The 288,358-nt window shown below is 37.4% G+C and overlaps 2 protein-coding genes and 1 pseudogene across 6 annotated transcripts; 1 reads left to right on the top strand and 2 right to left on the bottom strand.

Annotated features, from left to right (window-relative positions):
* Positions 1 to 17,590: 17,590 nt before the first annotated feature.
* Positions 17,591 to 184,630, bottom strand: Atp11c (ATPase phospholipid transporting 11C (ATP11C blood group)). 4 transcript variants are annotated; one of them, XM_090326603.1, is made up of 32 exons: positions 184,583 to 184,630; positions 184,032 to 184,130; positions 182,058 to 182,162; positions 105,509 to 105,628; positions 98,854 to 98,943; positions 96,018 to 96,098; positions 93,433 to 93,540; positions 87,758 to 87,886; positions 84,213 to 84,316; positions 82,054 to 82,104; positions 80,587 to 80,651; positions 79,990 to 80,071; positions 79,236 to 79,386; positions 78,248 to 78,445; positions 68,514 to 68,675; positions 67,738 to 67,889; positions 67,083 to 67,154; positions 65,157 to 65,230; positions 62,930 to 63,033; positions 61,732 to 61,913; positions 57,535 to 57,798; positions 54,659 to 54,833; positions 53,211 to 53,313; positions 51,111 to 51,256; positions 47,178 to 47,237; positions 43,745 to 43,872; positions 37,206 to 37,341; positions 34,392 to 34,457; positions 31,995 to 32,098; positions 28,471 to 28,624; positions 21,541 to 21,645; positions 17,591 to 18,933 (listed from the first exon to the last, which is right to left on the bottom strand). In XM_090326603.1, the coding sequence occupies exons 3-31, from the start codon at positions 182,088 to 182,090 to the stop codon at positions 21,544 to 21,546; spliced, it is 3,396 nt and encodes a 1,131-aa protein (XP_090182729.1). In that variant the 5' UTR covers positions 182,091 to 182,162; positions 184,032 to 184,130; positions 184,583 to 184,630; the 3' UTR covers positions 17,591 to 18,933; positions 21,541 to 21,543. The 4 variants fall into 4 exon arrangements, with proteins under 4 accessions (XP_090182729.1, XP_090182730.1, XP_090182731.1 ...); XM_090326606.1 differs by lacking the exon at positions 17,591 to 18,933 and adding an exon at positions 28,286 to 28,351 and having other exon boundaries at positions 21,565 to 21,645; XM_090326604.1 differs by lacking the exon at positions 182,058 to 182,162.
* On the top strand, positions 86,181 to 86,563 carry LOC150041617 (ubiquitin-ribosomal protein eL40 fusion protein-like; annotated as a pseudogene).
* A 28,244-nt stretch (positions 184,631 to 212,874) lies between the features above and the next one.
* On the bottom strand, positions 212,875 to 217,295 carry CXHXorf66 (chromosome X CXorf66 homolog). 2 transcript variants are annotated; one of them, XM_090325969.1, is made up of 3 exons: positions 217,179 to 217,295; positions 215,755 to 215,911; positions 212,875 to 213,927 (listed from the first exon to the last, which is right to left on the bottom strand). In XM_090325969.1, the coding sequence occupies exons 1-3, from the start codon at positions 217,267 to 217,269 to the stop codon at positions 213,021 to 213,023; spliced, it is 1,155 nt and encodes a 384-aa protein (XP_090182095.1). In that variant the 5' UTR covers positions 217,270 to 217,295; the 3' UTR covers positions 212,875 to 213,020. The 2 variants fall into 2 exon arrangements, with proteins under 2 accessions (XP_090182095.1, XP_090182096.1); XM_090325970.1 differs by lacking the exon at positions 217,179 to 217,295 and adding an exon at positions 216,792 to 216,846.
* Positions 217,296 to 288,358: the final 71,063 nt, after the last annotated feature.

Here is a 288,358-nt window from a genome sequence, read left to right on the forward strand (position 1 = left end):
AGGCCCTGAAGATAAAGGGTTCTGGGGGATCCACGTACCCCCAAGACAGAGGTTGATTTTAAGCTGACAGCCAGAGCTGCTCTGAACTCGCCCAACTTTTACACCACTACTAGAAACCGTTCCTGTGAATATCTTTTCCCAAAATCTCCCACAGGACACTTATATAGGCTAATCATCTCAAGTGCGTGTTTCTCACCATTGGAAGGGGGGACTAATAAGTTACACCTGAGCAGACTGACCGAGGAAAACACATTGCCCCACGCCTTCTACAAACATTTCAGCTGCCTATATGTGTTGATTATAACCAGTGAGCAGAATAGCTAGCAGGATTCCCTCATAAATGAGTAGAAAGGATAAACAAGCAACAACTTAAAATTGCCCTGGCACTGTGAAAAAGATGGCATTAACAAGTTCACTAATACTGGTCAGGAGTGTGGCCTAGTGGTAGAGTGCTTGCCTAGCATGCACAAAGCCCTGAGTTCAATTCCTTCATACCACATACACAGAAAAAGCTGGTGCTGTGGCTCAAGCGGTAGACCATTAGCCTTGAGAAAGTCCATGGACAGTGCTCAAGCCCTCAGTTCAAGCCCCAGGACTGGGAAAAAAAACCAGAATTTCACTAATAGTGGCTCACACCTGTAATCTTAGGTACTCAGGTAGATCATCATGGTTCAAAGCCAGGCCATGGAGAAAAGTTCAGAAGACTCTTCAATTAACTACCAAAAACCCAGAAAGTGGAACTGTGCCTGAAGTTCAAACTCCAGGACTTGAATTAAAAAAAAAAAAAGAATAACAATTTCAGTACTGCTGCTGTAATAACCCAGTATGCTTAGCTGCTAAATGTTGTCAAAAAGCTTAACCTGTTTAACTTGTGAGTGGTTACGACCACCTGTGTGTGCTTTCATCCTTGTGGTTATTGAGTATAGGCATCCTCACATGATCTATGGGGACTACCACCTGCCTGCAGTGTTTACCTTTAAAAGCATAGCCCCACCCACCGAAGGTCGGAGCTACTCTCTCAGTTCACCTGTGCTACTATGAAACTAACTAGTCACTGAGTGCTGATGACTCTATTGCTGGGGGTTCAACCCCCCCCAATGGTTGGGATATTACACCACAGTAGTCAATGAAGTTTAAAATTAAGCCACAAATGGATGGCACTCTATGAAAAGTACTAGATGACAACTATAGCGTGATATTTTTACACTCAGGGCAGGAAAGACTTAATCTAATAAGGAACTAATGATATTAATCTACTAAGGAGACCTGCCCAGACTTCATATTGCCAAGAGAAAAAATAAGTTTAGGTATGGGAAGCTATTAGAAGATTCATAATATAAATAAGATAATGGGGGGGCATATGAGAACAATGAATCTATCTAGGCTTTAAGCTGATATTTTATGTGAAATTCAACTTAAAGGATATAAGTGATCTAAAGGGTTAAATATATTTAGTTCATATAAAGACATAGGACTAGACAGACCTTCATGGCTTTGGAATAAGCAGTGGTTTCTGAGAACATCACATGAAAACTATGGCAACAAAAGACAAAATAACCTCAATGGCATAATATTTCATCTATGATTTTTTTGAATGAGTCATGGGACTTGAACTCTGAACCTGGGCGCTTTCCCTGAGCTCTTCAGCTCAATGCCACCTTAGTACCTAAGATTATAGATGTGAGCCACTGCACCCGGCTTCATCTATGATTTTTATTATGGTTTATCCATACAAATATGACTAAATAAATGAAAGAAAAAGATAATTCAAATGAAAAATATAGGAAATATGAAAAGTGACCTTGCTATAGTTTTCAAAATACAAGTTGAAATAAGCACTGTCCTTCTCCTCTGTCTCAGGGCACACTAACTCTGAATAGTGACTGCACAGGAAACCTCTGTTCCCCTTCTTTGTTGGTGGCCTCAATAAGCATTGTTATCTCCTTTCAATTGTTTTAATCTCCCCCTTTCAAAACAGCCATTTTGTAAATCTTTTTAGCTATGTATGCCAAACCCCCCAAAAATGTCAATGCTCTTTAAGACAATAGTCCCATTTTAAAATCTGCTATTTGAATAAATGAGTCAGAATCTTAACAAGCCACATTTGATAGTGATTTTTAAATGCACTTCATATAATACTACGAGGAAAGTGAAGCTACAGCCCACCCAATGGAAGAAAATGCTTGAAAATCAGATAAATGATTTAAAGAAATCTTGTATCCAGAACATACACACATACACATATCTATATATAATGTGCATATGTATAATTTTTACAATTATAAAGACAACCCAGTGTAAGAAAAGCATAAATAGGAAGATATGGGAATACCAATAAGTACATGGAAGTATGTTCCTTATTGTTAGTCATCAGAGACATGTACCAGTAAGATGCATTTCACAGGCACAAAGATGGGTGGTAGTAAACATTTGGGCAGTAAAAATGTGTAGCAGTGCAGTAAAGTTTGTCGCTGATTGTAATGTGTGGTGTGTGGATGTGCCAGTCTTGGGGCTTATACTCAGGCTAGTTCTCTACCACTTTGAGCCACCAAACCAGTTCCAGTTGTTTCATAGTTAATAATTGGAACTAAGAACCTCACAGGCTTTCTTACCCAGGCTGGCTTTGAACAGTGATCCTCAGATCTGAGGCATAAGCCACTGAGGCGTGGCAATGGTAGTCTTAAATGACACATGGAAGTATGTAAAATAATCTAGCAGTTTCTCAAATAGTTATTTTTAACAAAGTTTTTGAGATGAGACAGTTAAATACCAAACTTTTCACCTGTTTATATTTTACAATTTAATGTATTCATTGTAATAATGTTTACAGAGTCTAGTGTAAGCACAATCAATTTTTGAAACCATTCATTAAGTTAGAACATTCTGCTATCCTTAGCTATTATTTTCTTTTTTTTGTTTTGTTTTATTTTTTTAAATTTTCTTTTATTGTAATTAGTAAAAGGGTTACATGATATTTGCCAGGTAGAAGGTGCATTAATTCACATACATTGATACCCTTTCACATGTCTTGGTACCCATTTCCCTCCCCCCCCACACCCCCCTCCAGTCTTAGTTTTCCCCCCTTCCCTATCAAATTTTAAATATCCAAATACAAATAAGTTCAATATATCAGATAACAAAGTGAGATACTATACCAATATGAGATAACCAAGGGACAGCAAAGGAGATGAGAGACAACATAGTACATTAAGGACAACAATCATCCATTATGTGGCTTTTCAATCACTTTCTCCTCTCCATTACTTGGATAGGATGGATAGCTTACTGGTAGAGTATATGCTTAGCTTGCAGAAGATCTTCTTTGATTTCAATACCCAGCACTGAAAAAAATTGTTAATGACTAAGTTCTTTACTGTGTGAAGAGTGTTTTCAAATGAATAAAAATGCAGTGGGAATGATCAAAAGATGAAATAACTCTCAGGAAGAAAACAATTACAAAAATCAAATACACGCAAGTGTTTACCTTCAATATTTATAAACATAAAAAAAAACCTCTCATTTCCTTGTGGGTTTTTATTTGTTTGCTTGTTTGTTTTGCAGATCCTGGGACTTGAACTTCAGGCCTGGGCACTCTCCTGAGCTTTTGTGCTGATGGCTAGTGCTCTACCACTTGAACCACAGCTCCACTTCTGGCTTTTTTGGTCTGTTGTGAGGTTTGAACTCGGGGTATAGGTGCTGTCATTGAGTGCTCCAGCTTAAGGCTGGCACTATATTACTGTGACCCAAAGCACCCTTCCTGCTTTGGCTTTTTATTCATTCATTTGAGATGAGAGTCTTGCAAACTTTCGTTCACTGCTAGCTTTGAACCACAATCCCCAGATCTCAGTCTCCCCAATAGCTAGTATTAGAATCATGAGTCACTGGTGCCTGGCTCATGATTACATTTTTCACTCAGCAGATTGATAAAGACATTTTTGTCTGGTATATGTGCCAAGCACTTTTATGCACTACAGGAGCATAAGTTGGTACAATCTTTCTAGAAAGCAATTTTGGCAATCAGTATTGAGAACTCTCTGACTCAGCATATCTCCTAGAGAAATAAAGATATCTATTTTTTATTCTAGATATTGCCATCTGGGTTAGGACAGAGGTGAGCTCAGTGGCAGTGTGTACTTAGCATAATGAGGCACTTAATTCATCAATAGTAGGCCCCCAAATGATGTTATTATTGACAAAAACTTGGCCAAATAGAACAGAGGATCCCTCAAGCATGATTTCATATAGCTTCTTATAAACCTCTAACGTCCTAAGAAGTCAAATCCTTTTAAATGATTTTCTTGATGTATTTTTAAGAAAATGAGAAAACATTCATGACCTTATATGTATGATTGTATTATCTGCATGCAAGATGAATATGTGACATAATCTCAACCACATGCCATCTTTAATATTGAAAAATGGTGAAATATTGAGTGACTATATGTCTGGTAGATAGGTAGATGAATATGAAGGGGAAAGAGAAAGGAGAAAGAGACTATGCCATATATATCCATATCTATTTATATCTATCTATCTATCTATCTATCTATCTATCTATCTATCTATCTATCTATCGCACCATCCATATGGTGGCTAATTATGTAGCCAAACACTTTCTCTTATGATCCTTTGTCCCATCTCCTTCCCATTGATTCTTGTCATGCGTTGGCATTTGCATGCAAGTCTATCATCGTGAAAGATTCTGATGTCTTTTAGGAAAAAGTCACTAACTACTGTCTGGCACACAGTAGGCATTTATGCTATGTACTGATCTGATGAATAAAGCAGTAAGAGGTTAACAATAGTCTTTACCTCATTATTCAAAAGATCACTAACCTCTACTTTTCTCAGATCAGAAGAAGAAAATGCTTACAATTCTAATCTTTAATATGAACTCTTCCATCACTCACATGTCAAAGGCTTGGCCCATACCTAGTGATGCTATTTGAGGAAGTGATAGAAATTAGAATGTGGACTAGTTGGAGGAAATAGGTCACTGAGGCAAGCTCTAGAAATATGCTGTATCCCAGGCCCCTTCCTGTCATTCTGTGCTCCCTGGCTGCCATGAAGTGAACAGCTTCTTTCTTCCACACATTCTTACCACCTCAATGTTTGCCTCACATCAGGCTCAAAGCAAGGGATCCAGCCCCCCCCCCCATTGTCTAAAACATCTTTTTTGTTTATTTGTGTTGGCCAGGCATTTTGTTACAGTATCTTTTCCAACCTGTATAACATATTCAGAGCCAATGTACATTAAATTGTTTTAGTCGTTGGGGTCCTTGTCACTGTGCTTACAATGTCACTAGGACCTTTGGAAAGAAAGGCCTTGGATATTTCACTGGTGCCCTTCACAATCTAAGGAGGAATCAGCCTTGTAACAATGTCCTCTCTCTAGCCAGGGATGTAATAGTCTCACCCCATTCATCTAAACATATAAATATTGCCTCTTCTAAATAGAATACAAGACATTGGGCTAATAGAGCATTCCTTCATTACAGTAAATTCTGCACAGGTTTGGAGAAACTATAATCTTGGAAATCTTGAAACTGGAGGGAGACAATAAAATTAAACGATGTCTTTACTCTGGTTTACAGAGGTTTTGCAGAAATCAGGAAGTTTATGCTAAAGTGGTGAATAAAATAAGAAACCACGAAGTTTATTGAAATATCAATGGTTGTCAAGACCAAATTCATTTGTACAATAGGGACAATAATTTGTGGAATTAAATGTGATTATATAGAGTTATATCAAGTTTCACACTGTAGTAGGGTCTCTGCCATGTATGGGGGTAGGGGGAATCTTTCATTCTTTGCTTGTATAGCTAGAATCACAGAGAAACTTCACAGAGAACCCCTGTGTCCCTCATTGCCAGCAAAATTCCACTTCATGGTGACCAGATGGCCTGGAGTAAGAAAACTGGTATAATCTGTCTCCCTGGCACAATCCCTGGACTTTCTGGAACCAATGAAAAGTAGAACTTCTCTTGGATGAGCCTGAGACTGTAAAGACAGGATATGTATGGACAGATTTCTAATGACATTATTGACACATATGAATCTAGCCATGACTAAAGAAATATCCAACCTCCCAGGTATTCAGTTTATATATACCACTACATTTTGTTCTGTGGCTAAACCGATTTGCATTTGGGTCTTAAAATATGCAACTAAACTAAGAGAATCCCAACAAACACAATACGACCAATGGATTATATAATTTAATTTTTGTATATAATCTCATTTAATGATATACCCTTTCAGATACATGTATACATTGCAAACAACATTAAATACAGGAGAGTCACTTTGACACTCTGGTGTTGTGTCCAAAGAAATTAGTGAACTAGGGAGAGGAGTGTGGCCTAGTAATAGAGTGTTCATCTGGCATGTACCATGCCCTGGGTTTGATTCCTCAGTACCACATACATAGAAAAATCTGGAAGTGGTGCTGTGGCTCAAGTGGTAGAGCTCTAGCCTTGAGAAAGTCCAAGGACAGTGCTCAGGCCCTGAGCTCAAGCCCAGGACTGGCAAAAAAAAGAAATTAGTGAACTAATTAATGAGTCCAGGCCCTGACATAGACCTCATATTTATCCCTTCTCAAGGAATTTCTGAGAAGACATTTTCATGTAAAAAGTTTTTTCCCTTTCATTGTCATTTTAAAAGCCCAAACTTTGCTTTCAGATAAAGACTGTAGATGTTTTGATTTCTGTTGTTCATTTAAAAAATGGCTCATTCAAAACTTGTTCTTTTCTGTTGGCCAAATTTGTTAAATAATGTTCCCAATACCATTATACTTGGGTTACAGCAAGCAACTACTTCTACAAATATTGATAGTCCTTTTATAAAATGCTCTGAGTAGTTGGCTCAAATGAAGAGGATATATTGGAAACACAAATGTTAACTGCTTGAAGTAAAATTGCCTCTAGAGTAGAAATTTGGTGTCAAAACTTGCCAACTCTTTACTTTAAACTTTTTGGTTATACTAGGATTTGAACTCAGGGTATTGTACTTACAACTAAGCCACTCCATGAGTCCCTAAGCTAAGGATAGCTTCATTGGCCATAAAGACTTTAGACCTAAACAATGAAATAAGCATATAGTCTTTACTACTAAAGTTTAGTAGGGTAAACTGGAACTCGACACTGGCATTTGAAAAAAATTTAAGTAAGCTAGTTTCATCAAACTCCCAAGGATGAAATAAATAATAATAATAATAATAAATATTAATAATTGGGGCCAGGAATTTGGCCTAGTGGTAGAGTGCTTGCTTAGCATGCACAAAGAGTTGGGTTCGATTCCTCAGTACCACATACATAGAAAAAAAGCCGGAAGTGGTGCTGAGGCTCAAGTGGTAGAGCTCTATGCTTGAGAAAGTCCAAGGACAGTGCTCAGGCCCTGAGCTCAAGCCCAGGACTGGCAAAAAATAATAAAATAAAAAATTCAAACAAAAAAATCTACTCATTTTAAGATGTTCAGAGGACAATTCTTCCAGAGACTTTTACTGTTGTTGAAATGGCCAATTGTGGGTTCCATGTATGGCCAAATATCTTTTTGTTCCTTAATCATGTATCAGTCCTCTTGGGTTCTATCTGTGTCTTTGGTCTGTTTCCATAAGGTGTTGATAGAATAAACATAGGATAGAATATGACTGTTAAACAAGAGGTGTGAGAATAAAGTAGCAATGGAAGGTAACAATAAGGGAAAAAGAAGATCTAGAGATGCTCAGCCCCTTCCTCCTTGAACTTGACCACTATCTTTCTTCAGCTTAAATTCCTCCAGCCTCTTACTCTCTTTTTCATCCAGGTCAGATCCCACTTCACCCCGCTCAGGATTCTATACCTGGTCCTTTATGATGATTTGCTTTACCAGCACTTTATTTCTCTGTCTCAATCTATCTGCAAACAGGTACTCAACGAAAAACAGAACAGCCTCATTTGAGAAAGAGCATGTTGTCACACAGACAAAAATGATAAACACTTTGCCCAGTTTAATAGAATACTGCTATTTTCGTACAATTTGAAATAGGATTGTAGGTGAATAAAAATTTCACAACTACCAATATCCAGATGCAAGACTAGAGGAAGAGATTGGAGTCTAATAGATTTTATGCATACAGATAAACAGTTATTCCCACATATAACACTCACTTGGCTTCTCTGGTTTAACTGTGACATCCGTGTGTCACCCCATGTGAAGGAAAGCCAAGAAAAATAGTGAACATGATGCTTGGGTTCCATAGGACTTGCACCAAGGTACTTCCATCCTATGAAATGCAATATATATGTACAAAGAGCCAGTAAAACCAGGACAACTGTAAATGAGCTTCTAATTGAGGAAAATTCCATCTTGCTTTTCCTGTAAGTAACTATTTTATGAGTCATTTAAACTTTAGAGGAAAGTGAAACATATGACTGTGGTCTATAGGAAAGGATACAGCTTGCTCAGTTCTGCACTGGGCTCAATCTTTGGTCCTTTAACTGTGGGGAACTGGAGAAAAGATCAGTGAAAGAAGTGGAAATGGCTGCCCATGGCAGATGGTATTTTATGTAGGGATATTCTAATACAGACTCACTCATGTCTCAAATCATTTTCTTACATTGATATAAATTTTGTCCCCAAATGTTTGCACTGACTAAGATATTCCTGGTTCTTTCTGTCTGCCCAGTCAAAAGAACCCATAGTCTATTTTATCTGTTCTCTTTCTGCTACAGTTGAGAACAGACACATTCTTGCTCTTAGTTTCAAATCTGAACAAGAAAAATAAGTCTCAAACCTATGATGATGTCAGCAACCGATAATTTACAGAAGCCTTGATTTTTAGGATTCTGAAAAACAAATTTTATACAAATTTTACATTCATTACCATAGTAGACAAAGATGACACAGAATGGTTTTGTTTACTGTATCAGAGTAAAGAAAGATGACCTAAAATTGTTTTGTTTACAAGGACATATCTGAAGAAATGAGTTTCTTCTAAAATTTACCTACAAACAAGTATAAAATACGTTGACAGTAAATATACAAGGTATATTCGAAATTGACCAATAATAATAAAGAGCAAACACATGGAGATTCCATCTCACCCCAGGAAGCATGGCCATTATCAAGAAAACTTAACAAGAACAGATGCTGGTGGGGATGTGGCCAGAAAGGAATGCTACTACTATGTTGGTGGAAATGTAAACTTCTTAAATTACTCTAGAAAGCAGTATGGAGGTTCATAAAAAGACCAACCATAGAACTCCCCTATGACCCAGCAATCCCACTCCTGGACATTTATCTAAACAACCACAAACCAGGCCACATTAAAGCCACCAGCAAAACCATGATTTGGGGAGGGGGAAGAAGAAGCATAGAAGAGTGGGACAAAGGGTGAATCAATTCAGCACTGATACTCATTAGACACTATATTGGAAATGAACTATACAACTTGGATGGAGTGGAGTCAGGAGGGACAAACTGGGAGAAAATGCGGGAGAGGTGTCGCTGTTCAAAAAGAAATGTACTCATTACCTTACTTGCGTACATCACCATTACAATATTTTTTTGCCAGTCCTGGGTTTGAGCTCAGGGCCTGAGCACTGTCCTTGAACTTTCTCAAGGCTAGAGCTCTACCACTTGAGCCTCAGCACCACTTCCAGCCTTTTTCTATGTATGTGGTACCGAGGAATCGAACCCAAGTCTTTGTGCATACTAGGCAAGCATTCTACCACTAGGCCAAACTCCTGGCTCTGCAATAAAATTTTTAAATAAAAGCTAAACTCAAGTTAATTCTTATATCCTTTTTCATATTATTTTAGTATGATTGGAACATGAAATGTAGTCTCAAGAATGTCACCTATATAATATAGAGTTATTAACTACAGTCTTTATTCATGATGTAGAATAAGATTTTTGGTCAGTTGTAGGGTTTGAACTCAGGGCCTGGGTGCTGTCTCTGACAGCATCACTTATGCTTTTCTGGTAGCTAATTGGAGATGAGTCTCACGAACTTTCTTGCCTGGGCAGGCTTTGAACCTCAATCCTCAGATCTGAACCTCCTAAGTAACTAAGATTACAGGCGTGAGCCGGCAGCATTCTAGAATCAATTTCTTTTGTTAAAAAAACATTTCTTTATTGTAGTGAATATACATGTTCTAAGAAATAATTTTTGCCTGTGATATTACCTATAAAATTCCATCAAGTTTCTAGCAAAATATGGTTCAATTTCATTTGATCTATAATTATAATTTAAATGTCTTAACAAATGAAAGAAAATATTTTCTGTATTACAAATGAGTTTTCTCAATGAATGATTGTCCAAATATAGAAAATACAGTCATTGTACTAATTAATTTGCAAGCTTTTGTCCTCATGTAAGGCACTTAACACTATTTAATCTCTAAATGTCAGAACTTTAGAATCAATTTCTTAAACATACTTTTCAGGTCTGAGATAGGTGGGGGCCAAGATTTCCCATCTCCCCCATTCTGTAATCACCTTCACCTCCTTCTCCTCCTCCTTTCTGACACAGAGAACAACTATGTCATCCAGGCTAGCCTTGAACATTTAGACTCAAACCATCCTTCTGCCTCAGCCTGCTCAGTAGCACGAACTCAAAGTAACCATCACAGAAACCAGCCTATTCTTTTTTTATATATAAAAATTCAAATTTTGTTAAGATTTCCATTTATAAATGGGATCGTGAAGTATTTATCTTTTTGGGCCTGAATTATTTCACTTAGCATGTGTTCCAGGTTCATCCATATTATTCCAAAATGACAGGTTTTTGTTCTTTTACATGGCTAAAGTCTACTCAATTATGCACAATTTCTTTATCCCCTCATCAGTTGGTGGCTATTTGTTGTTTGTAATTCTGGGATATCATCAGCAGTACTGCAATACACACCAACTTCAACATACTCACTTGACTTCCTTTGCATAGATAGCCAGAAAGTTGATTCAATGATTATATAGCAGCTCTATTTTTACTTTTTGAGGAACATTTATATTAAGTCCTATAATGGCTGTTCTAATTCCCATTACCACTAACAGTGTGCAAAGTTTTGCTCTTTTCCAGAGCCTGAGCAACAATTAGTTTTGTATTTTCAATAGCTGTTCTGATCTTTAAGTGACATCTCATTATGGTTTTGCTTTGCATTTCCCTGGTGGTTAGTGATGTTGGGCTTTTTTGTTTTTTCATATAGATTCTAGGAATTTATATTATTTCTTTAAAGAAATGTCTGTTCATGTTCTTTAACTATTTTGAGGAGATCAGTATTCATCTATTGAATTCCTTATATATTTGGTGTATTAACATGAGTTGTAGATATTTTCTGTCTTTCCACAGGTTTTCTCTTCATTCTTGTTTTCTTTGCCATGAAGTTTCTGTGAATCCCATTTATATTCCCTTTTGTTGTCTGTGCTTTAGAGAGTCTGATCCAAAATATTCTTCAGAGACCAGTATCAAAGAGTAATTTACTCATACACACATATATATTGCTAAACATAGTAAAGATAGTGAATAAGACACTATCCTCAGTGCATATGCAGGCAGTCTAGTTACTCCATTATATAAGCTCACTGTATTTGAAAATGCAATTTTAAAAGAACACAAGGGTGACAACCCCTGTGTTCTCATATTATTTCACTTGTGCCATGTTTTGTGCAACAGAGTAATTTTGAATAGCAACAACATATATTCAATATTCAGCTAGAAATAGTACACTGACACAATAAAACTTCAAATTAAAAAGCTGGGCATGGTAGCTCATGCTTGTAATCTTAGCTACACAGGAGGCTGATATCTGAGGATCCTGGTTCAAAGCCAGCCCAGGCCCTAAAGTTCCGTGAGGCTCCTATCTCAAATTAAACACCAGAAAACCAGAAGTGGCACTGGGGCTCAAGCGGTAGGGCGCTAACCTTTAGCTGAGAGCTCAGGGACAATGCCCAGGTCCAGGGATATAGCAGTAGCCTTGAGCTGAAGAGCTCAGGGACAGTAGCCAGACCTAGCGGTCAAGCCCCATCACTGACCAAAAACAAAACGAACTGCAGATTAAAGATGTCTTAGATGTTGGGGAAAATTCAGCTGTTTATAAATTCATAACTGAGTTACATAGTTCTTATTTTTTCTTAATATAGGATCCACGCAAACTCATTCTGAAAAATGTACAAACTATGGGAAAGTAGAAAAAGAAAAGAAAAGCAAAATTGAGCCTTACATCACATTACCCAGTGGCAGACACACTCAGCAGCAGGTCATTTTTCTCAGCAATTTTGAAATTAGACTGTTTATAGTCTTGAATATTTTTAGTAAATGTTAAAACTTACATATTACCCACCAAACAGCTTTTTAGTAAATGTGAAGCAAAACATGTCTGTGTTTTATTTAAGCATAAAACTAGTGTTGAAATAAGGTTAACAGATTACATTCCCAGAATTCGTTCTTCCATACCTCCAGCATTAAAAATCCCAAATAGTAAGGAGTTAGTGACTAACTCCTCTTATCTCCAATTAACCAGCAAAAAAGCTGAAAGTGTATGTATTGCCATGTATACAACATCAGCCGTGAGTGAAAAAGCCAATTGAGAATATGAGGCCATGAGTTTAAGACTCCTGTGGCTAATGTGTACACACACACACACACACACACACACACACACACAAACACACTAGATAAAACTGCATTTCAATGTCATAGGGGAGTCAATGTTTAAAATAAGCAAAACCCTGACATATAAACATTGGACTGGACAGTGATTCAGTCAAATGTTCAAAAGATTTTTTTTATAATCCAAAGTAGGATATTAGAGAAGCAATACTAAATTTGTTGCAAACAACAGGATCATATGTGATAGCACATTAGTGATTGAAAAAGTAAAAAGAACTATCCAAATTTTATAAAGACCAACTTTAAAATATGGAAAGATGACAAAATAAAAATCTGTCATCTCATTTTAGTTCCAAGGAGATAATTTAAATGTCATGAAAAGACTTTTCAAGAGCTTCAAGAAATATTGACAAATTGTATAACTTTTGCATGACTAATAGTCATTTAAGTTGTATTCTCACTTTAGTTAAAAAAAAAACTGACTCCATTACATTAGCTCTACCTATTAAATGATATTACTATTCAATTAAAATGAAAAGTAAATTTAATTTAGTTTTCAGTAGTACATGTTCATCTTTAAAGGTTATAATGTTTAAAATAGCATAGCCATCTGTCCTCTGATGGCTCACGAGTTTAATTATTGGAAAAGTGGAGCTTTTCCCCAAATATGTATTCTAAATGCATATTTAACTCTGATACTTCTATCTTTTGCCTGTGCATATTTGCTAACACGTAGGCTTGAACTCAAGGTCTAGGTATTGTTCCCTGAGCTTTCTCACTATAGTGCTCTACCACTAGAGCCATAGCTCTACTTCTGGCTCTCTGGTGGTTAATGAAAGATGAGTCTTACACTCTTTCCTGCCCAAGCTGGCTTCAAACCGCAATCTTTAGATCTAAGTTTCCTAAGTAGGCTTATAGGCACAAGTCACTAGTGTCCTACCTATAATTTAGTTCTTCATTTAGGGTAATATTTTCCCTTTAATATGTATATTAAATATTAATATTCTATGCTTCCTTAGTTTAACTTTAATTTTCATATTTACAATTGTGAAATTTTCAGACTTAATATAAAAATAGAACAGAAAGGGATGGAAGCATGGCCTAGTGGCAGAGTGATTGTCTTGCCTGCAGGAAACCCCGCATCCTATTCCTCAGTACTACATGCACAGAAAAAGCCAGAAGTGATACTGTGGCTCAAGTGATAGAGCTCTAGCCTTGAGAAAGCCAGAGCACAGTGCCCAGGCCCTGAGTTCAAGCCCAGGACTGGCAAAAACAAAACAAAACTAGAACAGAGCCAGGAACGTAGCCTAGTGGTAGAGTGCTAGCCAAGAATGCACAAAGCCCTGGGTTTGATTTGTACCACATACTCAGAAAAACAAAACAAAACAAAAGTGGTGCTATGGCTTAAGTGGCAGGGCGGCAGCCTTGAGCAAAAAGTCTCCCAGGACAGTGCCCAGGCTCTGAGTTCAAGCCCCAGGACTGGCCAAAAAAGAAAATAAAAAAGAACAGAAAACTCATTAATATTCACTCAACTTCTCCCAAATATACCAGTATATGTAACTAGTGTAACTTCAATCCATACATTATAATCAAACTTGCTAAATATCCCATTAATGATCAATCTCTAGTCTAGGGTTCACTGAAGATTCCATGTTGCACAGTTGTCATGTCCTGGAATAGTTCACTAGTCTTGGTCTTTCATGGTCTCGATCATTTTGACAATTACAAATTACTGTACAGAATATCCTGCAACTTGGTGGCTCTACTAGTCTGTTTATATAACCTCATTTTTTTGTCTCTGATCTTTTTTTTTCTCTCAGATAAGTGTTCTTACCACTTGAACCACAGGTACACTTCTGGCTTTTTTGTGTATATGGTTAGGATAAAGAGGCTCAGAGGCTTTCTTTCAAGTCTGGCTTTAAACCTCCATCCTCAGATCTTAGCCAATTTTTTATTCAATTGTATTTTATTGTCGGGGTAATGTATAGAGGGGTTACACTTACATTCGTCAGGTAGTGGGTACCTCATGTTTTGGTTCCTATTTCCCTCCCCTTACCCCCACCCTCTGCAATCATCTTGTTCCCCCCTTCTCTTCCCTATTTCAAATAAACAAATAAGCATGTACAATATACCAGGTACCAAAGTCAGATACAGTGACATGAGATAAGCCTCTTGAGTAGTTAGGATGACAGGAGGGTCACTGGTGCCTGGCACTGTTCCTGAGCAACAACATCTTGATGATGTTACTGCAAAGTTCAGAGTATGTAATATACCTAAAAAATATTCTTTTTTGTGGGCCATTGGGCTTGAATAGCCTGGGTGCTGTACCTGGGCTCTTCAGCTCAAGGTTACTACCCTACCCTTGAGCCAAGCCCAATTCCTGTTTTCTAGAGGTTAATTGGAGATAAGAGTTTCACAGTCTCAGGTTCTTTTGTGCCCGGCTGGCTTTGAACCTTGATCCTCAGATCTCAGCCTCCTGAGTAGCTAGGATTACAGGTGTAAACCACCTTGCCCGGAAGTGAAAAACAATTTTTGATGGAAAAATAATCTTTTAACCCTGTGCCCAGCTGAATTGAAGATTCTTAATGACATACACACATCAAAGTCCTTACAGTGTGTGGACAGGAGTAAGTGCGTGGACAAGCACACCTTAGCATTTGTGGATCTTTGTTTTTTTAAGTGCCAGGGATTCAACTTAGGACCTCGCTAGCATGTGCTCTACCACTAAGCACAAAGTCCCTGTCTGGATTTTAAAAAAATAACAGCACATGGCCTTATTAAAAATTATCCCAGACATTAGGTACTGGTGGCTCATACTTGTAATCCAAGATGCTCAGGACGTTGTTATCTGAAGGATTATGGTTCAAAGCCAGTCTAGGCAGAAAAGTCTATGAGACACCAATTAACTAGCAAAATGTTGCTCAAGTGTTAGAGCTTGTGCTATATAAAAGCTGAAGGAGAACACGAGGCCCTGAGTTCAAGACCTACTGATATGTGCACATACACATATGCATGTACACACATACCCGTACACACATATGAACAAATGAACAAAAACCTCTCACAGACATCTTAACCTCTACAAATCAGGCACTGCCCTAATGTACGAGTTGAACTCACATAGAAAGTCTACCCTTTAAACTGTGTGCAGTGGCTCACACCTGAAATCCTAGCTACTCTGCGGGCTAAGATCCGAGGATTGCAGCTCAAAGCCAGTCTGGGCACTAAAGACTGTGAAACTCCAATCTCCAATGAACCATTGAAGAACTGGAAGTGGTGCTGTGGCTCAAGGGGTAGGGTGGTAGCCTTGAGCTGAAGAGCTCATGAACAGCACCTAGGCCCAGAGTTCAAGGCCCATGACCAACCAAAAAGAAAAAAAGAAAGGAAGAAAATCCACCCTTTGTGATTTTTATAGGCAAACAGGAAATTAGACTCTTATGTCCTATCCCCAAACTGCTTCCATATCATTTTGATGTCAATTTGAGATCTTCCAAAAAAGAGGCTAAAATATCCATCATATCATACCAAAGTTTATTGGTTACATCAAACAAAAATTTCTGTAATGAAAAAGGCAAGTTGCATTCATAAAAGATGGCATTCACATTCATTTAGAAAGCAACAACATAGATGTAAAAAATTATTTAAGTGAAAAGTATAATATTGCAGTTCCATTTTGCAAGCTGAAAAATGATTCTGTCATTTGCATAAATTCTGCACATTTATATACTGCATGTTATTTTAAAAATCCCATCAATAAAGTATGAAGTTTGCAAATTTAGGCTTATATTTATACCATTGCTGGTGTATATGCAGTAGGTACGGAATGAATATTTTTAGCTTAACAGGTAACATCCTCAAACAATAGACAATAGTTGTGAAGACCACACAGACATTTTAATAGCTCAGAAATGTTCAAATTATAGGAATATGGTCCTATTAGTATATTTTATCCTCTTCTCAAGTCAGAAAGGTGGTTAGATTGTGGTACAAACAATATTGGATGATTCAAGTTCAATTTATTTGCTCCACACTAGTCACTTGCTAGATCATGAACAAAAATATCTTTCAAAAAGAAAATCCAGATTCCTCTCAACTATCTAGAGTGTGATGTGGTACATCGCTGCCATTCTGAATTTGACCTGTAACACAGAGTGTAGTGTTTAGCTGTGATATATCTAAAATTTTCTTCCACCTCATGTAACATTCTTCCTGACACGTTTACATACTATCTATTTTATTTCTACTATTCTGGATACCCACAGTCAACTTTTAAATGGTTCTGCATTAAATAAACATCTCTATCTTGGCTCTCAATTTTTATTCACAGTCCTTATAGTTCTTATGTAAAACATCAGTAATAACAAAACAACTATTAAAACACAAGAATGACAACAAAACATCAAAAGCTTTCCTGGGTTGGTCTTTTTAGCTCTTTGGGTAAGCAAAGAATTAAAGACTTTGCCTGAAGTAGATCCCCTCAAAGGCAAGCTATCAGAAAACAGCATAGTTAGGTAAATTGTAAATGACCTCTAACCAAACACTAAGAAATAATACTGATATATGAGAACAAATTAAATAATGAAAAAGTGATCGATAATGATGTAATTAATGATTTCTGATAACTGATATTATATCTTTTCCAGAATCCAAGAAAAATTATCTCTTCACACACATACTATATTATATATAAATATATATAAATATAAATCTATATTTATATATATAAAATCAAAAAAGGAAATGTGCCATATGGACTACATAAATATATTGGGACAGATCAAATTCAATCCTTTCCCAAATCAAGAGACAACATAAACCAGGTGTGGAAACCCCACCTGTAATTCTAGCCACTCAGGAGGTTGAGATCTGAGGATCATGGTGCCTGGGCAGGAAAGTCCATGAGACTTTTCTCTCCAATTAACCTCCAAAAAGCTGGAAGTGGAGATTTAGCTCAAATGACAGAGCCCCAGTGCACGCACACACGCATGCACGCACACACACACACTCACATATGCACACACACACAAAATCAACATTAATAGTACAGTCATACTAGAAAGAAAAAAATGGAAACTTACACAAAAATATATTTAAAGACCATTCCAATATAGTAGTCAAATATGCTCATTTACATCCTCAAACCTGCTCACTTTCAACATTAATGATGACATTTCACATTTATTTTTAATAAATACAGCTTTAAGGCCTCATTCTAGACTAGCCAAGCTGTTCTCTACCAAGGTCAATCTCATGGTTTTGAATTAGTCAATTGCTTTAGCCACGTTAGCTACAAGAGACAACACTCACTTTGGCAGTCATGGCTCTCCAGGCTGAACCACCTTAGGATTGATTTCTCCCTTCCCAAACTGGCCAGTTAAAAACAAAAGTGCTGCATATATGCACAAATAAAACCTCTTACAAATGAAAAAACCGTTAATAGTTCAAAATAAACAAATTTCTTCCTCCTATACATGTAAAATTATAAAAGTCTGAAGATGTTCAGAATTGTCTTCACTTTTGTGAAAATCTCAGTTAATTTATTTCAGATTCTAGTAAAAATCCATTTATTTCCTGTGTTCAGGGGTTACAAAATGACTGAAATATTTTGTTTTAATTTCAAGCCTAGTAACCATACATCTACCTAACCATAAAGTGTTTAATTCAGAAGAAAATAAAGTTTTTAACCCATTTCTACTTAATACTCAGTTAAAACTTGCTACACAATTATTCAAGATATTTTTTGGCAAGGATATTCTACTAAAACAATTAGTTTTTATGTAAGAAATTAGGAACTATTTGTCTTATGCGCTGTTAAACCATTTATTCCTTTTGTATTTTTCAAGTATTTCTTTTGTGTGTTTGAAACAAAATAAGGAAATCATTAAATAGAAACAAGAAATGTGATCCAAATAGTCTATGTCTTCTGCCAGGCAAAGATGTTACAATGTATTAGCAAAATCATATTCCAATTACATGAGTTCTACTATACACTCTGTATTTAAATCCATTCACAATATCAACAAGTTAAAAAGACACCCATTTGGTTATTACAATTTTTTAATCTAAATCCAGAATTCTAAGTATTCTTGCTTTCAACTTTCATATAACTTTGAACTAGAACTTTGGCCATGGATGGATAACTGTAAATGCTTAGAAGAGTCATTTGGCATTGTAATGAGCATTTATTTTTAACCCTAGACTTATGAGAGTGGTCTAGTTTAGTTGCATATCAAGTATCCTGAGATGATAACTTTTTGTAGTTGTTTCTTCATGCTTTCTTTCTTAGCTGAAACCACTGTCAATAGGCTTGTAGGACAATAACATAGGCAGTTCAACATTCGGATTCTGAAAAATTTAAAATATAGAGAATTAAAAGGATTATTTAAAAATAATATAAACCATCTAACATAAAAATAAACCAAGAGGTAAATTTAGTTATAAGAGTAAAGCAACTGTCTTAAAGCGCCAAGTTTTATTCACATGCAGGGAGCAGGGGAGGGGACACAATAACCAGATTGTAATCTTTTGTTCATTTGTCAGCTGAAGTTCAGGTTTGCTCTTTGCTTTTGGATTGCTCCAGGGTTCCCTTAACACTATTTTAACAAACCACTGGGATTACCTACCACAGCAGAAGTTGGGTTCCATACAATTCCTTCCTATAGATGAGAAGTTGTTTGAAACAGGGATGTTTTGTCTTTTTCTTTTCTCTCACACCTAGTATAGTCAACTAATATAATTCCTGAATGTAACAGATGTTGAGGAAATGCCAAATGAATTCATAATTCATGCAGGGCTTTTTTTGAGGGGGTTAGTCCTGGTCCTTGAACTCTGGGCCTGGGTGCTGTCCTTAAGTTCTTTTTTGCTTAAGGCTAGCACTCTACCACTTGAACCACAGCACCACTTCCAGCCTTTTCTGTGACTAAATGGAGATGAATCTCACTTTCTGCCTGTGCTGGCTTTGAACCTCGATCTTCAGATCTCAGTCTATTGAGTAGCTAGGATTACAGGTATGAACTTCTAATGCCAGGCTGATATCTATCTATGCCTTTTGATAGAAATCTGAACGTATTTATTCGGTTGTGGAAGATTTCTATGAAAATATCCTTTCTTTACTGTAAGAAGGATATCTAAATTCTGAAGTTACTATTGCTCGTCAGTGCATGTACTATAAGTTAACTGGCTCTTCTTATTCATCAACTATAGAGTAGGAACCACAATAACTTAATGAGCCTATAGATTCTTCTTTGTCCTCAGTATAATTCATGTAGGCTGAGAAGCAGGAGTGATATGATATGGGAGGGAGCCTAACATTGTCCATTCTAACTTAAGCATTTTGAATGGGAATAGTGAAAGGCCTTAGTAGAAGGCTGTTATCTTCCCATTCTGGAACTTTTATCTACTGAACTTATACATTCTCTGAAATCTACTAATAAGGTCTTAAGTATCTCACCAGGGTCATGCCCTTAGGTATGTCCCTTATCAACCAAGGAGGAAGCTCAATGGACTTAATATGCCAAATATTTTCCTTCAAAGAGAAATTATCTCTTGAAAATCAAATCTTAATTAAAAAATACATATTTAAAAATATTCAGTTCTAAAGTTAAGGCCCTGGAGAGGCCAAAAGCAGCAGCAGCATCTGCTACCCAGCATAGCCCCCCAACCACCGACCAAGCTAAAAAAAAGCAATCCAGGGGGATACAACATTAATTGCAAATGATAAAGCTAAAATGTATCTTGACAGCTTAGGACAAAGCAATCTGGGGAAAAAAAGGGTCAAAGACTTTGAAGGCAACTTCTGAAGCAGATGTCATTACTGATAGGAATACATGCAGGGGAACCATTGAAAAAAATGTGTAAAAAGATGTGGATTGTAGCAAAAAGACCCTGCTTTTTAAAATGATCCTATAAATACAGATTGTGGTGAAGTAAAGAAGAGAGCAATAATAATTTCAGTCCATTAGTTTAATTTTTATTCTTTGTAGATGGAGCAGGAATTGATAGTTGATGAAAAACTGGATGTAAGGTGAACTTACAGTTGTTAGCTTCAAAGTGAGCTGACCCATAACTTTACTCATAATGATCATTAATTTTATGTTAGTGTGAAAGAGGCTGTGCCGTAAGCTGTGCAGAATTATTACTTTCAATTTACATGGATGGATAAAAGACCTGTAATGATCTCGGATGCCAGAGAACCCTGCAGTGGAATATATAGAGCGTACATTAAAGGAGCCACTGAAAGTTTAAGAGGTCCTCCTCAGGATTTTTTGCAGTACATGAAATAAAAATTATAAATTTAGTCATTTTTGGAAACATGTATTATGATACATTATATAAGTCATGCATCCCCCTGAATTGCTAGGAAAGAGATTACCTGTGAAAGTTGAAACATTTAGCTTGAATAAAACTTGACATTAAAAGGTTATGATTAGAGTAGCATGGTTCATTAACACATATTTGAGAATCAGACATTTACATGGACACTAGTATACCTGCAAACACACAGACATGGCACAAGAAGGTACAAACACATTTGATTATTTTCACATAGTTCCCAAAAAGACATGCAATGCTACACTGATTTGATATTATATAGATGCAATTTTGGAATATTCATTTCAACTTCCCAAATGATCTTTTGGAAAAACTGTATGCCTGATCAGTATCAAGTATTTTCACATGGTAGCACCACCATGACAACTTTCTCTTACAAATTAAATATGTATAGCACTAACATTCATTGACGAATATCAAAAATTTTGTTAGGGGGTTCAGCAAATTGAAAATATGTATTTCCCTATATTCCAAGTAATGCATCTTTATATTTTTTACAAAGAATAGTTAAAGTTCACCACACCAACAGCAGAGAAAATTTAGAGTAATATTTTCATTTTTTCTTTATAATGCTGTTAATCTGTTTCTTTAAAGCCAGCCCACTTGTTTAACACTAGGTACCTGTTACAATATATTAGATTCATCTGAGAATGTTCGTAAAAGAAGAGGTCTGACTGAAGGTCTGGTGGATAATGTGTCAGATGCCTTTCTACAGTTCAGATTTTTCTGTAACAGTGAGGCAAAGATACTTAAAGCATTGGAAGATTTTTACCTACCTGATGATAAAAATGTAGAAGCAAAACTCATTTCCTAAAGGCTACTCCTTTGGCCAAAAGTGCAAGTGATTATACTATAGAGTAAATGCATTAACATTCAAATGAATACATTTAAAGACCTAAGACAGTCTCCAACTCAATTGTTTTTGTAGTAGAAGTAAATAGACATTAGTGGTATGTGGCAAAGTTGGATTGTTTGAAATGGCACTGGTAGGTTATATGGTAAGATGAGTCAATATGGTTTGATTAATAAGCCCTACCATCCTTTTGGTGAACACCTCTAACAGTTTTGCTGGTACCATGAGCATGCCAAATAGAATTCTGTATGAAATATTCTTATCCTGGTGAACAGACTACCTCTAGTACACCATGGCTACTAAGGCATAACCTGGATCAATAAGAATATGTGTGTGTGTGTGTGTGTGTGTGTGTGTGTGTGTGTGTGTATCCCAAACTTTTTAAGATTATTTCCTCTTCTATGTGACAATTTGGAAGGTGAACAAATGAATAAAAGAAAATGACAAATATCAATAGAAAATATAAAAATGAGTCATGAGAAGTAATTTTTCCATAAAGAATCAGAAAATGGTGTCAGGCAATGAGAATGCAAGCAAGTCAGTACATTAAGAAAGGAAATCACCTTATTCACTCCAAGAGAAACTGTGATTGCTGGAAGTTTGAGAAAGCATGAAGATAGTAGATGTTCCTGAGGAAGGGAGGCGTTTCGTTACCTTGTTCACAAGTGCACAAAAGGTGGGAAATTGCAGTAGAAAAGAGAAATGCAGAAACCAAAAAAAAAAAGAAAAAGAAAAGAAAAGAAAAAGTAAATATTCTCTTAGATGTAGGACACTTAAAGAAACCTTGAGAATTGGAAGGCGATATGACATGTTAGTTCTGAAGACGTAAGTTACTTGTTGAATTAAAAATAGAGTTAGGAACAGTCTATTATATGTGCCAGCTGTTATTTCTATGTATAGCCACTTAAAATTCTTTTGTTAATGGAAATGTTGTGGAAATATTAACTATATAAACTTACATAAATTACTTTATAAATAAAATAATTCTAATATATAATTCTTACTAAGGTAATGTTCATTTCTAATCATTAAATTTACTACTTTGTATCTGTCCAAAATTCATTGTCCAAGGGCAATCTATCAACAGTCACCAATCTATCCTGAAGAAACTGTCTCCATTATCCAATTGTAAAGACAAAATGATGGAACTGTGTGAAAACTTCACATTAAAAATTTAGTCAGGGCCGGGAGTTTGGCCTAGTGGTAGAGTGCTTGCCTAGCATGCATGAAGACCTGGGTTCGATTCCACGGTACCATATACATAGCAAAAAGCCAGAAGTGGTGCTGAGGCTCAAGTGGTAGAGTGCTAGCCTTGAGAAAAGTCTAAGGACAGTGCTCAGGCCCTGAGCCCAAGCCCAGGACTGGCAAAAAAAATTTAGAAATTAAAATATTCCAAAAGTAAAAATAAATTTAAAAAAAAATTTAGTCACTATTGACCTAATGGCAAAACTTCTGGTGATGCCACAATTCCATTTGTTTCTTAACTGATGTTTAAACTTCCTGTTATAATGTAGTTTGATTAGTTTCACCATTTTTTCTACACAGATCACTTTAGAAAATCAGGCTCAAATTTTCAAAGATACGGTATCAATTTTTTAAAGGAAAAAAATCCAAAACTGATAAACTTTACTGAGAAAACATAAAAGGCTTTCCCCTTCTTATTCTGTGCCTGAAATTACAAGATCATTTACAAGCTTGGATTTGTCGTTTCCCAGAGAAAATAGGTTTGCTAATCTAATCAACTTTACTAATCAAAATTACCCATACTATTTTTTTTAGCAACTAAGGAAATTAGGGTTAGGAAAATAAAATAGATCCAATAATGTATGTATCCATAAAATTTTAAAACATGTTAGGTTTTAATGTAACTACATATTTTCCTTCTTCACATTTTAAGTAACATTGGTCACATGTAGGTAGCATGAAAATGACCAATTGACCAAAAAAAAACACACATTTTTTTTGCATGTCAGTATATTTTGTGACTAAGCACTGTCCTTTCCTTAAGGCTGGCACTCTACATTTAAGCCACAGTTCCAATTCTGGCTTTATTGGTAGTTCATTGGAGATAAGAGTCTCCTGGGCTTAGCTGCCTGGGCTTGCTTTGACCAATAATCCTCAAATCTCAGCCTCCTGTGTAGCTACATTTATAGACCTGGGCCACTGTTGCCTGACTTAAAGGAAATATTTTTAATTGCTTTTTTCTTCTATTTTGTGAGCAAAAATCCTACAAAATTAACATGATACAACATCCCTTAGCCCATGACTAATGTAGATGTATAATGTAGAAGCTCCTATCTAAGAGTGTAGTAGGCAAGCAAATTTGTGTGCTGAAAAATTGATACCCACCATCAGAGACACAATTATTCTATGAAGGAGAAATTTTAAGAGTTAATAGCTTAGGTGTTAGAGCTACTTTATAAAAGAAATATGAAAGTACAGAAAGTAATAAAAGCAAAAAAAGAAAATCTAAAGCAATAAAAAACAGCTGGGAATAGGCAGTGGGGTTTGAGCAGGACAGACGATAATGAGATAAAACAGTATGAAATTTCTACATTCCTTGGCAGTCATCTAGAGAACTCTGACACCAGCTCAATAAGCAGTTTGTTAAAGAGGCCAGTGTATAAAGTCCCATTTCAATTGCCACAATCATGGGAATCTATCTAACTATTTGGATCTAATCAAGTTTACAGGCTATTATTCTCTTAATCTAAGGTTGCAAATGACACTGTAAGTATTGTAATAACAGTCATCATAATCATAATTGCTATTAAAATGATAAATTGTTCTTTTCAAAATTTCTTTAGTACTTTCTCTGGGAATTTTACTCCACTGAAATTTTTTTCTCCCCTGCCATCAATTCATTTTTCTTTTTGTTATGGACCTGAGGCTTGAACTCAGGGCATGGAACTGTCCCCAAGTGTCTTTGCTCAAGGCTAGCACTAACTCTTCAGCAACATCTCCACTTCTGGCTTTTTGGAATATATAATTGGAAATATGAGTAACACAGCTTTTTTGTCCAGGATGGTTTTGAACCATAATCCTCAGATAATAGCCTCCTAGGATTACAGGCAAGAGCCATGGACGCCCAACTTGTCTTTGATCCTTAGATTTCCCTGTGCAATGGAGTATTTCTTTGTAGATTATTCTTCAGATGTCTAGCAGGCAGTCCAATCTCTTTTGATTGTTGTGGTTTAGGAGAAAAAAGTACATGAGGAAAAATGGAAAATCCCCCTACTGGGAATATGAAGAGGTATTTACCATTGGCTAGAAGGTCCAGGTATACTCTGGTGGTTTACAGGCAAGCAATGATGGTGCACAAAGGAGACACAGCTTTTTGAAGTACCAAAATTCTAAAGTTCAAACTCTTTCTTTAAATTATCATCTTGCTGTTTCACTAGTTAGTGCTCAATGGTAGTTCCATCACACACTGTCAGCAGTACAGCTATTAAGTCTGCCACTTTATAAAGCTCTAAGGTTCTCAAACATGAGGGTTTAAAACAAAAAGTTGTTTCTGACTGAAAATTTGGTTGAAGGCTATATATATGGCTGAACTATAGTTTTGAATTAAATGACTGTGAGGACCCATTTTTGAAAGTAGATCTGTGTGTACTTACTTGAAGTTTCTGTATTAACATTTCTACTGAAGGCCTCAGGAAGTGATGACTCGGACCTTACGATAAAGCCCAGTTGTGTTGTAAAACATACTTTATAATTGATTCTAATATTCTGCTTTACACCTGCTTATAGAAGGTTTCCATGTGAATTCCCTTTATTATTTAACTAGAGAAAGATTTCCTGTGAGCTGCGCCATATTTAATTCATCTTTAAATTCCCAGCACCTACTGCAATAGTCAACTCACAGAGGACCCTTAGTCAATAAATGTCAAACCAAATAGGATGCACCATAAAGCTGTTCATAGAATTATTAAATATAAATAGCTTAGTTTTTTTCCCTCAAAATCCAAAGATATTTCACTACTCACTGCCATGCCTGTTTCCAAAGTTGCTGCCAAGACCCACATGAGGTTATCACTGTCTACCCTCCTTCCTGTCCTAGGGCATCTGGCCAAGTGTATACTGTGTACAGGATACTTTCTGGCTCAAGTAGGGACATAAATCTTATACTTTACACACACATTTTACACATTATAGAGGCTGTCAAACTCCGAGGCAGACAAGGGTGAAAGGATCTTTTGCCTCTTAGCAAGGAGTACCAAAGTAACAAATCAGTTAGAATGTCAGCCTGAGGGTCACTAAGACTATTATGGAACAAGTAAGATACTCATTCTCCTTTACTTAAAAATCTATCTTTGCTTCTTCGATATGGCCAAATATGGCATTATGGAAAAAGATATGACCTATTGGAAGAGCTGTGGCTGCCATATTTTAGCTGGCCTTTATACATTCTTGTATACTGCTTTGCTCTTGCATTTTCTCACCCAAAAAAGGCAGTGCTGCTGAAAGCTCACAATTAGTTCGCCTTCACTTGCAGCTCTCAAAATCCCAGTGTCTGAAAAAAAACAGTCATCTTTTCAGACATTGGATAAAAAGAGAGATGTTCATCAGTAGATGGTTCAATAAATGTTTATTGGTTCTGAGAGAGTAGGACCAAATGAATGAATGACTGAATGAATGAAAATGGTTATGAAAAATTCCTAGTTGTTTCTAGCACATCAGCATGCCAAGCTACAATAAAGACATAAGAATTCCTTCTATCATAGATAGAACCCATGACAAACAAATTTCCTGCTGAACTACTGGCAACATTTTATGTTGCTAAGTGAAAAGGCCTGCAGTCCCCGAACTGTGTACTTTCAACTGTTGGGATCTATCATTTGTGCGGAAAATATCTAAGCTTATGCATCTGTGACTGCTGAGTAGCGTCCATCCATTAAATAAATATAAGTATCACTAAAAACTCTGCAGCTGTTAAGGAGCGGTCTTAAGGGCTAGTGATCTACCACTTGAGTCACAGTGCCACTTCCAGTTTTCAGGTGGCTAAGTGGAGATAAGAGTCTCACAAACTTTAGTGTTCAGACTGGCTTTGAACCGAGTTCCTCAGATCTCTGCCTCCTGAGTATCTAGGATTACAGGCATGAGCCACCAGTGCCCAGCAGCAAATTCTTTACTATAAAAAGGAACTAAATCATTTCTTACTGCAGCATTTTTTCGGCAGTCCTGGGCCTTGAACTCAGGGCCTGAGCACTGTCCTTGGGCTTTCTCAAAGTCAGAGCTCTACCACTTGAGCCACAGCACCACTTTCGGCTTTTTTCTATGTATATTGTACCGAGGAATTGAACCCAGGTCTTTGTGCATGCTAGACAAACACTCTACCCACGAGGCCAAACTCCTGGCCCCATTACTGCAATATTTTAAAACATGGCTTTCTGTGAACTGTCATTTGATCCATTCTTGGAGAAACCTTTTGGTATGGTCCTGTTAAACTGATATTTAGTTATAAATTACATGATTTTTTTAATATTGGGATTTAACTCAGGATCTTATGCTTTTACTTAGCTTATGTTTTTGCTCAAAACTGGCTGGTGCTCTACCACTTGAGCTACTCCTTCACATCCAGCATTTCTGCTGGTTAAGTGGAAATAAAAGTCTCATTGACTTTTCTGTCCAAGATGGATTTGACTTGAAAAGCCAGGATTAGATGTGTGAGCCACTAGGGCCTAGATTTTTATTGTATTACAATGACTTTAAATCTTCATGTCTACATCATATTAAGCACTGGGTTCTATCAATGCAATGTACAAAAACCCATGATATATCAGTTTTGGTTTTCATCTGGCTAGAAAATTTGATCAAAGACAGGAAGAAATCATGGCTTAGGACTATTTCCTAAAACACTGTTTCAGAAGTGTTACATCATCTAGTTGGTATCAATATCACAGAAACTATGCTTTGTTTTGGCGAAATGAGCTCATGTTGGCAGGTATATGACATAATTAACTTGCTAGACAAAATTTAGTAGATGTTTCATTTTCCAGGCTAATCTATCACATTTACTTTAAAGGTTTTGAAAGAAATGCCCACATGATATCAGATAGTCTGACACACAGAACTTCTCATTTCAATAGGAAATTTAGGATTTAATAAAAAAATAAAAACACTCATAAAAACAATCTTGATTTTTTACAAGTGTGTTCACAAGAATATGGATGTTAAAAACACATCCAGGGAATTCTCTTTGATTAAACTATACTGCTAGACAGACAGGGCTAGAAGCAACACAGAGATTAAGCAGCACTATAATAAAAGGAAGGGGATACGTTTGAAAAAGGCAAATTGAGATTAACAACTGAAAAAAAATCTGCAAACAACTCACATGGAAATTACTAAAGTTAATGCTGAAATGTTGGTGTGGAAATAGCTGGTGTGAAAATTCTGGGCTAAATACAAAATAAAATCATTTTTTCCTTTTAAAATTCCATATGGAGCACATGAAATGCTCCATATGGATTGCTAAAGGTCACACAGAACACTATTAAGGAATCTACTTACCACCTGCATTGGATAACGAAGGTTTTACTATACTTTTTATGCAGAAGAGGAAATTAAGTGATGAACCTGTAAGGAGGGGTTTAACATGCTTTAACTAATGCAATTCTCTAGATAAGGTTTTTAGTTCATGGCACATACCGAAGCCCCTTCCAAAATTTAATTTCTGATACAAAGTTAGTTCTTACCTTGGTATTTTTCCGTCTTACATTCTTCAATACTATCAGGAGAATCTCTGGGAAAAGGCTGATAAATATTAGAAGAATTATGGCCAACCATATGGATACAGAAGAAAGCATTTGAGCAAATACAAAATACATTCTCTGTTGCTTGAGGAAAGGCCTGGAGTGGAAAGAAAGTACATAAAGGAAAATCAAATCATTTCCTATCAAGTAGTAGAGTTTAATTAAAATTTCTTTTGAATTTAAAATAATATTCTTTATATAGATTAATAAAAATAATTTTCAATGTCCCATAAGTAGTAAATGGCATTTACTAAATGTTTGGAAAGAAAAAGAATGATAATTAAAAGGAAAAAATGATAAAAAATTTAACTAAGAAAGAATCAGGCAATCAACAATAAAGCTGCCAAATGGTGACTATCTATATGCATTAGAAAAATGACAGAACTTCAATTCAAAGATATCCAAGAGAAACAGTTAATTTTCATGCTAATAAGCATTTTATTTCTTCAGCTTTTATTACTATGAGGATGGATTTATATTCTATTTCAAAAATTCAAAAGGCATTTCCTATTTTAAATAATCCACATAAATAGGGCTGGGAACATGACCTAGTGGTAGAGTGCCTGTCTAGAATGCATGAAGCCCTGGGTTCGATTCCTTGGTACCACATACAGAGAAAAAGCCAGAAGTAGTGCTGTGGCTCAAGTGGTACAGCACTATCCTTGAGAAAGCCCAAGAGCAGTGCCAAGGCCCTGTGTTCAAGCCTCAGGATTGGAAAAAAAATTCACATACATATAACTTTTCACAAATGAAAGAAATATGTCATTTTAACCTGCAAATTGATATTGGTTGTGTAACAAGTAGATTGATTTTTACTAAAAGAATATCAAGTCTTGGAAGACAGAAATCTAGCCAGATCCCTCATTCTAAACTTAGATTTAAATTCAACATATTCAATGAGGAAAGAAAACAGTGAAAAGCACAGCATCTCACTTCCACTGTCTTAGCTGTAATACTGAGTCTCACTATGCTGCTTTACTTTTTTTCTAAGCTGAAAAGAAGTGGCTGCTTACGGTCACGGTGCATACCAGACCATCCTAGGGTTAAGAATTGTATATGTCCCATTTATTAAGTCACAGATCATACATCACACTTGATGAAAATAAACTGTCTTCTCATTTAAAATTTGATGTTTGTATTCTCTTTTGTAACAATCTTGTGGCTTCAATTTTTACATATGAGAACTAGATTGTAGAATAAAAGTATCTACAACAGGGAAGCAGAGAAACGGGTGAGGCCTGAACTTAACAGGCTTTCTAGGAAGCCTACCATACAGAGATTTTGCTAGATCTCTACTCTGACTTTATTTTGAAAAATACTTTGAGTCATTTTTAGTCCGTTAATACAGCCTTAACAATGAGCCAATAGAAAAGCGACATATAGACACAGGGTATTTGTTTACACTGATTGTACTTACAATACTCTGATTAATATCTCTGGGTTACGAAGGACAGAAACAATATTCTTGCATTGAAGTTCAAAAAATCAACTTTCTCACAGTTCAAACTCAAAAAAGCATTGTCGGAAACATTAGCTACAATTAGCATTCAGCTGAATTCTGCATAGTTTCTAGACACATTTCCTTGTTAGCTTTTAAGTTTATATTCATGTAGCAGTAGTGCAATTTGCACAGCTCTACTTAGAAATGGCATTTTGGACAACAAAATAAAAAATAAATTTGTTCTCATTGGCTATCTGAAGCTGAAGAAAGTATCAAAATAACATACATATTCTCTCTCTCTCTCTCTCTCTCTCTCTCTCTCCTCTCTCTCTCTACACACACACACACACACACACACACACACACACTACTATGATGTCTTCGTGTAATGCATATCTACGATAAGGTTTAATTTTCCATAAAATAAGCAAAAACAATTATAACAATATATTGTAATAATTGTCATCATCATTATATTTTTCAGTTGGAGACTTTACCAGGTAAAATAAGGGTTACTTAAACGTAAGCACAGTAGTGTGCCAGCTACTAAGTGGATAATGGGGAAGTAAATGGAAAAATGATTCCCATCTCTAAAGGAACAGAGCTGGGTATAGTATGATTTCATCACACTACTTGGAAGAGTGAAATGTAAAAATTATGAATTTTCTAGAAGCTCTCCATTTATAATTTTTGGACAGAAAAACTGAAACCACAAAAAGTAGAATAGATGAAGACTATTGTATTATTTTTAGTATCATGAATGACTAAATTATATATAATTAAATAATTTCAATGATTGATTTTAATTAATAAGGAGAAGACTGCATATAAGGTTAGAAACTCATTTAGGTTGCTAAAATATTTTATTCTTGTGTAACATTTGCATTAATTTTGATTTATTTCACAAGTCAGACAGGATTACAACATACAATTGCATATTGCATTTAATAAATTTTGATTCATTTGTATATTACTAAAGAAAACAGACTTGCAAGTTAGCCCTCAATCATTATTTATAGAAATTCAAAATATATGCTCCAATTACAGTTTTTGGAATCAATACTACCTGAAGTGTTCAGGTTTTTCCTATTTTTATTTCTTGAGGCTTTTCTTTGCAAGAGCTTTCCAAATAAAACTTTCTTTTAATTGTCTCAACATGAACATAATTATCACATCTCTGTGATATGGAAAATTGTGCTCAAAAGAGCAAAAATAATGTATTCTGGACTCTTACCCATTTGGCTTACTCTAGCTATGCCTCGAGTCGTTGATTAACAGAAACAAGTTTGACATTTAAAAGCAAAACACAGGTCTTTGGGAATAAGGAAAGTAGTTGCAAATTCATCCTATTTTTGTCTTTTATAAAACCAATAAATCACAGTTTATATGTCCCTCATTGGACTTTTAATCTCCTTGAAGCAGGGCACAGTCTATTCATTCTATTTTCCCTGAAGTATTAAGAACAAAATGTACTCTGAGCACATATCTATTGAATGGAGATGAACTGAACGAACCTAAGAACTAGCTGTGGAATTTACCTCCTTACATCTAAAATTGAATAAAATAGTCATTTCAAGTATAATTCTTTAGTTGTGACTCTGCAGAACTTTTTTTTTCTTTTTTTTGCCAGTCCTTGGCTTGGGATCAGGGCCTGAGCACTGTCCTTGGGCTTTCTCAAGCCTAGAACTCTACCACTTGAGCCACAGCACCACTTCTGGCTTTTTCTGTGTATGTGGTACTGAGGAATCGAACTCATATTCGTGTATGCTAGGCAAGCACACTACCACTAGGCCAAACTCCCAGGCCACCATAGAACTACAGAACTGTAGAAAGTTCTGTAGAACTTTTTGACTGTCCTCAAATCTCAATAATTGGCATCTCAGTCTGCCCACTTAGCCAGAATTATAAGCATGAGCCATTGGCCCCTGGCTTCTTTAAAAATATAATGAATGTTTGTGTTTATATGCTATATACAGACATATATAGCATACACATATATAATACATACACATGCACAACTGCTTACCAAATAATTCCTCCCCAGAAGAAAGAGAAAAACACATAAAAGGCTAAAGATCCCCAAATCACAAAGTGGTTTATCCATGTCCAGAATCTGGTATCCAAGGCAAGCTGAAAAGATACAACACAGAACATTTCAAGATAGACATAAACGACACCAGGTAATACACTGTAATATCTGATAACCTATACAAATACAATATGTGCGGATACCAGGTAATACACTATGATATCTGATAACCTGTACAAATACAGTATGTGTGGGAGGATCAACCTCTGGCCACAGAACCAGGAGAAAATGGAATTAAAAAGATTAAGAATGTAGGCTTTTCAAAGACCTATTTAAGGTTAGAAAGCTGAACTCTGTGACCTGAACTCTCAATTTTAGAGTATAGGCCCAGGGTGGTACAGCAAAGTATATAGTAGGCACAGGACTGAAAATGTCTCTGTACCAAGAGATGAGCAAGGAATGATGTAGTAATATTGAGAATTATTGTTTTTGTGGCTCATGAGGCTTGAACTCAGCCTGGGCACTGTCCCTGAGCTCTTCAGGTCAAGGCCACCACCCTATCCTTGAGCCAAGCCCCACTTCCCATTTTCTAGAGGTGAACTGGAGAAAAGTCGCAGGTCTTTTTGTGCCTCGGCTGGCTTTGAACCTTGATCCTCAGATCTCAGTCTCCTGAGTAGCTAGAATTACAGGCGTGAGCCACCTCGCCCCTGGCTGTTGAGAATTACTGAAGAGAACCCCAAGCAATTAGATAGTGGGATCCAGCCAGGGAGATTAGGGCAAAAGGGGCATGATGGGACAAGGCCCATCATGTTTAACTGGTAAGTGCAGACATGATGAAAAACAGTATGAGAGGATAGGGGTGCCTAGGAAAGGTAGACAAACAATACAGACATGATAAAAGCTCACACAATAGATGAGCTATAACTATACATTTTATATAATACAGCAATGGATCATGGGCTTGACTTTTAATTGTAATACCTATGTCTATTCCATTAAATTAATAAAATGTTTGCATTTGATTTTAACCTGTATATGTTTCTGCAAGGCCCGATTGTGTTTGTGGGTTATAGCACTTGAGTTTTTCCAAATGTGATCTAAAAAGAGAGAATGATGTGCTCTACTTGTTTAAAACCTCTTATCTCACCAGGGCTAATATCCAGAATAGAGGAGGTGGTGCCTTGGTTTTGTTACTTCTTGTAACATCATAGTCTACAGGGTTCATTGATAAACAGGATGTTTGTAACATTGATAATGCAGGCCAGTGGGGAATCCCAACCCTCTGGATGGCAAGGGAAATTCCACAGTTAACAGTCATCCAAGAGGAAGAAGTAGATGCCTTTAGAGACATGTATGAAAGATTCTGCAGTAATGTGGAATTTTAAGTATAAAGAACACCTAGAAAATTTATGTCCAATATTACTGAAACAATACAAATATCTATTAGCTCTATTTGGTATGAAACAGGAAGCAAGATTTAAAAAGAAAATAGAGGGGAGGGAAATGGGTACCAAGACATGTGAAAGGGTATCAATGTATGTGAATTAATGTACCTTCTATCTGGCAAATATCATGTAACCCTTTTACTAATTACAATAAAAAAATTAAAAAAAAGAAAAATATAAATCCATGTCTAAAAATAACTAAAGTAAAAGGAAAAAAAAAGAAAAAGAAAATAGACAGGTTCTCTAACCTGAATACTTCTGAATTCTGGCTTTGACCACTGGATATGTTGTAATTCAGTTAAAGGTAGTCATTCTTAGATTCTAAGTGAGAAGTTTATAACGCTAAGAATGTCAATTCATGAGCCTCAAGGGTTAACATTCTGTGAGATTTCACAACTGTTACAGGTTTGCATGGCACTGTCAATGATTTTTCCCAAAATTATACTTCTATCTGCTGTACAGCTTTATATCACTCATCACTAACAAGAGTAAATTTCAGTGACTAATAAGATTCACTGTACCAAACAATTTTGCATACCTATCTTGCTCATGAACATATGTTTAACTGTTTTAAATATTTAAATTACTTTCAGTCCAGAGCTCTGTAAAGAATATATACATTTTGAACAAAGGTGCAAGTACTTAACAAGTGACATATACACACATACATACTCACAAACTCATAGCCTGTGGATGTCATAAAATGTCTTCAAAACAGTAATTAAAAAGAAATGGATTTCCTGTGTGAGTATGATGCTTGACTTTTTAACAACAAAATAGGACAGAAGATACACTTGGAAAAAATCACAAATAGTAAACATATAAAATTTCTAGCATCATATGTATGTTAGTAAGCATTCAATAAAGGGTTGAATGATAAATATCAACAAGAAATATAAAGATTAGGAGAAAATGATATAAAATGTATTTGAATGAATAAAAATCTAACCTTCAGAGTTACAGTGAATACTAAGACTGTAAAAACAATAGTTCCAAAGGTCCAGTTTCCATATACCTGAAAAACATTTAATAATTACATTTGTTAATTACATTTAATAATGTACTTGAACACATACAAGCTTGATTAAAAATTAAAAATGAAGTTTAATACTGCATGTAATTACCAAGGATTTTTGTATGATTATTTAAGAAAATAGGTGGTCAATAATATTAGGTCACAATGCCAGATTTTTCTGTCACTCTAAATTTGCATGCACATTTCCATAATTCCATGCAGTATTAAGCAATGAAGTCATTAGTTTGACAAAAGCAGGGGAAAACCCCAAATTAGAACTATTCTTCTAATAGCAATGTTCATCAAAATAAGTCATTTGGATGACTCACTAAAGGTTTTTGTAGAATATAACTAAAACTCTTTCATAAACAGTAATTTGCAGACAAATGAACTCACAGTTTTTAAATGAGTATAACTTTTTGGCTGTAAATATTAGAACTGTCAGCATGTGCACACCAAAGAAAAACAGATACCAGATATAAATCCAATTGATGACAATGAATGGCACATATGCTTACCAAATGCTGTCAAGATCTGATTGCATAACATTAAAACAGAAAATGAGATGTAAAAGGTATTTAAAAAATAAAAGGTATTTAAAAAATAAAAGCAAAAACTTAAAGGTTAATAGAAGCAAAAGAGGATTCAACCAAATCATACATGGGTGTTATGTTTTGTTGCTGATAGTAGTTCTTACACATAATGTAGTTTCGGCAACAACTTAAAAGGACAGTGATACGTACAGTAAAAATAAACTTGACTAATCAGTAGTACAGCAACTCAAAATGGATAATGAGTAAGAAGCTGAGCTACTGCTTCCTATGTAACACTTGTAATAAGTCATATCAAAAGGATTGCAGGAGACTATCCAACTATTTTAGCACTTTAATTTTGTTTCTTGTCTTCTTCCCTACCGGCTCTCCAATATTTTTGAGGCGGTATCATTATGTTGCTTTGTAGCTTTGAATGTGTAATCCTCATGCTTTAGCTTCCCAGGTGTTTGGGTGTTACCATACTCAACTTGTCAATTCTTTTATGTTATTTTATTTAATATTAATTATACAATATTGTAGTTTGAATTTAGGGCCTTGTTCTTAGTAGGCAGCTAATCTACCAACCCATTATAACCTCTGTTAAGGAGGAGGTAGCTATATATAATTTGTGTGTCAAGGAAACAGAAAGTAAACATTAAAGAATCAGTTATACAGTGAAAGGATCTGAGAAAGTGAAAAACGAATCCCGTCTTAGCAATGGGTAAAGCTCAATTGAAAGGCTGAGGGACTTTTCCAAGAATACCCCAAAGTTTACAGGGTACTTTCTTTGCTAAGTATTACATATATCTATTCTAAAGTAAATCTTCATTTCTCCAACAATTACGTTGTGATTAAAAATTTCATGGATTCACACTAAAGTAATTTAAAATGATTTGTTAGTCCAAATTAGAGAGGTTTTGACTGTAGTACCTAATTTCAAAGAATCATTCAAATTGAGCCTATCACTTCTCAAAGAAATGTTAATTGAGTAGGTTCTAGCCATAATTACTGTACTCAGAGTTAAACTATCTTTGAACTATGCTTTCACATTATGAGTTGTAAGAATGACCATAAAAGTGGAAAACCAAAAAAGGCAAAGGAGAGCATCAATGAGGGCAGCATGCAAGGCAAGACATTTAGCTTTCAGTGTGTGGTTGAAGATGGCTTTTCCTTTTCCCAATCAATAATTCTCTTCTGGAGTGCAGGTAGGGTAAAATCCTCTCAATGTGGCGGCTTAGAGGATACCAGCAGAATCAATGCAGTCTTTCTGGAGAATTATTATATTCTCATTTGGAAGGAAGTAAGGACAGAAAAGAATTCCTTCTCAGCCAGATGCTGGTGGCTCACATCTAATCCTAGCTACCCAGGAGAATGATATTTGAGGATAACAGTTCAAACCTAGGCCAGGCAGAAAAGTCCCTGAAACTCTTAACTCTCATTAACTACAAAAAATATGCTGGAAATGGAGCTATGGCTCAAACTGGTGGAGTGCTAGCCTTGAGTACAAAAGCTCAGGGACAGAAACCAAGTTCTTGAGTTTAAGCCACAGGATCAGCACAAAAAAAAAGAGGGAAAAATTCCTTCTCGTAATCTTGTGATTCAACACTGCAAAGATGTAACATCTACTCCCTCCTTCAACTTCGATCATGGAATGTTACTGTGAATGAGAAATAACTGGGCCCAAACTTGTTTTTAAAACAAGAAAAGCCTTTATCACATCGAAAGGCAGAACTCCAAAGTCTAAAGTCTCAGGAACTCTATTTGTCGTGTAAAAATTACAATGGATGGGGCCAGGAGTTTAGCCTAATGGTAGAGTGCTTGCCTACCATGCACGAAGACCCAGGTTCAATTCCTTGGTACCACATACATAGAAAAAGCCAGATGTGGTGCTCTGGCTCAAGTGGTAGAGCTCTAGCCTTGAGAAAGCCCAAGGACATTGTTCAGGGCCTGAGTTCAAGCCCCAGAACTGGCAAAAAAACGAAAGAAAAATTACAGCTGACTTGCATTTTCATAAGGTTTGAACATAAGCTTTGAAATTACCCTTGAAGTGATTTCTTACTATAACACTATTTCAAAGAAGTTGTCAGGAAATATATCTTAAGAAAAAAGTTTGAAAAATGATAACCAAGCTACATGTAACATAAACTCAGTGCCTAGGAAAACAAGATAATTCATGCTTATAAACACAAAAGATGTAATGACACATTCTTTCCACCTTTCCATTTTCTTCCAGAGATGTAGTTTGAAAAAGAAAGTATGTCCCAAAGAAGAACACAGTTCCTTCAAAGGCAGCCAGAAATGTCCAATATAAGAAAGGAACCAACTGCAGCATTGCATTGCCAGAAATTTTCCTACAGAGAAATGGGGGGAAAACAAGTTAATAAATGCGTTAGCTACTAAAGATACTATTAAACATCAAAGATAAGTTGAGTTTGCACCTAATCAAGGGCATTATTCCTGAGGAACTAAGGTTATGAAGCAAAAAGTTGATCTTCTTGTAATCACCTCTTAAGACATTAGAATAAAATTCAAAACACTCCTATGGCCGCTGACAACAATAACACCATTAATAATAATTTCTGTTTAATAATTATTCAGTGTAGGCTAGGAACTGATATGAGTTTTATGTGTGCATACACACAGATACACAAGCATAATATTTTCATCCACATTAAAACTACACAAAATTGGAATTATTATTCTTATTTACAAACTATGAACTTAAGGAAAGTTTTACATAATGGTTCCCAAAGTTTGCACATATGAATCATGTGGGGATCTTTAAAAGTTGTTGGTGCCTAGAAAGATACTGCATGTTTTATATATTTGCAGAAACTAATGATATTAATGACAAAGAAAACCAAAGTAGAAGTCACCAGAGGCTAGGAAGTGTGTGGGAAGAAATAATGAGAGAATGGACAATGGATACTAAAATACATTTAGTGACAGAAATAGGATATATTCTGCAATAGTTAACTATGCATTTCAAAATAAGCAGAGAAGCATGTGAAGGTTACCATCAAGAAATGATAGAAATTACCTTGGTTTGATCGTTATAATATGTATTGCTCTAATACTACATCCTATAAATCAGTAGATAGTTCTATGGCAATTAAAATTAAAATGCCTGAGGCCGGGAGTTTGGCCTAGTGGTAGAGTGCTTGCCTAGCATTCATGAAGACCCACATACGTAGATAAAAGCCAGAAGTGGTGCTGTGGCTCAAGTGGTAGAGCTCTAGCCTTAAGAAAGCCCAAGGACAGTGTTCAGGCCCTGAGTACAAACCCCAGGACTGGTTAAAAAAATTAAATAGCCTGGTATCAGTGGCTCACACCTGGAATCCTACCTACTCAGGAGGCTGAGATCTGAGGATTGTGTTTCAAAGCTAGCCTAGTTAGGAAAGTCTGAGAGACTGTAATCTCCAATTAAATAAATAAAACGCGAGAAGTGGTACTGTGGTTCAAGTGGTAGAGTGCTTGGGCAAAAGGAGCGTAGGGATGGCGCCCAGGCCCTGAATTCAAGGCCCAGGACTGGCAATGAATGAATGAAGAGGCCTAGCTCTCATTCGCATTCCCATTAATTTGAGATGAAGCATAACCTGATCATTAGAGTATCTGTACAGCTTTTTAAGCATCCCAATGTGTAAGTCATCTTAGAACCACGAGTGTAGAAGAACATTTCACTTATTAGTGAGACAGTACTATATAAGAATGCTACCAAGTCTTCTAACTTCAAACGTTAAAATATATATACTCAGTGTACACTAACACACGCTTGTGCATGTGCATGTGTGCATATGTGTGTGAGTGTTTGTATATGCTCGTACTAGAGCTTGAACTCAGAGCCTGTTGGTCTACCACTACAGCCACAGCACCACTTCTGGCATTTGGTAGTTACTTAGAGATAAGAATCTCATGTAGGCTGGTATGATGGTTCATGCCTGTAATCCTAGCTACTCAGGAGGCTAGGGATCAAGGTTAAAGCCACCCTGGGCACAAAAAAATGGACCTGAGGCTCTCATCTCCAATTAACCTCTAGAAAACGGGAAGTAGGTGGGGCTTTGCTCAAGGGTAGGGCAGTAGTCTTGAGCTGGAGTTCAGGGACAGCACTCACACCAAGTTCAAGCCCCATGACTTCCCCACCCCCCAAAAAAAATCTCATGTACTTTACTGCCTTGGTCCGTCTGCACCATGGTCCTCATATGGCAGCCTCTGGAGTAGCTAGGATTACAGGTGTGAGTCACTGAAGTTTGGATAATATTTACTTTAATCAAATTTTCTTCCTGAAAATTTAGCCTTAGGGAACTCTTTACAATTTTCCATCATGTCAAATAATATTTGAAGCCGCATGTTGCTTTGATAAATGGTAAGAAAATGGATTATGATATAAACGAGTTGAAAATAGCACAATAGTCTCAGCACCAGATAGAAATCTGAAATAAAGTGACCAATTCTAATGATTCAGAGCTGCAAAATGAAGATTGGTTTCTAGACACATTCATTTTGGCTTCTATTTCAAATTCCTCCTAACATTTATCAAATGGTATCTAAACAGTAGCCAATGAAATAACACACATATGATGTTATCACTTTGAAAATGTCACTTGGCTATATGTATTGTAATGTAGAGGCATCTAGTCCAAGGTTAGTTAGTACTGAGTACTGTGGAGTTCTCTGAAAACATGGCAATTATACAACTTTTACCTACTGAAATTTTCAGGTATGCTGAAATCTCAAATTCGGGTGATACTATTTTTCCCAATAAGCTGCTATGAGAAAGAGGTGGCAGCTTCTCAGAAATAAGCTCTCCTTACAGCCAATAAGTCATCTTTCCAAGGAAACTAGAAATACAGGGAAAGTACTACTTAAGAGATCCTTGAGGGGAGTGTCCAGCAACTGCTAGCCAATGTGGATTTTCACTACCTTGGGTGAGGTAAGTAAAGAATGCAAGAACAGAAAATGGAGCTTTATGTTATTCATCCCACAGATGTTTGTCGTAAAGACAAGATCCATTTTTTTTTGTTCTTGTGCTCTTTACTTGGATAGATGGAGAAGCTGTTGGAAACTCAGAAAAGAGCAAAGCAACACAAAGAGAAGTTTGAATGTGAATGAAGAGCTGGAGAAAGATTGACTAACAATTCTGCCATATAATGACAGGCAGCAGAGGTATACCAGAATCCATTCTTTTGTTTCTTAAGGCTGAAGAAGAAACAAATGACACTCATTCTTTCCATGCAACAAATACACTTTTTAAGTTATTCAGGAAATATAAAACTATCTAATTATCTTGTTTCATACCAAAGTTGTTGAAAAGGCTGAGTCAGTAAATCTCAATGGTAAAATCTGGAATATGCTACCTAAAGCCAACACTAAAACTAAGTTATGTACCTCAGAATCACAGTCAGACAGACCAGGGCTTCATGGTCAAAGAGGAGTAGTAAGAAGAGTGAAGCAATCTTTGTGCAGTGAGAAGCAGAGCAGGTTCTCTCAGCAAAGTAGTCCACATTCATTTGGGAAGTAGTCAACACTACTTAAAGAAAGCTACTCTCCATTTCACAGCAGGTATGATATGGTCTTTATTTTTCACACCAGAGCTGGTAAGTATATACTTTTATGCAAAATTGTTCATTAACTCACAATATACACTTACCGTACACAAAATAAACTTCATGGAAATCTTTATGATACTTTCTACTTAGTTTCTTTTTTCAGGTTTTCAACATTCTTTTTTTTTGGTACTCCTTGGACTTTTCTCAAGGTTAGAGCTCTACCACTGGAGCCACAGCACCACTTCCAGTTTTTTCTATGTATGTGGTACCCAGGAATCGAACCTGGGTCTTCATGCATGCTAGGCAAGCACTCTACCACTAGGCCAAACTCCCGGTCCGTCAGATCTTCCATTCTAAAATTTGCTTAGCATATAATGAATGATTGTTGTCCTTAATGTACTATGTTGTCTCTCATCTCCTTTGCTGTCCCTTGGTTCTCATATTGGTACAGTATCTCACTTTGTTATCTGATTTATTGAATTTATTTGTATTTGGATATTTGAAATTTGATAGGGAAGGGGGGAAAACCAAGACGGGTGGGGGGGTGTGGGGGGGAGGGATACGGGTACCAAGACATGTGAAAGGGTATCAATGTATGTGAATTAATGCACCTTCTATCTGGCAAATATCATGTAACCCTTTTACTAATTACAATAAAAAAATAAATAAATAAAATTTGCTTAGTATTAAACAGAAGGTATGTATAGGACATTAAAGTAAGATAACCTATCATCCATTATGCAATGTATGGATCTATCTGGATCCTGATTCAAGCAAGCAAGGCATTAAAAAAAAAACAAAACCCTGTAAGGTGCAGTGGCTCATGCCTATAATCCTAGCTACTCCAGAGGCTGAGATCTGAGGATCAAGGTTCAAGGCCAACCCAGGCACTAAAGAACATGAGACTCACCTCCAATTAATCACTAAAAACAGGAAGTGGGGCTGTGGCTCAAGGGGTAGAATAGTAGCCTTGAGCTGAAGAGCTCAGGAACAACGAACGCCCAGGCCTAGAGTTCAAGCCACATCACACACACATACAAACACACAACTCAAAAACAACAACAACGAAAACCCCCATGTAACTAAAGAAATTTGAACACTAACTAGATATTTTATGGTATTATGAAGTTAAGTGGAAAGATAGATGACCTACAGAATCAGAGTATTAGCAATTTGTACATATAGCAAGGGTTGTTTTAAAAATTCAATAGCAAAAACTCCAGCAGATCTTATAAACATTGTTCAAAACAAGATACAAATGGCCAACAAGTTTATGCAAAAGGGCTCAAAATCACTATTAGGAAAATGCAAAAGAAATTTACACAGAGCTACTACCTCATTCTAATAAGAATGGCTATCATTAAAAAAGCAAAAAAGTAACAGATACTGGAAAGGATATCGAGAAAAAGTAATCTTTACTCATTGTTGGTAGAATCACAAATTCATAAACCACAAATTCATTATGGAAAGCACTATGGAATTTTCTCAAACATAAAAATAGTTCTGTAATATGATCCAACAATCCTAGCACTATTACATATATAAATACATATATCCAAAAGGAATGAAATTAGTATGTTGAAGAGATATATGCACTTTTGTAGTTATGCCAGCACTATTCACCATTGCCAAAACAAGGAATCAACCTAAGTGTCCATCAACAGATGAGTGGGTAAAGAGAATATAATATAAATATATGCTGTGGAATATTATTCTATTAAAAAATGAAATGCCATCATTTGTCATACCATGAATGAACTATAGATCATTATGCTAGATTTAGGAAGACAAGTATAACACATAATGTCAGTTGTATGAAATCTAAAAAAGCTAATATCCCAGAAGTTGAGAACAGAAAGTTTAGAATAGCTGCCAAACTGAGAGCAAGTTGGAGAGGGAGAACAGAGGAATGGGGAAAATTTGGTCAATGAGTACTAAGTTATAGCTAGGTAAGACTGGGGGTGGAGGGAAATGAGGACAAAAACATGAGAAATAATGTGTGAGAAATAATGCATCCACTATCTGGCGAATATAACTGTAACCCCTCTATACATGAAAGAAAATAAAATAAAAAAATAAAAATAAAGAAGTCTTGTACTATTATATAGCAAGGTGACTACACCTAACAATTGTGTACTATGTGTCAGTAGGCCAAAAGAAATGATACTGAATGTTTTCAGTATGAAGAAGTGAGACAACTGAGATGTCTAGGTATGTTTAATGTGATTTTTAAATTATACAATGCATATTATAGAATCAAATGGAGCTTTACTATTATGTCCCATTTTTATGTTTTTATGCAACAGAAAAATTTAAAAAAGTGTTCTCTATACCTTTGCATGCTTTATATTTTTCTTAGTAAATACCTTTAAGATGATGAGGAATCTAAAAAAATCCATATAATGTAACTGTTACTAAATATATATTAATGAACATTATAGGGATAAATAAAATCTCTTAAATCATCTCTTAAACCATGTTTCCAATCCATATAAAAGGATCAATTTTCAACTGACACAAATGAATATCACAGCCTGATGAGTTATTTTTTTGAACAAAACTGTTTTGGAATGGAGCTAACAAAGGGGAACAGCGTATAAAAAATAGGTTACATAGCCTCATCAGATCAATCCACTGTAGTCAGAATCAATATACTAAACTATCAAAAAAAATCTTTGTGTGCTTTCTCTGTTCTGGGCAGTTAAAATGTTGTCTTTCTCTAAGATACCCAGAAATCTATATCAATGTAGGTTCATGTTGTAGTAATTCATGCTTCTGAATTAAATGACTTGGAGGCTGGGAGTTTGGCCTAGTGGTAGAGTGCTTGCCTGGCATGCATGAAGACCCAGGTTCGATTCCTCGGTACCACATACATAGAAAAAAAAAGCCAGAAATGGTGCTGTTGCTCAAGTGGTAGTGCTCTAGCCTTGAAAAAGCCCAAGGACAGCGCTCAGATCCTGAATTCAAGCCCCAGAACTAGCAAAAAGAAAAAGAAAAAAAGAAAAGAAAAACAAAACAAAAGAAAATGAATTAAATGCCTCACATGTATTCAAGTATAAGACCCACATGTAGGGAACATGTCAAGATAAAAATTCAGAACAAACCCACATAAGGAAACCAGGTGAGCAGCTGTCTTTTCCACCTGTAGATGAACTGAAACCCATAGTTCAGAAAGTCTGTCGGGATGTAAATCATATGCTCAACTTACATATATAATCGAGGATCTGAGGTCAGTGTGTCAATATTGATGTGTTGTTCTAGCAGACTGTAGGCCAGGATAGGCAGGGATGTAAAGCAGATGTTGTACATTGTAAGATAAGCTGCATCATATAGTGGCTGAAATGAGATACAAAAGAGAAAAGAAATAGACGGCAGTAAGCTACAAGATGAAATTTCATCTTCCACATCCCCCCAGTCCTGAAGCTTGAACTCAGGGCCTGGGCACTGTCCTTGAGCTATCTCAAGGCTAGCACTCTCCCACTTGAGCCTCAGTAAAACTTCTAGCTTTTTCTGTGTATGTGGTACTGAGGAATCAAACCCAGGGCTTCGTGAATGCCAGGCATGCACTCTACCACTAGGCTACACTTCCACCTGAAATTTTATGTTTGTAAAAGTCATTAAAACAAGACAGTCCCCTATAATGATTTCTGGAATAGCAAAGGAAACTTCATTAATATTTCACAGATTTTTCTACTAACTTTTTATAAATTATATCATAAGCCATAATAATGAATTTAATTTGCATCAACTTTGGTTTGGAGGGCTTTTACAATCTGAGCTCCTCAAATAGAACCTGGCATACAGAAAGCCTTCAATAAATACAGGATGAGAGAGTGAATATAGACTGAAAACTGTTAACACATTTATAAAGGAGTGTGCCAATCTTACAAAATATTTAATGAGTTCTATGTATCTACAATGTGTTAGATACTGTTAGATGCTGCCATACAATCATTTAAAAAAAACCTCATGTGCAATTTTTCATACCTTAGAATAAAATGCATTTAAATGAGACAAAATTGACACAATGATTTATTTTCCATTAAAGTACTAAAAATCCAATTACTATCATAATGGAAATTGACTAAAAATATTGGCAATAACTCAAACAAAGCACTGGTTCATATAGTTGCTGACTTCAGAATATTTACTCAGTGTCTAGTAAGTAGTGTCAAGTATTAGAGACAGAGAGATAATTCCTCTTTGCTTATCAAGGAGTTCAAATATGAGATAGGGGGCAGACTAAGGGGTGTATGAGGCATAGAGAGGCTGTAGGAGGGTGAATAAATCTTGCCTCCATTACAGAATACATGCCACATTCTTGATAAAATGAAACTGGATAACTTTACATAGTAAGTGCAAGTGCTTCCAAAATATTTTCTATAAACAAATATTTTGATGAAGCAAAAAAATCCTTCATTGAATTAAAGCACTCAAAGAAGGTGCTACATTCCTTCTACTGCTCAAATGAGAACAGTAGTTGGTAGCAAATAATAGTACATTTTCTTTGGAAACTACTCATTTTCACTAATGAGTAAATTAAAACAGCAGCTCAGATTGATTAGTGTGCAATTTAGTCTTGACTTTAATTTAAACAAAAGAAGGATCAATCTACTTTTGTTTCATGATGGTACTCTAGGGTTACATGACAGATAATTGTAATTCTTAAATGCATAATTAGGGGAGAGAGATTTTCCCAAACAACAGGTTTACTTGATAATACTGTTTCTTCTTAAACCTGTTATAAATGTATTCTTTCTCATAGAAAAAAAGATAAATACCATCTTAGCTTTAGTAAAGAAAGGTCTTTTTGGTTAATTTTGGTTAAATCCATTTGTACATTCTTCATGGTGTTATTCTCCAAGTTCCAGAGACTACCTAATGTGGTTCTGTACCAAAAAAGACTGAGTAGCTACATGTACTCCAAAGATACAATAAAGGTTGCTACTTTCAGCATTAACACAAGGCCAAAAGCAAAAACAAAGACTTTTTGTAAGCTACTGATGGCTCTGTACTTAGCTAACATAAACAAGGCCCTGGGTTTAATCCTCATCATAGAAAAAAAAAAGATGATTTGTCATCTCAGAGAGACCTCCCTTTTACCCAATAGGAATGTCTGCACAGTCCTTCCTTAAGCTCTTTCAGTCTCTGCCCAAATGTTGCCATATCTGATAATTTTTCCAAATGAGCTTTTCTAAAATAGCAACACTCTCCCCAGTCAGATTCTATGCTTTTATGATTTATATTCTTCAGGACACATACTAGCTATCTCCCATCATATATGCAATTGCTGTCTGTCTTTCCCTATCACAATACTGGAAGTTGCATGGGGGTTTGAGACTTGTTATGACTTTGATCACTGCCAAGTACTCAGGAAAAACAAACATCATTTTCTACCACAAGGAATCAAGTTAAATTCAGTCTCTTCTCTAACATCTGTGGTATTACTGAAGTACTAGGTAAGTTAAGAGTTTTCATCTGTTGTAGGTCTAAATGTCAGGGCCTGGGCACTGTCCCTGAGCCATTTTGTGCTCAAGTCTAGCACTCTACCACTTGAGCCACAGTGCCACTTCTGGGTCTTGAGTAGTTAATTGGAGATAAGAGTCTCACAGGGACTATTCTGCCTGCTGGCATCAAACTGCAACCCTCAGATCTCAGCCTCCTAAGTAGCTAGGATTAGAGACTTGAGCCACTGCTGCCCAGCTGACATAAGTATTAGAGACTATTTGGTAAACCAGGTTGACAAAATTATTAAATTGTCCATAGATTAACAAATTTATGAGTCGTTCAGTATAAGAGTCATTTTATTTGACTATACTTCCAATAGAAGCAATGTACTATTCATCTCATCTTTTATGTGTCTAGGTAATTATAGAATATGCTTTATGTAATAAATGTCCAGAACAACAGATGCCAAAATATTTACAGTTGATGTAAGTAACCTTTGAGGAATTACAGCTATCTGACCAACTTTAAAACTAGTGTTTTTCTATAAAAACCAACCTGAGAATCTGAAAAGCTGTGGGATTTTATTTGATGAATGAAAGATTTCAACATTTAGAACTATTGAAACACATTTTGTATATGCGTAAAAGAAAAATGTAGGCCGGGAGTGTGACCTAGTGGCATAGTGCTTGCCTAGCATGCACCAAGACCCAGGTTTGAGTCCTCCATACCACATACAGAGAAAAGGCTGGAAGTGGTACTTGTGGCTCAAGAGGTAGATCTCTAATCTTGAGAAAGCCCAAGGATAATGCTCAGGCCCTGACTTCAAGCCTTGTGACAGGCCAACAAAAAGAAAAGAAGGAAGGAAAGAAGGAAGGAAGGAAGGAAGGAAGGAAGGAAGGAAGGAAGGAAGGAAGGAAGGAAGATGTGAAATAGTCTAATATTCATAAAATATTCTAAACATTCTAATATTATTTTCCTGTTTTTAATCTCAACTTTAACAGGATATACCAGGAAAACTTCTGAGAAAGAACATAAAAATGAGCAAATCAAACATAAAATCATTTGCTTCTGCCAAAATCCAGACCAAGACAAACTATTAAAGAAAAAGAAAGAAATCCTTTTACTTTGAAGATACATCTCTAATGGATTAGCAACAAATGTAAACTACATTAAACACAGCTCAAGGCACAAACCTGTTGTGAAAATCCGCAGAAGAATTGGTACAAAAACTGTGGCAAGATAAAACAAAGGTTCTGAAAAAAAAATTAAGCCAAATGTTAAGACAAGTATTTTCTCTTGAATAAGTTTACAAAGTGAAACAACAGATAGTACTTCAGCAGTCTATAATGACTCCTCAATCATTCTAATTTCAGAAAGAATTCTCTATTTCAGAGATGTAAGGAAACTAAGAATCAAATTTCTAATTCATATTAAGACAAAGTTTAGCTTTACCAAAGCAGAACTAGATTTCACTTACTTTATGAGATCCTCTTGTTCCTGCAATATAAACTCTTACTGACCAATAATTCTTACATATCAAATGGAGCATAAATTTACATTATGCCATAGGTAAATATCTCAAAGTGAATTAATATAAAGTCAGGGAATTATAGATTAAGTTGATACCAAGAGTTAGCAACTAATGCTTTATTGTTATGTCAAAAATAGCACTGTTAAGTATCTATTACATGCAAAGATGGAACTGTTGGTTATGCTAAAAAGAACAATCTTTCTCCTAAAGGATTTAACATTTAATTAAAGAAATACTAAAAACAAACATAAAAATCGCACAGTTGGAATTCATTAGGAAGTTAAATATCTGTAAGCATGACTCGAATACCAAAATTGAATGTTTTCAGCAAAATTACGAGAACTAGAATTTTCAAGTGAGTGCCGTCACTCAAAGTAAACTTAAATAGTCCTGCTGCCATTTGTTCATGTATCTTATTTCCCTTCAGGAAGTACTTTCAGGTGTTTATTTCTGAGTCCATTAGGATACCAGTGTCCTTCCTTCTATCATAGATTCTCTTACCTCTAACAGACTTGAGGCTGAAAATAAAATATATTCTCAACGGATGATCACCTGTCACGCTAAGGATATTTAAATGAATGTATTATAGATCAGAATAGTCCTAAAGAAATGTAGTCTTGAACTCAGGGCCTGAGCACTGTCCTTGGGCTTTCCTCAAGGCTAGTGCTCTACCACTGTAGCCACAGCACCACTTCTGGCTTTTCTATATATGTGGTACTGAGGAATCGAACCTGGGTCTTTGTGCATGCTAGGCAAGCACACTTAGGCCATACTCTGGGCTCCATGTAGTCTATATTTTTCAAATTGTCCTTGAAACATAAGAATAAATGCCAGAACCAAAGAATTAAGTCCACAACATTTGCATGTATGTATCACTTTTGATACAATGCAGAGTACTGTTACAAGTTGCAGTCTACAAAAAAAAGGTATTTGTTTTGAGGCCAGGAGTCAGAGCTCTAAAGAGAATCATAGGGGAAATTCATGAAATTGGGGTGATTCCTTCCCCACTAGAATGTAAATTAAAAAAAACCCCACAAGAATAGAATATTGCCTGTCATGTTCCAGGCAGTGGGTCTGCAGTGACTAAAACAGTGTTCTGAACATGGTAACACATTCAAAATGTATTTGTTGACTGAATAGTTACAACATGAACCAGGTCTTCAAGATAACTAAGATATGCTGACAGCAGTAATCAAGGCAAGGCAGTTAATTGAAACATATATGGTGAATTAGGGTGAGATTGGGAGGAGTTTCTTCAAAGATAGGTCACTGTGTAGACCAAGAATAAACTTTTGGGCAAGGAAACTGGCTTAGTGGTAGAATGCTTGTCTAGCATGTATGAGGCCCTAGGTTCAATTCCTTGGTATCATATAAACACAAAAAATAAATAAATGAAAATTTTCAAACTTAATCTTTCCAAGGAACAAATAAAAAGTGGCATTTTCTAAACTTTATCCTAGTTGGGGAAACAGGTAGGAAGACCTGTCACTAAAGTATCCAAAAAGTAGGGAAATGACAATCTGAAGACGCAATACCAGGAAAAGAAGAAAAGCAGAGCCTAATGGCACATGCCTATAATTCTGAGTTCTTTCGGGGCTAAGGTCAGAGGATGATGAAGTTGAGGCTAGTCTAGATTCCATACATAATAAGACCATGTCTCAAGAACAAAAACAAACAAAAAAGACTTCTTAGCTCAACCAAAGGACTTTAAAAACACTAGAAATTGTTTTCAGACAAAAGATAGCAATATCAAAGGAACAATATTGCCAGGTGCTGGTTGTTCATGCCTGAAATCATAGCTCAGGAGGTTAAGATCTGAGGGTTGTGGTTCAAAGTCAGCCCAGGGAAGGAAAGTCTATGGCATTGTTATTCCAATTAATCTACTAGCTCCAGAAGTAGAGCTGTGGCTCCAAGTGATAGAGTACTACGCTTGAGTGAAAGAGCTCAGGGACAGTGCCAAGGTCATGAGTTTAAGCCCTGTGACGAACAGCAACCAAAATAAAAAATGTTAAGATAATATTCAAATGATAGACATAGACATATTAATGAACATAGGAGGCATCATGTTCATTAGTAATTCCCAACCCTTATACATTGTCAACAGCAATGTCCATTTCTGATCAGTATTTGCCATGTTTGTTTTGTTCTTTAACAGATCACTTCTTCCATCTGGTGGCAATTGCTTGAATTGCAGGCCAAAATCCTACATTTTTGTGGAGGAAGGTCAGATTACTAAGTACAGCTGCATGACATATCCTCATGGGGTCCCCCACTATTTTCAAGATATGAGAAAATAACCAGTCATTCAAAACCCAATAGACCCCTAGATGTTAAGTAGAAAAAAACTTAGACTTAAGTAAGTCTATTGTGAGAATATAGCTGACTTTACCTAGAAGAGAAGCTAAGGCAAGTTATAGCCCTCTAAACATACTTTTCACATGGATTCCTGTAGTATAGGACAGGTAGTTGAGCAAGTAAACAGCCCTAGTTCTATCACCTTTTGCATCGTGTAACTCTCCAGTTTTATCTGTGAAATTTCACAGATTCTGTTACTAAAAGGAATAATTTAAGAGTTGGAATTCAGTGTAAGTGCATTAAGACCTATCACTAGTTTGACAACTAGCTGGATTTAAATTCCATCACTGTGGGGGTGGGGGGGAGGGAAGAAAGGTAGAACCAACTATTGATACAAGATGAGGGGCTGGGAATGTGGCTTAGTGGTACAGTGCTTGCCTAGTATAAATAAAGCCCTGCGTTCGATTCCTCAGTACCACATAAACTGAAAAAGCTAGAAGTGGTGCTGTGGCTCAAGTGGTAGAATGCTAGCCTTGAGCAAACAAACTCAGGAACAGTATACAGGCCCAGAGGTTAAATTATAGGACTGACCAAAAACAAAATAAAAAAAAAGATTTAACATGAAGATCAAATATATTATGCTAAGTGCAGCAAGTCACACATAAAAAAGGACATGATTCCACTTATATGAAGCCATAGAACAGGTAAAACTAATGTGAATATTACATCTATCACATCTATGTTTACATATACTATATCATATATGTGTGGTATAATAAACAACAATTTTTTTCAAAGTGGTGGTTATATAGATACATACACTTGTCAAAAATTCTAGAGCTGCATACTTTTTGTGTGCTGGTCCTGATTTCAGGGTCTGGGCACTGTCTGTGAGCTTTTTTATCCAAATGCTCTACCTCTGTCAGTTTTGGGGGGTGGTAAATTATTCTCATAGTCTTTCCTGGCTAGGCTGGGTTTGAACTGTAATCTTCAGATCTCAGCCTCCTGAGTAGCTAGGATTATAATTGTGAGTCTCTGATGCCTGGCTAGATTTGTATACTTTTAAAGCTATCAATTCATTAAATGGAATCAAACATTGAAGTTATAAACATTAAACTTTAAATATTATAAACATGAAACATTAATTGGTACTAATTCATTAAACAGACCATCACTGCTTTGCTGAGGGAAAATTTCAAGACAGCCAAAGAAACATAAAAAGGGAGGGGGGAACTATGATCAAGCCGAGTCTGTGCTGAATTAAATACAAAAGTAAAATTTCAAATACTTTATCACGTACCTTATAGAAGAAATATTGTACAAGATGTGCTATCCTCACATAGTACAGATGTCCATGGGCCAACAGCAGTTTCTTTAAATGTTTAAACTTTGGAACGGAGTAATCACTGTTCCTGGCTGCTTGGCGACCTTCCTTGCCTTTAATTCCTAAAAAGACAGCATCTCCATAGAGTGAGCATATTATATGTTAAGTAACCTTGTGATTTGTTCTTACATTTATACATTGATTAAATGCTATGACAACTGCCTACTTCAGCTATTATTAACTAAAAAGGGTTTCTTTTTTTCTGTCATGAGGCTTGAACTCTGGGCCTGGTGCTGTCCCTGACCTCTTCAGCTCAAGGCTAATGCTCTACTTTGAGCCACAGTGCCACTTCCAGTTTTCTGGTGGCTCACTGGAGATAAATGCCTCATGGACTTTCCTGTTTGGGCTGGTTTTGAACCAGGTCCTCAGGTCTCAGCCTCCTGAATAGCTAACATTAGAGGCATGAGTCACCAGTGCCCAGCTTCAAAGAGTTTTCTTTAGCAAGGATACTGATATCAAATTAAAGTTAAATTGATAACAAGTTATTCATAATAACATAAATGTCCAGAATAATTCTTTTATTCATACAAAGCAAAGCCATATGAAGGAACCTAACTGGAAAATTATCATTTCTTTAGTTTTTACCAAGGACTTACTTTGTTATAACAAGATAAAGTAGTAAAAGAAGAAAAAAAGGAGAAACCTTTCCTGCTTCCCTCACAAGAAATGGGAGTTAAAAGACTACTTTTGCAGTGAGCAGTGGCTCACACCTCTAATCCTACCAACTCAGGAGGCTGAGATCTGAGGATCGTGGTTCAAAGCCAGCCTGGGCACTAAAGACTGTGAGACACTTATCTCCAATTAATCACTAGAAAACTGGAAGTAGCTCAAGGAGTAAGGCAATAGCCTTGAGCTGAAGAGCTCTGAGACAGCACCCAGCCCCTCCTCCAAAAAAAGACTACTTTTGAAAATTATTTTTAAAGGACTCAGTAAGTTCTTAATTGTGACCAGTTGCTAAACTTAGGAAACTCGGAAACATATGTTTCGTGGTCCAGGAGCTAAATAGGAAGGTAGTGAAGTTCTTTCAATGAATGAAACTGTCTGCCCAATGATCAATTTTATGAGCTCAAAAAGCTTTTATGCCACTTCCACATAACAAATGAGCAGAGCTTAGACTTCTGTGCTAAATATGTCTACTTCCAAATGGGAATAAGAATTTGGTATCTAAATTACAGTACAGTCCCCAAGATAGTAAAATTTGACACATTATACCAAAGCACTTCCAAAAGTAATGTTGGGGTACTGGGCTTTGCATAACAGCAGTCTGACATGAAAAAAAATGGTGGGTGTGGCATAAAAGTTTTTTGTGCAAGCCAACATGGATATTCAATACTATAGTACTAATTACTCACAGATACTCCCATGTGGGAAACAAGTCAATTATTTCTTAACCCTCAACACTTAAGGATCTTAAAATATATAGTGCAACTACACACACAGACAGTTTGGCCAAAGATGGAAAACAAATAAATTTCACCCATACTTTCAAAATGAGCTAAACAATCAATTGTGCTGTTATTGGACTCAAGAAATCACTTTATTTTTCTTACTTAAAAATGCTCTCTAGCCAGGCACTGGTGGCTCACACTGTAATCCTAGCTACTCTCAGGAGGCTAAGATCTGAGGATCCCAGTTCAAAGCCAGACTGGGCACAAAACTTCATGAGTCTCTTATCTCCAATTACCACCAGAAAAGCAGAAATGGTGCTGTGGCTCAAACTGATAGGGCACTAGCCTTGAGCTGAAGACTTCAGGGACAATGCCTAGGCTCAGAGTTCAAGCCCAAAGACCGACTAAAATAAATAAATAAATAATACTCTAACTTTGTGTGACCACATTTCCACCAGTGGTAGTATACTTTGGGATTGTCAGGATAAGGCCCTTCATTAGGTTAACAATCATCACCACCAAATCCAAACTTAATACAAGCAACCAAAACCATTTCACTAGAATATAAAACATTCTATGTAAAAGCAATAATGATAACTTATAGCTGCCTGATCATTGTGTTTCTTACCTATTCCTACATGGGATTCCAAGATCATGCTAACATCATTGGCACCATCTCCTATGGACAGAGTTATTGGACTGCCTTTTAAATTCTTCACCATTCTGACAATCTAAACAGTAAATACAAAAAGAATAAAGTCAAAGTAGAATGTGGCATTAGACTATAATTAGGGGATTATATCTGACTTGTAAATGCAAGTTTTACAAATATAAAGGTCATTTGTACATATGTGTAAATTCTCAGAAACAGAAGAATATAGCCATCTAAAATGTAACAACATTACCTATTTGTTTCTGGTTCTGTACATGCATAAACTGTCAAAAACCTTGTCTACCATCCTTACTAGACGTCAGAATGTTTCCTTCTTCTGACATGATTCACTTCAAGGACTCTACCAGATCAAATGAATATATGATAGTAAAGGCCACAAAGGTTTGTGTTAAGATCCACAAGAGCTGTTTGTGGTGGCTCACACCTGTAATCCTAGCTACTCAGGAAGCTGAGATCTGAGGATCAAGGTTCAAAGCCAGCCCGGCACAAAATGACCTGAGACTCTTATCTCCAATTAACTTCTAGAAAAACGGAAAGGGACTTGGCACAAGGGTAGGACAATAGCCTTGAGCTGAAGAGCTCAGGGACACCATCCAGGCCCAGGGATAGGTTAATAGCCTTGAGCTGAAGAGCTCAGGGACAGGATCCAAGTTCAAGCCCCATGACCTTCCACCCCCCCCCCAAAAGATCTACAAGATCATAGAATAAAAGTAGAAAATCACCCAGGCATAGTCGCTCACGTCTGTAATCTTAGCTACTCAGGAGGCTGAGATCTCAGGATCAAGTTTCAGTGCCAGCCTCTGCACAAAAGGACCTGAGACTCTTATTTCCAATTACCCTCTAGAAAATGGGAAGTGGGGCTAGGCTCAAGGGTACAGTGGTAGCCTGGAGCTGAAGAACTCAAGAGACAAAGCTCAGGCCCAGGGGTAGGGCGGTAGCCTTGAGCTGAAGAGCTCAGGGACAGCATTCAGGCTGAGTTCAAGCCCTATGAGCCACACAAAAAAAGTGGAAAATCAAGACTACAGTGTTATCTCTTCCTCCTCCCTGCTGACAGTTTTTCTTCCCCTAGGAAATAAGGAAGAGTATGAGAGGATGCAAGGAATAGGGCCAGGATTGCTTGCAAGGAAACCAGTGTAGTAATAGAAGCGGAAAGAACAGGACACACGGGGTTAATGTCATGCAGAGTAAGGAACAATGAAAGAAGGCAGCTGGTACCAAGAACTCATTAAAGAAAGGTAGAAATTGAGAACTAGACAGCAAGTTTGAGGGGACAAGATAGAGCACGGGTTTCAATCAATCCAGAAGACTCCTGAATTGAATTACAAAGAGGAAAAAGGCAGGAAAGAAATCTTTAGATTCATCCTGAATGACCCAGAATGGAAAATTACCTATTATTCATTTACCTGGGCTTTCTGTAATGGTGCCATCCGGCAGCAAAGCACTGCAGTGCACTTCATACAGATCTGAAGGAAAATGCTTTTGTAGTTGTTTGAACTGGAGTCTTGACTAGAATTTAGTATAAGCGACAGTGTAGCGCCATCAATGATTAATCCATATTCCTGATGTTCTGTCCATGCTCTGAAAAAGATTTTATAATGTTGTGTTTGAATCTATTAAACATTTTTATCTAGTATCCTGATGTTTCAAATGGCAGGGAGAAGTGTCCCAGATGAGTCATCAGTCTGGTTCTTTGACCTGTTCATTCCAAATAAGCAATTGTTTCTAATAATAGTACAACTTTCTGTTATATCTCGGAGATTTAAGTTGTCTATATAGTTTAATGTAAATTTTTTAAAGTATATAAATAAAGATATGTGCACAGTCTACTTGTATATCAAAATTAAAGCTCAATTTTAGGACTTGCACATCATTCAATCCGTAAGACTAGTTAAAAGTGATACTGACTGGTAATAAAGACAAATCATCAATTAATCTGAAACTCCTTAAGAACACTGCAATGGAGAAAAGACAAATTGGATGTGGGTTAAACAAATCATGAGAGATCTTTCTCTAGTATGTTTGATGAACTATCCATAGAACACAGGTCCTTAAATGCAACAATGCTTCATAAGGTATGGTGGGATCAGGTGGGAGTGGCTTACCACTGTGATCCTGGCTATTCAGGAGACTATGGATCTGAGGATCAAGGTTTAAAGCCACACTGTGGAGGACAGTTCTTAGTTATTATCTCCAAGTAACTACCAAAAAGCCAGAAGTGGACCTATGGCTCAAATGGTAGAATGCTAGTCTTGAGCACACATGTATACACACATATACAAACCCACCCCCAAAACAAAATTCTGCAACAGCACATAGGTCCAGAGCTCAAGCCCCAGGACACACACAGCCTGGGACACACACACGCACACACACACACACACACACACACACACACACACACACACACACTCCTTGAATCTTGGGTATTCATTGAGTTATCACAGTGGAAGTACTAGATATAAGAAAACCCCAATTATAGACTCAGTTGTGTAAATTTAAGACTACTCAAAATTTAATGTGTGCAAATTCATTTTGGGTGGTTCTGTAATCCTAGTTTCTCAGGAAACTGAGATCTGAGAATCAAGGTTTGAAGATAGCCCAGGGAGAAAATTCTGTAAGATTCTTAAATTCAGTTGATTTCCAAAAAGCTGCAAGTACAGATCTTGCTTTACTGGTAGAGCATCAGCCTTAGGCAAAGAAGCTTAAGGTCTAGTGCTTAGGCCCTGATTTGAAGCCTCAGTCTTAGCACACACGCACATAATTAATGTGTGACAGGCTCTCGTGGGGATGTCATTAAAATCTGCATGTCAAACAAGCTGTCCAATGATTAAAAAAATACTATGAGCCAATCTTTGAGTAATGAAGGCCTAATATATTCGATTATTTGTTTTTTAAATATTTCTTATATCTTAGGCCATAGTGATATTTACAAACTTTGAATATTTTTATATCTTATGACATAGTGATTTTTATAAAATTTGTACTTTTTTTAGAGGGGGAAATAGGTCATGGGGCTTGAACACTGGGCTTGGGTGCTGTCCCTGAGCTCTTCAGCTTAAGGCTAGTGCTCTACCACTTGAGCCATAGCTCCACGTCCGGTTTTCTAGTGGTTAATTGGAGATAAGAGTCTCACAGACTTTAGTGCCTGGGATGGCTTTGAACCGTGATCCTCAGATCTCAGCCTCCTGAGTAGCTAGGATTATAGGCATGAGCCACTGGTGCCCAGCTTGCTTTGTAATTTTGAAGCACATTTTATCCACTAAACCAACATTAACTATTCTCTTTCTTTGCTTACTTTCTCATATACTTGATATACCGAGTAGAAAACAGCAGCCCAATAACCAACCAAGCAATATTGATAAATAACAAGTATAGAAGATCATATTATACTGGTGATGTTGCTTAATGATAAAGTACTTGTCTAGCAGCTTAAGGCCCTAGGTTTAATCCCTACCACTACAGAGAAAATACCAACATTATTAGGGGGATATTTTGGGGAGTAGTATTGGGGTTTGAACCCAAGAGTCTCATGACTGCTAGGTAGATACATTACCATTTGAACCACAATACAAGACCTATTTCAAAAAAAAATTCTTGGTTAATCTTTCCGTGGGGAACAGAAAATTTGTAGGCACATACATGAGAAAACACACTTAACTAAAATATGTAATAAATGGTTAATGCTTATTTACCAGGACAATAAATACATATAGCAAAGAATATGATATTCTTTGTGAGATATGGTATTTAAAATGGAACTTCAAGTCAGGGACAAAAGAAGTAAAGGGAGAAAATGCATATTGAAATATACTGGAAAAATGAGTCGAGTCATATGAAAGTCATTTGAGGGTTTTGGTAATGAAGAACTACCAAAGGTTTCTAAAGAAATTTGTGATATGGATAGTTTGATTTTAAAATCACTCATGTAGTAGAGGAGATTAAGGACTCGAGGTATGAGAGGCTAGGTATTTGGTGTGGTGTTATAATGGTAAGAACAGAAATATGGCTAAAGCTTGATAACTGATATGAACTGGAAGGGGAAAAGAAGCTATAAAGGATCTTGAAAAACGGTAGTTTTCTTTGAAGTTAAAAGAGAGGTGGAAAATGAAAGTGTCCATATCAAATGGGCTATTGCCTAAGTCCTCAGGGAAGGTTTGCAATTAAAGAGTACAACACCAATAAATTGAATGATAAATCATAGAAAATGAATTCAGCATAAGCATCTATTATTTACATTGGTCCTAATGTGTAAATAGAAGAAAGTTTTTTATTTTCTTACTTTTTAAGGTTTCTAGTGCTTTTAGGAAATTCATGTAACAACTTTTTACGATATTCTATCAATAGTTCATGTAATCGATCTTCTTTCCTTTCACTGTCTTCAATGGTTTTTGAGGTCAATTCCAAAAGCTCAGTGTTGGTTTGGAAAAGGCGACAGGCATAGCAAGTGGATTTGGCTGTCTCCATCTTGTCCCCAGTTAACACCCAGACTTTCAGGCCTGCTGCATGCAGAGCTTCAATGGTCTCTGCAGCTTGATCTTGTAACCTGTTAACACAGAAATCTCATTAACCTTCAGAAGTCCTTTTGGAGATTCTGCAAGAAGGCTTATTAAATACTTTTTGTAATTCATAACAATTATAGAGTCCTTGTCATAGCTAGTTCTCTTATATATCTTTTGTTCTTCAGTGTGCTATCTCTGGCAAAAGTTTATATATTTAACCAATACTGGGGCTTGAACTCAGGGCCTGACACTGTCTGTGAGCAGAATGCCTACAAATATAGGTGTGAGACACCAGCACCTGGCTCAAAGATTTTTGTTTTTGTTTTTAAATTAATATGTTTATTATTTTTTGTTTATCTTGTACTGAGGAATTGAATCCAGGGCCTCATGCATGCTATAAAAACACTATCAGTAAGCCACGTTCCCAGTCTCAAAGTTTTGATTATTAAAATGAATTTCAGGGCCTGGGAGTATGGCCTAGTTGTAGAGTGCTTGCCTAGCATGGATTAAGTCCTGGGTTCAATTCCTTGGTATCAAATACATAGAAAAAGCTGAAAGTGGTGCTGTGGCTCAATAGGTAGAGCTCTACCCTTGAGAAAGCCCAAGGATAGTGCTCAGGCCCTGAGTTCAAGCCCCAGGATTGGAAAAAAATGAAAATAAAATAAATTTCAAAGCCATGGGCATAGCTACTCAGGAGGTTGAGACCTAAGGATCAAAGTTCAAAGCCAACTTGGTCAGGTAAGTCTAGAAGACATTTTTTTGTTGTTGTTTTTGGTCATGGGGCTTGAGCTCTGGGCCTAGGTGCTGTCCCTGAGATCTTCAGCTCAAGGCTAGCACCATACCACTTGATCCACAGTGCCACTTCCTATGAGACTTTTAACTCCAATTAATCACAGAAAGACCCAAAGGTGGTGCTGTGACTCAAGTATTAGATTGATAGTCTTGAGCAAATGGAGCTCAGGGACAGTGACCAGGCCCAGAATTCAAGCCAGAAGAAGAAGTTGAAGAAGGAGAAGAATAAGTTGAAGGAGGAGGAGAAGGAGAGGAAGAAGGGGAGGAGGAAGAGGAGGAAGGGAAGGGGAAGGGGAAGGAGAAGGGGAAGGGGAAGGGGAAGGGGAAGGGGAAGGGGAGAAAGCCAGGTGCAGTGGCTAATGCCTGTAATCCTAGCTACTCAGTAGGCTGAGATCTGAGGATCACAGTTCAAAGCCATTCCAGGCACTAAAGTCCATGACACCCTTATCTCCAATTCACCACGGGAAAACTGAAAGTGGTGCTCAAGGGGTAGGGTGAGGGCCGTGAGTTGAAGAGCTCAGGGACAGTGCCCAGTTCCAGAGTTCAAGAAGAAAGAAAGAAAAGAAAGAAAAGAAAAGAAAAGAAAAGAAAGAGAGAGAGAGAGAGAGAGAGAGAGAGAGAGAGAGAGAGAGAGAGAGAGGGAGGGAGGGAAGAGGAGGAGGAGGAGGAGGAGGAGGAGGAGGAGGAGGAGGAGGAGGAAGAATTATTTCAAGTAAGGAAATTCAGAAAAGCTCTTGGGGTAATTAATATCTCTTGAGTTGTCACTTTAAGCTAAAAACGTTTCCATTCACTATCACATTATCATATTCCATTAAATGTTACATTTCAAGGTAAATTTTTGTGTGTGTGGCAATGCCTGAATTTAACCCTGGGCCAGGAGCTTACTTGGTCCACACTCTATCACTTGAGCCAAAGCTCCATTCTTTTTTTTTTTTTGGCCAGTCCTGGGCTTGAGCTCAGGGCCTGAGCACTGTCCTTGGACTTTCTCAGGGATAGAGCTCTACCACTTGAGCCTCAGCACCACCACTTGCAGCTTTTTCTATGTATGTGGTACCAAGGAATCAAACTTTGGTCTTTGTGCATGCTAGGCAAGCACTCTACTACTAGGCCAAACTCCTGGCCCCATCTATTCCTGCTTTTTGCTGATTATTTGTTTCTGTGGGTTTTTTTGTACAGTAGATGAACAGGGGGATTACAGTTACAAAAGTAAAGTGATGAGTATATTCCTTTTTAAGCATTTGTTACCCCTATATCATTTTCTCCTGCTTACCACTCCTCACCCCCCTCAAAATGTAAGGATAATTTCCAACATAGTGCCTAGTGATTATCACTGTTGCATTAGTTCATCCTTTGTCCTGTTGTTTCTGTAGTTCCCTTTCCTTTCCACAGATCAGATAAGCTTATATACAAGACAAAGGGTACAGAAAACTAAAACAGAAAGAAAAAATAGAAATAACTGCATACAAGATATAAGAAGAAGCTCTTATTTCCAATTCTTGGGAGTTCATTTTAATATGCTTCATTATATATGGTCCTATGCACTTAATGATTTGGCTATTGTGATCTCCCACTAAGAATACCATAAGGTTGGGCATATGGCTCACACCTATAATCCTAGCTACTCAGGAGGCTGAGATCTGAGGATCATGGTTCAAAGCCAGGTTGGCCACTAAAGTCTGTGAGACATTTATCTCCAATTAACCACCAGATAACCCAAAGTAGTGCTGTGGCTCAGGGGTAGGAAGGTAGCCTTGAGCTGAGGAGCTCAGGGACAGCAGCTAGGCCCAGAATCCAACTCCCATGACTGACAGAAAAAGAAAGAATACCATAAACATACTAGTTATTACAAATGAGGGAGACCATGTAATCAATCTTATTTCTTTGGGCTTGGCTTGCTTCACTTAATATAATTTTTGCCAGGTCTTCCTTAGCAGTATGGAGGTTTCCCCAAAAGACTAAACATAGAGCTTTCCCCATGACTCAGCAGTCCAATTCCTGGGCATTTACCCAAATGACCACAAACAAGGCCATACTAGAGAATAACCATGTTCATTACAGCATTATTTACCATAACTAAGATATGGAATCATCAGATACCCCACAGTAGATGAATGGATCAAGAATATGTGGTATTATATACACAACAGAACTCTATGCTTCGACATTGCCCCAGTTGTAAGGAAATGGTTTCAGTTTTTGAAATAAGTCTTACATCCATGTGAGAACACACATAACTAAACAATATAATAAATGGTTAATGTCACTGTATCCAGCTGGATGGATTACTTTGGGCCATACAGTAGCAATGAAATTCAGCTAAATGATTATCAATAGAATTTCAGTGCCTTCCACTCTGATTAAATAAATGTGAAAAATTCTTTTGTTAAGCCTTATATGTTGCAATTATAATTCCCAGAAATACTGAGATTCTAAAAATTAAGCAGATCAACTGTCAGAATCACATCTAGCTTGTACATTTAAAGCATATTATGTCAAAGTATGCAAAAAATATACTCTGGCTAAATTAGGTTAGATTATTATTTTTGTGGTACTAGTCTACTGTCAATGTCTTTTCTGTACATCTCTATGTCAAAATCGTAACCTGTTCTTCCAGGCACCAGGTCAAATGATGACTCTTATACATAGTAAAAATATTTTACAAATGTCTACTTAAATGGGTGGCATAGTTACCATTCAAAACAGACTAGTGATAACTAATTTATTTTTTAAGTTACACATATTTAACTTAAAAGCCTTTCTCACAAACAATTGAAAACCTGGGGTAAGTTTTTGTTGTTGTTGTTTTTGGTTGGTTGTGGGGCATGAACTTGGGGCCTGGGTACTGTCCCCGAGCTCTTGAGTGCAAGGATAATACTCTACCACAGCACCACTTTCTGTTTTCTGGTAGTTAATTGGAGATACAAGTTTCATGGACTTTTGTGCCTGGGCTGACTTTGAACTGTCATCCTCAGATATCAGCCTCCTAAGTAGCTAGGATTACAGGTGTAAGCTACTGGCGAACATCTGGGATAAGTTTTTATTCTTGCTAAAATAAATAAATCTGTAAGCTCGTACAGAAAGGAAAGCTAAATGAGAAGTCAAAGCATGAAGAAATTACTCATCTATAGGGTGATATCACCCTATATGGCTGATCATTAAAATAATATCATTTTCTAGTTACTTACTTATCTTCTACTGCAGTAGCTCCAATTAAATTCATGTTTGTCTCAATATCATCAAAAACCTTTTCCATTTTTTCTTCTCTGTCTTGTAAGGACATTTTGGCCTCTATTAGCTGTCTGTTGATTGTTTCATAATCATCTGGAGTGAATTCTTTGAAGGCTACACAGAGTGTCCGATACCCATCCTAAAAGCAAAGCAGAAGAATTAGTTATCCCAAACCCTATAGCTTCTAAAGATAGTATTATTTACACATACAAACCAGAAATTCTGACATCTTAAATTTTTTTTGAAAAACGAACAAATTGCAACTAAAAATGTATTTAACATCTAGAGTAACAAAATAATAGTAATTTTAATGGCTTTTTTTGATGTCAGTATTGGGACTTGAACTCAGGGCCTGGGCAAGGTTTCTTAATTTTTTTTAACTGAAGGCTAGCACTCTACCATTTAAGCCACAGCTTTTTGCTGGTTAACTGGAGATGATTCACTTGGACTGACTTTGAACTACGATCCTCTGATCTTACATCCTGAGCACCTAGGATTACAATAAGTATATGCCACTTTCATCTAGCTTAACGAAGATTCTATTTTTTTGATCAGTTCTGGGGCTTGAACTCAGAGCTTAGAAGCTGGTCTTGAGGGGTTTTTTTTGGCTCAAAGCTGATGCTCTATCACTTGAGCCACAGCTCCAATTCTAGTTTCTTTGGAGAAAAGTCTCGTGGATTTTCCTGCCCAGGATCAGCTTTGAATCATGATCCTCAAATCTCGGTTCCTTGAGTAGGTAGGATTACAGACATGAGCTATCGATGCCCACACTTGAATAAAGATTTTTGAGACGTTTCAATGCTGCAAATTCAGTTTTAGGATATTTCATATTAAAATAAGAAAATATTATATACACCAATAGACTGTAGGTCTGGGAGCGTGGCCTAGTGGTAGCATGCTTTCCTAGCATGCATGAAGCCCTAGGTTCAATTCCCTGGAACCACATACACACAAAAAAGCTGGAAGTGGCGCTGTGGCTCAAGTGGCCAAGTGCTAGCCTTGAGCAAAAAGTGCCTAAGGATAGTGTCTAGGTCCTCAGTTCAAGCCCCAGAAATGGAAAAAAAAAGACTATAAAATGAATAAATTAATTTAAACATCCATTTAAACAGCAATCCCGTAAGCATGATCATTATTAGGAGAAAGGCATAGGCTCACCATTGCATTACGTTCCACGTGGCTTTTAGTTAACTCAATTTCATGGTTTTGTACCCTGGGGAAAATGGCTGAATCTGCTCCTTTACAAAACAGAATGATGTCTCCTAAAATTAAAAAAAAGCACTGGATTTATAATTTGAAGATGAACATTGAGATAATTGTTAAGGCCTTTCCCATCCAGTTGTGTGTGAAATACACACCCAAAGTGTGTTTAAAATTCATAAACTAAATCCATAGACAAAATCAATTACATGACTCTGTAGTCACATCACAGAGTATGATTAATGTGGGATATATTCTCCAAGGGTTGTCTCTATCCTTTTACAAGGAAGAAATTGGACTGCTGGGGAGGCACAAATCAGGAACAGTTTAGTCCAAGGCCAGCTGAAGCAAAAAGACAGCAAGATCCTCCATATAAACAAAAATGCTAGGCATCGTGGTTTGAAAGACTGCCATGTGAGACTGATCTTAAACAAAACACAGACTCTAGCTTAAAAACTGAAAAAACAAACAACAAAGAAGTAGGAAGCCAATATGATGTAAAAATCAATGTTAATACATTCTTTAAAAAAAAGAGGCCATAGGTAGGAAGATTACTATGGAGGCTGACTCTACACAAAAATATAATATTCTACATGAAAAATTAACTATAGAGAAAAAAAGGAACAGGGCATGACTCAGAGTGCCTCCTTAACACAATGTCCTAAATTCAAACCGCGCCTGCTTCAGTAACATGAAGTTCTGAATTCAAACTGCAGTATAGGGACGGGAATGTGGCCTAGTGGTAGAGTGCTTGCCTAGCATGCATGAAGACCTGGGATCGATTCCTCAGTACCACATACACAGGGAAAGTTGGCAGTGGTGCTGTGGCTCAAGTGCTAGCCTTAGGTACAGTGCCAAGGCCCCAGGACTTGCAAAATTTCAAGCCCCAGGACTGAGTTCAAGCCCCAGGACTGGCAAAAACAAAACAAACTGCAGTACAGTTGAGAAAGGGAGGGGAAGGAGTGTGGAAGGAGTGGAGGGAGTGAAGAAGGCAGAAAATTGAAACTTTTTTTTCTTGTCCAGTCCTGGGCTTGAGCTCAAGGTCTGAGCACTGTCCTTGGACTTGTCTCAAGGTTAGTGCTCTACCACTTGAGCCTCAGCACCCCTTCGGCTTTTTTCTATGTATGTGGTACTGAGGAATTGAACCCGAGTCTTCGTGTATGCTAGGCAAGCACTCTACCACTAGGCCAAACTCTCGGCCCCAGGTGTGGTTTTATATGCTTATAATCCCAGCACTCAGCACTCAGGAGGCAGGGGAAGAAGGATCACGAACCAGTTCCTGGCCAACCTGGGCTATACCACAGGATTCTATCTCAAATTTAAAAGAACAGAATTGAAAAAAAGCTTAATACTTAGAAAGTGAGTGGGAAACAAATCAAGGATATTTGTAAATCAAACATCCTTGGTTTTGTTGCTATTTGGTTAAACACACATGCATATACAAATGTATCTATATGAGAGCCTGTGAATAAAGGAGCAGTGCTCCTCTTTGGGTCTTTCAAAATCTGAGCAGAAGGCAAACCTACATGATGTCTCCCAAACACATAAGGGAGCCTGGGTTGATGGTGCTGTTTCCTATGTAAAGGGTAAACTTCCCTCTGTGAGAATCTTGAGCTCTGGAATGAAGCCAGAATACCCTTTCCCAGAAGTCTCAGTTAGTCATTTTCACTTCATCTGCTTCCAGGGAGTGTAAAGCAGTTGTGTAAGTTCCAAGGTCAGGGAGGATAAGCAGCAATTCTCTGTACTGCAGCCTTGTACTGCTGGTAATACTTCACCAGTCAACGGTACTGAGCAGTTTTCTTGATAAAATAACCACAGCATAGACTTATTGGTGCTTAGAAAGTAATGAGTATGGGTTTTGCACCTGGTACATATTTACAGTTCAGTAGTAAGAAATGAATACCTTGTACCACACAAAAGCCACCCTTTTAGATCCCGGCTAAATAGCCAGGATAGAAGAATACACTTTCATTTCCAAGAAGATACATTTACTATCATACCAGTGGTACTGACATTGAAAATTTAGCAAGTGTGAACATATGTCCTAAATAAACATGTATAGCTATAAAATGGTACTGCTTTCCAAGACTAATCATACACTACTACACAAAATTATCCTCTTTACAGAAATAGTTGAGCAATATATAAACCTCCAAATCGAAAAAAAAAGTTTGAAGATGTATACCTCCTTCAGTCTTTACAATTACACTCATACGTCGGCGGACAGAATCAAAGTTTAAGGTATGGAGAAGTTCATACCTTTAAGAAAACAGAAATGGATAAAAGTAAAATACTTGCACCACACTGAGAAAAAACAATAGAAAAATTTTAAGATAATTTAACATCTTAAATAAATATAGTTCTTCGTTGGGTAAGAATAGCTCATTTTGTGTACAACTGGTACTTTCTCTTTTCATTGGAAGATCTCTGCATAGAATCTACTGCAGAAAAGTCAGTATTGGGTAAGCTTACTTACCATGTCATTATTATTACTTACTTAAAATAGTAAGGAGAGTAACTACACTGCACTAGATTTTGGGATATTGAAGTAAATCTGCTTGAGTCTCAGGAGATCATCACCATATGTTAAGAGAATTAAAGGATAATGAGTTAACTTACAAGTAATCTATTAAGTATGGATATAAACGCACTCAAAAGGGAGAGAGGGAGTATACAAGAAAGCCAAATGAAGGAAATTTTCTTGGAAAACAACCTTTGGGTGAATTCTTTAAGAAGAATAAATATGGTGGAAAGTGAGGGCCATGGCTTTTGGAACAGAAGAAAATGCACATAGCCACCGTAGCATGGTAACTCATAGCCCAAGGACATCATGCCTAGAAAAATCATCAATTGGAAAATAGCAAAAAGATGATATAATAAAATCAGAGGGTGAAGTGGGAACTTGTAAGTTAAGAAATTTGGTATTTGTGGCTTAGAGTTTAGCCTAGTGGTAGAGTGCTTGCCTAGCATGCACAAAGACCCAGGTTCGATTCCTCGGTACCACATACATAGAAAAAAGCCAGAAGTGGTGCTGTGGCTCAAGTGGTAGAGATCCAGTCTTAAAAAAGCCAAAGGACAGTGACAAGGGCCTGAGTTCAAGGACCAGGACTGGTAAAAAAAAGAGAAATTTGGCATTTGCTCCTTACAGCAACAGGAAGTCAATTTAGGTTTTATTATAGATCGACATTGTGACATAGATCAAGTTTATATTGGGGATGGTTAACCTACTAATCTGATGCAAAGATGCAAAATATTTAAGATGTAATTATTAGAAAAAGCTTGGATATTTTCTTGAAAAAATACCTTCAGATACATATATCTAACATGAAAACATGACTATATATTTTATCCTTGGTATGAGTGATGGGTCATTGAGTTCTGTTGCAGAGCAGAACCATGTGTAAGACATCTACTGTTTTTTTATTTGATGCTGGGCTTCTGAGCATCCAGTCATCAAGAGATAATATTATACAAGTGCTACTCCATGTCATACACATTTTGAGATTGGACCCTAGGGGCCAGAATGGAAGTCAGATAAGATCATTACATTTCAGAAGAAATTCAAATTAATCTTAGAGCCTATTTAAAATCTGCCATAAAACCCAAAGAAGCTATATTCCTTAAATTCTTTGTAGCAAAATAAGAAATGCCAATATTCAGAGATATTGGGGGACTTCCTCTGAGCTTCACACTTAAACATCCATAATAAGACAAAGATTCTAGTGGACACCAAAATTAACAATGAAATTTCAGAGTGACTGAATGGGCTTTGGACAGCAGAACATTTCATGCAAGAGATCTTGATTTTTATTATATTATGTGTTAGAGAATAAAAATGGCATGTAAATTTCAGAAAGAGTCCAGCAGTCTCCCACTCTGGATACTGGAATCATATGTGAACCAAACTGAAATTTCTACAAAATTGCTTCTGTCATATTATGAAAAATTACTCCTATGTTAAAACATTTATATAAAACTCTGAACTGGAAGAATACATTCCTATACTTATAAGTCGGTCTATCAGATTCCTTTGTTGCCCTATTTTTGAGTCCATCTAAATTCAACTATAGGGTTAAGAAGTGACAATACATCAAAACACAAAGCTACTTACTCTTCTATTTCTTTTCTTTGGTTCTCTATTCTCATATATCCACTCCGATTTCCTAAAAATGTGAACCCATACCTATAAAAAAATAAAATAAAAAGACCTTTGTGTATCTCTAAGGAATAATTAATTTCTCCTTACACTGGGCCTATTCATGCATGGTGATTCTTTGCTTTCATAAGATTGCCATCTACAACTACACTTCCCTTTCCTGGATATGTTGGTAACACAGAACACGTCAATGTCCGTAACAGAAGTAGAAACAATTGGTAATTCCAATTCTGTAGCTAACATACAGGGGTGACCTTTTAGCCACTTAATTATCTTGAGGGCTCATGGGTAAACAGGACTGTCAGTTATCAGATGACATCAAAATTGCTGGGAGCACTGGAGAAATAATGTTATATAAAAAGTGGCCACTGTTAATATAAGTTTCAAAATATGAAAATTTGAACTTGTGGCTAGCATGCTCAAACAATACATCTTTTTGAGACAACATTTCCTAGGCATGAATTTTTCATGAACTTTTACAAAAAGTATTCTGGCTTTGTATTAAATAACAGGAGGGTAATTATAGAATTAGGAGCAAATGGAGCAAAACCAAAATAACTCTGATATCCTGCGGTTTTCCTTTCTTGGGAAAAGCATAAAACATGCTTACTTTTTAGCTCCTTTCACTAAAGCTATTTCATCTGGTGAGGAGGAGATATACGTTAACTCAGCTGATTCTGTAGTTCCATCAACAGTATCGTTTGTTTTAATTTCTACAGTATGACATAAACACAAGGCACGCAGAAAGAGTTCTTCTCGATTCTGTTAAACAGAAACAGAACAACTGTATCATTTTTACTTTAATTCCTACGCAGGCACTGAACAGATAAATATATTAATGTCAGAGACTTAAAATTTCCAACAAACAATAATGCAAACTGGTACATTTCTAATATTCAAATTAGCCCCTACTATCTAAAATGACTACTGCTTCTTAGCTACTAGCATCACTAAAGGATATATTAACTCATTCAACTCACTATAGTGACACCTAAACCAATGCAATGATTTCATGGCCTAAAAGAATTAATTCAATTATGTAATTCACAATCCAGCCATAGCTCAGATATAAGTAGAGTTTGGTTTATTTAAGGTCTTAAATGACCTGAAGAATCATTCTTGGAGGAACTAATATTTTTTTAATTATGATCACAGAGATAAAGTTTTATGCAAATGCTATTCCCCATAATCTTCTCTACTTATGTTTCATTTATTTATTCAATCAAGAGATGTTAGCAAAACAAGAAAAGTGAAGCCAAAAGAACAAACAAATGGTAAATCAAGTTGGTGTCATACACCTATGAAAAATTTATTTCCACTATGTAGAAGTAACCCTTGCCTATAAAAAATAACTTGTAGGTAAAATAGTGGTGCAGAAAATATTACCTTATCTGCTTTGTCAAAGAATGTCAAAGGTCCATCAGTCTCGGATAATCCATCAGCTTCCTGAATTTCACCTTTATATTTGTGCCCATCTATGCAACATTCAATGAATTCCATAGAATTTTCAGTTAATGTTCCAGTCTTATCTGTAAACACGTAATCAACCTAAAACAAAGATACCAATATACAATATACTCATTTCTTCTCTATACACTTAATTTTTAGTCAACTATAAGGCAGGCTTATTTTCATTTCTCCAGAAATTACCTCTTCTAAGACACTCTGTTATATTACAGAATTATATAGACAACGTTATCAAATAAATGAGTAAAGTGTGTGTGTGTGTGTGTGTGTGTGTGTCCATCTGGTTCTAGAGGTTGAACTCAGGGCCTAAGCACTGTTTAGGAGCTTTTTTGCTCAAGGCTAGCACTCACCACTTGAGCTACAGTCCCACCACTGGCTTTTATCCACTGTTAATTGGGGATAAAAGTCTCACCGAATTTACTGACTAGGCTAGCTTTGAATGGTGATCCTCAGATCGCAGACTCCTGAGTAGCTAGGATTACAGGTACAATCCACCACTGCCTAGCTGCAGAATATTTTTGAAGGCATCAAAATACCATCTCAAACAGTGGAATTTCTTAAAAAGGCAAACACAAGGATGCAAGCACTTGAAAGGTTTGGGGTGGGGTCAACAGGGAAGAGATAGACAAATAAATAAACGAGAGAGAATATAGTCAAGAATTGAAGAATAATATGGTACCATTCCTAAGGAAATGGAAAGACTTGGAAAAACTTGTATAAAGTGAAATAAACCAGACCTAAAGAAACACAGGTCATATGGTTTTCCTCATTTGTAGTAGCTAGAATATGTCTATAAATCTACAAGTAAATACACTGGGCATTATGCAAAAAGTTATAAGTGAATGAACTTAAGTATAAAATACTCTATACAGAGCACAATTAGGCTCATTTATTAGAAAGACTAAGGTTAAAGCCCAATAAAATAAGTAGCAGGACACAAATACTTCGCAAGGAGGTAAGATGAGGCAGGGGGGAGAGGGGTACAAGCTTTAGGGGGAAGGGGGATACTGCAGGCAAGAATTCATTATATATTATGACATACAAACCCTCAGATTAATTTTAATTATGTTCTAAAATCTAAGTGCCATTAATTGTATACAGAGATTCCCTTCTTGAATACTTGCTTGTTAACTATAACTAAGGAACTGGAAGAACTAAGAACTAAGGACGAAGGAAATGGAAAAACCTCCCATGCTCCTGGATTGGAAGAATCAACATTGTGAAAATGACAATCCTGCCAAGGGCTATCTACAAATTCAACGCAATACCCATCAATATCCCAATGGCATTCTTTAAAGAAATAGAAGAGGCAATTCAAAATTTCATATGGAATAATAAAAGACCCCGTAGAGCAAAAACACTTCTTAGCAGAAAGAACAGCGTTGGAGGAATTTCAATTCCAAACTTTAGACTCTATTACAGGGCTATAATTATCAAAACAGCTTGGTACTGGCACAAGAACAGGCCTGAAGACCAATGGAATAGAACTAAGGACCCAGATATTAAACCACAGACCTATAGCCACCTAATCTTTGACAAGGGAGCCAAAAAAATAGAATGGAAGAAAGACAGCCTCTTCAACAAGTTGTGCTGGCAGAACTGGTTAAGCACCTGCAGAAAACTAAAGTTGGATCCTTCTTTGTCACCCTGCACTAGAATTAACTCCAAATGGAGCAAAGACATGGAGGTAAAAGCTGACACACTGAAAACTTTACAAGAAGGAATAGGAGATACACTAGGCCTCCTTGGCACAGGTCGAAACTTTCTTAATAAGGACCAAGAATCACAACAAATCAGAGAAAGGCTGGATAAGTGTGACTGTATTAAACTGCGGAGCTTTTGTATGGCAAAGGACATAGCTAGTAAATTAATTAGGAAGCCTACAGAGTGGGAGAAGATCTTCACCAACCAAACAACGGACAAAGGCCTCAGATCTAAAATATATCAACAGCTCAAAAAATTGAATCACTCCAAAACTAATCTCCAAAGTAACAACCATCCCACTAAAAAATGGGCCAAAGACTTAAAGAGAGTCTTCTCTGAAGAAGAAACAAAAATGGCCTATAGACACATGAAGAAATGTTCAACATCTGTGGTCATAAAAGAAATGCAAATCAAAACAACTCTAAGATTCCACCTCACTCCAGTTAGAATGGCCAGGATCAGGAAAACTAATAATAACAGATGCTGGGGGGGATATGGCCAGGAGGGATCCCTACTACACTGTTGGTGGGAGTGCAAACTCATTCAACCACTATGGAAAGCAGTATGGCAGCTACTCAAAAGGCTAAACATAGAACTCCACTATGATCCAGCAATTCCACTACTTGGCATTTACCCAATCATCCAGAAACAAAGACATACTAAATCCACTAGCACAACAATGTTCATTGCAGCACTGTTCACCATAGCAAAGATATGGAACCAACCTAGATGTCCCTCAGTTGATGAGTGGATCAACAAGTTGTGGTATTTGTACACCATGGAATTCTATGCTGCTGTCAGAAAAAACGACATCGACCCCATTTGTTAGGAAATGGAAAGACTTAGAAAAAATCATATTAAGTGAAGTAAGCCAGACTCAAAGGAACTTAGGCTCAATGGTTTCCCTCATTTGTCATAATCAGTAGAAACCTTGGGCTCTTCTAGCAGAGATCTGCAATAGAGCAAAACCTTGAGACATAATGCCATATAGTATGAAGCTAATTGAAAGGACCTCCAGGACATTGAAACAAAAGCCATATAACGAATGACTGTTGTCCTTAATGTACTATGCTGTCCCTTGGGTATCTCATATTGTTACAGTATCTCACTTTGTTATCTGATATATTGAATTTATTTGTATTTGGTTATTTGAAATTTGATAGGGAAGGGAGGAAAACGAAGATTGGGGTGGGAGGTGGGGGGGAGGGTAAAGGTTACCAAGACATGTGAAAGGGTATCAATGTATGTGAATTAATGCACCTTCTATCTGGCAAATATCATGTAACCCTTTTACTAATTACAATAAAAAATATATAAAAAACATTTGAAATATGTAAAAGTCAATGTTAATAAATTCTTTAATAAAAAAAATAATTCATTGTATATACCACAGAACAGAGGACTACAAGAGAAGGGTGAGTCAAGGGGGTAAAGATGTTGAAGGGATAACAGATCAAGATGCACTGTACACATAAACTGCTTTGTTAAATGGTAATAAGAAAATCAATAAGAAACCTAAAATTAAGATATGTAAGGGATGGGGTGGGTTGGGAAGAGTGGCAGGGAACGTTGAAAGGAGTGACATTGATCAACATAACTGTATTAATAAACTGCTTTTGTGAATGGTAACTCTGTAGAACTACTTAAAAGATAATAAATATATTTTTAAAGAATTCAGTACATAGCCTACAAAAGTAAGAGAGTGAGGGAAGGTCTGTGGAGGGATGAGTGAGAATGGTTAAAGAGCTGACACTTATCAAGGTGCATTCTATTCATAAACTGTTGTGTTAAATGAAAACTTTTATACAAACGAAGATAATGAAAATAAAACCAGAATGATCAGTGCCAAAAAACAGTATCACATGTCTAAAGTAGGGCTACTCAGAAGACTAATATAAAGGAAAAAATGTGCTGCAAGACAAACGTAGAATACTAATAGGAAGGCAAAATGTGACTATTTTACCATATTAAAACACCTTCAAATTAATATTTTATTTGATCTGCTTTGATGTATGGAAGACACTGAAAAAGTTAATTTTTGTCAGGCACCAGGGGGTCACATCTGTATTCCTAGCTACTCAAGAGGCTAAGATCTGAGAATCAAGATTCAAAGCTAGCCCAGGAACAAAGCAACAAACTCAGCAAGACTCTTATTTCTAACTGACCACCAGAAGACTGGAAGTGGCATTGTGACTCAAGAGGTAGAGTGCTTGCCTTGAGCTAAACAGCTCAGGGACCGTGTCCAGGCCCAGAGTTTAAGCCCCATGAACTAACAAAAAATTAATTTTCCAGCTAGGTGATGGTGGCTCACACCTGTCATCCTAGATACTCAGGTACACAGGAAACTGACATCTGAGGGTCAAGGTTCAAAGCCAACCAGTGCAAGAAAGCCCTGGAGACTCCAATTAACTACTAGAAAAGCCAGATGCAAATCTGTGGTTCACGGAGTACTAGCCTTGAGTAAAAGAAGCTCAGGGACAGCACCCATGCCCTGAGCTGAAGTCTAAGGCTTGACAGGAAAAAAAGTTAATTTTCCAATATACTGCCTGTTTACACCAGGCTCTTTGTTTCACCTTATGTGCTGCCATGTCCATAACCCAGTGGGAAAAATTAACAAATTAAATTGAGATGTAAAAATACTTTGAAAAAAATGACAGGAGTTTCATTCCCCATGAAAATTTCTTATAATTTCCTATAAAAGTACTACACTAAATTAAAATCCATAACATAAGAATTGTAGAATATATACAGAGGAATGGAAATCTCATTATTAAATTAGGAAATTCAAGTTAATAGTAATAAAAGCCTAACAGAAATCCTTCCCACATACTGTGTATATATTCTGATACTCCTGAAAAGTTTCCAGATTCTTTTAAAAAGCAGAGCTTACAACGATAGGTTCAAGTATAATATATATTTTCATAAATAATGAAAAATAAGCTATAGAATAAGTTTTCCATTAAAATAGACCATTTCTGTTGAATCATTTCTATTGAACATTTCTATTTTATCTGTTTTTATCTCTTCTATTTATAACATCAGGCATTTGGAAACCCACAATTTTATCATCCTTTTTGGTAATTTATGCTTAAATAGTTAAAATTATGGGCTGACAGGGACAAGCACAAGATTAAGGTTTTTATTATGTAAGGGAGAAAGAGATGAACTATAGCAGTAGTTGCTTTCTAATTATTTTTCAAAGCTTTTCATAGTAACAGCACAGGCACAAATGGAGCATTTACATTTTCCTTTCTTTCCCTATTAACCAGTCAAACTTGGATTCTTCCTTTATATTAATCCAAGTAGCATTATGTATCATTTAAATTTTTCCAGTTAAAAAAATCTTGTTGTGGGGCCGGGAGTTTGGCCTAGTGGTAGAGTGCTTGCCTAGCATGCACAAAGACCCGGGTTCGATTCCTCGGTACCACATATATAGAAAAAAGCCGGAAGTGGCTCAAGTGGTAGAGCTCTAGCCTTGAGAAAGTCCAAGGACAGTGCTCAGGCCCTGAGCCCAAGCCCAGGACTGGCAAAAAAATTAAAAAATATGAAAAAATATATATATAATGTGCAATTCTTTCGTTTACAAAAAAAAACAGTTTTGGCTGTCTAGCTCTACAAACACTATATCTCAGAGATATAGGTGGCTAAACTGTCAGAAGGCATAGAAAACAACTTTTAAAAGGGACTCCAATCAAGAGAATCTGATAATGTGTCTGAGGGCTAAATTATACTAGATGCCTGAAAAGATGGAGCAATCTATTCTCCTAAACCTGTCCAGTTTTTGTGATCCAACTAGATTAGAATAGAAGCCAGCACTGTTCAAAGGTTGTAAGATAAGGAGAAAGGTCCAACCTTTTAATCATGGCTAGATCTTCCTAGTCACTAGCCACCATTCAGAAGTTACCAATCATCTCATCAGTATACAAAAGAACCTTTAACTCTATGGAAATTTCCAAAGGTTTCAAAATGTATGACAGGAAACTGATATTAAGTACATATTTAATGATATCATAGCTTATCCCAATAAACAATGTATCTTACATCCCTTGATATACAACTCAAAAATACTGGTATATATTACTAGAATCCCTTCAATCAACAATTAGTCTAGTCTGACAATGCCTCCTAAGGGATATCCTTGCTATAGGGTAAAAAGTGCTCTGAACTATAGACTAAACACATGAAACAGCAGGTGAAAATGGGTAAAAATTTATCATATAGCTTAACCTAAAGGAACATTTAAACTGAAGTCTTGGCTTTACCTATCCACTTGGTGATGTTGGGAAAATATCTTATTTTTGAATTTTAAATACTGACTTTAAAGAATAATCCCTGCTGCATAAGATAATAAAGATTAGCTTTAGCTACTCAGGAGGTTGAGCCAGCCTGGGCATGAAAATCCATGAGACTCTTATCTCTGATTAACTACCAGAACCAAAAGTGGCACTGTAGCTCCAAGTGGTAGGGCATTATCCTTGAGCTGAAGAGCTGAGGGATAGAACCCAGGCCGAGTTCAAGCCACATAAGCAACCTCCCCCAAAAAACAAACAAGTATTCAAGAAGGAAATCTCTATATACAATTACTGGCACTTAGATTTCAGAACATAATTAAAATTAGGCTGAGAGTTTGTATGTCATAGATACATATTAATCTGTATAATAAAAGATGTCTATAGAGTCATAAATTTTTGTCTATGTAGCTGTGTTTATATTTCCAATACCATGTACATAGCATTGGGTACTCAAATACTGAGATTAAAAAAAGCTCAATAAATAAATGTAACTATAAGGTGCTATATAGATGCTGATTGTTATTTCTGTTCACCTGGCCAAAATCATATAGTACTATATGGTTTCAGTTGTCCTATAAGTCTTAACTTAATGACCACATTGCTATAATTAGGTCAGCAGACAGTAAAAGATTTAGGGTTTCTTGCTTGCAAGTGTAACATCAGTATTTAGCATGAAGTAGAAACTGAATGAACAATGACTGGAATGAAGGACTGGAATAAGAAATATACTTAGATAATAAGGTCAGACAGTGAGAGGGGAATATGAAACTATTATAATTTTTTTCAAGATAGATTGAGAAAATTTAGCTATATAAAAGATTGGTATCTGAATGTAAAAGACCCCATTACTTTTTTTTGCCACCCTGGGGGGCTTTAACTCAAGGCCTGAACACTACCCTTGGGCTTTCCCTAAGGCTAGAGCTCTACCACTTGAGCCACAGCACCACTTCCAGCTTTTTCCTATATATATGTGGTACCAAAGACTCAAACCCAGGTCTTTGTGCATGCTAGAAAAGCACTCTACCACTAAGTCAAACTCCTGGCCCCCAAGACCTCATACTTTTCAGCAGGCCCTAAGACCCCATTACTTTTTAGCAGTCTATTTCCTTTTCATAAAGACATTCCTAACTATGTATTTTTGTTTTGCTTAAATACTACTAGGTCCTTCAATATGCAGTAGGCAAACTCCCAGCCCCCCTATCAGTCTAAAATTATGACTTATCAGACAAAATTGATAGACTTAACTTTGGATGTATGGGTCCATTCAACATTAGTCTAAAAAAACCACTTCAGTACATTCCCATTCAGACAGTTTCTACTGTTTGGCAGTAAGCCAGATGCCGGTGGCTCACACCTGTAACACTAGCTACTCTGGAGGCTGAGATGTGAGGATCATGATTCAAAACCAGCCCAGGTACTAAAGTCTGTGAAACTCTTATCTCCAATTAACTACCAGAAAACCAGAAGTGGTGCTGTGGCTCCTTGAGTAGAGTGCTAGACATGAGCTGAAAAGCTCAGGGATAGCGCCCTGGAACAGACCCAGAGTTCAAGCCCTGAAACCGACGCCCCCCCCACAGAAGAAAAGTTGGTAATAAATATTTAACTGAATTGTTGATCTTCTATTAAGTTAGTAGTGACTTGACTAAATGCCACTCTCCTAGAAATTCAGTTTGGCTGGAGATATAAGTGGTAGCTGAAACAAAAACTAGAACTTCTTTTTAGTTAATTAAATTTGCCAGATCATTACCCAAAAGCTCTACACACTCTTTATCTACACTCTTAACATAGTCTAAATGATAAGAATAAGATTGTTTTCCCCTAGGTAATATGGAATTAACCAAAGTGGAGATTTGAAACAAAGTATTAAGAATCCTATCAAGTGGAATGTGGTGTGGTCAATCTGTTTTTCTCTGGGGAGCATTGTGTTACTTACACAATGATAGCTATTCTGTTTTCAGTAGTAGTTAGTCCTAGGCTAGCTATACTCAGCCTTGTGTAATCCATACACCTAGGTGCTGAATCTAGAGCAGGAACATGTACTCAACATTCAAAGTGAGCTGCTAAACCAGCTGTCAGGAGAGGTTCACCAGATGTGGCCTGTATACTCAAATTTTTTTTCATGTAAGTCTGCAGAATGACACTTTTTATTTGAACTTGAATAGTCTACTCAGCAATGTCCCCAGAATATAAACTTGAGATTGAAAAAGGCTGGAGATCAGCTATGGTAGCTTAATTCACCAACTAAAGAATCTTTTGGGGAAAATATCTAAGGGAAAAGCCACTGGCTTATTCATTTCTTGTTCTATTCTTGGTTTCTCCAGTATTTATGTGGAATACAGACTTCAAGGTCTCAGGGCTACTAGTATCCTGATGTCAGGTCTTAAAAAATATCTATCTACCTGCAAAATCCTTTTGCCCTTTCAACTGTAGTTGTCAAGACAGTACTTTGCTTTAGGCAAAGGCTGTGAGAAGAGCAGAAATAGAATGTGGGGTAGCAGTGGGAGTGCAAAACTCAGGGAGAATGAGTTTTGGAGTACAGATGAAAATCAGCACATTTAAGATAAGTGTGGCAGCCCTGTTTCATCCACACAGTTTCATTAACTGAATTTACATTTTTTTAGCCACAAAAACTGCATTTCCACAGCCATGATATTCTAAATAGTGTGAGAATTTAATTCAAGCCAAAAAATGTCCTGAGCTTGTAAAGATCATTATATGACACACAGTAAATTCAGACAAAGGGAAAATCTTTGTCAGCACTGAGGAGAAAAGCACTTAAGAAGTCATGACTTGGATTATATTTAGACTGCAACACATTAGAAGGTAAGTGTTCCTGGGTTACAAACAAGGTCACAGCCTTGTTACACTGTTATATGAAGCACAAGTCACTTTGAGAAATACAGGCTGTCAAATTTTACCTTTATTTAAAATTTTTACTGAAGGAAACTCAACAGGCTAGGTCTATATGCCATTTGATCACAAATATACCAAGAAAATATCAACAGGACAAGCCTGATGAATTTTGCTTATGGAATGTTCATTTATAAAAAAAAAAAACAAACTATTTACTACCCTCTGTTGTATCAAAAAATAATTACAGCCAGCACCAGTGGCTCACACCTGTAATCCTAACTACTCAGGAGGCTGAGATCTGAGGATTGCGGTTCAAGGTCAGCCCAGGCAGAAAAGTCAATGAGACTCTTATCTCCAGTTAACTACCAAGAAAACCAGAAGTGGCACTGTGAATCAAGTGGTAGAGTGCTAGCCTTGAGTTGAAGAACTCAGGGACAGCACCCAGGTCCAGAGTTCAAGCCCCATGAACAGTAACAACAACAAATAATAATAATCCCATAGTAATGAAAACTTTGTATCTCCTGCTCTATAGCAGTAACTCATAACATAGAATTATCATTTGGTAAATTTTAGAGAAAATTCTTTATCATTTAAATTTGATACATCAACTGTATTCTTTTCCAAAATGCCAGCAAAAGTAATGATGCTACAGCTTACAAATACAGTGCCTTTTCTTACATGCATAAATAAGATTATTTTCTTTGAATCGTATTTCCAAACATGAAATAGTGATATATATTGGAAATGCAAAGTGTAAAAATATTTTAATATGTTGACTTATTGTAAGCAAAATTATCTTCTAACCTGACCGAGTTCTTCATTAAGGTCTGATGTGTTAACCAAGGCTCCTTCATTAATGTCTTCATCAAAAAAATCCTTATCCCATGCAATGAAGAAAGAACCTAAGAATTTTTGCATTTCCACAGTGACATACATGGAGACAGGAATGATAAAGTTGAATAAGACCATGAATGATAGGAAGTCCGTGAACATTTTCAAAACCTAAAATAAAAGACAAGTTCATAATAATTAGGTGTACAACTCCAGATAAATATAAAGAAATGGTTAACTTTCTGTGCTAATGCTAAAGGCAGTATTCTTCCTATACACAAACTATTCAGTGACATATCATTATAGTGAAAATTATCACAGTATCCAGGAATATTTGAGAATGCTCTCAATTTTATCATTGTGTGTGTGTATATATATATATATATATATATATGCAATGTACTTTCACTTCCTTAAGTTCTCTACTCCCTCCTTCTCTACATATGTTGTTAAAACTTCTATGTAAAGATTCATTATATTCCTACTATGACAGCACATAAGCTCATATATAATAAAATTCCAGATATCTTGTCAAATAGTTTCAAGTTCTAACTGAATAGCTGAAAGTAGGCATAGATGCCCAAAGTTTTAAAAAAAATCAAATCTAAAACTAATATTTTTTTTGCCAATACTGGGACTTGAACTCAAGGCCTAAGCACTGTCCTTGGGCTTTCTCAAGACTACAGCTCTACCTCTTGAGCCATAGCACCACTTCTGGCTTTTTCTATGTATGTGGTACCAGAAATCATATCTGGATCTTCGTTCATGCTAGGCAAGTACTCTACCCCTAGGCCAAACTCCTGGCCCCTAAAGCGTTATTTTTAATGGCTCAGAATCACCAAGCAACTGAAATTAAATCACAAAGCTAACAAAGTGTATAAATTGTCTTAGCAATGTTTCAATAAAGGGCAGCTAATCTAAAAAGTCCAAGAGTTAGAATTTCCAGTGGAAAACAAATTACCTTCATTGTCTCCCGCTCCTTTTGAGTCTTTTGGTTATACCAAGGTTCATCATTGTATGGGTTACTTTGCCACACATACTTCAGAGTAGTGCACACTGCAGCTTTGGTCAGTAAGATGAATAAATATACAATTAGGAAGGCATTAATGGATCTGGAAAATAAGAGTATGGATTTTAAAACCAACTAATTACTGAGGATACCAACCAAATATGAACTGCTTAATTATCCAAACCTTCTACATGTTTATAGCAATTATAGCACAAACCTTTATGTATGTACCTCGGCTATCACAGCTGCAGAATCACTAATAGTCCCCAAAGTACAATGCCTGGATCGTTAAACATACCTTTAGCAGGGTTTCTGCAAAATGGCATGAAAAAGACACATTTGCTCCCAGGCAATCACCTACTCAGCCTTTATATAAGTATAATGTATCTCCCTATACTCTCTGAATATTAAATGTTTACGATTGAGAGTAGAAGAGCAACTGTGAAATCCTCAAGGTTGGTATAAGTCACTTATATTGGAGACTATTTCCTTGTATGTAAATTGGAGAGATGAACATATATTACTCCATACAGCTGTTCTGATGATTAGGTCAAATCAAACCTATAAATCATTGAAGACAATTTCTGTACCCAAAACAAGTGCTCAAAATTATAGCTGCTGTAATTGTTAAGTTTTTTTGTTATGGTTATTATTTGGAACAAGAGAAGAAGAAAACCATTTCAAAACATTTTTGACATGCACTAACTTTTCAACAGCAGAACGTTTTTGAGATTTTCCTTGGTAATTCAAAGCCATTTTGGTTTCCATCCCAGTGTAAACAGCAACTCCTAAGGAATAAGAGAATAACATAAACTAAGTTATAAGAGAACTCTCAAGCCATTTGGTTTTGTAAATCCAAATCTACAACACTGAGAATTTCAAGTTCATTTTTCCCCCAGGCCTGGGCCTTGAACTCAGAGGCCCGGGCACTGTCCTTGAACACTTTTTGCTCAAGGTTAGCACTATTCTACTTGAGCCACAGAAATACCTGGCTTTTTCTGTGTATGTGGAACCAAGGGATTGAACCCAGGGCTTTGTGCATGCTAAGAGAGCGCTCTACCACTGGGCCACACTCCCAGCTCCAAGTCCTTTTTAACTCACTAGTTAATATATCGTTTATGGTATAATTTCATTTCTATGAAGTATTTGTCCTATTTCATTTCTGCTTTACCATCTTGTAAATTCCCAACATTTAAACATAGGCTTAGAAGATATGATAATATATCTGTCATGGTCACTTTCAAACATGCAGTATATATGCACACACTTTGAAACACATAAATATATCGTAAATAATGTTCACCATATATCTTCTTGGTGTTTTTAAGTGTAGCTCCTTTCAGGAGAAGATTTTCAGGACCCAAAGACCTAAACAAAAATGAGCACAGTTTATTCAAACACATACCAACATCAATTCTGAGAACAGGTCTTGCCCTGACATACATTTATCACCAAAGGATTCAGAATATATCTATTTCTACCATATGGTCACTCCCCAGGAGAAGTTGAATGATCCCTCCCTATGAAGTGACTTGCAGTACAGCACAGATGGAAGCACAGTACAGGAGTAGCCAGCAATAGGCAAAAGTAAATGCTCAGAGGGATCAAAAGATTGTGAATCACGGACATGAGGACAAAAACAGGTCAGAGCAGTATGCAGTAAGAAGCAAAAACAGAAGGTCACAAATAATAGACTGGGAAGACTGTACCAGTAGCTCAGACCTATACTCCTAGCTACTCAGGAGGATGAAATCTGAGGATTATAGTTCAAGCCAGCCCATGCAGGAAACTCCTTGAGACTATTATTTCCAATTAACAACCAAAAAAAGGGCAAAAGTGGAGCTGTGGCTCAAGTGGTAGAGTATTATCCTTGAGTAAAAAAGTCCGGAGACAGTGCCCATGCCCTGAGTTCAAGCCCTAGGACTAGTATATACAGGGGTGTGAGTACATGCTCACACAATCACACAGACACACACATGACTGGGAAGGCAAACAGGAAGGAGGGGTAAATACACTAATATCTTTGTAGAGAATAAACCTGCTTTTTGGTGAACCATTGGGCACACTGAATTTCTCTAACTTCTTTTTTTTCCTCTTATCCTGGGGCTTGAACTCAGGGCGTGAGCACTGTCCTTGGTCTTTCTCAAGCTAGAGCTCTACCATTTGAGCCACAGCCCTACTTTTGGTTTTTTCTATGTATGTGGTTCCCAGGAACGGAACCTGGGTGTTCATGCACATTAGGCAAGTACTCTACCACTAGGCCAAATTCCCAGCCTTCCCTAACTTCTTTTTGAATGCAACTATAAACGCTAAGAGGAAGAGCTGAGGTAATTAACTGAATGACAAAATAAACAAACCACTTTTATTTGCATAAATTGTTTCACTACAAATGATTAGGAGTTCATTTTCATTAGACCCAGGTATTTCTTCCACAACTTTATCTGGCCTAACCCCTCAATTAGATGCTCTTAAACTATTGTTCTCCAGGTATATTTCCAACCTTGTCAGGCATTATACAACTAAGGGAAACAAATGCTCTGGCTAGCAAAGATTGGGGAATGTTAATCAAAGGAATTGGAGAGCTGTTCTTTCTGAAAGTTTAAATATTATTTCAACAATCCCCTCCCCACCTCACCCATTAACACAAAGGCCCCACCACCACAACCCCACCATTTTTTTTTTATCTTTTTGTATATTGTATTTGGTTATTTCACTGAGTTTATAATAAACCACCCTTCACCCATTAGGATAGATTAAAAGAAAAACTAACCTGGCAACAGGCTCAAGACTATCACTATAGATATTGATTCGTCCAACAAACCTGTAAAGAAAACATAACAAGTGTGTTTTCAGTAGGTAGGTGAAAACCAAATACCACCAATACTGGACTGATTCACAAAAAAAATAATGGAAAAGATAGGATTCTGAATGAACAACAAAATGCTATTTCTGCAGGGAAAACTAGGATAATGTAATAAATTAACATTTAATATAATATTTAACAAAATATTATGGGTAAGCAAAGATTCTACAATAAGTTTGAAGTCCAACATGGCATTATGAAAGCACACAATGCTCCTCTTTACGCCTTTATATGCATAATGTAATTTCTATTTCAGATTCATGCAAAGAAATGATTATGGTGCAAAATCAAAAATTCAATACATTAAGTTCAGTACTTGAGCATACATTAGAATGACTAGAGAACTTATTAAATCACAGAGTTCTTGGGTCACATTCTTGAGCTTCTGGTTCAGGTTTCCTGGAGATACTGATATTGAGTCTTGGGACAATGTTTTGAATCACACCATTAGCCGTAGGCACATGATGTACCATTATAGAACTGTCCACTCTGTATTTTACAGCTGATCTCAATATTGATTTTAACCCTACCATCTATATATCACTTTTGCATAATAGGACAAAAAGGCCTACTACTCAATAAGAATTGTGTATGTTTAATGATTTGTACTACAATGTTTTCATCACAAAAAGTAAATATTTTTAAACAAAATATGAAGGGATGTTCCTTCATCAATCATATATTCATTGTGATGGAACTTGGAACTACACTACATGATGAAGATACAGTAATAAGCAAAAGCACACATTGTTTGCTCTAAGAAAGGTTTAAGTGAAAAGGCAAATACACTGCAAGTGGTTACATGTAAGGTGAGGGAAACACAAGGAAATCTTAAGTCATATTGCAAAGGGCTTCTTCAGTCTAGTCTAGAGAAATTAGGAATATATAATAACAAATGACCTTGTCTGTCTGCCCTAAAATTTTCCTTCATATTTAAGATAAGGGAAATGCTTGAGGCTTCTCTATAAGTATAAAATAGTGTGTATATACATATAGCATAAATATATTTACATATGCACACCCATATATGCATGCATTTATCTGTATCAATTGATATATCTACCTATCTATAGATAAATCTACCTATAACCCATTTCTTTGATTCCGTGAACAGTGCATTCACATTTTCCTGTCACCTGTTATTTTTATCTCCTTTGTTCACTGAGAACTTTTAGAAGACAGAGAATAACTGTTTTACTTTATGGCCTTTGTTCATAGGATCAAGATGAAAACAAAAGAAGGAAAAGAAGAAACAAGGAATGACAGAAAAGAAGGAAGGGCAATGTTTCCCAGTGGAATTCCGCCCCCCCCCCCCACTGTTAGGTCTTAGAAGAAACAACATTCAACAACTTGGTTCTCCATTATGACCAACAGTATACACAAAGGATGCCATCAGTAACAGTGGAATAGAATGAAATTAGACCACATGGGGATAAAGACTATTACCATATTGTCAGTACCATGCTTTAGTTAACTAAACTAACCAGTCTTAAAATCAAATGCCAAATTTTTACAATCTGCAATGAATATATATAGTAAATGTATTCCAGAGAGCCTGGGTATGGCAAAACAAAGTTAAACCATCTTAAACTACTATCAACTTAACTACTGTGAAAAAGAAACAACCTATTTGCAATTCAGTTCATTATGGTAACTGTAAGAAAGAATGGAGTGTCTGGTAATCGCAAGTCTCCCAATCCCTTCCTCTCTTTTATGTTGGACGGTGTGTAAAAGGATTTATTCTTGTTTTTAATTAACTCTGGATATTCCATTAGATTGATAGAGCAGCCTTTTGGGATAACATAAATTTTAAAAGTGTGATAGATATTCATGTTTATAAGTAACAAATATAAAGTAAAAATCCATAAGATGCCTGAATCCACAACTGATTTATCTTAGGCTTGTAGTGAACAAGGTTGATTTGGCTCATCCCTGCCAGAAAGAGGAACAGCTCATAAAAAGATACAGGAGAGTAGGCTGGTAAGTAGTGGGTATTTCTTTTGCAACACTAATGGCAAAAAGTACAGTCAATGGACAGGAGTAAAATGAAAGCAGGTGATTCTTACTTGTAGAGGTCAGGTTGAGGCTGTTCACATTCAATTGCTGCTCGGAGGTTTTCAATGGATTCAGCTGTACACAGTTCAACGGTGTCTCGTACTGCATAATGTGTCTACAGAAAAGCAGAAGAAGCCAATTCAAAAATAGTGCGTCTTTGGAGTTTCCTCAAAAAACTAAAAATAGACCTTCCCTACAACTGAGTCATACCACTCCTAGGCATCTACCCTGAGTATCATAACACAGGATATGATAAGGACACCTGCACAGCCATGTTCATCTCTACACTATTCACAATACACAACAGCCAAGCAATGAAAACAACCCAGATGCCCTACTACAGATAAATGGATACAAAAAATGTGGTACGTTTATACAATGGAATTCTACATAGCTAACAGACAAAATAAAATAATGGCATTTATCTACGGCCATACCACCCTGAATACAGTGCCCGGTCTCGTCTGATCTCAGAAAATAATGGTATTCACTGGGAAGTGAATGGAACTAGAGCCAATCAGGTAGAGTAAGATAAGCCAAAACCAAAGGAACAAAAGATACATGGACTCCTTGGTATGTGAATAACAGATCCAAACAATTCAAGAGTGATGACTCAATATTCAGGTACTCAAGGTCACTGATGTGAACTTGGAGATATAAATATAACCATATAGACAAGTATATGATGGTATATATATTCTATAGACACATTAGTCTATTATATAGATCAATATGTATTTATGACATACAAAGACAGCTTAATTTTAACTTTGTTGTTAAATGTACGTGGTGGTGATTGCTTATAGATTCTGTTCTTGAATACTTGTTTGTTAAACTTGACATTTCAAATGTGATGTAAAAATCAGTGTTAATAAAATGCTTTAATAAAAAAAAATATAATAGACAGTGGGTGAAAAAAATGTGCTAGCCAGGCATGGTGGCTCACTGCTGTAATCCTAGCTACTCAGGAGGCTGAGATCTAAGGATTGCAGTTCAAAGCCAGGGTTCAAAGCCAGCCCGGGCACTAAAGGCCAAGAGATTCATATCCAATTAACTACTAGAAAACCAGAAGTGGCTGTGTTGCTCAAGGGGCAGGGCAGTAGCCTAGAGCTAAAGATCTCAGGGACAATGCCCAGGCCCAAGGGTATGGTGGTAGCCTTGAGCTGAAGAGCTTAGGGACAGCACCCAGGCCCAGAGTTTAAGCCCCACCACAGATAAAAAAAAATGTGCTTTTCACAAAGGTACAGATAACCGACTTTCTCTCTCTCTCTCTCATGTGTGTGTGTGTGTGTGTGTGTGTGTGTGTGTGTAGGTACATATATGTGTATATATATAAAAGGCTTCAGCAGATTAATACAAATATTGATATACATATCCAGCCACGTATATTTTATGTGATTATTATTAAATACATTAAAAATAATTAGAAAGATAAGCCTATTGGAAATGGATTTCAAAGATTTTAAAAAAAACTGTAAAAGTCCTTCTTGGTACTAATCGCTCATAGCATGTATTTTAAACCCCATGAGTTTGTCCTCTGATCTGCTGTTTCTGTGGTTCCCTTTCTCTTTCCCTGCTCATCATTGTTTTAATAAAGATAAACATTTAATAAATAAATAAAATATTACTACTAACTTAAAATCCCATGAAAATGTATTGTATTTATTCCTTCTATTTATACTACTAAGACTTCTTATTTTGCCAGTGTAGTATAGAGCAATGCCTATATACACACCTGAACTAAACAGAATAATTCCAGTCATAACAATGCAGAAATGTTGCCAATAGTAACAAAAATCATTAATAATTCCATTATACAAGTGGCTACATTTTCTAGAGGGTAGGAAGACGTTAGAGAAAATATTTTTTAGTGTTTATTATGTACCTGATACATCCAGAAGTCAACCCCATTTACAAAGCACTGAACAAAAGCTCATCTAGCTCTTTCTCACCCACCCTGTAGCCAAATGTATGCAGATATGTAGATCTTCATGAAGACCCAGACTGGCAAGATGATCACCCTGTCAAGGTGACACCATGCAGAATGTCAAAGCCAAAATCCAGGACAAGGAAGGCATCCTACCTGACCAGTAGTAGCTGATATTTGATTTTCTGGCAAGTACCTGGAGCATGGCTGCACCCTCTCAGACTACAACATCCAGAAAGAGTCCACCCTTAATTTGGTGCTTCACCTTTGAGGTGCATCATCGAACCCTCCCTGTGCCAGCTGGTACAGAAATACAACTGTGACAAGATGGTCTGCCACAAGTGCTATGCTCACCTGCACCCCCATGCCATCCCACTGCCAGAAAAGAAGTACAGCCACACCAACAATCTCTGTCACAATAAGATGGTCAAGTAAAGCTGACTAACACTGAGGGCCAGGGTGGCCACTGCAGTCCTGTGACCAGTACCTAAATAAAGTTTTGCTTATCTGAACACATAAGGAGTATACTGCTTACACAGAAGGGAAGGCCTGTTGGCATGGTCCTTGGAGAGTAAAATGGAAATGCCTAAGCTACATTTATAACTATCCACTGATATTTGAAAGAGTGTACTGCTAGCTGATTAGATCAGATTATGTTAATATAAAAAGAAAACAGAAAATTTCCTTCCTCAAAACAATGTTTTCAAGCTGGGAGCTGTTGCTCATGCCTGTAATCGTAGCTACTCATGAGGTTGAGATCTGAGGATCACGGCTCAAAGCCAGCCCACGCACTAAAGTCCATGAGACTCCTATCTCTAATGAACCACCAGAAAATCAGTAGTGGCATTGTGGCTCAAGGGGTAGGGTGGTAGCCTTGAGCTGAGGAGCTCACAAACAGCACCCAGAATTCAAGTCCCACAACAGACTAAAAACAAAACAAACAATGTTTTCAATATTAGGGAATGTTTGGGTCGATGTGTTGATGCTATTTTGACATTCCCCCAAAATATAACTTTTTGAATAGTGTAAATTTACTAGTTCACTGCAATGTTTTTGAATATAGTAAATTAAAATACAGAACAGATAGTTTCTCTTTCACACAGTGATTCCTAGCCCTCAACATTAGAAGGAATAACAGAGAAACCTTCAAGGATATACCCAGGGGTGAGAATATTATAACCACTGATTATAATAAGAAGACATATCTTTAAGCCCTGTGGAGGTCTAGATGACAGACAAGAAGTGAGTATGCTAGAAAGCACCAGAGAAACAAGATACTACCTATGCTGACAATACTTACCACTCTTTTTTTTGGTAGGTTGTGGGGCTTGAATTCTGGGCCTGGACATTGTCCCTGAGCTCCTCAGCTCAAGGCTACTGCCCTAACAGGTGAGCCATAGTGCCACTACTGATTTTCGGGTGGTTAATTAGAGATAAGAGTTTCACAGACTTTCGTGCCCAGGCTGGCTTTGAACATAATCCTCAGATCTCAGCCTCCTGAGTAGCTAGGGTTGCAGGTATGAGCAATACAAATTACACAATTAGGAAAAATGAGATGAGGGAGTATTGGGGAGCCACAATGTATAACTATTTTGAGCTTAAAATATTTAGAGTCCTGGTCTCAATTACCTTGCAGTTAGATTCCCCATCAAGACTGGCTGTAGTGACATAACAGGTTCCATCAGTGGTACAGGATGATAAAAGAATCAGATCACAGGGAAAGGTTTCATCTGCTTGTACTTCAACTACATCACCAACCTAAAATGAAGAGCACAATTAATATAAATACTGCAAATACGAAAGAAAGAATTAATTACACTCCACACTAAAGTCAAAACAGTAATAATAGGTGTTTGCACTTTGGGGGCTTTGAGGATATTTCAGCTTATGAAAGAAATAAAAGAATGGATATTCAAATCTTCTTAGCATCACAGGATTAGTGCTTATCTTTACCCCTAATGAGCACTTCTTATGCCCATATGTTCCCTAATATTCTTGGCACAAATGTTTGATAAACCAATGATCATGATCACTTCATGAATGAATACAGGAAATCCACAAGTAGTAACTTAGGCACTTCTTGACCTCTTAGTAACCACAATCTCACTTTGCCCTCATGTGTATTTCTACCAGGTTTGCCTGCCATAAGATAACAGCTATGATTGCTGCGTGTCAATTTCTTCTTAATAATAAAAAATCTCAGTTAATTTAGAGGCATCAATTTTTCCCCATACAACTTCTGAAGAAAAAAATTTTATATAGATCAATTTTCCAAGAATTCAGATGAGTAAAAGAAAGAATAATTTATCAGCAAACATCCAGAGCTCAAGAACAAGCAAAAAACCTGAAAATAAATCATGAATAATTTTGTCCAATGCAGGAAACAAATTATAAGTTAACAGAGTTTGGACTTCTAAACTGAAGTTGATTCAGTTCCCAATTCTGTCACTTAACTATTGCCCTAGATGACTGTAACTACCTCAGAAGGTAGAAGCTGACACACTAGGAGGATGTCAACATATGGCATACTGACATGGACAAATTGTTTGTGAAATGCTGAACTAACATATGATATGCCAGTCTTCCATTTACAATATGATTTGATAGATAAAGATAGGAGGGCCAAGTGGGGCACTGTGGCTTACGCCTATAATCATAGCTACTCAGGAGGCTGAAATCTGAGAATTGCGGTTCAAAGCCAGCCTGGGCATTTAAGTCCATGAGACTCTTAGCTCCAATTAACCACCAGAAAACTGGAAGCAGCACTGTGGCAGAAGGGCCAGGGCTGTAGCCGTGAGCTGAAGAGCTTAGGGACAATGTGTAGGCCCAGAGTTCAAGTTCCACAACTGACCAAAAAAAAAAGAAAAGAAAAGATGAGATGATCAGGAGCTTGGCCTAGTGATAAGAGTACTTGCCTAACATGCACAAAGACCTGGGTATGTATCACATACTTAGAAAAAGCCATAAGTGGTGCTGTGGCTCATTGGTAGAGCACTAGGCCTTGAGAAAGCCCAAGGACAGTGTTCAGGCCCTCAGTTCAAGCCCCGGGACTGGCTTAAAAAAAAAAAAAAGAGTACAAGAGCGAGGACTCAATATTTGTATACCTAATGATATGGACATGGTATTGGAGATAAACACAACCACATAGACATAAAAGCCTATGACTCTATAGATATAATGTTTTATTACATAGTTTAATATGTATCTATAATATACAAACCTTTAGCCTAATTTTGATTAAGTTCTAAAAACTAAGTGCCAGTGATTGCATATAGAGATTCCCTTCTTGAATACTTGTTTGTTAAACATGTCACTTGAAATATGATGTAAAAATCAATGTTAATAAATTCTTTAAAAAGATAGAAATTTAGGACCTTTTTAGGAACAATTTTATTTTTCAATCTTAAATTAGTATCTAAGAGCAACAGCATCAATAATTAAATTTTAATTTGCAAATGCTATTTTGTTGTATCATTCTTCCTCAGTTACATAAACAATTTAATGTTGCTTATGATAAAACCACAAATGACAATATCTTTTTCTTTCTCTAACATCTTAGAAGATGAAATATTCATTAGAGGTCAATAAATGTGCTATGACCAGTGATGAGTAAATAACAAAAAAGCATTTTTTTCCTCAACACAAAAACATAAAGGCCCTCATATCTACCAAACAGTAAGTGGTAACACATGTAGGAAAACATATCCTCACATTGGAGGATTTCAGATTTATCCAGAAAGCAACAGGGAAAGTAGACAGAAGTAAAGAATAAGTGTCATTGATGAAGATTCATTTTGCTCATAAGTTGACTTGTTTAATTAAAAACCTTCTGTACAACTATTCAAAGAAAACTAAAAGAACAAATATTATGGCTCAGTCATGACACTCATACAGCATGTGTGGCATGGCAGTCAGACCATACTGTATTTTCTGTTAAACTGTGCTATGGAGCTATACCTGCCCTAAAAAGTTATGTTATTAAATTTTTTTAAAAAACCTTCTGGGAACAAAATGTGTGATATGAACCATACTACAATGTTATTTAACAGGGGTCTTTACCTAGGAGAAATATCAAATTATTTTATTAAAACATGAATTGGCCAAGGTATTAAAAATTAATACCTTTGGGGCCAGGAGTTTGGCCCAGTGGTAGAGTGCTTGCCTAGCATGCATGAAGGCCTGGGTTCGATTCATCAATACTATATAAATAGAAAAAAAACAGAAGTGCTGCTGAGGTTCAAGTGGTAGAGTTCTAGCCTTGAGAAAGCCCAAGGACAGTGCTCAGGCCCTGAGCTCAAGGTCCAGGACTAGCAAAAAGAAAAAAAAAATTAATACCTAGCCAGGCACTGGTGGCTCACACATGTAATACTCAGGGATCTCAAGCCTCCAAAAGATGAATCTTGGCAGTGAAAAAAGCCAGACACAGAAGTCATACAGTATATGGCTCCATTATATGGCATGCTAAATATGTAAACTGTAGACAGGGAAAACAAGTTAGGGTTGCTAGAGATTCGGTACAAAAAGTAATGTAGAGTTACTTGTTTCAAGGATGTGATTTTCCTTTTGATTGATGAAAATACTTTGGAACTAGATAATGTTGATAGTTGTTCAACAATGTCCCTGAGCTCTTCAGCTCAAGGTTACCACCCTACCACTTTAGCCACAGCTCCACTTCCCATTTTCTAGTATTTAATTGGAGATAAGAGTCTCAAGTTCTTTAGTGCCCGAGCTGGCTTTGAATGGTGATACTCAGATCTCAGCCTCCTGAGTAGCTAGGATTACAGGTGTGAGCCACCACACCCAGTTGACCTGTTATATTTTTTAATGTATATATATTTTTATTGTAATTAATAAAGGGGTTACATGATATTTGCCAGATAGAAGGAGCATTAATTCACATACATTGATACCCTTTCACATGTCTTGGTCCCCATTACCCTCCCTTCCACCACCCTCCCCCCCCCGTCCTGTTTTCCCCCCCTTCCCTATCCAATTTCAAATAACCAAATACAAATAAATCCAATATGTCAGATAACAAAGTGAGATACTTTAACAGTATGAGATAACCAAGGGACAGCAAAAGAGATGAGACATAACATAGTACATTAAGGACAACAATCATTCATTGTATGGCTTTTGTTTCAATATCCTGGAGGTCCTTTCAATTAGCTTCATACTATATGGCCTTATGTATCAAGGTTTTGCTCTACTGCAGGTCTCTGCTAGTCGAGCCCAAGGTTTCTACCGATTATGACAAATGAGGGGAACCATTGAGCCTAAGTTCCTTTGAGTCTGGCTTACTTCACTTAATATGATTTTTTTCTAAGACTTTCCATTTCTTAACAAATGGGGCGATGTCGTTTTTTTCTGACAGCAGCATAGAATTCCATTGTGTACAAATACCACATCTTGTTGATCCACTCATCAACTGAGGGACATCTAGGTTGGTTCCATACTTTTGCTATTGTGAATAGTGCTGCAATGAACATTGTTCTGCTAGTGGATTTAGTATGCACTAGTTTCTGGATGCTTGGGTAAATGCCAAGTAGTGGAATTGCTGGGTCATAGGGTAGCTCTATGTTTAGCTTTTTGAGGCACTGCCATATTGCTTTCCATAGTGGTTGAATGAGTTTGCACTCCCACCAACAGTGTAGTAGGGATCCCTCCTGGCCACATCCCCTCAAGCATCTGTTGTTATTAGTTTTCCTGATCCTGGCCATTCTAACTGGAGTGAGGTGGAATCTTAGAGTTGTTGTGATTTGCATTTCTTTTACGACCAGAGATGTTGAGCATTTCTTCATGTGTCTATAGGACATTTTTGTTTCTTCTTCAGAGAAAACTCTAAGACTTTGGCCCATTTTTTAATGGGATGGTTGTTACTTTGGGGATTAGTTTTGGAGTGATTCAATTTTTTGAGCTGTTGATATATTTTAGATATGAGGTCTTTATCCGTTGTTTGGTTGGTGAAGATCTTTTCCCACTCTGTAGGCTTCCTAATTAATTTACTAGCTAGCCAATATTAACATACTCACACCGAACCAAGAAGAACTAACCCAACTCAACAGGCCTATTTCAAGCTCTGAAATAGAAATGGCAATAAGAGAACTTCCACCTAAGAAAAGCCCAGGGACAGATGGATTCACAGCTGAATTCTATAAGGTCTTCAAAGCAGAGCTCACACCAATACTACTCAAACTCTTCAATGAAGTTGAAAATGAAGGTTCTTTACCAAACTCATTCTATGAAGCCAGTATAACCCTCATCCCCAAACCAGACAGAGATTCATCAAAGAAAGAGAACTATAGACCTATTTCTTTGATGAACATCGATGTAAAACTTCTCAACAAAAAACTGGACAACCGTCTACAACAACTTATCAAAAAATTATACACTATGATCAAACTGGATTCATCACAGGGAGGCAAAGCTGGTTCAACATACGCAAATCAATTAACATAATTCAACACATCAACAGGAGCAAGGACAAAAATCACATGATTGTCTCAATAGATGCGGAAAAGGCATTTGACAAGATCCAACACCACTTTATGTTAAAAGCTCTGGAGAAACTAGGAATCCATGGAACATTTCTCAATATAATAAAGGTTGTGTATGACAAACCCACTGCTAGTATTATACTTAATGGCGAAAATCTAAATCCATTCCCTCTAAAATCAGGAACGACACAAGGATCCCCCTCTCTCCACTCCTCTTTAACATAGTATTAGAATTCCTAGCCAGTGCAATAAGGCAAGAAGCAAGCATAAAGGGGATCCATATAGGGAAAGAGGAAGTAAATCTATCCATCTTTGCAGATGACATGATTCTGTATTTAAAGAATCCTAGAGACTCTATTCCTGAGCTCCTTGAGCTGATTCAAAACTTTGGAAGGATAGCAGGCTATAAAATTAACCCTCAAACATCAACTGCCTTCCTCTATGCCAACAGTGAGTGGAATGAGGCAATAATCAGGAAAGCAACTCCTTTCACAATAGCCTCAAAGAAAATAAAGTACCTAGGAATTAGCTTAAGAATGTAAAGGACCTTTTTGATGAAAACTTTAAAACACTAAAAAAGGAAATTAAAGCAGAACTAAGGAAATGGAAAAAAACCTCCCATGCTCCTGGATTGGAAGAATCAACATTGTGAAAATGACAATCTTGCCAAGGGCTATCTACAAATTCAATGCAATACCCATCAACATCCCAATGGCATTCTTTAAAGAAATAGAAGAGGCAGACCTGTTATATTTTTAAATGTACATTTCTACCACAATTTAAAAAAGAATGAAGTAAAGACAGTACCTTAATCTTTTCACTTTCTTTTCTCACTCGCTTTGCATTTTCAATAATGTAAACAGTGCTTTTGTTAACTTCATTGTCAGCTCTGTGTCGAAGCCAATCTTCATATCCCTATAAAGATTTTTAAAAATCACTGTATTGGAAGTAGCACTGTGGCTCAAGGGGTAAGGCAGTAGCCTTGAGCTGAAGAGCTCAGAGACAATACCCAGGCCCAGAGTTCAAATCCCATGACCACCACCAACAACAACACAAAAATCACTGTATTTTACCAAGCTCAGACAATGAAATAAAGTTGCTAACAAACTTTCTATAAACTTATCTAGCAAATCTTTATAATTACAGTATTATCTTTAAACGTAAATTCAGGGAACAGTTGCAAAATATCCCACAAGTAAAGAGCTATATTGTTTAGAAGAATCCTCAATCCTTCTCTTAAATATTCATGAAAACACAAGCATAACAGTATTGGTTCTTTTTCTAATTCTACACTTACCTGAGTAAATATTAATGTTCATTGCTTTTTTAATTTGAAAAAGAATTGTACTGAGTTTTTTACTTTCCCATAAAACTAATCAATGAAATTTATTCTTCTGTAAATTTATAGACAGTATCTACGCCTTGAATTCAAACCCCAGGACTGGCAAAAAAAAAAAAAACAAAAAAAAAAACCCTGGTGATCCATTTTTACAATTTAAAGCCGGGTGCTGGTAGCTCATGCCTGTAATCCTACCTGGTCTGGAAGCCAAGATGTTAAGATCATTGTTCAAAGCCAGCCAGGGCAGAAGTCTATGACATTTCCTTTTTTTGCCAGTCCTAGGACTTGAACTCCGGACTGAGCCTTTTTGTGCTCAAGGCTAGCACTCTACCACTTGAGTCACAGCGACACTTCTGTTTTTTTCTGAGTAATTTATTAGAGATGGATTTCTCATGGACTTTTCTGCCTGGGTTTGACTTTTTTTATTTTTATTTTTTGTTGGTCATGGGGCTTGAAAAGTAAACTTGGGTGCTGTCCCTGAGCTCTTCAGCTCCTTGATCCACAGTACTACTTCCAATTTTCTGATGGTTAATTAGAGATGAGAGTCTCAGGGATTTTGTGCCAGGGCTGGATTTGAACCACAGATCTCAACCTTCTGAATAGCTAGTATTTCAGGTGTGAGCCACCATGCCTGACCTGGGATTGACTTTGAACCATGATCTTAGCTTCCTGAACAGCTATATTACAGGCGTGAGCCTTCAGCACCTGGCTCCAGAAGACTTTTATCTCCAATTAAGTACCAAAAGGCAAGAAGTAGAGCTATGACTCAACTGGTAGAACAATAACCTTGAGCATAAAAGCTCATAGATTATATGTGTAGTCTCCTAAATTCAAGCTCCAGGACAGGCCCAAGGTATTTATTAATTTAATCATGAACACCTGTTCTTTTTTGTACCCCTTTGCTTTCTTTTTTGTTATAAAAATCAGTGACTTTTAAAATTCAATAGTCTAAGAAAATTTCTTGATCACCTCCTTTCCCCAGTGCTATAACATTTCTATTTTGATCCTCTTCATGACGATGTTTCATAGGTTATATTCTGTGAAGGTGGGGAAGAAGGGCCAAATATGAACTACTACTGAGAGAAGAATGAATCTGTAAAAGCCTCTGTAAACTGTACATGCTATTCTTGGAACCAGCAATTTTATGATATTAAAGAAAATAAACCCTACAGCCTCGGGGAAAGAACATTCCAAAAGTCTTTATTTAGCAACAGAACACTTGATAAAATATTCTTACTGTTCCTGGTAGGCAAAATATAAGACCAGATAACCCCAAGCAGAAAGGTATTCTCCAAACTGTTCACTCAAGCTTGTATTCAGCAAGCTTCTATGGGGTACCTTGAAAAGGTACTTTGATAATAAAGCAGGATCTGAAAGTCTATTAGAAAATAATCAGATCTGGGGATTGTTCCAATATGTGATAAATATTGTTACCCCACCCTGTTGCCTTTCCAGTTTCCTGTTTACATTTTCAGTTTCATCTGGAAGTTTACAAAATGTTCAAAATACTTCAAAGACATCCGTATCACAGTCTGCAGCAGTTTATATCTGATAAGAAATAGTAATAAAAGTCCCTTTGCCCACCACCTTTTCCAGGAGCATTATGAAAGATAATAAAACTAAAATATCTGTGCTCCTGATTCTGTGCTATAGGGAACCACAAGAAAAAAATTACTGGAGTAAGAAAATTTTACTCAGACCACACTGGAATAATTAATACACAATAAAAATCCACTTCTCATTTCCCAACTGACCTGTAACTCCTACCTACACTTTATGTTTATCCCCACACAAAGACACAGGAGGAGGAGGAGGAGGAAGAGGAGGAGGAGGAGGAGGAGGAGGAGGAGGAGGAGGAGGAGGAGGAGGAGGAGGAGGAGGAGGAAAATAAAGATGTGCCTTTTAATAAATGTGCAATGGAAACCATATTTAAAACTAAACCATCAGAGATATCACCCACAGCAGACAAATATGGAAAAGAGCCTTAGTCAACACAATTTAAAACAAGTTCCTATTATTGGAATGAAGATGTAAGTACAAATAAGAAATTTACCTGCTTGATGGCTGTAACAGTTATAACAAAGAAAAGTGGAAGGCCACTGGTAACTGGGCTAGTTGGTGTGTCTACAGTGACCTTGGAAAAGAAATGAAATTGAAAGAAAAATGAAAATTAGACTTTAATTTAGATAAATCTCTTATATGTTACAAATATTTCAGACACAAATGCAGACAAAACACATTCTAGTAACAAGGTGAATGTTAATTTTTATTAAAACAAAAGCAATCCACACAGTAGTTAGTTCAAGGAAATTCAAGCTTAGTTTTCATTTTCAGTTGGATAAAATAATTTATTTAATAGGTTTGTTGAAACACACCTATGTCAGCCCTTGCATTATTATCACCCAGTTTCTAGGGATCTGTCTTTAAACAAAATGGAGAAAAGTTCCTGCCTTCATGTAGCTGAAAGCTTACAGGGAAAATAACATCAAAATAAGTTTGCAGCTTGAATTGGCTACTAACCCCTAGGAGAAGTCTAGGAAGTCTTAAGTTCAAGGGAAGCAAAAAGATTCCATCTCACACAATGAAGCTGGGGATAGTGGCATGCATCTGTTATCTAGCTACTCAGGAAGTATTAATAGGAGGATAGTCTGAGCAAAGAGTGAAACCCTACTTGAAAAATAATAATAATAAAAGGGGCTGGAAGTATAAAGATCAAGTGTTAGTGTGCCTGCCTAACAAGATCAAAGCCCCAAGTTCAAAACTATAATATTGCCCCCCAGAAAATAGAACTAACAGCAACAACTAGTGTGTAGATACTGATTTGAAGGGCTTCTAAAGGTAACTAGTTAAAGGGGGATTTCTAGGTCCAAAGAACCATATACACAAAGTCTCCATGGTAGGAAGAAGAACAGAATATGTAAAGAAATGAAGCAAGCCAATGCAAGCGGGAGTGTTATATGAAATGGAGCTGGAGAGGGAGGCAAGTGCCAGACTATGTAGGGTCCTTTAGGCGAGAGGAAGCTGTTCATTTTTATCCTATAAAATAATGTGAAGACCTTTAGAAGGTTTAATGTAGGAAGGGGTCACAGGAATAGAATTGCATCTTGAAAAGAGCATTCTCAGTTTCGTAAAAGATGAATTTGGAGGGAATATGAGTAGTGGCAGGTCATTTGGGAGGCTATTGCTCTAATCCAGGTGAAAGATGATGCTTTGTGCCAAAGAAGTGCCAAAGTTATTTAAGAGGTAAATTGGAAGAACTGGCAAGTAAGTAGATGTAAGTATTTATTAAAGATGTCTTGCAGATGTCTGGTTAACATGCCTGGGTGGGGTATTGTCATTCACTGAAATAGGAGATACAGAAAGAGAAGAAGATTCAAGGGACAGGGATCATAACTTTCAATCTGCCTTCACAACTCACTGATTCTCAACTCCAACCTCCAGCCAGGCCTGCCCCTGCCACACAGAAGTGTACACATGAAATATTTGACATATTGCCTTTATACAATCTCTTCCTTATCCCTGAGATGCTGTGTAGGTAGTTCTGCACCAGGTAAACCTCTTTTGCTCATTAAAGACCCTGTTTAGGTATCATTCACTTTCTGAAACTTCCTTAAGCTCCTTGTGTAGAAAAGAAAATCTGAACTTCCACTTTATATCCTCAATAATTTGTTCATGCTGCTTGAGTGACTTTTAATAAGTACATGAATACGTAATTCCTCAGATCAATAAAAAAATTCCTTAAGGGTTGAAAAAAGTCATACCTTCACTGGGTCTCCTACCATTTTGTTATCTGGACCATTGAAAAGGCACATAGTACGTACTTGGTATGTACTTACTGAACTCAACTGACGTATCCTGTCACTATGCAGAATGACTCTTGTAAGCAGAATCCAGTACACAGTTTATGTCTCTTAAAACATCTTTTTAAGTACACTAATATTTAGTACTGGAATTAGATCCTTTTCTATGTGATATCCCATATGGGTTTTAAGTATCAGGCTTATATGTTGTACTCAAAGCCTCAACGTGGATGAAGAAAAGTGATTAACATCAACATATTTAGACCATTTTATTGGCATTTTTTCTGAAAAATCTGATGAGAACACAATTACTTCTAACCTAACAAATTTGTCAGGGAGTTATTATGGTAAGGGAAAGATTTTAATAAAATATAGATCTAAAGATGGAAAATACAATTTAAAATGCCTAAAATTAAAACAAAATAGTAGAAAGACCGAGAAGCAGATCTATCTACTAGACTTTCGCATTTCAGAGAAATAAGTGAATGTGGGCAGAGCAAAACTGAAAATTAAGGTAATAAGTGATGTCTTTAGTTAGGCTGAAACTGGTGTCAAACGAAGTAAAACTATTTAACTATTTTCAATTTGAAAACTTAATGGTACATGCCTTTCTGCAATGAACAAAAAAAATAAAATATAATCTGTAAGGATTTAAATAAAGTAATGATGAAAAAAAATCTCCACAAGTTTCCTAATAAAACAACCTGATACCAGTGACTCAGGCTTATAATAATCCTAGCTATTCAGGAGGCTGAGAAGTGAAGATCATAGCTGGAAGTCAACAGTAGACAAATCAAAGAGTAAAATGCTAGAGCTTGAAGTGAGGATCTAGTGGCAAAAGGCCAACAAAGCCAAGCTGGAATACAAGCTCTAATATACACCACCACACACAGCAAGATCAAAAAATTAAATAAGACCTCCAAAATATCCCATAGCTTTATAAACCTATATCATCATATAAAATTTAAAATATAATTTGTATTGTAAAAAGTCATTATATTAAAGCTCTAGAATTTATCTGTTTTTAATCATAGGGCTATTTTTATGTTGGAAATTAATTCAGAGTCAAATTGGGTATATATGTCTTACCTGTACAAGGAAAATTATGAGAAAGTAAAAATTGGCAATTCTTCTAAATTGTTCAAATAGATTCTTTGGGAGGAAATTCCAAAGTGTATACTATAAAGAAGGAAAGAAAGAAATATTATTACAATGAAATGTCCTAAGTGTGATTACTGATAAGGTCCAGGCTATCATATAAAGTAATGTTTAATATAACAAATACAATATAAACAAAGTAGTATTTAAAATAATATACAATAAATTCAATACTTTGAAACTTCAAACTCTCACATATGGTTAATTTTATGTTAATAGGCACAGAATAACTTTGTGTATTATCTATATGACATTTTATGCCTTTTATTTCTTCAATCTAACCAACAGCTTCCTTATTATATGCTGTAATATCCTACACATACATAGTACTTTGGTATATAACTATTCTCACTATTTCAAATTGATAATATGTGTATTTTTATTAAGTGTTTGCCTCAATATTCAATGATATATAGAAGCAAGTTGCTCATATATATTGGTTACTTCTTTTTCTTCAACACCTAGCAAAGGGCCTGCTACAAATTAAGACGATGAATTATTTGCATTAGTAAATGAACAAATTAGTTCCCGAGTCATGTAACCTCCAGAGTCCTGATCAGTGCTAGAGATAAAACTGTCTATACCAGTACTTACCATCTTCATGATAGCTGAAAAATGTATACACCGTTGAGAAGGTGCACATAAAACCCTGGGTCATAAAGGGCTTTTATTTCCATCAACAATAACCGCACTGGTGAAGGTTTGTATGTCAAATTCCAACATGGTCAGGAGAGAGAATTCTTTAAGTACTGAACTGAAATCACTGTCCCTAAGAAGTCAAAGGCCCAGAGCATGACAAGTATATGGGAATTTAGGGAATTTAGTACCTCTCTCTCTCTGTCTCTTTGTCTCTCTCTGTTGCTCTGTCTCTCTCTCTGTCTCTGTCCCTGTCTCTGTCTCTCTCTCTCTCGCTCTCTCTTGCTCTCACTCTCTCTCACTCTCTCTCTACCAGTCCTGGGTTTGGCTCAGGGCCTGAGCACTGTCCTTGGGCTTTCTCAAGGCTAGAGCTCTACCACTTGAGCCTCAGCACACTTTCGGCTTTTTCCTATGTATGTGGTATTTTCCTATGTATGTGGTACCGAGGAATCAAACATGGGTCTTTGTGCATGCTAGGCAAGCACTCTTATCACTTGGCCAAACTCCCGGCACCTATATTTTCTTTTTGAAAGGCTTACATGGACTAAAAGTTCAGATAATCTCAAGAGAATGAAGACAAATTGAGGCAAAACAGCAGCTATATTACACAGCTACCTCAAGATTTTTCCCTGGGGGTTCATGGAAGTGCCTTACGTGGGACCATTCAATAGTAAGTGCAAAATTGAGCAAGGATATCTATTATCTGGGCAAAAGGAGTGCACACTTCTCATTAAGTTTCCAGTACAGTTGGTGATAAATAGAATCTATTCAAAACCACAGATCTAGATTACCACTTAACTCTTCCAATCACTTGGGACCAATTTTCCAAAACAATAAGCTAAATTTCAACAACAGTTGAACGTTGTGAGTGTTGACCTTCTGTTCTCAAAATAAAATTCTTACCAAACAAGTATTAAGGAAAGAGTTTGGGTGATGATAGTTACATATCAAGAGAGAACACACTTATTTTGTTGTTTTTCTAAATCCTGTTAAGTCTATCATAATGGTTGTTACTTTTGATTAGTGAGGTTGCTATACTACTGAGCTCAAGAGAAACCTTTTGAAAGAATATTCTAATTAAAATGAGACTGAGGGGGCCAGGAATTTGGTTTAGTGGTGAGAGTGCTTGCCTAGTATGCACGAAGCCCTGGCTTCAATTCCTCGGTTCCACATACACAGAAAAAGCCAGAAGTGGTGCTGTGGTGCAAGTGGTAGAGCCTTGAGAAAGCCCAAGAACAGTGCATAATATTAATACCTATATTTGGGAAAACAAGATGATTGGGAGGGGGTGGGGAGAAGAATACAGGGACAAAAACATCAGAAGGGGTATCAATGTGCAAGAAGTAATACACCTACTACCTGACAAATGTAACTGTAACCCCTCTGTATATTATCTCAATAATAAAATAAAACAAAACAAAACAAAACAGCAGATCTATGTGACTCAGCATTATAGCTGAGTCCTGCCACATTGTAATTTGAAAAACTAATAAAAAAACAAAAAATAACCTATATTTTACACATAAGAAATTTTTATTATAATTAGTAAAAGGGTTACATGATATTTGCCAGATAGAAGGTGCATTAATTCACATACACTGATACCCTTTCACATGTCTTGGTACCCGTTTCCCACCCCCCCCACACCCCCCACATAAGAAAATTTAAATGTAAGTTAAATAACTTCTAATCCAAATCTTCTGTCTCAAGGGATGAAGCTCTTCTCCATTACAATGTACACAATCATAATAATTATTCATTTGTGCTAAGAATATAATACTAAGGTTCTTCTCTTTTTTTCTGAAATTACTATATCACCAGTTCCTCTTATTCAGCTTGAGCTTTTGTGAAATAAGCAGATTAGTTGATCAGCAGTTAATTACAAAAATTATAAGTATGTAATATTCAGAGGAAAAAAGGTGTCAGGCTAACAGTTTAAAAATGTTCACTCCTTTAATCAGGCTTCATGTGTCTGGAAACAAAATTTTAGCTTCCCCACAGATTTTCGTTCTTTCTTTTTTTTTTGCCAGTCCTGGGGACTGAACACAAGGCCTGAGTACTGTCCTTCAGCTTTCCTCAAGACTAGAGTTCTGGGCTGGGAGTTTGGCCTAGTGGTTAAAGTGCTTGCCTAGCATGCATGAAGACCCGGATTCGATTCCTCGGTACCACATACATAGAAAAAAGCCGGAAATGGTGCTGAGGCTCAAGGGCTAGAGCTCTAGCCTTGAGAAAGTCCAAGGACAGTGCTCAGGCCCTGAGCTCAAGCCCACGACTGGCAAAAAAAAAAAAGACTAGAGTTCTACCACTTTAGTCACAGCACCTCTTCTGGCTTTTCTATGTCGAACCCAGGTCTTCATGTATGCTAGGCAAGCACTCTACCACTAGGCAAAACTCCCACCTGATTTTCATTTTTAAAATACGCTACTTCAGGGACCGGGAGTTTGGCCTAGTGGTTAAAGTGCTTGCCTAGCATGCATGAAGACCCGGGTTCGATTCCTCGGTACCACATACATAGAAAAAAGCCGGAAGTGGTGCTGAGGCTCAAGTGGTAGAGCTCTAGCCTTGAGAAAGTCCAAGGACAGTGCTCAGGCCCTGTGCTCAAGCCCAGGACTGGCAAAAAAATAAAATAAAATAAAATACCCTACTTCATTATTATTCTTTTTTTTTGCTACCGACAAAACTGAATCTAGATAAAAATCTTGAAAAATTCTATTAAATTCGTTAGATTGAGAATTAAGCCAACTGCTGGCGCTCATGCTTATAATCCTAGCTCTTCAGTTGGCTGAGATCTAAGGATCAAGGTTTAAATTCAGCCTTGGCAGGAAAATCCTTACAATTTATCTCTAATTAACCAGCAAAAAAACCAGAAGTGAACCGATGCCTAAGTAAAAGAATGCTAACCTTGAGTGAAAAAGCTCAGGGATAGGGCTCAGGCCCTGAGTTCAAGTTCAGTACCAGAACAAAAAATAAGAAAGATGGAGAATTAAAGCAAAACTTAGTGTCTTAAAATCTGAAACATACAGTATTAAATCGATATACAGTATTAAATCATTCTTAAAGAAAATAGTCACATTATCAGTATATCACTTTAGCATCTTCTATATAAAACATTATACTAACAGTAATTTCTTAGAAAATGTTTTATATTTTACTTCAGTGCAAAAGAAAAGGAATAAGGAAGGAATTCAAAGAACACAATGCCAATAGAACTACCTTCAAAGCCACCAGGTCTTATTAAGTACTATGTTCTTGGCTTTATCACTAATTGCTTTGTGACAGAGCCAGTAACATTGTTTCCCTGAGCTTAATGTCCCCAACTGTAAGTCAATGAATGGAACAAGATAACCTCTTAGGACCTTTTAGCTCTATGAACTTATAATTCAGAATCTAAGGTCTACTTTTGATTTTTGAATCAAAATTTCAAGTGAACAGACTATTTACTATGTTGGGGACAAGTATGGGAAACTCAGGATGAGGATAAAAATTTTTCCATCTGGTATATGGTTAAAAGGAAACAGATTCTTTACTCAAATATATGAAAGTGTTCTACAAATAGATCTGTTCATTAAGCTTCTTAATTTTTACTTTTCCTCTTTCTTTTTTACCTCCCATTTCCTAGAATTCATTTAGATAAATATTATTTTATATGATTACATGACCATAGGCACTTCACCTTTCTGTTCTTCTCCTAAGAGTATCCTTCCTAGCCAGGTGCCCGTGGCTCACACCTATAATCCTAGCTACTCAGGAGGCTGAGATCTGAAGATCACAGTTCAAACCAGCCCAGCACAAAATTCCATAAGACTTTTATCTTCCATTAACCACCAGAAAACCTAAAACGGTGCTGTGGCTCAAGTGGTAGAGCACTACCTTTGAGCTGAAGAATTCAAAGACAGTGCCCAGGCCCAGAGTTCAAGTCCCACAACTGAGAACAAGAAAGAAAGAAAAAAAGAAAGAAAGAGAGAAAGAGGGAAAAAGAGGGAGAGGGAGAGAGAGGGGGGAGGGGTGTCCTTCTTTGGTCTCACTGTATGAATACCTAGTGTCCTGTATAATTTATCATGTCCAAGGGTATTTTAGATCTAGCTTACACATGAGAGAATACATATGCCATTTGTCACTCTGAGATTGGCTTAACCATACTTAAGATGATTTGTTCTTGGTCCATCCATTTTCTTGCAAATGACATATTATTCTTTCTAATGGTTGTGTAAAATTCCATTGTTATAGGTATCACATTTTTTTGATTTGTTGTAGGGTATCTGGGCGTCTCCATAATTTGGCTATTATGAATAATACAGCAAGGAACACAGATGTACGAGTGTCTTTGCAGTACCCTGGCTTATGATATTCTTAGTAGATGCTTAGGAGTGCTAAGACCGAGTCATAGAGAAGATCTATGTTTGTTTTTTGTTTGTTTGTTTTTGTGGATCCTAGGATCTGAATTCAGGGCCTGAGTGCTGTCCCTGATCTTTTGCTCAAGGCTAACACCATACCTCTTGAGCAATAGCTCTACTTCTGGTTTCTGCCCTACAATTCCAACCACGGTCCTCAGATCTCAGCCTTCTGGTAGGTATGATTACAAGAGTGGGCCACTAGTGCTTAGCTCTATGTTCAGTTTTTTTTTTTTTGAGGAACTTCCAGACTACTATCTGAAGTGATTATACTAGTTTATATTCCCAATAGAAGTGTAATAGGGTTTCTTTTCCTGTTTATAAAGTATATATTAATCTTTCAACTAAACATAATCTCTATTTTTAGCCAAAAAGGAAAAACAAAATGTGTGTTTAAAACTCAAAAGTTATATATATATATATATATATATATATATATATATATATATATAATGTGTGTATACCTATTGGGAATTGAGGTTAAAAGCTTCCCACATACTAGGGAAGTATATATTTTTAAAGGAAAACGTAAGTTATTTAATTTTTTGTTTCAGATTTTAAGCAATTACAAATGTTCATTGAACTAACATTTTTAAAAAGTTCTACTTTGTCAGGCTACATGAAATAGTAAGGGAATATTACCAAAATCTGTTCCGCGAGTCAGCTATCTAGCACTATATAAGTGCTAGACACCAGCAGTGAAGACTAGTAAATCAGTACTTGCAAAATGAAGACTACTGGGTACTACGAGTTATAAGAGCTATTTTCATATACAGAATATTAGTCATTCCATAAATAAGGAGGATTAATTTGGCCAAGGGGACATGTTAGGCCAGGACTGTAATGAAGGTATTCAAACTTCCAGGCCACTGCTCTTAATACACTACCCAGAAATAAAATCACTCAGGTGATAACACAGCTACAGTGGATGTAGAAAAGCAGATTCTTTTAGGGCTCAGGAATTTAAGTCAGAGGCAATGAAAAGGAGGGAAAAGATAAAAATGATAGTCTTGCCAGGATAACACATTCCAGAAGAATGCAAATGATTTATATCCTGGTCCTGGCATTCAAGAACAATTCAGTAAGCTTTGCATAAGTAATAAACACACACACACACACACACACACACACACACACACACACACACCTATGCACCATGAAGATCAACCTAAGGACCAGAGAATGCTGGCAAATCACTCCCTGTCTCTCTTTTTCTTCCCCTCTTCCTCCTCTCCTCCTTTCCTTCCTCCTCAATCTCTCTTTCTTCCTCCTTAAACCACTACTTAGCTCTTAAGGTTTAAATAATATGCAAAATCAAGAGGCAATATGCATCATAATGTAGGATAACTGAATGAGTTTTAGCTGTAAGAAGACAAAATGATATGTTTTTTTTTGAAAAGTAAAGTGTCTTTCAGGAGAATAATTACCAGAGTTAGTATACGATCTGTATTCATGCACAACCGCATATGTATTTACAAATGTACCAGCTTCTTCACAGCACACATTCAGAGTATCTGACTCACTCTATAAACATCTACTGAGTTAACAAAGAAACTTACCTTTGATGATACTATTCTGTTGTCACAAAATCTCTGTGCAATGTATGTTTCTGTGTCAGAAACTGGATGATTGCCAACAAACACTGTGCGGGTACCAACTCGTTGCTCTTCTCCAGCACACTGACCAAGACAAAAAGGGACAAGTCATTTTTTCATCTCATTTTTCTATCCTCTTTTCAAGCTTACAAACCTTGTTTGAGCATGTTTGTCTATAACCTGGGAAAATAAGTGGCAAGGAGGAAGGAAACCTTGTTAGAGAATTTGAACATCTACTATACACTTGGTTGCTGACAATAAAAATTAGAAAAACTCTTGCTTGATTCAGCAATTCTAAAATGATTACAGAAAGAATGTAAAGGAAGACAGAGAAAAAAATCACTCTAAAACATGCTACCCATGTTGGGGTATGGTATATTGTGGTGTGTGCGTGTATGTGTATGTGTGGGCTTTGACCGCAGGGCCTAGGTTCTGTCTCTGAGCTTTTTTGCTCAAGCTTAGTGGTCTACCACATAAGCAATAACTCCACTTCTAGCTTTTGTAGGTAGTTAATTAGAGATAGTTCCACAGACTTTCTTTATTCTCTGGTTGGCTCCAAATCTCGATTCTTAGATCTGTCCTCTGAGTAGCTAGTACCCAACTCAATGCGATTATTTTTAAAACTATATCTTGGAGAAGTCAAGCTAGTGGCTCATACCTATAATCCTAGCTACTAAGGAGGCTGAGGTCTGAGGAATGAGGTTCAACCACAGTTCAGGTAGGCAAATCCTAGAGATTAGCCAGAACAAAGGCAGAAGTGGAACTGTGGCTCAAGTAGTAGAATGCTAGGATTGAGTGAGAAAAAGCTCAGGGACAATGCTCAGGACCTTAATTTAAGCATCATGATTGGCAGAGGGATAATAAAAGAACTGTTATCTATCCAATTCAAAATTGTCTTCAATTACGATGTCAATGAATATAGAAAGAAAAGGCACATATTTTTATGATTTCTTTACATTTGAAAGTCATGTAGTTTTACTTAGACTTCATCCTACATTATTTTATCCCTAATATGTTTTGAATAAGGCCTAAGTGGCCCACATCACCAGAAATTGGAGAAAATAGATTGAAATTATCATGCGGGTAGGTATTTGTGTATGTGCAGATCCTGGTAATGATTATTGTTAGATATACGGGCCTGAAACAAACTGTAGAATGTCTACTTCTGAATGTTTTTTAAAATAGGATACACCTAGGCAGTTTTAGAGCTACCTAGATTATGGATATGATGGTATAAAGTAGATAACGTTTCTATGCCTGTTTCACCCTAAAAACTGATGAGCCTGTAACCTCTGATTGAATTTCCTGCAACTTTAAAATATTTTTCAGCTCACATAAAAATGGCAGTTCTGATCTCATGTAAATTCACTGTAATTTTCCATTTGCTGCCCATGGAGAGCGTTAAAACAAGCGTATTAGTTCCTGTGATTTGGCATCACATAGACGCCCTTGCCAAGGCAAAGAAATTCCAAGTATCAAACATTTTTTTTTAAAAAATCCCATTTGGATTACAAACAACATTGTCTTGCAGGACAATTATATGATTCGTAACATTTCATAATGCATTTTAATTTATCAGGAATCCATCCTATGCTGAATTTATTCCCATGCACATATTCTCAGTTAACAGTGGTGTGTGTGTGTGTGTCTGTTGAACACACACACGCAAGCTCATGTACCAATGCTAAGTCTTAAACCCAGGACCTGAGTGCTGGCCCTGCTTTTTCATTCAGGGCTACGTAAAAACACAGCTTCACTCGTGGAACTTTTAGTGGTTAATTGGAGACAATAATCTCACAGACTTTCTTGCACAACCTTGATCCTCAGATCTCAGGGTACAGAGTAACTAGGATTATATGTGTGAGCCACTGGCACCTGGCTACAGCCAACTCTATTTGATGGTACATAACACATTACAAAAGAAAAATACTGACCGGGTGTGCTGGCTCATGCCTGTAATCCTAACTACTCAGGAAGGAGGCTGAGATCTGAGGATCTTGGTTCACTGCCAGCCTGGGCACTAAAGATCATTGAGACTCTTATCCCTAGTCTCTAGAAAATGGGAAGTGGGGTTGTGCCTCAGAGGGGTAGGGTGGTACCCTTTAGCTGAAGAGCTCAGGGGCAGTGCCCACGCCCAGAGTTCAAGCCCCATGACTTACAAAAAAATAAAAATAATTGAAAAATATTTTAAAGTATAACTAAAACATGAATTAACACAAAAATTAAGACAAAAACCACCTTCTAGTGATTTTTATTTAAACTTTCATAGTATAAAATTTAATTGTTTTTTAAGAAGCAAATAATTGATACTGAAATATAATCTCAGGAAAACTCAGTAAAGTGGTATTTCTGTTCAAGTATTACCATCTTTAAATCCTTTGCCTTTGCTAGTTATTAAAAATGGAAAGCTGTTGGAAGCATAATTTGTGCCGAATGCTTCCAGATCCTTTACCAGGTAAGAACTAAGAAAAAAACCCACAATATAAGATTTAAAGTCAGATGGGGCTGGGAGTTTGGCCTAGTGGTAGAGTGCTTGCCTAGCATGTACGAAGACCCAGGTTCGATTCCTCAGTACCATATACATAGAAAAAAGCCGGAAGTGGTGCTGAGGCTTAAGTGGTAGAGCTCAAGCCTAGGACTGGCAATAAATAAATAAATAAATAAATTGGCATCGGATCTGAAACAAAGTCTAATTTTCTCTATTTTCCAAGTACTAGAATACTTAGTTTTACTTTTCCATAGATCTATGATTTTTAATCCTGTCTACAACCTGGCTTCAAACTAATACTTTAATACTTAAATACTTTAATACTTAAATACTAACTTAATATTCAATATTTATTTTGTTTGGAATTTCTTCTGGTGACAATTTGAAACCAGAGCTGAGAATTACTGCCATACTCTCCTGGAAACAGTGATCACTATTAACTAACATCCTTCAAATCAGTCATAATCCTCCAGACTTAATTTTTAATTTAATTTAAATCATTTGCTTTTCAATGGGTTAAGATATAAATAGTCCTCAAATAGTGGCCCTAATAGTCATTTTAAATTGTTCAAAATGAAATTCTTCTTTGATGTTTCATTCTTACAAGCAGAATCTCCTATATATTACTTAGGTTATTAATAATTAAAATTATAAGCTCTTATATAATTCAAACCTTATCACATCAGCAGATTCTCTTATCTTATCCTTGACAACGACAGTATTATTTTTATTGGTCATCAACTGATCTATGAGTTTCTGTAGCAAATAAGAGTTAACAAAATGACCCTATTAAAATGTGAACACTAAGCAATAATTTAAAACTGTACACATCCTAGCCCAAAGCTATTTTCTTCTCCGAAACACTACTAAAATCAGTCTCAAAAAGGACAAGTGAATTCAAAATTGAAGGAAATAACATTTCATCCAAATTTTAGATGCCTATTTAAATATTCTCAAAGTCTGATTACTATCCTAGGGGTGTGGGTGGGAGGGCAGGAAGGAGAGTAGTACAGTGCTAGAGAACATTTTTAGTGTATTAAGCTTCTTGGTTAAAACCACTGGAATGTATTCAGTCACCAATTTGCTGAGGTTTCCAAGTCTATTCCAAGGAAGCCAAGATGAATTAAACTTATCTTCAATTTACAGTCTTAAGGAAGATGCTTAAAATTAGACTTTTCAGATTTTGCTCTCACACAACTTAAGTGATTAAATGGTCTCCCCCCCTCCCTCTCTCTCTCTCTCTCTCTCTCTCTCTCTCTCTCTCTCTCTCTCTCTCTCTCTCTCTCTCTCTCTCTCTCTCTCTCTCTCTCTGTCTCTCTCTCTCTCTCTCTCCTTTGCCAGAGAAAGCAAAGAAAAATTGAGACAGGATGTTTTTAGTAGTGTTGTCTTCAAAGCTTAATTATGGTCACATTTACTGGAATTCTTAAACATCTGATCAAAAGACAATTAAATACAAAAAATTCTTCAGACACAAAGATTGTCTCTAATTAGGCATTAGCCACTGGTGGCACATTTAACTGAATAAACAGCTGCTATAGGAATAAATACTAAGCTTCTCATCAACAGCAAGAAAAATACTTAAGAAAAAAACACTGGTCATGCCAACTCAGATAAGAACAATACTGACTAGAAACTCAAAGTTGGACTTTCATTATGCTGATGTAATCTACTGTATGGTTTAATTTGACCAGTATTTCAGTCATAGAAAGTAACCTGTCTTAGACATTCAACATTTCTACTGCGACTCAGCAACTCAACATCCAGTCAATAGTATCTTTCCTCACTGCATCACAAAAGCATATAAACTTGCCCAGTAATGAACTGAACATGTAAATGTACTTTTTACTCTTACTATACCCATATAACACACCTTTCATTTTGTATACTTAACAAACCATAAAACTCTAAATTAGGAGGTTCTTAACTTCTAAGATAGGAGAGACAAAAAGGATAAATGACAAGCCAGTTAAACATTTACAACTGCGTTCAGAAACTGGATAAAAATACCCAAACAAAACAAAACCAAAGCAACAAGAGTAACCCCACTCACCCCCACCTCAACAAAAACAAAGGTGAAAATAAAATAAAGTAATATGTAGATTACAAACCTCAAAGTTTGGAGGGAAAGAAGACACCTGCATATTGATGTAGAAATATGCTAAGACTGCTAAGTGGCCAACAAGGCTGCAGATTATGAAGAAACTTGTACCAATCCCTGCAATCCTTGCAAAGTTTCCAAGAACTTGGGAGAGAGCCAGGCAGGTGGGTGGTTTAAGGAGTTTGTGTACTTCCACAGGCAGTGGAGAAGGAAGCATCAAAAGACTTAGTCAATTCCAAAAGAGTTCAAAGATCTGAATTTGCTTTTTTGTGTGTTAAAGTGTCACTATTGTAAAGTAACAGTTTCTTGCACAATATGGTATATTCTCATTTTGGAAAGTTTTTTTTCATATATTTTTATTATAATTAATAGAATGGTTACATTATATTCACCAGATAGAAGGTGCATTACTTCACAAATATTGACACCCCTTCTCATGCCTTGATCCCCATTTCCCTCCCGCCATCCTCGCCCCTCATCTTATTTTCCCCCTTCCCTATTTGATATCAAATAACCAAATAAGCATATACATAATATATTAGTTAACAAGGTACTGTAAGAATATGAGATAACCAAGGGAAAGCAAAAGAGATGAGAGATAATATAGTACATTAAGAACAATCACCCATTACATGGCTTTTGTTTCTATATACTGGAGGTCCTTTCATTTATTGTCATATTATATGGCCTTATGTATCTAGCTTTTGTTCAATTGTAAATCTCTGCTAGGAGAGCCCAAGGTTTCTACTGATTTTGACAAATGAGGGAGACTCTTGGGCCTATGTTCCTTTGAGTCTGGCTTACTTCACTTAATATGATTTTTCTAAGTCTTTCCATTTCCTTACAAATGGGGCGATGTCGTTGTTGCTGACAGCAGCATAGAATTCCATTGTGTATAAACACATCTTGTTGATCCACTCATCAACTGAGGGACATCTGGGTTGGTTCCTTATCTTTGCTATGGTAAATAGTGCTGCAATGAACATCGTTGTGCTAGTGGATTTAGTATGTTCTTGTTTCTGGACAATTGGTTAAATGCCAAGTAGTGGAATTGCTGGGTCATAGGGGAGTTCTATGTTTAGCCTTTTGAGGAGCTGCCATACTGCTTTCCATAGTGGTTGAATGAGTTTGCATTCCCACCAACAGTGTAGTAATGATCCCTCCTGGCCACATCCCCTCCAGCATCTGTTGTTGTTAGTTTTCTTGATCCTGGCCATTCTAACTGGAGTGAGATGGAATCTTAGAGTTGTTTTGATTTGCATTTCTTTTATGGCCAGAGATGTTGAGCATTTCTTCATGTGTCTATAGGCCATTCTTATTTCTTCTTCAGAGAAGACTCTCTTTAAGTCTTTGGCCCATCTTTTTGATGGATGGTTGTTTCTTTGGAGATTAGTTTTGGAGTGATTCAATTTTTTGAGCTGTTGATATATTTTAGATAGGAGGCCTTTGTTTGTTGTATGGTTAGGGAAGATCTTTTCCCAATCTGTAGGCTTGGAAAGGTTTTGGTTTTTTTGTTTTTTTTTTTTTGTTTTTTATTTTTTAGTGGCTTTATCACTACTCACAGTAAACATTATTTCTTAACCTTACCTACAATAAGCAAAACAGAATAGGAAGCAAGGCTACATATTAAACTTCTGGAGAAAGTTCAACGCAACATTAGTTGTAGATTGGTAAATTGCTTAGGTGCAAAAGATATACTCTATGTATTTATTATGATACATAGAAGTTTTCCCTCCACAAAAGTGCCTCTCTTTAAAGAGAATAGGTGGGGCTCATTCTGGTGATATGTAAACTAGCAGCTTTAAGGCTTTGATTAGTCTTGACTACATTTTGACTAGGCCATTCTGTTCCAAGTGCTAGTGTGCAAACTAAATGACTTTACATCTTGTTTATTCATGTAAACAATACCATCTGTCTGCATACCATGAGACACAAAATGATCATTTTTTCATGCCAACAATTACATTGGAAAAAATATCAAATCATATCCGAAATACTAGGCTCAGAAATCGAAAACACCAGAACCAGTGATTTATGCAATTCCCCAGCTGAATCATAAAAGGGGAGACACTAGCAATAGGAGATGGCACATACCACCCTATACTCAAACCATGAGTTCTATGCTACATCAAAGACAGATGAAAAGTCTGAACTCTGTCCTTTCAGCTTTAGCCTCTGCCTTGACATGACCAACTCAATTGCTTCAGTCAAGATCTGATAGGCCTCAAAATCAACACTGTGCCTGAAATCAGCTCAGCACCTAGAACTAGCATGGTACTTTGCATTTTGATACCAGGCCAGGCCACAATAACACTGTTTTCTCTATTAGTGTATCATGTGATCACCTATAATGATTCTTAGCATTTAAATCTCACTCCCCCCTCCATACCCTTTCCTCCTTATTGCCCATCCCCACCCCTGCCTGTTGCCCCTCAGACAAAGGCTTCTTTGAGCCCTGTGGCTAGCCTATGATGCTTTCTTAGCTAATGACCTCCATATTGTTGTGAAGTGTAGTGTGTGACCTATGAGTTAATATTAGTAATTGAGATTGGAATAAAGAACTTGGGATGCCAAGGACCTAAGCTATCAAAGTGACCTCAATAGTACTTGGTGAATTAATGCCAATAAAATTGACCTAGCTTGTGAATTTGTTATTCAATAAATCTGACACTGTGGAAAGATATAAGTCTGTCCAACTCTGTTTCTGGCATTAAACACTGAAGCTTCAAAAACATATTTAAGGACTAAGCAGATAGTTTCTGTGAAAATGTCCTACAAGGCTGGAATTGTTTGTTGTCTTAACAGACGTAATAATGACAAAGGAGCCTCTGGCTGTGAGGAAGATAATGCCTTTACCAATATCATTACTTGAGATATAAAATACAGAGGGAAATGGGGACAAAAATATGAGAGGAGGAGTCAAAGTGTGAGAAGTGATGTACTCTGGCAAATGTAACTGTGACCTCTCTATACATTACAATAAAAATATATAAAATAAATTTCCATGCAAAAATCACTTTACAGATTATCAGAGAAGCATTATTACAGCATAAGAACAGTCATAAGAGCTAAGTAGTACAGATAGAGAGATAGAGAGGATTACAGTTTAAGACTGCCTTGGCAAAAAGGGAGCACCAAGCCATTTCAACAAATACAAGCTAATTGTGGTAGCATGCAACTGTCATCCCAGCTATGTGGGAAGTAGAAATTAGGAAGATGGTGGTTCAGGCTGGGCTTGAATCTATTTGAAAAACAAAAAGCAAAAATATTGTACTTGGTAGGCAGGAACTCCACAACTCATGCCATGCGAGTTCCTGCCTACCAAGTACAATGAAGCTCTGGCTGTATAAGCAAAAAAAATTATAAATTAAATACAGCAAGTAAATAGATACTGTCCTGCCCTAATGGCCAGAACAGATTTTATTTCCAGTTTCAGTCATAGAGTCAATAGTATAAAGGTGATAAGAAGTTTCCTAGGAAGACCTACCCGTTGAAATAGATGCTAGAACATGCCCTATAAAACCAACTAGTATATTTTTCCAGGCAAATTGTTAAATATCAAGGAGTACAATTTCAAGAAAAAAATTTAAGTTGGAAAATCTGAAAATCACATTCGGACTATTATTAGATTATTTTTCAAATCCCCAACAAAAAAGTAAGATGAAGTTTTCTGGTTCACACAAGGCCCTTAGTTCAATTAGCAACAAGAAGAGGTAGGGGGTAGGGAGGGGAAAGCAACCTTTCACTGCAGTATAGGGAGTTCTGAATTCTGTCCCATAAAAGGTAGAAAGTTTTTTGGTGAAGTGTTCCTAGCGTTCAATTCAATCTTAAAAAGTTTATTTTTGAGGGCCGGGAGTTTGGCCTAGTGGTTAAAGTGCTTGCCTAGCATGCATGAAGACCCGGGTTCGATTCCTCAGTACCACATACATAGAAAAAAGCTGGAAGTGGTGCTGAGGCTCAAGTGGTAGAGCTCTAGCCTTGAGAAAGTCCAAGGACAGTGCTCAGGCCCTGAGCTCAAGCCCAGGACTGGCAAAAAAAAAAAAGTTTATTTTTGAAAAAATAAAATCTGCATAGATAAATTGAAGGGCAAGGCTTAGAAGGGACTAGAGAAGCAAGCATCTTGGCAAATATTATTAGTACATGTGTTTTCCTGAAATGTTATTTGTACCTGTGTTTTCTTCAACATGTGACTTCAATTTCTTTGTCCTTAAAATAAAACTACAAGATCTAAAAAGAACACTTTACAATAGAGTTCTCACAAACATCCAGGTCACTCTAAATGATTGAACTACTAATATGAATGAAGAATGAGTTTTGCACATGTTAACTGATTATAGAAATATTTAAACTAGAACTGGGAGTGTGGCCTAGTAATAGAATGCTTGCCTATAATGCATGAAGCTCTGGGTACAATTCCTCAGTACCACATACACAGAAAAGGCCAGAAGTGGTGCTGTGGCTCAAATGGTAGAGCTGTAGCCTTGAGGGGACAGTGCTCAGGTTCTGAGTTCAGTAGCTGGGACTAGCCAAAAAATAAAGTGTGAGAGAGAGAGAGAAATAAAACATGAAAAGTCACAAACCAGAAGGCTCAATGCTAATGCCTTTATAAAATATTAAAAATACAAAGTGATGAGATTAACACTTTCAGAATGCTAATTTTGATATGTAAAAGAATGGATGCTTTCTCGAATGTGACTGTTATTCTAGAGAAACTGTAGGGGGGCAGTGCAAGGGGTGGCAAGAGGTGGGGGTTCATGGAGGAATGAAGGGAAGGGGAGGGAGGGAAGGGAAGAGGAGGAGAGGGAAGGGGACAGAAGGGAATGGGAGGGGAGGGGAAGGAACAGGGAAGGGAAGGGAAGGGAAGAGGGAAGGGAAGGGAAGAGGGAAGGGGGAAGGGAAGGGGGAAGGGAAAGGGAAGGGAAGGGAGAAGGGAAAGAAAGGGAAGGGGAAAAACAAGATAATTGAGAAGCAGTGGGGGGGAGGGAAAGTGGGAGAAAATATGGGAAGGGGTATCAATGTTCAAGAAGTAATATACCCACTACCTGACAAATGTAGCTGAAACCCCTCAATACAAAACCCAACAAGTAAAAAATAGAAAACTACAAGTTAAAACAGTTTGTATTTTAAGGATATTCTTTGAAAATAATGAACTACTTCGAATTACAAATTTAATTTATACACAGGACTTCTGCTATAAAATTTTAAGAAATAACAACCACTGGAAAGAATTTTTACTACAGTGGACACAGTCATAATATATGACTTCTTAAGAAACAAGCACTGCTCAAACTAAAGGCCAAACTGCAAACTGCCTCCAAACAATTTCTCATATAGCAAATGTTTTAAACAAATAGGAACAAATAGAAGTTCGGAGAGCTATTCAAGTGTATAATTGAAAATTGCATTAAGTTATTTCTAAAGCACACATGGGGGTATCTAGAACAATTACAAGAATTTAAAGCCAAAATTAAAAATATCTGGCAAGCTTTGAATAGGAAAAATGCTTTCAGCTAAATCATGCACCAGCACAGTATTCATAGATTTCTTCATTAAGTGATTGTTCTAGTGGAATGCAAGCAGATTAGTTATGACTAGTCCTCAACATTAATGCTCCTTAAGACTCAATTTTCTTGATTCTTATGTATTTCACTCCACTTTCCTTTAATTATAAGCCTGTTTATATGTTCATTCTTATTCTACTTTTAAACTCAACTGTAATATAAAAGTGTCTAAACACTATCAGAAAACATTAAGGATAAAAATTTGGCTGAACCCAATGGAATTTCAGTAGTATACAAGTTGAAAATTGAAGTGTGCCATTGCCAGGCATGGGTGCCTCATGTCTGTAAGCCTAGCTATTCAGGAGGCTGAGATCTGAGGATCACAGTTCAAAGCCAGCCCAGGCACTAAAAAGTATGTGAGACTCTTTCCTCCAATTAATGACCAGAAAACTGGAAGTGAACCTGTGGCTCAAGGGGTAGGGTGGTAGCCTTGAGCTGAAGAGCTCAGGGACAGCACTGGGACCCGTTCAAGTCCTACAACCGACCAAAAAAAATAAAAGTAAAAGTAAATAAACTGTGCTTGCACTTTTTAGTACCATTAAGGACATCATGTCTTAATAATTAACAGATGCACAAGCAAAAAAGGTCATAGACAGTGGCCAGACCTTGAGGAGTTCAAGCCCTATTACCAGCACAATTTTTTTTGTATTATGTTTTTATTGTATTTAATAAAAGGGTAACATGATATTTGCCAGACAGAAGGTACATTAATTCACATACATTGATACCCTTCCACATGTCTTGGTCCCTTTACCCTCCCCCCACCCCCCCTCTTGGTTTTCCCCCCCTTCCCTGTCCAATTTCAAGTAACCAAATACAAATGTATCCAATATATCAGATAACAAAGTGAGATATTGTGTCAATATGAAATAACAAAGGAACAGCAAAAGAGAGGAGATAACATAGCACATTAAGGACAGCAATCATTCATTATATGGCTTTTGTTTCAATATCCTAGAGGTCCATTCAATTAGCTTCATACTATATGGCCTTATGTATTAAGTTTTTGCTCTATTGCAAATCTCTGCTAGTAGAGCCCAAAGTTTCTACAGGTTATGATGAATGAGGGAAACCATTGAGCCTAAGTTCCTTTGAGTCTGGCTTACTTCACTTAATATGATTTTTTCTAAGTCTTTCCATTTCCTAACAAATGGGGCGATGTCGTTTTTCTGACAGCAGCATAGAATTCCATTGTGTACAAATACCACATCTTGTGGATCCATTCATCAACTGAGGGACATCTAGGTTGGTTCCATATCTTTGCTATGGTGAATAATGCTGCAATGAACATTGATGTGCTAGTGAAGAAGAAACAAAAATGGCCTATAGACACATGAAGAAATGCTCAACATCTCTGGTCATAAAAGAAATGCAAATCAAAACAACTCTAAGATTCCACCTCACTCCAGTTAGAATGGCCAGGATCAGGAAAACTAATAACAATAGATGCTGGAGGGGATGTGGCCAGGAGGGATCACTACTACACTGTTGGTGGGAGTGCAAACTCGTTCAACCACTATGGAAAGCAGTATGGCAGTGCCTCAAAAGGCTAAACATAGAGCTTCCCTATGACCCAGCAATTCCACTACTTGGCATTTACCCAACCATCCAGAAACTAGGACCAGCACAATTTTTTTAAGTCAAAGGATTGGTTTCAATTTTGTTTTTTCTATGGAAGAACCTCCTAAAAAGCGGTGTTTGTTAGTAAAAGAGGACTACAGGTTAGAATGTGTGTTGATCCAATGCATTAAAAACTGCATCGATTAAATTTGTGGCACCATTTAAATAGAAAAGATGATATAAACAATGAAATTTTAAAAATTTACACATGAAGGTTGGGTGTTGGTGGCTCACACAAAAGCCAGTCAGGAGAGGAAAGTCTGTGAAATTCATCTCCAGTTAGCATCAAAACATCTGAAATGGAGCTGTGGCTCAAATGGGAGATAGAAAAACTCAGGGACAGCACCAAGTCTGTGAATTCAAATCCCAGGAACAGCATGCATGCATGCACGCACGCACACACACAAATGACACATATCCCCTCCCCCCCTCTCTCTTTCTTACTTTGGAGCTGACAAATAATAGAAATTAGTAAAATGATTTTTTAATGTAGTTTTCTTTTTTTTCTTTTTTTTGTTAGGCTAATTCTTTTTTTTATTGTAATTAGTAAAAGGGTTACATGATATTTGCCAGATAGAAAGTGCATTAATTCACATACATTGATACCCTTTCACATGTCTTGGTACCCATTTCCCTCCCCACCCACACCCCCCACCCGTCTTGGTTTTCCCCCCTTCCCTATCAAATTTCAAATAACCAAATACACATAAATTCAATATATCAGATAACAAAGTGAGATACTTTAACAATATGAGATAACCAAGGGACAGCAAAGGAGATGAGAGACAACATAATATATTAAGGACAACAATCATTCGTTATATGGCTTTTGTTTCAATATCCTGGAGGTCCTTTCAATTAGCTTCATACTATATGGCCTTATGTATCAAGATTTTGCTCTATTGCAGATCTCTGCTAGTAGAGCCCAAGGTTTCTACTGATTATGACAAATGAGGGAAACCATTGAGCCTAAGTTCCTTTGAGTCTGGCTTACTTCACTTAATATGATTTTTTCTAAGTCTTTCCATTTCCTAACAAATGGGGCGATGTCATTCTTTCTGACAGCAGCATAGAATTCCATTGTGTACAAATACCACAACTTGTTGATCCACTCATCAACTGAGGGACATCTAGGTTGGTTCCATATCTTTGCTATGGTGAATAGTGCTGCAATGAACATTGTTGTGCTAGTGGATTTAGTATGCCCTTGACGAAATTCATTCTTTTTTCAGTTCTCCTGTATAACTATATTCCTGCTACTAAGAAAATAGCAATTTGTGGCCAAGAGTTTGGCCCAGTGTTAGAGTGCTTGCCTAGCATGCATGAAGACCCGGGTTCAATTCCTCAGTACCACATACATAGAAAAAGCTGGAAGTGGTACTGAGGCTCAAGTGGTAAAGCTCTAGACGTGAGAAGTCCAAGGACAGTGCTCAGGCCCTGAGGTCAAGCCCAGGACTGGGAAAAGAAAAAACAAAAAGAGAAAATAGTAATTTATAACTCTAGGCAGGCCTATGGTTCTCTAGGCCTTGCCTAGAATACATAAGCATGACTTCTAAATGCTTTTCAAGGTTACCAGTCTGCCATTTCTTAAACATTCCCTTCATTTACATTCAAACACATGGAAGGTCATCAGTTAGTAAATAGGAGCCAACTGAAGCCAAGTTTGATTTTTTGTTCCTTTTCCCTACACACTAGGTCTCATTGACCTCTAAACTATGGGCATTCCAGTTCCTCAAGTGGACAATGTGCAACCATATGACGGTGAAAAAAATCAAGTAGGACATAAGTGAAGGAACCACAGAAGTGTATTTGCAGCACACTGATAAGTAAACACAGAGACAAAAAGGAATAGGCTCCTTAACCACATGGTGTCTCTGATTCTTTTCCATCTAATTGGGAATGATGTTGTTAATAGCTTAAGTAAATGTGAAATAGTACCTTTCTATAATAAATACTCAAAAGTTCATTATTGTTATAAGTCACAACAGGAAATTCCATTGGTGCCAATAATCAATTGTCTGTAACATAGATAACAAATTGATAGCTATGTTAAAAAACAATCATAAATATGAATAATTGAAATGCAGCTGCAGGGTTATTGCACTTGAAACTCAGTAAGCACCAAAAACATCAACAAGAACTTTTCTAGCTGAAATGAAAACAAGAGAAACAAAAGCAAAGAGAAAAGAAGGTAAACTTACAAAATCAAAATGATCATTCAGTGGGGAGGATAAAGAAGGCTGAGTAGAGGTGAAATAGATTATTTGCAACTATGAAAAGAGAACAAGGAAACCTACTAGAATGCTATTTTTATGAGGAGCTAGGGACAGGGACAATAAAGGATGTGAAAATGAAATACAGTGGAATATTTGTGACTATAACAATGAAATTCCTCCTCTGTATAACTGATACAAGCCAATTAATGGCCTGGCCCGTTGGCTCACGCCTGCAATCCTAGGCAGCTGGGCACTAAAGTCCATGAGACTCTTATCTCCAATTAACCACAACAAAGATCAGAAGTGGTGCTGTGGCTCCAGGCGTAGGGCAGTAGCCTTGAGCTGAGGAGCTCAGGGACAGTGCCCAGACCCAGAGTTCAAGCCCCATGACTGACAAAAGAAAAAGAATAGCCAAGTAAATTAATTAGGAAGCCTACAGAATGGGAGACAAAAGGCCTCATATCTAAAATATATCAACAACTAAAAAAATTGAGTCACTCCAAAACTGATCTCCAAAGAAACAACCATCCCATTAAAAGATGAGCCAAATTAGCTGATGCCCTACTACTTTGGGCATGCCTCCACTAATCCTTTTTTGCTGTGATTTTAAAGATGGAGTCTTGTGGAATTTTATGCCCTCACTGGCATCAGACTTCAGTTCTCCAGATCTCAGTCCTCTGGGTAGCTAGGATTACAGGCGGAAGCCATTGGTGCCTGACAAGACATCCTGATTTTCACAACAGTGCTTTGGTCATGTAAGAGCTGCTTTTGCTTTTGGGGACACATACTCTTATAGGTATGGAGGTAACATGCCTGCATCTAACTCAGAAAGGGTCTGCAAAATACCTATGCATTCTGTATCTACACTGAGACAAAAGTATGTACAAGCATCAAGTGTTTTGAGAAAAGCACGATGAGAATTTTTTGGTATACTTTGTAGCTTTTGTTGTTTAGAATTAAGTAAAAGATATATCAGAGCTGAGAAAAAAAAAGATGGGCCAAAGACTTAAAAGAGAGTCTTCTCTGAAGAAGAAATAAGAACAGCCTATAGACACATGAAGAAATGCTTGACATCTCTGGTCATAAAAGAAATGCAAATCAAAACAACTCTAAGATTCCACCTCACTCCACTTAGAATGGTCAGGATCAAGAAAACTAACAACAACAGATGCTGGAGGGGATGTGGCCAGGAGGGATCACTACTACACTGTTGGTGGGAATGCAAACTCATTCAACCACTATGGAAAGCAGTATGGCAGCTCCTCAAAAGACTAAACATAGAACTCCCCTATGACCCAGCAATTCCACTACTTGGCATTTAACCAATTGTCCAGAAACAAGAACATACTAAATCCACTAGCACAACGATGTTCATTGCAGCACTATTTACCATAGCAAAGATATGGAACCAACCTAGATGTCCCTCAGTTGATGAGTGGATCAACAAGATGTGTTTATACACAATGGAATTCTATGCTGCTGTCAGAAAGAACGACATCGCCCCATTTGTAAGGAAATGGAAAGACTTAGAAAAAATCATATTAAGTGAAGTAAGCCAGACTCAAAGGAACATAGGCCCAAGAGTCTCCCTCATTTGTCAAAATCAGTAGAAACCTTGGGCTCTCCTAGCAGAGATTTACAATTGAACAAAATCTAGAGACACAAGGCCAAATAGTATGACACTAAATGTAAGGACCTCCAGGAGAAGGAAACAAAAGCCATATAATCAGTGATTGTTGTCCTTAATGTACTATGTTATCTCTCATCTCTTTTGCTATCCCTTGGTTATCTCATATTGTTACAATATTTCACCTTGTTATCTGATATATTTTATATGTGCTTAATTGGTTATTTGAAATTGGATAGGGAAGGGGGGAAATCAAGATGAGCGGGGGAGGGGGGAGGGAAATGGGGACCATGTCATGAGAAAGAATATCAATGTTTGTGAAGTAAAGCACCTTCTATCTGGTAAATATAAGGTAACCCTTCTATTAATTACAATAAAAATTCTAAAAAAAGGAAAAATAGCCATTATCAAGAAATCTTAATAACAATAGATGCCGCTGGGATGTGGCCAGAAGGGAATGTTTTTCACTCTGAAAGCAGTATGGTGATTCCTCAAAAGACTAAACATAGGGAGCCCCTATGACCCAGCAATTCCATTCCTTGACATTTACCCAAATGTCTAGAAGCAAAGGTGTACTAAGCTTACTAGGACAATGATGATCTTTGCAGCATTATTTATCATATCTAAGATATGGAACCAACCCAGATGTCCCTCGGTAGATGAATGGATCAAGAAGATGTGGTACTTATACACAATGAAATTCTATGCTGCTGTCAGCAGTGACACAGTCCCATTTGTCAAGAAATAGAAAGACTTGGGGAAAAAATCATATTCTTTGAAGTAAGCCAGACCCAAAGGAACTCAGGCTCCACGGTTTCCCTCATTTGTAATAACTAGTATATATCTAGGATTCTCCTAGCAGAGCATCACAATAGCTCAAAAGCAATGTACACATGGACATATAGGATGAGACTAAATAAAACTAACTGTAGGATATAGAAACAAGTGGTGTATCTTTGTGATTGTTGTTCTCAATGTATTATGTACAGTTGTTTCTATTCTCTTTTTTTTCCTTATTGTTAATCTCATGTGGTTACTGTATCTGACTTTGGTACTTGGTATATTGTATATACATTTATTTGTTTATTTAAAATAGGGAAGGGAAGGGGGAAAACAACATGATTGGGAGGGGGCAGGAGGAGGGAAAGGGGAGTAAAAACATGAGAATGGGTATCAATGTTTCAGAAGTTATGCACCCACTACCAGACGAATGTAACTGTAACCCCTCTATATATTACCCTGACAATAAAATAAACAAAATAAATGATTGTGAATATTTCTGTAAATGAATTATGACAGTCTACAGATGATATTTAGTATATGAACAAAAGAATAGTACAGTATGACTTCACCCAAGACTTCAGTGGAACATTGAAAATTCTTGCTGAAAAGAATGAAACCAACTTTTAAAGGCTCCTCATAGGTTATGATAAATGACTCAATTTGGGGCTGAATGTGTACAGCAGCAGAACGAAGGGCTCTTGGTAAGGAACAGGCTAAAAGCAGAAACAGTGTGTATAATCAAATGTACAATGCCTAGTATATCACGTGACTCTGCAACACTTGCCAAGCAGGGAAGGCTAGGAGCTGACAGTGAGAGAAAAGTCCATAGACAGGCTGACAACAGGAAAACATGTCCCATCTTGCCCTGGTAGCAATGAGAAAAGGTCATTAGAGAAGTAATGGACTCTGGACAGAGGGCCACAAACATTCACCTCCTATCATTCCATCCTAATTAAATCAAATAATCTGTGTATAAATGCATGTGTATTTGTGAAATTCTCTAAACCAAAGGCCTATCCCTTTTAATTAAAACAAATATTTAAACAACATCAAATGAGCAAAGCACACCGATAAGCATCATTTCTATGCTAAATTAGGAACATTATTTCACTGGAAAGCCAACTCTGAATTTCAGTTCCTTTCTCTGATCCTCAGTTTTCCTAGTTACAAAATGTGGAAGCCAAATGAGGAAGGTCATGTAAGTACTCAATAGTCTCAAGATTTACCAAAAATTTATCAAGTTATAATTCTGAGGAATGAATGTTCAAAACATTTTTAAGCATTTCTTTTAGGTCCAAGACCAGGACTCAAACTGTGTCCTGATGTTTTTGCTCACTCAATTAAACATAAGCAATGGGGTGTTGTATGCTCATGTATGTAATCTCAGCTATTCAGAAGACTGAATTCTGAGGATCAAGATTCAAAGCCAGTCCAGGCAGAAAAGTCCATGAGATTCTTATCTCCAATAAACTATTCAAAAAAGCTGGAAGTTGGAAGTGGTTGAGTGCTAGCCTTGAGCACAAAGGCTTAGGGAGAGTGCCCAGGCCTCTGATTTCAAGCCCCAGGACCAGTAAAAATTAAAACTAAACATTTTATGAATGCAAAATGCTTAAGAAGAGATTGGGACCTACCTATGTTCTTGGTGGACATATTTATCAACCTCTTCTTAGTTTCTCACCAGGGGCTAAATCCAACTCTTTCACCCCATTCCTATAAGCTTTAGACTTTAGGAGTTATTCCCACCCCTTTGTGATCCCACAGTCTTCAGTCAGTCTTTTAACACTGCTAAAATCCTATTTCCCTAAACAGAAGTGGCTCCATGTTTGACTTTAGTTCTCAGAGGGCAATGTGGGACAGAATTAAATCAGGAAATCCTCCAAACCTCTGGTTTTAAGAAATTTAGAAATTGCTATAAATTTATTAATAGTAAAGATTTAAAGTGATTTATTTTTGATACCAAGAGGGATGAAGGCTTTTTCAGAGCAAAGTCTATTAATGTAGGGGGCGGAACAGTGGGAGGATCTGATTATAGTTCACATATTCAGGTGAGTGGAGAAAATGAGACTTAAAGATGCTTCAGACAAAGTACAAACTACATTAACTGCAGCTTTTAAACATTCACTCAGTCAAGCTTACATATAATACTCATAAATATGACACTTTGATAGCTACTATATTTGCCTTTAGGAACTACAAGTTTCATCTGTAATTCCCTCTATAAGTCCCATGGCAGACTTCCAAATAACTGTTCTTGGCAAAAGAACTCTAGCTAATTCCTTATTTTTCTGAGTCTTCATAATTATTACAACCTATACCTCAAAAAATTCTTTGCAATCATTTTAAACATGCTTATGTTGCCAAATCCTTCCCCACTTTTTGAATGGATTTACTTTAGGAATAATTAAATCAAAGAAACTAAGTAAGGAGGCTGTGGATCACTACAGAGATTGCTACGACTGTTGTGTAGGATTCTCAATCAAATAAATTTAATTACAGATTTGTATTTTACTGTGAGGCTCCACAATTTACTTTATTTTATATATTTGATTATTTATAAACAAAGGGCCATGCCTTGCTTTACAATCGGAAAGCGTGCCTCATGTATGAACTCAGACAACCTTTGATTATTGCTAGTGCATTATATAACAATATAGAATGGGATTTGCTCAGAGCCTCCAATTTTACTAATGCCCAGTTTTTTCCAACTTGGTAAACACTCAATTTTCTTCTTAAATAATTCATTCCCACAAAGAATTCTAAAATACCTAAATTATAACACATTGTGGAATCAGTGGCTATAAATCCCAGCAATGATCACCTCTGATCTTGGTTTAGTAGACTGGAGTCTGATAATCAGGATTAAAGAATTAATCAAAACCAGCTTTGTAAATGTTTAAGGAAGATTACGCTGAGCAACTGTACACAGCATAGGCATGTAATCTACTGTGCAACTCATATTTGCCTTACTTTTACCAGTATTCTTTGTTCTTTATTTTATAAATACAAAAATTGGTAAATACCCAATCATCCAGTAGCTATGTGAAAGCAACTAGAAGGTAGATTTGCATTTGAATGTTGACCATAAAATATTAAAAAGAATGATATTGTGCCATTTCTAAAGAAGTAGAAAGACTTGAAAAAATTGTATTAAATGAAATTAGCCAGACCCAAAGAAACATAGGTTGCATGGTTATCTTCATTTGTGGTAACTAGAATGTGCCTATAAGTAAACACACTAGATGGTAAAGAAAAAAGAAAGGCACTGGGACATGATAAATTGTACAGTTCTTTAGACATTCTCATAGTGAGACCAAAGGAGGATACTTTTAGGAGAGGTTCACAGAGGCTCAATAGCTATGCACATATGACCTTATAAAACAATGTTTAGCACGGTGGCTCACGCCCATAATCCTATCTACTCAGGAGGCTAAGATCTGAGGATCCAGGTTCAAAGCTAGCCTGGCACAAAAAGAACTGAGACACTTATTTACAATTAAGCTCTAGAAAACGGGAAGTAGGGCTTGGCTCAAGGGTAAGGCAATAGCCTTGAGCTGAAGAGCTCAGGGACACCACCCAAGCCCAGGGTTAGGGTGGTAGACTTGAGCTGAGTAGCACAGGGACAGCGCCCAGGCAGAGTTCAAGCCACATGACCCACAAAAAAAACAAAACACAATGTTTTTAGAAAAGAACTTTAAGAAATGTAAATAAGAAGGTCTTTTGTTTGTTGCTGCTTTTGTTTCCTTTTCTCTTGTTTGTTGGTTTATATCTTTGGAAAGTTAAGGAGGGCACAAAAAGGGTAGGACAAAGAGTGAAAAACTGCAGCAAGGATACTATATACTATGTTGAAAATGAACTATACAATTTGCGAATAGGAATGAGGGGAAACTGGAAGAGAAGGAGGGAGGTGGTGACAATGTTCAAAACTAAATGTACTCATTACCTGACTTTTGTAATTGCTACTACTCTGTATATCACCTTTACAATAATAAACAACATTACAACCAAACAGCTCCATTTACTGATAGGAAAACACACTTTTTTTTGCCAGTTCTGAGACTTGAACTCAGGGCCTGAGCACTGTCCCTGGACTTTCCTCAAGGCTAGCGCTCTACCACTTGAGCCACAATATCACTTTCAGTGTTTCTCTGTATATGTGGTACCGAGGAACCGATCCCAGGTCTTCATGCATGCTAGGCAAGCACTCTACCACTAGGCCAAACTCCCAGGCCAAACAAACTTACTTTTTTATTATCATCAATTAGTTGTTGAAAGGTGTTTCATTTTCTTATTGTATTTTATTGTTGGGATAATGTGTAGAGAGGTTACGGTTACATTCGTCAGGTAGAGGGTACATTACTTGAAACTTGATACCCTTTCACGTTTTTGTCCTTTTTTCCCCTCCCCAAAATGTATTTCATTTTAACAAGCCCATTTATGAACATAAAGCATCTTGATCAGTTACTTCTAATGAAAGAGCGCGGAGACCCGCACCCAAGGACGCACACACGGACCACTGGATGCAATGAGCAATAGGGTTTTATTCGGGCATGCTCGGGCTCCCAGGTACACGTGACCTCCAGATCCGCAAGGTTCGGGTCAGTGGCTGAGAGCCCCGAACTGTCCTGGGGCTGGTTTTTTATAGGTCCACACACTCCGTTACAGCAGAGCCCGCGCTTCTTTAGCCAATAAGCTTAAAGCATTACAACAAGGTCTGCACGCAGGCAGCCAATAATTTTAGAACAAACCATACAATTTGACCAATCACCATTTAGATAGTGTTCGTGCTAAGTTGCACATCTCTGGTTTGGAGGGGCATAGAGCATGCCCTCCTAGTTCTGCACCCAAGAAAGCCCTCACAACTAGGAAATATACATCCAAGCACAGCAATTCCTCAGATGGGCACAAAGAATGGTTCCACATCAGTATAGCAATCCTAACCCGGTTTGTATTATGGTTGACTCAATTACATGCCAATTTTACTTGTAAGCTCCATTCTCAAGACATGCTCATACCATGTACTATATACAGGAACTTTCTAGGATTTGTCTTTTTCCCTTTTTGTAGAGCAAACATAAGACAATGCTTTCCAGATCCCCCCTTTTCCATAGACTATTCTTCTGTTTTCTCAATTCTTTCCAAAGGTTTTATTTACTAAACTTTTTTTTTTTACCTGACTATAGCCCTCATTCACATTTAGCACCTCCCATGTCTAGACTGTTCAGCACTGGATAGAAAATTCCCTTCAGTCATCCAGTCACCATAATGGCTGCAAAAATCTAGAGGACTTTGAACTTAGCACAGATAGAATGTCCCATCACCAAGAGTTTAGTTCCAGTCCTCTCAGGAAACAACTGTGAGGTGGTGGTGGAATCTGGCAGCACAGCAGCTCCAATGGAATGTCACACCTCCTGCTGGGTCGCCTGCAAAATTTCTAAAGAAGCTTAACCTAAGGCCTGACTCTGGTGAATTCTCCCAATGCTTTCCTAGTTGCTTTACCTGAGCACACTCATTTTTGCAGGCTGGCACCCCATTGGTTTTTAAGACAATATAGGGTTGAGAATCCAAAGTAATACCAGGGTGACAACTTTTAGTAACCAGATTAAACAAGGCTAGGATTCTCTAGACAGGCACAGAAGACTCGAAACTGTAGCCATTCCCCACAAGTGCAGTCTCCACTCTTGCACATTTGTTACTACTATTTTTCTCCATGCCTCTAACTTATGCTGTCTTAATTTTTTTAAAAACAACTTTTTGGTCCCTTTATCTAAAGAGGATTGATGGACGATGATCCATCTTCTATAACTTCTTCAGGCTGACTCAGGGGCGTTGTCTCTATACCTAGCCAGGGACCCTAAAAACTTAGCCTATTTTACCAAGAGGTTGCCAAGATTACATATCAGGAGTGATATTCTACTCCAAATTGGAGGTCATGTAAAGCATTTAACAACTGCACAAACTTTTTCTTTGGCTGCAACAGTGTAGCTTACTTAGCACTCATTTGCAAAGGCATTTTCCTGATTGTCTGGGGAACTTAATCCCTGCGACTCTAACTATGCTTCAGCTGCCAGATCTAAACAGATAATAGGGACACAAGCCTCAGATCCACCCTGAATTTGTGGCTGGTGTCAAATCAAACTTCACTCAGTTAGGACTTTAAACTATCCTCTATCACAGATGATTGACAAGTTCGTGCCCAGGTATGAAAGGCATGGGCATTAGTAAGGCATGCTTACAAACTATTCTATGACCTCCCGGCTCTGATTAATTTTGAATGGCCAAGCACAAATGACTCTAGGATCTGACACCATCTCTGCCATCCAAGCTGTGGCCTACTGCATCTGGATGCTTCATTGTCCCAGTAGTGTCTCTCCACACAGGAATAAATGTCCCATTGGCATTTCACTTTGTTGGTTGCTGGACTTGAACTCAGGGTCTGGGTGCTGTCTCTCAGCTCTCCAGCTCAAGGCTAGCACCCACTTTTAAGTCCCAAACACAGGGCCTGAGTGCCGCTCCTCAGCTCTGCAGCTCAAGGCTAGCACTCTGCCACTGTGAGTCCCGGGCCTGGTGCTTGAGTGCTGTCCCCCAGCTTTTCAGCTCAGAGCTAGCACTCTGCCACTTCGAGCTCCAAAGCAACTCTCAATACCACTCTGACAGATTGGACACCACAGTCTCACAGGGACTTTGCTTTGCCTGGGCTGGCTCAAAACTGTGGCTTTCAGATCAATGAGTCCTACAAAGGCCACTTTACTCCAATTAGAAGCAACAAGGTGGTCAACTCAGAAATAGTCTCTAAGCATGATCTTACCTGGAACTTGGTGAGGGCCAAATTTAGATCTGAATGAGGATCTGCTGTCCTTCTCCATGGACCTGCTGCAGATTGCTATAGAGTAACTTACAAGAATAAGCTGAAATAGCAATTAAGCAACCATTTTGGTAGTCCTGATTTTTCTTGTTTTCTTTTTTTCTTGAAACAAACATTTAGGACAACTTCAATTTCAAACTTTGTTCAGAAACCCATTTCCAATGTTCTTTAAAACTTTTACTGATATTTGCTTAAACATTAACACTTTAGCCTTTATTTGCATTTGAAAAATCTTTAAGGGCCCAAGGAACTCCCTTTTCTCCAGGTTTCCTTTTTGGAGAGGCATTTTTTTTTTCTGCAGTTTAGGTTACTGCCTAAAACTCCAGCAACAGTTTAAACTCAAATAAGTTTTTCCTCAATGCAAGAACTGTAAACATCATCAGTGCACCAAAAGTCTAAATCTGGACTTAGTTTCCTTCTTTTTCTAAAATACGTCCAATTCCAATCCAGTAGCATGAACCCAAATCATACAGAGATAAACTTTTAAACATTCATTCCTTTTAAAATGCTAATCATATTACCCAGATTTTACCATCAGATTTTCAGTGTCAGTCTGCAAAGAAAAAGAGCAAAGATGTGGATCTCAGTCCACCTGACCAGGTTAAGTGAACAGCCTTCATTCCAGCTTATTTACCCAGAGCTGCACCTTTGCCAGTTCACCTCTCAACCCCAAAGATGGTCACACAGGACTATCCTAAGTTTTCCCATCCTTTCTCTTAGCATTCGATTACCTAGACAGTTTTGAAAGATAGGTAAAGTCTCTGACATTAATAAATAAATTTACATTTTAATTCCTAATATTTATCTCCAAATTTTAACTTAAGGAAATAGATTCCAAATTCCCTAATACCTCTGGGCTAAACAGGATACAATGTTTACAATGTAAACAGCTCTATGCATTTCAATATCAAATTATTTTTAATGCAAATTTCATTTAGAAAATATTTTTTTCTACTTTAGAAAAATACTTTTTACCAGTTTCTCTTTAAAACAATGCAATAACCCTTTGAGACATTGTAAAACATTTTAACCTAATAACTTTCTTGAAGTTTAGACTTAGATTTACCCAATTGCCTTTTTGTTTCAAGTATAAATTTATCCATTGTTTTATACAGCATGCTGACAATTTAACCTTGAACCTGTTCACTCACTCATTCACACACATTCATACTCACAGATCTTAAAGCGCGCAAAATTAATATCGGCCGTTCAATTTCTGGAAGTTTGTGTCAAGAGAGCTTTGCCAATTTTACTCTTGCAGATGAGAACCAGGTTTAAAACAAAACTTTTTACATGGCAACTTAGCAGTGATTTATTTTTCCAGGGCTTGTTATAACTGCCCAGAAATACACACACAAAAATTGCAAGGATCCATATTTAAGACTGGTACCAATTTTGAAAACAAAACCAGACAAAAAAAAACACCTCACAAAACAAGACAGAAGCAGAGACCTTTAAGTACCCCAAATATTGATGGCATGCATGGCCGCAGTCACAGACTGTCCCATTTTGGATTCTGAGTAAAACACATAACAAAACAGACATACAAGAAACAAAACAGACAGACCGGTCACGCGGCTTCGGTGACAAACCGAGGCTATAAATTCAAATGGTCGAGGAGGGGCAAAAGCCGTCCCTTCGACCAACAAATGAACGTATCCTTCTGATACGCTCAGGGCACCGAAAAATCGGGCCCCTCCAAATCCCTGGGACGTCTCCCAGGGTGGCAGGGGAGAAGTCTGAGCCCGTCAGCTCCTTCTCAAGCTGCCCAAATACAAAGCTATTACGCGTAATAGTACAAACCAGGGGACTCCGTCCCCACGTGGTCTACAAACCCACGCAACATAGAACAAGAACAGACACAGACAACAAGCAAGCAGACGAGACAACAGAGACAATGGCCGGCCTTACCTCCCGGTGGGACCGGTGGTCGTTGGGCTGGGGTTCTCGGTGGATCTCGGTGGGACCTCCAAATGAAAGAGCCGCGGAGACCCGCACCCAAGGACGCACACACGGACCACTGGATGCAATGAGCAAGAGGGTTTTATTCGGGCATGCTCGGGCTCCCAGGTACACGTGACCTTGAGATCCGCAAGGTTCGGGTCAGTGGCTGAGAGCCCCGAACTGTCCTGGGGCTGGTTTTTTATAGGTCCACACACTCCATTACAGCAGAGCCCGTGCTTCTTTAGCCAATAAGTTTAAAGCATTACAACAAGGTCTGCACGCAGGCAGCCAATAATTTTAGAACAAACCATACAATTTGACCAATCACCATTTAGATAGTGTTCGTGCTAAGTTGCACATCTCTGGCCCCTGGTATGAGGAAACAATCCTTGGTATTCAGCAAGATGTGAGCTCTTGCTTTGGAGGGTGAGGGGCTCTTGCTGCAATCCATTTTTACTACTAAGGGAAAAGGGTAGGTTTAGGCTTTACACAAGTTTTTGCCCAGTTATGAAAGGCACGGGCATTAGCAAGACATGCTTCAAACTATTCTATGACCTCCTGGTACAAAGTGGTCAACATAGAAATAGTTTCCAAGCATGATCTTACCTGGAACTTGGTAATAGCCAAAGAATACAAAAGTAAGCTAAGTAACAATCAAAATACGGGAATAGGCTAAATCTCAGGTTTACACCCATCAGGTGGTTGAATGAGATAAGATAAGGATTAGGGAGCTTCCCAAGCTGGGGGAACTGAAGGGAAGTTCTCATTCAATTGTCAAGGAGCAGTTTTATGGCCTGCAGGCTCCAATTCCTTAGTTAGCAAAACACCTGGTTATAAGCATGAGCTAAAACTTAGAATGGCAGTCCTATGATTCTGACTTGGAGTCTTTCATTTCCATCCTTCTCTCTCCCTCTCCCTTCCCCAACTAATCACATGAGAAAATTTGCTTCTTCCAACTTCATACATGCAGATAAATTATTATGACTATATTCACCATTTTTCCCTCTCTCCATTCACCTCCCTCAACCATAACCTATACCCCAGTCCAGACAACTTTTTTTTTGGTCGGTTATGGGGCTTGAACTCTAGGTCTGGGCTACCACTTTGAGCCTCAGTGCCACTTCCACTTTTGTGGTAGTTAACTGTATATAAGAGTCTCACAGACTGCCAGGAACTTGGCCTAGTGGTTAAAGTGCTTGCCTAGCATGCACGAAGACCCGGGTTCGATTCCTTGGTACCACATATATAGAAAAAGCTGGAAGTGGTGCTGAGGCTCAAGTGGTAGAGCTCTAGCCTTGAGAAAGTCCAAGGACAGTGCTCAGGCCCTGAGCTCAAGCCCAGGACTGGCAAAAAAAAAAAGAGTCTCACAGACTTTCGTGCCTGGGCTGGCTTTGAGTTGGGATCCTCAGGTCTCAGCCTCCTTAGTAATAAGGATTACAGGCGTGACCACTAGTGCCTGGCCAGACAACTTTTTCATTTCTACACTGCCTGTTAACTGATCAGTGTGTGGCACCACACACTTCCAAACATGTTTGATTTAGGCTGGTAATATGCATATGATCCTATATGTTTTACCTAAGATATTTGATTTTAGGGATAAAAACCATATTTAAGATAAAACATGACTTTTATCATTTCTGAGCCTGGACTACTTCACTTAATATTTTCAAACTCTACCCATTTCTATGAAAATAACATAATTTCATTCTTCTTTACAGCTGAATAATACTACATTCTTTCTGTCTCTCCCTCCACCCCTCTGTGTGTGTGTGTGTGTGTGTGTGTGTGTGTGTTTCCTTCTGCACAGGGAAATGATTGATGGGAAAAATTATTAGGTATTCTTACGGTACTTCATACTATTTACATGACATTTACAGAAGATGGCCAGCGTGAGGGAGACTGGAACTCAGAGACTGATTTCAACTAGCCAATTTTCATCTGACTGCCTATTCTCTTTGTCTTCTTACTGCTGTTCCTTTTTCACTCCATATTCAAAACACTGCTGCTCCCTCTTCCATCCCTCTCCTTCATTCGTGGTTATACTAGCATCCAATAAGTTAATCATATTTTTATATTCTTTTTAAAATTTTAATACTTTAATTTGCATTTTTCACATATTTTTATTGTAATTAATAGAAGGGTTACATTATATTCAACAGATAGAAGATACATTACTTCACAAAAATTGATACCCTTTTTTTCTCATGTCTTGGTCTCCATTTCCCTCCCTACCCCCTCCCTCCATCTTGTTTTCCTCCCTTCCCTATCCTGTTTCAAATAACCAAATAAACATACATACAATATATCAGATAACAAGGTAAAATACTGTAACAATATGAGATAACCAAGGGACAGCAAAAGAGATGAGAGATAACATAGTACATTAAGGACAACAATCACTCATTATATGGCTTCTGTTTCTATATCCTGGAGGTCCTTTCACTTAGCGTCATTTTTTATATTTTTAATGTCAGAAAATCTACTCACATTTTCTAAATTGTGGCTCTCTTCTGACCCTTTGTCTACATCCCAGACAGAACTTCCTCTTGCCTCTCCATTGCTTATACAGTCCACAAATCCAACCTCACTACTATCTCTTTTGGCTCAAATCATGTGGAGGCGCTTGCTTCTACTTCATATTATGGTCATAATACCCATCTGGGGGATATTTCCGTTCATTCATATGGGATACTAGAAAGTCTATTTCAGCTCTCATATAAAATTGTCATGTCCTATAGTTCTTGTACTTCTTTATCACTAGGTAACTTAATGGCACTGACAAGACTTTGAGGGGCTGGGAGTTTGGCCTAGTGGTAGAGTGCTTGCTTAGCATGCACGAAGACCACAGTTCAATTCCTCGGTACCATACACATAGAAAAAAGCTGGAAGTGGTGCTGTGGCTCAAGTGGTAGAGTTCTAAGTTTGAGAAAAGTCCAAGGACAGTGCTCAGGCCCTGAGTTCAAGGCCGAGGACTGGCAAAAAAAAAAAGCCCTGGGAGCTGATATGTTTTGGGCCAGGATTTTTGCCTAGTGGTAGAGTGCTTGCCTTGCCTATCATGCACGAAGACCCTGGTTCGATTCCTCAGTACCAAATACATAGAAAAAAAAGCTGGAAGTGGTGCTGAGACTCATGTAGTAGAGCTCTAGTCTTGAGAAAGCCCAAGGACAATGCCCCAGAACTGGAGAGAAAAAAATAAAAGAAGGGGATCAAAAAGGAAGGGGATCTTAAAAAAAAAAAGACCTAACAAAGGAAAAAGGACTTTCTTTCTAATCTCTTCCTCTTTTACAAGGCATAGTATAAGGGGAGATTTTCCTTTAGGGTAGATTTTTTTTTAAAAACTTGTTTTCTTCAATGGAATACCACCAGCATCCAGAAAAATTTCTTAGGTGTTCAACAAATAATTACTGATAAACTCACAACAGTTCAGAAAGAATACTCATTGTATTTATTTCCTTGTGTCTGGTTCATTCTCTCAGGCTTTTCTGTGTGAACTGTGAAGTCCACAGCCCTTATACTACCACAGTGCAAACTTATCAAATTGAATGAACTATTCCTAGTCTTTTTTTTTTGTAGTGATTGAGGATGTGTGAACACAGGCCATGCTAGGCAAGTGCTTTACCACTAAACTACATCTCAGTTCCAGTCACTACTTTTTTCAAGTATTGACAGCATTAGTCATATTTTCCTTCTTAAGAGATTGCTTTCTCTTTTGCTTCCACAACAACACATCTTAGTTACTTCTCTGGAGACTCCTTTTCAGTTTCCCTTGCCAACTTTTGTTATTCCCCAATACTGAAGATGAGTATATTTTCTCTAGAAATAGTAAATGTTGAACAATAAATATTATTTCTTTCCTCAGCTCTTGACTCTACACCACCCTGGGAAATCTAATCCTTGTAATCCATATGCTAATGATACTGAAAGTACATATCCTAATCACAAGACTATCTAAGCTCTATACATGATACAAAAATAATAATAACCACTGAGTGACATTTGAGAATTTATTTCAAACAAAATTTTGTTCTTGGTATATTTTTACTTGTTTGCTCCTTACATATACCCCAAAAGGAAGGCTTTATTAGTATTATCCTCCTAGTATAGATAATGAAGCCAAGGTACAGCACAGAAAAATTTACCCAATGCTAAACACTAAGCTAGTAATTGATAGATCAGATACATAGAGATCCAAATTTCCTTTATTGATATGTAAATATACCAAAATTTATTCATAGAATTTTTAATATATTTATAGCATTCTGCAGCTATCTCAACAATCTAACTTTAGAATATTTTCATCACCCCTCAAAGACAGTACTCCACTGGCAATTACTAGTATGAGTGCTAAGTTACTGAATCAGACTATGTACCTATCATTATATGAGTAGATAAAAAAATGTTGTTTACATATAATACATAATGGAGTACTATTTGGCCATAAAAAATGAAACCCTATCTTTTATAACAAAATAGATGGAATAAGAGGGTATAATGTTACTAAGACATAATGTTAAATGATCTAAACAGAGAGACAAGTAGTGTATGATTTCCTCATAGACTGAACCTAAAAAAAACTGACCTTTCAGTCACAGTGATTGCAGTATAGTGATTAGTAGATTTTGAGGAACGTGAGGAAAGGGAAGTTGGATTTGATCAGTGCACATGTGTGGACATACCATACTCCATCTCACTAGTACCTACAATTGGTAGGTTACATTTTTATTCAAACATTGTGATAATAAGCATTCAAGACAAACCTGGGTTTATTTTGCTATTTTTATAGCTGTATATGTATTAGTTTAGCAAGACAAAAGACGATCTTTTATGTGATAAAAAGGGGAGATTTAAATATATGAAAAAAAAAGAAGAGAATAGATGGGCCTAGAGCATGGCCTAGTGGTAAGAGTGCCTGCCTAGCATGCATGAAGCCTTGCATTTGATTCTTTGGTACCATATACACAGAAAAAGCCAGAAGTGGTAGAGTACTAGCCTTGATAAAACCCAAGGACCATGCCCAGGCCTGAGTTCAAAACCCAGGACTGGCAAAAAAGAGAGAAGACAACAACTTTATGGGACTGAATACAACAATGACCTCTCCTAATAAGCACCATTTTCACTATATATAATGTGTTTAGTTGCAAAGAAGATCACTTGAATCTGTAAAGATATATAAATGGTTATTATCAATAGTGCATGTAGCACAAATGAAAAGTGCTTAAGGAAAGAAAATGGAAAAGGCTTTCTAAAACAGAAGAGTTCATTAGCCCTTTAATGACTATAATTAGAGAAGGAATTTATTTCTATTCTGTTCCAAGTGGAGAGAAACAGCAAGAGTAAAACTGCAACAGCTTTCCTAATCCAATGAGTGTAAGGTACTAATGTACTTTTATCTTTTAAAAAGTCGAAAAAGTCTAGGAGAGAACAAAAAACAGATAAATAGGTTTTAAGAGGTAAGAGAAAAGAATAAGCACAGAAGAAAGGCATCTGTATCTAGCTGTATAAAGGAGAATTCTTTTTCCATTTTTTATTGGCTCTTCTCTCTCATATACTCTGGTCTAATTTGAGTTCTGAAATATACTACTTAAAATACATAAGACTTGGATCTCACTGCTCCTAATAATCTTGAAAATACCATTCATGGGAATGGGCATCTCTTTTATCTTCTTCTGTGAAGAAGGTATTGTGAGGTGAACTCATTACTTAACATAACCTAGATGCTTTGTTTAAGTCAATGATAATTTATCAATCACTGCTAATGCCCTGACTCTATGTTGCATGGTGAGGACCAAGTAAGTAGGAAAGAGGACATACCTGTAAAAGGCAGAATATTAGATTGCAATAAAGCAGTATAAATTGAACTCAAGAATCTTCTCTTTTCAAATTAGAAAACACAATCAGTCTAGCTTCAAGGGGCATGAGTCACTGTAGAAAGACAGTTTTTAAAGGAAATAAAAAGGAAAAAAGGGTAGATTTTAGAAATATGAAGGTATTCTTCTCCCTAAATCATTGATTCCACAAACATTTTACATTAAGTACCAGTATACTAGAATCAGAAGATATAAAGACTGATTTTTGAATAAGAACAATTCAGTTTAGTGAGATAATTAAATGAACATTGATACTATTTACTGATAAGTAGAAATAATAATGATAGTAATAATAAACAGCAACAATAACAATAGCTGTCATCTACTAAAAACTTACATAATATTGGTCAAAATATCTGAGATGCATTGACATGTTTAATCTTTCTAACAATCCTGTAATATAGGTAGCTATTAGTTTCCCCAATTTATGGATGAGGAAACAATTTATGTAGCTTATCCTACATCAAATGGCTATGAAAAAGCAGAGCCAAGATTTAGATTTTAACTGATCCTCAAGTTGTGTTTAATCACAGTATCATTTTGCCTCAAACAAAACCATAAATCAGGTTTACAGAATTCTGGGTAACATTTCTCACTGCAAAGGTTTTCTCATTCCCAATTCACAGACTCCGACTAAGTCTTCTACTTAAGTGGCAGAGCAAGAATACAATTCCAAATTGAAGCTGAGTGTACCTGCAAACACAGCCCCCCCATTCAGGTGGTGAGCCCCCTCCATTCAGGTGGACTGCACAGTAGGACCTCATCTCAAGAACAAAACAAACAAAAAACTAGGACAGGCCCAGGTAGTTAACCACTCAGGCTGCAGAGGTATAAGGATCATACTTTGAAGCCTGCTCAAAAGTCCCCAAAAACTGTTATCTCCAATTAACCTCTTAAAAACCAGAAGTGGAACTGTGGTAGAGCACTAACTAGCCTAGAGCAAAAGAGATCAAGGTCAGGGACAGCTCCCAGACAGTTCCAGTCCCATGACTGACCAAAAAAGAAAAATCAAATCAAACCAAACCAAAATTGGGGCATGACTCAAGTGGTAGTGTACTTGCCTATCAAGAAGCAAGGCTGAGTTCAAACTGTAGTACCTCTAAAATAAATACATAACCAAAAAAATTTTTAAGAAAGAAAATCACCAAATTGACCTTAATTTCTCTATTAGAAATTTCTGTTCTAATTCCTTCAAACCTAAACATAGAAGTATTTACCATCCAGCAATACCAGTCTTGGGCATTTATCCAAAAGATTACAAATTAAAAATAGAAAATTAAAAAGGTTACCTATATAGGTATGCTCATAGCAGCATTATACACCACTGCCAAAATATACAATCATCCTGAATGCCCCTCAATAGATGAATGGAACAAGAAAATGTGGTATATATACACAATTGAATTTTACTCATTTATTATGAAGACTATTTTATCATTTGCAAAGAAATGGATGGACCTAGAAAAAATATGAACCCAGAGGTAAAAGGACAAGTTTTCTATCATACACAGAAGCTAGATCTAATTCATAAATATACAAGTAAATGCATTCAATGTTTTATGCAAGTAAACACATATATATTAACAGAAATAAGGTATTTGCAGAGGACAATTTAAATGGTATAATTCCTGAGAAAAACTCACAGTACAACAAAATGAATAACAGGCACTTGAAAGATGTGGGGAGTATCAAGAAAAGAATAGGTGAATGAAGAAAGGGAAGAGAATGCAGTCCTTACTTTCAATGTATATTCTATGAAATTAAGAAAGTTGAGGGGGGTTGAGCAGATGAGGAGAATGAGGAAAGGTATGACATCAATCAACATGTATTGTGCTTATAAACTGATTTGTTAAATGATAACCCTTTTGTATAACTACTTACTTAAAGATAACAAAAATATTATTTTATGAAGAAATGTTGGCTCTAAAATCACTGAACAAAGTAGACTACTATGTACATAGTCTTTCCAGGCACAGTAGCAGTATCACCCTAAGAACAAAGTAGAGCTTTTAAAAGGCTTTAGGCAGATGGTACCTGGAGAGTAACCACTGCCACAACTGTGTCTGAAATAGTTACCACAGAAAATAATAATTATTGAGGATGAGCAATGCATACTTCATTTTGGTTTACTTTGAAAAGAACATTCCAGAGGAGATGACAAACAGGACACAGAATAGACATCACAGTCTTATTGATAATACAGTTGAATCAACGATAATTATAGCATATGCTGCATAATGACTTGTTCAGGGAGAATTCTGTGTTACCCGTGGATTTCAATTTCAAAGTGATTTTGTCTATTAATTCTACCACTTAGAAAATCACATTTGTTTTCCTCATTCCTGAGAACTGTATAAAATAGCCCCCAGGAGGGCCACACAACAGCCCAAGTGGTATGCAATTACAAAGGTGCTTAATTCAAAAGTAAATGACTGGTGACAAATACAAATATTGTTCCAGAGTTAGAATAGTCACTAAGAAAATCACATTAACAGGAGATACAAAATTCCCCCAAATGAAGATTCCATAAGAAAAAAGAACCCTCTAAAACATCTTTTTTTTTTCCAGTTCTGCATATAGAACCCAGGCCAGGGCCTGGATATGCCAAGTGCTCTACCCCTGAGTCAAAATTCCCAATCCTAAAAACAGTTCTAAATAACAAATTTTTAGCCAAAAAGTATCTTAGACCAGAAACATAAACTAATCTTTTAAAGATACTTCAAACATCACAATAATTTTGTAGTTTATATTAAACTATCATGCCTGGTTTATGCCAAAAAATTGGGATAAACTGGTTAAGCAAGTGTTTTACCACTTCAGCAACAATTATTTTTTTGCCAGTTCTGGGCTTGGGTTCACGGTCTGAGCACTGTCCTTGTTTTTTTTTTTTTCTCAAGGTTAGAGATCTACCATTTGAGTCACAGCATCACGTCTGGCTTTTCTCTATGTATGTGGTACCAAGGAATCAAACCCGGGTCTTTGTCCATGCTAGGCAAGCGCTCTACCACTAAGCCAAACTCCCGGCCCCGGCAATGAATTTTCTAAAAGTAACATAAACACATGTTTAATGAAGTATATCAGGCCTAGAGACACAAAGGCAGTATCTTCTCTCTCATATGTGGAAGCTATAACTAATTTGTAAGTAAACAAGTAATTGCATATAGTGCAGCACACAAGCATACATAAACACATGAACTGAACTCTGATAAAAAAATTTCATATCGCATATTGTTACAAGTACATCCATGTCATTTTCAAGAAAAAAAGCCAAAAACATAAATTAAAGAAAAGTTAGCCTTTTCAACAAACAATGCTGGCAAAACTGGTTTTCCACATGCAGAAAACTGGAACTTGATCGCTATCTCTGATACTCTGTACAAAAATCAACTCAAAATGCATTAGAGATTTCAACATATGAACTCATACTTTTGATTCTATTACAGAAAAATTTTGAAAGCTATAAGCACAGGCTAATATTTTCTAAATAAGACTTCAAGTGCCCAGAAGACAGAATTAGCAAATAAGACTGTATCAAATTAAAATGTATCTTCACAATAAAACTTTAAAAGCTGAGGAGTCAGTTGCTCATGGCTGTAATCCTAGATACTCCGGAGGCTGAGATCTTAGGAATGGGGTTCAAAGCCAGCCCGGACACTAAAGAATGTGATACTCTTATCTCCAATTAACCACTAGAAAATGGAAGTGACATTGTGGCTCAAGAAGTAGGGTGGTAGCCCTGGGCTGAAGAGCTCAGGGCCATTGCCCAGGCCCAGAGTTCAAGCCCCATGACCCCCCCCACACACACACACACAAAAAGTGGAACCATCTCAAACAAGAAAGTTGTACAGCAAAGGAAACAAAACAGCAGAATGCAAAAGAAACTAAATAGATACCTTTTTAAGCCTCTTTTATTATTTTACTTTATTGTTTGGAATAATGTATAGACAGGTTACAGTTACATTCATCAGGTAATGGACACATTACTTCTCGAACCTTGATACTCCTTCTCATGTTTTTGTCCCTCTTTCCTTCCCCCCACCTCCTCTCCTAAATAGATTATCTGAAGAAAACACGAAAACTACCAACAGACACAGTAAATTAGCTCAGTGGTAGAACACTTGCCTACAATTTTTGGCAAGAATATAAGACACTGAAAAAAAAGTTCCAATATCACTATCAAGAGATATAACAAGCCTAATTTAGTAGGACATTTATTATCAGAAATTTCAAAGATAGCAAGTGTTCAAAAGTATATTGGGAGGGTCAAACTCCTGGACAGTGGCTGGGAATTTAAAATAGATATATTTAAAACAGCTGTAGCTGTTGCAAAAAAATCGTATAGCAGTTTTACAAAAAACAAAACAAAAGAAAAAAACTATGATTATACAATGATCCAGCTATCCTACTTTTGGATAAATATATTTTAAGTTTTTGGACATATATATATATATATGTCCAAAAACTTAAAATCGGAAGATTGAGGAGATATACGCACTCCCATATTCATTGCACTCCCATATTCATTGAAGCAGTACTCACAATAGCCAAGAAGTGGGAGCAATATCAATGTCAAATGTATAAAGAAAACATGGATGTAGTGTTATAGAGGCCTGTCCACTCAGGAAGCTGAAAGCAAGAGGATCACAAATTCAAGACTGGCCTGGACTACAAAGTGAGACACTTGGGGCTGGGAGTTTGGAGTAGCGATAGAGTGTTTGCCTAGCATGCATGAAGCTCTGGGTTCAATTCTGTGGTTACCATATATACAGAAAAAGCTGTCAGTGTTACTGTAGCTCAAGTGGTAGAACACTAGTCCTGACAATGCTCAAGGGCAGTGTCTAGGCCTTGAGTTCAGGTGTCAGGACCAGCCTGAAAAAAAAAAAGGCAAGATTCTCAAAACAAAGAGAATATCTCTACTCAACAGTTTTTCTTTAAATTTTTCTATATGAAGGCTGAGTGCTGGTGGTTCACACCTATAATCCTAGCTAATCAAAGGCTAAGATCTATGGGTTGCAATTCTAAGTCAACCTGGACATGAAAGTCCGTAAGTGAAAGTATCATCAGAGAAAGAAAGAGGGGGGGAGAGAAAGAAGGCAGGCAGGCAAGGAAGGAGGGAGGGGAAGGGAGAGAGGAAGAGAGAAAGAGAGGGAGGGAAGGAGGGAGGGAGGGAGGGAGGGAGGGAGGGAGGGAGGGAGGGAAAAGGAAAGAAAAGGAAGGAAGAAAAAAAGAATCCGAAGTAGAGCTATGGCTCAAATGGTAGAACATTAACCTTGAGCACAAAAGATCAAGGGCACAAAAGCTCAGGGACAGTGTTCAGGCCCTGAGTTCAAACCCTAGGACCAGCACCAAAACATGATTCTGCAAACAAAATGGTTGAATACTGGTGGTTAACACTTGTAATCCTAGCTCCTCAGGAGGCTGAGATCTGAGGACTGCAGTTAAAAGCCAGCCCAGGAAGGAAAATCCATGAGATTCTCATCTCCAGGTAACCATCAAAATACCAAAAGTGAAGCTGTGGCTCAAATGATAACAGTGCTAGCCTTGAGCATAAAAGCTTAGGGACAGCACCTAACATCTGAGATCAAGCTTGAAAATGGACACAAAAACAGATAAACAAAATGTAGAAGGATGTTTATTAATAGCATTGCTTACAATGATAAGAAACATTGGAAAGTAACAGTTCCAATAAATATCCATCAGGAGAGATCTGTTCAACTATGAACTATCCAAGCAATGGACAATTCTAGAGATGGATGGTAGTGATGCTTACACAATAGTTTAATTATACTTTGCTGTGTGGCTGTTAAAATGAGTAAGTCTGTAGGTATTAATCATGAGAAACATATTAAGGTGAAAAATATTGTACATTATAATGACCCCATGGTATAGAAAATAAAGCTGTATGCATTATTTTACATAAAAAAATGATCAGAACGCATAGCCAAGAAAATGAACAGTGGTTATCTCTGTAGAACAGAACTGATAATAACATAGGGCTGGTAAAATTTTCTATAATTTTTGTAAAAAAATTTATACCACATGTAGTATTTTTCAATTAAAAATTCCTGATTATCAAAATTTATTCAATAATATTTACCTGGTAACCATAAGTGGAAATGCAAGAAAAGACCAAGTAATGAAAAACAATCACTCTTACTGATTTTATGATTAGATAAAGACTGAACTATTAGCGAGCCAGGAGTGTGGTCTATTGGTAGAGTGCTTGCCTAGCATGTACAAGGCCCTGGGTTTGATTCCACAATACCTTATACACACAGAAAAGCTGGAAGTGGCACTGTGGCTAAAGTGGCAGAGCAGTAGCTTTGAGTAAAAAAATGTCCAAGGACACTGCAAGGGCCTGTGTTCAAGCCCCAGAACTAGTGAAAAAAAACCTGAACTATTATATAGTGAATTTAAGACTAGTCTGGGCTATATAGCCTGTATCTAAAAAGCTAAAGAGAGGGCAAGATGGATTGGAATACATTACAAATACGTGTAGAAGGGAAACAATGATACCCCACAGATACACACAATAATGTAAGAAAATTGAAAAAATGGAAATCTATTTTTGTAATGATCTAAACTTTATAAAAGTCTCCTTCCACTTTTTGACACAATTTCAGATTTCTTAACAAAAGTTGACAAATTAAAACACAGTGGTCAAACTTTAAAAGCAAAAACCAATTTTGACTAATTTTCAGAGTAACAGCAATATATGAAATTTCCTACGTAAAGCTAACTTTAAGAAAACTCTCCAAGATACTGGGTAAAAATAGAATTTGTGATAATAGTAACCTGCATTCTACCAAGTACACACTCTCCTCAAAGGCTCTGCTATTATTCTATTGTAGTTTCATTTAATGTACACTAGAAGTTTCTTGTGGAAAAAAAAAAGTTTCATGTAAAAGAATCTTCGGGACTCAGAATTTTTCCAGAAATTTTTAAAAAAGAGAGCAGGGTAGAGGGAAATATATCTTAAATAGCTTGAAATGAAAGCATAATACCTAAATAACAAAATAAGTTGGTTTTCGGTTAGTAATTTTTAGACAATCTACATTAAAAATTATGGGAAGAGAAACTAAAGCAGAGTTTTAAACTTTGCCACCAACTTTTTGGCTGACAACGTTTTACTGTAAGAATCCGAAAATATACATATCTTTACTTAAAGTTACTAAGCATAATGGGATTTTTAGCCTGATTCAGCAATGCACATTAACTCATATGACGAGAAAAGTTTACTTTCCAAAGAAAATGTCCTTTCAAGTGAAGGAACCATGAAGAAATAGGGTTTATATTTCTTTCAGTGCAGCTATCTTATGTATAAGTTGCAAATACAAACCTACTTGTTTTAGATTCAGGCAGCTCTCAAGTGCATTAAGAAAACATAAAATGTTTATGGGAGGTTACTTCAACTCTTGAGTACATGTTTGTAAATCTTGGTTTGATTTGTAATACTTTTAATGCAAAAGTTTAAATAGAAAGGTGTTGACTTTGGAGATTATTAATAGTATACACTTAACATAAAAAAAAGTTTGGCTTCCTCATGATGACAGAAAATAGCATGGTACTTGCCAAGAATTAGGGGAAAGGGGAAGAGGAATTTATTGCTTAATGTGTAGAGTTTGTTTTGCAATATAGAAAGAGTTCTAGATAGGGATGTATTTAATTCTGCAGAATCACATAATTAAAAACTCTTGAGCTAGACAGTAGTAGCTAGCCCATACCTATAATCCTAAATACTCATGAGGCTGAGATCACATTTCAAAGATAGCCCAGAAAAAAAATCTATGAAACTCCTACCAAAAAAGTAAGAAGTACAGTTGTAGAGCATCAGCCTTGAACAACAACAACAACAACAAAAAACTTCTAAGGGCTAGCACCCAGGACCCATTTGAGCCCCAATACTCTCTGTACACAAAACACAGCAAAACAAAAAGCTGATCAATGTTTCAATAGAAAGGTGTCGCTGTGAGTTTGAACTCTATGATATGGAAACAAGAAGTTTACCTTTTTGATTGTTTTTCTTTTCTTCTTTTTTTTTGGGATGGGTCATTGGGCTTGAACTCTGGGCTGGGTGCTGTACCTGAGCTGAGAGCTACCACCCTACCCTTGGGCTTGGACATTGTCCTTGAGCTCTTCTGGGCAAGGCTACCGCCCTACCCTTGAGCCAAACCCCACTTCCCATTTTCTAGAGGTAAATTGGAGATAAGAGTCTCAGGTCCTTTTGTTCCCAGGCTGGCTTAGAACCTTGATCCTCAAATCTCAGCCTCCTGAGTAGCTAGGATTACAGGTGTGAGCCAGCACAGCTGGCTCCTATTGTTTTTCTTAATATACCATGGGAATTTATTTCCTCTTTTTTTTCTCCTTATGGTTAATCTCATGTGGTTACTGTATCTGACTTTGTTACCTGGTATATTGTATATACATTTGTTTGTTTATTTGAAATAGGGAAGGAAAGGGGAAAAATAAGATAACTGAGAGGGGTGGGGGGAGGAAAACAGGGACAAAAATATGGGAAGGGGTATCAATATTCAAGAAGTAACGTACCCACCACTTGATAAATGTAACTGTAACCCCTCCACACATTACTCTGACAATAAAATACAATAAAAAATAAAAATAACTGAAGCAAAAAAAATCTTCGGGTTTCTCCTCCAAATCATTATGTATAATTGACCTAAGGGAAAAATCACTATCACTAGAAAGACATTCCAATCAGACTATTTTTCAAATGCCCTTTGCAAACAAATCAAATAGCTGTGTCACAAAAATAGTTCAAATATTAATATAACAAATTCTCTTAGAATACAAAGTCTCATGTTGCAAATGACACCCATTTGTATCCTGAGCTGGACACCAGGGATAATGACAGTGCTCACCTCAAATGACTTCTAAGATGACCCAAGGAGGGAAATGTGTACATTGTTTGAAAATCAACACCTGGCAATTGCTAGGGGAAACAAAATGTTTAATTCCTGCTACTACTGTTGTTAAGTTTCAAGAAATAATTACACATGCTGGGCATGGTGGCTCATGCCTGTAATCCTAGCTACTCAGGAGGCTAAGATCTGAGGATCACAGATCAAAGTCAGCCAGGCTACGAAAGTCCCTGAGACTCATCTCCAATTAATCACAAAAAAACTGGAAGTGGCGCTGTGGCTCAAAGTGTAGGGGAAATAGTCTTGAGCTGAAGAGCTCAGGGACAGCATCCAGGCCCAGAGTTCAAGCCCCACGACCGACCAAAAAAACAAAAACAGAAACAAAATGTAACCCAGAGCTGGTAGTTCACACCTGTAAACCCTCTCAGGAGGCTGAGATCTGAGAATCATAGTTTGAAGCTAGCCTGGGCTAGCTGTGGCTCAACTGGCAGACCACCAGCCTTGAGATAAAGAAGCCCAGGGACAGCACCCAGGAGTTCAAGCTGCAGGAGCAGCACCTCCCTAAAAATGTAGTGAGATAATTACTTCAAATATACAAGAAAGGCTAGCATGCATGTAGTGCCATATGTATACCACATGCAAGACTTCACAGTTCTAAGTGACAAAAGAATGATTATAGGTTCTGCGTTGGTTAGAAAACAGAACCAACACTGTCAACATCATTTACACATATGTAAGAGCAAGACACTATCACCATGCCCACCTACCATAGCCATCAATGGTTCTCCAAATGTCTAAGGCTCAAGAGCTGCTGGTTTAAATTCAATTCCTCAAGTCCTTGTCTAGGTTTTTCTCTAGGTCCTATTGTCCTGCCTGCACTATCATCCACTGGATGATATATATCCCATTATTATTCTACTTAACTGCTTTTTATTGTTACTACTTTGATTTCCTCTTAGCACCTCAAAGGGAAATTAAAAAAGAACAATTAACATAATTGACCAATATCATTTTAAAGACATAACTTAGAAACTTGGTATACACAAGGTTCATCATCTGAAGTTACCACAATCCTTAAGGGAGTAATCATGACCCATGTGACTGAAAAGAGACATGACAATACAAGAGCAACCTTCCTACTTATGGTTCACCAAACTGCCACCCATTTGACACAGATATATATAGCTAATGTTGGTAGAGCTGTACAGGGCCTGGCATACAAACAATTTAGAAAGGGAATTAGTATATTAAAAACTGACTAGAATCTAGTGCTATAATAGATAGAATACTTCCACAGAGGGCTTGTAAAAGTCTACTGTTCACTACTGCCAGCTAGTGTCTTTCTTAATAATAAGTAACCGAATGGTACTTTCAGAAAGTACAGGTTTTACTTTTATAATTAAAACTTTTAGTTTTATGACCTTGTTCAATCTTTCTAAACTTCTCCTTCTCACCTGTAAAATTAATGTAGTAATGAATTTTGGTAAGAAGTCAGGAAATAATACTCAGAAAACACATCACATGGTACAATGCCCAATAATGTTAGGTATTATCATGGGAATAATAAAAGCAGGGAGCTGGTATCCAGAAAAGTCAACCAGGACCTATGTTTAGCAAAAATATGATTAAAATAGCAAGCATTTATGAAAAATTGTAACCACAAATAGAGGCAATATGGCTTATAGATAGAAAATTAAAGCTCATTTGCTTTCTGTCAAATAGAAATAAGGAAAAGAAAACCAAAACAGCAACAATGGCATTAAGAAAATATCTCATTTCCTTCTCTTAACAAATACAACAGTGGTGCTCACTAGAGACTATGTGGAAATGAAATATATAGCTTGTAGGTAGGGATGGGAGGAACAGAAAGGGAGACATGGCTCAAAATGAATTGTACTCATTACCTGATTCATGTACTGTAACCCTTTGCATATATCAATTCTATAACAATTTTTTTAAAAAGTGACACCTGAGTTGACCTATGATTTCACTGGTGAATAGGAAAAATGAAAACTCCAAAAAGAGAGCAAGCAGAAGCCAATGCCTATAAGCCCAAACATCAATAGGCTAAGATAGAAGGACCAAGGTTCAAAGGCAGCCCAAGCAGACCAGTCCATAAGACTATCTCCAAATAAGTAGCAAAGTAAGGATAGAGGAAAAGCTCATCGTAGGAATGCCAGTCATAAGCAAAGAAGCCAAGTGAAAGTATGGGGCTAAATTCGAAGCTTGGTGTCACAAAATTTCAACACAAAAAGAAACATTTCATTTTCTGGGTGCTAGCAGTTCAGGAGGCTTTAGAACCAGAGGATCATGATTCAAAGTCAGCCATGGCAAAAAAAAAAAAATCCATGGGATTGCCAGTAATCCTATTTACTCTAGAGGTAGATATAAGAATATCATAGACCAAGGTTAGCTTGGGCAAAAGTGAAAGACTCTATCTGAAGAAGAAACTTTAAAAAGGGGGAAAGGGCCCAAGAGCTGGTGGCTCATGCTGTTAATCCTACCTACTGAGGAAACGGAAGGAAAGGGAATTGCAGTATACCTCAAGTGGCAGAGTGATTACTTAGAAATACAAGACCCTGAATTCAAACCCAAGTAACACACACACACACACACACACACACACACACACACACACACACTGAAAAAAATAATTTTAAAAATCATGATACAAAAGGTTCTATTGAGAAACAATAGTTTGTAGCAAAAGCAGAAAAAAATATGCGGTGTCAACTATTCTGCTAAAAGGGAAAAGGTTAGGGAAGGCCAAAGTTTGGGGTCAGTTTCTTGACCTTATCAGGAAAAAAAAGACAAAAGGTTGTATTATATATTTATTTTGTCAGTCACTCATGGGGCTTGGACTCTGGACCTGGGCATAGTCCCTGAGCTCTTCAGCTCAAATCTACCAGCACACCCCTTGAGCCACATGGCCTCTTCCCGTTTTCTAGTAGTTAATTGAATATAAGAGTCTCCGGTTCTTTAATGCTGGAGTTGGCTTTGAACCATGATCCTCAGATCTCAGAGTGAGTAGCTAGTATTATAGGAGTGAGCCACTGTGCCTGGCTACTTATTTTATTTTTACACTTAAGATTTTTCTAAGTTATGCATACGAAATTTAAAGAATTATAAGAAATTAGGTTAGAGAGATAAGTCAGTGAGAAAGCAAAGATAAGTACTCCATACAAGTTAGCACAAAGTGGCTAGGCAAGCAATTTTGCTTATCTACAAACCAAAAGTAATATCCTTATCTCAGAGAAGAGATAGGTATCAGCAGTTATGTGTATAAGGTTATTAGATGGCTCATGGCAGGCCAAGCAAAGAGCGTTAATAATTCTCAACAATAAGACCACTTATTAAGCAGTTTATGGTGGGTACAATTAAATACTTCAGCATGTACTTCTCACATTGAATCCCCAAAGAAAGCCCATGAGAGAGATGCTTATTCACCCTCACATTACAAGAGAAACTTGCTTCTCTTCAGGTACTAAATCTAGGAAAGAAGTCATAAAGGGCACTGTACAGAACAGATTCAGGCTTGGCCAAAAGGAATACCACACTTATCCTTACATTGTTCCAATTTCACCAGAGTAGAAATATTTCATGGTGATCCGGGATCAAATTTTTACTTGCTGGTAAAGGCAATGGTGTTTTTCTTTCAGGACTTATCTGTAGCATGTTTATCTCCTGTGACATGTGACAATGGTAGGTTGCTAGAATTCATGCTAAGATTTGGGATCCAGGTTGAAGCTCTTTTTTTCTCCTTTCCATCAAAACGATATGTTGAAAGTATGACACAGATTAAAATGCATTGTAAATATAAACTGCTCCTTTAGAAGGAAAAAATCAGTACAAATCTTTAAAAATAGGGCTGGGAGATTGGCCTAGTGGTAGAGTGCTTGCCTAGCACGCACAAAGACTTGTTACCACATACATAGAAAAAGCTGGAAGTGGTGCTGTGGCTCAAGTGATAAGAGCTCTAGCCTTGAGGAACTCCCAAGGACAATGCTCAGCCCCTGAGTCCAAGCCCCAGGACTGGCAAAAAAATATTTAAAAATAATAGTTGTGGGAGGTGGGTGAGAATGTTGAAAAGGGTGACACCAATCAAGACATGCTGTATTTATAAAATGCTTTGTTGAATGCAACTCCTTTCTATGCCTACTTAAGGATAAAATATTCAATAAAATAAAATAAAATACATAAAAATATGGCCAACACCCAGCAGAGTCAACAAATAACAAGATGAATGGACTTCCGCTAACTCATATATTACAAACTAGCTTGTCAAAATTGGTCAGATTCCATTACACAAGTACAGTTCAGTTGCATTGAATACTAAATACATATTAATCTGTGTTCTATGGAAATTTCTATTCTGGTAGTAGTAGTAGTATGAGATGTGATCTTTATCACACATTTCCTGGCAAGAACAAAATTCCATTTCCTCTCAGGAAAGAAATCTCTCAGGAAATACTCGAGCAACATTCTCAACAAAGGGCTCAAACATGAATCATTTTCAACTGCTAGTAAGATATCCTTTTTCCCCACTATTATGAATCACAATATACTTTCCTTAAGTTGATAGCTTATTGTTAAATTTATACTTATTGGTGAAAAAAAATTTTGGTTACAGTACTGGGGCTTGAACTCAGGACCAGGTTGTTTGCCCTTAGTTTTTTCATTCAAGACTCTAGCACTTGAGCTAGAGTCCTCCACTTCCAAATATATACTTACATGAAAGAAGAGGGAGAAAATAGGTCTTTTTAACTACTCATTCTTTTTCATCTAGTTCATTTGGTCTCAATTATGTACTCCCTAGGTCTGCCTATGTCTTACTAATGCATTCATTGTTCAACAAATATTTCCTGAGTATCACATTTTTGGTCCTGAAATAGGTGGTAAGGGTACTAATCAAGTAAATGCATTAGGAATTTTCTAGGAAAATATAAGGATTATTATCATCATAAACATTCTGAGACTTCTCCTTCATAAAGTGAAAATAAGATCCACCCTCTGCTGGACCAGTGGCTCACACTTGTAATCCCAAACATTTAGGAAGCTAAGATCAGAAGAATCATAATTTCAAGCCAGCCTAAACAGAAAACAAACATGCCTCTTGCCTGACATTTTTTGTTTGTCAATTGAAAACTGAATCTCACGGACTTTTTTCTGACTGGGCTGGCTTTGATTTCTAGTGTGAAGTCAAAGAGGTACCCAAATCAGTTGGGCAATTTCTCATAAACACTATTCCAAAAACCAAACATCCTACCTTTATGCATTTACCCAAGTGAAAAGACATATGTTTCTAAAGAAAGATCTAGACACATTTATATTGATTTTATATATACCCACCAAAAATGAAAGCAATTTAATACCTACCAACTGATCAGTAGACAAACTGTAGTACATTCATAGTTGGTCTCTACAAGGTAATTAAGGTAACAAATTGGATAATGGGATGATATGGATAATTCTTAGAAACATCATGTTAAGTAAAATAAACCAGACTCAAAAGACACACATTTTGATATTACCAATATGAAATTCTACAAATGTCAAAATTATAAGGAAAGAAATCGAATTAGTATTTATCAGTTTGTCACTGTAGGAAGAAGACGGACTACCAAGAAGTTTTAAAAAAACATAAAATATTATTTGATTGCAGTTGTGTTTATTGCTATACTATTTTTCAAATTTCATAAGCTAAATCTTAACAATAATGAAGTATTATATATAGCCTCAGAAATGGCCAACCATTTTAGGCAGAGATCTAAAGTCAAAAACAAAAGTGTCTATAAATGAAGAACAAGACATGCATGGAAAGCACAAAGGTCATAAAAGTTGTGTGTTTCACTGCTAATTAATTATATAAAAGAAGTCTTTGGGAAGAAGGGGCAAATGTGGAATTTAGAACCTAAGTACTTTTATTGGGTAAAATAATAGCCACTATCTGTCTTTATCAATTTCTTAAGTTTGTAGATGACTCATTCAAGGAACTGCTTAATGATAGAGGAATCAGTTCAAGTATTCTCCTCATTCTATAAGTGTTCTCAGAAAACTATGGAAGAAGCATTTTATTCTGTATAATTTCTTTCTCTTAATCAGAGTTCTGAAGAGATATAGTAGACATTAGTGTTAGCACCAGAGGCACACACACACACACACACACACACACACACACACACACACATAGTGAACAGAAGGGGAAATACAAGATGATTGGGAGAGGGTAGGGAAAGGGAAAGTGGGGGAACATGGGAAGGGGTTTCAGTGTTCAAGAATGTATACTCTACCTGACTAATGTAACTGTAAACCCTCTATACATCATCCCAACAATAAAATACAAAAATTAATAAAGTTGAAAAATAAATGTACTGAATTAAGTTTTTTTTTTTTTATAAAAAGAAGTAGTCATGGCTCAGATAGGTGAACAGTGGCTGGACAGGATGGCTCATGCCTGTAATCTTAGCTATCCATGAGGCTGAGATCTGAGGATCATGGTTTAAAGCCAGCCCGGGCACTAAAGATCATGAGATTCTTATCTCCAAGTAATCACTAGAAAACACGAAATGAGGCTGTTGCTCCAGAGATAGGGTGGTAGCCTTGAGCTGAAGAGCTCAGGGACAGTGCCCAGGCCCAGAGTTCAAGCCCCATGACAGCTAGCTAGCTATCTAGCTATCTAGCTAGAGAGAGAGAGAGAGAGAGAGAGAGAGAGAGAGAGAGAGAGAGAGAGAGAGAGAGAGAGAGAGAGAGATAAAGATAGGTGAGCAATGTACCTGAGGATACTAAGCAAAGCAAGAATAGACAAAACTTAACAAAGTTGTAAAAGCAAGTATTTGATGAACATCACCATTATCTAGACTGGGAAGCAAAGACCCAATCACATACGTGGTCTGGACAAAGCTCAAATTCTAAGAGGTCTAGCTAAAGGATTCTCCTTATCATTAGAGGAACTGGCACACCAACCACTGTACACAGATGGAAAATTCACAAGGCAGAACTAGTGCCTGGCACAAAAAAATGCAAGGCTTAGTCACAGTCCCAAGGAGCTAGTGAAGAGCAGGGCCACAAAAACTTGAGCACAAAGAAAGAATGACAGGCCAGGAGTTTGGCATAGTGGTAGAGTGCTTGCTTAACATGCACAAAGACCTGGGTTCAATTCCTTGGTACCACATACACAAAAAAGGCTGGAAGTGGTGCTTTGGCTCAAGTGGTAGAGTGCTCTAGCCTTGAGAAAGCCCAAGGACAGGACTCAGGCCCTGAGCCTAAGTCTAAGACTGGCAAAAAAAAAAGTAAAAGACATAAAGAATGAGGGAAATAGAACAAAATCCAAGATACAGAGATTCCTGCTGTTAAATTTAGAATATGGGGAGAAGGAAGATGGCGCTGAGACAATAGGGACACTGCCTAGCTCTCTTAACAAAAAGAGAGAACCAGGGAGTCCCACGAGCCAATTTTCCTAAGAAATCCACAACAACAAACTCAAAAAGCAACAGAGAAGGACTCAACCCAGAAAAGAAATCCAGATAAAGCTCATATCCAACTTTCTCAAAGAATTCGGAACGCGAGGACCCCTCCCCCACCTCTCTCCGCCAGCTCCAAGCCGCGGAAAAGCAGCTGCGGAGGGCGCCGGAGGGCGCCAGGCCGGCCAGCCCAAACGCTGCAGAAACCAGCACAGGACCGGGCCAGCAAGCCCTGGAAGCAGCAGAACCCAGACACGGAACCAGAACAGCAAGCAGCGGAACCCAGACGCGGACCACAGGCGGCGGAGGAGACCCGAGGGGAGTGAAAAACTCCCCACCACCGTGGAACACCCACAGACAGAATGCAGAGGCATGAGTAATACACCAGGTCCCCAAACACATCTGGAAAGCAGAGTGGTGCCAAGCAATAGAACTTAACTCAGCCCCCTCCACCCCGCCCGAGAAAGACTGGCAGGAGCAGGGGGGCAAGGAATTTAGAATCCTGTCCCTTCCCTCAACAGCCCCCTCCCTCAGGCCATTGACTGGAGATTGACAGGCAGGCTACCTAAGACCCAGCACCCCACCAAGGGAGGCGGAGCTGTCCCAACTCCCACCCGCCCAACGGGCTCAACTCCCAGCCCTCTAACTGGAGACTGACAGGCAGGCTCCTCTCCCAGGCCACTGGATCTGGAGAGTGGAGGGCGCTGGGACTCTGCCTTACAACAGGGGGTAGGGTGTGCAGGAAAATAGGAGCCAGCATCTCAATTCTTGAGTGGGGCATCCTCCAGCTGGGAATCCTGAGCAAGACAGCACTGAGGGGCCCCCCACAGTCACAGACTCTCTGACAAAGCAGTGGAAACACAGCAGGGTTCTGAAGGGCCAACCAGCAGCCAAGCTTGCCTTCTGAGAATCAAAAAGGCGCAGCTCCGCCCTTGGAGCCCATGTCCTCAGCTGGGCACCACCCCTGGGAACAGAGCTGTCTCCTGCTGGTCCTGCTGAGAGCCCCTGAAACTCTCAATCCCCAGACCCTTGGCTGGGGGCCACCCCTGGAAGCAGCACAGGAAAACGTCCGCCAACCACGCTCAGACGGAAGCTCGCAGATCCATCCCATGGTCCACTGTGAGGCCACTGGTTGGGCTAAGAGCTACTCGTGCAGCAACGCATAAGTTTTATTCTAATACTCTCCAAACTTTGTACTCAAATACGCTACCTACTTACCAACGTAGGTCAGTTATCCTTATGCTATACCTTTTCTTCATTACTACAATATTCTTACACTCCTACGTTAATCCTCTTGTACCTCCCCTGACCTCTCTCATTCTATTTTTCTATCTCTGGTCTTCTGCTCATCTTTCAACCCTTATAATGCATGGATCTACACTTGATGGCTGTTGAGCAATACTGTATATCTAGGTGTTTAATTATTCTCTAGGCTCAGAGGGACTTAAAGACAATAGAGATTGGATTGAGAGGCTTATTGTTTGGGGTATAAATCGCTTATCAGTGGTTGTATTAGACTGGTCTGTAAGTACACAAAAGAAAGAGTGATAACACCAATCAAAAATTGTGAAAATCTAGTGTCTGCCGGCTACAGAGGTCTAGGTTGGTTATATCTGAAAAACTATAATCGTGTTTAGTATTAATCTTGCTCCCATTTTCAAATGGGCAGAACAAGAAACTCAAGAAAAATGTCAAATCAAGAAACAACATCCCCCACCCAATGTAAACAGACAATGGAACAGTCACTGGCAAACCTAGGGGAGAGTCTTCCAAGTGCTATACAAATGCAATTGATAAACATCATGAATGAAAAATGTGAAAATATAAAGAAAGAGATAAGGGAGGAGGCCATAGCTAAACAAGAGGAAACCATAAACAAGGTGGTAAGTGAAAAAGAAGAAGCCATAAAGGAGGCCATAAAGGAGGTTTTTCAAAGAAAGATGGATGAATTCATAGAATCCACAAATAAAAAAGTGACCGAACTCCAGCAAATGTTCAAAGAAAATAAAGCTACTGAGCTAACCACTCAAATCGAAATCAAGGAGCTAAAGAAATCCATACATGACATAAAGAAGAGATGCAAGGCTTCAAAAATGAGCAATTAGAAGCAAGGGAGATAAAAATAAAGTACATAGCTTTGATAGCAAATTACACAATGCAGAGGAGAGAATTTCCAGGGCTGAAGATAATTTAGTTATTATAGAGAAAGAACAGAAAATGAGTCAATTCAAATCGAGGAAATATGAGAGAGTGCTTCAGGAGGCCCAAGATACAATTAGGAAGCCTAATTTAAGGCTAATTGGTATTGAGGAGGGCGTGGAGAAAGAGGTCAATGGTATTGGAAATATACTTCAGGGAATCATCTCAGAGAATTTCCCAAATATCCAGAAGGGCAGGCCCATCCAGATACAAGAAGCTTTTAGAACCCCAAACAGACTTGACCAGAAAAGAACATCCCACCGCCACATCGTAATCCGAACTGGATCAATAGAAACCAAAGAAAGGATCCTAAAGGCAGCCAGGGAAAAGGGATCAGTAAGTTATAAAGGCAAACCAATCAGAATAACCTCACATTTCTCAGCAGAGACCATGCAAGCAAGAAGTGACTGGAAGCAAATATGTCATGCCCTGAAGTCAAATAACTACCAACCAAGAATACTGTACCCAGCTAAGCTCTCATTCATAACTGAGGGAACAATAAAAACATTCCATTCCAGGGAAAAGCTGCAACAGTATGTAGCAACAAACCCAACACTACAGAGAATTCTCAAAGATATTCTATACATAGAAAAACCAAAATAAATGCAATATAGGGAAAGAAATGGCACCTAAACAGCATACCATCTAAGGACCACAAGAACTGTCAAGACACAGGCCCTAATAAAAGCTTTTAAAAATGGTAGGAACTAATAAATATCTCTCAATCCTAACTCTCATTATCAATGGACTTAACTCTCCAATTAAACGGCATAGACTATCTTGTTGGATCAAAAAGCAAGAGACATCATTCTGCTGTCTTCAAGAGACACATTTTACCCAAAAAAACAATCATCTTTTGAAAGTGAGAGGTTGGAATAAACTCTATCAAGCTAACGGCACCCATAAACAGGCTGGAGTTGCCATACTCATATCAGATAAAATAGACATCAAACTAAAATTAATGAGAAAAGACAAAGAAGGTTACTACATACTACTAAAGGGATCTTTCCTCCAGGAAGACATAACAATCCTAAATATTTACACACCCAATCCCGGAGCTCCAAACTTTATCAAGCAAACTTTACTTACACTGAAACCATACATAGATCGAAACACAGTGATTGTCGGTGACTTTAACACACCACTTTCACCTATGGACAGATCAACAAGGCAAAAACTCAACAGAGAAACCTTAGAACTGAACAACGATATAGACCAACTAGATCTAACAGACATCTGCAGAATATTCCACCCAGCAACAACACAATATACATTTTTCTCAGCAGCACATGGAACATTTTCCAAAATTGACCACATCTTAGGCCATAAAACAAACCTGGACAGATTCAGAAACACTGAAATTATTCCCTGCATGCTCTCAGACCACAAAGGCATCAAAATGGAACTGAACACACATCTCCACCAGGAAAACCCTGTAACTCATGGAGATTAAACAACACATTGTTGAATCACCAATGCGTCATCGAAGAGATCAGAACAGAAATCCAACCGTTTATGAAATTTAACAATGAGGAGCACACAAAATACCAACTCCTTTGGGACACAGCAAAGGCAGTACTCAGAGGAAAATTTATAGCACTGAGTGCCTACAAAAAGTTGGAAAAATTGCAAACCAACAAGTTAATGGCTCACCTTAAGCTCCTGGAAAAAGAGTAACAAACCAACCCTAATCCCAGCAGAAGAAAGCAAATTATTAAAATCAAAGCAGAAGTAAATGATTTGGAATCCAAAAAAAAAAACTATAGAAAGAATCAACAAAACAAGGAGTGGGTTCTTTGAAAGAATTAACAAATTGACAAACCCTTAGCAAATCTTACCAAAAAAAGAAGAGAGCATATCAAAATACACAAAATCGCAGACGAAAATGGTAAAATCACGACAGAAATTACCAAGATCCAGAATATCATGAGGGAATACTTCTCAAACCTTTATGCCAACAAATTTGAGAATCTAGAAGAAATGGACGAATTCCTAGCCAATATTAACATACCCACACTGAACCAAGAAGAACTAACCCAACTAAACAGGCCTATTTCAAGCACTGAAATAGAAATGGCAATACGAGAACTTCCACCTAAGAAAAGCCCAGGCCCAGTTGGATTCACAGCTGAATTCTATAAGGTCTTCAAAGCAGAGCTCACACCAATACTCCTCAAACTCTTCAATGAAATTGAAAATGAAGGTTCTTTACCAAACTCATTCTATGAAGCCAGTATAACCCTCATCCCCAAACCAGACAGAGATTCATCAAAGAAAGAGAACTATAGACCTATTTCTTTGATGAACATCGATGCAAAACTTCTCAACAAAATTCTGGCCAACCGTCTACGCCAACTCATCAAAAAAATTATACACTATGATCAAACTGGATTCATCACAGGGAGGCAAAGCTGGTTCAACATACGCAAATCAATTAACATAATTCAACACATCAACAGGAGCAAGGACAAAAATCACATGATTGTCTCAATAGATGCGGAAAAGGCATTTGACAAGATCCAACACCCCTTTATGCTAAAAGCTCTGGAGAAACTAGGAATCCACGGAACATTCCTCAATGTAATAAAGGCTGTGTATGACAAACCCACTGCTAGTATTACACTTAATGGTGAAAATCTAAAGCCATTCCCTCTAAAATCAGGAACCAGACAAGGATGCCCACTCTCTCCACTCCTCTTTAACATAGTATTAGAATTCCTAGCCAGTGCAATAAGACAAGAAGCAAGCATAAAGGGGTTCCAAGTAGGGAAAGAGGAAATAAAACTATCCCTCTTTGCAGAAGACATGATTCTGCATTTAAAGAATCCTATAGACTCTACTCCCAACCTCCTTGAGCTGATTCAAAACTTTGGAAGGGTAGCAGGGTATGAAATTAACCCTCAAAAATCAACTGCCTTCCTTTACGGCAACAGTGAGAGGAACGAGGCAATAATCAGGAAATAAACTCCTTTCACAATAGCCTCAAAGAAAATAAAGTACCTAGGAATTACCTTACCTAAGAATGTAAAGGACCTTTTTGATGAAAACTTTAAAACCTTGTAAAAGGAAATTAAAGCAGAACTAAGGAAATGGAAAAACCTCCCATGCTCCTGGATTGGAAGAATCAACATTGTGAAAATGAAAATCTTGCCAAGGGCTATCTACAAATTCAATGCAATACCCATCAATATCCCAATAGCATTCTTTAAAGAAATAGAAGAGGCAATTCAAAATTTCATATGGAATAATAAAAGACCCAGTAGAGCAACAACACTTCTTAGCAGAAAGAACAGCGCTGGAGGAATTTCAATTCCAAACTTTAGACTCTATTACAGGGCTATAATTATCAAAACAGCTTGGTACTGGCACAAGAACAGGCCTGAAGACCAATGGATTAGAACTGAGGACCCAGATATTACACCAGACCTATGGCCACCTAATCTTTGACAAGGGAGCCACAAAAAAAAAGTCTGGAAGAAAGACAGCCTCTTCAACAAGTTGTGCTGGCAGAACTGGTTAAGCACCTCAGAAAACTAAAGTTGGATCCTTCTTTGTCACCCTGCACTAGAATTAACTCCAAATGGAGCAAAGACATGGAGGTAAAAGCTGACACACTGAAAACTTTACAAGAAGGAATAGGAGATACACTAGGCCTCCTTGGCACAGGTTGAAACTTTCTTAATAAGGACCAAGAATCACAACAAATCAGAGAAAGGCTGGATAAGTGGGACTGCATTAAACTGCGGAGCTTTTGTATGGCAAAGGACATAGCTAGTAAATTAATTAGGAAGCCTACAGAGTGGGAGAAGATCTTCACCAACCACACAAAGGACAAAGGCCTTATATCTAAAATATATCAACAACTCAAAAAATTGAATCACTCCAAAACTAATCTCCAAAGTAACAACCATCCCATTAAAAGGTGGGCCAAAGACGTAAAGAGAGTCTTCTCTGAAGAAGAAACAAAAATGGCCTATAGACACATGAAGAAATGCTCAACATCTCTAGTCATAAAAGAAATGCAAATCAAAACAACTCTAAGATTCTACCTCACTCCAGTTAGAATGGCCAGGATCAGGAAAACGAATAATAACAGATGCTGGAGGGGATGTGGCCAGGAGGGATCACTACTACACTGTTGGTGGGAGTGCAAACTCATTCAACCATTATGGAAAGCAGTATGGCAGTGCCTCAAAAGGCTAAACACAGAACTCCCCTATGACCCTGCAATCCCACTACTTGGCATTTATCCAACCATCCAGAATCTAGGGCATACTAAATCCACTACCACAACAATGTTCATTGCAGCATTATTCACCATAGCAAAGATATGGAACCAACCTAGATGTCCCTCAGTTGATGAGTGGATCAACAAGTTGTAGTATTTGTACACAATGGAATTCTATGCTGCTGTCAGAAAGAATGACATCGACCCATTTGTTAGGAAATGGAAAGACTTAGAAAAAATCATATTAAGTGAAGTAAGCCAGACTCAAAGGAACTTAGGCTCAATGGTTTCCTTCATTTGTCATAATCAGTAGAAACCTTGGGCTCTACTAGCAGAGATCTGCAATAGAGCAAAATCTTGATATATAAGGCCATATATTATGAAGCTAATTGAAAGGACCTCCAGGATATTGAAACAAAAGCCACATAACGAATGACTGTTGTCCTTAATGTACTATGTTATCTCTCATCTCCTTTGCTGTCCCTTGGGTATCTCATATTGTTACAGTATCTCACTTTGTTATCTGATATATTGAATTTATTTGTATTTGGTTATTTTAAATTTGATAGGGAAGGGGGGGAAAACCAAGAAGGGGGTGGGGGGATGGGGAGAGGGTAATGGGTACCAAGACATGTGAAAGAGTATCAATGTATGTGAATTAATGCACCTTCTATCTGGCAAATATCATATAATCCTTTTATTAATTACAATAAAAATAAAGCCAGCCCTGGCACTAAAGACCATGAGACTCTTATCTCCAATTAACCCACTAAAAAACTGGAAGTGGAGCTGTTGCTCAAGGGGTAGGGCGCTAGCCTTTAGCTGAAGAGCTCAGGGTCAGTGCCCAGACCTAGAATCCAAGCCCCATAACCAACTGACAAAAAAAAAGTCTTAAAGAGTTTAAGTAATGCTCTGGTTTATATATACTCTTACTGCAGAGTAAGAACCTGGAGACCACTGAGGAAACAAGCTACAATGAAGTTATACAATAAACTAGTGGCAGATCTAGCAAAGAAACCCAGATGGCCTCTATTCCTTTCATGACTGTAGCATGAATAAATCTGGGAGATAATCTTATCATTGAGATTTAGAAACCAGATAAATGAATCACTCACAATTCCAAATTCTTCCCAGTGAGCTCATACATAGTGAACCAGAAAACCTTCTCTTTCTCTCTGTACACACAATCTTTGGTAGATGATGGAATCTAACATTGCTAAGTAGGTTAAGCAATATAGATTACCCAATTCCAAAGCAAGAGAAAGTTTCAAGCAAGACCATCTGATTTTGCTACTGTGGAGTATTAATCAAATTCATCACAAAGGTTCATCTGCTGTGTGGCCAGTTTATATACTTCTAAATCAAAAACTCCCTAACAGAAATGGGAGTTGGTGGCTCTGGCCTGTAATCCTAGCTACGCAGGAGGCTGAGAACTGAGGATCATGGTTTGAAGCCAGCGAAGGCAGGAAAGTCCACAAGGTGCCAATCAACAACCAAAAAGCTGGAAGTGGAGCTGTGGCTCAAGTAGAGCACTAGCCTTCAGCAAAAAACTCAGGGATAGCAACTAGGCCCTGAGTTCAATTCCCAATACTGATCAAAAAATAAAACCCTAAAAACAAAAGGCCTTCCTAACAAATTTCAACATATAAGACATGCTCCTGAAACTTTTTTCCTAGTACTTCCTGAGATTCATCTGTTTCTATGACTCGTATTGGATCCGTGTCATAGGAACAAAATCAGAATATTAGAAGAAAGAATGTAAGTATTTATTCACAAATAATTGTGAACTGCTAAAACATATGAACTGTTATTTAATTAATAACACTCATTTACAATAAAAACAAATTTGTACAAAATAGCATATTTTGAAAAACTAATCAAATACATTGTATAGCAACAACTTAACCTTCATCAATTTTTGTTACCTATAAAATACAGGCTGTTTTTAACTATGTAAGAGTATACTGTGAAGGAAGAAAACCATAAAAATTACATAAAACCACATTTTCTTTAACTCACAACAATTTTTTTTTGCCAAACCTAGAGCTTGAACTAGGAGCCTGGGCACCGACCCTGAGCTTCCTTTTTGCTCAAGGCTAGCACTGTCACTTGAGCCACAGAACCACTTCCAGCCTTTCTGTTTATGTGGTACTGAGGAATCGAACCCAGGGCTTCAATAATATAAGGCAAGCACTAAGTGACATTCCTAGCCCAATACATTTTGTTGAATAAATAAATAAAACAAAACATCTTTGTATCAGAACAATAAACAAGAAAATCAATACACGTCTCTATTTTAAAAAAATATGCTTTCATAGGGGAGAAAAATGACAAACATTACTTCGGAGAGGTCATGATGTTAATCTCATCAGTATCAAGTCATACTAGTAAAGATATGATATGTGAAGAGTACCCTTCATCTCTAGTCTACTCCCACCCAGCCCAGAAAAAAAAACTCACATATAATTACAAGAATAATATCAGACATCCTAATTGATGTAAATTCTTCCAAACACCTAGCCAGCACTCCTTACAAACATCATTATCACCATAACCAAAGATAATATGAAAAACTGTGACAACCAAGAGAAGTCTAAGAAAACATGATTAAATATGTGCTATCCTACATGGCATTCTGAACCAAACAAAAGAATATTAAAGACTAAGGAAATCTAAAGTATGAACTCTAGTTAATAATATTATATTAGTATCGGTTCATTAATCAGGACAATGTATCCAAATAAAAGAAACAAGTTATGCAGTATACAATGAGACTACTAAGTACCATCTTTGCAAATTTCCTATAAAATTAAAACTATGTTCTTGTAAGCTTACTAATCAAAGTACTACATTTTCCCACAAGGCAAACACAATACATAAGATACTGAGCAGCTACACTGAAAAATAACAATGTAAACCTAGGGGCAGGGAGTTTGGCCTAGTGATAGAGTGCTTGCCTAGCATGCACAAAGACCGGAGTTCAATTCCTTGGTACCACATACACAGAAAACACTTAAGTGGTGCAGTGGCTCAAATGGTAGTGCTAGCCTTGAGAAAGCCCAAGGAGAGTGCTCAGGACCTGAGTTCAAGCCCCAGGACTGACAAAAAAAATGTATACCTAAATAATCCCTCCACATCCAGTTTTTATTTCTCAAAATTGAAGAGTCTTAACCACATCTTAGATTAATAAATTTATGCAGTAAGTAATCCATATTTTTATGATAGATGTACTACCATCAGTTATTTCATTCTTTTAAACATAGTGAAATGTGTTGTTCACTATTTCCTCTATTGAATCAAACTGAAATTCAAAATGAATTAATATGCTAAAGTTAATTTGGTGAAATGCTGTTTATTACCTCTATGCCTTTCTTTTTGGAAGCCCTTTTGGGAAGGTCTTTAAGTGGATGTTAGGAGCCCAAAGCATGAATTATGGATGGGGTGAAGAAAGAATAAGTGAGCTACTGGATATACGTCCTTAGGGCACTAACCCCGATTTAGTCCTTAAATGCTGTCATTTATTTGAATTCCTTCCCCTTTAACATTTTTGAATATGATGATTTCTAGGAATGAAGTTATTTTATGATGCAGGCAATATATTATTTGATTCAAAAGCTGCCTACAGCAATGTTCTCACACTTCTTAAGATAACAGAACCAGGAAAAGATACATATCAAGTTGCTGTCTCTTCTGATCAATAGTTCTGTCACAGCTATGAGATAATAAGACAAAAATTAGCAAGGCAGCCCATTGTGGTAGCTCTCAACTGTATCTTAGCTACACAGAAGGCTGAGATCTGAGGATCAAGGCACTAAAGGACCTGAGACTCTTATCTCCAATTAACCTCTAGAAAATGGGAAGTGGGGCTTGGCTCAAGGGTAGGGCAGTAGCCTTGAGCTGAAAAGCTCAGGAACAGCCCTGACCCTGTAACCCACACACACAAAAAAAACAATTAGCAAGGCAATCAAATATTTACAGCTACATCTCTCTTGGCACAAACATATTTAAAATCAGTTTAGTGAGTTCTTGCCAACCAAAACAATCCTGAGCCATTCTATCTACACAAATACTTTTATAGAAGTTTTAGTTACCAGACAATTACATCTTAGGAGGTACAGGCAAACAGAGGCTTTAGAGGTTGAGGGATGAGCAATGCTAGACATAGGAACACTTGCAAAAACATTAGGTTTTCCCATTTTGTTCCAGAATAACTATTCACTAAAATATTCATATTCATTTCAAATCATTTCATCAGCAGAATATACTTCACAATTTAAACATTTAAAACATGTCAACTCAAAAAAAAATAAAATAAAACATGTCAACTCTTCATACTGGTCTCCAATTTCAAACAAAACTTAAAAAGAGATAATGGAAAGCAATGGAGAAGTTTTCTTTCAGCCAAGAAGGTGATTTTGGAGCCTGCTATGGTTAGTTTACTTGTTTCCAAAGAGTACAGTATGAGAAAAGAAACATAGTGTTTTTACAATGGAAGAACCTTTAAACAAGTAATTAGGTCAACATGCTTGTGATATGTACCCTTGGTATGATGTAATGTAAATGTCCTTTTACTTCTTTAGCCTTCCTCTCAAAACCCAATAACCCCTAATTCTGAAAAGTAGATAAATCACAGTTTAGTATCATTCTAGATGTCCACACACTTCTCAAAGCTGCCAAAATCACCACAATAAAGTCTGTTAAACTGACACAAAAGAAGAAGCCAGGGCTGGGGATGGCTTAGTGGTGGATAGCATGCATGAAGCCCTGGGTTTGATTCCTTAGCGCCACATAAACTGAGAAAGCCAGAGGTGGCATTGTGGCTCAAATGGCATAGTGCTAGCTGTGAACAAAAGCAGCTCAGGGAAAGTACCCAGGCCTAGTTCAAACCCCAGGACTGGCAAAAAAAAAGAAGCAGCAGCTGCCAAGGAGATATGATGCCTAAAGATAATGTGGTAGCCTGGCACAGTGACTCAGGCCTGTAATCCTAACTACTCAGGAGGCTGAGCTCTGAGGATCAATGTTCAAAGCCATCCTGGGCACAAAAGTTCATGAGACTCTTTCTCCAATTAACCACCAGAAAACTGGAAGTGGTTCTGTGGCTCAAAGTGGTAGAGCATTAGCCTTGAACTGAAGAGTTCAGGGATTGTGCCAAAGCCCAGAGTTAAAGTCCTATGACTAAAAAAAAAAATGAAAACCCTTGAGGAAGGGTGAATAATGTAACTAGGCTATTCACTATGTGGAAAATGAAGTATATAACTGTGGATAGGAACAAGAGGAAACTAGGCAAAAGCAAAGAAAGGGGTGACATTGTCCAAAAAAGAAATGTACTCATTATCTGACTTAGAAAATGGTAACCCCTCTGTACAACACCTTAATAACAACAAAAAATGTATTTAAAAAAATAAAACCTGGGGCCGGGGGCATGACCTAGTGGTATAGTGCTTGCATAGCATGTAAGAAGATCCAGGTTCAATTCCTGTGTACCACATACACAGAAAAAGCCATGAGTAGTGCTGTGACTCAAGTGGCAAAGCACTAGCCTTGAAGAATGCCCAATGACAGTGCTCAGGCCCTGTGTTCTAGCCCAAGGACTGGCCAAAAAAAATCAAACCCTCCAACTGTTACTACAGAATCAGGGGCATTATTAATTTTACAATAATTTCCTGGATTTAAATAGCATGAGATAAAAGTCATAATTCAGAAAGCATAAGAGCTAGGAAATAATTTATAAAATTCAAGTTTAGTTTAACCAGGAAGACTTTGTTTACATTTCTGTTGCCATCTGAAGACCACAACTGAAAAGGCAAGAAGTAGTTCATTACCTATTATAAGGCAATAAAAATGTATTTAATTTTGTAGGTAGACATAGGTACTTCCTGTTTTATTTAGCCACTGTTGATTGTGCTATCATCAAATTGGTAAATTGAAATCCTAACTCCCATGGTGATACAAGAAATAATTAATTATGGAAAGTAAAGCCTTCATGAATGGGATTAGAAGTTTACAAAGCCATGGACTTTGTCATTCTCCAGCCCAACCTGCTTTCGCTTGGCCTTTAGAGATTTCTCTCAGAAAATGTGTCTGCCAGGTACCTCATGCCTGTAATCCTAGCTACTCAGGAGGCTGAGATCTAAGGATCAAGGTTCAAAGCCAGACCAGGCACAAAAGAACCTGAGACTCTTATCTCCAATTAACCTCTAGAAAACGGAAGTGGGGTTTGGCTCAAGGGTAGGGCGGTAGACTTGAGCGGAAGAGCTCAGGGACAGCACCCAGGCCAAGCTCAAGCCCCATGACCCACAAAAAAAAGAAAATGTGTCTATAAACCAAGAAGCATGATCTCAGATCAGACCAGAAACCATATAACTCAGAGCCTTCATTTTGACTTCCTAGTCTCTACAACTAAGAGAAGTGCAATGCTGCTTTTTAATGCCTCTTAGTCTGTAGTATTCTATTATAGCAAACCTACTAAGAAAATTCAGAGCCATCTTTCTTTCAATATTTTTTTGAGAATTCATTCTCAAACCAATGCATCACTTGGAGGTTTAGAACATATACTGCCAAACTCTGAGAATTGTATTTCCAATAGATCTTGGGTTGCTGATACTACAGTTTTGTATTCTGTAAACATTTCAACAGTAAGTGATCAAATATAAGGACCTGCTGGGTGCCAGTGGCTCATACTCATAATCCTAGCTACTCACATGGCTGAGATCTGAGGATCAAGGTTCAAAGCCATCCTAGAAGGACCAGAGACTCTTATCTCCAATTAATGACTAGAAAATGGGAAGTGGGACTTGGCTCAAGGGTAGGGCAATAGCACTTAGCTAAAGAGCTCAGGAACAAAGCCCAAGCCCAAGAGTAAGTCAGTAGCCTTGAGCTGAAGAACTCAGGGACAGTGCCAAGGCAGAGTTCAAGACCCATGACCCAGACACACACACAAAAAAGTAGTTTTGAGCTTGGCTCAGAAGTAGTAGAATAGTGCCCAGACAAGAGCATTACATATAGTGAGAACAACATACTGTGGGAACAGCATGTAGAAGCAGAGTAGAGCCCTAATAGGAGGTCAGCATGACTGCATTCTGGTAGGTCAGAGGTATTATGAAGGCAGGAAGGGGCTCGTCAGGCAGTCAGGAATTTGAATCTTATTCCCTGAATGTGAAAGTTCCCACTAAGGATATTCAGTATGACTTAAGAATCATCTTAGTCAGGTGCCAGTGGTTCATGTCTGTAATCTTAGCTACACAGGAGGCTGAGATCTGAGAATGGGGATTTGAAGCCAGCCTGGGCAGGAAAGTCCATGAGACACTTATCTCCAATAAGAAGTGGAACACCACAAGTGGTGTTGTGGCTCAAAGTGGTAGAGCACTAGCCTTGAGCAAAGGAGCCCAGGCAGATGATTTCAAGCCCCCGGACTGAAAAAAAAACATCATCCTAGATGCTTTTAGTGATGGATTATGATCACATCCAAAATATATTCAGGAGATGAAATCTTTGGAGTCTGGCAATTTGGTAAGAGGAAAAAGATTCAAAGCTAACTTTCAGGCCTATATAAAATGCTGTCAAGTAATACTTCTGTGGTCTGACTTAAAATTGACCCTGAGGTAACATGAAGCAAAAAGGACTTTATTTGTGCCAGGGAAAAGACTAGGCTTATAGAAAAAAAAGAGACTTAAACAGTAGGATAACAGATCAAATAGATCTTTTTTCTAAGAATGGAAAATTCCCTTTGAGAGCATTATATATTAAGCTCAAAGTTAACTTATTGTCTTCCTTCACAATGTGAAAGCATAGACTGACATTCATTTCAGCCCACTTTCTCTGAACCATATTTTTCAGCTTTGTAATGGCATTTTTCAATTATGTCATATTTTTCATTATGTATAGATCTTATCTCTCTAAACTGTAAGTCCTCTAATGAAACATTAATGATTCGTAGAAAAAACAAGAACCCAAAGATAAGTCAGGTTTCAGTGGCTCATGTTTGTAGTCCTAAGAGAGGAAGCTGAGAGGGGGAGAGGGAAAGAGGGGAGAGGGAGAGGGGGAGAGAATGGGGGGAGGGAGAGAGAGGAGGAGCCGCCCAAAGGTAATCTATGTACTCGAACCTAGGGGTAGCGTGCTGGAAGTATAAAATATATTAAAGAAAAATAGGCAGAAAATTATTGTATGTATCTTTAAAGAACTACATCTTTTAAAAAGCACTTGTGTATAATATGTCAAAATATATTTAAACTAACGTTCAAATAGAATTAATGAAAATAGCAAAAGGTTATGAAGTACTGCTTGTGTAACTGGAAGGACTTAATAAAGAACATTTGGATAATCAATGGCACCCTTAAAAAAAACTGTGATAGGGCTGGAAGCATGGCTGAAATGACAAAATGATTGCCTAACAAATGTAAGGCTCCAACTTCAAATCCAAGTACCTCCACCAATAAATAGATAAATAAATAAGTTAGTATAATCTCACTAGAATGATAATCTCACTAAAAATGACTAAAATTAATTAGTTCTATAGCAGATTCAGATCAAAATTATATACTGCTATCTTACCCATAAAAATCACAATTGTATAATGGTGAAATGTGTGTGAAATGAAGAGTTTAGTTATTTCCTTCTTTAAGAATTTTTCTTATAAGCTATTACATAGCCAAGACAAAAACTCAATCTAAAATACTGTACAGATGCATTCATTGTTTAAAGTCTTTTTTTAATGTTTGCTGAGTGACACTGTGGTGTAATGGTGCCTTTCCACTATGTACTTTCAAATAAAGTCTAAGATGCAGAAATAAGAAACTACCCTGCATTTGGTTAGGCTTAATTCCAAACTGGACTGGCATTTTTTAGACTTTATTTGGGGCTTTGTCCAAATGACAGGTAAGGAGGCTTTGTCACCCTACGAAAACCTGCAACCTCTACCCTATCGATCTTCTTTCCCTGGTTGATTTTCCCTTTATCATACAACACCAGCACTATCACATGATATTATACTTATTGATCTTGGTTGATGTTATACTTTAGGCTGCTTTCTGATTCAAACTAACTCTCTCTTCCACTTTCTGTATGTCTCTCTGTTCATGCTTAGTATTCTACCAATTGAGCCCTGTCTCTATACTTCCCTATCTTCTGACAAGGGAGGGCCCAGTGAGTAACATTTCCTCAATGGCATATATGCAATATGATCTTCTCATTTTGGTAAACTTTCCTACTGGCTAGAACTCAGAAGCTATAATAGCAAGAAGACAGGTCTTCGGCCAGGAGTGTAGCCTGGTGATAGAGTGCTCGCCTAACATGCATGAGTACCTGGGTTCAATTCCTTGATATCACATACACAGAAAAAGCCAGAAGTGGCAGAGCACTTGACTTGAGAAAGCTCAAGGACAGTGCTCAGGCTCTGAGTTCAAGCCCCAGGACTGGCAAAAAAGAAGAGGAGGAGGAGGAGGAAGAGGGGGAGGAGGAGGAGGAGGAAGGAGAAGAAGAAAGAAGAAGAGGAAGACGACAACGACAGACAGGTCTTACCACAACCTAGAACTCTGTAAAAATTCATGAATAGAGGCTAATAGTTGCTAAAAATTACTGTTTGAATTATCAGAGAAATAAACAGTACATATTTCTGCACACTGGAGTTTGTCACACCAATGTATCCTTTAAGCAACCATCTTTGGCTCCATTAGAAAATAAGGTAAATGAGGCCCGTCACAGTGGCTCATGCCTGTAATCCTAGCTAATCAGGAGTCTGAAATCTGAGGATCACGGTTCAAAACCAGTTTGGGCACTCAAGTCCGGGACACTCTTATCTACAATTAATTACCAGAAAATCAGAAGTGGGGCTGTGGCTTAGGGACAATTCCCAGGCTCAGGGGTAGTGCAGTAGCCTTGAGCTGAAGAACTCAAGGACAACGCTCAGGCCCAGAGTTCAAGCCCTACGACTGACCAAAAAAGAAAATATTTTCTGATTCCATACCTCGCACACTTCATGTTACTCATATATTAGAAGGCAAATAGACATTTGTTAATGCAACATAAATTTCATCATTACTTAGGATTATTAATTCTAAACATAGATTTTACAAATCAATTATAAGGAGTTCAGATTTGATTATATTTTATTTGTACTAGAGCACTTCATTAGAATCTTTGACATGTAATACACCTGAATTCATATAAGAGCACTTTAATTGCACAGCCTTTCATTTCAAAACAGATGAATGTATAATTATATGAACAAATAGATAGATAGATAGATAGACAGACAGACAGACAGACAGATAGACAGATAGTTTTCATCTAGGTCTAGTGTCTAACCTAAGTTAACAAATGATAATGACATTTAAAATAGATTTTATCTATGCAGTGTATTTCATGAAATAGTTCCCTAGTCATAAATATTTTTTTCCTCTTCTCAGTACTGGAGAGAGAACTCTGTCCTCCAGCTCACTAGGCAGGCACTCTACTTTCTGAGCCATACACTCAGTCCTTTTCTTTTCACTATGTTTCTAACAGGCTCTAGCTTTTTGCCCAGGCCATCCTGAATCCTATTTATGCTTCCCATGAAGCTGATGCCTATCACTAGCCCAGCTTTTTGATTGAGATGGAGTCTCAACACACTTTTTTTGCCTGGATGGTCTTTAACCATGATCCTCCTGAGCAGAGTATAGTTAAATGAACAATCAAGGGTTAGAGGCTTGAAGACTAAATGGAGGAACAACCCATTGGAAAACAGTATAACCAGAATTCCACTTCTAGACTTTGAAGGCTAAATAGTACACAATTAAAAAGCCAAGAAACAGCAAGACAACTTGGCAACACACCTGTGATTCCAATGTTCCAGAAGTTAAAGCAGAAAGATCATGAGTTTATGGATTATCTGTCCTACACAGCAAAACTGTGTCAATGAAAATAATTGAGAGAAACAAAGAGAGAGTGTGAAGGATGAAGGATGGAAGGAACAAGAAAGCAGGGGAAAAACATGATACAGATCAGGAGGAGTGCTTGTAATTCACAGATGAGGAAATTGAAAACATAGATAAAAGCACTAAGGCAGAAATTCCATATTTCTAAATCCCTTCCACTTGAAAGTTGGCAAGCTATTTACCCTCTCTTTGTCTAAGTCCTTGGCTGTAATGAAGAGACTATACTATGAAATCATCTCAAAGGTCTTTTATCAGTTCTACAACTCATTGAGCCTGACTACTATCTAGCAAGAGAAGCTCTTCATTTTAAAGATGGAGAGGTTAGCAAGCTATCTCTACTATTGGTTTACAGACACTTGGTTCATGTATCTTCATACTATGTTAGGATATAAGTGTGACCATTGATTTCATGTATCAATTTGATATAAAATGATTTAGCTAGGTATTTGTCTGGATGTGTCTCAGGGGTGTTTTTGGATGCTATTAACATTTAAATCAGTATACTTAGCAAAGTAGATTGCCTTCCCTGATGTAGGTGGGCCTCCTCTACTCAGCTGCAGTACAATCATACTATCATTTCTAAATAACCACTCCTCATTAAGATTACAATAAGCTCATAAAAAACATGTAAAATGCTCATATCAAATAAGCTGTTATTTAAAATGTTTAACTACCTGGAAAATATCCAGACAAGGACTGAAGGTGTGGCTCAAGTGGTAGAGTATAAGAGCACAACCTCAAGGCCATGAGTTCAACCCCAAGTACTGAAAAGGATCTGCTAAGTGAAAAAAATATTGAAGTACTGATCACTCAATTTGGTATGAAGTACTTTTAAAATATAATGGCATAGTGTTGAAGAAAGGCAATACTGTATTTATTATGCTCATAAGTGTTTACTCATTAACTACGTCAGATTATATCAAATATCTAAGTAAACAGTGAGAAAGAGAAAGGTTGCCATACAGATCACAAAACATAGTATGCGAACGTAAAGGAAAATGCCTTCTTTGAAAGTATGAATTAAGATACTGTTTTTGTTGTTGTTGTTGTTGTTGCTATTTTTGTCAGTTGTGGGGCTTGAATTCTGGGCCTGGGCACCGTTCCTGAACTCTTCAGGTTAAGGCCACCCTACCCCTTGGGCCACAGCACTACTTTCGGTTTTCTGGTGGTTAACCAGAGATAAGTCTCACAGACTTTTGGGCCTGGGCTGGCTTTGAACTGCAATCCTCAGATCTCAGCCTCCTGAGTAGTTAGGATTTGAGAAGTGAGCCATTAGCGCCCAGCAAGATACTGTTTTTAACCAAACACAATAGTGATGCCTTCAGACTGAACCATTTGATCTTTAAGTCAAGCTCTTAAATAAGATTATGATTACAAATGGTAACATATTAGAAACATGCTATATGTTACATATATATTTAATCCACTCAGGAAATAGTTTATTGAGTATATACTATATACCAGGTACTAAGGCATTAGGAATATAGCAATAAATAACAAAGACCACAGTTCATATCTTTATGCAGAGGGAAGCAAGATTAATAAATTAGCAAAAAATATTATGCAGATGTAGTCAATCCCACAAAGATTTTGAAGAATTCATAGTCATATGAGAACCTTAATGGCTGCTTCTGAAGAAGTAATGATTAAGCTGAATTTTGAGAACTGAGTCCTCTAAATATTAAAACTGAATGCCCTGCTGTAAGTGTCATAACCCCTGTACCATTCATTACTCAGGTATTTATCTCCATTTGTAATGAAGTTCTCCCTAACATCCCATGACTTGTCTTCCAGGTCCCCAAAGGATCAGTTTGTAAGGCATTTCCTCTAAAAAATCTCTTCAACCACTGCAGCCAGTGTGAGAACCACCGACTCCTTGTGAATGCTTACTGTACTTAGTGTATGTGTGCTTCTAAAAATCCCCTATATGGGGATTGGTCATACATGTATGTCTTTTGTCTCTTCCATAAACTGTCTCTTCCATAAAACTACCTTATAATCATTTATAAAATGATTATTAAAAGAACACATGATTTATATTTTCAGAAAAGAGGCTATTCAGGACATGGTGGCCTATAGTCCCAGCTTGTTAGAACACAAGGGCACAAGAAATGCCTGGACAACAAGACTTGCAAGGTGAAGGCTCCTTAAAAAAGAAAAAGAAAGGAAAGGAGTTGAAGTGAACTGTGTACTATACTATACATTCCTTAGTCCCAATTATTGCAAACTACTCTAATTGGGAAGCTTAAAGGACAGTCCCACAGCTTACACAACAGGTGTATCTTACATAAAGTGTTCTACCCAGCTGTTACTTATTGGTGACAGTTCCCTTCTGGATTCTGCTCCCTGATAATCTCTACAATTACTGCATCTTCTACTGTGGTTTCTGTATTTCTTGCCCAAATCATAAAATACTAATTTTCCTTTTGAACAGTAAAACATGCTGAAACTTGAGAATAGTTGGGGGGAGGAGTTCTTACCAGTATAAAACATAAAAAGTTCTTGTAATAAAAAATTATAAATATAACCATAAAATGTATTATTTATTAGCCCAAATATCATTTTCTATATAGACTGTCTTTTAAAAAGAATGCTTTTCAGTATTCCACTATGTGGAATTGTGTTACACCCAAAAAATCTTTGCACTGGATACCTACCTATAATTATAATTAGCTAAGAGCTAGTCATGTATAGAATAGGATAAAGTAATGGTAAAAACAAATGCTAAAAATATGGACAAATGTATATTGCAGGAGGGACTTTGGTAGTAACAAAAGAATCCAAAAAGTAGAAAAACGGAAATCCACAAACTTGGTGATGCTCCAAAGAGGAAACCAGCAAGTGTTGACACTAAACTGGCAGAAACATCAATACTTCCTGGATCCCCCACTGGGTGCATCAATTTAGCATCAGCAGCTGCTCCTCTGCTGCAAGTGACAAATAGTGAATGCTGTCAACAAATGAAAAGAAAAGGCCCACAAGCATGGCTGTGGACAGCAATGAACTAGACTAGTTCACAGTTACTGAGACCCCCTATAAAAAGCTGGGTGTGATGGTATGTACCTGTCATCCTATCTACACAGGAAGTATAAATAAGAGGAGCACAGTCCAGGCCAGCCTTGGGGGAAAAAAAGCCCTGCTGAAATACAAAAGGCTGCAGATGTGGTTTAATTGGCAAAGTAACTGCCTGGGAAGAGTGAGGCTGAGTTCAAACCCTAGTGCCACCAGAAAGGTGGGGAGCGATGAGATGATTATATACTGGTCCTTAGCTAGTATATGGGGCCTTAGATTTAGAGAGTTTCTATCACCCTAACAAGAGTAGCATTCTATGCCTAAAAAATCTATAGTATTTTTGCTGAATACTTGCTTTCCTTCTGGGAGAGTAAAATCCTGGTACATACCAGGTACAGGCTGCTCAAGTGATCAGCTTCCAATAAAACCCTGGGCATTAAGTTGCTAACAAGTTTCCCTGTCAACGTTTATACAAGTTATCACAACTCACTGAGGGAATTAAGTACACCCCGTGTCAGCCATGTTGGAAGCTTTTGCAATGTTTCCTCCAGACTTTTTCCCATACATCTTTTGCCTTTGCTGACTTTGTTTTGTGACTTTTCACTGTATTAGAAGTAGTAAGAATACCTATATATGAACTTTTAGAATAAACCATCAAACGTGAAAGTAGTTGATTTTGGTATGGTGTTGATGACAGCAAACATCTTGCCAACAACACTGTAAAGCAGGTATTATGGCCATTCTAAGATGGTCATAATATGGTTTCTAAGAAGCTCAAGAACAGAGAAGTGAACACTGAGTGAGACAGAAAATAAATACATCAATGTTTATGATATGGTTAATGGGTATGACCAAATTTTAGTGAACTTCAGAAGCACTTGCAGTAATTACTAAAAACATAGTTTACGACCATACACCAGTGGATCATACTTGTAAACCTAGCCACTCAGAGGGCTAACCTCAGAAGGTAACAGTCCAAAGTTAGTCTGGGAAAAAAAAACTCTGCAATATTCCATCTCTAAATATCTAGCAAAAGGTTGGAGCAGAGGCATGGCTCATGTAGTACAGCACCAGCAAGGAAGCTAAAGCACGTATGAAGCAATGAGTACAATCCTTGAAACCAAGAAAAATAAAACAAACAACAACAAAAACCCCATAATTTTCTGGAGGTTTGAAGCCAAGAAATTTGTATTTGCAGTAAGTATCCATGATGACTTTTATACAAATAGTCCATGTTTTTAATGTACAGTCCTGGAGCTTGAGCTCAGGGCCTGAGCATTGTCCCTGAACTTTTTTACTTAAAGCTAGCACTCTACCACTGGACCCATAGCTCCACTACTAGTAGAGTCTTTTGGTGGCTAATGGATGATAAACCTCACAGACTTTCCTGCGTTGGCTTTGAATTGTGATCCTCAGCCTCCTAAGTAGCTAAGATTACAGGGAGAAGGAGGATTTGCACTAACCTTTTTAACAAGGTTGACGTGCATTTCACACACAGATGTTTCCAAATCGCTCACACTATGAAGATCCTCTGCTTTTCTCTGCCTTTTTGTCATAGGCATCCACGCTCTTGATGGTAACTGGCATAGCCCCTTACATTCCCAGCACCAAAGACTATATATGTCATCCTAAATCCACATAATATACACCCATCACAATAAGTCAAATTATATATAAAGGAGTGACTATAGTGAGATATATCTATAATCCTCCTACTGAGGAGGCTGCGGCAGGAAAAACCTAAGTTCAAAGCCAATCTGGACTACATAGTGAGATCTTGTCACAAAACAAAAACAAAAGAAAAGACACAATGCTCTGGACAGTTAACAGTACAAGCTTTGGCTTTCAAAGTAGATTTTATGTGCTGGTAGCAATAGAAAATCTAAGTGTCAGCAACTGCATTTAACAAAAATGTGTATGTTTTATTATCATTCTAGAAGGTGGAGATAATATAGTAATTATAGTATTCTATGAATGGATAAAAACAGGCAAAAGGTTAGGATAATCTTCTGGTGACTAGAAAAGGTGATGATGGCTCATATCTATAATCCTAGCTACTGAGGAGGCTGAGATCTGAGCAATGCAATTGAAAGTGGGAATATGGCTTAGTAGTAAAGTACATGCTCGGTACCACATAAAAAAGGCCAGGCTCAAGTGGTAGAGTGCTAGCCTTGAGCAAAAGAAGCTCAGGGACAGTGCCCAGGCTCTGAGTTCAAGCCCCAGGACTGGCCAAAAAAGTCAACCCAGGTAGGAAAGTTGTTGAAACTTCTATCGACAATTCAGCAGGAAAATGTTGGACGTGAACATGTGTCTTCAGTAGTAGAGCACCAGCCTTGAGCAAAAAAACTAAGGGAGAGTATGAGGCCCTGATTTCAAGCCCTAGTACTAACACATGTGCAAGTGCTTACGCAAGCATGCACACATACATACACATACACACACACACACACACACACACACACACACACTGTCCCTGATCATATTTTAAGCAAGCATATAATTTTTTCTCATTGAAAATATGAACAGTGAAATATTCTTCCACTGCAAAAGAAGTTATTTTCAGCTCGGGAGCATAGCCTAGTGGCAGAGTACCACATACACAGAAAAAGCTGGAAGTGGTGCTGTGGCTCAAGTGGCAGAGTGATAACCTTGAGCAAAAGTGTCCAAGGACTTAGGCCAGGAGTTTGGCCTAGTGGTTAAGAGTGCTTGCCTAGCATGCACAAAACCTGGGTTCAATTCTTCGGTACCACATACATAGAAAATAAAGCGGGAAGTGCTGTTGAGGCTCAAATAGTAGAGTTCTAGGTTTGAGAAAGTTCAAGGACAGTGCTGAGGCCCTGAGCTCAAGCCCAGGACTGGCAAAAAATGTGTCCAAGGACGGCGACCAGGCCCTGAGTTCAAGCCTCCAGACTGGCATACAAAAAAGAAGTTATTTTTGCTGTTACATACTTTTCTGCAGCATAGTCTAAAATGCAGAAGCTTCTCAGTTGGCTACTTACCAAACTGATCATATTTCACCTGTTATTACCAACTCAATCTATGTCTTCAATTCATTTTAAAAAAATCACCAAATACTTAGTGAACACCTACTGTTTCCCTGATAGTGTGCTAGCTATAAAGTCATTATCAAAAACACTACTGTGATTCTTCTAAGAATACCTTGGTGAAGACAAAGGAAATTAGAAAATACTACCCCTTTAATACTAAGCCAATATACACTAGAACCTAAAGAAAAACTACCTGCTTTAAACAGAGTAGGGCTCATCACTTCTCCTAATTCTACCATGGAGCAAGAAATCAGTGATGTTCTTTATCTCAGAAATACAAATTACTAAATCTGACATCCCTACTCTAACACCAATTCTAACCCACATCTAAACCACATCCTCAATAAGCAAGAAGTCAGCCAAACCATACATTGCAGTAAATTGAGGAGCTCAATGCCAGCATGCTGACATGGGCCACCCTGTACCCATATCTGCAGTACTGAGAACTCATTCATCATTAAGGTGCAATAAACGTATGCAGCAGCTATACTAATATATGTTTGTTTTATAATCACCCATATCTTCATTTGTACCAGGCCAACATATAAAGTAAACAGAAATAAACAATTCGCTTATGAAAGGCCAGAACTTTCCTCCATACAAAAAGAAAACCTGCCCCAATCTCAAGGATTCCACATATAAGAGGCTTCAGGTGTAAAAGCATTCCAGACAATGCTTATCTACCCTACCCAAGGTCCTGAGTTACATCCCAAACACCACAAAAAAGGTGAAAACGTCCCTCTTAAAACATTTTAGGTATACAGAAAACTATAACCTTGAAGACTAAATATATTTTCTTTCCTATGTGTGCTGAAAGAACTGATCAACCATGCCAGACAAGTAGCCTTGATGCTTTTTTTTCCATTATTCAATAAACCAGAATTTGCACCTACATAACAGGCTAGTTCTTTGCATATCAAACAGACCCAGGGAGATTAACAGAGATTTTTCTACAGGCCTCTGGCCACATTACAGCAGCTTAGGTAAAGGAAATAAGCTCATCGAAACAGCTGCATCAGTATGAAAATAGTCACCTTCACCTGCTCAAACCTTGCTTTAGCTAAATATCCATTAGGAATACTAAAAACTATACAATACATAGGCACTCAACAAGAGACATTAAAAAGTTGAATTATTAGCAATATTTAAACAAAAAACAACAAACAAGAAGCCCTGACTGATGATACCTGGGAAATACTCAGTTTCATATTGCTTACTCAAAAAAATGCAGTACTGGGGGGGGGGACAAAAAACTTGTTTTCATTTATATAAAGTTTCAAGTTGCAATGGTTAGTTCCCATCTTGAAGAAGGACAGTCTAGTATCTATTTGAAAATAGTAAAGTGTCACATGCACATAATACAAAAGTATTAAATATAAAGAACTACTTTTATCTGACATCCGAGCCAGAAAACAGCACACTGTACAGTTTATTTTAATAGAAAAACAAAGCTGACAGGCAGTAGCTCATAACTATAATCCTAATTATTCAGGAAGCTGAGACCCGATGATCTCAGTTTGAAGCCAGTTGGGGCGCGTAGACCAAAAAGACACCAACAAAGAGCAAGAAGTAGAGGTGTATTTCACATGGCAGAACATCAGCTGTGACTAAAAAAGAAGACTAAGAGCACATAGGTCCTGAGTTCAAGTCCTAGTACTGTGTGGGATACATACACACACAAAAAAGATAAATGAGGACCGGGAGTTTGGCACAGTGCTTGCCTAGCATGCATGAAGACCTGGGTTTGATTCCTCAGTACCACATACATAGAAAAAAGCCAGAAATGCTGTTGAGGCTCAAGTGGTAGAGCTCTAGCCTTGAGAAAGTCCAAGGACAGTGCTCAGGCCTTGAGTTCAAGGACCAGGACTGGCAAAAAAAAAAAAGAGATAAATGAAGCCAGGTATCCCTATAATCCTAACAACTCCGGAGATCTGAGGATTGAAGTTCAAAGCCATCCCAGGTAAAGCTCAGAGACATTTATCTACAATTAACCACGAAAAAGCCAGAAATGGAGCTTGTAGTTCAGGTGATAAGACTGCCAGTCTTGAGCGAAGATGGCAGGGTCCAAAGATGTGGACACTTTTTTAAGACTTGTATAAATGCAAAAAGCATTGCAAACAAAAGGGATCTCACCCAAGCCATGTTCCAGACTCAGGAACAGCACATTTAAAAAAGAAAAGTATATACTGGTAATATATTTTCATGAAAATTGAATTTTGTTGTGTATCACAAATTTATTTTTCGTTTTTTGTTTTTTGACAGTCCTTGAGCTCAGGACCTGAGCATTGTTCTTGGGCTTTCTCAAGGCTAGAGCTCTACCACTTGAGCTACAGTATCACTTCAGCTTTTTTCTATGTATGTGTACCAAGGAATCAAACCCAGGTCTTCATGCATGCTATGCAAACACTCTACCCCTAGGCCAAATTCCAGCCCACAAATTTATTGATACTTGCTCTCATCACATCTTCTATATCTTTAGCAGTGAATGTAATGACAATAAAGCTCAAGAAGACAGGAATCCTGTCTCACTACAATAGGTACTTAGTAAATATCTGTTCAATGAAATAATGTTCTCAAAAAAAGCATCTAAATCAACTAACAAATATTATGCCATGGTCAGTATGGCTTCAGCATTAGATGTATTTCTTCTAATTTTTACAAAAGTGATAAACCCATTCTTCAGTCATGTCTACTACTAATCACTATGTAAGATATATACATATATATATATATATAAACATTTAAGTCTTCAATAGTTATTAAGCATCTACTAGGCACTGGATACTCTGCTAGAAGCTAAGGATTTACTATGAACTTTCTCTGCTCCCCGCTCCCTTCAGCCTATGACAATTGGGGCTCTTCCTCCAGCTGCGTAAGAAAGCAATTAATTACATATGTCTCTCCCTTGGGAAAGACTGGTCTAGGGAGCTACACAAGTAAATGGAAATAATGCAATACGATTTTTTAAAAAAAAAGTTGGCTGGGAGTTTGGCCTAGAGGTAGAGTGCTAGAGGACAGTGCTCAGGCCGAGCTCAAGCCCAGGACTGGCCAAAAAAAAAAAAAAAGATTGCTTTTAGTTAGGGTCAAGTTCAATTGTTAAACCGTTTGTACTATCTGGTAGGAGCCATGATGTGGAAACCTAAGAGTTGTGTAAATGCAAAAACATTGCAATAGACTCATGTAGCTATAACTCTGAGAATAACAAACTAAAATCAACAATTTCCACACTCGGCAATATCAGGTCAAGGTTATTAGGGAAGCAAAACAGGAAAAAAAGTATTTAATTACTCTGATAATGTAATGAAGAAACAAATGAAAATCCCTCTTGCTTCTGGAAAAAGAAAAGCAATTACCTGAATTATTTTGTTAATTACCTCCATATATTGTTTCATTAGAGTGGCCTTGCATTGGACTCCAAGTAATAAATTAGCAACTTAGTTAATTAATTTTTATTTTCCATTTTTAGTCTTATTTGTAATTCCCACTCATCCTTATGCAGTTTAATTTCTTTCAGGTCTCTTTGGTAAGATATTTTCTAGAAGATATCACTAAGCTACAAGCTTTATGGAAATAAAGCAGTGTAAGAACTCTAGAATCAGAAATTTAAATTTACTCCAGTTTTTATACAGAGACAATAAGCTTCCATTGTCAATATGAAGTATCACCTTCTTAAAGTGACAGTATCCACTGGGCAAAGACCCCTAACTTACTAAGATGTGTCTAATCGGAGTGTGGCACTGGTGGCTGGTGCCTGTAATCCTAGCAACTCAGGAGACTGACATATAAGGATATACGAATCGTGGTTCAAAGCCAGCCCATGCTGAAGGGGACTGAGGGATTCTTATCTCCAAATAACTTCCACCACTACTATCCTCCCCTCCCCAAAAAAGCCAGAAACAGAACTGTGAGGGAAAAAAAATGAGGGACATCACCCAGTCCCTGAGTTCAACCTCCAGTACTGAAATACACACAGAAAAAAGATGTCTTATTTGAATATTTAGCATGAAATAACTGGATAATCCCTTAGAAGAGAGGAGAAAATTCTTAAGTATGTCAATAAATCTATAGGTTTTTAAGTTTTACATAGGATTTAAAAATGTCTACACTCACTAGGATTTTTAGAGTAAAAGGATTACAAAGGAGTCTAGTTGAGACCCTCAAATCTCACCTAGTTCATGCTGTCAATTAATATATTTTTCATAGAAATAAAGGGAATAGATTTTATAGAGAATGCTAATATTAGTTATTGTACTTATGGGGATAGACAGTGCTTTTATAGCACTCATTGGCAGCCAACTGTTAAATCTTTCATAACATTTCCTATCTGTATAAATTCCCTAAAATGCTGTGTAGAAAATTCACCAAACTTCTTCAACCTCAAAACTGTCACATATGGGCTGGGAGTTCGGTCTAGTGGTAAAGTGATTGCCTAGCATGCATGAAGACCGGGGTTTGATTCCTTGGTATCACATACATAGAAAAATCATGAAGTGTTGCTGTGGCTCAAGTGGTAGAGCCTTGAGAAAGCCTAAGGAGAGTGCTCAGGCCCTGAGTTCAAGCCAGGAGACTGGCAAAAAAAAAACCTGTCACATCACACAAAAAACTTGGGCATGCCAGGTGCTGACAGCTCATGTCATTAATTCTACCTACTCAGGACACTGAGATGTTAGGATCACAATTCAAAGCCAGCCCTGAGAGGAAAGTCTTTGTACTCTTACCTTCAATTAACCACACACACACACACAAAAAAAAAACAGAAGTGGAGCTGTGGATCAAGTGAGTGTTAGCGTTGACTAAAAGAGCTCAGGGACACTGCCTAGGCCCTGAACACAAGCCATAGTACCAGTACACACAAAAAAAAAGCTACAATAAGGCTTGTTTTTAATCCTCGAACTAGAATGGCTGAGGTAAGAGGACAATGAGTGCTGAGATCAGCCTTAGCACTACCTTGTTTCAAAAAATTGTCAAAAGCTCAGCTATAATTTGTCAGAAAAGGAAAAGCATAATTATTAATAAAGAAATCAAGGCCATGTCTTTAAAACTTGCAGTTCATTACCATTTCTTTTAGCTTGAAACAGGTGGAACCAGAGGGAAAAAAATGACATTTTAGGAAATACTCCACAAACACAATGAGTTATAGAAGATGAGATTCTAAATTCCCATATCAGATCTGAAATATAAAATAAGTCCTCTTCTATTATGTAATCCTCTAGTTTTCAATGGCTGACAAGTACAATCAACACTACTGTGATTTATTTAATAAAGCTAATTTCAAAACTGTGTAAGTGTGCTAAAATAACACAACTGATTGTAGAAGGAATTTATAGTCCTATCTTTAAGATATTAAAAAGAATAAAAAGGGCAGTACACATCCTGAACTAAATATAGTTTGCAAGTCTCAAAGTCCCACTTAAATCTTTAATTTTAGCCTTCTAGTAATTTTAATGGGAATGCCCCTTAAGGAATCTGTGCCAGGTAAAAGATGAGAATAACATGTAGTTTACTGAGACTAACGTGTCGTTTAATGATCTGAAGGATCTAAAATCTACCCCTCCAAAAATTTACAGGCACGTTTTTAGGAAATGAAATTTGAATGTATAACACATTCAGACCAAAGGGCTTGGTTTTTTATGCTTGCCTTAAGACAAAAGCCAGATAAAACTCCTAAGAACCTTAAAGGTTACTGCACTAGTACAAATTTCTGGGACTTACCATACTCATGGTTGTACAGGAAAATATGGGCATCTGGACATCTCAGGTGAAACAATGAGGTCAAATCTTGTTTCAGTATGAGGAAAAGTGATTCTCTGCAGATATCTGGGTTGAGGATGAAAAGAACTAGCCTCAAATCTGCAAGCTGGCACCTTAGCAACTGCTGCATATTCTACTGCATGCCCTAGCTTCACGGGCCAGCATTGCTTAATTACTAGAATCTCATACAATGCAGATCACTCTCAGGAGAAAAAAAAAAAGAAAAATGAAAGGAACATTTAGACCACAGCTTGGGGTCTTTGGTTGCAAATGTCTACATCCTTTGAAAAATGGGATTTCAATATCTCAATGTTCAACTAGTGAATTTAATGTGGTGCAGAGCCTACTTATTTTCCAACATAAAAGTGCATTGTATGGAAAAGATAATCCTTTTCCTAAATTACAATTAGCTCTCCTGTCACCTTTCCCTTTTTTGTCACCCCAAAACAACACTTCAAAATCACAAGAACCTATGTGAAATACAAGTATGAAGTGAAATGCTGTTTTATGGTCTCATGCTAAATGTGAGAAACAAATTCTGGTCACTTGCTGTAGGAAAGCATTCAAGATATTCTATATAGATTTCAAGATCTTTTATATTTCCAAACTATTGCTATGTGCCACAAGCAATTATCTGCCCCAACTTCATACTGCATGTTAGAGTGAAGTAAATATTTCGGAAAACAACAGCAGGACTGTGATGATGATATAGAAGAGGGATGTACACATATTACTTTTATTAAGGTTACTTCTGTGGCAGTTTCAAATGCAGACGAAAAAAATGAGAGCAAACCCATGTAACCTATGAAAACTGTACTGCAAGGTTTTGATTAGAAACAAACTGCATTAAAAGAACTAGGCTTTTCAAGTGGTAAGAGTGAAAGGAGTAGTGCTCAACCCTAATCGCTTTTTCTAGAGAAAAAAAAAATCAAAATTTGCAGACGAACCCTTTCTTTTATCTCCTAGGCAGAATAAAACCCTATTCTCGACACCTCCCTCTGGAAATTAAGGAAGTTATATTAATAGCAGCATGAAAGTAAACTGCTCCAACTTTGCTTCATTCTTAATGAACCCACTAGGAGTAAACAGGTCATTGAGGGGGAAAAAAAAGTCAATAGGTAGAAATTGTTTTCCCCTTGGCCAAAGTCCTGTGGATATGCAGATCCCCTTTGCAGGGGGACTGGAAGTGCAGAAGAGACATGACAGGAGCAGTCCAGCTGCAGTCTGCATTTTCTCACGGGGTGGATGCTGGGGAGTTTGGTCTTCCACAAGCGAGGGCGCCGGCAGTCAGACAGGCAGAGCCTTGTGCAGCCTATGGGCGCCCCAGCGTCCCCCAGCCCGCGAAGCCCGGAGTCCTCCGTTGTAGAGCTCCCTATGGGTTCACTTCCTAGGCTGGTTCCCTAAAGTTTGCCTAGCTTCGGGTCACCAGCTGTCTGTCTCCCCCAACCCCACTCCTGGCCAGGTTCAGTCCAGCGCCAGTCTCCAGCGTCTCTGGGTTCCCGGCTCCTCTTTTGGGCCACAGTGACAGGTCTGGGTTTACCTCCATGTGCTCGTGGCAGGGGAAACAAAAGAAGGCTTTCTGTGTGATAATAAAACGCCATCTTCGAGTAATTGGCACACGCAGGGGTCCCCTGGGTGATTTTCCCCCTCAACAAGCCCCCAATCACTGGGTTTCAAGGCAGCCGCGTGGTCCAAGGGAGAGTTCTTGGCGGCCCCAGAAAGCCCAGACGAAATTGTCCTGGGGCGACGAGAGAAGTCCCCAGGAGTCTTGCATTGCCCCCAGAACCCTGGCCGCCTGTCCCAGTGGCAGTTTTCCATTAAAATAGCAGGGGGGGGCGGCATGTGTCAGTACCCTCCCCCACCTCGGAAATTGGCTCTACGGGACCCCGCGGAGGGGCTGGCGGCCATCCGCTTGCTTGGAACGAGTGTACTTACAAAACGGTTCAGGCTACGGCGGAACATAGCGTCGAAGGCTGCCACGAGCTCAACTGGAGTCTACTGGGTTGTCCGGGAAGGCGCCGTCCACAAACAGCACTGCAGCGTTGGCCGGCGGCGCAAAGCGGGCAGCTAGTACGGCTGCCCCGCCGGCAGCCCGCTGCCCGCCCTCCTCTCCTCTCTAGGCTCCTTGCCCCCCCCTAATCACCCACATCCGAGGCCCTGCCGCCGCCCCGCCTCACTCGCCACCCGCCCGCCCGTCCTGGGGGCGGCGGCCCTGTCGCTCCCCCTTATCTGGCCCCAGCACCGCCGCTCCCGCCGCAGCCGGCCGAGAAGCGAACCCGGCGCGCGGGGGAGGGATGGCGGAGCAGCGCGAGGCTCCTCCTGAGTGGGGAGGGGGGAGCGTCCTGATCTCTCCGGCAGCTCTGGGCTCGGCACCCCGCTGGGAGAACTCTTCCCAATGCGATCTCCCCCGCCCTCTTCCCCACTAGTCTCCACGTACTCCCCACTAGGGACACGAGGGACCCTGTTCGCGGCTCCCCACACCTCACCTCACCACAGCCCGACACTACTCCCTGGTCACTGTGAGGAACCTTCCTCACTCCGGCCCTAACTCGTCGCCTGTGCGGCTTCACTCGCAGCCGTTCCTCGACCGCGCGCTTTCGTCCCGTACTCAGACTGAGGACCTTCAGCATAGCCCGCCGGTCCGTCCGAGCCTGTGAAGCTGAAGGACCCCCGCCTTCCCCGCCGGGAGAAGCCGCGCACCCTGGGAGGGATAAAAGCGGCTGAGGCACGTTGGAGACCCTACCGCGGGCGGGGTGGGAAAGGGGAGGGGGCGGTGAGAGGAGAGGGCTTCCTGATTAAAACCGCCCCCTTTTCGGCTAGAAAGATGGGGGTCTCTCCCTTTCCGTTCCTACCTACACGACTGCCCTCCCCCTCGGTATGGTTTCTGGCTCCCCACCTAAAGCGCTCTTACTTCCACTTTCTCTGTAAGGTTGTAAAGTCAGGCTTTGTGTCGTTGCTGCTGCGCAGCAGGGCGGGATTTCCCTGTTACCCCCTCCCTCCCTCCCTCCCTCTCTCTCGCCCACGCCCTTGCAACGTTACCAAAGCACGCTGGGAGTTGTAGTCCAACTAGCGAACGAAAGCTAGCTACTGTGGGCCGGGAGCTCCCCCACACGCCCATTCTGAGTTTGCCCACAGGGTTTGAAGGAGGAAGCAATTCAGACCAGTCAACCAAAGAAGCCTCTTTGCACCGCCTTAGTTAAAAGATCTGGAACATTCGGTGCGTTTTTTAGCTCTGAGAAACGTAAAAAAAAATAGACTAAGCGCCTTAATGCTTAAAACGTTCCCTACAATGCAAAATTGGCGCGCCAATAAACCCTCTACCCTCCTCGGCCGGCCCTTCGTTTACAACAGAAATTTGAGAAAAGTTTCAAAACTAACATGAAAGCTGACTCTACAACTGCGAACACTTCGGCATCTTCCTCTCCCCTCCCCCGCACTGCCCTTGGGAGGGAGGTGGGGGAGGGGAGCGAGGGTATATGACAACTTGCAGATTCTTCCCTAAAAGGAAAAAAGAAATTACTGGGGGTGGGGGGCTGTTGACTAATATTTTCTCGAATCTTCCAACGCAGCACCTTGGTTCTCCAGACAGTCTACAACTGGGGTGAGGCTCAGCTGCTTTGGACCTCCCTCAGGGTCCATACTATGCTCCCCCTTTTACCTTCTGGGGTTTAAATTCATTTCCACAAAACATTTACTGGGTGTTTTCTTGGTAACAGCCACTATCCTAGGAACCCATAACAGCAATTTCATGAGACTACAAGACAAATTAGAATGTAAAATGGTTGAGGAACATTTTCTGAGAAACTTCCTGAAAACTTAGAAATTGAACCCACTCTACAAACAGATTAAACTGAGAAGGCTTCAGAAAGGCCCAAGGGATAAAGTCCAGGGCAGTAAAGGAGGTCAAGCTGAAAGTGCTGGTCATCCTAAGAAAAAGAACTCACAGCTCTCAGGAAAGTTTAGGGCTTAATGGGTGGAGTCTCCAACCCAAAAGGATTTTCAGAAATGACCTACAACGTTCAAACTATTCTTTGATCAATCAGGACTCAATCCTCACTAAAATGAACTGCCAGGGACCTGAGATTTTTTTTTCTTCCCAAAGTGTCCTGTTATCTACACAAAAAAACCTCTAGTTTTATGACTAGAACTTGTCATTTCCTTTACATGATTCCTTGTGTTTGCCTACTGGAGGATATGTCTACTGAGTTCTAATTTACACAAAATTTATAATCACATTAGGATATTTCATTTTGCCCACAATTCATCTAAACTTTTTCTCTCTTCCAAGATTTGTTTTCAAGTGGAACTTATTTGCCACCTTTACTTATATTGACTACATAAACTAATGAATTTCACTTACTAATTATGTACTTTTTAAAAAAGCACCATATGTCTGCCTTTATACTAGATAGTGGAATTGGGGGATAAATAAGCTTCTTGATATTGATTCTAGGCATCAATCTAGAAAACCTTACCAATATAAGAAATACGAAAATAAGGTAGATATTTGGAGATGCAAGTGCCCAGTAGTAAATAGAATCTTGTCATATCTATTAAACAAATGACAAAGCATTCTCAGTATAGATTCAAACACATCAATTTTGAAAAAACAAAAAGATTACAAACGCAGAATTTTCTTGTTCACTTTTCTCTCACACACATTTCTGCAACTTTAAAACACCAATTTCTAAGATCCCTTGGGACATACAAGAATTGCCCAGTTTTTCCTTTCTTATTACAATTTTACTGCCTTGTTGTTTTTCTAATTTATTTTAGCACAACACATATACTCAAGTCCCATTTGCTCCACTGCAAAATGGAATTCCTTTCAGATCAAAAGTATTCTTTGCAAAACATAGGATTAATGCAAAGGTAATATTTTTTTTTCAGATCTCAAACTGAGCCAGGATTTAGAACAACTCTCTTATCTTTCACAGTCACTCACTCCTCATGAGTTTTTTCAAAGACAAGCAGAACTTATTTTTGTTCCTTTCAGAACCTTCTCACACATTCCAAAGAAAACCCAGGTGTTGTCAAAAGCTGTTGTAGAAGACTATGAAAAGCAGACCATCAGCTAACAAACTCATTTGACCAACTCCAAAAACAGAGCTGCAAAAACTAATGTCTTCCTGCCAGATTCCAACCACATTATGACAACTCTTCTGATGTATCATCTGACTGCATGAGAAACCCAAGACTTCACCAGGTAAGAATCAGAACTTGAATGAAAGTCTCTCTTTATAACTTCTTGATCACAGATAAAGCTAACAGAACATTAGGAAACTTTAGATTCTGCGGCCTGTTTTCTGAGCTGGCCCTTCTCAATTGTCATTCCATGCCCCTTTCCGCTTGCCAATCTTCTACCTCAAAGCCACAGAAATCTCACCTGTGGCAGACAAGCAGAAACACCCTTAGGGCATACAATATAGGCGACATTGCTGAGAGAGGAATGTAAACTGTTTCCGCTATTAGTAGGTTGGTCAACAAAGGTGTAATTCAGCCAGAATGGACAGATGAAAAGTCACTTCTTTCATCTACTGTTTTTTAAATGGAAGAAAATAAATTTTAAAGTAGTTATTTCATTGGAAAGTGCAAAATCCTGCCTTAATACTACTGACAAGTTCTTCAATTCTTTGATTCCTGACCTTCCAGTCCAGGGTCAGCTCTGTTACCCACCTTTCATTCCTTGAATTCCCAAAGCTACTTGTTTCGAGCAGCTTTTGCGTAAGCAAGTCTCTGCTGGAATGCTTTGCCTAGGCTATTCATCCTTCAGATCTCAGCAGAAATGTCATTTCCTCAGATGAGATCAGGGCTCCCTGTTATTGTGCTCCAAATAGCCCATATTAATTACATCCTAGGAAACTGACAGATGAGGTTAGTAATCATAGAGAATGGCCCAAGTCCAAGGGGATAGAGGATGATCTAATATCATTTTGCTTTTCAAAGACGGGAAGTAGGTGTATTCTAATAATTATGATATGAAATGCATGCAAGATTACAAGTGGCCATTTAAAGGATGAGAGCCCATTAGTGATGTCGGTCAGTGATAGAAAGCTTGCTTAGTTTTGATTCCCAGTAAAGAAGGACAGAGAGAGAAAGGAAGGAGGGAAGGAGGAAGGGAGGGAAGGAAGGAAGGAAAGAGAGACAAGGAGGGAGGAGTGAGAGAAAGAAAAAGAGACACAAAAGGAAGGGAGGAAATATTAGCTGAGCACAGTGACTCATTCCTGTGGTCTCATCTGCTCAGATAGAGATTACGGGGATGAAAGTTTAAGTCAGCAAGAGCAAGAAGTTGGAAAGACCACATTTCAATCAATAATGTAGGAATTGTGGTAGTAGGCAGCTATCCAGGAAGTTGTAAGTAAAAAAGATTGTAGATTGAAACGCTAACCTGATAAATAACTAAAAGAAAAGGCAACACAGGCATTACCCAGGTGATAGAATACCTGTCTAGCAAATGAGATGCCCTGAGTTAAACAGTACATCAAAAAGAAATGATTTAAAAAAAATTAGTGGGACAGAATAGACAATCATGAAGATTTCTTCTTCTTTCCTTTCATTTCCTTTTTTTTTCTTTGTGGGTCATGGGGCTTGAACTCTGGGCCTGCGCATTGTCCCTGAGCTCTTCAGTTCTAGGCTACTGTCCAACCCCTGAGCCTCAGCCCCACTTCCCGTTTTCTAGTGATTAACTGGAGATAAAAGTCTCTCCTTCTTTAATGCCATGGGCTGGCTTTGAACTGCGATCCTCAGATCTCAGTCTCATGAATATCTAGGATTCCAAGCATGAGCCACCATGCCCGGCTTTCCTTTTTTTTGTTTTCTTTCTTTTTTTTTTTCAGGTCATGCGGCTTGGACTCCAGGCTTGGGTGATGTCCTTGCGCAATTTTGCTCAAGGCTAGTACTCTACCACTTTGTGCCACTGCATCACTTCCCATTTCCTGGTGGTTAATTGGAGATAAGGGTCTCTTGGACTTTCAAGGACCTGCTTCTGCCCTTTAGGCCCAATCTTTTTATGTATCTAAAGATAGAATAGGAAAGATGGAGTCCTGCCTTATTCCCTCAGGTCATATTCCCTCAGGTCAAGCAGGATACCAGGTGCATGTGAACAGGCTTGACCACTCACCTTCCTGCAGTCAGGTTCCAATCTAGTGGGGTTTAAGGACACTACACTCAGTCCCCAGGAGACAACAGGACCTCAAACCAGGTGGAGCGTTCACTGTGGGCTGTACCAAGGGTATTGCCCTGTCCTGCCCGCCCCCGCAAACCATAACCCATTTTCTATTTTCTGCTTCCTTTTTAAGCCCTATATAAGCATACCCCAAATGCAATCCTGGGCACACCTTTAATCCTTTGGGAAGTTCTCTGTCCATCCCTGTTCCTCAATAAACTGTCATTGCCTTATCCTTTTCCTTTCTCTTCCATTTAACTTACAGACTTTACTGCCCAGACTGCCTTTGAACAGTGATGCTCAGATCTCAGCCTCCTGAGTAATTAGGATTATATATAACCACTGGTGCCTGGCAAACACGATTATCTTACATCTGTCATACTAATACATGGTACTAAAGACCTTCCTGACCTCAGTCTATAGAACAGTTGGAATTACAGACATGAAGGATTGCACCTAACCCTTCTTTTTTTTACTTTTCTTATATATTTGAGATTGAGTCAGTACATAGCTCAGGCTGAATCCTGAGGATCATATCTCAGAGCCAACCTGGACAAGAAAGCCCATGAGACTCTTAGATTATGCAGCAAAATGTTAGAAGTGGAGGTGTGACTCAAGTGATATTGTGGTAGCCTTGAGAGATAAGTAAAAGCTCAGGGACAGTTCCTAAACCTCTAGATCAAGCCTCAGGACTGGAACATACACACACACACACACACACACACACACACCCTCACATCCCATTATGGTTTATATATGAAATGCCTCCTTAATGGTTCATGTGTTGAAGTACTGCTCTCCAGCTAGTGGTCAATCATTGAGAAGTGAATAACTTCTGAGGCCTCTAAGTTCATCTACTGATAGATGCATAATTTTATAGCATTATTTGAAGGTTTTTTGTCTCTTGACTTCCTGTCTCGATTTTGCTGATTCCTGGCTGCGTTAAGGAAATCTGCATAGATTCACCATGCTGCTCTGCCTCCACAGGCCCACAGCAATGGAGCCAGCTGACCATGAACTAAAACTGTGAGCCAAAATAGAATTTCTCCTCTTTTAAATTAATTTATCTCATATATTTGATCACTATGAAGTAAAACTGACTAACACATTTCTGTGAGTACATTATGTAGAAATATGGAAATAAGTACTAGAAAGCTAAAATTATTAGAACTGATTCCTCCAGGAGTGTAGCTCAGAAATTGGCAAAGATGAACAGTCATTTGCTCTTTTATTTATAAACCTCTTAAATGTACTTAATTTTTTACTCTGAATTACTTTCAAAGAATAAAAATTACTTTCCAGCCAGGCACCTATGGCTCTTATCTGTAATCCTTAAGAAACTGAGATCTGAGGGTCCAAGCTCAAAGCCAGTCCAGGAAGATAAATGCAAAAGATCCTTATCTCCAATAAAGCACCACAAAGAGAGAAATGGAACTATGGCTCAAGTGGTAGAGTGCTAGCCTTGAGCCAAAAGGCATAAGGACAGCACCCAGGCCCTGCGTTCAATCCCTAATACTGGCAAAAAAAACTATCTTCCAAAAGAATAAACAACTTTTTGTATGGACAGAAAGAAGAGGGGCATTGTAGCCAAAAGAAACACACTCTTAGGAGAGTGTTGTTCCACATTGGTCACTTTAATAGTTGCCTGTGATAATGGACATTTACTGAGCACTAGTTACTTGCCAGACATTCTGTGACACACTCCATACACATTATCTCATTTATTTCTTGTTTTATATTGCTTTTCTTGTTTCTCTTTTTGGCTAGCATAAATTAATCCTACTCAGAGGTCTCATTTTGATGTTTCCATATATTCATATAGTGTACTGTATTCACCCTACATTTTTGTCATTTACATTCACTAACCTGTTAATGATAAGTACAAGTATTATCCCTCGTTTTATAGATCAAGAAAATGACAGTTTATGGGACTACCCCATAGTACTAACTAGAAAGTAGAAAAGAATTAAAGGAGTCTATATAACTCCAAATCATTGCTTCTATTTTATTTACCATTTTCTTCTTTGTGCTTTGAAACAGAGTCATGTTAATATAACCCAGGCTGGCCTCCAAATCTCTACCATCTTGCTTTAGCCTCCCTAACTGCTGACATGACAGTTGTGTGCCACAAAATTCAGCTCAAATCTGTACTTTTGGTCAGTACATTGTAAAGGTATAAGTGAGGGGCTTTGGTCACTGATTTCACTTATAGGACAAAGGAGATTGGTAAATCCAAAATAACTAAGGACTTAAGGCTTCCTTATTTGGAAAATAATGTTCATTCACTTATTCATTTCAATACAAATTCGTTGAATATTTCTAAACTGTTGAATAAGAGAAAGAGCTAAGAAAATGTGCATAAAACATGGGGTAAAGTACCTGGCATGTACACGTAGCAAGTGTTTGATGAATGGTAGTTACTAAGTACTGCAAGGAGAGGGGTGGGAGGGAGAGGAAGAGAGGTAGGGAAAGGGAGAGAGAAGGAACATGGGCATAAATAACAGTATCCCCACTCTCACAGAGCTTACATTTGTCACACAATAAATACTTCAAGGGGCAACAGCAGAGAAAATGAGTTCCATTTTAACGACATTGAAGGAACAAAAAGATGCTCTAATAAAATGTTCAGGATGCATAGAAAATGTGGTATTAATGCTTGGTATAAGATCTTCTAAATCTCAAAAACCTATTCCTCATCACAGTAAATAAGAATTGAGAAAAGCAATTTCATTTAATGGTTCAGAAATTCTACCTGAGCTTTCAGTGGTAGTTGGGCTGAAAGCCAGATAGGTGGCATTTATACATGTAAAACCATTCATTTGCAAAAATTTGATACTGAAAGAGGAAAAGAGGTTGTTTAATAGCTATGAGGGCCATCAGAATTAAGCAACTTTTCTTTTCCCAAGCCAAAAGAGACACAGACATATTTAAAAACAGAGAGGAGAGCCGGGAGTTTGGCCTAGTGGTAGAGTGCTTGTCTAGCATACACAAAGACCTGGATTTGATTCCTTGGTACCACATACATAGAAAAAAGCTGGAAGTGGTGCTGAGGCTCAAGTGGTAGAGCTCTAGCCTTGAGAAAGTCCAAGGACAGTGCTCAGGCCCGGAGCTCAAGCCCAGGACTGGCAAAAAAAACAAACAAACAAAAAAAAAATCCCACAAAAATAGAGAGGAAATTGGGCACCAGCACCTCATGCTGTGATCACAACTCAGGAGGGGAAATCAGGAAACTAAGTGTTCAAGGCCAACCCAGGTAAAAAGTTTGCAAGACCTCATCTTAACCAATAAAACATTACGTGCGGATCGGGAGGATGGCCTAGTGGTAGAATGCTTGCCTAGCATTCACAAAGACCTGGGTTTGATTCTGAGGTACCACATACATAGAAAAAGCCAGAAATGGGACTGGGAGTTTGGCCTAGTGGTAGAGTGCTTGCCTAGCATGCAGGAAGACCCGTGTTTGATTCCTCGCTACCACATATGTAGCAAAATGCCAGAAGTGGTGCTGTGGCTCAAGTGGTAGACCCTAGCCTTGAGAAAATCCAGGGACAGTGCTCAGACCCTGAGCCCAAGCCCAGGACTGGCAAAAAAAAAAAAAGCCAGAAGTGGTGCTGTGGCTCAAGTGGTCGAGCTCTAGCCTTGAGAAATCCCAAGGACAGTGCTCAAGTCCTGAGTTCAAGCCCCGGGACTAGCAAAAAATGCAAAATAAAAGCCATTGTGTGGGGTACTGCGCAAATGTCAACCAAGCTATACAACTTGTAAGGGAGGGAGGGTCAGTTGGGAGAAAATAAAAAATGGGAGAAAACAAGGGAAAAGGTGACACTGTTGAAAAAAATATACTTATTATCTGACTTATGTAACTGTAGCCCCTCTGTACATCATCTTTACAATAACAATTGTTAAAAATGTCAACCTAGGTCAGGCACTGGTGGTTCAGGCCTGTAATCCTAGCTACTCAGGAGGCTGAAAGCTGAGGATCATGGTTCAAAGACAGCCCTGGCACCAAAGTCCATAAGACCCTTATCTCCAGTTAACCACCAGAAAATCAGAAGTGGTGTGGTGGCACAAAGTGGTAGAGTACTAGCCTTGAGCTGAAGAGCTCACGGACAGTGCTCAGGCCCAGAATTCAAGCCCTATGACTAGAAAAAAAATCAACCCAGCTATGTAGGAAAACTCAAATAGAGGGATCTTGGTTCAGGCTACCTCTAGAAAAAATGGAGATCCAAATTCAAAAGCACTGAAAGTAAAGAGAGATAAAGGTATGACTCAAGTCCTACAAAGAATAAGACCACAAATTCCAAAAAATAAAAGCCAACAAATGAAAAAGAGAGAAGGGAAAAAAATATAGAAGAGATAAGGATTAAATGTAATAGAAAGGAGTGAACTGGAGAAGGCAGGGCTCATGTTTGTGATGGGGAAAAGGAACCCTTCTTTTAAAAAGAGAAGAAAGCAGGCTGATGAAGATAAATGAATGAAAACATGATTTTAGGTGATAAGAATGTGTGGGAATAAGCCAAGTGCAAGTGCAGTGACTCACACCTGTAATCCTAGCTACTCAGGAGGCTGAGATTTGAGGATCTCGGTCAAAGCCAGCCCAGGCACTAAAGTCACTAAAGTCCGTGAGACTCTTATCTCCAATTAAGTACTAGAAAACCGGAAGTGGTGCTGTGGCTCAAGTGGTAGGGCAGTAGCCTTGAGCTGAGGAGCTCAGGGACATCGCCCAGGTACAAAGTTCAAACCATATGACTGACCAAAAATAGAAAGTGTGGGAATGAGTGGACATTTTTGGCAAAGCTTAGCTTTTGTGAGAATAGGCAATTGGGAAAGATCAGGCTTCATCAAGAATTAAAGGTTCAGACTAGAAAATTATTGAATCTTTTGCATAGTCCACTCTCCTATTTCAACTACTTTATGCAGTTTTAAAATAATAGCAGATTGCACCATCCTCTAGTATTCCTAATCAATTAATTCAAATTTGATCTCATCCAGGCCAACATTTAGGTACTGAGACTCAGGCAGGATGCCATCAAAATCCATTAAAAATGGCTGTATTCCCAGCAGCAACAGAGATGCAAACTCTCCTTAACAATCAAATCCAACCTTGAATTAATTAATTTCTCTGTTGGTGTCTGTTTTATTTTTAAGTCATATAGTTTTACTGGCTCAGATTCTAGCATTTGTAATTCCATTTGGCACTCTTCAGCAAGCATTTCTTCTGCCCTGCTTGCAAAAGTATTTGCCATTTTGGTTCCATTTATTTCTTATTGCAGGATATAGCTATGCACAAAAGTAACAACATTCACAAAAACCAAACCATGTGCATAAAATACAGAACAAACACAAGAGCTTCTTGACAGCATAGACTAAAAATGTTATATGTAATCTGTGATAATGTATTTCTTACTTTCGTCCCTATGCTTAAGGAAAAAACATGGTACATTGCTGAAGTTTAGGAAATGCTTGTGACAGAGGAGTGCATGCGTACCTGTATGCTGAAAGCTCTAAACTGAGATATAAGATCTATCAATTCTGGCTGTCGACCAGGGTTTGTCCTTGGGCAAATGACACACTTTGAACCTTACTTGCCCCATTTGAAAATTAGGGCATTGGGTGAAATTATTTCTGAGTATAACTTTTTTGAAAAAGGGTCTCAAAATGTCCAGTTCAGCAGATTGCGGTGGCTCATACCTGCAAGAGGCTGACATCTGAGGATTGTGGTTCACAGCCAGACCTGGCATGAAAAGTCCATGAGACCCTTATCTCCAAAATGCTAGGAGTAGAGCTGTGGTTCAAGTGGTATAGTACTATCCTTGAGCAAAAAAGCCCAGAGACAATGCCTTGGCCCCAGTAACAGCAAGGGAGAAAAAAGTCAGTTCAGGCTGACTTCAAATTCAGTATGTAGCCAGGTTGCTTTGAATCCTCAGTCCTTCTGCCTATACCTCCAAGTTCTAGAATCACACCTAGCTTGAAATACTATGAACCTTACATGACATTTTAAAGTATGTATGATATCAAGCTTCTGCAAGGCAGTATTTAGATTGCTGTGAGAATTTTTTTTGCCAGTACTGGGACTTGAACTCAGGGGCTGAGCACAATCCTTGGGCTTTCTCAAGGCCTAATGCTCTACCACTTGAGCCACAGCATCACTTCCAGCTTTTTCTATGTATGTTGTCCCAAGGAATCAAACCCAGGTCTTTTTGCATGCTTAACAAGCACTCTTACTACTAGGCCAAACTCCTGGCCCAAGAAATTTTTTATTAAATCTTTGGCCAACTCATTTCACTGAGAATCAGAGTAAACTTGGCCTTTGATTATCTTCCTTAGGATAGACAATCAGATGTAGTCAATATTATGTCTACTGGAAAGGCTTCTCTACCATTGACTCTGTGTGTGTGTGTGTGTGTGTGTGTGTGTGTGTGTGTGTGTGCACATGCATGAGTGCATGCCGATGTGCCAATATGCCAGTCCTACTGCTTGGGCCTGTGCACTATCCCTGAGCTTTTGTGCTCAAGGCTGAAACTCTATAATTTGAACTACATACCCATTTCTGACTTTGTAGTGACTAATTAAAGCTAAGAGACTCATGAACTTTTTTGCCTAGTCTGGTTTTGAATAGTATTCCTCAGATCTTAGTCTCTTAAGTAGCTAGGATTATAGGAGTGATCCATTGGATTATATACCTCACCTTGGAAGTGCAGTGCTGCAGTCATCCACTTTTAAATGTGTAATCCAGGTTCACATATTTCTTTTTTTATCTTCAGTCAGTTGGTCATTGGTAAGTCACCCTGAATCCACATAGGATAAGAGGCATTGTGATACAGTCTGCTCATCAAACTAATACCTTCCTAAAGTCCTCTCATCCCACTTGTTTACTCTGTATAGGATGATGAAGATGATAATACATTCCTGTGTGCACCAGAGTATATGGCCAGGCAGATCTGATAATATTCACTTGGTAATGTGTCTTTTCCTCACCAGGTCAGACATTTAATTTCCAATAGAACCTATCAGCACACGGGAGATCTAGTTCAGATTCTAGCCTGTCCTCCTTTAAGCACTGGCTTTCTCTTAAATTCTGCCTTTAGTGCTCAGGATTCTTCTACAGCTCTCCCTTTATGAATGGGAGAATGAACCACTTCAATATAATAATTTCTTTTCTTTTTCTTTTCCTTTCCTTCCCCTGCCCCCCCCCTTTTTTGGGTGCTGATCCTCAGCTTGAACTCAGGTTCTAGGCACTGTCCCTTAGAATTTTTCTAATGCTGAACCACTTGTGCCACAGCTCCAATTCCAGCTAGCTTTTTTGGGTGGTTAATTCGAGATAAGAGTCTCACACACTTTCCTGCAAGGCCTGGCTTTGACCAACCATCCTCAGATCCTTAACTTCCTGAGTGACTAGGATTTATTACAGGCATGTACCACCAGCACCCTGCTCAATCTAACAATTTCTAAAATTGTTTAGATATTTGCAAAGAAACGCAAGGGAGGAGCAATGCTGAGTCAAAGTAATGAGGCTATACTGATAGAACTAGGTGAACTTTTAGGGTGTTCTCAAATCATACTTTCTAAGGGGCTTTTCAATTATTCGGCCCTGCCCAGAATAGTCATGTTTGTTTGTTTTTTGCCAATTCTAGGGCATGAACTGAGGGCTTGGGATTGATCCCTGAGCTTCTCTGTGCTCAAGGCTAGGGCTCTACCAATTGAGCCACAGCATCCTTTCCAGCTTTTTCTGTGTATGTGATACTGAGGAAAGGAACCTAGGGCTTCGTACATGCTAGGCAAGCATTCTACCACTAAGCCTCATTCCCAACCCCAGCCCAGAATATTGTTTTACAGTTATGGCAAGAGCCAAATTTCTTTTCTCCTACAATTGACCTGCCTTTCTTTCTTTCTTTTTTTTTTAACTAATCCTGGCGCTTGAACTCAGATACTGAGCACTGTCTTTGGGTTTTCCTCAAGGCTAGTGCTTTACCACTTGAGCCACAGCACCGGTTCCTGCTTTTTCTACGTGTGTGGTACCAAGAAATCGAACCCAGGTCTTTGAGCATGCTAGGCAAGCACTCTACCACTAAGCTAAACACCTGGCTACTTGACCTGCCTTTCAATATTCAATGCCTCCTCTTTATTTCTCTCTCACTATTTTTGTGCTATACTCATTAGTGGTTTGGGAGACTCTTCCTAATCAATCAAGTAAGTACTTACATAATACATTTCTAATTCTGAGTAAAGCTGCTTCCCCCACTGTGTATACACATGCACACATATAGATTGTCTCAAATCACCCAGGCAACGCAATAATATAGTGGACTTTAGAGATATAATAATATTCTCATTCTTCACAAAAAGTAAATTACCTTTTGTCTTGCAAAATACTGGTAAGACTGTGCTTTTTAATGTCTCAGCTTCTGCTCAGCCATAGTCATAATTAATAATTAAATTATTTCTCTGGTAATTGACATTCCTCGACTGCCAAGCAGCCTCCCATGTCTGTTGTATTTTATTAGGGGCTGGGCAGGTTTCCAATGACAGCCAGGCATCTGCAGAAAGTTTAAGCCACTCTAATCATTGTGAGTCTCTAGCAGACCCAGCCCCTCCCTCTCCCAATCTTGCTGCCCAAATATAATTAGCGTAGAGAAATAAGAGTCATGAAACAGTAGAATGGAGTTCACAGATCAATTGTGCTTACGCTTTGTCAATTAACATTTTCCCTTTTTCTCTTTAAGCCTAACCCTTAGGCTCCTTATCTGTTTCCCACCACCTCCCAGAGTTATTTTTCAGTCTACCACCTGGGTATTCCCTAAAGCACAAGACTCTTACTACTTTTTCTCATGCATCTACTTTCGGAATGGTGCACATATTTAGATGTAATATATAGAGATCCCAAATAGTAACGGTTTTGTATTCAATAGAGGGATAGGAGACATTGTCAGTCTACATTGCACTATATTGATACCGGGCTGTTATTTAGTGGAAAAAGTTTTGCCTGCTGCTTGCCTCAAGAATATGTGGTAATTTTCTTAATTGGCTTTTGTTCTTGACCCAGATCATAAATAATATTCATGACCTTAAATATACAAAAAAACTTATATCTAGCATTGACATATTTTCCATGGGCTATTTAAATATCAACAAAGTTTAAATGATACCTGCCAAGAAAATATTTGATTCATATTCATTTTCATTGGTGGTCTTAGGATTACATGTATAATGAATGGCTGTATCAGACAAAATTTAAGCAAACAGATATGATTAGAGGTTATGAGATAATACGTATTTTGTATCTTGCTGTGTCCATCATATTTTTAAAATGCAGTCACACACTGACATTTGACTTTTTTTTGGCTGGTCCTGGGCTTGAGCTCAGTGCTTGAGAAATGTTTCTGAACTTTTGTGCTCAAGACTGGTACACTACCACCTGTCATAGCTCCAATTCTAGCTTTTTGGTAGTTAATTGGAAATAAGAGTCTCACACACTTTCCTGCCCCAGCTGGCTTCAAACCATGATCCTTAGATCTCAGCCTCCTAAGTATCAATGATTAGAAGTGTAAACCACCAGAACCTAGCAACACATTACTTAGATTATATACATATATATACATACATATATATAAATTGTTCAGTTGCAGAGATTGTAAACGTATGGCACACATGTCATCACTACCAATTTCCAAGCCTTTAGTAAGTAGCAATCATTGTAAAAGGTCTTGGAATTTATCCTGTATCATTACAGTCTAGTTTTCTAAACATCATGTCAATAGATCAAAATGTCACTTGAGATGAAACCCATTTATCATTCATAGTCTCACCTTAAGAAGTTATATTGTATGTAGTCATAGTCTAGAAGTAGAGTTAAAAAGGAGTAGAGACTAATGTGAACTAGCTTAAGAAAGGTTTATTGAGAACACAGCAAACACTATTACAGATGTCTAAACCATGGAATAAAATTAGGTCACAGAATGGCAAGTAGGTGCTGAGACTTTCTTTTCTATCCATATGGGTCAAGGTTCACCAGAGAAATGGAACCAATATTCATATATATATATATGTATATCTTCATATGTATATGTGTATATATGTAAACATATACACATATATACAGATGCATGGCATGTACACATACATAAAAAGAAGAAAAAAAGAAGAAAAAGTTATAGAAACCGCAAACTCCCCTTATCTGTCATTTTCCATCTGCACAATGGAGACCTTGCAAAGGCAGTAGCATAATTCAATAAAATTTTGAAAGCACGAGAACCAGGAGAATACGAAAATAATTCCTACTCACCGGTCAGAGGGTTGAGAACAGTTGGGAATCATGAGCTCTTCTCTATGCATGGGAAAAGCATATCCCAGTTCTAAAGCAAAGTAAAGTTTTCCCTTTCTCTGCCTTTTGTTCTATTCATGCCTCCAAACTAATTGGCTGATGCACATCCGCATTGGTGAGGGTAGATCTTTACTTAATCTACTGATTCCAATTCAGAAACATCTTCACCTGTGTTAGGTCTCCCTGGGAGAAATGATTCCTTCCCTTGGCTTCTGTGCACCCTGGAAATCCCCACCTACACTGTAACCCTGGAAACTGTCATGTCCCCCAGTGGGAGGTCCCCAGTCTGAAGTATTTCTTCATCCTCTGAGGTCACATCTGCTTCCACTGTGGCCACACTCCTTCCCCCTATATAATGTCTCACTTTGGGCCATAATTCTTTCTTCCACCTTACTCCATCTTGTGCGGCTGTAGGCCTGTTTTCTCTCTTTCTCTCTCTCAATAAACCTTCGCCTCTTAAACTGCGTGGAGTTTCCTTTCCGCAAGCCTTACATTTGGTGCCAAAACCCGGGAAATGTTTTCTCTAAGCTAGCTGTGAATCCCTTAGCCCAGTGAAGTTGATGCATAAAATTAAGTTTTCTTTCTTCTTTTTTTTTCTTTTTGTGTTGGCCCTGGGGTCTGAACTCTGAGCCCAGATGCTATCCCTGACCTTTTTTTTTCTTCTCAATATTAGTGCTCGCCAGGCACAGTGGCTCATGCCTGCAGTCCTAGCTACTCAGGAGGCTGAGATCTGAGGATTGTGATTCACAGGCAGCCTGTGCACTAAATTCCGTGAGACTCTTATCTCCAATTAACTACCACAAAACCAGAAGTGGTGCTGTGGTTCAAGGAGTAGGGCCATAGCCACAAGCTGAAGAGTCCAGGGACAGAACCAAGGCCCAGAGTACAAGCCCCATGACCGACGGAAAAAAAATTACTAATGTTCTACCATTTGAGCCATAGCTCCATTTCTAGTTGTTTCCTTTGTGGGGGGCAGAGAGGGGTGAGTAATTGGAGATAATAGTCTCTTTCCTACCTACCTGGGCTGGCTTTGAATCACGAATCTCTTAAAATGTGGTTATGAGAATGGAATACATGATATAATACTTAATATGCAATATATATACATATATTGCTCCTCCACTCCAGCATCCAGTACTCAGTTAGTGAACAAGTAACTATATTCTTTGAGATAACAGGTTCAACCTAACAGCTTTAAAGCTCCAAGAACCCTCAGTGCCTGTTTTAGAAAGTGGTATGAATAGACTATCATACTTCATGTTGTTTTGATAGCAATTCATTAGTCTTAAAAGGAGGACCCAAGTCCTATATTTTTTCTTTCCCTCTCCTACTTTTTTAACTGCCTGTGGAATGTATTACATTATTTTTTAAGTAATCACAACAGACCTACATGGAAAGCTTTATTTGAAAATTTGAAATTCCACTTCCTCAATGAAACTAATGAGGCTAAGATGTACTGAATTGCCTTATGTGATATGCTGGTGTCTCATGCCTGCAAACTTAGTGACTCATTAGAATGAGATCTGAAGATTGTGGCTGAGAGCCAGCCCAGGCAGGAAAGTCACTGAGATTTGTAGGTTGTGGGGCTTCAACTCTGGGCTTGGGATCTGTCTCTGGGCTCTTCAGCTCAAGGCTATCACTCTCCCACTTAAGGTACAGTGTCACCTCAGGTTTTCTGATTGATAATTGGAAATAAGAGTCTCACCCACTTTAGCGCCCAGGCTGCCTTTGAAAAGTCATCCTCAAATCTCAGCCTCTTGAGTAGCTAAGAGTACAGATATAAGCCAACAGTGCCCAGTTCACTGAGAGTCTTATCTACAGTTAACTACTAAAATACCAAGTGGGACTGTGGCTAAAGTGATAAAGTAGCTTTCAAATAAATAAATAAATAAATAAATAAATAAATAAATAAATAAATAAAGGGCCAGCACCCAGGCTCTGAATTCAAGCTCTAAAACCAGCGCCATAAAATAGATAAATAACCTTGTTTGCACTTCAATGATTCATTCCTTTTTCAAATAAGTATTACTTTCAGGAAGTTGGCTGGGTTTATTGCTATAATCTAAATGTAAACCATTAGTTTTTAGTATGTAAGAATTGTTCTTAGCTTTTGTATAATCAGCTTCCTATCATTTTGATGAACGTAAGGAAATAAAAAGCAAGAAATTTCTTTTTTTGTTTTTTTTAATATTTTTAATTGTAATTAATAAAAGGGTTACATGATATTTGCCAGATAGAAGGTGCATTAATTCACATACATTGATACCCTTTCACATGTCTTGGTCCCTATTACCTTCCCCCCACCCCCCCATCTTGGTTTTCCCCCCTTCCCTTTCCAATTTCAAATAACCAAATACAAATATATCTAATATATCAGATAACAAAGTGAGATACTGTAACAATATGAGATAACCAAGGGACAGCAAAAGAGATGAGAGATAACATAGTACATTAAGGACAACAATCATTCATTATATGGCTTTTGTTTCAATATCCTAGAGGTCCTTTCAATTAGCTTCATACTATATGGCCTTATGTATCAAGGTTTTGCTCTATTGCAAATCTCTGCTAGGAGAGCCCAAGGTTTCTACAGATTATGACAAATGAGGGAAACCATTGAGCCTAAGTTCCTTTGAGTCTGGCTTACTTCACTTAATATGATTTTTTCTAAGTCTTTCCATTTCCTAACAAATGGGGCAATGTCATTTTTTCTGACAGCAGCATAGAATTCCATTGTGTACAAATACCATATCTTGTTGATCCACTCATCAACTGAGGGACATCTACGTTGGTTCCATATCTTTGCTATGGTGAATAATGCTGCAATGAACATTGTTGTGCTAGTGGATTTAGTATGCCCTAGTTTCTGGATGGTTGGGTAAATGCCAAGTAGTGGAATTGCTGGGTCATAGGGGAGTTCTATGTTTAGCCTTTTGAGGCACTGCCATACTGCTTTCCATAGTGGTTGAATTAGTTTGCACTCCCACCAAGTGTAGTAGTGAACCCTCCTGGCCACATCCCCTCCAGCATCTGTTGTTATTAGTTTTCCTGATCCTGGCCATTTTAACTGGAGTGAGGTGGAATCTTAGAGTTGTTTTGATTTGCATTTCTTTTATGACTAGAGATGTTGAGCATTTCTTCCTGTGTCTATAGGCCATTTTTGTTTCTTCTTCAGAGAAGACTCTCTTTAAGTCTTTGGCCCATTTTTTAATGGGATGGTTGTTACTTTGGAGATTAGTTTTGGAGTGATTCAATTTTTTGAGCTGTTGATATATTTTAGATATGAGGCAAAAGCAAGCAATTTCTTGTGTCACAACTTGTAGTCTAGCAGTTTGGCATTGATTTTCTCATTTGGTAAAATGCTAGAGAAATTCTATAAATGATAGATAGTTATTTCTCCATATTTCTATGGCTAATATTATAATGTGAAATATCACATGCCATTATTTTTTCTGCTGTCCAATTACCTGCTTTTTGATCATTTCAATATAATAATCAAAAGCAGTCCATTTCTCTGAAAAAAATATGAATAATGGAAGAATTTGCTGATAGAGGATATATGAGAAACTTTTATAATCAGCAAATTTTGATTAATTCAGAGCATGTGTCTATGATATATATTTTTTAAGTACATTAATATACATGATATTAGTGCTGATTTATTTTCTCATCTCTTTCAACCATCTTTACAAGTGTATTATTTTGACTCAGATAGACAAATGGATAAGTAAAACTGAAGGTTGTAAGGTATAACTAGCCATTGCTTATTTTAAGGATTATTCCTATGTATCATACAAATATTGCAAAACTTATCAATCATGTTTAACATTTGTTTTCTAAGGTTACAACATATTATAAGAGTAATTGTGAGTTGTATATGGATTACAGTTAAGAAGATATTTGATCCAGATGCTAGTGCCTCAATCCTCCTAGCAACTCAGGACACTGAGATCTGAGAAGTTCAAAGCCAGCTCTGGCAGGAAACTCTGAGAGGCTTTTATATCCAATTAACCACTCAAAACAGAAGTGAAGCTATGGATCAAAGAGCACTAGCCTTAAGCAAACAAGTTCAGGGATAGTACTCAGGTACTGAGTTCAAGCCCCCTAAACTACAAAGAAAAAAGATATTTGGCTGATGCTCGCCCAGAACTTGTTTCCTAGTTTGATATCCTTTATTTTGCTATTACTTTCTTTCTTTTACTTTTTTTCTTGCTAGTACAGGAGCTTAAACTCCAGGGCCTCCTGTTTCCTAGGCAGGTGCTATACTACTTGAGCCACTCTGCTAGTCCTTTTTGCATTAATTATTTTTGAGATGGAGTTTTCCTTTTTGCCTGGACTATCCTGGATCTTGACCCCACCCCTATTTGTCCTTCTCTGAGTAGCTAAGATAACAGGCCTGCTCTACTATACCTAGTGACTGGTTGGGTGGTTGGGGGCCTGTGTCTCAAGCTGTGATCTCCTGATCTCTGCCTCAAAAGTAACTAGGTTCCAGACATGAGCTATTGTGCCTGGCTGTTGTTTCTGATATTTAGGGATTTCCAACAGCATGACTGAGAAAACTGAAGATCTATAATAAGTCTCTGATGTCCCTATAACTAAGCCTCATCTAATGCATAAATTCCCTGTTGCCATTTAAAGGTCTAATATCTCAGTGTCACTGCTATCCCATCCCCATTCCTTGATTTTTAAAAATAAAGTTGTCTGGCCGATTGAGCATTCTTTTACCTCTTCCTAGACCTTCTCCCTACGGATGAAATTACATATGGGTTTGAAATCTTCCTTTCAAATGAATATTTACATAATATCATGTAAAACATTAAGAAAGCAATATTTGAAGCCTCCCCTTAAAAAAAGTAAGAAGTTGGACCAGGAGTTTAGCCTAGTAGTAGAGTGCTTGCCTAGCATGCATGAAGACCCGGGTTCAATTCCTCGGTACCACATACATGGAAAAAAGCCAGAAATGGTGGTGTGGCTCAAGTGGTAGAGCTCTAGCCTTGAGAAAGCACAAGGACAGTGCTCAGGCCCTGGGTTCAAGGCCCAAGACTGGCCAAAAAAAAAAAAAACAGAAGTAATGGAGTTCTTAAAAGGGTTGGCCTTAGGGGCTGGGAGTTTGGCCTAGTGGTAGAGTGCTTGTCTAGCATACACAAAGACCTGGATTTGATTCCTTGGTATCACATACATAGAAAAAAGCTGGAAGTGGTGCTGAGGCTCAAGTGGTAGAGCTCTAGCCTTGAGAAAGTCCAAGGACAGTGCTCAGGCCCTGAGCTCAAGTCCAGGACTGCCAAAAAAAAGGCTTGGACTTAATACAAGAAGCAAAATACAATCCATTTCTAGGATTGTATTTGAGCAGAGTGAGTTTTGCAAGGCAGCAAAAAGAAGGTAATTCAAAAGAAAGACGTTGGGGCTGATCTGAATGGGATGAGCCATACTAAATACGAGCTTCACAGTGCTCCCAAGTTAAGTGAAATGTGAAGAAGCAATGGCCAGGTAGCATTTGGCCCTCTATTTTACTAGCAAGCTTAAAAATGGAGAGTGGAAGATATCATAAGAGGTAAGGTAATATTACAAGTATAAATCAGGACTTTCTAAATGTTTTAGAGACTATTAATAGTGGCAGCTAGAACATATATGGAACTATTACTTGGTTAAAGTTTATAGATACGTTCCTTCCTTCCTTCCTTCCTTCCTTCCTTCCTTCCTTCCTTCCTTCCTTCCCCCCTTCCTTTTTCCTTCCTAACTAAGAGTCTTCTCTACTTTCTCATTCATATATTTTGTTACATATCCTATACTTTGTTCATATGTGAAACCCCTGTAATGCACTGGAATTTTGCATATCGAATGAGCTCCAAATATTCTGTGGACTCCTACTCCATAATATTATGTGTGCTTTGAAAAGGAACATACATACTCAAGCAAGTAACTTGCTTTTCAGATGTGATCATTATTCACTGTCAGTGCCTTTCAATCCTTTTTATTAGAGATTAATATTAGCAGCTTTTCAAGAATTGCATGTCTCTAGGTTCAAAATGGGAAAAACTCTAACATTCAGATTGTTTGGCATTGTTTTTAAAAGTGTCTATTGAATTTAAACTGGAAACTACACAATTTCTAGCTTAGATTAAGATCTAAAAGGATACTAAAACCTGAAGCAAAATTAGGGAAAAGAATTTTTTTTAGCAGTACTTTGGTATGAACTCAGGACCCTGAGCTTGCAGGTACTGTCACTTGAACCATAGACTTTTTTTTGCTTTTTTCTCTCTCTGTCTGCCTGCCTGCCCCCCCCCCCATATGTAGGTCCTGCATCTTGAATCAGGGCCTGGCACTGTCTTTAAGTTTTTTTTTCCCAGTTGTGGGCCTTGAACTCAGGGCTTGGGCTCTTGGGCTCTCTCAAGCTAGAGCTCTACCACTTGAGCCTCAGCACCATTTCTGGCTTTTTTCTATGTATGTGATACTGTTGAATCGAACCCAGGTCTTCATGCATGCTAGGAAAGCACTCTACCACTTGGCTAAACTGCAGGTCCCTGTCCCTTAGCTGCTACAACCCATCACTTGAGTCACAACTCTACATCTAGCTTTTTGGCGGCAATTGGAGATAAGAGTCTCACAGACTTTTCTGCCTGTGCTTGCTTTGAGCCTCAATTCTCAGATCTCAGCCTCCTGAGTAGCTAGGATTACAGTTATAAGCCACAGATACCTGACATTTTTTTTGCTTTTAGTAATATCTTACATAGAATCTTCCATATTTGCCTAGGACTGGCCTTGGACTAGGATTCTCCAAATCTCTGCTTCCCAAGTACCTGGAATTACAAGAATAAAATACCACACTGGCCTAATAAAACTAATCTAAGATGCTTCCAAATACTGCTCCAAATCATTTACATAAAGCAAATGTAATAAATTTTGGAGCTAGCAGTCAAACTTGAACACAGATGCATACTTGTTGTTAAGGAACTATTGTTAATTTGTAAGTGAAATAATTGAATTGTGTTTGTGTATTTAAAAAAAGAAACCTTATCTTTTAGAAATACAGTATGAGAGGGAATGGATTAAGAATATAAAACAAACAAGATTGAACCTGCAGTCAAAATTGTTGAATCTAAATAATGGTTATATGGGAATTCATTATACTAACTTCTTGTTTTTTAAATGTTTGAAGTTTTTTATGCTAAATAGTTCAATTTTTATCAGGAAGTTGGTAGTATACACTTGTAATCCCATTTCTAGGGAGAATAAGGCAGAAGGATCAAGATTTTGAGGCAAGCCTGAGACTATTTAAAAAATTGGCCAGAACTCTTATGTCTATGACTTTAAAAGACTGATATTTGTGGGGCCCAGTGCATGGCTTAGTGGCACAGTGCTTGCCTAGCATACACGAATACTTAGGTTCAATTCCTCAGTATCACACACATAGAAAAAAGTTGTATATAAAAAGGACTGGGATTTGCTAATGGGAAAAAATCTGCATTTTATTTATTCCTATAGTTTGTCTGTTTAAAATAGTTATTTTAGCTCCTCTAATATTTTAAAAGAGAATATATCGTATTTTAAAACTTTCATGTAGAAGCAGCTACTGTATGGAAACCAGCACACAGGACCACATGGAGATAGGCCAGAAGGAGCATTATAAGAAAGTATATTAGGGGGGGCATTTTGACCCTTGGAGAAGTAGGGAGGAGAGCTAGTGGTGGGCCCCCCTGTTCTGGTGGGAGCTCCACGGCAGAGTAGAGCTTCCTTAGCAAATGCAGTGGGAGAGACTGAGGATTTGATGTGGGGGATTATTAGCTAACACCTACAATGTGCCATCTGAAAATTCTAATTGACTATATTGCATGGACCAGAAGAAACTATCTTTGTAGAAACAGAACCTATGGTGACTTCATAAATGCATAAACATAAACCATCTGCCTATCTGACTGGGAGAAGAGCTCTGATCGATTTAATATCAGGCAGGGGTTTTCTTCACACCAATGGATTCAGTAATCTCTAAATAATCAGCATCATACTAGCTGATAATGGGGAGACAGTACATCATAAAGGAAGACTAAACACAAATCAGTCCGATTCCAACCTCAGTTCAACCAGTTACTAGCTGTGACCTTGTTGTATTAAGTGAAAATCTGTGCAGGGGAGCTTCCAGCCAAAGCTAGAGAGGCATTCTTACTTATAGATTAGGACCCTCAGTATTTCATAGAATCCTATATGTAGTTGAAGATTGTTGGAATTTAACCAGAATTTTTGTGGAAGTGTTTACTCACAAGGTGTGGCTATCCAGTCCTATCAGTCCTTACATATTTCTTTTCCTGGGAACCTGAAACCATGATTGACCTTTGGCCAGCTCTGGGGTTGTGGCCTTTAGAACATGCTTATGTTAATGGTTGATGGTTATGTTTTGTGCACCAGTACCAATGAACTATGCCATATCAGCTTATCAAGATTGCATTGCATGATATGTGAGCATCTGATTTCATTGTTGGGACCCTACAGTTCTGTTGCCCTGGCTTGATGTTTCTGTGTGACATCAAGCCTCGGATGCACAGACACGGACAGTTTTCTGTGGGCAGATACACTGTAGGCCTGCCTGTCACTGGTTCCTTGAGAGGGTTTCTGAAGCTTCCCTCTGCTTCCTCTCAGGTCTTTGACTTTGATTTGACAAGTCACAATGCCAGAGCACTATTGAATATGCAGACAAATATGGCAGAGCTTTATTGAATATGAAGGCAAATAGGCAAGCAAACAAACAGGCAAGCAGAAAGGCAGAGGCACACTCTAACAGATGAGTGTGTGTGTACGCATCTATCCCTATCTATCTATCTATCTATCCATCTATCTATCTATCTATCTATCTATCTATCTATCTATCTATCTATCTATCTTCTATCATAAAGACAAAGTCTGACTTAAAATAATTGTAGGATAAGTGTTTTTTTCTTTTTTTCCCCTCATCTGACATGGTTAATTACTCCTGGTGTTACAAATTTTTATTAACTGGGCTCAGAGTTTTTAGACTGACCTTTGGAACTTTTTCCCTCCTCAATTGTATTTTATTGTAGGGTGATGTAGAGAGGGGTTTTTGACTATAACGTAGAGCATCCCTTCAAGAAAGAATCCATTCTGCCACACATATTTTAAGACAGATGTTTATCCTTGAGATAAAGTACTTTGTTCCAGGAGAAGTCATTCTCTCAAGTATTTGCTTTTCCAGGATACATGTCTTTTGTGATGTCCTAATTCTTTTGGGGTTGCAGACAAGTCTACATGGAGAAAGCTGCTCTTAGTCATTTATTTTTCCTTATATAAATGCTGACATGAAGAAGTATACAGGTTAAAACCAAAGAGATAGTGCTTCTATGTTTCTAGATACTGTTTGTTTGTTTTTTTAATTCCTGGCTGCTGTTTATCATGCCTCATTTTTTTGTAATCTCTCCTGCCTCATGCTCACATGTCTGGCCCCAGATGTGGAAATAGGACCTCGTGGCTACTTCCTGATACATATCCTTTTTCTAATTCTCTTGGTCTATAGTCTATGAGTATAAGCTACTATTGACTCTTGTGAGTCCTTTCCAGTGAGTCAGCAAACTTAAAAGGCAGCTTTATGACCTGTGAGATGTAAAAAAATCAACTAGCACAGAGCCTGACACATTCAATGCATACCATTCTGGCACTTCACATGTAGATTTTAGATGTTATTTGACTGAAAAAAAGCCTCAGAGAATAGATAGCTGGCTCAACACCATCTCTGGTTATTTGAGAGACAATCTTTGGAGGGGAGCTTCCAGCTATAGCTAAAGATTCACTTTCACTTACAGGTTAGGATATTTATAGTGGGTTCATGAGAATTCTGGAATTGTCAGGTGGAGGCTGTTAAGAAAGCAACTAATAGTGAGAGCTAGATGACAGGCAAAATGGGTCACAGCTAGAGAAAGGGAGGGAAGGAGGGAATGGTGATTGTTCAAGGTCCTGGTCTGGCACCTGCTAAGTAAATAACAGCCAGGCAAGGAAAGATGGTAAGGTAGAGGTGTTTGTCTCAATCAAAGCATTTGTCTGGGACCTTCCAGATAAAGATACCTAGTTATTTGAACATAACAGTTATATGAGACAAATGATATTTTATGATAATACAGGGTGACAATGCAGGAATGTTGTCTGCTTTTCTCAGCTATGTCCTTGAAAAAAGCAAGTATAACATTTAATCAAAAAAACAAAAAACAAAAAAACAAACATTACCTAGCTCTCCTACCTCTGCTGACTCAGAGTAGGAATGTACCATGAAGTAAAAATGAGTAAATGAATGGAGGTCCCAGACATCCAACTGAGACCTTTTGAGATTACACCACATGGAAAATTTTTTTACAATACTGAAATGTGGCAAAAAGAATGAGAAGCATTGTTCAGAATATTGAAGAAGAGTACAACACTTAGACTAGTATAATGGTGCTTCTTGGGTGTATTTGTGGTGTGTGTGTGTGTGTGTGTGTGTGTGTGTGTGTGTGTGTGTGTGTGTGTGTGTGTGTTTTGCAGGCCAGACCCTCACATTAACTGGCATTCTCTGGAGGAAGTAATATTAGAACTGACTAATGAGAAGTTCCCTAGTTTGGCTAAAAACCTGCATATAGACTATCATACTCTTCTTGGGCTTCATAATAAAACGTCTTTAAATGAATAGTCTATAGACAACAAATTCTGAAGTATTGGAAGATTAAGATCAAGTCACCGACAGATTCAGGGTCTGATAAGGAGTAGCTCTATGGTTAAACATGAAGTCTTTTTGTCATGTCTCACATAGCTGACGAGGTGAGCTCTTCAGTCCCTTATAAGGGCACTAATCCCATTCACAAGGGCTACCCTTTTCCCCAAACACTCCTCTTACTGTCTTCATCTAAGGGATTAATTTTTGATATCTTTATTTGAGCAGCACAGGGAATGCGAACATTCCCTCAAAAAACAAAACGAAACAAAAAACAAAAACCATAAGCACTAAAAGAGTTAGCTGTAGAACATATTCTCAGGTGTCTCAAACACGAAATACAAATTTATACATGCAAATTTATAATGTAACATACATACTTCACTGTTGAAATTTATAAGACGAAAGTTATAAATAACTTCAATGCTTTTTTTTGCTAGTATTGTAGTTTAAGCTCAGTGCTTCATGAAAGTAGTATGTTGCCAGCTAGTTACTTGGAGATTAGTCTCTCAGATTTTTTTCTGCCTAGTTGGCTTTGCACTGAGATTCCCAGATCTCAACCTCTTGACTTGCCAGGATTATAGGTGTTAGCCATTGATTCTCAAATAAGTATTAGATTTTGTGTTTGCTTATTTGTTTGTTTACTTGATTTAATTTAAACTCAGAATTGGAGGTGTGGCTCAGTTGCTAGAACACTAACCAGTGAGCAAAAGCATCTGGTATGGTGTTTAAGTCCCTGTGTTGGATCCGCAACAAAATTTAAAAAAAAAAAAAAAACTTTTCCTTTTGCCAGTTTTACGGCTTTAATTCTAGGTACTGTCCTTGAGCTTTTTTTGCTCAAGGTGAGTGCTGTACCACTTGAGCTACAGCACCACTTCAAGCTTTTTTCAGCAGTTTGGAGTTTCCTGCTAGGGGTAGCTTCTAATGGTAATCCTCAGATCTCAGCCTCCTGAATAGTTAGAATTAAAGGCAGGAACCTGGGTGGAAAGAGAGAGAGACAGAGAAGGGGGGTAGGGATTTTTTACTCAGAAGCAAAGCTGTGAGACAACAAAGATAATGCTGTATTTCCCATTTCTGCTAAAGCACACATTTCTTTGACTGGCTAAAAAATCCCAAATAAAATGCCAAAAAATAAGGAAGTTCACATGTTGGTGATGAAAAAGCAAACTAATAGAGACTTTTAGAAAATATGATGGCAATCCAATTCTGGGTACAGCATCCTCTGTTTTGCTTTTGGTAGGGGAAATGGAAACTTTTTGTTAAATTTCTGTTATTGTATCAAAGATAATTATAACTAATATGGTAAGGAGATATATTTGACTGAATGTAATTGTGGAATATGTTAGTTATGACTATAATAATAACTCGACTGAAGAATGGCATATAAGAAATAACTTCATATAGTGCATTAGAAACAACAACCACAAGGATAAAACTGTTTCCCTATCCTGGAGTCCACTACTCTATTGTTTTTGCTTTGTTTTGTGTTTCCCTTTTGGTTTATCCCCTGTTGTTGCTGTATCTGACTTTGGTACCTAGTGTATTGTAGATTTATTTATTTGTTTATTTGAATCAGGGAAGGGAAGGGGAAAAACAAGATGATGATAGAAAGGGAAAAGGGTGAACCAATGTAACAGTGATTCACAGGATAGTATGTTGGAAATGAACTTTAAATTTGGGAGGGAGTGGAGGGTGGAAAGTGGAAGAAAAACGTGGGAAAGGGGAACAATATTCAAGAGTTAATGCACTCACTACCTTACCAATGTAACTGTAACCCATCTATATCACCCTGACAATAAAATGAAATTTAAGAAATTGAAAACAAAAAAAAGTTAGCTGTAAACTGTGAAAATTCTATATTAAAATATCAAACCAAGGGTGTAGCTCTATGGTAGAACATCTAGCCAAATACAAGGACCTTGGTTGCTTTGATCCCTAGTATCACAAAAATTAAAATGACTCAAGGGCTTAAATCTATAACTCAGTGATAGAATGCTGGTGTAGCAGTCATAAGGCCCTGAGTATAATCCCTTGCACTGCGCATATGTATATATATACACATATACATATACATGTATATATAAAGATATATCAAATAAATAAAATATAAAATTATATATGTATTATATATACACACTGGAGAAGTAGCTCAATAGTAGAACATGTGTGAGGCCCTGTGTTTAATACTCAGCACTGTAAAATAATAGATAAACATAAACCTCATTAGATTGGGGCTTCAATTGAGAGATAAGCCGAGGGAAGGAATCCAGATTACTCATTTAGCAATTTTCCTCTAGATTTGTATATGTGCTCACATTTATATTTCTCATTCAAGTGTCCATGTCTAGAAAAGAAGAAACGTGCCAGATATAGGTGGCTCACACCTGCAGAGGCTGAGATCTGATTGAGGTTTGGAACCAGCCCAGTGAAAAGTCCATGAGACTCTTATCCCCAGTAACTTCTCATAAAAAGCTAAAAGCAGTACTGTGGTTCAAGTGGCAGAGTGCTAACCTTGAGTACAAAGAGGCTCAGAGAATAGTGCCTAGACCATGAGTTGAAGCCCCAGGACCAGCAAATAAAATAAAATAAAGTACAATGATAAATACACCAGTAATATGCTATGTCACATTTATTATGTTTAGAATAAATTGCCTCCAAGATGGATAAATGTAATCTTCATATTGGATCACAGATGAATTTTCTCTGTATCTATAAGCTTAAATGATGATGAGATACAATCTTTGGTAGAATTTTGATCCTTCATGGTTGGATTTTATTTTTATTGAGCCCTGAGGTATTTTTGTTGCGATTGGGGACAACATCATCGCGTCTTATGTTGCACATAATTATTATTTCCGCGTCACTATCGTCTGAGTCATATGTCATTGAATCATCATTACTCATACTATCTTGGTATGATTCATTGTTGGAGTCTACTTCAGGGTAGTATATAGAATAATACTGCCTCTTGCTTGAAACATAAAAGTTTAGGGTGTTTTTCTTCATTGTTTCAGGAATATTAGTTAACATTAATTCGGAAGAAGGGTTGCAAACAAGACATCTTTCCTTAAAACACTGACATCGCTTGGATAATAAAGGTCTGGATAGCATGGCTGCATTTCGTATACCCGATTTTTTTAGATGAAAGCGTTTGCGTAATTTAGCTGATTTTCTTGGTCTGGATGGTTTGCATGACAAGATTTGATTTTGTAATTGAGGTAGGCCAGGTGACTTGATTGACCTGATTCTGGTTGATGAATGTGTTCTCACCACAAGAGGTAGTTCACATGGCTTGTATGGAAAGACTGGGCAGTCTTCCTTATGGAAACAGGTTATGTTTTCTAGACTCTGTGTCCTATGTGACTTTTCCAGGTGATGTGACCTGGTGGATTTTCTCGATGACTTAGATGACTTTTTGTCACTTGGTGGTCTATTTAATATTTCAGTACAGCATGGTATGCGTATGTTTTCAGGATATGGGGACGCGATTAACTTTTCACTACTGGTTGGTGGGGACAATATTTCTGCACTTGGAGGTGGAGATAACATTTCTCCAGCATTCATCATTAGGTATCTTTCTAGACTGTATGAATTTGTTATCTTGAAATCATTAGCTAATATTTTGGATTGATAAGATGACATAGCTGAAATACCGTGTCTCTTTTCCCTAAAAAGCAGAAAATTTGGAGTATAACAATAAAAAAATACAATTCTATTGCTATCAACTGAAACAATATGGTACTATGTAAGATTAAATTTTTGGTCTTTTCTTAGTCTATAAGAATTGGACTGTGGTAAGATTTTTATATATAACTTAGATCATAAATATGAATTCAAGTTAAATATTTTTTAAAAGCATTTCAGATAAATAAATATAGATACAATATAAAATATATTAGACAAAGAAAGAGAACCTCTTAGTTCAGAAATCAAACCTTTTTTATTAAAAATGTGAGAAACAATGTAAGAAACCTGGTGCGGTGGCTCACGGCTATAATCATAGCAGCTCAGGAATCGAGACCGTAATCTGAGGATCGATGTCCAAAGCCAGCCCAGGCACTAAAGTCCGTGAGACTCAACTCTAATTAACCACTAGAAAAAATGAGAAGTGGGGCTGTGACTCAAGGGGTAGGGTGGTAGCCTTGAGCTGAAGAGCTCAGGGATAGTGCCCAGGCCCAGAGATCAAGCCCCATGACCACCACCACCACCAACACACACACACACACACACACACACACACACACACACACACACACACATATATATATATATATGTATAATATTAGACTAAGGTCATTATTTTCCCATCAGTTTTACAACATCAAGTAATCTATTCATTTGTATATATTTATAGTCACAATGCTCCTCTGAAAGTATTGGAGCCACTGGGACCACATTTTAGTCCATAGTCTTTAGACTGAGAAATGTTTAGGAAACCAATGTATAAGAACCTGCCTAACCCTCTAATATGAAAGACAGAAATGAAAGTTATGAGAGTAATGGTATCATTAAATATTAAAGTGATTGATTATCCAGAATGCTTTATGACTTTTGAAAAAATAAAAGCCTAACCACATGTCTCTTTCCTTTTCTTTCTTTCTGAATTTTTTTTATTATACATTGTTTAGGGAAAGAGAGTACAAGAACTTGAAAAAAAAGAATCTTAATTAAGCAGCTTTGGTAAAAGTTGAGAAAGTGACAAATTTATGAATTGATGTAATTTAAATAAATGTATCTATTCACAAGGCGTTGGTGATTTCTTTCAAAATCTAAAGTTAATCCTCTTTTTGCCAGTCCTAAGCCTTGAACTCAGGGCCTGAGCACTGTCCTTTCTCAAGGCTAGCACTCTGCCCCTTGAGCCACAGTACCACTTCCGGCTTTTTTTTCTATGTATGTGTTACCAAGAAATTGAACCCAGATCTTTGTGTATGCTAGGCAAGCACTGTACCACTAGGCCAAACTCCTGGACCCTAACGTTAATCTTTTTTTTTATTATAGTGTTTTAAATTTTTATTTGCTTACATTTTAAATATTTTATTGTATTTAATAAAAGGGTTACATGATATTTGCCAGATAGAAGGTGCATTAATTCACATACATTGATACCCTTCCACATGTCTTGGTCCCCATTACCCTCCCCCCCACCCCACCAATGTTAATCTTAAGTAATCTAAATGAAGAAAGCTCCACTATGCAGATTTACCTTCTTAAATTAAAAATGTAAAACTTTAAATGAAATTAAATGTATCAAAATTATTTGCATTTATCACAACAGCAATACTCACAAGATACTATGTTGGAAATTGACTTTTCAACTAGGGGGCAGGGGAGTCATGGGGAAGGAATGTGAGAGGAAACTGAGAAGGTAAAAATAATATTTGACAAGAAATGTACTCATTTACCTTACTTAGATAATTGTAACACCTCTGTACATCACCTTTAAAATAATAATAATAATAATAATAATAATAATAATGCAAGGTGTAAAACTTACATGTCTGAGCTGACAGCATCATCGCCCATACAATTGTAGTGAAGAAAACAAAAACATGTAAAAACAAAGGCTATTATCATAATGCCAATGATAAAAATTAGTAAGCGTTTCCTGAAATCATCCATTTTTGATGGCATTGCCATCGAGCTTCCAGTTCCTGCAAAGACATTGTGAAATCCATTTGTTAGGTAACCATGTTTCCTTCTACTTTGATAGTAGTTCACCGCTCTCTCAAAATAAAATCTTTTCATCAATGAAGACTACAACCCAAAGTCACATTTTTTTTGATGGTCATAGGATTTGAACTCTGGGTCTGGGCACTCTCCCTGAGCTCTTCAGCTCAAGGCTAACACACTACTCTTTGAGCCACAGCACTGATTTTCTGGTGGTTAACTGGAAGTAAGAGTCTCATGGACTTTAGTGCCCAGGTCGGGTTTGAACCACAGTCCTGAGATCTCAGCCTCCTGAGTAGTTAGGATTACAGACATGAGCCACTGGCACCGGGCCAAAGTCACATTTTTTAAGTGCATATGCCTGTCCTGGGGGTTTGAGCTCTGTCCCTGAACATTTTTCCTCAAGGCTGGCCTTCTATCACTTGAGCCACAGCTCTACTTTCAGCTTTTTGGTACTTACTTGGTAGATAAGAGCCTCACAGAATTTCCTGCCCTGGCTGCCTTCAAAATGAGATCTTTAGATTTCAGCCCTCTGCATAGCTAGGATTACAGGTGTAAGCCATTGGTGCCAAGCATCATCTATTATTTTTTAAAGAATATTAAAGGTTTCACTGTAATTTCCTTGAGCACACCCCCAGCTTTAGCGTGAAAGTCAAATCTCTTAGGTATCTCTGGCCAGTCTGTACAATTATCTGCATTTCCCCCACCTCATCGCTTGTTTCCTACAGCCGTAGGGTTCTTTAAAATGTATATAATGGATATTTGTGATTATACTTGTTACTGTGTATGACAGAAAAGAGAATGAGACAAGAACAAATCCTTATCAAACATACTATTTGGTCAGGCATGATGGCATCTACCTACTAATTTCAGCTACAGGAGACTGAGGCAGATCTCTTGAGACCATGAACTTGAGATCAGCCTGGAAAACAGATAAACCCTGTCTCAGAAAAATAAAATTAAAAAAAAAACTTTAAACCTCTTACTACTCATTAAATCCTATGCCAGATTCATAGGATTTGGTTGAGGGACTGAATGGGAAAGTGGAGAGAAGGAAGATACTAAGTCTGTACTCTTTAGGCAAATATTTTCTTTAGGTTTTTCACACAGATATAAAAGTGTCAGCTATTGTACTAGAAATTTTTGAAGTTTTACTAATAGTAACAACCATAAACATAGGTTTTCAAATTAAGTCCTTAGATTACTAACATAATAGAATATAATTTATAAAATTTAAGGTTGATCACGTACCTGTATTAGACAGTAGTACATTGCTTTGGTTGATATCAGAGCAGTTAATTGTCCAAATATACAAAACTAGAAACAAAATGTAAATATTCATCTCTAATGCTTTTCTAATGTGTCTTCTGCCAAGGTAGCTACTGAATTTTATATGGTTAGGGGTTTATGACATCACTATCACTCTGCATCATACTCTGACACATAATGTCACCGTGGAGAAGCCTGTGTTTTTGTGTGTCTGGTGAATTTGAAACATTTGTTTTACCTTCTTATCAAGTACTCTGTCCAATTCACTACAAAAATACAGCAGTATTGTTAACAGAAATGTTTAGAGAAACATTTAGGGGAAAATAGGGATAGTTCTAGAAACTTAATATTTATATTTCCCTTTTAAACAGCATAGAAGTGTTTTATAGTCTTGTAGGAATGAATGTGTTTTCTAAACCCTTGTCTATTGAAATCAAATCCCAGTATGATAATATTAGGATAATCTCAAAATGATTAGAGCATAAAGATAGAATCCTCATGAGTGAGATTAGTACCTTTAATGTATAGGCCAGAAAGATAGCTCTTCCTTTTGACAACATGTGGAGAAGTCAGCAGGCTGCAACCAGAAAATTATGGTCTTGTGATTGACTTAGACTTCTGATCTTGTTCTTCCAGCTTCCAGATCTGTAAGAGATAAATATCTATTGTTTACAAGTCACTCAGCCTTGTTACAGCAGCCTGAAAGAAGACAGAAATGCGACTAGAATGTCCCATACCTATAATTATAGCTAGTTGGGAGGCTGAGATTAAGAGGATCATAGTTCAATGCCAGGAGGCCAGCCTGAGCAAATAAATTTTCAATAAAACATCAATAACAAAAATCAGGGGCCAGGAGTTTGGCCTAGTGGTAGAGTGCTTGCCTGGCATGCTCAAAGACTTGGGTTTGATTCCTCGGTACCACATACATAGAAAAAAGCTAGAAGTGGTGCTGTGGCTCAAGCGGTAGAGCTCTAGCCTTGAGAAAGTCCAAGAACAGTGCTCACGTCCTGAGCTCCAGCCCAGGACTGGCCAAAAAAAAAAAATCAATGAAAGATGAACGTGGTGATACCTGCTTCCTTTCCCAGCTTCAATGGAAGCATAAGTTGAAGTATTGTGTTTCAGATTGGCTTAGGGTATAAATGTGAGACTCTATTTGGAAAACAATGAAAGCAGAAAGGATTGGGAGTACCACTGAAGTGGTAGAGTGCCTATGTGGCAAGTGCAAAGCCGTGAGTTCAAACCCCAGTACTGAAAAATTAAAGGAAGAAGCAAAAGAAAACAACCCAAGAAGTGTGGTACAGCTATATCAAATGCCTAAAAATGTGAAAGAGCTTTAGAAATAGGTAATTGACAGAGGCTAGAAGAGTTTTGAAGAACCTGAAATTGTTACAATCAAGTTAGGTGATTGTGATAAGGACTTAGGAAAGAGATGAACTGAAAACATCTGTCTTAGCAAACATAAATTATCCTATATAGAATGTTTGTAGAAGAGGTGTATGTGTGTGTAAGTTACTGGTAGAGCACATATAACCTGCAAGGCCCTGAAAAACAACAAAGCACTGGAAAACAAACAAACAAAACCAAATAGACTTACAAGATATAGGAAGAGAAATTTATTCTGATGATGAGAATGAGTGTGAAGCACAGATTTAGGCAATGCAAATGAAAGAATATCAGCCTTGGGCTGAGGATGTAATTCAAGGACAGAGCAATTGTCTAGTATTTGCAGGGGGCTTGGTTCCATTCAAAGTTAAAAAAAAAATCCAACCACAGTGGTAAAGGAGTAGGATGAGGGTGTTGGGAGGAGGAATTTGAAGAACTTTATCTTATAGATATTTTCTATAAGAAACTGAAAGATTATGGGCTGGGAGTTTGGCCTAGTGGTAGAGTGCTTGCCTAGCATGCATGAAGACCCGGGTTTGATTCCTCGGTACCACATACATAGAAAAAAGCCAGAAATGGTGCTGAGGCTCAAGTGGTAGAGCTCTAACCTTGAGAAGTCCAAGGACAGTGCTCAGGCCCTGAGCTCAGGCCCTGGACTGGCAAAAAAAAAAAAGAAATTGAAAGATTAAAGAAACGGTCAGAGTAGATGTTAATCAGGGATACTATATACCAGAGCATTCAACTTGCTTAAAAGTTTTCTCTGATAACTATATTCTATCAATATATGACTAATAAAATACATGCCCTTCAAGGACCCTGACCTATCTCAGATCTCTTAAATCTAGATCCCTAAAACTGAGGAATCCTGAGGCCCTTTGCGAAGTGCATGCTCTATTCTCCCTTTGCCAGCCTAATTTTCATTTTTGTAGGCACCTTTTTATTTGCCAGAACTGGGGCTTGAACTCAGGGCCTGATCACTATCCTTGGACACTTTTTGCTCAAGGCTAGCGCTCTGCCACAACATTACTTCTGGCTTTTTCTGAGTATGTGGTACCAAGGAAGTGCATCCAGGGCTTTTGAGACGGACGCCCTTTTTGAAAGTTTATTATTTTTGGTTATGAAATATTGTAAAAATGCTGTTACTGATAACTAGCCTTTGTTGTAAGGTCCCTTTAGGAAGATGCTTTGGCTCAACAGAAGACCAACTGCCATAACAGCCACTACCTCTCAGGGAGGGGCAGTACACTTCAGCTTAGAAGAAGACCTGTGATTGGTTCAAATGCAAACTTTCATTTGCATATTAGACCATACCATAGTTGGTGCAAATGGGAGGGAACTGTTAGGATTAGTGCATGCATTTTTGTGCTTCCCTCAATCCTGACTACCCAACTAGGCTGTTCCTCTCACTTTGAGATCAGCTGGGAGACTCTCCTTGCTACCTCTCCTAATGTTATAACCAAGTACTTATTAAGGACTTACTATTTTCTCCTAACAGTAGTAGGCACAGTAGAAAGGAGGGAAAGACATTAAGTAAAACATAGTGGTATATAGTAAAGATATCAGGAGAGCTGAGAATAAGTTATATCTCATCAAGAAGATCAGGCTATACTTGCTAGAGGAAAAATTACTGGGGCTGAGTTGTCAAAGATGAGTAAAAGCCAAGTATAAGAAAGAAGAAGCAATAGTTTAATTGATGGAGGAACTTATGCAAAGGCAGTGCTAAGTTGGAGAAACCAGAAGAATGTGAGATTTGAAGTTAGAAATTTTTTATATATTATAAACCAAGCTCAGTATGTTTCACATTATTCTAAGACTATTGAGGAATTAATGGGAGTGATATGATAGGAGAAGGACTTGAGAAAAAAAAAACAGCTCCTATAGTATAGGGAATATTCTGGAGAGGCCCAAGTAAAAGAAATAGCAAAGAGAACTCAGAGGTCTTGCATCTTTTAGTGAAATAAGATAATGGCTTGAAGCAGGGTAGAAGTGCTATAGATAGAAAAGAAAATAGACTGCTTTGAAAATTCTTTGGTGAGTTGAATAAACAGAACTTAATAATGCATAGATATAGGACATAAAGATAAGTGAAATATACAAATCTGATTAATTATCCATTCAAGAAAAGGATGTTGAGAAAGCTTTCATTGTATTAAACACTAAACATCAAAATAGATATAGCCCCTGCCTTTAAGAAGCATGAGATCTAATGGGGAGGCAGTGTTCATGGGCAATCACTAGAATCACTAGGCACTAAGAGTGTGCCACATGGTATCACAAGGTACAGAAGCAAGCCATGGCATCACACCAAAGAATGCTTATTCATATTGGCAATTTCTGGTTATAATATGAGCAAGACTTCCTTGATTTTAAAAGAGAGAGAGAAAAGACTACCACAGACAGACAAGTCAGTACGTTTAAAGCATGGTTGAGGGAATATCCATGAGAGAAAAATAAGTGGCAAGTGTGAGTATATAGTTGGAAATGAGTCTGTGGTGAGAAGGCAGATTATTTATAAAACAATATGTATTAAAAGCACTCTCTTTTGGAGATAAGATCTTACTATGTATTTAAGGCTGTCCTAGTACTTCATATATAACCTCAAATTTAGAAACTTCCATTTTAGCCTCTTAAGTGCTGAGATTACAGTTATACACTATCACACCCAGCTCTTTTTAAAAATTAATTTTAGAGATAAAGAAAAATAGGCCTATATTGATTACATCTTTAGTTCCACAATTGGAAGTTTGAGGAAAAAGTAGAGGAAATACAGTAATAGATAGATAGATAGATAGACAGACAGACAGATAGATGCTCAGCTCATCTATGTTGACTGGAACTCCAAATTCTGCCTCCCAGTAGTTACCAGTGGACCTCTTCATTATAAGCTTGAACATTGCCAGTGAGAAGGCCACTGACAATTTTCCTTCTATGTTACGGTGCTAAGACAACAAGTGCAAAGGCATGTCTGATTTTTTTCTACATATGCTCATACATGTATACGTATGTGCCTTCATTTCCACAAACATACAGATCTTAGCCTCCTGAGTAGCTAGAATTACAGGTGTGAGCCACCATTGCCAGCCAAAGGTTATATTGAAAAGAGCTCTCATAAGTCAGATATATTTTTCCTTGCCTAGATAGAAGTAGGAAAATATTGAGCTCCTGATCCAAAACGACAGACTGCTTTCACTAAATCTTTACAGCGGGTTCAGGCTGGAGGCTTTGCTAATCTAAATGCAGTGCCCCTCAGAGAAGCTACCACATAGTAGCACTACTTGATACCAGATATGAAATTTTCACAGCAATCTTCCAGTAGCAAGCTGGGTAGGCATTACCTTTGTATTAAAATCTTCATTTCACAGATAAGCCTATGGAAGTTTGGAGTGGCTAAGTAGCATGCCCAGGTTCTCACAGCTATAACTAACAGAGCCAGTGGGTTTTGAAAAATAGACTGTTAACTGAAAATATAAAATAAAACTTTCATTGGGATATCACAGATTTCCTAATGTAATATAGGTTATATACATATTGGTGATATATATACATGTATATAATTTATACATACATACATATTGTATAATTTAAATATTATGTTTTTTAGATAAATGCAATATAGGTAGTATTATACAAAGCTAACTAATGAAATGAATACTTAGGAACCCTGCAGATAACTGGAGAATACCATTTAATGCCAAAGAATCTCTCTGTATGTTCCTCATTCTATACTCCTGACATTCTGCCTTCAGATAGGCATTCACCTGATGTATTTTTTCACTCCCTACATTTTTATTGATGCTTTATTTCAAAAATTTATAGTTGTAGTTCTGCATAATCTAAAAGATATAAGAATGGAGGGTTGGGGTATAGCAAGTTGTAGATTACTTATGTAGCTAGCAATCATCAAAAAACAAAATAGAAAATATTTCTCCTGTAAGTTGCTTTAGTCATTCTGAGGCATCACATCAGCAGTGTGTGTGTGTGTGTGTGTGTGTGTGTGTGTGTGTGTGTGTGTGTAATTACTAGTTCTCTCTTCACTGATGTATATGATTCTATTACATGAACACACAAGCCAATTCTCCTGTTGATGGACATTTGGCTGAATTCTAGCTTTTTATTCTTCCGTGCAGAACTTTATGTTCACTTATATAAGTGTATCTCGTGTGTATGATTTCTCCACATGTTTGTGATCATTTCAAGTTGCCAATAGAGAAAGGCGAGTAAATACAGTTGAAACATTTAATGTGTGTAGATGAAAGTGAAATTAGGAAAACTGAGGGATGAATGACATTGGGATAGATAGGAATAAAATGATGGAAAGGGTGACAATGATTAAGATTCATCATGTATGTAACTTTATGTGGCTCAGAAGGACAAAGGTCCCATATCTTCTTCCTATGTGGATGATAGACATAAAATATAGACAAATATAAGCATATACAGGATCATGTGTGTATATACACCATATATTGATCAAATATGTATGATCATATACATACAGAACATATATGGTATATATATATGCAATATCTCTCTATATTATATATGACCAATATATCTATATTATATATATATATGATCAATGTATGATTGATTTGAAAAACATAGGGTTTGCCTGTATGTCAGGTACCATGCTGAAAGCCCTTGAACTATTAACATGCCCTTTACCAAAACGAGTATTAGGAAATTGAAATATGTTTAGTTAGGGTATAGGTACTAGAGGGAGGGGAGCAAACGAGCAGGGCAGGAAAGAGAAGGTATGTGTAGTCAAAATACTTTCTTTACATGTGTAACATTGGAACATAGAAACTTGATGAGACTGGTTTTAGAAGGGGGAAGGGCGAGGAGGTAGAATGACCGAGGGGTTGATTATGAGTAAGATGTATTTATACATTGACATGTTAAAATTAAAGCCCCCTTGTAAAATTAATTAATGGCAATAACAAATTTCAAATGGTAAAATCAAGTAAAAAAGTTCTTAGAACTTCAAATTTTAGGCAAACTGGTCAGTATCCAGTGAATGGTATGCCATTGTGGTTTTCTAGGTGTTTGTCACAATTATGTCACTTCAAATTAGTGGAAGTAAGTTGTATCACGTGGTAGGGCAGAGGTAAAGAACCTCAAATGGGGGAACTACTAGGAAAGGACTTCTGAGTCAAGGCAGAGGTCATTGCGTGGATAGAACAGAAACAAAGCTTGCATAGATGGAACCCAATGTGTTTACCCTTCCCTTTTTAAAAATTATTGGTTATCTCATATTGTTACAGTATCTCACTTTGTTACCTGATATATCAGATATATTTGTATTTGGTTATTTGAAATTGGATGGGGAACGGGGAAAACAAGATGAGGGGTGGGGGTGGGGGGGAGGGAAATGGGGACCAAGACATGTGAAAGGGTATCCATGTATGGGAATTAATGCACCATCTATCTGGCAAATATCATGTAACCCTTCTATTAATTACAATAAAAATATATGAAAAAAATTATTGTTATTTTGTTTATTTGTTCTCAACCTTTCTTATTATCTTTTAGTACTTGCACAAAAGAAATGCCATGTCATAAAGCAGTTTATGAATACAATGCATCTTTTTTTCATCTAAATCTTCGATTTTATTGAAGTAAAAGTTACATAACATAAAAGCAAAATTTACTCCAAGATATGGAGACAAGAGGTTTCTCTTCTTTTATTGTATTTTTTTTGTTGGGGTAATATATAGAGGGGTTACAGTTACATTCATCAGGTGTGGGTACAAGAATTTTTTCTTAGTTTTTTTTTTTTTTGCCAGTCCTGGGCTGGGGCTGGGGGTCTGAGCACTGTCCTTGGGCTTTCCCCTAGGCTAATGCTCTACCACTTGAGCCTCAGCACCACTTCTGGCTTTTTTTCTGTATATGTGGTACCTAGGAATCAAACCTGGGTCTTTAGGCATGCTAGGCAAGCATTCTACCAGTAGGCCAAATTCCCAGTCCCTTAGTTGTGTTTCTTTTTAAAAAATATACTGTGTGAAGTTATTATTTTTGCTTTCTTTTTTTTCTTTTGGTTTATCCCCTGCTGTCACTGTATTTGATTTTGTTCCCCATGTCTTGTGTATATGTTTATCTGAATTAGAGAAGGAAAGAGGAACAACAAAACAATGTGCCAAAGGACAAAGGGCAAACCAATGCGACAGTGATATTTACAAGACAATATGTTAGAAATGAACTTTACAACTTAGGGGTGTTGGAAGGGAAGAAAGTGAGAGGAAAATGAGGGGCAACAATGTTCAACAAGAAATGTACTCACTACATAATATAATTGTAATCCATCTGTGTATCACCTTGACAATAAAAGTAAATTAAAAAAAATAAAAGTGAATCATTTCACTACAAAAAAATAATTTGATACATTTTTCGTTAATTTGAAACATCAACTAGAATGTATTTTAAAACCTATGATAATAGCTAATAATCATGGGGTTTCTTTTTTGGTGACAAAATGTTTAGAATTAGAATATCTAGTTATTGGTAGCACTATGAATGTATTACATGTACTGGATTGCTGACTTTAAAAGGGGCTTTTTATGATATGTAACTTTTCACCTGATTTTTTGCCAGTCCTGGGCTTTATCTCAGGGCCTGAGCACCGTGGACTTTCCTCCAGGCTAGTGCTCCATCACTCGAGCCACAGCACCATTTCTGGCTTTGCTATGTATGTGGTACCAAGGAAACGAACCCAGGTCTTTGTGCATGCTAGGCAAGCACTCTACCACTGGGCCAAACTCCCAGCCCTACACCTGCTTTTGATAGCTTACCTATCCCTACCTCACATTTTGCCTCAGTTAATCTGTGTCATCTGCCAGACTTCACCTGCCACTCTTGACCTCTTCTGACCAGCCTCCAATTATTGCATCATATGTTATGGTGAAACCACGCTGTCTCAAACTGGGTCTGCTGCTTTTTAACTTTTATCAGTTAGCTTTCACATTTAGATGAGTTTCCAAAAGGTTATTTCATATTATTTTTCTTACCGTGCTATCACTGGCCCATTATTATTTCTTCTTTGATCATCTAATAACTCAAAATTCCTTTTTGCAATGCATTTGAGCTTTCCAGCACTTCTAAAGATGTATTGAATGAACTTTCAAAATTTTACTTTACAACTCAAAATCAGCTTCAATTTCTTTGGCATAGAACAGGAAGAGATTCTGGTAACTTATTCGTTTTGAAATAGAATTACCTTTTCCTTTGAGGGACTTAACATCTCATTGGGTCTAATATTCTAATGCCCATTCAACTACAACATACAGACCCTAAAAACAAAGGTTACTGAAAACAAGATAAGGATTTGAGTAACCATGATGTAAGAGAAATTTGCTTTTAGCTGTCTGTGTTCTGAGAAATCACCATTCACTTGGGTTACTATTATTAATCTCCTTCTCCTGCAGTCCTTGCCCAGTGTCCCTCGGATGTTGCATGTTATTTGTGCACTTGCTCACGCTCAGCAACAAGCCACTGCCCTTAATATTCTTTCACACAACTAGGACTTACTCATCCATCATTAGCTGAAACAATTTTTTTCATATGTTTGTCTAATATCAAGGAAATTAATGATGGTAGATTGTGAGACTGAGCACAAATCAGACTCAAAAAGCCTCTTTTAGAGTTGAGGAATTCATTGTACATGTAAAAATGGGTGTGGTTCTACAAATGAGCCAACCACGTATGAGGCCATGAGTTGTATCCCTAGGACCAATGAAATCTCTGGACTTCAGCTTCCAAGTAATATGGAGTAATATAGGCTGCATTTATTCTCTTGTGTGAAGCAATTGGGAAATGTAAAGTATATGAAATATTAGTCTCAAGATGTAAGAAAATAAAAAATAAAAAAACTGGGAGATGGAAAGAAAAAAAAGATGAATATCCAATGTCTTAGCTTACATTCTAAGCCACATTGCATTATGTGGGATCATGAGGAGATAGGTAGATGTGGGTTTTTTTGCCAGTGCTAGGCCTTGAACTCATGGTGTGAACACTGTCATCGGGCTTTCTCAAGGTTAGCACTCTCCCACTTGAGCTACCACTGCACCACTCCTGGCTTTTTCTATATATGTGGTACCAAGGAATTAAACCCGGGTCTTCCTACATGCTAGGCAAGCACTCTACCACTAGGTCAAACTCCTGGCCTGATAAGTAGACCATCTGTGGCACTATATAATGCATGTAGAAGTATGATATGTAGCAAAAAAGGAACCAAGGACATAAAGGAAGAAATGAAGGTTTACTATTGCATGGTTCTTTTACTACCTGTGAAATGGTATAATTACAATTGGAAGTGACTGATAAGATGAAGATGTGTCTAATAAAGTCAATCAATGGATAAAAAATGAAATAGGTCACACTAGGATATAAAATGAAATCATAAATAAATAGTTCCAAATAATGCAAGAAAAAGATGAAAAATGTGAAAAAGAACAAATGAGGAAAACATCCTGAGATGATACAATTAAACTCAATCACATCAGTAATCCCATTAAATACTTTGTTTAAAGGTAGAGGTGAATATACTTGCTTAAAATAGCAAGGTCCACCTATATTATGCCTGTAAGAAACCTGTTTGTGTGTGAAAACACAATAAGTTAAAAGTAAAAGGATGAGAAAATATTGGCCTTGGGTGCAAACTTGCAGTTACAAGTTTTGGCTGGCTGCTGGCAGCTTACTTCACAGTTCAGAGCCAGCTCAGGCACTTATTTCCAGATGAGAGACTCTTACCTTCATAAAAAAAAAAGTGGAAAACAGAGCTGCAGCTTCAAGTAATAGAGCATCATCCTTGAGCAAAAAGCCAAGTCACAGAACTGGCACAGTAAACAAGCAAACAAGTTCTGGAGACCCACATTATGTGAATATAGTTAATATTCCTGTATTATATAAAGTACCTGAGATTTGCTAAGAAAGTATATCTTAGGTATTCTCACCAAACCTACACAAATGTTACTATGTTAGAACAAGGGCATGGCAATTAACTTGCTTATGGTAATTATTTTATAATATATACAATATCTCAAAACATATTGTATGCTTTCTGGATATACAATTGTTATTTTTCAATTATACCTCAAAGCTAGAAATCAGTGAAAAGATGAGAAAAAATATGAAGTCACTGGCTGCGTCATGAGCTTTTAGTCAACAATGGACACATCTGAAGTGGTGGTCTTATAAGTGTTTATCATTTAGTGACATGAGCATCTTGGTTATTTAAGTGTACTCTGTGGTAGTCACACAATGAAAAAATTGCCTATGTACTTCTGAGAGCTATATTTGTCTTTAAATGCTATATGACTGTATTTGGGTAATTCTAATCAAATGAACACCTGAGTAGGCATATTAATATGAAAATCTATTTCAAAGCAGAGATATTGTTGCAGAAAAAATAAATACTTTCAAAATGTTAAGAGGGTCAAACAATTTGGTGAAAATAAAAATCATACATGTTCATGCATCTAAGACCAGAAGGTACAAGACAAAACTGAAGGGATCACAAGGAGAAATAACAATTGCCACACATTTCAATTCTTCTCTTTCTTTCAATTGTTACTAGAAGGAGCAGGTGGAAAATTGAAACCCGAATAGAAAATGTAGAAATCTTGTCTCAGAAAATGGCTGTCTATTCCATACTACTTAGAACCGCATAGATGTTTAAATTAGCATGTATCAATAGTACATGATATGCTTAATTGTAATCAACATAGACTGTTGAAGTGAAAAGGATTTAGAACTAAAAGCTAGTCTCCCAAGATTGTCAATGATTTGTCTGGTACATGGGACTGCATGACCAGAGATCTTTGCTATATTTTCACTATATTCTTCACAAAGGTCTGTCAACTTCAGATTTTAAGTAAATATCTTTTTCCTTAAAATACATTCCCCTTTTCTTGCCAGGCATAAAGGAGAAATCACTTGGGATATAAGGAGAGTGGTGGGAACTTAAAGTTTAACACATTTTTAGTTAAATTGTGGTATTTAATGATTTAATGATAAACAACTTGATAATTCGTGAAGATATCTGTCTTCATTTCTGTTCTTGTTAAGAAATTGGATTGGCAGATCACAGTGCTAGGGAGTGAAATAGGCCTCACTGCTTCATAACCTATTTTTAATTTCATGCTCAAAGGCCAGTTACCCTAGATGCAAATCGATAAACAAATACACTAAAGCTGATTGTTGGGCAACAACAACAACAAAAAACCCTGCAAGCTAATTGCTGACTGTTTGATTTCCTAAGCATGTCCTAGTGGAATCTGAGATAACATTGAAGCTTACACAAGCCTTACTGAAAGCTATTTTGAAATAGTGTAAACAATTTCAGATAGCCTGCAAATCGTGTCATACATCTCAAAGTACTTTCCAAAGTCTGACTACATTTAGTAAGATTTTGAAGATCACGCTCAGGAATGGATGCAAAATAAGAACTAAGTGGTTAGGGTTAGCATGGTGGGCTGGAAGAGACACCTCGAAGGCTTTATTACCACTAAAGCTCTTTCTCATAACATGTCAAGTGCATGAAGTTCTTTCATTATGAATAGAAGCCATGTAAGTAAACTGTCTTGAGAAAATTCGTTTTGGGAGCTGAGGTGAGGTGGACAAGGACGACCGTAAATGCAGTGAAGGACAGGTGGCTTCCCCAGGTGGTCTCCTGGGGTCTTATGGAGGCAAAACTTCAGAGGCTTTTGTTTAAACTTTATTTCCTTCTACACGGAGATCACTTCTAAAAATAAGTTGTTTTCCCAGTAAAGGAATGCTTTGTTTAGCACACAGTTCTCATGAACTATGTAAAATTGTCATACTGTGCAGTTCAAATATTCTGTTCTGCAATTTTAATTTTGTTTTCTTAAAATGAGGACAAAAATATTTCAAAGCAAATGTATTTTAGTAAAAGAAAACAATTTCATTTTTGCCTTAAGGCTGGATATATCCTCAAAGTGAAAATTCTTATCCTGAATCTTTGAAGCATGAGAATAAAATGTATCTGCGTGGCATTCATAGCAACTGTGCTACAAGCCTTAGCACAAGGAGAAAGTAGAGCAGCATGCCTGTGGAAACAATTAAGATTGGACCTGTGCTCTACATTAAGCAGTGTTTTTCAATGTATTTCCTTCCTTATCGATGTTCGCTCATCCTTAATGTTTTCATATATTTTTATTGTAATTAATAGAAGGGTTATATTATATTCATTAGATAGAAAGTGCATTATTTCGCAAACATTGATACCCTTTCTCATGTCTTGGTCCCCATTTCCCTCCCCCACACCCGCCCCTCATTTTGTTTTCCCCCCTTCCCTATCCTATTTCAAATAACCAAATAAGCATATACACAATATATCAGATAACAAGGTAAAATACTGTAACAGTATGAGATAACCAAAGGACAGCAAAAGAGATGAGAGATAACATAGTACATTAAGGACAACAATCACTCATTATATGGCTTTTATTTCTATATCATGGAGGTACTTTCATTTAGTGTCATACTATGTGGCCTTACATATCTAGGTTTTGTTCTATTGTAAATCTCTGCTGGGAGAGCCCAAGGTTTCTACTGATTATGTCAAATGAGGGAAACCATTGAGACTGTGTTCCTTTGAGTCTGGCTTACTTCGCTTAATGTTTTCTTGAAATATGAATATGTGGGTCTTAAGTGACCCATTAAGAGTATAAGTTTTAATACAGAGATATGTGAAATGTGTGGATGGGGCAGACTTAAACTAGAAATGAAGTCAGGCAGAAGGAATCACTTTAAGAAAAGGTAAGAAAACAAAAAGAGTGAATGCATTTGTGAGTTGCTTGCAAGAGCTGTCATTACTGTTGAGCCACTAACAAAATGTTGCATTAGGACACTGGCATTTAGTTTATGTTTACCTGTGCTTTCCAAAGGATTGGTAATGCTGTTAAGTCATTTACATCTGCAGCTATATTTTTATAAAACCTCATTCAATTCACAAGAATACAGAAATGTTTCTGTAAATTGCAACTTGAAAAATTGTTAGGAGGGAGGTAGCATGCTATACTTAAATGAACATTAACTTAAGAAAATAGAAGAGATGGGGGCCCGGGAGTTTGGCCTAGTGGTAGAGAGCTTGCCTAGCATGCGTGAAGACCTGGGTTTGATTCTTTGGTACCACATATATAGAAAAAGCCAGAAGTGGTGGTGAGGCTCAGGTGGTAGAGTTCTAGCCTTGAGAAAAATCCAAGGACCGTCCTCTGGCCCTGAGCTTAAGCCCAGGACTGGCAAAATATAAATAAATAAATAAATAAAGAAAGAAAGAAAGAAAGAAAGAAAGAAAGAAAGAAAGAAAGAAAGAAAGAAAGAAAAGAAAATAGAAGAGATGGGGTTTAACCCTGGCTTTTGTCACCTTGGTCAAATGATATCCCTATTCTGTCCCTAGTTTTTTTTCCATAAGCAAAATGAAGAGGGTGGACAAAATGTTCTCTAAGCTTCCTTTTCAGCCTTCAGTCCTCTGACTTCTGTCAACATGTGTTTAATAATTACTCCATTCAAGATAAAAGTATTTAAGATTTTACAAGGTCTAGTTACATTTGAAGATCACATCTATCAGATTATTTTTTTTGACATAGAGCAGAAAAATAAACCCAATCTGCTTCATGCAGAAAAACCCAATCTTCTGCATCCATGCTAGAAGAGTGCTGACAATACACAAAAAGGTACAGAGAAAGGGAAAGAATTGATAGGGCCATTGTGTAGTTGGTGTATGTGCATTAAAATGGTTAACACTGAAGAAACAGCAGCAAGGAGGGAACAATTAACTAGTATGCAAACATCAAGTCAGTTTTATAGACTAGGAGACAAGAACTATGGGTAGGACAACAGACAAGGCCTCATATATATATATATATATATATATATATATATATCTACAGCTCAAAAAATTGAATCTCTCAAAAACAAATCCTCAAAGAAACAACCATCCCATTAAAAGGTGGGCCAAAGACTTAAAGAGAGACTTCTCTGATGAGGAAATAATAATGACCTATAGACGCATGAAGAAATGCTCCACACTTCTGGCCATAAAGGAATGTAAATCAAAATAACTTTGATATTCCACCTTACTCCAGTTAGAATGGCCATTACCAAGAAATCTACCCATGCATGGTGGCTCACGCCTATAATCCTAGCTACTCAGGAGGCTGAGATCTGAGGATCAAGGTTCAAAAGCCAGCCCGTACACAAAAGGACCGAGACTCTTATCTCCAATTAACCTCTAGAAAATGGAAAGTGGGGCTTGGCTCAGGGGAGGGTGGTAGACTTAAACTGAAGAGCTCAGGGACAGTGCCTAGGCCCCAGAGTTCAAGCTCCATGACCCACAAAAATAAATAAATAAATAAACAAACAAACAAATTTTAAAAAAATCTAATAACATAAAATGCTGGCAGGGATGTGGCCACTGTTGGTGGGAGTAAAAACTCATTCAACCACTCTGGAAACAGTATGGTGATTTTTCAAAAGAATAAACATAGAGCTCCCCTATGACCCAGCCTATTCACTCCTTGGCATTTACCCAAATGTCCAGAAAAAAGGAATACTAAACCTACTGGCACAACGATGTTCATTGTAGCATTACTTACCTTAGATAAGAAATGAAATCACCCCAGATTCCCCTCAGTAGATGAATGGATCAAGAAAATATGGTACTTATGCACAATGGAATTTTATGCTGCCATCAGCAAGAATGACATAGCCTCATTCGTAAGGAAAAAAAAAGCATATTAAGTGAAGTAAGCCAGGCTCAAAGGAACATAAGCTCAATGGTTTCTCTCATTTGTAATAATTAGTACAAATCTAGGACTCTCCTAGCAGAGGATCACAATAGCTCAAAACCCATGTCCACAAAGTTATGCAGGATGATACCAAATGAAAGGAACTCCTGGGATATGGAAACGAGGTTTATCTGGAGTGATTGTTATTCTTAATGTACCATGTTATTTCTCTTCTTTTTTTTGCCCTTTTGGTTAATCTCATGTTGTTACTATATCTGACTTTGTTACCTGGTATATTGTATATGCATTTATTTGTTTATTTGAAATAGGGAAGGGAAGGGGGGGAAACAAGATGATTGGGAGAGAATGGGGGGGAGTGAAATGGGGACAAAAACCTGTGAAGGAGTATCAATGTATGAGAAGTAATGAACCTATTACCTGACAAATGTAATTGTAAACCCCCTATAAAATATCCTGACAATAAAGTAATAATAATAATAAACTATGTGTATGAGCATACGACTAAGAAAACTTCTGGTAAAAGTTGCCTTCTCTGTTATTGGTATTAAATAGGGTATGGGCTTTCAATGCCAAAGCTGGTTAAAAGACTAGTATCAGGGAGATGGTTGATAGTAATATTTTCATCTAAATATAGTAGCATTAATATTAGTATTCTGAAGTAAAGCTTTAAAAATTCATGTGAAGAAAATGGCAGAATGTGCTTCTATGCACTGACTAGTGAAGAGATGATTGAGTTCTTCTCTATTTTCTGCAGTAGCATCAACAATTGAGAGAAAGACTGAGCTTCTGGCACAGTGCTATTCCTTGGCCACCTTGTAGGAAGCTGACTATATTGCCCTCTCACATCCTGAAAGGGAGACCACTGTTTTCTTTCAGATACTAGGCCCAGGCACCAGGAATGCCATAAGATAAGATTCCTCACAGATAATGGTGTTGGCTGAGCCTCTAGAAGTAGGAAAGGTAAACATCTGGATAAATATCTCTCCTTGTGAGGCTGAACTGTGGACCCTTTCAGCACAAAAGGTCCTAATATTGTCAGGTTGCCATCAAGTGACCAGTAGAACTTTTCAAGATATAGTACCATATTAGGGACTCAGTTTTGACCTCTGCTGTAACAAGTTGGACTCAAAGGCTTTAAGTGTAGAGTGGATTACTAGATAGGGGCATGGAAGTAAATCCTTCTACCTTCAGGAACATAGTACATCACCTTTGTCAATAAGATTTTAGCTTCATGAGAGACTTACTTATTCAATGCCAGATTTCTGATTTGCAGCAATTGTAACATACTAAATATGTGTTCTTTTTTTTTTTTGCCAGTCCTGGGCTTTTTCAGCTCAGGGCCTGAGCACTGTCCTTGGGCTTTCTCAAGGCTAGAGCTCTACCACTTGAGCCACAGCACTACTTCTGGCTTTTCTATGTATGTGGTACCAAGCAATCGAACCCAGGTCTTCGTGCATGCTAGGCAAGCACTCTGCCACTAGGCCAAACTCCCAGCCCCTAAATATGTGTTCTTTTAGACAGTGAATTTTGGGTAATTTGTTATCAGCAATAGATGAAGTTTAAACTTTTTCTGGTTAATTAGAAATAACATAACCGTCTTCGGGACTTTTCTGCCTGGTTTGGATTCAAACTTCGGTTCTCAGAGGTCAGCCTAATGAGTAGCTCTGATTGTATACATTTGCCACTAGCACCTTATCTGAAGTAGGTGCTATTGTTACCATTATCATCTCTTCTAGTATCAGTGTATCAAGTAACTTGATCACACATGTAGGCAATAGCAGAACTTGGATTTTTATCAGTAAATTCTGAATGTGAGAAGTGTGCCTCTTAACCAACGTCTTTCATTGATTCTAATTTCTTATATTGAATTTTGATGTCATGCACTCTGAAAAAGTTGCAAGAGAGAATATGGCCACTAAACTATTTCAAATTTTGTTAATGAACATTCATTTTAAAAAATGTACTATTCTAAAATGGTCATGATGAAACCAGAAATCTTTAGGATTATTTTTTCAGTCTTCCAATTCTAATAAGCAAGTTCTCTTCAAAAGTGACTCTGAAGGATGATGCACTGGGATCTAAATGGATGAACTTTGGAATGCATTTTGTGTTTTTTTTTTCTTTCCAAATCCAGTAAATGTTCTTCATTAGAATGACAAAGCACACTGCAATTTACCACTGAAATATTTTAATTAAGTCAGAACATGGAGACTTTAATATTTACATGATTTAATTTTGTTTTGGAGAATACAAATAAAGCAATTTATATATTAGCTTCTTGATGTCTTATGGTTAGTGAAAATGGCAAAGGAAGGTGGAAGGATTTGTCTTTCAAGCAAAACATTGCATTTGAAAGCAGGAAACCTGGAAAATTGTATATTATTCCCACATATTTATTTAATTTGCTATTTGTTTTGCCACAAATTAAAATTTATTTATACCAGAAATTTTGATAACCATTAGAAATAATATGTCTACTTTTAGAATTCTATATGATAGGAAACTTCTGCATAGTAGACAATAATGGTTCATATTTTCCTATATTCCATCTAAAAGCAATGGAAAAAAATCAAATTTGAGGAAAACATCCAAACTTCAAAATAATTTTAAACTAAAGAAGTACCTCCAAATTATAGTGATTTATCACTCATACTCCCTCTCTCCTCCCACTTGCCTTGTTATAAGGCTTTGTAGTGAGGGGAAAATAGCCAGAGGGCCTAAGATATGTAAAACCACCATCATAAAAGCGATTAATTTCACCTTCATTAAAAAATAAAGTGTCTAGATGGGTCAGAGAATAGATTATAAGACAAAGAATTAAAGGTGTGCAATATGAAGCAGCAATCTTGGTAAAAGACAGTTTATGGGAACGATAAAGAACCATTTTGTTATAGAAGGATGAAAGGAAAAAAGCAAAAGGCAAAACTCCATTCAAATATATGTTTACAAACATTTACTATGTCTGAGGATGTAGAAGCTCAATGGTATAAAATTTGCCTAACATATACAGGGGCTAGGACAGGGGAGGGTTTGGAAAAGGCTAGGTTTATGCTCAATCTCTGTGTGGGTATGAGAGAGACAGAAAGACAGGAAGGAAAGAGAGTGAGTTACAATATAAGAAAAGACATACACATTGTTGTGCTGGTGGATTTAGTATGTCTTTGTTTCTGGATGATTGGGTAAATGCCAAGTAGTGGAATTGCTGGGTCATAGGCGAGCTCTATGTTTAGTCTTTTGAGGAACTGCCATACTGCTTTTCATAGTGGTTGAACGAGTTTGCACTCCTACCAACAATGTAGTAGTGATCCCTCCTGGCCACATCCCCTCCAGCATCTGTTGTTATTAGTTTTCTTGATCCTGGCCATTCTAACTGGAGTGAGGTGGAATCTTAGAGTTGTTTTGATTTGCATTTCTTTTATGACCAGAGATGTTGAGCATTTCTTCATGTGTCTATAGGCCATTTTTGTTTCTTCTTCAGAGAAGACTTTAAGTCTTTGGCCCATCTTTTAATGGGATGGTTGTTACTTTGGAGATTAGTTTTGGATTGATGCAATTTTTTGAGCTGTTGATATATTTTAGATATAAGGCCTTTGTCTGTTGTATGGTTGGTGAAGATCTTCTCCCACTCTGTAGGCTTCCTAATTAATTTACCAGCTATGTCCTTTGCCATACAAAAGCTCCACAGTTTAATGCAGTCCCACTTATCCAGCCTTTCTCTGATTTGTTGTGATTCTTGGTCCTTATTAAGAAAGTTTCGACCTGTGCCAAGGAGGCCTAGTGTATCTCCTATTCCTTCTTGTAAAGTTTTCAGAGTGTCGGCTTTTACCTCGAGGTCTTTGATCCATTTGGAGTTAATTCTAGTACAGCGTGACAAAGAAGGATCCAACTTTAGTTTTCTGCAGGTGCTTAACCAGTTCTGCCAGCACAACTTGTTGAAGAGGTTGTCTTTCTTCCATTCTATTTTTTTGGCTCCCTTGTCAAAGATTAGGTGGCCATAGGTCTGTGGTTTAATATCTGGGTCCTCAGTTCTATTCCATTGGTCTTCAGGCCTGTTCTTGTGCCAGTACCAAGCTGTTTTGATAATTATAACTCTGTAATAGAGTCTAAAGTTTGGTATTGAAATTCCTCCAGCGCTGTTCTTTCTGCTAAGAAGTGTTTTTGCTATACGGGGTCTTTTATTATTTCGTATGAAATTTTGGATTGCCTCTTCTATTTCTTTAAAGAATGACATTGGGATATTGATGGGTATTGCGTTAAATTTGTAGATAGCCCTTGGCAAGATTGTCATTTTCACGATGTTGATTCTTCCAATCCAGGAGCATGGGAGGTTTTTCCATTTCCTCAGTTGTGCTTTAATTTCCTTTTTCAAGGTTTTAAAGTTTTCATCAAAAAGGTCCTTTACATTCTTAGTTAAGGTAATTCCTAGGTACTTTATATTCTTTGAGGCTATTACGAAAGGAGTTGCTTTCCTGATTGTTGCCTCATTCCTCTCACTAAATCCACCGCACAACAATGTTCATTGCAGCACTTTTTACCATAGCAAAGATATGGAACCAACCTAGATGTCCCTCAGTTGATGAGTGGATCAACAAGATGTGGTATTTGTACACAATGGAATTCTATGCTGCTGTCAGAAAGAATGACATTGCCCCATTTGTTAGGAAATGGAAAGATTTAGAAAAAATCATATTAAGTGAAGTAAGCCAGACTCAAAGGAACTTAGGCTCAATGGTTCCCTCATTTGTCATAATCAGTAGAAATCTAGGGCTCTCCTAGCAGAGATTTGCAATAGAGCAAAACCTTGATACAAAAGGCCATATAGTAGGATGCTAAATGAAAGGATCTCCAGGATATAGAAACATAAGCCATATAATGAATGATTGTTGTTCTTAATGTACTATGTTATCTCTCATCTCTTTTGCTGTCCCTTGGTTATATCATATTGTTACAGTATCTCACTTTGTTACCTGATATAACGGATATATTTGTATTTGGTTATTTGAAATTGGACAGGGAAGGGGGGAAAATAAGATGAGGGGTGGAGGTAGGGGGGAGGGAAATGGGGACCAAGACATGTGAAAGGGTATCAATGTATGGGAATTAATGCACCATCTATCTGGCAAATATCATGTAACCCTTTTATTAATTACAATAAAAAACATATGAAAAAAATTTAAAAGAAAGGAAAGACATACACACTCCCTATCATCAAAACAACAAAATTTACTATGTGGAATTTGCTGTGCTGACAGAAGAGGGCGCCATTAAAGTAGGAATCTCATAAAACACTACACCATCACAAAAATGAACACCAGAAAGCAAAGATGTTCACCGAGTTGTACTGATGTGAAAATTCATAGCATTAAACACTTAAAATAGCAAAGAGAAAGGATGTCAATTCTATAGTGGAAGTGATCATGTCAAAAAACTCAAGAGGGAAGAGGAGCAAAAGAAACCCAAGGAAAACAAGACAGGAAATAAATAACAAAAAGTAACTGAAAGTGAAAACAGGAAAATAACAAAAAGAAAATTAAAAAAGCATAAGTAAAACCAGCAATCTCCAAAAGATACAAAGAAATAAAATATATCAGGTAAGGTGCACACCTGTGTAAGTTTAGTACTTGGGAGGCTGAGATAGGAGGATTGACAGTGTGAGGCCACCCTTGTTATATAGACTATTTGAATGAACAAAGAAAAGAAAGCATGTGAAAGAGACAGATAAAACATACAAATCGAAAATATCAAAAATGAAACTATTAATGCAGGTCCTTCAAGTCTTAATAGTAGAATAATATAACTACAACTCTATTGCCTTAAAATTTTAAGAACTTGCAGCACATGGTGGCTCACGCCTGTAATGCCAGCTATTGAGGAGGCTGAGATCGCCAGCCCATGCACAAAAGGATCTTAAATTCTTATCTCCAATTAACCTCTAGAAAACAAGAAGTTGTTCTTGGCTCAAGGCTAAGGTGGTTGCCTTGAGCTGAAGAGCTCAGAGACAGCACCCAGGCCGAGTTCAAGCCCCATGACTCACACACAAAAAATTAAGAACATTTAATCAATTAATTTCTTCAAAATCACAAACTTGCCAAACAACGCAAAATAAATAATAGGGACAGTCCTATAATGATCAGAGAAATTACATTTATATTTTACTATCTTTCAAGTACTGGGGTCATAGCTCTATGACAAAGTATTTAATTAAAATCTTGAAGCCTTGGGATCAGTCTATAGTGCTGAAAAATTTTCATAAAATCATTACACTTCTAAACATTTAAGAAAACATGGTACCAATTCTTCACAATTTTTCCTTGACTATAAGGCGACTCACCTGCCAAATCATGTGATGCCAGGATTTCCCTAACAATAAAACCAGACAAAGGCAGCTTAAAACAGAGAAGAATACAATTCAATATCTGTCATGATTGTAGACTCCAAATTTCTCAACATAATACTAGCAAATATAATCAAGCAATATATATAATATGCTGTGATTAAATTAGTTATGTTTCAGGAATGCAAGGCTGCTTCAATATTAGAAAATAAAGGTAATGTTCCATGGCAATAGGCCAAAAGAGAAAATATGCATGATTATGTCAAATACAAATTGATACAGAATATTCATTTGGCAACTTGTGTCACCAATTCATCATTAAATACAAAACAAAAAAAAAAACAAAAAACTCCAGAGAGACTAGGTTATAGCTCAGTGGTAGAGTGCTTGCCTAGTTTGTGCAAAGCTCTTAGATTCCCAGCACTGAAAAAAGAACTCTCAGAAAATTAGAAATATGAGTGATCCTTCTTAGCTTAGTAAAGAGCATTTATAAACTGCTACAGCTATAATTATAATTAGTGGTAAAAGACTGCTTTTCCTCTCAGATCAGGAGAAAGACAAAGATCTATGCTTTTTCTATTGTTATCACAGTAGTAGAAGCCTTAGTCAGCTTAATAAGACAAGAAATGGAAAGTTCATGTGTACATATTTGAATGAAATAAAACTGCCCTTCTTTTCAGATTTCAAGATGGTTTATGTCAAAAATCCCCCCAAAAATCTACAAAATTTTTGTGTACTTTCTTTCTAATAGTAAAGAAAGTATTATAAGAAGCAAGATTACGGCTACTATGTATATGTCATTTTTGGAAATTGAATGAATATAATGTGGCCAATTACTTGTCTGTATTTTTATATGTATTTCTGTTTGTTTTATGAAATTGGGTACATTGACATTTGATGCCTATATGGTCACATATGTGTGTTTGCAAGTAAGGTATATTTCCTACAGGCAACAAATGATTGGGTATTGATTTTTAAATTAAATATTCCAGTCATATCTTTTGATTTGAGGCCATCAATACTAATTATTAGAAGTTATTTAGTAATTTCTAGTACTTTATTGGTTTTTTTGTGGTGCTTTATTCTTTGTTTTTTGTTTTTTTTAATTTTTTTATTGTAATTAGTAAAAGGGTTACATGATATTTGCCAGATAGAAGGTGCATTAATTCACATACATTGATACCCTTTCACATGTCTTGGTACCCATTTCCCTCCCCCCCACACCCCCCACCCGTCTTGGTTTTCCCCCCTTCCCTATCAAATTTCAAATATCCAAATACAAATAAATTCAATATATCAGATAACAAAGTGAGATACTGTAACAATATTTCTTATTTTTCTTATCTTTGTATCTAATGAGATTTATTCTTTCCCATATTTACATGGTTATACTTAATCTTTCTCTCCTTTACATAGAATCCCTTTATGTGTTTTCTGCATTTCTGGCTTACTTGTCATGATTTCTTTAATGTTTTTTTTTTAATTTTTGTTTTTCTGCTTCTTTTCTTTTAGTATCTACTTTTTATACTTCAAATGGAACTATAAGGCAATTACCACAATATTGGCCAGTCTAACTGGTGCAAAATAGTGTCAGAGTAGTTTTGATTTGAATTTCCTTTATGGCCAGGGAAGATGAGTGTTTCCTCATGTGTTTAATGCCATTCTTACCTCTTCTTCTGATAAGTCTCTCCTTAGTGTCCTTTCACTTCTAGTGTTTGGGAGGTGCAAGTGTTTTTGAGTTTTTTTGTATATATTGGATATTAGACCTTGGTCTGAGATATTGCTGGTAAAGATCTTTTCCCAGTTTGTTGGCTGTATTTCTAGTTTTGTAACTATGTTCTTAGGTGTGCAGAAACATTTATTTTGATTTAGTTCAATTGTCAAGTCTCTGTCTTGTCGGTTGTGCCCCTGGAATTCTTTACAAGCAGTTTCTACCGTTAAGTTCTAATGTTTCTCCTATTCTCTCTTGCAGTAGGTTCAAAATTTCCTAATGTTGAGGTCTTTGATGCAATAGTGCATGGTGATAAACAGGGAACCACTTTTACTTTTCTGCATATGGTTTCTCAGTTTTCCCAATTGCAGTTGTTGAAGAGACTATGTTTCACTGTATGTCTTTGGCTTCCTTATCAAACATTTAAGTGTATGTTTATTTCTGGGACTTCTAATCTATTCTATTAATCTCTGGTTCTATTTTTGTGCCAATTCTAAGCAGTTTTTTGTTATAATGGTTCTGTAACAGAGTTTAGTGTCTGGTGTTATGATACCACTGTGTTGCTTTTATTTTGCCTAGAATATCTAGGTCTATTGTTGCACCATAAAAGTTTTGATTGTATGAGCTGGGAGTCTGACTTAATGGCAAAGTGCTTGCCTAGCATGCACAGACACCCAGGTTCGATTCCTCAGTCCCACATACATAGTAAAAGCAAAAGTGGTGCTGTGGCTCAAGTAGAACAGCTTTAGCCTTGTGGTGCTGTGGCTCAAGTAGAACAGCTTTAGCCTTGAGAAAGCCCAAGGACACTGCTCAGGCCCTGAGTACAAGCCACGGAACTGACAATTTCTTTTATTATATTGGTAAAGTAGGTCATTGGTATTGCATTGAACTTGTGTATAATTTTTGGCAATATGACCATTTTCACAATATTGATTCTATATATCATGAACATGGAAGGTCTTTCTATTTTCTGGTGTCTTCTTTAATTTCTTTCTTTAGATTTTCATAGGTTTTGCTATAAAGAACTCCCATGTCTTCGGTTAGGTTAATTCCTAGATACTTTCTTTTTTAGTCTATTGCAAATGGAATTCTTTCTATGATTTCCCTTTCCTCTTGTACACTGTTGGCATGCAGAAAGACTACTTATTTTATATCGTGATACTTTACCAAAGTAAATGAACTGTTTATTTCACTGAAAATGATTTCAAGGCTCATACCCATTGCATGATACATCAGAATTTCATGATTATTTTTACCTTGGAGGAATATCCCCTTGTAATGATTTTTACCCACTTTGGTAACCATTCCTTCTTCAGCAATTAGTAGATATTTGGGTTTTCTCCACTTTTTGGTTATTATGAATACTCCTGTGAATATTAAAAAGACATTTTTATGCATGGCTGTTTTTATTTTTCTTGGAAATGTACTTAGATGCAGTGATTCTAGTCATATAGTAGTTGTAACGTTTTCCTATGTCAGCTGTATCATTTTACTTCATCTTCTCATTAGGAATACAAAATGTTTCTAATCCCTTCATGACTTATTTTCCTGTTTTTAAGAATTATTATTATGTGGCCATTCTGATAGGTGTAAAGTAGTATTTCATGATGTTTTGTTCATATTTTCCCTAGTGAATAATGATATTGAGCATGTATTTCTAATCTGTTTATTTAGCCATTTGTATGTTTGTTCTGAAGGAAAAGTTTTTAAGGCCCAGATTGATCTCAAACTCAAGATGCTCCTGCCTCACAATTCCAAAAGTTAGGATTACGGCTATCTACTACCAGTCCTGGTAGAGAATTGTTTATTCAAGTCAATTGCCCATTTTTAATTAGGTGATTTGTCTTTTATTATAAAACTACAAGTATTCTTTTTTTTAGCACTGGGGATTGAATCCAGGGCCTTGCAATTTTCTAGACAATTACTCTACCACTAGAGTCATGCAATCAGTGTAAATTCACAAGTGTTCTTTCATTTTTTCTAGCTGTAAGTCCTATACCAGATATATTTATAAGCATTTTTTATTTCATGTTGTGGGTTTCCTGTCTTATTTCTACTACTATCCTTAAAAGTAAAAGTGTTTTGAATTCATTGAAGACCCTTTATTTATTTATTCTTTTTTGTATTTTTTATTGTAATTAATAAAAGGGTTACATGATATTTGCCAGATAGGAGGTGCATTAATTCACATACATTGATACCCTTTCACATGTCTTGGTCCCCATTACCCTCCCCCCACTCCCACCCCTCATCTTCTTTTCCCCCCTTCCCTATCCAATTTCAAATAACAAAATACAAATATATCCGATATATCAGGTAACAAAGTGAGATACTGTAACAATATAAGATAACCAAGGGACAGCAAAAGAGATGAGAGATAACATAGTACATTAAGGACAACAGTCATTCATTATATGGCTTTCATTTGAATATCCTGGAGGTCCTTTCAATTAGCCTTATGTATCAAGGTTTTGCTCTATTGCAAATCTCTGCTAGGAGAGCCCAAGGTTTCTACAGATTATGACAAATGAGGGAAACCATTGAGCCTAAGTTCCTTTGAGTCTGGCTTACTTCACTTAATATGATTTTTTCTAAGTCTTTCCATTTCCTAACAAATGGGTCGATGTCATTTTTTCTGACAGCAGCATAGAATTCCATTGTGTACAAATACCACATCTTGTTGATTCACTCATCAACTGAGGGACATCTAGGTTGGTTCCATATCTTTGCTATGGTAAATAATGCTGCAATGAACATTGTTGTGCTAGTGGAATTAGTATGCCCTAGTTTCAGGATGGTTGGGTAAATGCCAAGTAGTGGAATTGCTGGGTCATAGGGGAGCTCTATGTTTAGTCTTTTGAGGCACTGCCATACTGCTTTCCATAGTGGTTGAAGGAGTTTGCACTCCCACCAACAGTGTAGTAGTGATCCCTCCTGGCCACATCCCCTCCAGCATCTGTTGTTATTAGTTTTCCTGATCCTGGCCATTCTAACTGGAGTGAGGTGGAATCTTAGCGTTGCACTAGAATTAACTCCAAATGGATCAAACATCTGGAGGTAAAAGCTGACACATTGAAAACTTTACAAGAAGGAATAGGAGATACACTAGGCCTCCTTGGCACAGGTCGAAACCTTCTTAATAAGGACCAAGAATCACAACAAATCAGAGAAAGGCTGGATAAGTGGGACTGCATTAAACTTCAGAGCTTTTGTATGGAAAAGGACATAGCTAGTAAATTAATTAGGAAGCTTACAGAGTGGGAGAAGATCTTCACCAACCATACAACAGACAAAGGCCTCATATCTAAAATATATCAACAGCTGAAAAAATTGAATCAATCCAAAACTAATCTCCAAAGTAACAACCATCCCATTAAAAAGTGGGGAAAGACTTAAAGAGAGTCTTCTCTGAAGAAGAAACAAAAATGGTCTATAGACACATGAAGAAATGCTCAACATCTCTGGTCATAAAAGAAATGCAAATCAAAACAACGCTATGTATTGATTCTTATTCACTTCAGGCATCATGTCTAAGAAACCTAACCCAAGGTCATAAAGATTTATTCCAATAATGTCTTCTAAGTGTTTTATGCCTTCTACATTTTAGCTTTTATATTTGGGTCATTGACCTGTGTGTTAGTCATCTTTTTCTCTCTGTAACCAAACCAAATGTTATAAACCATTTAGGGGAGTATTTATTTTGGCCCATTATTTTAGAGATTTCAGTCCATAGTCCTTGGTTATATTGATTCTGTACCAATGTGAAGAAAAATATCATGGCAGTGGGACCATGTGCCAGAGGTCACTTACTTCATAACAGAAAGGAAGGTGGTGGGGAAGAGGGGAGAGAGAAATAGAGTTAGGGAAGAAGGGGTGAATGGAGGAGGGAAAGAGAGAGAGACAGAGACAGAGAGACACAGAGAGAGAGAGAGAGGAGCCAGGAATAATATGCCCTCTAGTACCTGCCTACTGTGACCTATTTCCCATGTTAAGTCCCACCTACTAAAGTTTTCCAGAACCTCTCCAAATAGTGTCAACAACTGGGGACCAAAAATGTTTTGAGAGGACACTTCAATTCCAAACCACACAATTCATATTGGGATCAGGTATATAATGTCACTGAAGGCTATGTTTTAATAATATTGATGTAAAAATCTTCATGCCCTAGATCTATGTATTCAAAAAATATTTCTATCTTCATTGAACACTCTTAGCATTTTTTGAAAAATCAATTGATCATAAATAACTTTTAAATGGAAAATGTTTCTCACTATAATTTTATATCAGTCGAAGCATGCCCATATTCAAGTATGATCACAAAATATACAATGTCCCGAATGTTTTTTTTCCTGTAAATTGTTTCTCTGGAAGCAATTGGAGGTTTTGGTTTACCAAAGTGAGAGAGTAAACCAAGAAATAATATATGCTCCAGGAACCAAAGATTCTAGCTCCAGAGTATGGTACGAGCATGTACCAGAAGTAAAATTATATTTCAAGCCATGAGAATTACTTGCAGTGTGTGTAGCAGAAGAACTATGAGAGGAAAATCTTCATGGATAGTGTGGAACAAGCTTACTTTTTGAAAGATTCAAGTGTTTGAGAAAAATATTAATAAATATGTTACAGTACATGAAAGCATCTGTAATGAATGGCATTAAACATGCAGAAATCTTTCTGGGCATTGGTGCTCATTCCTGTAACCTTAGGCTGAGATCTGAGGATTGTAGTTTGAACCCAGCTAGGGCGGAAAAGTCTATGAGACCCTTATCTCCAATTAGTCAAAGAAAAAGCTACAAGTGATAGTGTGGCTCAAGTGGTGGAGAGCTAGCCTTGAGCAAAAGGCAGCTCAGGGATAGCACCCAAGCAGAGTTCTAGGGAAAAAAAAAGAAAAGAAAAAAAGATTGAAATCTCAAAAATTGAAACACTGGCAGAGCACTGGTGACTCCTGTCTGTAATCCTACATACTCAGATTGAGATCTAGAAGATTATGGTTTTAAGTTAGTCTAGGCAAAAATGTCCTGGATACTCCATCAGCATAATAGCCAACAGAAAACTAAGCTGAAGGCATGGCTCCTGTGGTAGAGCATAAGCTAAATGAGCAAGAAAACTGAGTGAGAGAGCAATGCCTTGAGTTCAAACCTTGGTATTAGAAAAGAAAAAATAAAGAAATACTAAAGTAGTTATTAACTTCAGAAAAAATACGACTGAAAACAATATGCTCGAACTAACACAATATATCACTTTGCTTAGAAGTATACACTAATTATTTAACTATGGTCATGTAGACTTCTGATTTAGCCAAGAATTGTGATAAGAGGATTGAAAAAAGTGAAAATCTTGTGACATTGGAGGAGAAAGTGTACTATAAAAGAAAGTCAGTAGATAATTTTTAATTGTTAGATAAACTGTATGTTAGGCATGTTTAGATAATATAATATAGAAATCAAAGGAAACAGGTAAAGTCCTCAAAAACCACTTCCCAGAAGTGTGATGCCTAGGCCCCTGCTCTAAGTCTTGCTTTGGTATTGCTTGGTGTTCAGGTATGTGTGAGTATATAATAGAAACACTCCCACGTGAATAGGATTCACAATTGCAAACTTAGACTTCATCTTTTGTTATGTGAGTTTGGTTTCCATGTGGGAGAGGTATGTGGCAAAGAGGAAAGTGCCTAGAGCCTTCTAGATGTCAACCTCTGATGATGTGAATTAATATGTGCAGGTGGCTTTCAACTGGCCAGCTAATTTCTGCAATGTAGGAAATGACTGTAATTTCTGTTTCTGCATCTGGCCTCAAAAGAGAAAGTGGCCCCAATTGCCTATTGAATTTATGGAGATGAGATCTCAAGTATCTTAGGATAATTGTTGGATGAAGGGACAAGCTTTGCCAGAAAAGCAATTTTAGTACTTTTCTCGCTCATAAGACACTTTGAAACAATTTTTCTATTTAAATTCTAAAACCAACCATATCTTTAAAAATCTCCCATTTTGGGTGGGGGGGGGAGGGTAATGGGTATCAAGACATGTGAAAGGGTATCAATGTATGTGAATTAATGCACCTTCTATCTGGCAAATATCATGTAACCCGTTTACTAATTACAATAAAAATTTTAAAAAAATCTCCCATTTTCATGGTGACTAGCTTTTATGTGTTAATTCACTTTAGCTCCAGCCCTACTACCAGTTAACCAAAACAGGGTTCTATACCACTAGCTTACTTTCTTATTTACCTTGCTTTAGTTAAGTGTTTGTCTTTCTGCCTAGATCTCAAGTACATCTTGTGTTCTTGATCATTATATGTTTCTACCACTTTTCCTGTTCCTAATCCATCTGTTTCATCACTTCCACAAACCTTCTCTTATTTTTGCACTTGTTTTGCTTTGCACTCCCACATTTTTCTTTCCATTGTCCATCCATTTAAGAAGTATTCATCGAACAGCTATAATATGCATTAAAACATGACACTCTCTTAGATACAGGCTCTTAACAGTGTAATTGAGGTGACATACAAATGATGAATAGAAATAGTAATTAACTATAGTTAATGATGTAATGACAAAATTATTTCTATACACCATGAATGCTACAGGATTAAAAAATAAAGGGAATATGTGCTCATTGTAGGAAATTTGCAAAGTAGAGAAAATAATGAAAAATGAATATGAAAATGGAGTTATAGCCTCTAGGTTGGAACTCTGGCTCTGTCTTTTTTAGCTCTGTAGCCTTGGGAAAGTTGCATTAGCAATTTGAGTTTCATTTTATATATCCATTAAATGAAAATAATAGCATTACTTCTCTGTACCACAGAGTTTAGTTAAAAACAAGTAATAATACAATTGATACTACCAACAGATATTTGATACAGCTTTTCACATTTTTGTATGTGGATGGGGGAAGGAAAATGGGGACAAAAACATGAGAAGGGGGTATCAATGTATGAGAAGTAATGCACCTACTACCTGGCAAATGTAACTGTAACCCCTCTATACATTACCCCAAAGATAAAAAAGAAAAAAATGGTGTGAATTTCATGACTATAGTGGTTTAGTACGTTTTTCTTCTTTTTAAGATTTTTCTTAATTTATGCTTTATCTATTATTCTTGATAGTATCATTTTTCCTTTAATGATTTCTTAGTTTCTCCCTTTTCTTTCTACCTATAATTTTACTTTCTCCATTATTTTACAAATAGTCAAATAATTTAGAAATATTAAGTGACATGCAGTACAGTACTATATTAAGTACCAGGGGAATTGAAAACTGAAGATTTAAAGTTTAGAGTTTCATTATCTGAGACTTTCCAAGTGAAATACTATCTACTATTTGCCAGTTTTAAAAATTACCTTTTTTTCAGTATTTGAGAGAATCAAATAAAAGTTCTCATGATTTTTCTAATCAAAAATGACCATAGAACAGCTGACAGAGGCTCACATCTGTAATCCTACCTACACAGGAAGCTGAGATCTGAGAATCATGGTTCAAAGGCAGACTAGATAGGAAAGTCCCTGAGACTTTTCTCTCTAATTAACCATAATAAAACAGAAAGTGGAACTGTGGCCAAGACTGGTAGAGCACTAACCTTGAGCAATAAAAGAAAATAAAAGCTAAGGGACTGTACCCAGGCCCTGTGTTCAAGCCAAAGCTTTGGATTTTTTTCAAGTAGAAATAAAAAAAATTGAGGGAAGTAAATAAAAATAGTAGAGTTGTTAATCACTGAAACTTGGTGATTGGTCATGGAGATTTAATATTTCCTAGTGGTGTATATGTTTGAAAATTGACATAATGAAAGATAAAAATAGAACAATGGCCCGGGAGTTTGGCCTAGTGGTAGAATTCTTTCCCAGCATGCATAAAGCTCTGGATTTGATTCCTCAGTACCACATACACAGAAAAAGTCTGAAGTGATAGAGCACTAAACTTTTGAAAGTTCAAGGACAGTGATCAGGCCCTGTGTTCAAGCCCCAGGACTGTCAAGAAAAAAAAAGGAACAAGGAACAAAATGAAACAGATCACGTTCACAGTTGCAATTTATTTCAATAGGTATTTTCCTAACCTAAGAAATTTGGTTTTGATTTTGTTTTGAGACAGGCTCTCCTGCAGTATATCCCAGGGTTCCATGAAATAGTAGAACTTCCTGCCTCAAGTTTCTGAGTACTGATATTACAGAAATGCATTACCATGTCCTGCTGAAATATTTTTTTCATGTGAGGAATCTATAGGATGATATAAGAATGGTGAACTTTTCCAAGCACAAGATTTGTTTAAAATTTTCTAAAAACCTTGCAATGGACTATTTTTGGTTATACAGACATTTAACAATCTTTCTCTTAGCTGAAAACAAACCATTCCAAAGAAAATGCTGTTGTCAAAGATTTTGTCTATACTTTATACATCACTAGGTTATAAGCTAGAAGCCAGGCTATTTGACTGTTATCCTGGAAGTCATTTGAAACAAATTCCAGAGAGACAAAGTAATTCACGAGTGAACTTGAAATATGCCTTCTGGATTACTGGATTACTTTCATATTAGATGTCAGCATATTCTATAATACATAAAATTTATAATTTCATGATGTCTGGTAACAAGTGAAGGATGAATAACCACAATTTACTCCTGTCTTGATGTTTTATACTTTTTTTTTGTCAGTCATGGGCCTCGGTGTTGTCCCTGAGCTCTTCAGCTCAATGCTAGCACTCTACCTCTTTGGCCACAGCACCACTTCCTGTTTTCTGGCGGTTAATTGGAGATAATAATCTCATGAACTTTCATGTCTGGGCTGGCTTTGAACCATGATCCTCAGATCTAAGCCTCCTGAGTAGCTAGGATTACAGGCATGAGCTACCGGCGTCGGACTATACTCCTTTAGTTCCCCCAATTTATTGGATTTTAGTCTTATCTTCTCCGGCTGTATAGGACCTTTTATTTCCCTTTTAATTTTCTTGTTCTTTGGAGGGTGCGGGGGGTATTTTTTGAATATAGGATCTTGCTGTATATCCTGGGTTGGCCTCAAACTCATGATCTTCCTGTCATAGCATCCTACATATCAGAAGTGCAGGCATGCAACACACCTGGATTAGCTGTGGGACCTTTGAATAAACTTTGTGAGATCTGTTGATTTCGATTTCCTTATACATAAAGGGCTATGGTATAAATATCTTAGATAGTTTTGAACATGTTTATTCCATGCTCAAAACTCTCAGGGGACTACCTATGACCTTTGAAGACTCCAGAATCATTTCATTAGCCCAAAGCAAACCATTCAAAAATTTACTTCAAACTTTGAACTTTTTCAGCTCACTGGCTAGTGTAAGAATCATGGTATGTGAAATATATCCAGTGATAACTTAATAATTCAATTAGATACAGAAGAGAAATTAAGAAATGATTATATTTCAAAATCAATACTCAATACTCCTGTCTCTATTTTTACATCAAAACTAATTTCAAGTGGATAAGTCAGATCAAAATAATGACAAAAATGAAATATGTATCACAGCTTGGTGTAAAGACATGTGAAGATTATAAATTGTAAGAGAAAGCTCAACTATAGAGGGTTTCTCTGATGTCTAGCATGTTTCTCTATTGTCTAGCTCCTGAATTCATTTAGAGTACTAAAGAAAATAAAGGAATAGGAAATATACAATTTTAAAATTTTAAATTTTTGAGTTTATAAAAAGCAAAACTACATGCCAAATATATCAAAGTGCAAAAATATAACTTGGGAAAGTATATGACAAAAATTTGAGAGAAGAAAAGCCATGTCCTTAATATCTAAAGAGCATATGCAAAATAATTAGGAAATGCAAAGGCTTTCAATAGAAAATGGCATTAATGAACAAGTCACAAAAGAGGAAATGTGAACAGCTAATAAACATATGAATAAATGATCACCTGCACTGGTAATCATAAATGCTAATGAAAAAAGAGCCAAATTTTTGTCTATTAATTAGCAAAGATGAAAAAAGACAAGACTTTCTGTTATCCAGGATGATTTAAGAAGGACATTTATACACTGATAATGATGGGGTAACTGATGTAGTCTTCTGGGAAAGCAATTTGACAATATGTTTTATAAGTGAAAATGCACTCCTGCCCTGTTGTTCTATTTAAAACAATCACTCGGGAACTAACTTGAGTCAGACAGAATTTACGCAAAGCAACTCTCATTTATAATAACCAAATTGTCAATCAATCTAAATGTCCAACAGTGGGAAGTAAATAAATGATTATATAATCTTAAAAATAGGATACTGTGTAGCTCTTATAATTGTGCCTGTGATAACTGTGTAGATATGTAGATTCTCACCTGTGTAAATGAAGTACAGATTGACAGAGCAGAAGTTTAACCTGTTAATGTGGTAGATATCTTGGGAGTCAAAGGGATAGTTAGTAATGCCATCCATGATTATTTTCCCGGGGTCTTAAAGTGTCTGACACATATAATACATTTTATGTGGTTTTTCAAATAGATATTTAAAATAGACCATGAAAATTGCTGCAGAGTGAAAAAAATATGCCCCATTAATCAATAAGCACAATTATCATCAGTGTGTTTGACGTCCAGCAGATGGAGCTGCCTCCTTAACATTTAGATTATACTCTGGGAATATAAAAACTATGGGCTCATTTTTATTTGTTTGGTTTGAAGGAAATCCCTCCTATCTTCCTAAAGCTTTGGTAAAGTATATGTTCTTTTACAAAAATGTTACGTTTAAAATTTGTTTTGAGAATTTTATGACCACCCCCTCTGAGATAATTGTAGACCCCCTGGGATGTTGCACGAAGCAGGACTATACAACAGATTTAGGAAAATAGGGAATTTAAGAGATTAGCTGATTATATGGGACAACACAGGAAGTCAATGCAAAGCCAGAAAAATAAGATGAGGGTCTATTTTTTACTGGACTTCATTTGTTAAGTGAAGTCAGCCTGGGAAATGGTATTTTCATGTGTAGATGTGTAGGCTTAGCCGTTGAGTATAATTGCAGAATTGGTATTTTCATTAGTCATTACCACAAAACTTTGGCTTTGGAGTTAATAAGATCTCTTAAAGTCTAATCCTGACCTCAGTAGCAAGATGATGGAGTTGAGATTTTCTTCACCAGATTCCATAAATGTGAACTCTAGGTAACAAAGTAGAAAGTATATTTAGAGGAGAAACAGAATGGAAAACTGCCATGAAAGAAAGGCAGACCAGCTGAAAGTATGGTGAAAGAAAAGAGGCAACAGGATAAATTAGGAAACTGGCTTCTCCAGTTGGCAGGAATATCTGAAGCCTCCACAATAAGCTAAGCCAGTGGCTTCTATAACAAACTAGAAGAACTATCTGTGACACAAATCCTCATCTCCCACAATCCTTAAATCTTACTGTGGGGAGTTGAGATTCTAACTTGAAAGAGGGCCTCCTATGTAAGACTGAGGGCCTCAGAGATCCATAAAACAAGGAACATTCACAATTCAGGGTTTCTTGAGACATGTAGCCAAAAGATCTGGGAAGAATTAGTGAATGGCTCATGGAGGATAGACTTTGGTGCAGGTGACCTGAGAAGTTAACAGGAGCTTGATACATGAAAGGTGCAGTGGTTGCTGGCCCCATTCTACCAGGTGAAAACAGTTTATTTCCTATGGATCATTTTAGGAAAAAAGCTCTGAACCTTTGGCTGGAAAAAGTCCTCAGGTTCCAGGAACTGCTGGATGGCTATAGGAATCAGCAGGAAGATGCCTTTTTTTTTTAAATCAAACTACCATGGGTGGGGATGGGGTTAGAAGTGAAGGACAATTTCACCTCAGGACGTTATAAGGCACAGTATCTGGGAGAGAAACAGCCAGGAGAGGCAGTTGTGGAGAGGAAAGGGCTTTGACATTTGCCAGATTAGTAATTAAAATGGTGCTGGGACCCTACTCAGTGATAGTGCATGGTAGCTCTGTCCTCCCTAGCTAGAGCAAGGCCTAGTCCCTACTCCAGAAGTAATACCAAGCCTGAGGCTAACATAGTGCTTAGCATTCAGGAGCTATTGAGGTATCTTGCTGCCAGCTGGTGCTTAAACCTCTGAGCATAAGATGCAGGACTGATAAAATGTCCTTCAGCCCCCTCCTCTGCACAGAGTGGGAACTGAAAGAAGTGAGATCTGCAGACAGATCGTCTGATTCTCAGTTCTCTATCACCAGTGCAGAACAACATGCTCTGTTTTCCCCTCTATCAAGCACATTTTGGGGAGGCCCCCCAAAATGATGTTTGTGCCCAAGGGGCAAAATCAAGGGGAGCTATGAAGAAGGAACTGGCTTCTTGTATACCTGGCCTATGCACTGAAAATTGTTGCGCAGTGAACAGTAGCTTCCTATACACAAAATAGAAGTAATACGGACATGGACAACTGACACTTGACCAGCAGCCATTCCTTCAAGTCACATTTAATTCCAAACAACACACAAGTAAAATACAAGAGACCAGCTCTCTCCTCTGCTTAAGAGGTGCTAGTGGACCAGGGTTGGTGCCTTGAACACACAGGCAAAAATACTATGTGAGTCAGCCCAGAGAAGAAAATTAAGCTACAGTGTTCAAATGATAGCTGACATGGAGAACACATCAGTTATAAACAACAGGTGATTAAAACTTCCAACCAGCCAGGTATACCAGTAGCTTGTACCTGTAATTCTAGCTACTCAGGAAGCTGAAGATTATTTTTGATGCTGGCCCAGGCAGAAAATCCATAGAACACTTATATCCAATTAATCAACAAAAAGCCAAAAGTAGCGTTGTGGTTGGATGGTAGAGCTCTAACTTTGAGTAAAATAGCTCAGGGAAAGCACTTAATCCCTGATTTCAAGCCTTCTTATCCAACACATATTTAACAACAAAAACAAAAAGAAAAACAAAAAGACCCCTTCTAACCAATTATTTGGCCTCAGATGCATAAATCTCAATGCAAAAATACAAAAAAGTGGGGGAAAACCAAAGAAATATGATAACTCTGAAAGTCAGGAATCTCATAGCAACAAACATGAAAGATACTGATGTAAAAGAAATCTCAAAGAGCTCTAAAGCACGATTATAAGAATAATCAACAGGGGTCAGGAGCATAGCCTAGTGGTAGAATTCTTACCTTAGCATACGTGAAGCCCTGGGTTCAATTCCTTGGTACCACATACACAGAAAAAGCCAGTAGTGGGGCTGGGGCTCAAGTGGTAGAGAAATCCCTAACCTTGAGAAATCCCTAATCTTGGGAAATCGCAGGCCCTGAGTTCAAGCCCCAGGACTGAAAAAAAACAACAATCAACAAAGTGGATTAGGACATGTATAAAAAGCAGAATGATTGAAAGAAGATGTAAATAAAGAGCTGAACCAAATAAGAGGAACAATGTAGGATATATGAAAGAAGAATTCAATGTAGATACAAAAATTCTGATAAGGAATCAAAATGAAGTATTGTGAATGCAAAGCTCAATTAGTGAAATTTTAAAAATTAATGGGAAGTCTCTCTCATAGTGTAGCCCAAACTGAAACTGCACTATCAGGTTTTGAAACAAGGTAGAAGTTTCAGAACAGTCAAATAAAAAGAAAGAAGTAGTAAGAATGGAAGATGCAAGACTATTGTTAAAAAAGGAATTATGTGCCTAGGAGAAGAATTTCAAGAACGTGGTACAAACTGTACTCAAAATATTAGGAGAAAAAATTTCAGATCTTGACTATGAGTGAACCATTCAGATACAAGAAAACTTAGGACACTCAACACACAAGAATTACTTCAAGTCACGGTTAAAACATTAAATATATAAAATAAAGAAATCTGTACAATGGAAGTGACAAGTCACATAGAATGGTAACCCAATCAGAATAAGAGATTCAACAGAAATTCTAAAAACTAAGAGGGCTTGAAACAATGTATTATATAAGTCTTGAAAGAAAATAACTGCCGGCTAGATGACTGTACTCAGAAAGCTATCTTTCAAAATTGAAGGAAAAGTAAAAACATTTTATGATAAACAAAAACTAAAGTAATTCACAGACATTAAGCCTGCATTACAGGAAATACTTAAGGGGAATCCTTAATAGAATAGAGGAAAATAAATACAATCAGAAAATACAGGGAAGAACCAGATGTGATGACACACGCCTATAATACTAAATACTCAGAATGCTGAGATCTGATGATCAGGGTTCAAAGCTATCCTGGACACTAAAGTTCATGAAGCTCTTATCTCTATTTAACTACCAAATAACCGGAAGTGGTGCTGTTGCTCAGGGATTAGAGCCCAGGCCCAGAGTTCAAGTCCCATAACCAACAAAAAAAGCTCCTGTGGGACACAGCAAAGGCAGTACTCAGAGGAAAATTTCTAGCTCTGTGTGCTTACATTAACAAATTGGAAAAATCTTAAACCAACAATTTAATATCACACCTTAAACTCTTGGAAAAAGAGCAACAAACCAACCCTAATCCCAGTAGAAGGAAGAAAGATAGCCTCTTCAACAAGTGGTGCTGGCATAATTGGTTAAGCACCTGCAGAAAACTAAAGTTGGATCCTTTTTTGTCAGCCTGTACTAGAATTAACTCCAAATGGGTCAAAGACCTGGAGGTAAAAGCCGACACTCTGAAAACTTTACAAGAAGGAATAGGAGATACACTAGGCCTCCTTGGCACAGGTCGAAACTTTCTTAATAAGGACCCAGAAACACAACAAATCAGAGCAAGTCTAGATAAGTCGGACTGCATTAAACTGCAGACCTTCTGTATGGCAGAGAACATAGCTAGCAAACTAAGTAGGAAGCCTACAGAGTGGGAGAAGATCTTCACTAACCATACAACAGACAAAGGCCTCATATCTAAAATATATCAACAGCTAAAAATATTGAATCCCTCCAAAACTAATCTCCAAAGAAACAACCATACCATTAAAGGATGGGCCGAAGACTTAAAGAGATTCTTCTCTGAAGAAGAAATAAGAATGGCCTATAGACACATTAAGAAATGCTCAACCTCTCTGGCCATAAAGGAATGCAAATCAAAACAACTCTAAGATTCCACCTCACTCCAGTTAGAATGGCCATGATCAAGAAATCTACCAACAACAGATGCTGGAGGGGATGTGGCCACGAGGGATCACTACTACACTGTTGGTGGGGGTGCAAACTCATTCAATCACTATGGAAAGCAGTATGGCGATTCCTCAAAAGACTAAACATAGAACTCCCCTATGACCCAGCAATTCCACTACTTGGGATTTACCCAACCTTCCAGAAACAAGGACATACTAAATCCACTAGCACAACAATGTTCATTGCAGCACTATTTATCATAGCAAAGATATGGTACCAACCCAGATCCCCCTCAGTTGATGAATGGATCAACAAGATGTGGTATTTATACACAATGGAATTCTATGCTGCTGTCAGAAAGAACACATCGCCCCATTTCTAAGGAAAAAATCATATTAAGTGAAGTAAGCCAGACTCAAAGGAACATAGGCTCCCTGGTTTCCCCTTATGTCGTAATCAGTAGAAACCTTGGGGTCTTCTAGCAGAGATTTACAATAGAGCAAAACCTAGATACATAAGGCTATATCGTATGACGCTAAAAGAAAGGACCTCCAGGATATAGAAACAAAAGCCTTATAATGAGTGATTGTTGTCCTTAATATACTATGTTATCTCTCATCTCTTTTGCTGTCCCTTGGTTATCTCATATTGTTACAGTTTTACCTTGTTATCTTATACGTTGTATATATGTATATCTGGTTATTTGAAATAGGATAAGGAAGGGAGGAAAACAAGATGAAGGGCGGGGTTGGGAGAAGGGAAATGGGGACCAAGACATGAGAAAGGGTATCAATGTTTGCGAAGTAATGCACCTTCTATCTGGTGAATAAAATATAACCCTTCTGTTAATTACAATAAAAATATATGAAAATAAATGAATTAATTAAAAAAAAGAAAATGCAGGTAAGAGTAAATATCCCTACATAAATTGAAAGTAGGTGAAGAACCAAACATTGCCTCATGTTAAATGAAAGGTATTACTGAATACCTTCCTAAAATAGCCATAAATATTAGTAAAATCAATTATTACATCAAAAGATATATATGTCAGTTGCATTAAAAAAGATCCAGACTTTTCTTACTATAAAAAATAATCTTATTTGTAAATATAAACACACCCATAAAGTAAAAGTGTCTACAATGATGTTTCAAGGAAATGGAGCAGAAAAGTAAACTGGATTAGCTATACTCATGTCTGACAAAGTAGACTTCAAAACAAACTTAGGAGAGATTAATAAATCAGTTCATATAGATAATGGAAACCATCTACTAAGGAGAGAAAATTGTAAACATTTATATAATAAATATGTGCATAATTTTATAAAATAAACAATGCTGGACATAGAAGTACAAATATATCTCAGCAGACTAATAGTGAATTTTTTTAATACTCAACTTTCAGACAGTGAGCTTATCCACCTCCCAAAATCAATTCGACAAAAAACTTCAGAACTAAACATTCCTATGGGTAAAGTGGATTGAATAGATATCTATAGAATACATAGGAATTCACAGAATACACATTCTTCTCAGGTGGTCATATAACTTTATCTTAAATAGATCATATTTTAGGAGATAAATAAAAAAAGATATAGTCATGTGTGTTTCATCAGACCACAGTGGAATAAACCTAGAAATAAATCCAGAAACAACCCCAAAAACTGAACAAAAAATTCCAGAGATGGGGATGGGAGTTTGGCCTAGTGGTAACAGTGCCTGCCTAGCATGCATGAAGACCCTGGTTCGATTCTTCAGCATCCCACATACATAGAAAAAGCCAGAAGTGGTGCTGTGGCTCAAGTGGTAGAGTGCTAGCCTTGAGAAAGCCCAAGGACAATGCTCAGGCCCTGAGCTCAAGCCACAGGACTGGGGAAAAAAATCCAGAGAGTTACTGGGCACTAGCGGCTCACACCTGTTATCATAGCTATTTAGGAGACTAAGATCTGAGGATCACAGTTCGAAGCTAAGTTCAAACAGGATAGTCATGAGATTCTTTTCTCCCATTAACCACCAAAAAAAAAAAATAGAAGTGGAGATGTGGCTCCAGATGATGAATGCTATCCTTGAGCAAAAAAGCTAAGGGATGGTGCCAGGCCCTGAGTTCATGCCCCAGTTCTAGTTTTTTAAAAAAAAATGCAGGAATTGAGCAGTATGCTGCAGAATGTGAGTGAATCGTTAAAGAAATAGGTGTGTATAGGGTAAACTTCTAGAATCAAGTGAAAATGAATATGAATCTATGGTTTGCCTGAATTTTTGGGACACAATAAAAGGAATGCTAGGTGAAAAGTTTATAAGTATTAGATAGACAGCAAGCCCCAATTAATAGGCAGAAATAAATAATAAATACCATGGCAAAATATTAATAAAAAGACTGAAAATGAAGAATGAATGAAACAAAAGAGCTATATCTTTAAAAAGATAAATATTGATGAACTCTTAAGCATACTAACTAAAAGGAGGGAAAAGACTCAACTTCATAAAATCAGAGACGAGTAAGTAGATATCACCACAGTTGCAAAAAAGTTGTAGTCTACTAAATTGGAAAGCCAAGAAGAAATTGATAGTGTTCTATACTCACGATAACCCAAGAGAATATTAACCACTTAAATAGACTTGTAATGAGAAACACAATTAAATTGATAATAGACTCCCAACAAAGAACTTAGAATCAGATCATTTGCTTTGAGTTCTGCCACACCTTTAAATAAGAAATCACACTAATGATTCTTAAAACTATTCCATGACGTAGAAAATATATGAATTCTACCATACTCATTCTATGAATTAGTATTCTGATGCCCAACAGGAATAAGGACACACAAAAATGAATAAAATTATATATCAATTGCCCTGGTAAACATAGATGTACAAACTGTCAGTAAAATAATTGCTAACCAAATGAACAACACAATAAAAATTGCATATACCACAACCAAGTTTTGTGTCATTGCAGGGATTCAAGGATGAGTCAACATAAGAAAGCAATGAACATGATATAGCATATAAACAGAAAAGAGTAATCGAAATGAGCTCTAGGATATGGAAACAAGAGATTTATCTTTGTGATTACTGTTCTTAATGTACTATGTGAAGTTATTTCTTTTCTCTTTTTTTTCTCCCTGTGGTTAATTTCATGTGATTACTATATCTGACTTTGTTACCTGGTATATTGTATATATGGTTATTTGAAATAGGGAAGAGAAATATATGTTTATTTGTTTATTTGAAATAGGGAAGAGAAGTAGGGAAGATGATTGGGAGGGGTGGGGGGAGTGAAAGGGATACAAAAACATGAGAAGAGGTGTCAATGTGTGAGAAGTAATGCATCCACTACCTGACGAATGTAACTCTAACCCCTCTAGAATTATCCCGACAATAAAATGCAATATCAATAAATAAAGAAATATCAAGAAAAGAGAAAAAAAGCCAGAAGTGGAGACATGACTCAAGTGCTAGAGTGCCAGGCTTGAGTGACAATGCTAAGGGGGAGCGCCTTGTCCCTGAATTCAAGCCATTGTACCTGCATCAAAACACCACCACCAGCAGCAGATCTATGGATATATATACTGTTTTATGAGTATTAGCATTAAAGAAAATGTATTTTACATGTTGCAAAAAAACCCCACAGTGCCCTTTGGTTAATCTCATATTGTTACAGTATCCCACTTTGTTACCTGGTATATTACATAGATGTTTACTTGTTTATTTGAAATAAGAGGAGAAAAATGAGAGGAGGGGTTGGAGGGAGGGAAATGGGGACAAAAACATAAGAAAGGATATCAATGTGTGAGAAGTAATGCACCCTCTATATGACTAATATAACTGTAAGCCCTCTATACATTGAAATAAAAAAATTATAATAAAAAACAAACACAGAAGAAAGGTTCAAATTCACATGATCATCTCAACAGAGGCAGAAAAAACCTTTGACAGAATTTGACATCCCTTAATGTTTAAAAAAGAAAACAAGGACTGGGAGTTTGGCTTAGGGGTAGAGTGCTTGCCTAGCATGCACGAAGACCCAGGTTTGATATCTTGGTACCATATACATAGAAAAAGCCAGAAATGGTGCTGTGGCTCAAGTGGCAGAGTGCTAGCCTTGAGGAAAAAGCCCAAGGACAGTGCTCAGGCCCTGAGATCAAGCCCCAGGACTGGCAAAAAAATACCCTTAGGAAACTAAGAATAAAAAAAATGCATGCCTCAATATAATAGCTATATATGACAAATCTACAACAATATTGTACTAAATGGGGAAAAACAAACTATTCTTCTCAAATCAGGTATGGGATAAGGGTGTTTATTCTCCGCATTACTTTTTAGAATAGTGTTAAATATTCTGTCCAGAGCAGTAAGACAAGAGAAAGAAATAAAAGGGATCCATACAGGAATGGATGAAGTCAGATTAGCCCTTTTTGCAAATGATACGTTCCTAGACTTAGAAGACCCTAAACATTCTACCACAAAACTGTAGATCTGATAAAACACTTTTGGCTAAGTTGTAAGATGCAAAATCAATGTACAAAATTCAGTACCTTTTCTATAGACAAAAAAAATTGTATAAGAGAAAAATTCAGAAAAACTATCCCACTCACAACAGGCTCAAGAAAATACATCTAGGGATCAACTTACCTAAGGCTGTGAAGACTTCCACAATGAAAATTAAAACACTGAAGATAACACATAATGGAAAGAACTACTGTATTCATGGATTAGAAGTCATGTTACAAAAATGGCTATACGACTGAGAATACACAACAGAGTCAATGTAATGCCCACCAAAATTTCAATGTCTTCTTTACTGAAATAGAAAAATCACTTCTAAAATTCACAAAAAAGAAGTCCCTGAACAGACAAAGAAATTCGGGGCAAAAAAGAGCAATTCTTAAAGTATCACAATACTTGACATCAAATTATACTACAGAGCTGTGATAACAAAACTAGCATTGTGCCAGCACAAAAACAAGGTAGGCTAATAGAATAAAAAATCTATAACTATACCCACATAAACATCAAAGTAGCCAAAAGATATACTGGAGAAAAGACAGTCGTTTCCTCACATCATGTTTGGAAAACTGAATGTGGACATATAAAAGACTGAAAGTGGATACCTGTCTCTTACCTAGTAATGAAATCAATTTGGTCAATTAAATGCCTTAATGTAAGACTTGAAACATTGAAACTGCTACATAAGAGCCATATGATCCTGCTATACCGCAATATAAATCAACTTACAAGTGAGACACTTGCACTCCCATGTTTGTAGTAGCACTATTTACTACCCCAGACAGGAAACCAGCCTAGGTGCTCAATAGCTGATGATTACATGAAAAATATAGTACATATATAAAAATGTACTATATACAAATATAGTACATGTATAAAATATAAAATAATAATCTTATTATTCGGTCATAAGAATGAAATTATGTCACTTGAAGGAAAATGAGTGACCAAGAAATCATCATGTTAAGCAAGATAAGCCAAGCTTAGAAAGACAAATATCACATGTTTTCACTCATGTGCAGAATCTAAACCTAAAAAAGTATATCAGGATTATAAAAGGGAATTATGGGGACTGAGGGAAAGGAGAAGGTAATCCAGTGAATGTTGTATATTATATATACACATATGAAAATAGCATAATGAAATGAATAAAAAATTGTTTTTTAAAAAGGAGGGTGGGGTCCTGGAATTTGGCCTAGTGGTAGAGTGCTTGCCTAGCATGCATGAAGACCGGGGTTCAATTCCTCGGTACCACATACATAGGGGAAAAAAAAGCCGCAAGTGGTGCTGAGGCTCAAGTGGTAGAGGTCTGGCCTTGAGAAAGTCCAACGACAGTGCTCAGGCCCTGAGTTCAAGCCCAAGACTAGAAAAAAAAAACAACAAAAAACCCCCAAAATACAAAAAGGAGGATGGGGGCTGGGAGTTTGGCCTAGTGGTAGAGTGCTTGCCTTGCATGCACAAAGACCTGAATTAGATTCCTCCGTACCACATACATAGAAAAAGTCGGAAGTGGTGCAGAGGCTCAAGTGGTAGAGCTCTAGCCCCGAGAAAGACCAAGGACAGTGCTGAGCTAAGCCCAGGAGTGGCAAAAAAAAGGAGGATAGGGGCCATGAGTCTGGCCTAGAAGCAGCAAGTTTAAATAAAGTATATTATATGCCTATTGTAAATGTCACAAGGTAATGTTTATATTATTATTTATTCTTATTTATTAATCTTATTTATTATTGATGAACTCAGGGCCTGGGCGCTGTCCCTGTACTTTTTTTGCTCAAGGTAAGCACTACCATTTGAACCTCAGTGCCACTTCTGGCTTTTTATTGTTTATGTGGTATTGAGGAATTGAACACAGGGCTTCATGCATGCTATACAAGTACTATACCATTCCAAACTCCTGTACACTTATTTTAATGCCAATTCCACAACTTCCTAAACTTGTCATTTTGAGCAAGTTGGTCTATTTCCTCTCTGTGACTTTCTCTCTGTAAAATAAAACTAGTAGTAACACTCACAGGATTTACACAAAATCGTTCATGTAAAAATGTTTGACCTAGTGCCTGATACATGACAAACAGAAAATAAATGAAATACTTGTTATCATTCATTTATTCAAAACACAGTTTAGTACAATATGCCAGGCAGCAAGCAAGCCCTAAACCTATGTGCATAAGATAAAAAAAAATCCTGCTATATAGGAATTTAGAGTTATACTGCTTGAAAAAACAGGAGAGTGATTGCTAGTCCTCTCTCTCTTTCTCTCTCTCTCTCTCTCTCTCTCTCTCTCTCTCTCTCTCTCTCTCTCTTCTCTCTCCATGATTAATTTATTCATTTTCTGGTTAATTTATTTTTTGAGACAGTGGCGTGGCCTCAGAATCCTTCAGGTTCTGCCTCCCAAATGCCGAGATTATGGATATATGATCCTAATTCCAGGTTTGGCCCCATTTTTTTGTTTTGTTTTGTTTTTGTTTTTTTGTTTTTTGCCAGTCCTGGGCTTGGGCTCAGGGCCTGAGCACTGTCCTTGGACTTTCTCAAAGCTAGAGCTCTACCACTTGAGTCTCAGCTCCACTTCCGGCTTTTTTCTATGTATGTGGTACCGAGGAATCGAACCTGGGTCTTCGTGCATGCTAGGCAAGCACTATACCACTAGGCCAAACTCCCAGCCCCCCCATCCCCGGTTTACTTTTTAAGCTCAAATAAATTACTTAATCCCTATTTTCTCTAAGTAAAGCAAGGAATTTTGAGGAAATGTTCTCCAAATATCTTCTACCTCTGATGCTCGTCAAGACTTTATTTCAAAGAACATTACTAAATGACATCAAATCAAAGTTACTGTCTTTTGAATGTATTTGCTTTATGCAATCTCTTCTCAGGCAATTCCAAATTCTTGGGATTAGGTAAAGGTTCAAGGGCAGAGCAATTACAACAGAGACTGGATAAAACACCCATCTTTGGGAGGTTGCAGAGAAGAAAAATCAGTCTTCAATATACATATTGAAAAAATTACATATAGGGTGAATTCAGTTGCTAAATTAATTTAATTTCAATTTTGTGAACTTTGTGAGGCACCAAACTTTCTTTATTTTTTCCAATTACAGAAAAATGATATTCTATTATTACAGCATATTTGGGCTTGTGTATGAATCCATCTATAACAGTGAGTGTGATTTCTTCTAAATTTCCTTAAATTATTAATCATTAAACTGTCTCCAATGATTAGATATATGCTTTATGTGATATACTGTCACACAAATATATTCTTCTAGTATTTGTTAGAATGACTGACATCTAAGTATTCAAAATAAACTTAGGATTCAGTTTGACTGATGGACTTAGTTTGCTTACATCCATATTATGTCAAATTCTCACTCTCATTTCTCTACTTCCTTGGTTTCATGGAATGTTTCTAACCCCTTCTAAGCCCCCCTCACTCAGATCTCAGGTCCTTTCCTTCCCTAGTATCAACTTGTCGTCATCTAATTGTACACCTTTGATGCTCCCATCTAGTCCTTTCACTCTCATTCTAATGACTTCTTGGTGTACATTGCCACTGTAGCAGGAAGCACCATCTGAACCAAAATGATGGTTGTTGGTGTAGTCCAGGAGTTGCCAGTTCCATGACAGGGACTCATCAACATATCTATCCCGTGAAACCAAGTTCCTTTACCATGGCAAGAGCATCAACTTCAGTTCCACCTAGAGCCAAACTACATTATTCAAATATTTATTGAGCATCAATTATGTGGTTTGTGTCATATAAGGAGAGAGATGCAGAAGCACTTGGTAGGTAATCATGCTGGAGTTTCTTTAGAGGAAGTGAGAGAACAAAAAGAAGTACAGAGAGGAGCTGGGCACCAGTGGTTCATGACTATAATCTTAGCTACTCAGTTTGCAGCCAGCCTGGGCAGGAAGTCTATGAGACTACTATTCACAACTACCGAAAAAGCCAGAGTGGAGTGGTGGCTCAAGTGGTAGAGTGTTAGCCTTGAGAATAAAAGGTCAGTCAGTGCCCTGGCCCTGAATTTGAGGCCAAGTATCAGCACACACAAAATATAGAGAGGAAAGCATCTAATGTAGCTATAGAAGACAGGGAAGGTATCTCCCAGGAGAGATGTGTAAGTCTTCTAGGTCAGAAAGATATATGGAACCTTGTAGTACAACAAATACCCTAATCATTTTAGTAAGCTCTACTTACTTTATTTGCTGGAGTGTAATCTTGATCTTATCTACTTCAATTGAGTTCCTACTTCCTACGCTTTGGTTCCAAGAAAAATCATTTTAAGACCCCTTGGCCATGACTCTAAGGTCTAGAGCACTGATGCTGAATTAATCTAGAAAGTTCATTTCTACTAGATAAAGCTTTTTAGAAAAAAAATGTTGCGAAAGTAACCCACACTTATCAGCTTTCAGTTATTTATATTGATACAACTCATGTTTTCAGGTATCAGACATTTTGTGTTTTTTTCAGTTGACTAGGTTAGTTAAGAAAGAGCATCCAGATTGAAATGGGTATTTTCTACCTTCACATTTTAAATTGAAATTCTGAATTTTTAAGAAAATTGGTCAGTAAAAGGTCTTCTTAGTGTTGATTAACTGCAAAATAATACTAAAAAGGGTCTCCTTTTGTGAGTCCCCCTCCCCTGTGCTGAGCCTTCTTGGGAGGTATGTTAGCCTATTCATATGTTAATTCTGTAGAGCCCTCAATCTTTTCCTGGAGGCTCTGGACAATGAGGGGGAAGCCTGCATATTTCAAAAGAGCAGCATATGCTGCTTAAGGTGAACGTGCAATATAACACTGCAGGGGAAATACGGTGCATTATTCTTTGCCCCTTTGCTGAGAGAATTTACAAGCAATATTTGGAAATGGATGGCATTTTTCTGTGCAGAGACTGAATATGACAATTAACCATGACTTCTCGCTCTCTCTCTCTTTTTTAATTGAGAGGTTCAGGTCTTCTGAACTACTTTCTCTTTTTTATGTTAATAAAGAAATTAGAGAAAAGAGAATTTAAATTCTTGGAAAGCACCAGAAGTGCCTTCCCCTGAAAAATCTTGAACCATTCTTTTGAAAAATGAATTCCCCTCTGAAGAAAAAATTATGAGCTGGCAGGGAAGTGGACAATGTATAACTCAATATCTGAAATCTCGTGTTCACTCTCTCAATTGCTCTCTTTTTTCCATTCTTAAGCTTAATATATCCTATCACAAGAGTGCTTAATGTTTAGGTTATAATTTAAGATATGCAAATGATTCATCAGTCTAGTATTTGATAATCATATTTCAAAAAACTTCTGATAGACATTAATTGCTTCTTCTAGAATTATATTCCAGTGCTCAATAATGACAAACACTGTGTATTAATTTCACATGTATTAGAAATAATGATGAAAATAAAACCTATTTGATGTAATGACCATTAGTTCAGAGCTATTGAATGATGCTTCGTGGCTTAAGATGAATAATAATGGCCCATTTTTCATCAGACAGATGTTCCATCTTATTGTATAAAGAAGTTACGTCATTAAAATAGAAAGTGTAAAAGAATTAGAATCTACAATACCACCAAGCTTGATTAACCAAATTGAACAATTAATGTCTCAAAAGCATTAGCATTTTCAATGTACTGTGAGCTATTTTTATCATGTTTTCTAGGGGATCAATACAAAGAATGTTTTACATGCAAAAAAATTTTAAATTACAAGTGAAATCCATAGTCACATATTTCACGTTTATATGATTTATGTAATACTCCACTGTCGAGACATTTTTATAAAAGTTGAAAACCAAACAATTAACAGTACTTACTCCTGCCCAGATTATGGTTGGCTAAGGGACAAGGAATGAAAGCCTATTGTTTTTTAGATTTCCTTTTCAGTTTTTGGTCTTTTTGCATGATGTCCTCTAAGTATGAATAACCTATTTTTAAATGCATTCATTTAGGCATAGCATATCTGTAATCGCAGCATTTAGCATGATGAGACAGCAGGCCAGGCCACACTGGGCTATATAGTAATATTCAAAGCCAGACTGAAATAAGTAATGAGACCCTGTCTCACAATAATAAGGGTTGGGAATGTAGGTCATGCAACGTCCTAGGTTCAATCTAGGAAAAGTGTTACCTTAAAATACTTTCAGTAAAAGAACCACTTGTAATCATTTAGCAAAATAGGCTTCAGATATGATTTTCTCCTTTCAGAGGTTCATTTTTCCATTTGCTTTCATTCTAGTTATAAGGACATGAGCAAAATTGTTTACTTCTTATAAACCAAGAGAGCTTACGTCATGGGCATAATGGGCTAATTAATTGGAATGGCACCTGGTTTGTTTTAAGTACTTGATAAATATTATCTAGCAATATTATTTTATGTCACACTAAAATCTCATCAAACTAAATTCTTATCAAATAGCATTATCTAACATGAATTACTTTTTAGAATATCATTTTTTTTGCCAGTCTTGGGCCTTGAAGTCAGGGCCTGAGCACTGTCCTTGGATGTTCTCAAGGCTAGAGCTCTACCACGTGAGCCACAGCACCACTTCCGTCTTTTTTCTATGAATATGGTACTGAAGAAACAAACCTGGGTCTTCCTGTATGCTAGGCAAGCACTTTGCCACTAGGCCAAACTCCTGGCCCTAGAGTACCAATTTTTAAAACGTTAATGTGTATGTGTGCCTGCAGTTTTTCTTTACTTCTATAGAGCCTACTATATTCGACTGAGAAAAAAGGAAGAAAATGTAGTTCAGTTGGTAGAGCACATGCCTAACATTATTTTTATTTATTTACTTACATATTGTAGTAGTATTGGGGCTTGAACTCAGGGCTTAAGTGCTATCTCTGAGCTTCTCTGCTCAAGGCTAGCACTCTACCACTTAGAAACACTTTCACTTCCAGCTTTTTTATGTCTAATTGGAGAGAAGACTGGCATAGACTTTCCTGCAAATCTCACCTCCTGAGTAACTAACATGCATTATTAGCAATTTTTCCTCCCCTCCCCCACCTTGAGCCACAGGGCCACTTCTAATTTTCTGGTCGTTAATTAGAGATAAGAGTCTCATGGACTTTAGGGGGTGAGGGGAGGAAAATGGGGACAAAAACACGAGAAGGGGTATCATTGTGTGAGAAGTAATGCACCTACTAGCTGGTGAACAACTGTATAACCTCTATACATTACCCTGACAATAAAAAATAAAATAAAAATTTTTTAAAAAAGAGAAGAAAAAAACAGTTTCATGAACTTTATTGCCCGGGGTGGCTTTGAAGCACGATCTTCAGATGTCAGCCTTCTGAGTAGCTAGGATTACAAGTGTGATCCACTGTATCCAGCTAAGATTCTTTACTAAGAAAAAAAAAGTCTCTCCTATACCAATATGAGATAACCAAGGGACAGTAAAGGAGATGAGAGACAACATAGTACATTAAGGACAACAATCATTCATTATATGGCTTTTGTTTCAATATCCTGGAGGTGCTTTCAATTAGCTTCACATTATATGGCCTTATGTATCAAGATTTTGCTCTATTGCAGATCTCTGCTAGTAGAGATACTATACCAATCTCATATTGGTATAGTATCTCACTTTGTTATCTGATATATTGAATTTATTTGTATTTGGATATTTGAAATTTGATAGGGAAGGGGGGAAAACCAAGACGGGTGGGGGGTGTGGGGGGGGGAGGGAAATGGGTACCAAGACATGTGAAAGGGTATCAATGTATGTGAATTAATGCACCTTCTATCTGGCAAATATCATGTAACCCTTTTACTAATTACAATAAAAAAATTTTAAAAAAAAGTACAAAGCAAAAAAAAAAAAAAGTCTCTCCTAAACCAGGTTCCAGTGGCTCAGGCCTATAATCCTAGCTATTCAGGACACTGAGATCTGAGGATCATGGATGAAAGCCGGCCCAGGCAGAAAAACCTGTGAGATTCTTATCTCCACTTAAACACCAAAAATGTGGAAGTAGATTTGTGGCTCCAAAGGTAGAGCATTAATCTTGAGCGAAAAAGCTCAGGGACAGTGCCCAGACTCTGAGTTCAAGCCCCTCAATCAACCAAAATAAAAATGTCTCCTAGACAAATGTCTCCTAGCTGTGTTTGATTCTGCTGGATGCCATGACTTTTAAGAAAGTCAGGAGTACTGAAAACTCTATTCAGAATACAAAGAAACAATTACAAGAGTGCTTCCTAACTGTTCTTGTTAGAAGTGATTGTCAGCATGATTCCACTGTAAAGCTCTTAGGATATTAGTAAATCGCCCCTCTGGGTTTGTCTGGAAGGGTGTTTCCAGGAGGAAAAGATCCACCCTGCATGTGCACAGACCCTGAAGTTCACAAGACCAAATCTCCACCAATAAAAAGCTGTGTATTTTGGTACATGATTCTCATTCCAGATATGAGGGAAGTATACGTAGCAGGATTGGGTTGAGGTCATTCTCAAGTTATAGAGTGCTTGTCTAGCAAGTGCAAGGCTCTGAGTCCAAAATCCCCTCATCTTTTGCTCTCACTCTCTTGTTTTTCCTATCTGCCATGAAATATGTAGTCTTTGCCATTTGTTCTTAGCCATGACATTCTGCCTAACCATGGGCCTAGAATCAGTAAATCCAAGGACTGTGTTCTGAAACTTCTGAGACCATGAACTAAAATAAACCATTATCCCTTTATGTTGTTCTCTAAGATATTTTTGGGCATAGTTACAAAAAGCTAACGATAAGCAAGACATAGTACAACCTCATCAAGTTCCTGAAATAAATGGTCATCCTCACATTGCCTATTGTACTAAGGATAAAAATTTGAAAAAAGCAATTGGTGTGCTTTGTAGATGTGCTAGTCAAAATGTGCTTTCTCCCAGTTTATTTTTCAGCATGGCATCTGGACAGAAGACAAGCTTCACTGATACTTTATTCACTTTTTCAGCCACTCTCAAATCACCACCAAGTAATTTGAACTGTTCAGTGTTTCGTATCTGTTGGGAATAAAATAACTTACCCCAGTCACTTTGACTCCCTGCCACTTACATTTCCATACAGAGAAGAGTGATCTTAAGGTTTGCTTTTACAATGTGAAACTACCTCCGAGAATCCAGCAAATTTTTGTCAAAATTAAATGTGACATTATTCTTAAATTAAATGTGAGTCATTCTTATTTTCAGATGTTTGTTGATCACTGCTACTGTAGCTGGAAACAAGATGAGGGGCGGGGGAGAGAAATGGGGACAAAAACATGAGAAGGGATATCAATGTTTGTGAAGTAATGCACCTTCTATCTGGTGAATATAATGTAACCCTTCTATTAATTACAATAAAAATAAAGCTGCCATAAGGGAGGAACCTTTCAATGCAGCTGCACAGGCACAGATGATTATGCCAGGAGGGGGCAGTAGAGAGCTAGGCGAAGCCAGGAATTGAGAAAGTAGAGAGTAGACTTGAAGGATAGAATTGTTTGCTGAAAGAGTAGTCAAGATTTGAGTCCTAGTTAGAGGGATGCCAGGTCAGGGAGCAGACAGAGAGGAGGCACCTTTGTAGGGGCAAATTTGTGACCTCTTATCAAAACCACAGTTCACTGGAGCACCTATTATCCTGGCTTTAGGGTCAAATGAACCTTGGCATGGAGTAGGCTCTGGGTAGGGCAGGTTGACATTTTTGAACCTCTACTTCCTTATATGTAAAAGGAGAATAACATTAGTATGTATCAGCTGGGCAGTGGTGGCTCACACTTGTATTCCTAGCTACTCAGAAATCTGCAATCTGAGGATTTCAGTTCAAAGCCAGACTGGACACTAAAGTCTGTGAGGCTCTTATCTCCAATTAACCACCAGAAAACTGGAAGTGGTGATGTGGTTCAAGGGGTAGGATGGTAGCCTTGAGCTGAAGAGATCAGGGACAGTGCCCAGGCTCAGAGTTCAAAGCCCCCGACCAACAAAAAAAAAAATAATAATATGTATCTGTTCTGATTGTTATAAAATACTTTTGGAATGCATTGAAAAATTAAAATCCAGACTTTGAGGACAGTAACTACCTAATGTTAAGCAGACAAAAACAAACCCATCATGGTAGCACACATCTGTAATTCTGGCATTGTGGAGGCTTAGGCAAGAGGATCACAAGTTTTCCTCAGGACAACCATTTGGACTAGAGTGGAATAGAATATCAATGTAGTTTGGACTAGCATTTCCCTAATAGCTAAAGATTTTGACTTTTTTCCATTTATTTACTGACCAATGGTGCAACTTTTTTTTGCCAGTCCTGGAGCTTGAACTCAGGGCTTGAGCTCTGTCCTTAGGCTTTCTCAAGGCTATAGCTCTACCACTTGAGCTACAGCACCATTTCCACCTTTTTTTATGTATGTGGTACTGAGGAATCAAACTTAGGTACTCATGAATGCTAGGCAAGCACTCTACCACTAGGCCAAACTCCCAGCCTCTGGTACAACTTTTGAGAACTGTCCAGTTTATTTGTCCATCTATTGTTCTTTGGGGATTTGTTGAATATTAATCCCTTGAAAAAGCACAACTTTCTGACAAGAGGCTTTGAGGAGCCACTAACTAAAATCGTTGTCCCAGCGTTCAAGCTCAAGGACTTGCAAAAGAAAAAAAAAGACTAATTTTTAATTTTTTAACCAAGAAATTAAAATACTATGGTTAGAAATACCCCACTTTAACTTAAAATGACTATTTTTCTTTTTTCAACATAAAATGTGGTGGTCTGGGATGCCACCCACTTGCCAACAAGTGCAACATTCTGGATTTGATCTTTAGTACCAGAAAAGAAAAAAAAACAAAAAAAATACATTTAAAACAATGTGCCTTACTAATCAGAGATAGGTACAAAAAGAAAACATCTTGTTTTAAATTCATGTGTTTTCATTTGTTTGTACTTCAGTAAGTCTAATATACCCTTTCCAGCGCTCTATCAAAATGCAACATGTTCTGTTGTAGTTAAGTGTTTGAGACCCTTGAGAGAAGAAGCTGAATTTCTTTCCTCTTCCTGTCATCTTCCTAGGTACAAGTGCAGAGTTTGGTAGAGAAAAGGATATCATAAATGAAAATATGTATAAACAAAGAGCCTTAAATATTTCTAGTTGTTCAGTAAAGATGATAGTAAAAATTGTACTGTTTTTGAGCTTTTTTTGCTAAAGGAAAGTGCTCTATCACTTGAGTCAGAACACCACTTACAGCTTTTGGGGGGGCTTAATTAAAAACACGAGTCTCACGGACTTTCTTGCTCAGGCCGACTTCAAACTATGACCTTTAGGTTACAGTCTCCTGAATATCTAGGATTACAGCTAAGAGCCATGAGTGCTCCTTAAGCACCATGATTATTTTTCTGAGATAAACAAAATATCAATAAGGCTATAAACTGTGATATTGCCTTTCTGTTAAAACAGATAGAAAAGGAAACAATTACGAGAGTGAAGAGGCAGCATACGAGAGACTCTCCACCCACTATTAAATTGGCAAGGGATTAATATCCAGAATATATAGATAACTCAACAAAGTAAACACCACTGGATGCTGGTGGCTTACACTTGTAAACCTAGCCAATCAAGAGGCTGAGATCTGAGAATCATGGTTTGAAGCCAACCTGGGCAAAAAAGTCCAGGCACATCTTCAGTGAATCACCAAAGAAACCAGAAGTGGGGCTATGGCTCAAGGGGTAGAGTACCTGCTTTGAGCAAAAAGTTCAATGTTAGTACCCAGGCCCTGAATTGAAGATGCAGAACACACACACACACACACACACACACACACACACACACACACACATACACCAAAAACTCCCCCCAAAATCCAGTCAGTAAGTGGTCAAGTGAATTTAGCAAATAGTTGTCAAGAAAAGAATAACAAATGGTCAATGAATACATACATATTCAACATTTTTGGCTATGAAGGAAATGCAGATTGAAACTACAGTCTCTATCTTAAGCTAGTCAATCTGTCTATTCCAAAGAAAACAAACAGTAATAAATGGTGTGAGGACATGGAGGAAAAAGATCATTCTTCACTGTTGGTAGGAAATTAAATTAGTATAGCTATTATAGAAAACAATAAGGAGATATCTTAGAAAACAAAAAAATAGAACTACCTATTCTATTTTACCACTAGTGAATGTCTATCCAAAGAGATGTAAGTCAGCATACAATAGAGATACCTTCACATCCGTATTAATTGAAGTATTATTCACAATAGTGTATGGAATCAGCCTAAATGGAAACATAAAATATGATTTACTAGTTATTTGAAATTGGATAGGGAAGGGGGGAAATCAAGATGTGCGGGGGAAGGGGGAAAGGGAAATGGGGACCATGTCATGAGAAAGGGTATCAATGTTTGTGAAGTAATGCACCTTCTATCTGGTGAATATAGTGTAACCCTTCTATTAATTACAATTAAAAAATAAAATAAAATATGATTTACGTGTAATATATATAACACATATACACACTATGGAATATTATTTAGCCATGAAAAACTGAAATAATGTCATTTGCAGAAAAATCAAAATAATGGGGACATCATCTTTTTATGTGAAATAATTTAGATACAAGGAGACATACATATGTTTTCTTTCATATGTGGAATCTCAGTTTACAAAAAAAGGATCTGAAAATAGAAAGGTGACTATCTGAAGGGACACAGGGATGCCAGTGGGGTAAAAGTGGGTGACAATAGATGATTATATTTGAAGTGCATATTATTTAAGTATGAAAATATCATTGAAAGCTCCATTAATAATACAATGGCTCACACCTATAATCCTAGCTACTCAGGAAGCTGAGATCTGAGGATCACGGTTCACAAGCAGCCCACTTAGGCAAGTCCATGATACTCTAATTTCCAGTTTACCAGAAAACTGGAAGTGGTGCTGTGGCTCAAAGTGGTAGAGTGCTAGCCTTGAAGGTAAATGACAGAACCTAGGCCCCAACTTCAAGTGCCATGACTGACAACATTTTAAGGGTAGTTACAGGCAAAATCGGAAGATGGATGAAGTCTATCCTTGTTATTATCAGTTTCCTACTTATATGCTTTTCTTGTAATAGGATAAGGGTCATCTCCTTCTAAGATCTGTTTCTCCCATTTGCTCTTTGAATTGCCTGATTGGTTGTTTCCGTGTGTGTGTGTGTGTGTGTGTGTGTGTGTGTGTGTGTGTGTGTGTGTTTATTGTTGGGATAATGTATAGAGGGGTTACAATTATATTTGTCAGGTAATAGGGTGCATTACTTCTCAAACATTGAAACTCGTTCTCATGTTTTTGTCCCCATTCTCCTCCTTCCACCCCCTCCCAATCATCTTGTTTACCCCCTTCCCTTTCCTATTTCAAATAAACAAATAAATGTATATACAATATACCAGGTAACAAAGTCAGATACAGTAGCAATATGACTATATTAACCATAAGGGCAAAAAAAAGAAAAGAGAAATGACATAGTACGTTAAGAAGAACAATCACCCAAGATAAAGCTCTTTTTTCCATATCCTAGAGTTCTTTCATTTAGTCTCATCCTATATGAGCTTATTCTGTGTGTCTCTATGTCTCTGTTTATGTCTTTGTCTGTCTCTCTGTCTCTGTCTATCCGTCTCGCTCTGTGTATCTCATTACTGAACCAAGAACTTCCGTATATCTGCTAGGCAAATGACCACCTGAGCTATATTCCCAGCCCAAATATCCCGTATTGCTCTATCTACAAATCACCTGGTTTTTATCATTTTTTCCATCACTATGTAAATATATACTCATCATAAACCCTATCCTTTGTCATCTGTTTCCCTATCAGACCATTGTCCTGTTTCTTGACATTTACAAACATCTTTCAAAACTTTTTGCATGCTTTCTTCATCCATCCATGAAAATTTTCTTTCTCCTTTACCCACATCATATGAAACTGCTCTCTCCAGTGACTACGTCCTTGAAGCTAGTTACTTAACTTCTCAACAGGGTTCAACATTAGTAACTACGTCTTCCTGAAAATTTGTTTTACCTTGAATGATCCTGGTTGTTCTCAGGCTGTTTGAAACACTTTCTTCCAAACACTATCTTCCACCAAATCTTCCATGGGGTATTTCTGTTTGGATATGCTATAGGCACCTGCAATTGAGTCGATTTAAAGTAGAATTCATCTCTCTCTCTCTCTCTCTCTCTCTCTCTCTCTCTCTCTCTCTCTCTCTCTCTCTCTTTCACACACACACACACACATACACACACACATCAGCTGATTTACAACAATATTTCTTGAAGGTAATGTCATCAAGTGTTCAACCTAGAAGCCTTAGTTTGCCTTTCAGGCTTCACTCTGCTTTTCTCTTTCCATGGCTATTCAATAAGTAAGTGGTTATCAACCATCTGGTCATCTCAAATCAGATGTGAGAAGCCATGAAATGGTTGTTTCTGGAAAGAGGTGATCAGTTCAAGTATCCCAGTTGACCTTAAGCCACTCAAAAGACTGATGAAAGCTGGGCACCAGTGGCTTATGCTTGTAATTATAACTACTCAGGAGGCTGAGACCTGAGGATTGCAGTTTGAAGCCAGCCCAAGCAAGAATACTGCAAAGACTATTATCTCCACTAAACTACCAAAAATGCCTGAAGTAGAGCTGTGGCTCAAGTGGTAGAGCACTTGTCCTGAGTTCAAGCCCCAGGACTAGCACAAAGTAAAGATAGATTATCCTCAAAACTGCAGTCAATAAATACACATATACATATATATGTACATGTACGTGTGTGTGTGTGTGTGTGTGTGTGTGTGTGTGTGTGTGTGTGTGTGGTCCATGGACTTGCAGCAACTGGACCACGGAGGAGCTTATGAAAAATGCAAAATCCCTGTCAAGTATCATTTGCAACCAACAATTGAATCAGTGCCTGAATTTTAGCAAGATCTTAACATTTCCTATACCAGTAGACTGAGATGCTTTTAAACATTAAAATGTCACCCAGGCATGGTACATACCTCGAATCCCCAGAACTCAGGAGGCTGAGGCAGGAGGATCTCTAGTTCTGGATCAGCCTGGGCTACGTAGCAAGATCTCATCCAAGAATATATGTTTTTCAGTCATGGGGTTGAACTCAAGACCTGAACACTGCGCTGAGCCTTTCCTTTCGAGGTTAGCATTCTACCACTTTAAGCCACAGTGCCACTTCCAGTATTTTGATGATTAATTGGAGAGAAGAGTCTCATGGACTTTTCTACCTTGGCTGGTTTGAACTGTGATCTTCAAATCTCAGCCTCCTGAGTAGTTAGGATTACAGGCGTTAGCCACCTGTGCACACAGTCTCAAAAATATTTCAAGTGTCAAGATTAATAAAATGTGAATTCCTAGGAGAGGAGTAACTGCCATTTGTAATGTTTTTCACATTTCCCCAGGAGATTCAATGTGCAGTAAGTTGAGGGGCACTAGTTTTGATCGTAAATATTTCTCAGTGTTACACAATTTTCCTTGTTATCACTAGCATCTATTAGTCATAGTCTCACAACTGGTTTTCTTGCTTGTATTCTTATCCCTCCAAACCATACTGTCCCTTGTAGCAATTAGTTTCACAGTGTAAGCTATTCCTTAAGAAGTGCTGGATTGTGGTTAAGCACACAAACACTGGTTTGCTTGTAAGCTCAGGATTTGGTTACAAGCTCTGTTGTGTGACTTTGGGTAAGTTACCTGACTCCATTGTGTGCTTCATTTCCCTCATCTGTGAGATAAGAAAAATAGTAGCATCTACTTCCTGGGGTTTTGGCAAGGATTCAATGAGTTCATATTTCATGTAAAGTGCTCAGAACATTTCCTGACACATCACACATGCTCAATGAATGTCAACTCTAACTAAAATGCCAGTGTGATCATGCCACTCTCTTCATGAACATCTTTAGCTAAAGGTGTTCCTGTTTCCTTCTAAGCCCTCAGCAGCCTTACCTCAGATCCAGGGCTTCCCATCTGGTAGCATGCTTTGCTTTGTCACAGAGTAGAAACTCTAAGAAAAGAAGAGCAAGCGGGCTGTACCCCAGTGTACCTGCATAGGTCCTAGCCTGTGAGAGACCTTTCAGGTTTGTGGGTGAATGAAAGAATGCATCCATCAATAGGACAAGCACAGGAAAGGCTGAGAGAAAATATTTTTTCTAACTTTTCTATTCATATGTCTTCCTCCCCATAACTTCTACCCTTCTTAGACATGGAATTTATTTTTAAACTGTTTTTGACAATTGGATAATATTAGTTATGAGTATTACATTGCTTCAGAGGGTGGCTTAACCCATTTTGGGGATGTGTGTGTTGGCACACGCCAGTTCTGGGGCTTAAATTCAGGGTCTGGTAACTGTCCCTTGGCTTTTCTTCCTCAAGTTAATGCTCCACCACTTGAGCCACAGCTCCACTTCTAGCTTGGTGGATGATTAATTCTCCAATTAACCATCAATTCAGAGTCTCATGGACTTTCTGTCTGGGTAGGCTTTGAACCATGATCCTCAGATTTCAGCCTTCTGAGTGGCTAGGATTACAAAAATGAGCCATCAGCACCCAGCCTATCACTGAAGTATTACCTGAAAAGCACAACATATTACCACTTGTTCCAGAAGCACAATATATATTTTATGAGATTTTGTGCACACACACACACACACACACACACATAGACATATGCACCTAGAATATATGTGTGACAACAGTGACAAAATAAATCTTTTTCTCATAAATCCACCAAATAGGGGCTTTGGATGAGCCTATTAAAGTTCTGCCAATCTGATAAGCGGACTGTACACATCTTTGACCTTGTCTAGTATGCTGAGTTAGAGAACAGAGCTGAGTGTAATTTGAGACAAGAACTGGACTTTCTTGGCTTAGTATAAAATTCATTGAAGGCAAATCCTGATGCACTACAGATGTTGCTGGAAAACCATCAAAGATAACTATGTAAACATTTCATGACCATGACCTTCCCATTTTGGTCTCCCAAGTAAGTGCCAGGATTTAGAGGCCACTTTGTGAAAAACTTGTTAGAACATTGTAAACTACTTCTGCCTAGCTGCAGGTATGCCCTTGGGGCTGAGCTGTTTCATTAGGTTGTTTGAAGGAACAACGAGTAGGGGGTTAGGACACATTATCCTTCACGGAAATTTGTCTCTAGTCTTCTACCTGCTCAAAGAGGTGGGTGTGGGGAAGTATGAAAAGAATCAAGATGGTAGAGGAATTGAAAAGTTCGAGGTTGGCAGAAATGCATAAATGTTTTTCAGGTAGAGGATCACACTAAGAAGTCCTGCATAGAACCCACAAAGTGTCAGACTTAGGTGTCAAGAATAATGAAGTGAATGGAAAAAATATAAAGGCAATGCATATGTATATACAGTATATATATATATATATATATATATACTGTATATATATCCTAGAAATCCAGGTCCATCTCACTACAGAGCCAATACTCAAGTAAATTACTAAATGTAGGGCCTGGAGTTTGGTCTAGTGGTAGAGTGCTTGCCTAGTGTGCATTAAGACCCATGTTCGATTCCTCGGTACCACATACATAGAAAAGCCAGAAGTGGTGCTGTGGCTCAAGTGGTAGAGCTCTAGCCTTGAGAAAAGCCTGAGGACAGACTCTCAGGAAGGAAGGTGACCTCAAGAAAAGTCTAGAACCTGGAGGAAGCACCATCACAGATCACTAAAGTTGGACTGAAGGAGAGTTCTACCTACCATCCTCCAAGGAGAAGATAGTGTACATTTTCCATGTAGTTTGTTTCTTTTATTTTTAATTTTCGAATCGTTTTATTATCTTTAAGTACTTGTACAAAGGAGTTGCCGTTCACCAAATCAGTTTATGAGCACAATGCATCATGATCAATGTCACTCCTTTCAACATTCTCACCCACCCCTACCACCCCACCCCTTCCCTTACTTATCTGAAATTTATGTTATGTATTGAAAGTTTTACCATTTAACAAAACAGTTCATCTTGATCTGTGTCATCCCTTCGACATTTTCACCACCCCACCTTTAATCCACCCCTTTCCTTTAAGTTTCTTAAATCTGTGGTATATACAATTAATTCTTGCCTTCATTCTCCCCATTACCCTTCTTCATTCTACTACACCTCTCTTCTTGGCCACATCCTACCCTCTTGGAAGTACTCATTTCCTGGTACTTATTTTGTGGGCTTTTGAATTAGACTTCTTAAAGAATTACACTATTTGTGCTGTCTGTAGAGTCTACTACACTTTTGTTAATTCATTTGTAACCTCTTGCTTACCACCCAGTGTATTTACCTGTAGCCTTATAGGTAGGTACATTGTAGCTGCTACAAATAAGGGAGACCATGCAAGCTGTGTTTCTCTGGGACTGGCACCATTATAAAGCACAACAATCCCCTGAGTCTTTCTTTAATAGGGAATGAATAGATTTATTAAGTTGTAATCTATGTAAGAATCACCCATTTTAAATGTACAGTTGATTAGATTTCAGCAATTTTATACAAATGTGAAAATGTTTACCACTATCAAGTTGTACTACTGTCCCACCAAGCTAAAACATTTCCTTGAGCTCATTTAAACTCTTCCAAGAACCCTGTCTTTAAGTATTTTTCTAGTTGCTATCAGTACAGTCTTTTGTCATTGATTTCTAGCACTTAGCCTAATGTTTTTGATGTTCATCCAGCTTGGTGCATCTGTTAGTGGATTACTTTTTTAAGTACAATGTATCTATATTTAGGTAGATAATAATTAAAATCATTTCCAGTTTGGAACTATTATGAATTGTGCTGCCATAAACTTTTGATTACATATTATTTTTTAAAATATGGATCATGAGGCTTGGAAGTGCTGGGTGCTCTCTGAGCTTTAGTCCTCAAGGCTAGTGCTCTACCATTTGAACCACAGCTCCATTTCCAGATTTTTGGTATTTAATTGGACATAGGAGTCTGACAGTCTTTCTTGCCCAAATGGCTCTGAATCACAATTCTCAGATCTCAGCGTGAGTAGCTAGGATTATAAGCATGAGCCACTAATGCCCAGCCAAGTCCATGTATTTTTGTACATCTGTTTTTATTACTCTTGGGTAAATATGTAGGAGTGGAACTGATACATAGTCTCATCAAAACTTGAGATTGCCAATATGTTTATTATTAGTCAGTGAGCAGTATATAGTGCTATATCCTAATAGTTTCAACTTGCATTTTTCATAACTAATGATGTTAAGTCTCTTCTCATGTGCTTTTGGAAATCATATACTTATTTGGGGGGAAATCTGTTAAATATTTTGATCATTTTTGTTGTTGTTGCTTGGTTTATTTTTCATGAGACAGTGTCTAGTCATGAAGTACAGGCTGAGCTTGAACTTGTTATCCTCCTGCCTCAACTTCCCAAGTGCTAGGATTACAAACTTGCAGTAGCACAGGAGGTAGTTCAAGGGGCTTGAGTTCAGAGCCTCATGTTCTATTTGGCCTTTTGTTCTCAAGCCTGGTATTCTACTACTAGAATCATACTTCCACTTCTGACTTTTTGCTGACTTTTAATTGGAGGTAAGAGTCTCACAGAGCTTTCTGTCTAGGCTGGCTTTAAACTGTGATCTTTAGTTCACACCTTCCTGAGTACCTAGCAATAGGTGTGAACCACTGCACTCAACTATTTTGCTCATTTCTGAGTTGCTTATGCTTTTCTTAGTAATATGAGATACTTATGTATTCACAAAGTCCAATCTGTCAATTTTTTTTCTTTTTATGTTTATGCTTTATGTATCTTTAAAAAGTCTTAATCAATCTCAAGGTCCCATTGTTTTGTTCTAAAAGATGGATAGTTTTCCTTTTTACATGAAAGTCTATCTCTGAACAATTCTATGTTAACTTCTGTGCCTCCTTGAGATAAGGTTAGAGTTTCATTTTTCCCTAAATGGATATCTTATTGCTTAAGCATTATTTGTCTCAAAATGATGGCTTTCCCACTATGGAAAGCAGTATGGCGATTCCTCAAAAGACTAAACATGGAGCTCCCCCTATGACCCAGAAATTCCACTACTTGGCATTTACCCAATCGTCCAGAAGCAAGGACATACTTAATCTACTAACACAATGATGTTCATTGCAGTACTATTTACCATAGTAAAGATACGGAACCAACCAAATGCCCCTCAGTAGATTAATGGATCAAGAAGATGTGGGGTGGGGTGGTAGCTCATGCCTGCATTCCTAGCTACTCAAGAGGCTGAGATCTGAGCATCAATGTTCAAAGCCAGCCCAGGCACAAAAGGAACTGGGACTCTTATTTCCAATTAATCTCTAGAAAACAGGAAGTGGGGCTTGGCTCATGGGTAGGGTGGTAGCCTTTAGCTGAAGAGCTCAGGGACAGTGCCCAGGCCGAGTTCAAGCCCCATGACCCCCTCCCCGACACACACACAAAGATGTGGTACTTACACACAATGGAATTCTGTGCTGCCATGAGAAAGAATGACATTGCCCCATTTGTAAGGAAAAAATCTGAAGTAAGTCAGACCCAAAGGAATGTAGGCTCAATGGTTTCCCTCATTTGTATTAGTATACATCTAGGAGTCTATATGAGGATTACAGTAGCACAAAACTTAGATTCATAAAGTCATATAGGATGAGACTAAATGAAAGGATCTCTAGGATATGGAAACAAAAGCTTTATCTTGTGTGATTGTTGTTCTTAATGTACTATGTTATTTCTCATCTGTTTTGTTGCCCTTTGGTTAATCTCATATTGCTACTATATCTGACTGTGTTACCTGATATTTTGTATATATGTTTGATTATTTGAAATAAGAAAGGGAAGGAGGGAAAACAAGATGATTGGGAGGTAGTAGAGGGAGGGAAAAAGGGAATAAAACATGAGAAGGGGTATCAATGTGAGAGAAGTAATGCACCTACTATCCGGCGAATGTTACTGTAACCCCTCTATACATTATAATAAAAAATTTTAAAAGGAGAGAGAGAGAAAAAAAGAAGCTCAGGAACAGTGCCCAGGCTCAGTGTTCAAATCCTAGGACCCCTACCAAAATAATAACAACAACAACAATAACAACAACAACAACAACAAACAAACTGGTTTTTCTTCTTGTTTGTCTTATTTGACAAATCTGTACTTGTACTTTTCTGAAGAAGCATGGGTCTAGATTTAACTGGAAATGTTTCTGCTTCAGAAGTTGTCTAGATTACAAGCAATATCAATTCTAAATTTGGCTATGGAAGTTGACAAAGTTTTCTGAGCATTAGTTTCATGCTACCACATTCTGTGTCATTAAGTAGTTTCTTAGAACTCTAAAAAGATGGGAGGGAAATCTGAAGTTGAAGTTAAAATATTTCGGAGATGTTGAAGAATCTCTCTCTTCAAAGGAGTGAGGTTCCAGACTTCAGCATCACACAAGCCCCCTGTAGCTGGGTGGAACAAAACTGGAATAAAGCTTTTTTTTCACTGCTTGGAGTCAAATTTCCTTGGGGGAGCAGATAAAAGATATTTTATTAGTACTTTAAATTTTCTTTTTTTGCAATCATGAGGCTTGAACTTGGGGCCTGGGCACTGTTCTTGAGCTTCTTTGCTCAAGGCTAGTGTTCTACCACTTTGAGCCGCAGCTCCATTTCTGATTTTCTGGTGATTAATTGGAGATGAAAGACTCACAGACATTGCTGCCTAAGCTGGCTTTGAACCATTATTCTCAGATCTCAGCTTCCTGAGTATCCAGGATTAGCTGGGAGCCACTGGCACCCAGCTAAAATTATCTAAAGTAATAGAAGATCGATGACAGTAAATTTGAAACACTTTCAAATGTTGCTGCTATAAATGGATAGAATAGAGTGAACATTGGTCTAGTTTCTAAATTCTTCAGTGACCATTGACTTGAAATATATTATGTATGCACACATAGATACACACAGAGATGGTTAATTTTTATCTCAACTTGGCTGGACTACAGTGTATATTCACATGATACATACACTTAGGTATACACAGATAGTGGGCCGATATTATTCTAGATGTTTCTGTGAAGGTTGTTTTAGCTAAGATTAACATTAAAATTGGCACACCTGGAGTAAAGCAAATTATTTTCCAAAATATGCATGGTCTTTCATTCAATGAACTGAAAGCCTTATACACACACACACACACACACACACACACACACACACACACCACAGAAATTAGTTTTGCTATTAGACAGCCTTTAGGCTTGAACATCATCAGATTTTCCTTACTTTCTAGCTTCCTGATGTCCTTCAACATTAGTTTCTCCCTGGGTCTCTAGCTTGACCACCTTTACTTTGTTAATTTTTAAAATTCATCTGCCCCAAGACTCTGGAATGCCAGTCACCTAACAGATTTTGGACTTATCAGCCTCCATAATCATGTGAACAAACTTCCTAGAATAAATCAATAATTCTGCATATGTATATTTATATACTTATGTTTTGTATATGTGTATTCTATATACATATAGATTATATAGATAGAGATATAATCTTTCATAAAGATAGACAGATACATACACATATACACAGAAGCATGTGCTTGCTCATGTAGAGCAAAATGGCTCAAATTGCTCACAATTTTTGCAAGTAAATAACTGACAGTTCAATCATAGCAGCCTGCTTCAGTAGGATATGGTTCAGAACTTAATTTTGTTACTATAATAAGAAATAATATAGTAAATAATCTAATATTTCTAACTTTATATGACAGGTACATGTAAATACATGCATTTATTAAGTACTTCTATGTGTCTCTGAATTCATTCTACCAAATAAAGTAGGTATAAAGATATTTTGTACAAAGCTGGCCGCTATAAGTTATTCACAATGATAACTATACATTATATAATATTATATATTTTCACAAATGAGAGACTCGTTAAGTAAACATAGTATGCCCATCAAAGAGCAAAATGTGGCAATGTGTGTATGTATGTGTGTGTGTGTATAGATACACATATGCTTATGAAGATTTGGAACAATATTTAAATATATGAAAATAGAAACAAGGAAGAAGATATTATAAAGGTTATGCCCTCATTTATATGTGTGTGTGAGTGCATGCAGTATTTCAAGTAATATATTTAAATGTGTTAACTAATGGATTTCAGCAAGAACATAGCATTTAGAGGTCAGAGAAATTTACTTTTTATTGTATGCCCTTTTGTACTATTTGAATTTTGTAACCTTGGGCACATATATAGTTTTCACTGAAAAGTCCTTCTTTAGAGCCTTGAATACAGAATGGCTTTTACTTTTTGTCTAAAGCTTAAATTTGGAAGACATAAATACATCAATTCTTATCTTCCTCATTAGTAATCATGGTAACATCTTTGGTTTTTGTTGGTGGTGGTACTAGAAATTGAACTCATGCTCTTGTGCTTGTTATACAAGAACTCTGTAACTTGAGTTATGACCCCAGTCCCCTACTATTAATCTTATGACTCACATTTGAGGGATCATAGAGAATTAAAAAAAAAACAAAGTTAAGGAGAGCACCCTAAATTACAGTCTCAAACGTATCCATCCATCATGGTGAGGATAGTATGGTGGAGAACTGTTCATATCATTGCAACCAGGAAGGAGTCAGAGAGACAGACAAAATATATATGTAGGAACTAGTAAGCAGTCTGTTTTATTCCCTCCCTATTCCACTCAGATCCCTGCCTAGAAAACAGTGGTGCCTACATTCATGGTGAGTTCTCTAACCTTAGTTAATGTTCTATAGAAATACTCTCACAGATACACCCAGAGATAAGTTTTACTAATTTCACAGGCCATAGTCAACCCAGTCAAATTGACAATCAAGATTAACAATCACCTGTCTACTCATTATCAACCTGATATCCAAACACATCTCCTTAAACCAGAATGTTACACCCCTCCCCCACCCCCAAAGTACATAAGAGTTTATACAGATACAAAGAGAACAGATTATTGGTTGTGAAGAATTTGAACAGGAAATGGAATGGTAAAGAAGTAGCAGTGGCGATGAAAAGAAAGAAAGGTTTGCCCTTTCGTTAATCTCATATTGTTGCTGCATCTGATGATGTTACCTGGTATATTGTATATACATTTATTTGTTTATTTGAAATAGGAAAGGAAAGGGGTAAACAAGATGATTGGGAGGGGTGGGAGGAGGGAAATGGGGACAAAAACATGAGAAGGGGTATCGATGTGTGAGAAGTAGTGCACCTACTATCTGGCGAATGTAACTGTGACCACTCTATACATGACCCCGACAATAAAAAATAAAATAGAAAAAGAAATGAAAATAAAAAAAGAAAGAAACACAAAGGTGGGTGAAGTGGTACCTCTCAGTAATCTTAGCATTCCTGGGATGGAGGCAGAGGGATCAGTACTTCAAGGCTGGTCTGGGGTATATAGCAAACATCTGTCTTATGCTTTCCTCAAAGTATTATCAAACTGACGGTCTAACACATGCTAAAGAACTACTTTGCCGATGATCTACATCCTTAGATAGTGTGTCATTTCAAGGTGTTGTCAGTGTGGAAACTATACCTTGAATCACCCTACATTATTTCTGAGAACTGCATGTGAAGCTATAATTACCTTGAATTTAAAATTTTTTAATTTTTACAATGGAACCAAGAAGCACTATTTCTAATAGTAAGCTCTATATACATATTATCCACTGTCAGAACAAGTAATGTAACAGGAATCGGAGAAAATAAATTTCCTATGTTTCAACAAGTACCAGGAATGGGGGCTCCCGTATGTAATCCTAGCTATTCAGGAGGCTGAGACCTGAGGATCAAGGTTCAAAGCCAACTGAGACACAAAAGGACCTGAGACTCTTATCTCCGGGTTAACCTCTAGAAAACAGGAAGTGGGGCTTGGCTGAAAGGGTAGGCGGTAGCCTTGAGCTGAAGAGCTCATGGACAGCTCCAAGGCCTAGTTCAAGCCCCATGACACACACACACACACAAAAAAAAACAGTACAGTTGTAAGGGCAATTTTTCTACTATCAAAATCAAAATCAAATGGATTTCTTCTAGTAATTTCAAAGTTATTATATTAGGGTTTGGGGGTTATTTTGAGTTCAATTTTGTACAAGGTGAGCTATAGCGATTTAATTTCAATGTTTTACATGGGATAGATCATTTTCTTACCATGTAGGTTTTGAAGAGGCTTTTTGCCCATCTTTTGTTTTGGCTCCTTTATTGAAATCGGATGGGTCCTCGGTTCTATTCCATTTGTTTCTATGTGAGTACCAAGCTTTTTGTTACACGTGGCTCTGTCTATAGTATAGTTTGAAGTCTGAAACATTGAGACCATTAGAGGAAAACATAGGGGAAATAAATAGTTGAAGACATAGACACACATAGATAACACCTTTCTGAGTAGGATTCTAACAACCCCTGAAATAATAAGAATTCACAAAAAGGTTTGCATCAAATTAAACAGTTTGCAGTAAACAGAACTAGTTCACAGAATGGGAGAAAAACTTTGCTATCTATTCGTCAGACAAGGGATCAAAATCCTGAATATATAAAGAATTTAAACACAAAAGAGAAACTATTCTAATCTATAAGTAGCCAATGTCTAAAACTTTGGAGTCTTGCTTTGTAAGGTAGGGTGGCTGGATTTGAGTCCCCTGGTGGACCCAAACTTGTGGTCCTCTGGCCTAAGCCTCCTGAATATTGGGATTGCACGTGTATACTACAATGCCTTTACAATAAAAACAATACTCAAATGGACAATAATTACATCATTAGCTATCAGAGAAATGCAAATGAAAACTACACTGAGATTTTATCTTCTCCAAGTCCCAAGAAAACTAATAAGAACAATTAGTGATAAGGATATTAGAGAATAAGGACCCTACAGGAACTAGTACAGCTGCTATGTAAATCAGTAGGGAGGTCCTCAAAAAAGACTAAAAGTAGATATTCCTTATGGCCATTTCAGATACATCCAAATACTATATGTATGTACATATATATGGCCACTTAATCTTTAATAAGGGAGCAAAAAACTAGAATGGAAGAAAGACAGCCTCTTCAACAAGTGGTGCTGGCAGAACTGGTTAAGCACCTGCAGAAAACTAAAGTTGGATCCTTCTTTGTCATCCTGCACTAGAATTAACTCCAAGTGGATCAAAGACCTCAAGGTAAAAGCCAACACACTGAAAACTTTACAAGAAGGAGTAAGAGACACAGTAGGCCTCCTTGGCACAGGTCGAAACTTTCTCAATAAGGACCGAGAAACACAACAAATCAGAGAAAGGCTGGATAAGTGGGACTGCATTAAACTGCAGAGTTTCTGTAGGGCAAAGGACATAGCTAGTACATTAAATAGGAAGCCTACAACATGGGAGAAGACTTCACTAACCATAAAACAGACAAAGGCCTCATATCTAAAATACATCAACAGCTCAAAAAATTGAATCACTCCAAAACTAATCTCCAAAGTAACAACCATCCCATTAAAAGATGGGCCAAAGACTTAAAGAGAGTCTTCTCTGAAGAAGAAACAAAACTGGCCTATAGACACATGAAGAAATGCTCGACATCTCTGGTCATAAAAGAAATGCAAATCAAAATAACTCTAAGATTCCACCTCACTCCAGTTAGAATGGCCAGGATCAGGAAAACTAATAACAACAGATGCTGGAGAGGATGTGGCCAGGAGGAATCACTACTACACTGTTGGTTGGAGTGCAAACTCGTTCAACCACTATGGAAAGCAGTATGGCAGTTCCTCAAAAGACTAAACGTAGAGCTCCCCTATGACCCAGTAATTCCACTACTTGGCATTTACCCAACTGTCCAGAAACAAGGACGTATTAAATCCACTAGCACAATGATATTCATTGCAGCACTATTTACCATAGCAAAGATATGGAACCAACCCAGATGTCCCTCTGTTGATGAGTGGATCAACAAGATGTGATATTTATACACGATGGAATTCTATGCTGCTGTGAGAAAGAATGACATCGCCCCATTTGTAAGGAAATAGAAAGACTTAAAAAAAATCATATTAAGTGAAGTAAGCCAGACTCAAAGGAACTTAGGCTCAATGGTTTCCCTCATTTGTCATAATCAGTAGAAACCTTGGTCTCTCTTAGCAGAGATTTGCAATAGAGCAAAACCTAGATAGATAAGGCCATACAGTATGACGCTAAATGAAAGGACCTCTAGGATATAAAAACAAAAGCCATATAATGATTGTTGTCCTTAATGTACTATGTTATCTCTCATCTCTTTTGCTGTCCCTTGGTTATCTCATACTGTTACAGTATTTCACTTTGTTATCTGATATATTGGGTAAATGCGTATTTGGTTATTTGAAATTGGATAGAGAAGGGGGAAAACAAGATGAGGGGTGGGGGGGGGGAAATGGGGACCAAGACATGAGAAAGGGTATCAATGTATGTGAAGTAATGCACCTTCTATCTGGTGAATATAATGTAACCCTTCTATTAATTACAATAAAAATATATGAAAAAAGAATATATGTATGTACATATATGCATATAGTTATATGAATATGTAATTGTGTTAATGTACATATTCATACATAGATGTATTTATATATGTTTATGTACAATTCAGTCATAAAAATGATGAGATTAAGTCATTTGTAAAAATTGAATGGGGCTGGAGATATTCATGTTGAGTGAAATTAGCCAGACAAAGTAAGACAGCTATCACATGGTTTTCTCGCCTATGAAGAAGTTAGGGAGAAAAAGATATGAAAGCAAAAGGGTGGCTATGAAGCAAGTGGAAGGAAATAAGGAGAGGAGAATACAGTGGATGAACTTGATTAAAGTGTATTATATGCATGCATGAAATATTACAATGAAACCAATTATCTTGTACAATTTATATATGTTGATATACACCAAATGGAATATCTTTTCTAACTCTCCTTCAGTGGATCAAAATGGTTCCATACCTTGGCAACAGAATCATTCCAGAGTTTTTTTTTTTATTTCCTAATTGATTTTCATTCCTAACTGTCAATGAAAACATGTACAAATGCTTTCGGTTTCTTATTAAAAAGATTGATCATGGCTCTGTGGCTCAAGGAGTAGGGCAGTAGCATTGAACTGAAGAGCTCAGAGACAGTGCCCAGGCCCAGAGTTCAAGTTCCATGACCGACAAAAAAACCCCAAAACATTGATTATGGAATTGTGTCTATCCTAAGACTATTCTTTACTAAGACCTCTGAATTCTTGTTCTTACTGTGACAATATTACTTTCTCGGTTAACTTCGTAGTCTTCATTTGGGGAGGTTTTTTTTTCCATGTACCTCTATGGGGCTTTAAAATACAGATTCCCACACTTCATTAACCTTACTACAAAGCTATAGGTATTCAATTGGAATTTCATTGGTTTGGTATCATAGTTTGGAAAATTCTTCCCAGGTGATTTTGCTAATTAATAGTGTTTGGGCCCAAGCTACCTAATCCTTAGAATTCTAATAGCAGTAATATCTATATACTATTTACTGAAGATTTACTATGTCTC

The sequence above is a fragment of the Megascapheus bottae genome, chromosome X (genome assembly GCF_031878675.1).
Source record: "Megascapheus bottae isolate mThoBot1 chromosome X, mThoBot2.hap1, whole genome shotgun sequence".
NCBI classification, from domain to species: domain Eukaryota; kingdom Metazoa; phylum Chordata; class Mammalia; order Rodentia; family Geomyidae; genus Megascapheus; species Megascapheus bottae.

Coding starts and splice junctions, on each gene's coding strand:
- Atp11c (XM_090326603.1), bottom strand. CDS start 182,090: ATGCCCATATTTTCCTGTACAACCATGAGTATG. Junction 78,446..79,235: donor AGGAGCGGGAGACAATGAAG/GTAATTTGTTTT, acceptor CTTTTATTTTAG/GTTTTGAAAATGTTCACGGA. Junction 34,458..37,205: donor CTCTGGAAGAAAATGGAAAG/GTGGAAAGAATG, acceptor AATGTTTTTCAG/GTATATGGAAACTGGACCTT.
- CXHXorf66 (XM_090325969.1), bottom strand. CDS start 217,269: ATGAATATTTACATTTTGTTTCTAGTTTTGTATATTTGGACAATTAAC. Junction 215,912..217,178: donor TGTACTACTGTCTAATACAG/GTACGTGATCAA, acceptor ATGTCTTTGCAG/GAACTGGAAGCTCGATGGCA. Junction 213,928..215,754: donor GATGCTGTCAGCTCAGACAT/GTAAGTTTTACA, acceptor TCTGCTTTTTAG/GGAAAAGAGACACGGTATTT.